This window comes from Mollisia scopiformis, assembly GCF_001500285.1.
Source record: "Mollisia scopiformis unplaced genomic scaffold LY89scaffold_16, whole genome shotgun sequence".
NCBI lineage: Eukaryota > Fungi > Ascomycota > Leotiomycetes > Helotiales > Mollisiaceae > Mollisia > Mollisia scopiformis.
The window spans coordinates 936,436-1,149,077 of record NW_017263596.1 but is presented as its reverse complement, the minus strand read 5'-3'; the positions used below and the strand labels follow the sequence as shown (position 1 = coordinate 1,149,077).

The window sequence follows — 212,642 nt, the reverse complement described above, 5'->3', positions numbered from 1 at the left end:
CTCCCTGTGCGTGTAGGGCGCGCTCTTTCAGGCACATCGTATAGTAGGATCTTCCTAACTGTGCTGTCTCCTAGGTGGTAGTAGCCCTGGAGCTGTTGCAGGCCTATTTTAGCGAATTTGAAGAGCCGGCGTATGCCCTCTTTGTGCTTGGTTCTGATCTCTGCACCTGGGAGACGTGGAGACATAGGTGGAGTGGTAAAAGGATCCATAATGGTGGAGTTGTTGATAGTTTAGTCCTAATGTGAAGAGTTTTAATTTCGAGGTTCTACAGCCTGAACGCACGGACTTTTGTCCCCATGTTCGTAAGATCATGCACGCACGCTTCCTGCTTAAGTACCTTGGAAACATTCCAGCTAGATCCATTCCGTACGGGATGGTGTTTTGAGTCAAATTGACAAAGATTTGCGATGAAAGAATGGCGATTCCGGCAAAGAATGTTGCGCATCTACTCAGAGGGGTGTAGGTCTCTTGCTGAATAGAGATGAGTAGGAGAAGTGGATTCCACTGAATGACACCCCCATTCATCTCCGTAGTCGCAGTAGTGACAAGAACGCCGATTAAACCAGTGATAGTTATCGTGATTGGAAGCGCAACAGCCATTGCTAGAAATGCGGTGTTTTTCCTCCTCTCAAATCGTGACCAATCAGAGTATCGCTCCCCAGCTCCTCCCCAAGAACCACTTACAGTGCTCAAGCATTGGACTATTCGAAAGGCTTTCTGCGTCTTGGTGAGTACGATTGGAGAGCTAATCAGGCTCCCAGTTCCGCCGTTTGCGTGGAGAGCCCAAGCCAAGAGACCGATAAAGCAGGCACAGATCATGATAAAAGAGGGGTAAAGACCCTTTCTGATCTGATGGAGTGGAACGAACCCTGTTATACCAATCGGTAATTGATCCCAGGTAAAAAGCGGGGAACGCACAAAGTATGGGGATATACACTGCGATGAAGCAAATGAACCCGATCAGATTCTGCGTTGTGATGGCTGCGTTAGCAGGTAGAGTGTTCTTCATTCTGTGAAAGGACGGGAAGATTGCACCCAGGACGAGTGTAAAAGCTTCGCCGCCATAGTACGATTGAATGCCAGACTACGCAAAGTCAGCGTGGGACCGTAGAATACTGACGGAGCAACTGTACGTAGACGATGCCGCCAAGACCAACAACAGTAATTGGAAGACATGTGCCCCATAGCCCAAACGTAGCACGATTCATGAGAGTCTGTAAGTCTTGAATTAGCCCACGGTTTTGTGAAGCTAGGATGACTAACGTTTCACTTACATAGCCAATGCTATAATCCTGCCCAGGCTTCCCACAAAGACATCCCACAATATCGGAGAGAATGCATCCACCAAGAATCGCACCCAGCGTTTCCCCAGCATTGAGACCGAGCGCAATGTACGTGCTTCCCAGGGTGAACGTGCCCACTGACACGCCAGTTGTAATCCAGTAAGCAAAGAAAGCCATCACTCCAAACGTTCTTTCTTTCTTTGGAATGGGGTAAAGATCGTGATTATCCCATCGTGTGGTCCCATAGTAAGTGTAAACGTCTTTGCGGGGTGGTACTTCAGCCCACTTGAGCCATTGTAGACCTTCACTTCTGCTCTCTCCCATGATTGCGGAGTGAGTAAGGCCAATAAGATTGGGGAAGATAGTAAAAACAATGAATTTTAGGAGTCAAGAGGGGGGGGGGGGACAGTCGGGGAGAAAACAATTGTATTTAAACGATTCCGGGGCTAGGAGCTTGGTTTGATCGATTCCTGAGATATGCTTAGATCTGTAATCTTGAATCTATCGATGTCGTTATCTCGAGCACTATCTTCGAGATAACAAGCCTTATCTTGAAGAACATTCATGAAAGTGGAGAGTGAGATCTACCTGGGTCACTTCTGCTTGAGACTGAGATATCGGATCTGGCAGCCGTCCCCATTGAAGGCAAACTTGCATCTTCGACTCGATTGGCATTTTCCCAAGCTGTGTGCAGCAATGGAATCGACCCGATTATCTATGGACCTGGAAAAGTGCCACGAGACCGGGCTCTATGACTTCGGAGAAACACTCCTTGTGGACAAGATGGGATGGTTTGAGATCTGATGCGCACGGGGCGGCTTGAGTTTTCCGAGGCGGAACACCGACCCGAAAACCACCCCCTAAATCCAACGAAGAGTTTAATTGTCCGGTACTTTGATGATGGGAGATTCATGGACGAACAAATCACGGGTTGTGATATATGTGGTCTCAGGAAGAGAGATTTTTACTCCATATCATCCGCACCTTCTGGACTTTTTGTGAACAGTTGTAGCATACCTTCAAGATGCAGTCCACCGGGTCTTCCAAGAATACCAAACAAATGCACCTCAACTTCTTTGAAATGGCATGTAATGCAAGCCATATGTGTACAGGTCAATGGAAAGATCCCGCAGACAACACCCAGGGAAAATCGCAGATTGACCACTATCTCTGGCTAGCAAAGTTGGCAGAAAAGGGTAAGATTACTGCCATATTCTTCGCAGATGTCTATGGCATTTTCGAGACATATCAAGGCAAGCCTGATGCCATCTTTGCGGGAGGAACGACGTGCGCATATCTCGATCCCGTGCCTCTCATTCCTGCAATGGCTGCTGTTACAAAATCTGTCTGTTTCGGAGTTACTGGGAGCACAAGCTATATTGGTTGGTATATGATGCCGAGGAGAAACAGCTGCATTGCTGACTGCAGATAGCGCCTTTTATCCTGGCGCGAACGTGGTCGACTCTTGATCATGTAACTAAGGGTAGAGTCGCATGGAACGTGGTGACGAGCTACCATACAGCTGCTGCGCAAGCCATGAGCCTGAACAACGTGGAATCTTCAGCAGAGCGCTATGAGGCAGCACACGAGTACATGGATCTGGTCTACCAGTAATTATACTCGTTGTCTCTGAAATAAAGAACATACATTAACGGGCAATATGAAGGCTTTGGGAGCAATCGTGGGAAGATGGAGCCGTCAAATTCCAAGTCGACCCCGAAGTGGCTTATGACGCTAGCAAAATCCACAAAATCCATTTCGACGGGACATACCATCGCTGTCATGCATATGCTCAAACACATCCTTCCCCACAACGCACCCCGGTTATTTTCCAAGCCGGAGCATCCAAAAGCGGGATCGACTTCGCTGGCAAGCATGCTGAGGCAATCTATACAGATTTCAGCACCATTGCGTCTCTATCAGAGTATGTCCGGGACGTGAGGCAAGCAGCAATTAGACACGGTCGAGATCCACGCTCTGTCAAAATTTTCATGGCCATTGCGCCAATACTAGGCAAGACACAGGAAGAAGCGCAGGCAAAACACGACAAAGCGAAATCACTGGCTAGCATTCAAGCAGGGATGGCAAAATTCTCCGGATACACGAACGTTGATCTATCAAAATATCCGTTGAAGGAACCGTTTGATACCGAGTTAAAACATGCTGACAACCTGGTCGCGGGCGTGATCAAAAACTACAGTTTGAAGCAAAAAGAGGCAACGGAGCCTTTCACACCAGAGTATATAGGGAAAATGGCGGGGTTTGGATCGACGCCGAAACCGACAGGTACTGCTGAGACAGTGGCGGATATTTTGGAGGATTGGTTTCACAAGACTGACATTGATGGTTTCAATCTTGTGTGTAAGTCAAAACCCTAGTCTCTATGGTTTGGAATTTCAACGTGATAACATTGTGTGACTCTTAGATATCTTAAATCCAATGAGTTATGAAGATATTGTCGAGTATCTGGTTCCTGAGTTGCAAAAGCGGAAACTCATGTGGGACGATTATCCTGCGAAGACTTTTAGAGAGAATTTGCATAACGTTCCTGGCTATCCTGGATTGGCGGACGATCATCCTGGTTCCAGATTCAAATGGAACGCTCCAAATGGAACGCTCCAAATGGACCCCTGAAAGGAGCACAGATAACGGTCAATCTTAACGAGTAGCAGATTGAAAGCTGAAAGATTTTGAATATGCGTCAAACAGAGTGGTGGAAAAGTACAGTAAATTCCAGTAAATTCCAAATCAAGCTGCTGGCTCTTCAACCACGTGTCGTCTAGATGAGAAAGCGAGTGCAATGAAGGATACACAGAAAACATGCACGCAAGGGCTGCTATAATTCAGAATATGGAGAGATCTTGGCTCAACCAATTCTCTCCCACGACTGGCAGCTAGCAAGAAGCTGTGGTAGAGTTGCCCACACTAGGGCTGCCGTTTAAATCGCGCTGAGGAGCTACCCATCTGACCTTCTGGCATACAGCGTCATTATCCGGATCATTTGGATCCACACTGAAGTTGCCTTTCCATTTTGGGAGAGATCAGAGTATTGCCAGTGCAGCTTGCTTCTCCACACTTGATGTTGAATAGTTGCACGCGAACCTTTGATCTTCGGGCTTGAAGTCGTCACAATCACAGCCTTTCCATTTGTAATTGTTCGTGGGATCCTGTAGTCTCAAAAGAAATAAGATTAGCCCCTCAGGAATTCGACTACCATGGATTCTCGTATCTCACCCCTTTGCATTTTCCCTGCGACCCCTCGAGTTTGCCACCGCACATATCGCAAGTAATCCAGTTAGCTGGATCGTCGTCCATCGCCGGACAGTCATCAACCGGTTCGCAGTCGGCTCTTGGCTTCTCTTGGGTGAATGAGTTGTTAGCCTCTGGGCTGCAATTCTCGCTTGACCATTTTGGTGCTTGGTCGCCAGAGGCGCAGGTCAAGCTTTCACAAGCGCAATTCGCCTCTGGATATCTAAACAGTCCTCGCGGAGAGACATAGTTCGCAGCTTTTGGTGCGTAATTCACGCCGAGGTGATCGCAGGTACTCATAGTTGATATTTCTCTTCTCAACGTACGTGCAACCATTCCGGGCATTGGATTGAGGAATGAAGCTGCACGGCTGGAAGAGGCTATTGTGATGCCTAGAATGAACAGTTGGGAGACTCGTATACTGGTCTGTGAAAAGATGGAATAGTCGATGAAAGGAAGGTCTGGTCTGGATGCGTATCTAAGTCGTGGCAAACAGCCCTGCAGAGAAGAAACACATGAAGGGGTAGAAAATCAGCACATCAAGATGCATGAAGCTTAAGCAGCGGGTGATGCATGAGTTGAAGGGGCAGGCGGCATGTCGCCGTTCCTATGAGAACATCTAACAAGGGAGGCTCCAATCAGGAGGACTGCCATGTTGGACTTCTGTTGTTCGGGGATCTTGTTGGATTGGAAGTGGTGCGTATGTTTGGTTGGTTGGAGAACCATGACTAAATTGAGTCTAGTGTATAAACAGGTTAGCGTCAGCCAGACATGAACGCAACACATCATTTCAGAGCTTTTTAATATTTTTCTCCTTGATCTGTAAAGAAGAAAATGTCCAGAGACTCAAAAGTTATCATTCTCCAGCTTCTGCGCTTCACTAAATTGATTTATCAAGATATTAAAGAATTCGAAAGATGACAATGCCAGCACGATCCAGATCCACATCCTTTTTAACGCGCTTACTGTCAAAGCTTTGCGCCGCCGAAGCAACAACAAGCTCCAACGCATCACGTACGGCTTTCTCCCGATCCTCAACCCCTTCACCGACAGTGACGCGAGCCCAGTCAACGCATAGAGAAATGTACTCGAACAAGATACGTACAATTCCGTCGTATTTATCACGTTTCGCTTGGATTTGACGGAGTGTGAGGGTGTTCCATGCAATCAATGGTGCTCCAGCGAGAGCGGGTAATATAATGGTGGGTGCGCCGTTTAGGAGGATGTACTGTAGTACGGACTCGGACGGCCGAGCAGATGATGTCCACATCCCTAGACGATGTGGCTCCAACCCGAGAAGAATGACAGCTAGCTGACGGGGCGGGGGAACTGTTGCCTGCAGCGTTGGGGGTGGAGAATCTGGAGAATCGGGAAATAAACTTTGTGGATCTGATGCTGGTATATCAGAGGAAGGATGAGATTTCGTTCGATGTATCAGAGTTGTGAACTTGTCGTTGAGCTTCTCGTTCATTTTGGAGACATTAAGCTTGTCTTTGAAGCTCATCGACGGCGTCTGCTGCGGAGCAGAAGAAGCTGTGCTTTCTGTAGTGGGAGGTGCTTGACAGAGATGAAGAACCTTTGCACTCTGTGCGACGAGTGTCTCCCCGACACTATAGTCGCCAGACAAGAAAGGTCCATGACAAAAGACGACATCTGGTTTCATTGTCCTCGGAATGATTGGCCTTCTTGCGCTCGCAAATAAATAAGGGCTGAACCATCCTTTCTCTACGGCCAGGTAGCCACTGACACTCGCGAAAAGACTGGGATCTGCATGTGTTGAACTTCTGAAGAAGCCCAGGGCGGCATCTTCAACAGAATGCTTGTATTTCAACGTGATTGTTAATATCTTCACACCAGACGTAGTAAGGTTCGCAGAGTGTACTGGTATGATCTTCTTCATCGGCTTGTCGATGAGTATTTCATCGCCTGCCCAGACAGCTGCTTCAAACCCCGCGTGAAGGCCGAGCTCAACGAGGATTGTATCTCCGAGGGAGCCCACGACCACATCTGAGATTGGGCCCATGACAGGTGCAGCGATGGCTGCTGTTCCACCCGTTGCCGCTACAACGGCATGAATTGCCAAATCGCGGAAGCGAATACATGGGAGGACCAGAGGAGTTGAGTCTCCCCATGGCGAAAGACAGACGACCGAGGTGCCTGTTGCTCTTAAAGACTCATAGCTAGATATGACTACCCGGCCAGTCATGGACTACGACTTGAGTAAGCTCGGCAACTGATGGGACAGCAAAAATGGTGGATAAAGAAAGGCCTCTTTACCCCCGCTAGTTTCCTGACGATCCATGGTGCTTCCTTCTGCTCCTCGTTTTGTACCGAGGACGGGTCGATAGGTCCTAATGCCGACATGGTGATAGTAGCTGCGAACCGTGTCTACTTTGTTGATTGTACAGCAGAAAAGGGATGTATCTTTATATCATGGCATTGTTGGCAGTAGCAAAAAAGGAGACAGGGGGTTAAGCGAGACAGCGAGGCGAGGTGTGACGTAGCTCGAAACAAGGGTATGATAGAATCAAGGCTTTGTCCATTTATTTCCTCTCCTCTAATATGCTGTCCAGACTGTGCAGTGTCGCTTTAAATATCTACGGGAGAGTGAGCAAAGAAGATTTAAGCTGAGCTGTCGAACCACATCTGACCGAGCCCGAAGGGGCTCTTGGTCACGTGTCATGGTGCCTCCTTTGGGATCAGCGCAGGCAGGAACTTCGTGGCAAGGCTTTCTGAGGAGTCTCAGTATCGTACCTATGGCTACGAGGTTGTGCTCTTGCATAGATGAGACTGTATATCCCGTGTTCTGTTGTTAATGTTCTACTTGTATTCTGGGACATTCGCGCCCTGTGGTCGGTTATTTGACTGAGGGTGTTTCAAAATCAAAGCTCTGCTATTATTTCAAAAATACCCATGCTAGGATCCCCCGAAGTACGACAGGCAAATTTGAATAAACAATCGCTCCCTTCACTTCAATCTCTTCGTTGCTGTGCCGGTACTGGAAACGAATATCACAAAGCTCTTGTCCAGTTCTTCCCTCAACGAATCATCTGACCACTTTCTTGAGTTTTACATTAAGTTCCTGCTTTTCCCACAGACTATACGTCTTTTGGTCAAGCCAATCCCTTTCCTTATCTGCGAGCTCCAAATCAAAATTGAACAGCAGCTTGGAGAGAATCAGGCGCATCTCTGCGTACGCCAGGCTAAGACTCAAAGTCAGCTCAACACTTTCAACGCGGCGCCAAGGACGACTCACTTCTTGCCGATACAGTTTCGCGGCCCCGTGCTAAATGGATTGAACACAGAGCGATTGTCATCCGCATACATTTCATCCCCACAGAAGCGTTCAGGAACAAAGCATTCTGGGTTGCGAAAGTTGGTTGCTGAATGGTACGAAGCATAGTGACAAACTGATACGATAGTCTATCGATTATCAGCTCTGTTAGGGACAATTTAGGATAGACAAGTCGTACTCCACCAGATACCCATTTACCCGCAATCATATCGCCCCCTTCCGGCACAATGCGTGGCAGTCCGACGGGCGCTGGTGGATACATACGTAGTGCTTCATTCAGACAGGCTAGCATATAATCAAGGGTTCCCGCACTTGCCATAGTTATATCCTCTGGTTTTGCAAAGGTTGTGCGAACTTCATCGATGACCTTGTTGAGCTTGTTGGGGTTTCTTAGCAGATGATAAGTCACGCCTGATAGAAGCGTCGCCGTCGTTTCACTGCCAGCTATGATTAAGAGCGAGGAGTTGGCTTTCATGTTGTCGAAACTGAACGTCTTCTCGTTCCGTTGCATATTTCCAACAAAGTCAGGTCGCTCAGTCTTTAGGGCAAGCCTTTGGTTGAGTTTCTCGGTGATTATATTGGCGTGGGACTTCAGTGTCTCCAGGAGGCGCTTCGGGACAATGAGCGACGATATCCCTGTTCCGCCAGGCACGTACTTAAGGGCCTTGAGGTAACTCGAAGCCTTCATATTACTGAATATCATGCTGACCCAAGGATGATAGTCACTCTTTTCGAGGCAATCGAATGATTCTCCGAAAGTAAGGTCGCCAATGATATCAAACGTCGTGAAGTTGTACCAGGAGACTAGATTTAAGGGCTTGCTGCCATCGTCTGCATGCTGCTCAAGACGCTGGATGAGAAGGTCGATATATTTCTGGATCAAAACCTCTTGTTGCCGCAAATATGAGTCGGAAAAGGCGTGGGAGAGGCTCCTGCGCTGGAGAGCATGGTCTTCCCGGTTGGTCGTAAGAAGAGTTGTGCCTCCAGGTTGCTGAGTATAAAAGATTTTGTTCTTCTGCATTTCGAGCTTGCCTTGACGATGGGCGTAAATGTCCTTGAACGCTTCGGCACTGATATAAGAGAGCTCATCTGGACAGACACGAACGACAATGCCATATTGCTGGTGGAGATCATGTACTTGGCGCACTTGGTTACCATTCACGAGTGCCCAGAGATATGGAATTCGAGAGATAGCATTAAGCTTTGGACCAGGGTATGATGCCAATGGATGGAAGTAAAGATTATAGATGGCGAGACCTAAAACATAGGAGACAGCCTAGCACGAGGGAATCAGCAAGATGTAAATAGTGCGATTGCGTGGTTATCAGACAGGTATTACGTACTAGAATTGTCAAAACATAGGAGATTGCCAAGAGGCTGCCCAAGCTAGAGAGTTCGTTCAGATATGCCATGGCAGACGGGCAAGAACAGTCACTCGACAAAGAGCAGATGCTATTCGGTGAACGAAGGTAGATTTCAAAACGAAGTATATGCCCGTGTATTTGATTTCAAAAAAGCGATCTCGATGATGAGGTCAGTTTCACGTGTCTGACAATACTTGTTCTTGAATCAGAGGAATAAATGACATGTCAATACAGATGAGCTCTAAGAAGGTGTTGGAATCTCCGACAATCCGTGTTTAACTTGTACATGATTTGTTGGAACTATCAAGAACTGTTGAAAGGCTGGCGAATTCCTTTTCGCCTATTCAGTTGAAGCCTAGTACGAACAGTTCTGGTCTAGTCGGGAACATGGCCTACCTACCTTTCGAAAGGTCCGATGCAGACAACGGAACTCGCGCTTAGATATCGCCGACATGTATGTCGGTCTAGCATCTATACCGACGCGAGATGGCATGTTTGATTGTTCCATTGCATATCTCTCGACATCACTGCTCCCAATCAAGTCAGCAGATACTTTGAAAACAACGGGTAAAGCGGGCGGAACGGATCGACCCGTTATACTTTCACTATTTGCGGGGTTGAGGAAGGGAAGTGGTCTGGCAGTTGTTGAGAGATTATTCCCCGCATTACCATCGAGTTTTGTCGCAACTTGGGCCTAATCCAATCTGGTTCCGGCAGTTCCGTAACGTAGCGCATTAGATCAGTTAGCATCGATAGGACCTGGGAGAGTGGGGGAAGTTTCCGTGCTTTGTGAAGTAAAATGTCTCTCAATCTCGAAGGCCGTCCCAACTTCCTACTTCTGGTGCATTCTATCGGGTCTATCCAGATGGCTGCGAACAATTGACGGATTTGGTTTCGCAAGAGTGATAGTAATGTAAATCAGTACCCCTCTATGCTTTGCAGGCCTCAGAAGCTGATGGCATGTGAATTATGCTTTTAATTCCAACGATTTGTGCAATATACTATCGGAGATAGAGAGGAGCTTATGATTGGCTTGTATATCTAAAACTCCAACTGCTGTGCCGCTCCTCCTTGAGCACAACGGTAACCGAGGCACCACCAGCGCTTAATGCTGTCAAAAGATTGCTTCACATGACACTCGTTGCTCAGCTCTCACCCTACTGTCTATTCTGGCGGACACAAGAGAATACTCGAATCCTTTCATATGTCGTAATATGCCAGAATCTGTGACTCAATCACTTCTCGGAAAGTCGACCAACGCGGGCGCTGGATAACAACATATCAAAACCAGAGACCAGTAGTTGGTTGAAAGATTGAAACATGACCAGATATTTTGATGTTCCAGAATGTTGTTTCCGTGGTGAATATGATCTGATTTCAGGAATGGGCGAATTAAAAAGACTTGAGTCTTTCACGATGATGCATCGATGTCTTGCCCATACTTTACAGTACCCCGCCAAGTCGCACCTTACCGTCTGTCAAATTTGCTGGTTGCTCAACATCGCAGCTGGATTTTGCCAGTCAACCCAAGTAACGCAAAGCATGAGTTCTATTTACTGTGTCGGCTCAGATGAGTATCTTGATGCATCGGGTCACCTGACGGTCTTTGCAAGCAAGTTATCATTGCCTGATGAGGATGATGAAGACTTGAGATCGACTATGATTCACAGAACGGGTTTACATCGGCCATAATCTGAAACTTTACAGGGAAGATCATATTAGAAGCGGACAAGAAATTAAAAATTGCATCCTTCGAGGCAAAATTCCGAAAGCAGCGTAAATACATCATGTGCTTGATTCGAAAGACTTGCACCTGAACGGAACAGACATAAACACTTTTCTTAATCTAAGAACTCAAATTCCCATTGTGGCTCAACCCAGTCAGGAAAGCGTGCCCTCGTGTCGTCCGCTTCCGCGCGAAGCTGGCTCTGCATGTCCGATACCAGCCGGGAAGAACGTGCGAATTGCGCTTCGAACATAAAAGTTATCTTTCGAATGCCCCTCATGTTGCAGAACATGTACTCCCGAGACAAATCAAATCCCAAGAAAACAAAGTCCCAAGGTACCACAACTGTCTTGATCAAATGAAGTTGTTCGATATTGATTTGTTTGCCAATGCAGGAAAGTTCCGCGAGAGGTGTTGGAACGTAGTTTCCAGCAATACTCGTGAGCCGGAAGAACATGGCATTTGTCCACGGCGCAGGACTGCATTGACTTGCATGGTATTTGACGTCCTTCGAAGATCGTGGACTGATGAAAAGAGTGTCTAGATCGAAGTTGAAGTATCCTATGCCCAAACCAGTGATTGAATGTCGGAGAAGGGTATAGAAATTCATTCCCTCATATCTGGATTCCCGACAAACGTGGAGGATTGCTGGCACCGCATTACGCTGTTTAAGGGTAGTCGAAGAGGCAAAGCTATTGTCGTTCATTTGATTCTGCCAACCACACATTATGAAGTCCACGTTTCTCGGCCATATCGTGAAGCTCCAGACACGAACACGAAGCTCTGCAGGGAGGCGCGAAAAAGGGTGGAAAGAGGCCGTAGGAGTTGATGCAGAGGCTGCCACGTCCATGGTACTGAAAAATATCGTCGACGGAATGTAAAATGTCCAATTCGTACAGAACGTTGCCAGAAATTTATGGTGTACGGTAGAATGACATCCATCAATCACCAACACAGTCATCTAGGGCATCGTTGCCCATTCATGATATTGCCACTAGTTTATGTGAATGTTTCCTTATTGGTCTCTGGAGCATCAATATAAAGTCATGGACGAGTCGAGCTTCAATAGACAACAATCTGCTCTCAATTCCCAGGAGACTGAATATGGCCACAATACTTCATTTGGAAACTCCTTCAGAGCTGAAATGTGAAACACAGAAGACTTCACAATTATTCAGACAGCGTGTACGAGACAAATGCTCGTATCTTGACGATAAGCACTGGGCTCAGCAAAGTTCTGCGAAAGAAGAGCGTCAAAGTGGCGCGTCCGACCACTGCAGGTCCAGTGACTCGCTAGCGCAGGACATCACGTAAATTTATGTCAACCAAGGAGCGAAGCGTCATGATCTCCAGCAGCTTTCCCCCAACTTCATCCTCAACTAACCAGGAGCAGGAACAGCGACTTCATCGCGAGCCTCTAATACGAAGTAATGCGTTACCTCTGCCTCGGACTACCTGTGGCACTGCTACGCGGCACAGCATAAAGTTCATAAAGTTGGACAGTCCTGCGAAAGGTAGGTTGTAATTCAAAGATCCTACACGTCAATCACACATCAAACTCCTCCTCAATTCCATATCTCCGTTTCACAATGTTTCTCAGCCTCTTAACAAGCCTGCTGATTTTCGCTGTAACGCCTCTAACCTCTGCGAATTGTACGACATTCACCGATACCCGCTCCCTGGCGGACACAGGTAGCAGCTTCTCGAATGAGTTCGAGCAAGTGGTCGACATACTCACATGCCCATCCAAAAGCAACGAGACTTGCATGTTCCCCCGAAAATCATACGACATCACGATTCCTCGGTATCTAAACATCTCTGCGTCCCCTTCCGACGCCGACAATATCTTCAGTCTGGCGCAACAATACTACGGGATAGGCAGCAGGAATTACACCGCACCTCCATTCATAACACGAAATACGACGATTTCCACAACAAATACTCGTCAAGCATCCGATCTGCTTTTGGAAGTCGAACCTGGGAAGAACAAATCCTTGGTTTGGGTGCCGTACATGCTCTACAGTTTCGGAAATCTTGGGGGATGCTCGAATACTAGCCTGGATGGTGTTGGGGTTCGAGCTGCAGCGCCTTATCTGACAAACGATACGAACAATAATACTGTAATCGCTGGAGGTTGGGGCGCGTTTACAAGCAATATCACAAATGATGGCAATGCAGCTAGAAGTTTAAAGAGTAGTGGTACAACAGCCGCCTTCGTTGGTACAGCTGCTGCTCTCTTTGCCCTTGTGCTTTGAGAGGATATTTCCATTGATTGGGAGGGTAGAAGGAAATCAAGAACTTATTTTCGGCTGTTTCACTTGGCTGCTCGTTTCATTGCGTGCCAAGAGGACAAAAATAGCCTACCCGTGGTTCACGTAATCCCAATATACTTTTCTTTCATTACTGATATATCGATTGTCGAGTATTTTGATTATCAAATGCTATTCAGAAGTCATGGATCGTTGTTGAGATATAGAGTGTTACCAATCGCGATATGTGTCGTGGATATTTTCCGTCTGGCTTCTACTGTGGGAGCGATATTAGAATTCTGCTCCACTATTCATGTTGAGAAATTTTCCGCTGCACACTGCCCAGAGTTGAGCTCCGCTTGTGACAAGGCCTTCCCACTCGGGAACCTCTGGAGAAGGAAGTTCAGCCGCTTGCCAAGATTCAATTTCAATCGAGCTTTGTTTTACCCATGTCACACTATGTTTCTTGACGGTCTGCTTCATACGGCAAGTTTTACCGTCGGAAGAAGGCCGATGGCTCCTTGATGAATTTGTTTGCCGTTTGATAGGCGCCAAGCTCCTTATTTAGATTGGCCAGTGCAACAGGTCTTTTGGTCAAGCGCGAAGGCTTTGTCGAAGGGCAACAAGTAACGCCACGGAAACTAAAGCAAAACCCAGCTTATCATTCTTGAGCATACTTATTCAAGAAACAAGTTTGAAGGCTACACCGCAATGTCTTTGCCTTTGTCGAAGAACTGCTTACAAGCGTATCTACATAAATCTTCTAAACCTTTCCCCTGTTTGCAACCAGGAATGATCAGTTTCTTTGAATTCCTAGTGGAAAATTATGTTGCCTGTGCTTAGTCTGTACTTGGCTGGAACGTTGTGGCAACGTTGATGGGATGATGGGTTGGGAGAGGCTCAAATTTGTGGATTTGGGGTTCGGACGAGTCCAAATTTGGACGCCAAGATGCTTGAGTCTTCATCAGAAACCAAAGTACCGATTTGTGGGGAAGCGTCTCCAGTGTAAAGAAGGATTACTTTCCAGCTCAGATGAGTGATGATTCTTCAGATATTCGACTTTCTAGCTTGGACTTCTTGCACATTCTATTCACTGCACTGGCAGATAGCCTAGACGGCATTTCGATATTTGGCCCTGGTGGTCGTTGAAGTCTCCTTCCGAAGCCGGCTTTCAAGGCAGGAGCTATATTCATAATGTCTGAGCGGTCATGTCCAATGTCTGGATCCGTTGGATCGGGATGTCCAGTGAACAGAGAAACACGTACGGGACCTAGAGGATGCAACTTCATGGCCTTCTCTCAACCAGGCGACCTTCGAGCCGTGTTCGATGTAAGACGAACCCAACCTATAACAACTTGCTTGGAAATCGCTTACAGTGCCAGATCCCTTCTGGTGTTGATCCAGAACAATATTTGCGTCAAAGGTTAGCCGTTACTCCAACGTAGTCCCTCTTTCTGACAATTCCAGGGAACGAAAGGCAATTAACGAACTGCTTTACTCGAATGTCCTAGCCATGGCTAAGATTCAAGAGATACAAACTTCTCAAGGCGTCAAAGCTCTTGATTCTTTGAACGCCACGGAGCAAGATCTTCTCGCCGTGGCTCTTGGTGCCCCAGCTCGTCAAGTACTCATACGAGCAGAAGAAGTCGGACCTCGAACTGGTTGGCGAGACGGGTACTTAAGCACCGAGTATGGCTTCACTCCACCAGATGCAGACGAAGCTGCTGCCGCATTGGCCAAATCACCTGGCCGCGTGTGGTCGGACTTGTGTGAGCGAATGCCCGGTTGTGTTGCCAGAGGAAGAGTCAGAGAATGTGTAGCAGGACTTCCTGTCGTCGAAGGGACTGTTGATATCATTCCAGACAGAGCACTCTGGGCTGCGCTCGTGGCTCTTGGAATGTTGTGCTCTATCTACCGGTACGAGGACAAGCACAACGGAAGTGAGGGTGTCCATGTATCTAGACATGCTTCATCTTTCCTTGTGGAGATGAGTGATGAGCTCGGTGACGAAGTCAAAGGTATACCAAAGAGCATCGGACTGCCTTACTACCAGATTTGCAAGAGGATGGGAAGATCCATACCACATCTAACCTTTTTCGATCAATCCTCTTACAACCTCAAAGTGCGCGACCCCACAACGACATACCCTTATGTCGCTCGATTCTCCAACACCGACCTGAGGTGGCCAATGTTTGGTGACAGGTCCGAGATAGCGTTCTTGAAGGGATGTGCTGATACATCAGGTAAGCCTTTTCTTCCGCTGTTGCTCACAACTTTGCTGACACTTGTTAGCATCCTTCCAACATGGAGTCGATGCCATTGCCAGCTGCCAGGAGCATGTCATGAGCAAGAACAATGAAGGACTCCTTCGCGAATTGATTCGACTCAAAGAAATTCTTGAGCGAATGCCCAACGCCTTTCATTCCATCTCTCTCAATCCAAGCTCGGGAGAGAATTATATTTCTCCGGCAGAATGGGTCCGCTGTAAGTCTCACAATTCTAAAAGTAACTGCCAGTTCCTTGCTATTTGGAGTTAGTGCTCTGGATGCACACCTGAGATGCGGTCATTTACTCTCGAAAACTTGCAAAAGAGATTTACTGAGCCCAAGATTTTGACTATAGGGGCGAAATTCTCAGCTCCGCTTTCCAAGCGTTGCCCTGCTACAAGTGGTTTACAGTTTCCACCGTATCTCGTAATGGATGCGTTTCTGGGTCGCACGAAGTATGAATCATTTCTGGGAGCCGAAGGTGTTCATCTGAGGGCTTGGTTGCCATCTAATTGGAGAGCCTTTATTGCTGCCATCGAGTATCATTACCGCATCCCGGACTATGTTGCTCAATCACATGACCAGCGACTAATTGGTGCACTGGATGGCATTGTCGAAGCTTATACAGGTGAGCGGGGTTTTATGGGGACGCACAGATACAAAGTCTTCGGATTATTGGAAGTGGCAGGGAAGACAGGGCGTGCGGAGACAAATGGGATGTCAGGAGCCCCTGATGCTGGAAGACCTTGGGAAGCTACTCACAAGGCGTTCTCTGACGGTAAGTTGAAATCTCCCTTGACGTCAAGGACAGTTTGAGAGCCGATTCCTCGGACACTATTCGGGTGATACCCGCTCCTGCGCTTTCTAGTATTCTGTCGAAATATATGCTAACATGTGAATAGCTATGAAAGAGCGCTTGGAACCTCATCGCGGAAGCCTTCAAGTCGAACCCCACCAAATGCGAGGTACATTCGCTGAATGTAGGTACAAGGCCCGGGTCCTTGGGAGATCATTTGTCGATGCAGATCCAGAAAGATCAATTGCCAGAGTCACGCTGGACATTCAGGAAACAGGAATCACATTCCAGCCTGGGGACAGACTTGCTCTGATGCCTCTCAATGGCTGGTTTGAGTGTGGAAAGATTCTCGCGGCTTTAGGGCTTGATGAAATGATTGAAAGTCCTGTCGCTATGAACACTCAATGGACAAGATTCGCCCAACATCTGGGCTCGGTATCGAAAATCCCAGCGCCAACAATGACAGTGAAAGATATTCTACGTCGAGGACATCTTGCACCACTTACCAAAGACCTCGTCGTTAAACTTCATGCCATGCTACGAGCATCCTCTACCACTGTTCTCCAGGTTCTAGCAACAGATGAATGGCCAGTACGTGCGACTTTAGGAGATATCTTACAGGCTGCTGTTGTGGACACGCCCACTCATATCTGGGATCAAGCTTTCGATATCACCACAGATCTCCTCTGGCTCTCGGAATTAACCCCGATTGAAGTTCCAAGGACCTACAGCATTTCCAATTGTCCAGATGAACTCCTTCCAAGCACAGTAGACTTGACAGTCTCTCGGTCTGAGTATCCCCTTCATCCCGCAATCTCTGACCCTTCGGTTCCAACACGCCATGGAGTCAGTAGTAGCTTCCTCAATCCGCCTGTTTCCAGCCAAGATGAATTCATCGCAGATGACGAAGAACTCCTTATCGGTGTCTCGAGACCACTTGCCTTTCAGCTTCCAATCGATGATGCCGCACCGTGCGCATACTTTGCTGGAGGGAGTGGTATAGCGCCGTTCAGAAGCTTCTTTCAGGCACGCGCTGGAAGGTCAGTAGGCAAGAACATTTTGTTTCTCGGCGTACAATCTCGAGAGAAATTCTGCTATGAGGACGAACTTCGAGAGTACATCAACGCTGGCTTCATGGAAGTCTATACTGCCTTCTCTCGCGATTCTCGAGGGCTGGTGTACGACCGGAGTCTCAGAGATCTGGTTGAGAAAGAGATTTCGCCACGATACATCGACAGCGCAATCATTGAGGAGGGTGCCACTGTATGCGATCTGATAATGTCAAAGAAGCAAGGCGGGCTTGGAGGGTATCTCTATGTTTGCGGTTCGCTATCTGTGTTTGATTCCGTGATGTCTGGCATCAGAAGAGCAATCTACAACCACCGAACCACTAGCATGGAGACAACGGACGTTATCCTAGACACTGCTTTTGCCGAACGAAGATTCATGATTGACGTCTTCATGAGTCCGAAACCACTCCCATGCAATACTCCAACTATTCCGCTATCGCAGTTGGCGATGCATACGGGACACCAGAAAGGAAGTCGCATCTTCATCGCGGTACACGGAAGTGTTTATGATGTGACTGATTTCTGTCCTATGCATCCTGGTGGGACGAACATCATCAAGTCAAATGCTGGAGTCGACTGCTCCAAATCGTTCGACCTCCTCGCGCACACCAACAATCCGGAAGTCTCAAGTCTACTGAACAAGTACTTCATTGGACATCTCAGCCCAAAGCCCGACTTCCATCATGCTGATGAAATTAGCATGCTGTACGATCTCTGGTCTGATTATCTTCGAACTGCTGTCGAGACCCTCGTTTCACAAGCATTTGAAGTTCATGAGTTTATGGAATCATCGAATCTTTGGTTTCAAGGGAGTCTACTCAATATGGGTGGTGTGAGAAGATTCTATCATCATCAGTCGCGTTTGCTGCAAGGGGGGTTCTCTTCTTTGTTCGGATCCAAGCTCCAAGAGCTATATCTCAAATTGTCCTTCACGCTGGCGAATATTTCAACAAGCAGCAGTCCAAGCCGTCTACCAGACATTCTCGGTATTATCGCACGCGCGAAAGGCTCGCCAGATGCCATGAGAACCTCAAGCGAAGTATCGCAAATTGGGGAATTCACGTCAAACAGCGAGGCAGCACGTTTCCATGAACAAGGTATCCTTGACTATGCTCGCAAGTCGGTACAATTGGATATGGAGCTACTTGAAGGAATACGAGAAGAGGCATGCCGTGGTATGGATGCATTCGATTCGATCATGGATTTGGATGCCCCATCTGAGTCTCAGCGTATCACGGCACTCTCAACATTTTTGTTGCAAGTTTGTGAGAGAATGGCCGTCAGGTTAGAGGGATTCTACTCAAAGCTAGCACAGCACTCAGTCTATCATCCTGAGATGGAACCAAACCCTGCTAGGACAAGATGGAATCTTCTGCGGCGCAAAGTGTGCGACGGATCATTCTTCGTCCTTACACAAGATATGGCCATGAACACTTCAATATCCTATACTCCGCATCGAAGTCAAGATGCTGTCGAATTTGACCATGTTGTCTCTCAGATCCAACAAAACATCAACCGCTCTCCATACTTACAACAACGACCACTGGATCTGACTGAGCAACATGTAGCCCGAGGGGAAGTTTCTACCGGCATCTCGGCATATGAATCTTACGAGAATGGGAATGCCCTGAAACAAATGTCTTCGTTCATGAACAGCAATATGCGGGCAATTCGACGACTAAGCAAGATGCCCAGCACAGGTGTGAGCCTCGAGCAGCTCATGAGTGCTTATGCTCCCAAATCCCAGCAACTTCCTACCCCGCCATCAAGCCGTTCATCGAGTCGATCGTCAAAGGGCTCGACAGATCTAGGAAGAGACAACAAGAGGCAACTCCATGGACTAAATACTCGTGGTCGTTCAGTTGATATGCCATCGCTAGGACTTCAACGTCGTGGCACCAACTCATCAAACGGAAGTATGTACCATGGAAATAGACCCCCATCGCCGGTGAGAACGCCACCGCCTACACAAGCACTTCCGAGATCTACTTCTTTGCCGATAGCCCCTATGTCAGCAGCTGAAGCTCTACCTGCTATGCTTAGCAAGATGAAAATGAACAGGCGGCAGACAGCTGGAACAGTGCCGCCTTCACCAGCGTACGGTGTTGGTCGAGGGACAATGGTGAATGGTATGCAAAGCATGAGATCTTCGATGGCAAGTAGTGAGAATGCAGGCGCGGGCATGGAACATTCGAGAGCGACATCAATGACGGGAAGCTTGCGGACATTGAAGTTACAAGAAGTGAGGGTACAGCCTACATTCTGATTGTATTGATGCTTGTTCATAGTTTTGTTGTCTACCACTTCTGAAGAGTGTCTTGAAACCAAATTACGTCCTTCGATCCTCTTCGCTTCACTCATCCGTTCCTTTCAAAGTGATTATCCTTCCCAAATCGCGGGACCTGGCGGGGTGTAGCTTGTAGGGACAGGATAAACAGGCAGAATAAGCCCTGCATCTGAAATCTTATACACGCCTGGGAACGAGACTAGAGGGCTTGGAGTTCCGCTCCCACCACCAGTGACTGTGACTTGCGCACAACCGAGGTAAAATTGGGCTCCGCCAGCTTGTTGTGCTTGATGCAGGGCGATGCTCTCGACACGAACAAGGTAGCTACCCATGGGAACGTTCTTTGGTATCTTGACGAACACGTTTTTCTGGATAGTTGGGGCTTCTATGCGTTAGAGAGTTGATTCTGACAAAGGTTCGAGAATGACTTACTGTAAGTGGGCCATTCAATACCCTTCGCAGTGACATTATGACCTAAATAACCAATCTTAAACCAGACCTTCCCTGGGCCATCCCAAGCATCAGTCGTGGTTCCATCGGGAACCTTGGCCATGTAGAACTGAACAGGTCCAGGATGATCAACGCCTTGGTCAGCGACGAAGCCGAGAGAGTCCCCTGCAGCAACAGTGACTGTACTGGCAGCGCCTTTGTATTGGAAGCAACGAAGGTCTACGCTGCTAACATCCGTGACTCCGTGGTCGTCTTGGTAGTTCTTTGTCTCGCGGACATAAGTCCATTCCTTTGCATCGGTCTGTCCATCCACGATTAGTTTCGAGAATCTATCTTCATTTTATGTCAGTAGGTATATCAAGGATCATGAAGAAGACTTACAGTGAGCTGGGATATCTTACCAATCATTTCGCGTGGCTGTAGATCTGGGCTTTAAGATTGTGTCTTAAGGTCCATAATAGATTGGAGGCTGATTTCTCGATTTAGCCTCAAGCGAAGACTTGGCTCGGTACGTATTTACGAATGGCGATGAAAAACCATGAAAAGGAACATGAAGATATACTCCACTATATAAATTCCTCAGACATGAGATAATAGTCCCAAGTAGTATCATATGTTCATTGGAGCTGGGCGACTATCTGGCAGGTTGGGAATGATGTCCTGCAGCCCAGTATAAAGTCATGCGTTACCCATTTTGGCTGCGACAAGAGCGGGGCGAAGGGCCAAAGCTCATTTTTGTTTCTAAAGTCTCAAACAACAATTCGATTTGATGGAAGGAAGTTAAAGTAAGTTGAAACTCGCTGCAGACCTCATGCTTAGCAGAAGTTAGAAATGAGACGAAAGCAAAAGACAGGGAGTAAGCTAGCAGTGCTCAGCTCCCCTGAGAGGGCAAATTATGAAGTTTGACATCGTTTAGGCCTTGATCTACCACACAAACATGGAATGTTTTTTAAGCAAGGCCAACGTGAGTAATTTTAAAGGCATAGGTATTTCGAATGTCTGGAGTAACTTTGAGAAATAAGCTCGAGACGAGCCCTCGGCATTTCTTAGCTTCAGCACCCGCGGCAGTCCAAAATAATGATTCATTATGAATCAACGTCTAAAAGCAGTACTTGGATGACCTGTCTACGTGTGGGACAGGTTCCATTATTGCTTTGTAGATCAATGTGAAGAAGGGAAGGAAACTCCGCGAATCGTTTTCAAACCGTACTTAGTTGTCAGAGACATCAAGTTCTAAGCAGCGGGATATCCCCGACCTCGACTTTCACCGAGCCGTGAATTGTTCTAAATAAGGACAGGAAGCGGGGTTGTTTGTTGTAGGGACTTTGAGCGAGCGATTTATTTCGGATTGGGCCGTACACCATATCACAGAATATCGACGACCAAGTCCTCCTTCTGCCAAAACACCTTCCAAGCTTTGGCCCATCTCTCCTGCACTCCATCAAGCCAATCATCGAACTTGATCTCCTCCACCTGCCCCATTCCAACATCGCCGTTCGTCAATTTGGTTCCTGCTTCGTCCACATCTCCGAGCTTTTCAATCTTCAAAACACCGCCATTGACACCTTTCCACCCTTCGATAGGGCCTTTAATGTATCTGTGGTTCTCTCCGCAATAGGACTTCCACTCAGTCCAAGGCTCGCCCTTATTGTGAGCATCAATTTTCTTCCAGCAATTCTCGCAAAGATCACAGTTCGTGCAGATGATACATCCGTACACAGGCCCTTGCTTCCAATTAGCGAAGTGGTCCGAGCAGCCATTGCAATAGATTTCGCTGTTTGGATTCAATTGTTCAGAGTCAGTTGGGGACACCTCCTGAATTGTCCCTGAAGCTTCCTGACTTTGATGTTCGGCAACATTTGTTTCCGGAGCAGGGACATTATTCTCAGCTGCTGGTACAGACGATGACGCTTCTCCGTCCGCCTGTCCGTCATCGGCAGGCTTCCCATCATCATTCTTGTCGGCCGGAATGAAAAGCTTCTCATCCACAGCCGAGAACTGCAACGAGAACGCAATCTGAGCATCCCTCTTCATCTCCGGCACAAAAGCCAGAACCTTAGCCAGAAGTCTGAAACCCTGACTATCATTCCAAGCCTGCGTATCTGTTAAAGCATCGATACATCCACGGAACGTCTTGTCCATCAGACTTTGAAAATCATTTGTAGGTCCCATTTTCCCAGTCATCAGAGCAAGGGCGATCATTGTCTGGGACTCGAAGGGGTTGAAGTCGTTGGACATAGCTAAGCTATGTTGAAGGGCAAGATTCTTCATCTCTCCGTGGAGAATGGTCTTTTGGTTGGGATCTGTGGTCGCGCGGAATTGTTCGGTCAGGATATCGGTGAGCTGAAGTCGGGTTGCGAAGACAAATTCTTCGTCAGCATCGCCGAATGGAACTCCTTTCTTGCCATCCATAATCTCGAAGAGAAGTTTCTTGGCTTCTTCGTAGTTTGGAAAGATGTATTGGTACACATTGGCCAATTGACTGCGCACATGCGCCCCAATATTCCACTTATCGACCTCCATAATCATGTTTTCGTACGTCTTGATCAAGAAATCCTGCTTCTTGCATTCCCAGGCGGCATGTTGGAATCGGTCGTGACCAGTGGCAGACTCGAACCCTATCCAGGACAGCATATCCCATTTCTTAAAATGTCCGACGACTGCAAGCAATTTTTCGTAATCGCCTTCGAGGTCCAGTGTGGTTGTGATGTCCGTCACGAATTCTTCACCCAAGGAGTTGCCTAGATCGTCGCCCAGGAGAACATATCCTTCATCCATGGTGGCAATAGCTTTGTCGACCTCTCCGAGTTTGATTTCACATTGACCTCGATTGAGGAGGCCATATTGCTGAATGAACACCATGTCTTTCGCTTTGACAAATTCCCTGACCTCTTCGTTCTCTTGGTACAGAGTGATACTTGCAGAGATGTCGTCGTAAGCTTTTCGAACGTGCTCCATCTTCTTATCATTGTCATCGATCGTATCACTTAGCCCAAGCTCCGTCTCCCCAATCCAATAAAGGACATGCCATCGTTCCGTGTCGACAGTTGTCAACTTCAAACTCATTCGTAACTGCTCTAGCGCAGGGAGATAGATCTTGAAAGCGAAAAATGTCGTTCCAATCGCTTTATACGCTTGGCCATTTTTTTTGATCTCAGGGAACGCCTTTGCCACCTGCAACATATCCGCTTCAGCGTGATCACTGTTGATAGCATCATCGTCCGAAAGCCCATCACCAAGCCTGGTCTGCACAATTATTAGCAAAGTGCAGTGAGTCATCGAAGAATAGGGGAAGTAATACCATTCGCAAAGTTGACCTAGCGAATTCGAATGATCTCCTTGCTTTCCACGATCGCTCAGACTTGAACCAATTCATGACATGGCCTTTTGCAAGATGGATCAAAGTTTCCTCTTCAGAACAGCAAGTAAGCATCCAGCTGGCCACTGCATCGTTGAATCCGTGAGCAGGCTCCTTCATAAGATCTCGACCGCGTTCTAACCACGCATTGAAGCGAGTAAAGAACTGTTCCCGAAGTGGGAATGGAGCTGCGCCAAAGAAATTTCCTTTTTCCATCCCCCTCATATTAATCTCGATGTTTCTCAGCCCTTCTCCTTCCGGGTCCATGATCGTGTAGAGACTATTGATGACAGTGTGCACGCTATCGACGGAGGTGCTTTCCAATTCAATGTCGAGAAAGTGCTGCATCCAGAACGTGACAGAATAGTCTCGCAGCTGCCAGTATGTATCATCCCCACCATCTGTGATCTTTTCTTCTGGAGTGTTTAAGATCCGTGCTGTGAGCTCGAAAATTGTGTAATGTCCCGAGGATGGAGAGCTTCTAAGACCATTTTCGTCAACTTCCATTGCACGGAAATATTGTCGCATAGATCTCTCCTGGAATTTGAGAGGAGAAGTGATTGAGTTGTCGAGATTGGGAGTCTCCTCATCGCTTTGTTTCTCATTGAGTTCGCTGTCGGTCTCCTCTCCACTGGAACTATCACTGGCAACATCAGTTGCAAGATCAAGGATTCTGATTTATTGTTAGCCTGGATGCCTCAGAGAGTTTCGTGACATGGGAGGGGTCCATCACCTAGCAGATCGCCCATCAATCTCTTCTTCAAGGCTGAAAGAGTTGGTTCCAGGCAAAACTTTGATCAAAGAAGTTGCCTCTCCGAAGGTCAGCGGGCGCTTTGAATATGCCAGCCATGCGAAGAGCTTTTTCAAAGCAGTCAACTGGTCTTTGCTTCGATCTTTTTGACATTCAGCAAGGAGGATTTCGTAAAGTTTAGGCAGATCCTCAGGAAGTTTATCCAGCTCCTTGAAGATCAAGCTTTCTCGTCCAAGAACATTCAGTCGGCGAAGCATGTGCTCCACATAGAGAACGCCTAGAAGCGGTTAGCAGATATCCTCGTGAGGTTGAACAATGGAGATTGCTTACTATCAGCTTTGATTCGTAACTTCATCCCAATTCTCCTCAGCGCTGGTTTCTGAAGCCTTTTAAGCTTTGATAAACTCTTGCATCGCTTCATAATAATTTTCCACAGATCACCTCCCCGCGTGGAGATTTTGGCCTTCGTAATCTCCACCTTGCTAGGCTGAAGCTCTACCGTCACATCCTCAATCTCCTTCATAGGGCGACTGGTGAACACAACCTGGATACTCAGCCCATCCTTCTTGATCTGCTTCAACAGCTCAAGGACCTGATCTCGATCCTCCTTTTCAGCCTCATCGAGTCCATCTAGGACAATGAACAATTTCTGGTCTGCATCCTTGGGGTATCGTTCCGCGAAGAATCTTGCCCAGATGTCAGCCAAAGCCTCGCCGAGATCGGTTCCTCTGGTCTTCAAGTCTGCAGCAACTTCATCGCGATATTTGCCATCTCCCATCGCGGTCTGGATGACGGCCGCACTGAGCATGTTTCTAGCAGATCGGAGCTCCTCATGCTCCTCCTTGAAGAAGTAATACGCAACCGACGATCTAGCGTCATTGGCCGTTGACTCTAGTAGCCTCCCAATAATAGAGTATGCCATGCATGACTTTCCAATACCGGGAGCTCCGTACACCCATAGCAAGGGTGATTCGCCATCCATGAAAGTCTTGAAGCTCTCTTCTTGGGCCACCCACGTGAAAGTTCCTTGTACAAATGAAGTTTGAATCTCCTTGAGCTGAATCGCTGGTTCAGCTGGCGAAGCGAAAGTTGTCTTCACCAAATTCAACACTGCATTCTTCTTGGCTCCAGAGTCCTTGGATTTGCCTTTTGCTCCATCCTTGTCGTCCTTCTTACTTTCCTCTTTCTCCAGCATTCGCCTTTCGAGTCTTTTGATAGCTGTCAAGGTCTCGCCTTGCTTGACTGACATACCTCCAACCATGCTCTGTGTTTCCATGCTTACGCTCAAAGTCTGATTTCCGACAGCCAGGGTCTGGGTTCCGACCTTGAGACTCTGCATTGAGATGGCTGTGAGATCTTTGACATCGGACTTGGTCTCCATGACCGTGGCCAAGGTGGCGAACATTGTGGCTGATTCGAGTCTCTGGATGTTGGTCTCCAATTTTGCATAATCGCCTTTGATGTCATCGTCGGTGCCTTTGTACAGGGCCTTGAGCCAATGCTCTGTCTTTGTCATTATTCTGTCTCCTCTCATCCAGACTCGATTACTTACTGAATCTGCCTTCTGTGACATATTTTGTGGCAGTACCACACAATCCCATCAGCGAGCTGAACACCCGCATCAGAATCGTTCTATAGTTCTTAGCACTTGGTAACTTGGTCTCCAACAAGCTCAGCCTCTCCATGAGCGAGCCCATAATCTCGAAGAAGGCTGCGACTTGATCATAGTCGTCAGAAACATTCTTCGAAGCTTTCATCACATAAGTGAAAGCCGTCAAAATCGCAGCACTTGGAGGAAAAGCCTAGATCCGTCAACACTCTTCAGCCTCCCCTCACCCACTGATTGGTCACTTACACTGCTCGCAGCATTGGCAACATTGTTAGCCACTGACTGAATGACCGCCGAATTCTTACTGATCAACGACCGAAACTTGTCCGTCATCCCCTTGTTATGACGATACTTGTTGAATGTGTCCACCTGACGTTGTTGCTCGCCCATGATGGCATCAACGTTCCATTTCATCTGCGGAAGGTATTTGATGTTCGTTCCTGTGTCTTTGCAGTACTTGTCCAGCGCATCTTCCCACGCGCGACCAATGTCCGAGGCATCTTGGTCCATCGCTGCACGTGACTACGCGGTCTCTTCCTCCGTTGATCAAATTTCGACTCAAAAAATATAAATAGACAGCAAATTGACAAAGCACCGAAACAACGAGGTAATTGAAAGGAATGAAGGAAGGAAATCTTGGCGAGAGAAAGACTGAAGTTCATTAAATGTCATCGTCCCGCCATCGCTAGGGTTTTTCAGCAGCTGAGCAGCCATTATTTATTGGGGGCCGAATTTCTTAATGGAGACACCGACCATGCAGTCGGCACCCAGTAATAAGCCCTTGTAACGGCATCGGCCCAGAAAACTCAATTAACGATCCACTTGTGAGCTTGTGTCGTATTCTGTGACACGTTTGGAGTATGCAGCCTTATGATATATGCTCATCAGCTGCAAGCCCCTATTCACTGAGGCAAGAGCAAGAGCTGACACCGAGTTGAGGTTTGAGAAGGATTTTCCATTGCGCCCGTAATTTGCACGATCAGAGTCAGAATATATACCAAAAAAGGTTAACATAACAAAATATACTTTACAAAGGTGATTTTGGGCCGTCGCCACGAGATAGCACAATAAAAAACGAGGCCATAATGATGAATAGATGAGTCGAGAAAAGTTATGGGTTGTCCAGCATGAAGGTACATCATTAACGAGGCAAGATTCGGGGTACACCAGATAGCTTATTTTATCTGTAGAACATGAGATGCTGGCTCGAATTGGTGTTTGATGTCCACCACCTCCTTGGCTCAGCGCCTGGCAAAAATGTTCTAGATCGCGATTGTATCTCGAACATTGATACTCGCACAGGTTGTAGTTCCCGGACATACATCGAGCCGGCTGCTATTGTCCGGATCCGGATTCCACTTCTTGAATGTGGTCCCCGACCCAACAGGAAGTATGTATCATTTGCCCAGCGCACCAATCATGACACCAACTTCTCTCTCCCATGTCTTCTCCACGTTTTCAGCTTTGACCTTCCCGGCAGCTACGCCAGCAGGTGGAGTACTGCCCCTCACAACGCACTCCTTTATTGCATCTCGTACACTATTCTTGTTCGTCCTTAACGTTCTTGCACTCACGCCTCCCTTATTTGTGATCTCTGCAACTTTTGTGCTCAGTCCTCCTGCCAATGTTCGCCAGAAGTAACTGGCCAGTGATCCCGTCTCGAGGCTCGTGAGCAGTGGCTGAAGGAAATTCGGTGGTATAGAAACTGTTGAGGGTAGTGTTGGGTGAGGAGGGGGAGTTGTGGCTGAGAGAAGTGATTCGAGGGCGAGTATATTTTGGCATCGTGCTGCAACTTCGAGAAGAGTTCTGTCGAGTGTAGGCAGTGTTGCAAGAGAGCGTGTGAGAGAGGCCAAGGAAGATGTCAGAGCCGTGCGGAGGTAATCTTGCAGAGAGTTGATCAGGAGCTCTGGCTCCCATTTCTCGGTTTTCTTGCTTTTCGAGATCTCCGCAATGGGCGAAAGAAGGTATAGGGATATCAGCGCTGACGTCGTCCTCGATTTTGTATCTGCTGTTTGTGCGTAGGTTGTGGTATTTGCTCCAGTCGACAAAGTGCTCATCGAGAATTCCCGCACAATCTGCTGTGACTTCGTAATGGCTGTCCTTTCTGCAGGATTGACAACTGTAGTTTGCAACGTCCGCACAACCTCCACACGATCCAGTCCTTGCCCCTCTTCCCCCTCGCCCTTCTTCGACAGCAGGTCTCGCAGACTCAGCAAGGTATTCGAGCACCGGACCAATGCTCGGTGATCTTCCTTCTGCCCTATTGTCTTCACTGGATTGCCAGTACCTGCGACTTCTGCCAGCTGTATCTCAAGTTGGCGTCCTAATTGGAGGCATCGTCCAACAGACCGCCCCAATCTCACAGTCTCCCATAATCTGCCTGCGACCGCTCGAACTTCTTCTGCAGTCTCATACCGGACCAAAACTTCTTTTTCTAATCGCTTGTATCCATCGTTCAAGCTCGCGACCTGAGAATCTATTTCCTGCACTATTCGGGCACTAGATGCGGTTTGTTGTTGGGTGTGGTTGAGAAGAGGGAGGGCGCTCTTCGAAGTGAGGGTATCAATGTGGGTATTGATCTCTTGAGAATCGAACAAGACTCGTGAGAGGGGCGTAGATAGGTCGAGAGGGGTATCGGTTGGGTTGTTCGTCCCAAGCACGAGGGTGTTTGCGAATGAGGAGGGGGAGAATGTGGGAGAGAGGAACGTTTCGTAATCGATGTACGCGGTTTCCTCTTCTTCGGTGGTCATCGTGAGGGCTGTGATGGATGTGTAGCAGTAGCCATTGGATATCTTTCAGCTTCGGAGATCTGTGTGAAGCTTCCCGTGCTTGTGAGTATTGTAGTAAGTTTACACGTTTCTTGGCCTCGTCGTTTCCCTTGCACGGCTCGCTTGGCAATCTTTTGGTAGCCTTATCGGATTAGACGTGATGTTTCTGGGGAAGCCTCCCACGCTTGAAACATACATACTCTTTGTTCATTGGAGTTTTCTATTTTCTACGATTTTATTACCAACCAGTCTTTTCAGCACGAAATGTACTTTTTCTGTCCAGACAATGCAATGTTCAAAAGTTCCCAACGCCAGCCGGACTTTGCGGGTGGCTTGACAATCAAATTTTAGCGGCGCCTGGCATCCCACTACAACTCTTGGAGCTCTTGGAAGCTTCCAACGTCGTCAGCATTTCTTCAGACACCCTTTTAGATACTAACAGGAGTTGGAATGCAATCATCATGCATTCATGAACGCTCTCCATGGTTATCGCATGCAGACATAGCATAACCACCACATAATGTCTCTGGTCAGCATACGAGACCTGGTTGCCATCCCTACTGGAGACAACTCCAGCGACACCATTATCGACGGGATACATTGGAACCTCACAGCATTACAGAACTGGAACTATACATACTATTCGAATAGGACATTTTCGAATGGATCGTCATGTCTTCTCGTCTTCGAACCATATACCCCGATCCTTCTTCCAAACGGGACGTTTCTCAATAGCACATCTTGCTATTCTCCAGTCAATCCTCTGAAGGCGCGCTCGAAAATTGGTCTCTTCTTCGCATGCTTCTTCGCAATCTCAATTATGTTTACATCTATCAATCTGCGGAAGCATGGAAGACTCTTTCTGCCGACCGAGAAGCGATTTCTTGCCATTGGGAGAAGATGGCAGTGGTATTGGATGTTCATCGTTGCGGCATTTGCTATCATAAGCAGTATAACAGGTGTGGACGTCGATCGATATTATCTGCCAGAGCTACCAATTGTCCTGTCGAGCTTCTTCTGGTTCCTGATGCTCCCTACAACGATGTGCATTGTATGGGAAAGTGTCAGACATTGGGGGAGTTGGCAGGAAAGGCAGATGATTGATCCGAATCCGTTCCAATTGAGCCAAGATGACCGGAGGACGAGGATAGAATTGCTCGTTCCTTTGGTGTTTTACTTCTTCGCCTGGGTGGTTTGTAAATCTTGCCCACATTACAAGTTTGTACTAATTCTCGCAGAACTTCTTTATGGTCGTTCCAAGATCTTGGAGCGCGATCGAACGACAACGAGATCCAGAGCAAACTCGGCTCAAGGCAGAACCGGTGGCCACAGATGCACGATTCAAAGCTGCTGCATTGCTTCTTTTTTGCAGCTGGTGTACAATCATCTTCTCCCTCTGGCATTCCATCAAACATTACAAGGAACGGAATCGTGGATACCTGAACCGCGCCATCGGTTTCGTCCAATATGTCCCTAAAAGGTTCCTGCTCACTTTAGCATTATCTCTGATTATGATAGGCTATGAAGCTGCGTGCTCATTTGAATTCTCAATCTCACCATTGAAGTTGGATACCAAGCTTGGGTACATGTACGGTCTTGGATGGGCTCCGATTGCCTTGATATTCATTGTCTACGAAGTGGCAGGATACCTAGAGCCGAACGAAGACAAAGAATTGATACGTCAACGGCGAATTCGAGGTGCCGAAATCGACCACGAGATAGGCATCGTCAAGAAACCTCACTGGTGGTCCAGACTCAACAGAGACAATCGATCAATGAGCATCCAAGACCAAATCACACGAAACGTTAATCATGTTGGCGGAGGTCCTCCGACCGCACGAAATCTAGAACGAAACATTGAACTGGGCATCATGCCGGTATCGAAAGGGGTAGACGCCAATAAACCAGCTGCCAACACAGAGGCGATTCGGGCTGCTGCGAATCTTCTGTTCCCCGCCAGGAGCGATGTTGAAGAGACTCAGGAAAGGTTTACAGATTATGCAGAACCTTCTAGAGGACGGAGCATAAGACCAAGGCACGAGACTGATCGGAGCGAAAGCCACGAAAGCCAGGTTACTACAGGTGCGAAGCCACAGGAAGTCAGAAGCATGCTCGACATTTGATCTGAGATTTGTTGGTTAGGAGTCTGGGTTGGAGACAGTGTTGCTATGGTGCTGGCGTTCGGGCAGAAGGTGATTCTGTATGGTTAGGAAAAATTGGGTATACACAGATAGATACCCAGAGGGCAGGTATTTGCTACGAGTAAAGTTTTTACCTTTCTCCCATTGTACAATACAACAACTTCATAACCATACTCTTTCATTCGTCGTCCGCAAGCCTTGTCCTCGAGCATCGCTGGAGAGATGATTCTTAAGTCTAGACTATTTCTCCACAATCATTGGTCTGCAAGTGCAGAATATCGAAGACTGAAGTTGTATCAGCGCTGACATCAGAAGCAGTACTTGATCTCTTCCGTTTCGACAACAAACAACTATACTGTGCTTGCATGATGCTTGTCAAGGACGTTGCCATGTCATCTACACCTTGTGTCTCACTGAGTACTGAGGGAAGAGGAAGTTGGCATCTGCATTCGAACAAGCTCCCCAAAATGCGTGTACTGTTTTCTTGTGTCAAAATTGCACCAATGTTGCTAGTGGAGAGGGGATATTTTTGAGATACTTCCAATGACTACCATCCACATAATCCTTCCGATCCATTACTTTGCCCAAGTCTTTCAGGAGTTCTACAGAGTTCTCTCCCAATCTTAACGGGAACAACAGAGGCAGCTCGAAAATGTGACCAGAAGACAGGCGTTCCAAGCGGTGACAAGATCATCTCTTCCGCAACCCGTTCAGTGACGGACTCCGAAAGTCCTGTAGCTTAAAGATAGCTTAGCGAAGGTCATTACTTTGAACTTCGAAGCAAAATATATGAAATCACGTGGGACGCGTGTCTTAGAGCACGTGGCGAGCAAGCGCTTCTTTGGAGCAAATCCGGACCTGAGATAGACCACGTCCTTACAACTGATAATATTACCAACTTTGTCCTATAATCATCAGATTCAAAGGCCATGCACTTTCCAAGAGCTGGCATAGCTAGATGTCTAGCGAGACTAAGCGAGTGCCAAATAGGGGTCGAACTGAAAGTTGTGGTCATTCATTTTGTCGGAGATTTGGTCTGATCAAAAATCAAGTTCCCAACTCGTGGTCCAGTCGGATCATAATCCATCGTACAAGATACTTTATCCGCCGCTACTGAGTAAATGCGCCGGTGTTGGGGCAAGTTAAAAATCGGTACCGTCGATAGATTCACCACAAAGTCAGCCCGCGAGCTGGGTGTACTTCACTTCGTGTGGATAACTTACATTTCAGACCTTCTGCCTATTTTCGGGCGTCGGGCTTCAATGAGCTTCTTTTGTTGGCATTATGAGGTACAACTCTTTCTCTTTTTGAACATATTCTCCGATTTCATGGTAAGTAGCATCTCACCAGTCGCATGAAGTCGATGTCTACACGGGGGACACTCTTTTCCTAGCATGATGATCATGGGGTAGAAGCTCCGTAAATTCCCTGGAGAACACTTTGCCGCCATCTCCCAACGTATTTCAGTTCTCGGGGTGTCAGTGGGTGACTGAATCTCCAAGTGAAATAGCAAAGTCCATGAATCTCAATTTAGGCTGCAGCTGTTTGTGGATTCTTCGGACAAGCAGGCTCCTACTCACATCAATCTTATTAGGTGATCACCCGATCGGACATTGCGTCAAATTCACTTCATCTATCGGAGTTAGTACTGCTGGTCAGACAAACCACTTTCATGCATATCTGTCCCGTCAAGAGGCACCCTTGTCTAGGTGTGTGCGATCCGACGGTTCAAAATCTATTTTCCCAGAGACCCAACCGGAAGCGGGGTAGGCTGCCTCTGACACTTGCGAGAATGACTTATACGAAACTATATGGGTGAAGAGTATTGTAAGATACTACTCATCATAACAATACCAACAGCGTGACCAAGAGGAGCTCAAAGGCGAAAAGGGTGGGAGGCCAAAATAAGACCAATCGGGGACACATTCTAATGAGTTGTAAAAGTCAAGAGAACACGAGTGGCCATGGTTGTGCACATGAGGTTAGAGAGTGTGAACAGTGTCAGTGTTAGGTACCACAAGTACCAACAGAATTCCTCGGAGTAGCATGCCAGTTCTTGAAACCACTCGGAAGGGTAATTCGTATTCGTACATCGGTGGGCATGCAGAAAGGTATCGTGTTTACATTTGAGAGAGTATTGAAAACTTGTGTGGTAACGATCGAGGGTTAATCCAATGGCTTACTAATCGATCTATTACTCTTACGTTAGGAGCAGTCATATTAATTAAGGTTATTGGAGATTAATTGGTTTGTGTGGCTATTCTTATTGCTGCTACATAATGCAAGATGAAAGTGCGGGGACAATCTAACAGTCAGCTCATATGTAAATTAAGTTCAGATAGGCTCGAGCCGGCAATTTCCGCGGCCGTGCCACTTGCTATCCGAGCCGTCTCTTGGCGGGTTGCACTCAATATAATCCGGGTATTGGGGAACTCCGAGATCTCGTAAAACTTTAGGGCTGAAACGCTCCAGTAAACATATGTGAGATCTATGTTCTAGGCTCGTTCAGGGCATTCAATCCCGACAACGGGACTCCGAAAAGAAGGTCAAGTGGCATCGTAGTTTGCGGCACGGTCAGGTGGCTACCCGAGCCATAGCGAAGGATTGGTGGTATCGTCGTGCTAACATCTGTTTACAAAGGTTGAAGTCCGCCACCGCAAGAGATACAAAAACTGCTCTCAGAAGTTCAGTAACTTCTTTGGAACACATGTGCCCTGAATAAATACATCATCCTCAATATGTCGGCGACGCAAACACTTACAACTAAAGCGGAAGATCCGGGTATCGTTTCCCATTACAAAGACGCCGCCTCAATGAAGTATGGGGACTGGAGAGACGATTTCTACAAGAATGGATATGCCGTCATCAAAAATGCGATCACTCCGGAAAAGGCGAAGTCCTATCAAGACCGAGCATTGGATTGGGTACAATCTTTCGATCTGGGCCTTGACTTGAAGGATTCCACCACTTGGACGGAGGCGCATTTACCAAAGAGCTTCAAGAACATGTACCATTACTATTGCGCCGGCCATGAAAAATTTCTTTGGGATGCAAGGACGTAAGTATTGACAGTCCTGCTTATATAAAAACATTCTGATAGTAATCTTAGGGAGCCAGGCATACTCAAGATTTACGAAGACCTATGGGGCACAAAGGAGCTTGTGGTTTCCTTCGATGGCTTCAACATTGGTCTTCCCAAGCGTACTGATATCCAAAAGATGCCCTGGCCTCACTGCGACCAAGCGCCCACCCGCAAAGGTCTCGCATGCGCACAAGGATTCCTGAATCTCGCTCCATCTGGCCCAAAGGACGGCGGCCTGATGCTCATGGAAGGTTCGGCTCCACTCTTCGAAGAGTTTTTCAGCGAGCCTCGAGAAATGTTTAGGCCACCGGGCGGGCGAGGTCCACCAAAGGACTTCGTCGACCTGTTCCTTTTCAAACAAGAGCATCTTGACTGGTTTCGCGAGCGTGGTTGTGAGCTCATGCAAGTTGACTGTGGACCTGGAGACTTTGTTATCTGGGATTCGAGGACAATGCATTATGCCTCATTCCCAGAAGGAGAAGAAATCAGGACAGTGTTTTATATTTGTTATACGCCGAGGGCATTTGGCACTCAGGAGGATATGGACTTGAAGGCAAGGCTCTTCGAGACATACAGGGGAACGACTCATTGGCCACATTGCAACATTCGGGCGTCGGAGAGATCCATGGTAGATGGGAAAGTGGATCCGATGGAGAGAGATGAGCCCTTAGAGAAACCTGAAAGGACTGACTTGGTCCTGAAGCTGGCAGCTGTGAAAGCGTGGTAGGCGATAATTTTCAGCCGTTGGTACCTTCGGAGCTATGTAGCTTTGTTCAATGATAAGGAAATTTTTACATACTTTTGACATTCAATTAAAACTTGCGAGCTGGCAAGTCGAGTAAAGAGAAGACACTCAACCTCCTATTCCGTTTGTCTTCGGGATAGCTGATAGTGTGGTTAATTCACGAAACTTTTCTAGACTTCCAAGGCTTTCAACAGGCTCGTAATCAGCACCCGTCTACTCAGAAACACAGGACTCGTTCTAAAAGGTTCTCGAGCTTCCCTATAATGGTCAAACACAGCATCATAATTTTGTTTCGTTCTGGCAAGTACAAATAGGCCCACATAGATCACAATTTTGTTTCTAGGCAAATCTGATGTTGACAACTTTCCTCCAAGAAATTCAAACTACCACGTGAAACTCATCTGCCTTCCATACCAAAGAGTTCGGTCCACTCAAGATACTTCTTGATCTCATGTTGGCTGACCGTCGGCTTCACATTCTGAAGTACTTCAAAAAAGTCCTCAGCTACAACGATAGACTCCTGAAGCTTGGAGGCTGGGACCTGACGCCAGTTCATAGGCATGGCGCCGGCCTCGTTGGGTTTACACGGTGTCAATTTCTCTACCCCATTGACCATAACCTAGAAATATTAGTATTGTGAGGGGAGAATTGGCTACAACTTACCTTTTTCCAATGCTTGGACGAGGATACTTTCTTAACCGGTTGCATGAGAGCATCCTGAACAGCATTTCCAATGTCACTACCCGACAATCCTTCGGTCCTTCGACCAAGCATGGCATAATGTTCCGATGTAAGACCACAAGGAGTCTTTCCAACATGAATCTTGAACATTTCGGTCCGAGCTGGTTCGTCTGGTAGTGCGATGTAGATTTTGCGTTGCAATCGACGTCGAATCGCTGGGTCCAAGGTCCAAGGTAAATTCGTTGCTGCGAGAAGAAGGACACCATCGTTATTATGCCCGACTCCATCCATCTGAATCATTATCTCGGTTTTCAAGCCGAGCATATGCGGGTTATGACCGGCTTTATCGCGAGATCCGCAAAGAGCATCAATTTCGTCAATGAAGACAACAGACGGCTTATTCTCCCTAGCAAGATCAAACAATGTCTTGATCAATCTAGAACATACTGTTAGTTGGAGATATTTTTAGAGAATGGTTCCCTTTACCTTTCGCTTTCACCCAACCACTTGGACATCACATCGCTGCTTCCAATGCTGAACAGCGTAGAATTTGCCTCTGTTGCGACGGCCTTTGCGAGATACGACTTTCCGGTACCAGGAGGCCCGTACAGCAAGATTCCTCTATGAGGCTTTCGCTTGCCACTAAACAGCTTGGGAAATTTCGCGGGCAAGATCACTGCCTCTTGGAGCTCTTCCTTTGCGGTCTCCAACCCAGCGACATCTTCCCATTTGACGTTGGGATTCTCTTTGACAATAGAGCTCGCTAGTCGACTTCTCAGTCCCTTGTCATCTTCGGAGACTTCCTTTGATGGTTTGCCTGGTGTGTTGTTCTCGTCCGGCTTGCTAGGTTCTCCATTTCCGCCATTGTCGTCATCTTCGTTGAGAAATGGGTTGTATGACGATCCCGGTGCATCAAGGTCTAGCTGATTCACGCCTGGTACCAGCTCGTTGTCCCTAACAGTCAAATCATGCCCAGAAGGGCACAATTGACCAGGATAGTAGCAAGTATCGCAGCTATCGAAGTCGCACTCTTTTCGATACTGACATTCATACAGATTTCGAGCGCCTTGTCCCCAGACCTTTCCACACAACCCACAAGTAGCCGTGCCTTTTACGAGATTTGCTTGTATCAGTTCTGCCCGCACTATTCTCTTCCAAACGGGCTTGTGTTTGAGGGTTTCCATCTTTTCAGCGTAAGTAAAACAGCAGCACGCAACACAAATGGTCAGGCCAATAGGGCCTTCAACACCTTGCTCAGTACACGTCGGACAATTCCAGCATTGCCAACAGGCTGTTGTAAGTTCTTCTTTACACAACATGCATTGAACTTCAGCATCCTGGGTGTACACTGTAGTCCATCGTGCCCGGAGCTGGTCATTTTCTGCCTTGGCGGTCAATATAGCTTCCAGGGGGACTTTGGAAGGCAAGGTGTCCCCTTTCTTTCTCAGCATGATGAGGTAAACAGCAATGGTGAACTCATCGAGAGAGAAGGTACCGTTCCCATCTGCATCTGATAGGCTCCAGACCTTAGCTAGCTCATTCTTTGGCAAAACGGAGTTGCAAAATGCTTTAAATTGTGCGCCGTTCATAGAGTCTCTGGAGTTGGAATGCTTTTCGAACAGATCCGCGCACATCAATCGGATCATATCCACTTGAATCTTCGTCTGGTCTTTAATTTTTCGAGGTGGAAGAGGCGGTGGTTTCGTCTTTGCTGGCGGGGGGATCTGTGTCGATGATGCAGCTTTCTGGGGCACCTCTTTGGGTACAGTCGTTGGGTATTCTCCTTCCCAGATTTGCCGTACGAACAAAGGGGGAAGCATCACATGTGGAGGCAGGACATACAGAGTCTTGATCCCGCCCTGAGAGTTTGTCCATTCGGCGAAATAATACTCCTTGTTCCATGGGCACAGATTTGTTCTTTTAGTCAACACCCATCCTTCGTCGAACAGGGTACTGAGATTCCGAGACAAGTTTGCGGGCACGCCCTTCCAGGTCAAACCCCCAGTCTGCATAAAGTCTGTGGGAACATTGTGTTGAATAATGATTGCATCATCGGCGCCGAAGAAAACGTTAGATATTTGCGACTCTTGAAGAGTGTAGGAGCCTCTAGTGGTCATGTAGCCGGATGCTTTCTCGTGGAAGACCGAGGGAAACGTTCCTTCCATTGACAAGCGAACTGATCCTCTGAACATGCCATATTTCACAAACCAGCCCCCACCTGGAGCGAAAGTTATGTGAGAAACCCAATCACTATTCAAATCCGCCTTGAGATTCTCCGTTTGTGAGAAAATGACTTTGAATAAGATTTAGCACAGCATAAAGTACGCAAGAGTTGCACGTACTCTCGCCACGATCAGCCTGAATTTTGAAAATATCATCAGAAGCCCATTTTCGGAAACAGACGAGGCCACCTGGGCCAATGGAACACCACTGTACGTTTCCTGACGATAATCCTCCGTTATCAACCTGATTCTTGATATGCGATGGCATTCCATACCTGGAAACCAAAAGTCAGTGGAACTGAGCCTTTCCAATTCCTGGGACATACTGGGTCGTGAACTTATCGTTTCCAATGATCCAGGAGTCCTCAGTGGAACCGAACACAAACAACATCTTGCAGTATCAAAGTGGTAACTATGGCGAGGAGGTTTTATCTGAGGTGTCGAGAAGGGAGTTTCAAAGGGGAGAAAAAATTGGAAGCGCTCTCGTCTTGACGTGGCGAAGCCAAAAAGAACTATTGTTTCAGGGTCGTTGTCTCAATCCATGACCTGGTACTGGCTGGGGAAACGCCATTGTGACCTCGCATGCAGGATGTCGGAAATGTGAGCCTCAGCTGAAAGATCAATATCCTTGGCATACGCCACCGAATGCAAATTACTGTACGCGAGAGTAAGGACGAATTGAAAGCTGCAGTGGCAAGGCTTGAAACTACGGAATCTCAGATTCAAAACGTTGCATGCAAAAGCTGGTATAGGTTGACGCGCCCAAACGCATATATATGGCAAAGTATATGGAGCCTGACAGTTCAACAGGAACGTGCAAGAGAAATAAGGCCGACTTTTGCTTCGCTTTTGTCTTTGATCCTGCCGCTGAGTTATCCTACCATATGACCTCTTAACGCGGCACCCAGGGCACAAGGTCATAACCTCTGAAGATCTTGTCCTTACCTTTGAGAATCACCTTCACACCATGAAAAATGATCACAGTCCATAGCTCCTGTAACCATCGCGGTGTTGTCTTCACGAATCCATAGAACGTGATCGTGCCGGGGCTACCTTTAGCTCCTCCTCTCCCTGCTGATGAAAATACTATCCCGTCGCAGCTCTCTTCATAGTCCGCATCCACAACCTTTATCGCGATATCGTCTTCTCCTGCTGTCGCATCTCTATAGCTCGAGCCAGCCGGAAATCCTGCGATAGGACTCGGATCATCGAGGAGGACTCTTCGTCAATCATGACAATCCAATCGAATCGCATCCCGTAATGCTCTCTCAGCTCCCTCAGAATCCTCTTATCATGTTCCTCAGGCCAACCGTACTTGGCACGGCAGTGTTTTCGGGCATCTTGAGTGCTTGCGGAGGGAAGGCGGATAAATTCGATCTGCAATGGAATATTCTCGCCGTATAATTCTTCGGTGTTGAAGCGCAAGCTGGCTTCGATGTACGCTCGTAATCGCTCGCAGACGAGCTGGTCTGATAATTCCTCCGTGGCGCTGCTAGCTGGAGTAGGGGCAGGATAGATGCTGTAGACTGTGAAAGTCCAAATACCCAAAACATCTTCTATGTTTAGGCTGTTGAAGAAGGCTTGAAGCGGTTGTGGGACCTCTTTAGTCATGGTAAGAAGCTTGAACCTCATACAAAAATCCAGGAACGGAATTTGGGTTAGATTGTTCTTTACCACTCCCGGACTACAACTTGAACCCAGCCATGTTGTTTGAACAAAGTTTCTGGATATGTGATGCCGGGACCTGTCTACGGTTAATTACCAAAGAAGCTAAGCGGACTCGATATCCAACGGTGTCCACTGTAATCGAAATAGCGGGAGACCCACAGGCTTTCCTCTACTACTGCCGTTCGGGAGTGCGGTCATTTCAATCTTATGCAATAGCCGGGAATAATTCTCCGCAAGCTCCGAAATTGAGAGCCGGGAGGGGAAGGAGCCACCCACGTGATCGCAAGGCCAGCAGCTGAGTTAGATTGCGGTCTACAGCCAGTCTAAATGAAAATCCCACATCCACTTTGCACAAAACCGTATCTCGAGCATTTTCCAACCACAGAGCCTGTAAAACAGTATCTCCAGGCTTGAGTTTGGCTTTTCATTGAAGGTTTCTGATCATCATTCACCATGCGATATGATATTGAGCGGCACCAGGCTGTCTATAACTTCGATCCAGAATACCTTTGGTAAGTTTTCCGTTTCTAGATCTCGCTTAAGAGGACTGAAGCTTACTCGTCTGACATTAGGGATTGCTTCGTCACCGAAGAAGGTAACCCGGTCTTGCCCACACTTGTTGGGAAAAAACTCCAAACCGATCGCGATCCCAATAAGTTTCGTAAACCGGCTGGCTACGACGCCGAAATGCATTCTCTTTACAACTTCAATCCAGCGTATCTTCAGTAAGTAATCTCCAATGATGCACAGCAAGAAGAAAACTCAACTCGTCCCAACGGTCTCTGTGTCAAGGCCGAATCGGGTCCAAAGGACACATTCGATCGTATAACTACCGCGGCTTTGGTCATTTTGGGGGCTGCGAAAATGTTTATCCACATTTGGAGATTGTTTAACAGGAGTAAAAGGCCCGGAGAGTCTCCGCACGGAGAGTCTCCGGTGCGATCCTCTGATCTTTCGTGACTTGTCACTCATGTGACAACCAGTAGGATGGTTGATCTGCTCCTTATTGGAGAATGTTGATGTCCCTCACATCCTGCGAGATTCACAGAGCTATGCAAGGGATCTAGGACGTATACAGTACAAAACGCTAAGTTCATGCATCCTGGTCCGACAGCGGAGTTGCATTAGTTTGCTTACTGTATCCAACTGGGTACGTTCACGTGTTCAACTACCAACAAACACGGCGCTTATATATCGTTTGGCTGTCGTCGTATTCGACCTTGGAGTGTCCATACCCAATTACTCGACGATGACGATTAACATGACTGTGCTCGTCTTGTGCGTTGCATTTGTGTGGTTCTTGAAGCAAGTGCAGGTTGCATTCTTCTCCGACTTGTCACCTATCCCCAATGCACACTTCACAGTTCCACTCTCACGTCTATGGATTCTCCATAAGAGATGGAAGAACCGTCAAAACCGAGCGAGATTGGCAGCACACCAGAAGCTCGGTCCAGTGGTGAGAATAGGGCCGCGCGAACTCAGCGTCAACTGCATTGACGATGGGGTGCGAACTATCTACGGGAGTGCTTTTGACAAAGATGCGTGGTATGCCAAAGCTTTTCGCGGTCATGAGTAAGCAGATCTATTCCTGTTGAGTGCAGGAAATGAGCGTTCTAAGTCACCGGACAGGAAGCCATACATGTTCACAATGATATCGAGTAAAGCGCACGCGGAACGAAAAAGGATGTTTGCAAATGTATACTCGAAGTCTTACATTCAAAAGTCTTCCAGGTGGTCTGAGATGGCTTACACTATCATTTCGGGTCGATTGAGGGATGAGATGATATCCTGGGCTGACAGCGACATCGTGGTAGATGTGTTGGAGAGAAGCAAGGCTTGTCTGATGGATCTGACCTCCGCGTGGATCTTTGGTCTCAAACATGGAACCAATTTCATCCAAAATGTCAAGGAGGCGGAGGAGTTCTTTACACCTTTCAGAAGAACTTTCGGTGGATTCTTTTGGCGCAGTGAGTTTTTCCAAGCTACAAGACTCCTGCAGTATATTGGCATTCATCTCGTCCCAAGGCAGGTTGGGCCATGTCGGGAGATGCTTGAAAAATGATGTTCTGCCAAGTTTGGAATAATCCATGACAGCGTGATCCAAGAGACATCGGAGTCCACTCGAGAAACGCCCGACTCCGCGGATTATCCACTCGTCTACAATCAAATCCGGAATGGAATGGAGAAGTCAGACCTTCCTCACGAAGCCCTAGAGCAGACGTTGTCCATGGAACTTCTAGACCATATGGTAGCCGGACACGATGCCACTGGCATCACTGTAACATATCTTCTCTATGAGATTTCCCAACGCTCGTCTCTCCAAAGAAGACTCAAAATTGAGATCCAAGCACACTGGAAAATTGGCCAAAAGAATTGTGCAGAGCAATTAGAAAAACTCCCTTTGTTAGATGCCGTCTTAATGGAAACCCTCCGTCTCTACTCCGCAAATCTAGGTCCCTGGCCTCGTGTTGCACCGTCATCTATCCGACTTGGAAAGTTTTCTAATATTCCGAAAGGGACGATCATCAGTGCCTCAAGCTATGCTTTGCACAAAAATGACAAGGTATTCCCATGTCCCGAGAAGTGGCTTCCTGAGAGATGGCTGGATGCTAGTGAGACGCAGCGAAAGGAGATGATGCGATGGTTTTGGGCCTTTGGAAGCGGTTCCCGTATGTGTATAGGATCCCATCTTGCAATTTATAGTAAGTCTCCCGTCTCCTGTGCCTCAAGTGGAGTCCTTTCAGCTAATGCAGTCCAGACATGAAGGGGATTGTGGCAAATCTATATCGTGAATTTGAAACTAGCCTTGTGGATGGTTCCGGGATGGAGCAGCTGGATGCCAACATTGCTGGACCTGTAGGAGATAGATTGCTGCTCAAGTTTCACCGCTTGAAAACGTAAGAATGGTAGAGGAATGCATCTTATTGAGGGAGTTTGTTTCTTGTTGGTCGTTTTGTTTTGTTAGCTGAAGCGTACCTCCAGTATGTAGACAGTGAAGAAGAGAAAAGTGGCTCGGTAAAGAGTGATTTTCACGTGATCCCCAAAAGTCGCACTAGGTAGGTCAATCCCGTTTGTCGGCTGCCGTAGTACTCCATAACCCTTAATCAGATCTTTTTGGGCTTCTCCTTGCCAACGTATTTCTCTTTCACATTCTCCTTACACCCCTAGTCGACTGCTCCGATGTCAAATCTACCTCACAAATCGAACTGGATCGATGGCTCTCACCAGCAGCCTACACACCAGCAAATTCACATTATCAATCCCGCGACGGAAGAAAAAATTGCAACGATAGATTCTACGCCATTGGAAGCAGTCAACTCCATCATTGCCTCCTCATTACAGAATTTCTCGAGCGGCGTCTGGAGCAAAGCCAATGCATCGACACGCTTCGGAGTCCTTTCCAAGGCTGCAAGCTTGCTGCGCTCCCGCTTACCCGAATTCATCGATCTTGAGACGCAACAAACAGGTCGACCAATTCGGGAAATGCGAGCACAACTTGCCCGTATCCCTGAATGGCTTGAGTACTTTGCCTCTCTGGCACGCACCCACGAAGGTCGTGTGACACCTTTTAAGGGCCCTGTTGTCAACACTCTCACACGTTTAGCTCTTGGTGTTGTCGTGCAGATCACGCCTTGGAACCACCCACTTTTAATAGCAACCAAGAAAATCGCTGCCGCACTAGCGGCAGGAAACTCAGTCATCGTCAAGCCATCCGAATCTGCGCCGTTATCTGTATTGGAGATGGGTAAACTTTTCAAGGAAGCTGGACTACCTGATGGAACTCTGCAGATTGTTTCTGGGTACGGACGAGAAACGGGAAAGTTTCTCTGCGAATCTCCATTTGTTTCGAAGATTGATTTGACTGGCGGTCTTGCTACGTATGAAGCAATTGCTCCAACAGCGAGCAAGAACATGGTTCCCATCACCGCTGAACTAGGTGGCAAAGCGCCAGTGTGCTTCTTCCCAAGCATGCCAATCGAGAAAGGCGTCAAGGCCGCTCTCTTCGCAAGTTTCATTGCAAGTGGCCAAACATGCGTTACAGGAAGTCGTTTATTGATACACTCTGACATTTATGACGAGTTTGTCAAGTTATTGGTAGAAAGGACAAAAGCTCTAAGGATAGGGAACCCCGTAGATGACAAAACCCAAATTGGAGCTGTGATCTCACGCACGAGTGTGGAAAGATGTTCAGCATTTGTTTCACGTGCCATCTCAGAGGGAGGAAACGTACTTTGTGGTGGAGAACCAACTAGTGTAAATGGAAAAGGGTTCTTCTTTGCGCCAACCTTGATTGAGACGAAATGTGGAAGCGACTTGGCATGCAATGAGGTCTTTGGCCCCGTCATTGCTCTCATCAAGTGCCAGTCTGAGGAAGAGATCATTAAAGTTGCGAATGCTACCTCGTTTGCTTTGGGCGTATCAGTATGGACAAATGATTTCAGCCAGGCCCATCGAGTTGCGGAACGGATAGATGCGGGGATTGTTTGGATCAATGGCCATCATCTGAATGACCCATCATCTCCTTGGGGAGGATTCAAGGAAAGTGGGCTTGGGAAGGAGAATGGCATTGAAGCCTTTGAAAGTTACACAAAGGTCAAAAGCACTGTGATTAACTATGGCCAGGAGCCCACGTGGTTCGACGATGAGGTAGAGAATGCGCGTTATGGATAGTATTGTTATCCGAAGCAATCAATTTTCATGCTCAGATCCGTTCATTGCAAGAGGATGCAATGCACTACAAAGATATCAATACTTGCTAAAGTGAGCACTCATCTGCAAGCACGCACAATCTGATCAATTACATGTCCGAGCTACTTCCGTACATACGTATGCAATGCGGCGTTACCAGGCTGTTGGAACCCCGCCAAGTAAGCACTTGATGTCAAGATACGCACAAACCAATCAGCTGTCAGCACTTTGCCGCGCCTGCTTCCAACCTCAAAAGGAACAAATGACGCTGATGCTCAATCAGATCTACTTAAACAGCGTTGGATTTCAAGATACGCAGAAACAAATCAACCTCTGTATACAGTACATAGATTTTCGGGGACTCGGACATTTTCTTCAATCTGCCACGACCTCATCATGCCAAACTTCACGGTGATGTCAGTTTCTTCTTCCGCTCGTGATCGCAGAGGGAAACCACGCTTGGGCGCGAGAGGGATTAGGAAAGTCAAAACCGGCTGCAAGACTTGCAAGTACGATGCAACGCAAAGAGACACACTCTGGTATTTGCTTTGCTAATCTGGAGCATAGGATCAGGCGCAAGAAGTGTGATGAGATCAGGCCCGCGTGCTCACAGTGCAGTGATACCGGCCGTCGTTGCGACTTCAGCGGAGGTGTTCTGAACCATCTCCCGCAAACTTCGGACATACCCCTTGCACGAAAACCGGAGATGAGCTTTAGCCTGCGACCAAGTCTACCTTGCCATATGCGTGACCTGACGTATGCCGAAGCAAGCCATCTCGACTACTTCCGGCTGGTGTGCGCGAAAAGCTTTGCATTGTCTTTGGATGCCACGCTGTGGGAGAATCTTCTTCTGCAGAACGTACATCTAGAACCCAGTATTTATCACGCCGCTCTGACGGCTGCTGCACTAAGCAGACACCAGTATTGTCCAATGCAAGCATGGTACGATCGAGGGAAGACCAATTCACCCATTGAATTCGCCATAGTCCACTACAATCTGGCCATACGAATTGTAAATGAACGACTTGGACATTCAGCAGGAAGCTCTGAGCTCGCTGTGCTGGCTAGTATCATCTTCGCTCACGTTGAGGCATTTCAGAATTTCCGACCCGGCAAAAGAGATTCAAATCTGATTTCTGCTCACCTCAATGGTGGACTTGCGATTGTGCACAGCCTCAAGTCCACGTCTCAAAACATAGACCATCTTGAAGCTGCCTTGACACACATGCAAACTCAGATGGAGCAATTTGAGCAATATTCGGCCCGGTACCAACATTCTTCCGGAGATCTCTAAGTCTTATAACTCAAAGTCGTGCAACCGCTACTCGTGTTCCACATTGGGCTAAGAAAAACAGAATTTACTCTTGTCTCTTAGTTTCCTGAATGTCCCCCACAACGACCATCTTCAGCTTCTCGCGGTCCACGAACTTGTCTTCGACGATCCTCAGCTCCTTGGCCGCTTCCTCCACTTTCAAGACTGCCATGAAAGCTTGGAAAGCTGTTTCATCACCAAAGATGATCTCGGCGACGGCGTCGACATCCACAGCAGGATCCATTGATTGCCCAGTCTCTGCGATTTGGCGCTGGAGGTAGTATCGCTTGTGGCTTCTGGGGAAATGTTCGCCCCCAAGTCGTTGAAGTAGAGGCATTTGGATGGTCTCGTAGTACTCCTTGAACTCCTGATGAGACATGCCGGCTTCGCGTGTGAGGAAGATAAGGATAGTGTAAGGCATTGTAGACGTTGAAGGAAGTTAGATCTTTGGTGGAATATGGCAATGAAAGATTGAATGATGAAGATATCGAAGAAGTAGTCTGCAGATTAAAGCACGCCTTGAGCGGGTCTTATATACATTGCTTGCTAATTTCTGCGCCTTCGATCTACGTGGATTTCGATCGATGCCTAGTTCTTTGGCGGACAACATCAGTCCTTTTGCAGAAGTAGTTTAAGCTAGTTATGAGAACCTTGCCCACACTTTGGCTTGCCGCTTGCTATTTAATTTGTGGATTCCACATGATTTTGCACAAGTGTATGTGAACGGACTCGGAAACCAAGATACACAGTCCGATTCGAGGCAGCGTAAAGCGAGCATCGCTTGTGATGTACAGCCCTGGGTAAGTTAAGCACTATCCAATAGAAGATCATGCACCAAGACTAGATAAGCCACCCGTGAGAAGGATGTATTGAGTCATGCAAATCCTTTGCCGCTTTCTCCCCATATCTTATTTCCGAGTTGTATGTTCGGAACAAGCTGAGCATCCTCACCCAACGTACAGTAGCCCCAGACATTCTCATTTATCCCAATACAGAGCTTTGCAGAGTTCTCCCTGGTTCTATTGCATTTCGCATATCAGGAATGATGGAACATAGCAAGTAAGAATAGAGGCAATAATCGAGATGCCGAAGGTGGGGTTTGGGTCAACTCAGGCATAGATATCAGTGAATCAACAATCACATTAATTACATTGGTGCCCACCAACGAAAAGTGGAGATGGAAAGTACTACTCAGTTGAATTAGAGTCATCGTTATCAAACTCCTTCCAGCCCGGTCATGGCGGGAGAGGAACACCTTTGCGTGGATTTCAGAGATTGGAGCAAGGAAGATAAAAGAAATCAGAGAATACAACGCATTCAAATAGCAGCATTGAAGCGAATTAGCTTTCTCAGAATAATAATATCAAATTTTTGTTCACTAATTAAATTTAGGAAATCAATTCATAGATCTTCACCACACCTAGTTGAAATTAAAGCTCCGCTGATATAACCACTCCAAGCTCTCTCGACCTGATAATCGAGGGATTAAAAATGATTGATGAAATTTTTCCAAACCGTGAAAGTTTAAAAGACTGACAACTTGGGTCAAAGTGGATAGATTGGAGCTTTGTCTCGACTCGATTGGCTGAATTAGAGTTTGAAAGCGAAATCACAGAATAGGCGAGGCGGAAGAACACAAAAGGACAATCGCCGAAGATGGAGGAGGATGGTCCCCTGGAATCCCGAGCAGGCCCAAATGGCCCCGTAATCGAAGGCCGGCAGCTGAGTAAGATTGGCGAAAGGAGGGGCCAATAAAAGTTCAAGTCTATCTCATTGGGCGACAATCCATGCATGGCAAAGATCGGCTCCGGAGCCGTTTGGATTCCTAGATTCCGACCCCGGAAGCTGTTTGGATTTCGAGATTCCGACCTTCACGGCGTGACGCATCCTAGTCTCAACTCGGAAATCTTCAATGCGTACTCGTGACATCTGCCTTGAAATGCGGAAGATGTCACCCTACGCTGTAGAATGTACATCCATGCCGGCGTCAATTCGTTTGCGTGATGCTGAAGCAACGTACGAAGTATATATAGTGATAAGATCCCGCAAAGTTTTGTGGTGAAAGCTATCATACAAGAGATTTTCATATTGCTATGTTACCTTTGTACGAAATCTTCAATACTCCGCATAAATTCACCTTAAATTTCCGCCCTTCCATCGCTCTCAACATGCTGTCGGATACCGAGAAAGGATTCATATTCTTCGTTATTATCGGTGCTTGGTCAACCTTGATTGCCCTTTATAAGCTGGCATCATTCTTGTATCTTTATTCTCGCTCTGGCTCGCTCAAGAAATACAACAAGAATGGTGGAGCTTGGGCTCTTGTCACTGGCAGCAGCGACGGCATTGGAGAAGCATTCGCCAACGAACTCTGCTCGCGAGGCTTCAATGTCATATTACACGGTCGCAATCCCAAGAAGCTATCCACCGTCCAGTCCAAGTTGACTGCTGCGTTCCCCAAAGCCGAAATCCGCACATTCGTTGCCGATGCAGCTGCCTCTTCTACGACCAACTCCGCTGCGATCCAAGATCTCGTCGACAGCATCAAAGACTTGAAATTGACTGTCCTTATCAACAATGTTGGCGGAGCAGGGAACCTGAAAGCTGCCTTTACGACATTCGCGGATCACACGACGAAGGAGATTGACGATATGATCTCAATCAACATGCTTTTCACCCTTCATCTCACACAGGCTCTTCTCCCTCTGATGATCAAGCAAGATTCTGCTCTCATCATGAACACCGGCTCCAGTTCCTACATTGGACTACCATACATCACTGTTTATTCTCCCACCAAGGCGTATCTCAACGCATGGGGAAATGCTTTGTACACCGAATTGCAAGCCGAGGGTATCACCAATGTTGAGGTGTTGACGGTGGTGTCCGGAAACACCCAAACCGGTCAAGATACTCGTCCAGCGAACTTTCTTAGGCCAACTGCGAAGGCTTATGTTAAGGGAGCGTTGGCGAAAGTCGGATGTGGACGTACGATTGTTGTGGGATATTTCTCACATGCATTGCAATCTGCTGTCACGGAGCTGTTGCCTCGATGGGCGCAGAGAAAAGTCCTCGGCATGGCCCTTAAGCCATACAAGGGGAAGAATCTGGACGAGTAAGCTTCATAAATGAGGGTCTGATATAGAGTGGCCTACTGGCTGAATTGTAATTTGGGAGGTCAAAAGAAGAGAGCGACATCATGTTCGGCGAGTCAACCTGGGTTTCGAGGGATACAGTCATAATTCAAAGCGACGATGCAAGTTGAGGAAATGTAACAGTATGAGATATTTATTCTCCTCAAATCTTAGCAGTTTTTAAGATACAAGCTGTGAACTCTCAATTTTCTTCCCCCGGCTCCTTATGGAAGTCTTGAAATCTTTACAGTTTCTTTCTGGTTGAATGGTCAAGCACATGTACAATTGATTTGAGTATTTACAAGCAAAGCAGAGATCATTTGACAATACCGAGTAATTTTTGAGAATTTGATGTGTTGTTGATTCTCCTCCAGAGATAACAACGATGGAAATAAACCGGAGCGCTATTTCAAGCGAACCAGAGGTTTTCAGTTGTCCTGCGTCAAGAATCCTCCAACAAGTCTAAAAACTTTCTCTCTGATCTCTGGTCGCTCCAGATGACACATATGTCCGGCATCTGGAAAAGTGATCCATCGTACGCGGGGTATGTTTTCAAAAAAAGGTGTGGTGGTTATATCATGGGAAGTGTCAAATTCGCCGTTATAGACAAGCGTTGGCACATTGATTTGGTGTAGGCGCGGGATGCAGGTCCAGTCTCTAAAGGATCCCGTGCAATTCAGTGGTGACGGTCCCGCTCTGAAAGAAGGTTAGTGAAAGAGTGGACTTTTTGCAGGAACATATTGAGAAGCCGTGGAGATTGCACTGCGAAGAGGGAACACGGAATATACTCAACAGTGGCGATGGAATATACTGACATTGAGTTTCGAACAGTCTTGTCTTCACTCATATTCTTAAAGGCTGGTAAAAGCTCCCTGGGTGGGAAGGGCTCCGCACGGCAGAAGTAATTGCAAAAAAACACGTTCATCGCATCCCTAAAGCGGGGACTATCAAAATTCCCATTCTTCTCCTCTTCATCGATCGTGGATTGCGCATCAAGCGGCAATTGTTTGCGAATGGTATCCATACCTTCCACCCAGCTTCGAGTACTGGCTATGCCGCTCGCAAGGACCAGTCGTTTCAATCCTTGGGGCTGGGTGGCTGCGAACGCGGCTGCGATCCTGCCACCCCAGGAATGCCCTAGGATGTGGTATCCTGGTCCATCGCGGAGTTGAAGAGCATCAAGCAGATTGTTCAGCTCCGCGATGAAAAGGCTCTCTTGCCAGAAAGACTCATCACCAGTAGTTTCAGGAAGATGAGTCGATGCGGCACAGCCGATCTGGTCGTAGAACACCACTGGAATACCGAACTGTTCCCACAGACAGCCAAATGGAAGAAGATACTCATGGCCAGTGCCAGGACCACCGTGAAGGATGACCAGTCGAGGCGATTTGCTCGATAAATCGCCAATGATTTTGTAGTAAGTGTGGCATGGAGCATCCAAGTGTTGGATTTGGAGCGGCACAGTCCCTTCCTTCTTCCCAGTGTCAGCCATGATGTCAAGAATCAAGGAATGAAAGGAAACAAGTGGTGTCAGCTTAGAGGACAGGGTAACTGCGTTTGAGAAATCGCTGCAGAGACAGACCAGGTAATGATAGACTCAGACTCATTGGGCAAGTTGGGGGTAGAAATAAGCTCAGGTAGGTAAGCGGCATGGGGCGGGGCATGGATGACTAAAAGCGAGAGCCCCTAGGATTCGCCTCGCGGTCGAACTTCGGGCTCATATGACTACCCTACCTACATACCCAGGTATGATGTGAGAGTTTTTTATGTACCTGGTGTACCTAGGTACAATAGCATAATATCCTCCACCTACATCAAATGATCGAAATGCAACATAAAACAAAAGTCAGCGTACATATATAGTGGGTAATGATTCATTCATTAGCTCCCTATCCAAACTCTACTGCGCACTATAATTTCTAAATCAGCACAAAGACTAAGGGGCGGCATATTAGCAGCGGCCTGAGATAAAATATTACCAAGTTCCCGGCTCACTTTGGCCCATTTCCAAGTAGCTAAGTCATGACACATTGGACAACGACTTATTCCAAATACGTTAGCCATTTTAGAGAGGTGAGTTCCATAATCCCCTAAGCTTTCAGCATTCTCGCACATGCACTGCTCGCAATTCAATTCTTCCGCTGTGGGTATTCTTGTCGCCCCAGAAAGATCAACAAGCCGTGGGATGACCATATCAATCAATCTCATTGTTGGGTCTGGCCACGGTTTCGGTACATATTGCTGGGAAGGATATCGCAAGGGAGCTTTAGCAGGATGGTTAGGACCCATGCTTCTCAGCTCGCCCTTTTTAAAAATGATCCTAGGCGCGTTCCATCCTGATTAAACGTCAGTAATGCTCGTGGTGTTTCCTCTTGGCATATTAGCACTCATTGCTGAATTCTTGATGAAGGAGCCACCACCCGCTTCCCCATTTAGGATGGAGTGCGAATTGGTGTAAACGTGGTGGAGAAAGAAATGCTAACGTACCAGCAGCAACTAATGCCATGCTGTCGGTATTATGTTGACCATCATTTGCTGTAGGTGGGTGGACGACTTTAGTAGGAGCAAGCATTTTCCCAGATATTGCAGTAAAACCGTAACTGTTTATCTAGTATGATTCATACGAATGACCTTCAAGCAATCAAACTCACATTTCGGAACCACGACTATCTGGTAACTTGGCAGGGACTGTGGTCTGTCATGAGCTATTTTCCCCACCAAGGTCAATTTGAGCTCACACTGATTCTCTTTTCGAATCCCGTTAGCCAATTCCCAAAATCCGGCAACATGCATGAGTTCATGCAGAATTTTCACACTTAGAAACTCAGTCAAATGCTGAAGACCTCTATCCTTGACGATAAGTTTCAAATTTCCATCCCCATGAAATGTTTCTAGGGAGATTAGTCCAGGAATGCTGTTCAGGCGCAGATGGTGTATTGCCCCGAGACCCGAATCTCTACAAAGTACAATCACCTCGCCGCACCCGTAACTATACGCAAATCCACCAAGGTAGTTTCCGTAAGCGTTGCGTGCGGGGTTGTTCCTCTGTCGTGGAACTGTTACTTTCCAATTTCTCAGCCTATCCGTAAATGATTCTCGAATTTGGCCATTTGCAACCAGATGCCTATCTGAGCAATGAATTATGAGACCGTGGCCGACAGACTTGTCCGCTGGTAATTTGCTATGTCGTCACAGTTCACTCATGACAAAAATACTAAGATTGGAATGTCGGAAAGGTGAAGTGAATGGTTCTAATCACCTGTCTCTCAAATTATAATATCAACAGCAATTTTATAATGCTAACTGGCAACATCGCGCTTCTTAGACCATCATGATCATGATGATGGCGAGCCATGGTACTCTCTGCCAGCTCAAGTTCGACAGATTATGACGCAAGAGCGAGATATCACGGTAATTGGTTCCGCTACTTAAGCTTGGAACCGTTAAGAGCCCCGAAATTGTATGCCAAATACCTATCACTACCGATTGGGTTTCGGGTACAATCATGCCACGATGCGAGGCCTTTATCCGAGGCTAGACCACCCCTTCGTGTGGGTGTTATTATTGCTCTATTTCGTCGGCTTCGGCGGTATTGAACTTGGTTACGTATTTTGGTAATTCGCTTTGGACCTTTGATTGGAAGCTTATCTTCTTTTGGCCGATGCAATTCCTATCTAATAGCCCTATCAATTGAAATCCATGAACTGCCCATAGAAGAGCCGATTGCCCTCGCGACATCTTAAGATTGCTTTACTCTATTGAATACAGATGTCTTAGGATCAAAGAGTCTTATGGCATGGGAAATTCACGAGCATACGCCTCCTCAAGCGCAGTCCTAATCTGCAATAGAATAGTATCAACCTCCTCCCCGGTTCCTTTTGTAATCCTTAGACTGCCAACACAGCCTGCCTCTTTGCCACGATAACGCACCAGAATTCTTGACTTCGTCACCAGGGCATGTAGAAGAGCTTGGGCAATGACGTTGTCGGGAATGCCTCCTTGGTCCGCAGGTTTGCTCAGAAACTGCACCAAAATGAAATTGGTATTGAAACCACCAAGGAACTTGCCAAAGCCAGGAATCTTGGGGAGCTCCTGCAGTAATCGAGCACGTTGCTCGAACATCCTTACTCGATTTTCTTTCATCAGTGCTATTCCCTCTGGCTGGAGCGCCAGCGTCGCAAGAGCAATGGTAGGGGCGGACATGTTATATGGGCCTTTGAGGTTGTTCAATAGCTGAGAAATCTGGGGTTGAGAAAAGGTAACGCCTAGCCGGATGGCGGCAAAGCCGAATGCTTTACTGAGCGTGCTCGTGACAATGAGATTCGGCCATGCGTTGACTTCAGCAGCCAGACTGGTCGTAGAAGCAAAATCAATGTACGCTTCATCGACGACAACGACGCCATTCCAAGTTGAATGCTACATGACCTGCACTATATCGGGCCTAAGAAGAAGATTTCCAGTTGGATTCTGTGGTGAGCAGAGGAAGACGACTTTGATCAATGGGTCGTTGGATAAAGTTTCGTTGGTGACGCTGGAACGGAGTGAAAAGCCATTCTCGGTGTCGAGATTTACGCAGACGATCTCCACGTCGTTCACTTCCGCGCTGACGTTGTAATCTTACATGTCGTAGTTTGGGGGGCATACTAGAATCTTGTCCTTGCCAGGAGTACAGAAAGCGCGGATTATACCATCGATCGATTCATCGGAACCGACGCCGAGACAGACATTCTCTGGTTTCAATGGCTTGGCGGCTGCATCTGGAGATTGAGATGTGTTGCGGAGGTCACAGAATAGTTGCTTCAAGGGTGTCTGCTGTCTAAAATCGGTGGTTAGTCAGCCTGAGGCCCGAAAGTTGAGTGAATCACTTACGCATCGGGATAGCGGTGCAATTGCAATTCCTTGGGATCAAGAGCTGATTGAATGGTCACGCCAGATCCGCACGTCGAGGTAGATAGCTCCGAAGCAATGCTGGGGCCAAAGGCATTCTCGTTAGCATCGAGGAGAGTAACGTCGGCGTTGCTAGAGTAGTCACTATGAGCACGCATGGTCAGCACTGCTGCTCTGCTAGATTTGGATTTGAATGTGAATGGGAATAGCATACGTACTCCCTCATGGTTGTGTAAGGCTTCAAAGCCAGAATGTTCGGCCGCGCACACTTGGCGATATCAAAGGGATGGAGGTTTGACATCGTTGCGAGATTTCGCAGATTGTCGAGATCGCGAGAGGGTGGGTACCACACTTGGTGATATCAATGGGATGAGGTTTTTTGACATTGTTCCGAGATTTCGCAGATTGTCCTCCCGGCAAAAGGGCGGCTCGGAGAATGTGCTCACTAGCGAGCGAGCGAGCTACGCAAGAACGTGGGATAAATGAGTTTGTCGGTGAGATATCTTCTTCTTACATTTCAGATACAATATTTTGATCATTATCATGAAGGGATCTCATGTTCATATCCTTTGTGTCTTAGTAATTGTTTGTTTCATTCTAGTTTGGTTTGCCAAGGAGTTGTTGTGCTACGTGATGTGCGTACTGTAAATTGGCCTCTGCTTCTGTCCGGCTGCTGAAAGGCGGTGTGTAGACGTTTGGAGATTGTAGAGTTGAAGCATGGTGAGATTAGCCAGATTATAGATTCAAATTTGTAGACTGTATCATAACCACGCAAGCGTCGTGAGTCACTCGGACACTTTTGGTGACTTATGGGTCGGGCTTTCCCTTTGCCCTCTGATCTATGACCGTCAATTCATAGATCGACTAGCTGGTAAGCTTAATCTTAACTTACATTTGATACTTGACAGCAGTCCGATACTTGGCAATACATCGTGTCTGTTAGCTCATAATCAAAATATCATACATCTTAGAGAGAAACTCAGTATTTATTATTATGTGAGTCTGAGTCAGAGGAAATGGCACAGTCTACCTCATCAATCCACAAACCGTTTCTCATGCACAGGGAATCTGCATCCGTTGATAAATTGTCCTTGGGGCGATGCGGGATATGAGTATATATAGACTCTACAAACGAAGGCCGGGCCTTTAAGACGCGCTTCTGGACATTTTGGGTGATTCACTCTCTGCTCGTTGTCTTTGCCTCGAGTTCACTGTTTCTAGATCTCTCTCCCACATTGCGGGAAATCCTCTTGAGAGAGACTTTCTAAGATATAAACACTCCTCATCTGCAGAACAGAACTGTGCAGGATACGAGGACAGATTGCAGCGATTGTGCAGTCGAGTTCGAGAACTTGGACAGCATCGTATTAAAGATTGAGGCTTGGGGCGCGTCCGTAATTGGACCGGAGGGTCAAGTTATCTAAGTTCCAAAGTAGATAAGAGCACCGATGCCGCTGCCAACCAGTAGACGCTGGGAAATTGACAGTGGATTTTAACATTCGCAATAGCTACCCCGCTCGGCAAGTTTCCCTTCAACACCCTCGTCACTGTCTACTACGGTCAATTCCTCAATACTTAAAACCCACGAAGAGGGCACATATTCGATCTTAACAAAGGCACCCTAAAACCAAGAGAAATAGCACGGTGAAGTATATGTACTACTCAAGCTCTCCAGAGAAATGTGAAATTCGCATCCTTTTGAAGTGAAAGGAAGTAAATGCATCAAATTTTCAAAAAGGCTCTATACATGTGAATTTCTTTTCTCCCTGGATTCACATTAGCGTGGATTTCAAGTGCAAGACTTCCAGAGTATAAATACCTCCAGGCTTTCTGAACAGAGGGTCTTTTTGATCTGGATAGATGGAGGAGTGCATTACTTCAAATGGTGCTTGCGTTCTTGAAAAGAAAGAAGTGTTAGTAGTGAGAGAGGCTGTGGGGCCCGGACCATGGGCTTGAACATTACAAACCAATTCACTCGATTTCACTCTGATTTGGGCCGAGGAGATGAATTTCACTTTACTTTTTCATCTTACTTACTCGAAGCTCGATGCTTTTTACGAGTGAATCTATTTGATCTGATTCTCACATCTTGCAGATGTGAGCTATAAATATCCCTTCCCACCCAACACAAACACACCGTCTTTTACAAGAGCAAATTTGAGTGTGTTCAAGGGGTGGGACTGTGGTATCTCGACTGGGTAGAGTTTCGTGGGTATCGGGCATAGAGTTGGGGCAGTGCAAAACTGGCTCTGAACTTGTTTAAAGAACCTTCATCACTTGCCACCTAATTGCACATTTTATAGAAACGACAGTAGTTTTCAAGTCAACAACAATAACACAAACATTCAACGAACAAGATTACCACTCATTCTTAGGTCCCAATTACAAAGCAAATATCAATCTCAGAAATATATGGAGAGGAAAAATCACGAGCTTCACCTCCAGGGTGGCCCTTATATTACTTTTAACGGGTTTTCCTCAAGCAAACTCTGCGGAGATTCATGGAGAGGTGGGGGTCGGCGTATTTATACTAGAAAAGCTATGCATTCGGGTTCTTCATGGAGCTGAAGACAGCCAGGAGTCACAGTCCTAGATTCTTTCCTCTCGAAAGCCTTACTACAACATACCGAGGGGGTGAATACCCTATTTCCCTCAATCCCTCCGCTTATAACACTAATCTCCTCATCCTAAAAGTATAAACCAAGCTGCCATCCACTTCATTCAAGTCGCATACGACACTACCACCAAAATTCTAGAAGCTAAAAGAATTGCGCCGAGCACTGTCATCAAGCGCTTGTATGTAAACGACGAGCCCAAAAGCACTGGCTATTACTCAGAACTTCGAGCTAGTAATGAGAGTATACCTGTATGATTGAAGTCTTCTTTTAAACACCTAATGAATAAATAGCAACCACAATCTCTCCGACAACAAGAGTTCCTGACTGTCTCTACCATTATTAATCACTTCACCTTTTGCTGTTGTACATCAGAACGCTTAAACTACGGTAATTAACGGGAGTAAGAGAGTTTGTGTTCGAAAACGGGTTCTTCTACACTTGCTTGCTCTCGCGGCATAGGACAATGTTTTTAGAGTTGTAGGTGTGTTGGAGATGCGGTGGTGTATTTATAGTTGGAGAGGAGGAGTCTTTGAGGCTACAAAGCAGGAACAAGATTCGCAGGGAGTCACGGTCCCCAATCTTCGAAGCCTGACCACCTTACTTGAAAGGGTGAATCTCCCCTACTCCTTGACACCAAGTACTCCGCCAATCTCCCCGTCCTACTCGAATGTAAAAACAGCACCTCCACTCCTGCAACCAAACTATATCTTACAACAATACCGAAAGTCGACAGAATTAAGAAGAACATCATGGTTGCCATAACCTACATTCAGTGACCCGGCCATCGCTATTAAGAAGAATTCCATGTCAATGTTAAAAGTACAATAAAGTTTCAAAGCTTCTGAGATATCACAATGCCGTTTGTTTTAATCGAAAATCACCGCTCCATCGACAACAAAAATCTCCACTATTCTTCCGTTTCTCACCCTATGGCAGTCTCTCATGGATCACGATCTCATACCCCGACGGCAGAGGACAGAAAACTCCTCAAATCCAGGAACGAGTTGGTCTTCCCTCTTGCGCTTCAAGTGTTCGATGATGAATTCTTTCGAAGGAATTGTGGAGAGGTAGGGTTGAGGTGTATTTATAGATAAATATGAGGATCGTCAGAGAGCATATTTTTCCAAAGAATGGCTGTCCTTAAATTTCGCAATCATTCACTCAAACCGCGCCTACTTGAGGAAGTGAATCTTCCACCTCATCCACGCCTGTCCCACCCTCTCCAGCGTCCTTGACCCGAATATAAATATATCACCTCTTCCCTCTCCATTCAACTCCTATACCGCACAAGAGCTCGAGCTTTAACACAGGGAAGAGCTACCACCAAAGCCTCACTTATAAACAGCCACCTTCACTTTCACTACCGAGAAGTTATTGAACTAAAAATAATATAATAAAACTTCTGCGATAAAGTTGTAGTTGGCAACATATTCAATCGGCAACCACAACTTTTTCGACAACAGAATACCCACCCCTTTCATTTTACTATTTTTATGCACGAAAACTTCAAGCTACAACAAAGATCACAAATAAGATATCTACGAAAGCCTTTCCCTCTCAGAAGGCTTCGGAGCTGTAGCACAGATCTGGAGATTCGGTGGAGGAGAGGTGGGGGATATTTATATTTGAGTTTTCCACGAGGCTGAGATAAGGGGGGAGATTTTTTAATGACTTCACCACACACTTTTTCGAAGCGGTGAATCTGCTACATTATTTTCTTCCCTATCCCTCATATTACCGTCTCCATTATCCCGGTAATATAAAAAGGAACACACACTTCCATCACGATTGATAAAATCCAAGAATCATAGAGAAACTGGACCAGGCATGCTCAGTACTCTCGCAGGCTATTTGCTTCATGAGATTGGACAATTGATACACTAAACTGCTACAAGAACTTTCAACCTATTAAACAAATCTCTCACCACTATTATCTTCACCTTCGTTTCTTACCAAAAGAGAATCGACAGCCATTATTTCGTTGACAACAAAACTTTCCACCTCTGCAATTTTTCTTGACCATTAAAATTTTAGATCCCCACCCCTACAGCGACAATGATGCATTAGCTTGGAGAGTCAGGATTTCTCCTTCTTGGGGCAGCAGTGTTCTTCAGCTTACGCTTTTGGAGTTCGTGGGGGTGGGGTGGGGTAAAGGTATTTATAGCTGAGGTAAAGATTATTCAAACCACACCCAAGGCTGAGGATAGGATAGAATAGAAGTTTGATCAAATTCACCACTCCCACCCCACCTACTTAAAAAAGTGAATCTGCCCCTCTTCCCTCGAATCCTCAACCCCATCCTTTCCACTGTCCCAGGAATATAAATATATCCTCCCTCCCTACTCAACAGCACACAATACTAAGCAGTCCGCGACAAAAGCAGAACAGAGCTGGAGCCGAAGTTTAGCACGTAAACAATTGCTACAGACAACTCCTAAGCAACATAACAAACGCTCCACCGCAAAACTTTCCCTCGCCAATCTATTGACAACCAAAATTTAGTTAACAACAAAATCCCCTTTCACTTCGTCACGCATTATCCCGACCACTTTTGGTATGAAACCCAACCTTTGAATCATGGCACGGGAAAACACTCCCTCGGCTTCGGAACCGAGCATCTCTTCCTCTTGGACCAGAAGCACTGCCACCAAGTTTACATATTTAAAGAATCATAGAAATAAGGTCAAGTCAAGCTTATTTATACCCAAATATTCTAGAAATCAGAGAACTTTAGATAATCATCGTCGTACTCGAAAACAGAAAATAAGCTCACTGGCATTCATTCGCTAAAACAAAACTTTCTAGAAGAAGTGAATCACCACACCACCTTTCTCTTCAGCTCCACACCACGAACCTCCCCACTACCCCAGAGATATAAAAACAGTCTTCCCCTCATCTTCATCCAACCCATATCCAAAACAAAAGCTTCGCAATCACCAAGACCGTGCGAATCAAAAATTAGCAAAGACTTAAAGAAGTATTTATAGTTAAAAATAAGAATCGTTCAAGGTCGTGTTCAGCGTGCTAAGAATAAAAAAGAAGCGTGACTTTCAAGCTTTCCCTAAATTCACTTTATTCACCACACCGACCCAAAGAAGTGAATCCACCCCCGCTCCTCTACCAGACTCCCCACCCGCTCTTGAACACAAATCTCTCTCCCATCCTAGAGGTATAAATACAACCCCCCTCCCCCTTCTCCACATCCACCATCTGCAATCCTAGAGAAGCCAAACTATACAGAGCTCGGAGTACGGTAATCTTTTGGGATAGAGTGTTATTTCAAAAAAGTCGAGCTTTGAAAGCTAAGTTTATGTCGTTTTCTCATTGCTTCCACTACAATAAGATCCTCTCTCCTAAACAACAATAATCAAGTTAACAACAACAACCCAAAAAGCAACGAATCTCCCCTAGATCTCTTTATTTTAAAAACGACACTTATCCCTCGCTTTAAAAATCCAGACAAAATTCCTTTTAAAGACAGCACAGGCTCTCCACAACTATTTCGTCTCTTGCCATTAGATCGATGGACTTACTAAAAAGAAAAATGGAAAACTAAAGAAACGAGTATATTTATACCCGACCCCTTCCCCTCAACCCTACGGCACCAATTCGATTCAATTCCCAAAAGCAACTGCTCTGCTTTACTCTTCCCCGCGCATATTCACCATACTTGTTTATTCACTCATCCTAGTGAATCTACCTCCACCTCTACCTCTACCCCAAACTCCCAAACCACCCCAACCTCGATACCTCCACAATCTCTACGATCCTAGGGGTATATAAACATTACCCCACCTACCATTACGACCACACCACAAAATCGAAATATTCCTCCAAAGTGTGTTAGAGTTTTTCTTTTGAAAAAAAAAATTAGTGCGTTGTGTAGAGTAAGCCGACAAATGGATGAGGTGGGATATGTATGCGTTGGTGCTTTCATGGGGGCGGTTGTTAATTACACTTAAGTTTATTAACAGCAATCATTTAGTTAACAACAACTATAAAAGAAATAACGAAATCAAGTATTCGTTCCCGGAAAGAAAACTTGATCATAGAAATCTTTATAATGTATACCAAAAACCAAAGAAAGAAAACACGGGCACTTCCACTACACTCCACGTAAAGCTTGCTGCCATTTCCTTACGAAACTGTAAAGAAAGAAGAAGAGGTGAGGGAGAGAAGAGGGTTTTATACCCCAAACCAAACCTCCCACAAAAACCGCCCGAATAAGGCTGAGATCAAAGAATAGATTCACTCTTACTCCCCGACAACAACTCACCACACCAACACATCAACCACATTTATTCATAGTCATGAATCTATTATACGCCCTCTTCCTCTTCCTCAACCCCCTTAACCCCTTTAATTCCTCCGCCAAACTCCCCCGACCTTAATCTCTAAATACAACCCCTCCCTCTCCCTCCTTCCTCCATCTCCACATCTATAGTACCAAGCACAAAAAGTTTAAAGCCTCGAGTACGGTAGCTTCGTAAGCGGGATTTTCACCGTCGCAAAATATCTTTAATTTACATCATTTCTTCCGTTCACCTCATTAAGAATTTCGTTTGTTCAATAACAAGTATTGAGCTGGTAGCGGTGATACAAATAATCAATGCTTAATCTTTTTCTGTGGTTCGAGGATAGAAATTTAGTTCGCGTTCTGGGAAGTCGAACGGGCTTTTTTTTTTTAAGTACGACGAAGAGTGTTCGCTTTTTTTTCATCTTTTGTGCGACGATGTTGTGAAGAAACAAGAAGAGAAAGGGAGGGGTTGAGGTATTTATAAGTAGGTATAAACATTGTTCGAACCCTGCTTTGCGAGGCTGTGAAGGGAGAGCGTATTTCACTCCTGATTCCTGACTCAAATTCACCACACATATACTCACCACATCTCCTCACACTAGTGAATCCACCTCTTCTCCCTCTCCCTTCCTCCCCCTCAACTCCAACACCCTCCCCCCATTAATCTATAAAAACAACCTCCCTCCCACCCTCAACCACAAATCAAAACAAGCCGAAGAACTAGTAATAAAATAGTCTTTTGAAGCAAAGAGATCGAGACAATCGTACAAAGACTTTCCGTTCTTGCACGCCTTTCGGGGGTTTGTGTTATTTTTTTTCCAGGAGTACTGGGATAGTGGTGATGGTTCTTTAGTTAACAGCAATTAATTAAATCGACAACGCTTTCCGCTAATAATAGCCAGCCAACCCGAGCTTTTTCTTTTCCATCTCGAAAAAAAAACAAAACAAAAAGGCAGCCTCCGTTTTTTTCAAAGAACGATATGACCCCGGTACCAAGCACGAGAAACCCGGCTCCACGGTCCCACCCGTCGTCGCAGTTTCAACGCCTTCCAATGCACCCCCATTTAGGTTGTGGGAGAGTTTAAAGAGGGAGGGTATAGAGTGGTTTATATACCCTAGAAGTCTAAAAAAGGGGGGCTGAGGGATGAGGGATAAAAAGTGTATAAGTTTTGAATTTTTAGCAGAAGCAGTGAATTAATAAGACCGAGCACACAACAAGGAAAAAAAAGAAGCTACTAAAAGGAAAGAAATGAAAACGATCGTATTCACTATATATCTACACATAACTCTACACCCACAACTCCTCCACTCCCTTACTATCCCCAGTCTATAAAAACAACAACCTCCCTCTCCACCTTCTACACCCACAGCCAAAAAAGACAAATTCGAGAACCACACAGTATTTCTCGTTTTGTGAGTACGAAAGTCTTTTTTAGCACGGAGTATCATCGCTGGGGAAAGCCGTAGAAGCTGGGTAGAGTGCGAGTGTTACTGTGGAAAATTTTTGCATCGTTTTTTTTTTTCATAGTTTTTAACAAATTTAGGTTCCATTGACAATAGTTTTTGAGTTGGCAGCAACAACTGTGCAATAAACAGCAAAAGCGATGTTTTGTTTTGTTTTTTTTTTGGGGGAAAAAAAAAAGAAAAAAAAGGAACAGTAGTCTTTAATCGAAAGAGAAACTACATAACTCGGTACCAGGCACGGGAGACCCGGCTCGATGGTACACCATGTTGCGCAATGTCGCAGTTACGCCTTTCAATGCACCCCATTCCTAGTTGTGGAGAGTTTGGAGAGGTGGGGTGTAGGGGGTTTATATAGCTGGAAGATAGAGAGTGAAAAAGGGGATTGAGGGGTTGATGGGGGTGAATGAGTCAAATTCATTCACAAGTAGCCTGGAGGTTGGAAGAAGAAGGCTGAGGAATAGAGGTGAATGAGTCAAATTCATTCAAAGGCAGGCAAGGAAAGACGCCATGTTATAAATTCACCAGGAAGCAAATGTAAAGATATTAAAACGATTGTATTCACCACGTATATTTACAGCCCCACCCCAAAACCCCAACCAATCCAAGAATCTATGCAAAGAAAAAAGGTATCAACCGAATCCGCAATCATTACTCCTCGCCTCTTAAATTTTACATCCCCCAGTCTGGCTCTCTAATCAAACAGCCTTCTCAACCGCAGTACCAGGCGCGATCTCCGTGCTATTATCCTCCGATCCCTGACGGTATGACGTCTTATTCCCTCCTCCTCCGTTCACAGGGTCGTAGTTTGCAGTTCTAAATATCACCCACCATCAGCACTTCATCCCAAAACATCACTTATAAGGAAAAAGGAATGCTTACCCAGGAACCTCCCCCGCCAACTCCTCCAACGTCCTCCTCTTCGTCTCAGGAATCAAAAAACTAGTAAACAGCCCACAAAGCATAAACAGCGCAAAAATCTCCATAATATGATTTAACCACGGCGTCGCGGCTCTCCCTGTTGCGCCCGGCTTCGCGCCCCTGGTCCTCAGCGGGCCAAACACGCACTGCGCGATAATCGCGCCGACCTTACCTGAGGCTGCCGAGAAACCGTGGGATGTGGAGCGGTAGCGGGTTGGGAAGCATTCGCCCGGTACGATGAACGTGGTGCTGTTGGGGCCGAAGTTGAAGAAGAATTGGGCGAGGACGTAGAGCGCTAGCAGGGCGTGGCCGGAGAGGTGGTTATAGGCGAATCCGATGACGATGAATAGGATCGTTAGCATCGAGAAACCCATGATTTGAATCGGTTTCCGGCCCAGGGTGTCGATGGTCGCGACGCTGACCCAGTAACCTGGAATCGCGCCCGCGCACACGAGGATCAGGTTCCCCACGGCGGTGCGGCGGAAGATCTCGTACATGTTGGAGCCGCCGGAGTAGCCGATGGCGGCCAGGATGATGGAGTTGTTGAGGCCGAGGCCGTAGTAGGCGACGTCGAGGAAGAACCAGGAGCCCGCGGTGCCGAGGAGGATGCGGCCGTTCTTCCACTGGCCGTAGTGGTGGACGAAGTCGCGGAAGGAGGCCTTGGGGATCTCGAGGGCGGGCGAGGCTTGCACCATGGTTGTGACGCGGCGGATCTCGTCGGGGGAGCCCTCGTGCTGGCCTTTGATGTAGGCGTTTGCGTCCTCGGCGGCCTTTTCTACGTCTCGAGCCACGTCGAAGGTGTAGCGGGGAGTTTCGGGGATGGTGAGGCGGTAGTAGAGGGCGATGCAGCCGGGGACGGCGCCGAAGCCTACGATGACTCGCCACATCTTGTCGACGGCTAGTTGGCAGACGCCCGTACAGGTTGAGGCTTTGGTGCCGGTTACGAGGGATTCTTTGAAGCCGGCTGTGACGATCAGGGCGATGATGGCGGCGGTGAATTGACCGATTCCTTGCATGGCGAAGACGGCGTTCATCATGGCTCCTCTCCACTTGGTTGTGGCGAACTCGGAAGTGATGATGGAAGACAATGGGTAGTCACCTCCGATACCGATGCCCTATTGCTATTATTAGTCGTAGTTTATCAGGTTATGTATGTATTATCACTTACCATGAGGACACGCCAGAAAATAATCAATCCGGTGATGGAGATAGCTCGGGAAGAAGAAGACAAAGCTTGAGCGAGAGTAGCGAAGATGATGATAATCAACTCGAGGCCATACATCTTCTTTCGTCCTACCACATCGGCAAGGTATCCGAAACCAAGTTGACCAAGAACAGTACCACCCGAAGTCGCAACCTTGATAGCAGTGTCCGAATTGGGTGGGATTGTACCCTTGGACTTTTTATCGTTGAAGAACACAACACCCAACATGGCAGTTACCAAGTTGATGGCGAAGATCTGGATACTTGTTAGAAGGAAGTACTCATGCAAGGGGGAGAGGGAAGCGAACATCGTATGAATCAGTAAAGAAACCGATACCAGCGACAACACAGGCACGGACGTGATACCATCCAAACGGAGCCTTATCGATCTCTGCCAGAGCGAGTCGTCGACGCTCATTAGGATCGGTGATATGAGCAAAGTCATTGTGGAAGTTATGGAAAGCGGCATTTCCACCCGCAGTCTTGGTAACGGGAGCAGCCATTGTGAAATGAAGGAGTGAGGAGTGATACTCGACGAAGCTGTCGAACTCTGTCTGATATTGGTGAGTGAGTATGAGGACTGGCCCGAAGTCTACAAGAAATCCCCTGGGACGGACGGGGTGGTGAAGACGACCTTATATTCCTGTTGTGTGGTGAGCAGGAGGAGAACGAGCGTGGCTGCAATTCAGTTCAGTTCAGAAGCTGATTTTAGGCCAAGATGCGATACGGTACAGTGTCCGGCCTGGGCGTTTGGTCTAGTAGGGGAAGACCAGACCCTGACTAGCTTGCATGATTTGATCGGAGCTTCCATCCTGGAGGGCGACCGAGACACGGTAAGGATCCCCATCCCACTCAACCAGGTGTGATAATTCGACATCTGGTCAGAGTCAGAACTTGGGTCTGCCGAGGCCGCCAAGAATTAAGGTTGCAGAAGGTGGGCAGAACCAGACGAATGAGAGTACGTAGTTTTCAACTCCAAGTGGCGCATCATCTTGTCGTCGTTCGGTTGGTCATGATCATGATCCTCTCAAAATATCCAATCTCTAGACCAATTAGTTACTCCCTCACACGACATCCAGACCACCATATTCTTATCCTCCATCCCCGATACGGTGGCATCTTTCATACTATGTCACGCCTCTAGAGCAGTTCTTCTCGAGCCATCCATCAAGTGGAAAAGTCTAATCATTCCCAATCGTGCGGATTCGGGCCTGCAAACACTAAATAAATAGGCTTCCGTCTAGTTGAGCATCTGGTCCCTTCTTCCTCCGCTATGGAATCTCCAGCGGGGACCAATGGGTGATGTGCATAAGAGCACGGTGCCCTCCTCCACGCTCTGAAAGAATTGTCACCATCCAAAAATCGGTTCATCGATGTTCGTGATCTTTTCTTCGGTGGCGTCGGTTGTCAGCAAGGCTCAGATATCTCAGGGTGTAACACGGTGGTGCCTAGGTGACGATGCGAGCGTCCCCGAATTCTGCCCGGGTTCGATATTGGACAGCAAATCACGACATCCCTCACCCTGGCGGCAGCATCCACTTGAAGCAAGCAAGCAAGCAATCTGGGTAAAGACCCGAAATGGAAGGCTTCTAGAAAGGCGTTCTGGATATTCAGCCCCAAGGAGAACGATCCTCCCACCAGCTTCCACATCGGACTCCGCGAAGATCCTCCAGCATCGAGGGCCACTCGTCCAGACCATTGGAGAACGTGTTCAGGGACCTACCTCGTTGAGGCAACGAGGCTGATTAGAGTGATATTCTATTCAGCTTCGGTTTCTCCCTTGACGTCTTCCATCGCGCCTTACCATCTCAACGATCGGAGAAGCTTGGACAAAGCTTTGCGATAGATAGCTTGACACATCACCAAGAAGGCTTGATACCACATTACTCACCCTTCGAAGCTGAAGATACTGTACACAAACGCATCCACACACACGAGCAAACACTGTCTTGGGACGCGGGATACATACCGAATCTCGTGCATACGAAATCCTCTCCAAAAGTCTGGCGGTAGCGAGCGAAAGAAAAATCGACAAATTCTTGGCTGTCGTCGAAAAGCGCCAATTAGAACCCGCAGACGCAAAACGTGGGCGAAGCATTCGTCGACAGTGCACCTCCACACTAAGGAGTTAGCGTCCTCGCTTGGGGGCGCGAATAGCTAGCTTCACCTCCGGCTGGAATTTGCTTCCACTGGGAAGAGTTGCTACTGTACTAGACACCACGGGGAGACTGTGATATTTTTCTTTCTTTCTTTCTTTCTTTTTCTCTGTTCTCTGGTTTCGCGCCTAAGAAACGCACCCCCCACCAGCTCTCACAACTACTGCCAAATGTCTCACTCACTCCCCCTCTCACTCCTCTCCCCGCTCCATCCATCTAGACCATGCATACCACGCCAAGTCCATCCCATAATCTAATCTCCAATCCCAAGCGTCTCCCCATTTTTATCTCCGCCAAGGCTATCAAGTATCGCCAAGTCACGCCGGTGCATGGCCAAGGCTGAGTTGAGTGCTCGGGAAGGACCAACGGCGGCGTTTCCTTGGAGCACGGGTTGCGGGTTGGGGGCGCTGTCAAGCTCGCTCGCTCACTCACTCACTCACTCACATACACAGTAAGTATTCCGGCCAAGGCTGTGGGATTGGGGTTGTGATTGAGATGGAGATGGAGATAGAAAGGTATATGAGGTGAGGTGAGGTGAGGTGAGAAATGCTCATGCTCGTGTGCTGAATACGCCTGTTACGCCTAACGTGGATCTCGATGCAGTACAGTACTCATTGCATTGCGGGAACGGGGGTTCAGAGACAGTAAGTGAGTGGATTTCATCGAATCAAAGTTCGCAATCGCCGCCAGGGTTGGTATGGAAGGATGGAATATCCCGTTCTTCTAGAACGCTTCTCCCGCTTTTTGGGTATTGGTGCGCTACTTATGCTGAGAGGGAGACGGGAGGGAGAGAGACTAGAGTGTTTTCGGCGGTAGGTAGTGAGGCACGTGGGTGGGATGTGATGTGATGTGGGAGGTGAGATGGTAAGGTGAGTGGGTTGGTGGATTGGTGGATTGGTGATAGCACCTAGGTAGGGAAGGCTATTGGTTTCTAGTACGTACTGGATACTTGGGTGTGTGGCGTTGAGATGTGGACTGATTACGACGTACCTACCTAGGTAATTATGTATTCCAAATGCCCGCTTATAGTTTTCCATCAAATCTGATTTTTTCTTTAGTGTTCTTTTGCAAATAGTTTGCTTCGGGTTTGGTATATTTTTCCCGGAGTTTAGAAGTTTTCCATTCTTTGTGACCTCGTAAGCGAACTCATTCTCCTCTTTTTCGTTGATCCCCTTCCCGTCCGTCCTCGTCATACATCTCTTTCCCCCTTTCACATCTCCACCCCCATCGACGTCAAACTTCCTCCCTCTTTTCTCCTCCCGACGTACCTCCCTCTCCTCTCCACCTCAATCCGTCAACCTGTCTATCATATCCCCACTGCAATCGAAGACCCATCATTCGCTCGCTCGCTCCCTTTCTCCGATCTTTCCTCGCTTCGAAACTCCTCGAGACGAGTGATGAGACGGTGTTGAAGATCATGGATGATCAACAACCCTTGGATAGACGCGAGCTTGAGGATGCGGAAAGTTGCGCTGGGGTGATGGGTGATGATCGGATCGGCAAAGCTTAGATGTTGGTAGTGGGGTCTGGGTTGGTAGTCAAAGAGGGGAAGGAAAAGAGGTGTACAACAGATCGTTCGATCGAAGTTTGGTGTTGAGATCTGAGGCAGACTTGTATTCTTGTATCCGAGAGGAGAGTAAGCTGACGCGGATAAGTCGAAGGTATGGAGAGGGGGGTTATAGCGCGAGGCTGTCGAGTCGAGGGTTAGGATGACGCAAGTATGGGACGTGGGAGATTTCACTCTGTGGGGATAGAGTATTGTAGGATTAATGGTTGGGATGGGAGGTTGGTATTCACCTTCTCCACGATTTCCTGATACGGCTCCAGTCTGCGGTCGAGCGCTCGTGTTGTCCAAATATCCAAGTGAGTGAATTCATACACCTCCCTTCAGCCCTACCAACTCCCTCAATCTCAATCCTTCAAGAAATATAAATACCCCTCAACTATACCTCAAACCCTCCCAGAAAAGAACCATCATGGTCTTCGAATTGGCCGACGGGAACCTCACCGACTCCTTCGCAGGTCTGCCAGTGACCCAAATCGTGGATATTGCTGGAGATGATAATGCGGTTCTGACTTTCGTATTCATTTTTCGTACTCTGCGTTTCTGATGCCGGAGCCTGGTGGTGTCCGTTGTCATTGGTGATAGTGGGAAGATTGTTGACAATAATTATAATAGCATTGCCGACTTTTCATACAATCAGTTGGCTTCTGCTTCGGTTTTCTGAACTTTCGTCAAGTGACAGCATCAATCTCAACTTTCCATCCGAAAATCCTTAAATACTTGGCAACAACACGTCTCCCTAATATGTTCTCTCTATTCGATTTATACTACCAACCCCATCCACCGCAAATCAACAACCCCCCACTATTATTATTGTTATTTCCCGGCCGTCGCGAATCTCGACGCTCCCCCGGAGTCCTCGTTTCCTTGGGAGTTGTTCTTCTAGGTAGGAGGTTGTGGCGCAACGTTTCGGGGATGGGTGGGGTGGATAGGGGTTTTTATACTTTTTTTTCTTGCGGTTTTCTGACTTGTTGTGGGTAAATGAGTGAATTTAAGCCTATTTGTTTGTGGCGGGGAAAGAAACTTAGCATGGGAGGGGGGTTGTGGTGTTCGTGTTTTTATTCACTGCTTCAACTCCGCTCCCACGGATCCCAGGCCCTCACGATCGAAGCAGCACCGGCAAGTACTCCTATCTCCAGATATATTCTCCGTTGATATTCCTTGGACTTGCCTTTAGGGATAGGTTTCTTTTATATAATTACTTCCTCTGGGTTTTTGTTATTTCTTTGTCTTTTGAATATGTATAGGTAGTGAATCGCAGCTCACTCATTTGTGGCGGGAAACGAATTCATGGGCGCGGGTTAGCGGTATTCACTTCCCATCAAATGCTGGGATACGCTTTCGAAAAGAATTAGAATATTGACAACGAGTCTTGACTTGGATACTCGATGCCGTGAATGGCAAGATCTCCTTTCTTTGTGCCTCAAATTCGTCGAAACAGCAAGCTGGGTCCCGGAGTAGAGTATCTCGCGACGTCAACGTCCACCAATTCGCCTTCTCCCTTTGGGTCAAATGTCATGGTTTGTGTAAATGGGTCGAGTCGCCTCTTTTTATAGACTTTTGGTGTGTAAGCTCTGGTTTCTACGGGAGCAGTGGATTGGGTGTTTCGTGGAGAGATGGTTGGTTTATGATTCACTTCTTCCAGCGACTAGAGCTTTGACTCAACAGCGTTGCAGACAAGGAGATTTCTTTCAGTATCTGATCGTGATGCGGGTATATAAAAGACGCTCAACTCTGCCCGGAAGTTTCATCCGTGGAAGTTCGTATAAAGAGAGTCAAGGTGCCCTGGCCGTGCCCGGCCTGCAGTTGGTGTGGTATTACAGCTGGTCCGAAGCTAGAACAAAGTATGCTTGTTGTCTTTCAGTTCTCTGCAGTGTGGGAAAAAATATATTGAATAATTTAAATAATTCGTGAGTAACTCTGAGTAAAGTAAAAATAGAGTAACTTTTCGAATAATGACTAAATTATTGAATAGAGTTAAATAACACCCTCATATTCAAAGAGTAATTCAATAAAAGCCAGAGTTAAATTAATCCGATCTAAAGCACTATATATAAAGTCTCGGCTTAGAACGATTCCAAAAACTTTAGCTTATTATAGCTTAGTGTCTCGCTTAACCCTTGTTTCGGCCTAATTTCTTAAATCCGATATTATTGAATAACTTATTGAATAACTCAAATAATTATTGAGTAGAGTAATTGTGCTCCAGCACTAGCGTTGAGTAGAATAACGAGCGACGATTTCGTTATTGAATTCATTGAATTTCCCACACTGGTTCTCTGCCTTAGATTCCACTTTCAACCTTCTCTTTCTTTTTCCTCAGCCCCGTCCCCTATTATTTTTCCATTTGACAATAAGAATACCATCGACAACAAAACCTCAAATTTTGCCTTCTTCCCATATTATCACTGAGATACTACCTTCTCCTCCAACAGGTCAACCTGATCGGCTCCCCGCAAAGAGACCGTAGTGAGAGCAGTCTCGGAAGCAACACAGCACCACTGATTTCTTCTCTGATGTCTTCCTGATTTCTTTACTTTTTTTCTTGGTAGGACGAGGGTTTATATACCTTTTTCTCAACTCTAGTGCAAACTTTTGAGATATATTCACCTCCCTCAAAGACTGCATAGATATTTACTCGAGACAAGTTAGAGAGAGGCTGGAGTCTCCGGAGGAGTATATAAACTACACACATGGATTCTCATGAACAATATAACCCGAGAGAAGCATTATCGCACCTGCCATGTTTCGTGCCCTCTTTGCTAACCACGTTGCCGCCGGGACGAGAATTTCGCGACAAGCTGCGACAAATCGCACACCTTGCTCTTCCTTCTGTGCGACACAATTCTTGAAGCTGTGTTTCGTCAGGCTTATCAAGTCGACAACGAGAATGTCCTTGACAACAACAACGCCTCACTCCTTTCTGTCGCTTCCCAAGATCCATACATCTTCTACCGATTTTCCATTTCTCGTCTTCTAGCTAGTGATTTCATTAACGACAAAAAGCTGAATCTCGAAACGCCATGAGCCGGGATCCTCCTGTGTACTCCAACCGCAGGCACCCTAAACCGCGATCACAATGAAGGTTTAGTTCGTTGAAGTATTTTCCTTGGTGAGAGGAGGGGTTTATATACTTCTTAGGGTTGGAAAATTTGAGTGATTTAGTCAAGGGGTTTAGATTCACTTGTTTTACTTTGGGTGGTTAGATAATATTTCTGTGAATGGTAGGGCAGGGGGGCAGCAAGGTAAGGGGGCAAGCGAGGCAGCTGGAATTTCTCTTCTAGAAAATTATATAAACTCCAGTTAAGTCCTCTTGATATCTCCATTCGCGGTACTTGTTCGTATTGCAACTGGAAAGAAGTCTGTTTGCTGAGGCTGGCGGCTTGCGGTCACGGGTGAGCTATCCTCCCTTGGTTCGTTATTGGGAAGGCTTTTTGGCTCCTAGGTCTTTTCAAATGACTGTGGGCTGAAAAGGCTGACAGTAAGAATATTGTTGGCGACAACAACCCCTCACACCGACTCCTCATCTCTCTGTCTCTGAGCCGCGTTTCAAAATCTTAGTACCCCGCGTCAAGAATCTTACAATGGCACCCACTCAACGGGACCCATGATCTCCTTCATGATATTTACTAGCCATGCTTTGTTGTTTCCTATCAATTGAACGATTCAGGTTGTGTGAACAGTTCATATACCCCTCCTCTTCAGTCTCTGATGAAGTAAGGCTGCAGAATTTATTCACCGGTTTACTTTCTCATGTGAGAGAGCAGGCTCCATGCGTTTGAGACCTCGATTCACTTCTTGGCCTCTTCTGATTAGGAATTATCCATTCACTTCCACCACGTCAGATAAATTCACTTTACAATGTTCCTGAAAAACGAGGGCAGCGTCGCAGCCTCGCTAGCAAGTGCTGAGGGACTGTACTCTCACACTATATAATATACAGATCTTCGCGATCCCGAAACTTCTTCTTTGTACACACAGAACACTACAGCTGGCACTTGAAAAAAGCATGCAGTTGTGCGCCCGCGGCCCGTGTCATGTTTTTCGTCTTGCTCTTTTTGGACTTGGCTTGCAGGGTGCCGGACGATCCCTAGTTATTGATAGCAGAGCGTTTCTTGACAGTGAATTTGATGCGAAAGTGATTCTGGCTGTCTTTCGACTTGCTTGGAGTTTTCTGTGAGTGTGAACATGAATTTGGAAGCAACCATAGCAGTGCGAACAATGATCATGGGGCGCGGTAGCCCGGCTTGTCTCCATCTCAATACTGTGCCATCGTGAAGTTGAATTCTGTTGGGTTTCTTAGGATCTGCGAAGTGAACGTATTTATACTAAGGAGTTGTAACTTGGAAAGCGAGAGAGGACGAGCAGGGAGCCTCGTTTCTGGTTGAATGAGCTAGTTCGCGGTAGTTGGTTGCAAGAGTGAATCTAAAAATCCGTCTTTCGTTCTCAAATTCAAGGTTTAAATGGCCTATAAATATAAGACCAGGCCCTCTCTCTTCAAATTCTACTCTGTATCAAATCAAGACAAACAACATTCGATTCAACTGGCCTAGCTGATGATCCGTTGGCCAATAGTTTCGAGGGTGTATTTTCAAAGCAAGCTCTTGCTTTTCGGTTCAATGGGGAAATTGCACTTTTATGGTGTCTTTTCAAGTTCAGTGAATGAGAGCAACAGTGATTTTGGCAACAATTAAAGTCAATTCACTTCAATTACTAAACGATGTTAGCAGTAAATATTCTTGTTTTCCATGGATAGGTATTGACATCTATCACTATCATCCACTTGCGAAAATATCAGAGCCCACTGCGCCAGGTGAACCAACTTCTTAGTCCTCTTTCTTAGTGATAACAATAACTCGAACCTCAATACTCTGCCGCGGCGGCGTTGCTTCCGTAGCCATAGGATGACGAAACGAGCCATGTGGGCAAACTAATCATAATCACATCAGCACTTGTCCTACCTCGAGCACTTTCTTGTACACAACTCACAAGGAGGGCCTATCCCAAGCTCAGGATCCGAATCAAAACTAAGAAACAACGTAGTCTCGTCCGGAGTCTGATTGCTGAGCCAGTACCACCGCTGCCCGCTATGATGCCTCACATAATAGACCTCTCCAGCATAAGTTGGCGAGACTCTATCGACAGCCACGAGATCTTCTTCCGCGATAGAGGAGTAATCGCATAAAGCTAGTGGTGCATCTTCGACTGGGTAGTGGAGTGGTTGCCAAAAGCTAGGGAATGAGTATAGATTCTTTTTGGTGCCTGGGAGGAATGCTTACTTCATGATACGGATACGCCAAGTACCATCGAGGTATTTTTCTCGTTCGGGCTTCATGAGGTGGACTGCTGCGCGTTTGAGGCCGTTGGTTCTTGTGTGGTCTCATCAATTTAGTGAATGTTGAGATGTGGAAGTGGAAGAGTCGGATACGAACCTACGTGTGGGGTTTTCGCTGGTTTTTCTGGTAGTGAGTGGCTCCCTGTTACGGATGGGACTTGTTTGTCTTCTGGTGCTAGTGAATCCCATGAGCTGCGGCGAAACTACATTGACGTATCATAAGCATAAGTATTTTCCCGGATAGACGTTAAGGTGAGGAAACGAGAATCTTACATTATAGTCGTAGCACAATACAAGCTCAGCTGCAAACCTCTCTTCCGTAAACTTGGAGATCCCAAGCATGAATCCTTGTACATCCTCCTCCCTCCTACATTCAGTTTCCGAAATCAATCGCCGGTCAAGGAATTGGAAACCGTGTTGCTCTATATCGAGGTCTCTTTCGTAGCCACGTAAGTCTCGGAGGACGACGTTGGGGACAGCGGTGTATTCCAAGTTTGTTCTGTTCTCTTCTTGGTCTGCGGGGAGAGTACCTGAGTAGAAATATGGTTTCTGCGTATCGTACTTTTCACTCCGCTTGATGCAGTAAAAGGTAACTGTAGTCTCTGGGAGCTTTGCAATTGTTTCTGTATCCAGCGGCCAGTCCATGTCTGCTGAAGAGGAATGAATAATCAAAAGCAACAAGTCTTTTGAAATGATGCTGCTGTTGTTTGGAGGGGAGTAGCTTGGCACGTGAATGTCTATAGAAATTGCGAACACTATATTTGTACCACATTCAAGTAAGCTTCGGAATAACTTACGCATGACGTATACCTGGTAGAGTTCCCGTGTCGAATCTAGCCTTTCCCAATCGGAATTGAGTACCGGGCCGCAACGATACATATCCCACGCTTATATTCTCGCGCCTCTTGAAAGCATGAAGCTTATGCTGGCCGTAAGATGCTGAGGATACCGATTGGACTGGACACGACGCACGCATGTATTCCACGGAAAAGAAAAGCAGTTGTATGTCACTCTCATCCTTTAACTCGCCACAGGACGCAAGTAGTTCACAAACGGGGTAATATTCCTACAACTCCAAACTAGACTTCTTATTTTCTATGCAATGGGATGCTTGGAATTCTCTATTTACGAGTTGGCAACGCCGTCCAAGAATAAGGCCCCGTTTTGTTATCTCTCTTAAGTTCCTATGCAGTCAGTGCGTCAAGAAAGTGATTTTATGCATGTTTTATTTTCACGGGGGCAATATTTTCACATTCAGACAGTCCCCGAGAGAGCAAAGAGCGAGTTAAACCACAGTTCCAAATTCTCCTCCTTTAAAAACTATCAAGTATCCTCCACGTACTTACGAGCCTACGTTGAGGTAGGACTCAATGCTGACAAAATATTGCTTACAGGCCTACGTTGAAGTTGAGCCTATAACACTCCGCTTTCATTCCTTAGCCACCAAGGCCACTGGAGAAATCCTCTCCACGGATGACTCTGATAGGTCCCGTCTCCGCCTCACGAGCATCAACCTCAGGGCCACGTTCCTTGATGTCAACAAATCTCTTCCATGGCTGCTCGAGCGCTGGAGCAGCAGCTGGATTGGCATCACGTTGCACCAGATCAGATGAGGGAATGGCAGCTGCGTTTGCGACTGAGCTGCCAAGAGTACTGCCAAGAGCGAGAATATCTAAAGTGATGAGATGTGATGTACTGCAAGCGGCCATGGTAAGTTACTCACAGGTCAATGCTTGAAGGGGGCTTCGAATCGATGCCCACCATCCACCGGATCCATCGTCAGCTGAAGGCATGTTGATGTAAAAGTCAGTCTTGACGACGCTAGATTTGGAAGATTGTGTTGGGCTTCTCTGTCGGCTGTGGAGGTGATGAAGACAAAGTTTTCTGATGAGGTGAGTTGTTGCTTTATATAGTTATTCACGTTAGTCTCACCACCGCAATTTTGGTATCGTGCTTTCGTCAAGAATTTCCGATTTGAAGACACATCCTTTTCGTTTCAAGCTGCAAATTTGTGATGTCATGAAATTGACAGCTGGTCCATTTCTGCCATTGATATTGACCCATAGGATCGTGAATCCGTAGTTTCAGCTCCCCTACGCCCTCACATGCCCTCGAAATCAAGGATGAATTCTTGTTTAGTTGATTATTTAACTTTATGCCGTCTCCGTGCCGTCTTTGTGGCGCTTGTGAGTTGTCTCCGTGCCTCTCTCCGGGAAGATTGTGCCCCCTCAAGCGCATTTACATCCACGGCCGTAAACACCCCCACTAAAAGTTGTATAATTGCATTTTCCTATTTCGTTCAGAGTACATCTTGTGCCACGATCAGACGCATTGTAAGCAAGAACAATTCCTGTTTACGCAAGAAGTGAAACAAGTACGCAAGGGTGAATTCTTGTTTGTTAAACTCCTCTGACGTGTGCCGCCACAAGATAAGGGCAACCTTGTCTATTCTTCTTACGTGTAATGCAAAGTCCTCTGCAGAAGGATTTCTGACTCGGAAGGATCTCCGTACAGCTCTCAAACGTTGAATGCTGGAATAACAAAGCGTCTTCCTTGAGAGGCAGAACGTCTTCAGCAGTTGAACAGATTCTCCATTCTTGTTCAAAGCTTTTAGATCCTCATTGTTATATTCGTACTTTCAAGGAATTCATACTCACCATGTCCATGGTCCAGTTCCTGTGGTCTCCTTGGAGTTCAAAAACACAGGAAACGAAGGCTCGATTGACACATCTCGCTGATCTGGGTATCTACAAACATGAAAAGCCCTACGAACTGTGGGTAAATGCCGAACCCGAAATCCCAAGAACAAACTGCAAGTTCGTCGATCATGATGTACCGATCGAAGATGTCCGCTCCAATTCAACGCTTTCGAACATTGATAAGACTGGCGTCAAGTTCCTGTCCCATAAGTCTGCCTATTCCTTCGAAGAGGGTCGTCCACATCAAGACAATATGGCAGGTTACTTGGCAGAATCAACGGAGCTCTTGAAAGCTGAGCTGGGTGCAGAAAAAGTCTTTATCTTCGACTGGAGAGTATGGTACATTGATTCTTGACCTTAATAACTTGACTCACCGACTTCCACAGTACCGTAAAAACAACTTCGGCGGTTCAAAGCCAAGCTTCGACTTCTTGACAGCGAAGACACCACGATCTCATGCTCATAATCCATCTCATGTGGTTCATTCAGGTTTCCATCCTCATACTTTTGCGTCATAGATTACTGATTGTTGCCAGATGAATCGTTCGACAGCGGAAAAGCTAAGATGAGGCGTTACCTGACGGAGAAGGAACAAGATGAGTTCGACTTCGAGCATTATCGAGTTCGTATCGTGAAGTGAGTAAATTAATTCAAGATAACCTCCATATCTAATTACACAAAATCTAGTCTCTGGCGACCTCTCATTCCAGTGGTCGAAGACGCTCCACTTGTGTTTGCCGATCGTCGCACTGTCAAGGGCTCGGATTTCATTCCCTTCGATCGAGTGCTGAATGATCGGGTTGTAGAGGAATTATACATGGTACATCATCCGCATCACCATTGGTTTTGGCTCTCGAAGCAGAAATGTTCAGAACCAGTGATGTTCGTGACTTGGGACTCGTTATGCAAGACATCTGACCAGCCAGTGGGTGTGTTTCACTTTTTCTGAAAGTAGTAGGGAAACTGTTGATGCTGACTTTCTGAAGCTAGTGTCCCGCATACTTCCTTTATCAGTCCGAATGATGCTGGCAATTACACTTCGCGGGAGAGCATTGAGTTAAGGTCTATCATCATTACGAGGAGGAGCTAGCTTGCTACAAGGGGTCTAGCATCTGAGAAGTTTGTTGCTTTTCGCATTCCACATATGGTTCTTCGGTTCTATAAAAGGATGAAATAAGTTTTGGAGACCATGGCTTGTGGAATGACTAAAGTTGCGATACGTTCATGACATAAATAGCTATATCGCAAGGAAGTTCGCCTTAAAAAGGTTTTAGTCTCATCATGAGAGCCTTGTGGGAGTCACTAAAGCTAAGACTAGAAGAGGTTCAAGGAAGCAGTGAATTCAAATACGCCTTGGCAAGACGTCACGTACCCCATATGCTCAAATGAATGTATTGTCTCGTGTTTGAGATACTCTCGACACTTCTCCAGTTCTTTCGTCTCTCGATGAGGTGCATCAAGACAAATCTTAGCAGCAGCAGCATCACCAGGAATTTGCAGCGCATTCTTATTCAAATCAAGGTAAATATGCATGATCCAGAGTTAAACTAAATCGAAGTTAAATGAACTACCATGGATGGAGCTGGATTGAATTGGAGTAAGGCCCCTCATTCAATTCAGTTATTTGAAGTCTTCATGTGTAGCTGCTGAAGTGACGCCGGAAGAGATCAATAAGAGTGAGTACCTAAGCGAAGATCCAACTCGCTTAGTCGGGGGGCTAAATAACTTTATATAGAACTACGAAGTAAATCTGTCAGCCACGCTACTTAATATTGAGAGGAGTGAATAAATTTCGCAATGACAAATCACTTTCCACCATCAGCAAGTTTCCCAATACCTGATCGTTTCCGCTAACACATTCACTTGTCTGAGGCAGGCTAGCGGCTCATCAATTAACGATGATACCACGGTCCGTGAAAGCTCTACATCTCATCCAGTTCTCACTTTTTCAAAGCCTCGTCAAGTTTACGATTAGTCTTTAAGATTGTCAGTATCTTCCTCATCCAATCGCCAAAGAACACAACTTACATGGTCAAAAGAATTGAAGCCGTACAGGTAAGCATCATATAACGGATGCGTATCACCAGGAGAATCATCAATATGCTTCTTGTCCCATCCAATCGGAACCGCCATGAAAGGCCTAGCCTTCAACATTTTATCCCGTCCTTGTTGAGCCGGGCCGTCTTCCAAGTGCACCATCTTGTGCATGCCTCTCGCTTTGTCCCGAACAGAATCGACTCTTGGCAGGCGAAGGTTTTGAAAGATATCAAGAAGCTTCGGGATATCGTCTGTTGAAGTTGCTCGAGCAAGACATTCGGCAAGGCAGGCTGAGTCTTCAATCCCCATGGCAGCACCCTGAGCAGCAAATGGGAGCATGGCGTGAGCGGCGTCGCCTACTATCACAACCTTTCCACTTTTACTGACCCAAGTATCGATCCTAGGAAGTTCTGGGAATCGCCAGACTAGACAGTGATCTGACTCGACATACTTTACGACGTTTGCAGCCATAGGATGGAAGCCTTTGAACCTTTCCACAACATCGGAGACTGGTACTTGCTTAGTCCAGTCTCCTTCACTGCCGAGCAGTTGATCGAGGGACAAAATCATGATGAAGCGGTCTCGAGTTAAGAAGTTTGTAGCGATGAGTTGGCGGCCTGGGGCAAGCCAGATCGAGTTCTCGTCTAGCATTGGCGAGACTTCCTGGTCAGCGGAGAGCAAAGAGCGCTCAACATCGATGTAGTAAGCACTGATATGATCTAGGCGGGTAATTTTCTCCCCGGGCAGAACAGCTTCCCGGACGACAGAATTGACACCTGATATTGTTAGTAGATTCATTAGCTCGCAGAAGGACTGAATTTACCATCTGCTCCAACGATCAAATCGGCCCCTATGACTTCACCATTCTTCAACATAGCCGCTGGTAGTGCTTGATCTATACTGTCGATGGGGCATCCAAGCCTAATCTCAATTCCTGCAGCCTTGGCTGCAGTCATCAAGGCTTCTTGGAGATCACTACGTGCGAGTCTCCAATTACTTCAAGAGGTTAGACGCATATAGGATTTTTGGTTCTTTTGCTTACGGAGCACCATAATCCTCTTCTACAAGAATTGCGTCCATGTGGCATATTGTCTCCGCAGTGTCATATCTCCGGAAATGGATGCCTTTCATATGACTATCCACTTTCGGTGCTATAAGATCATACAGCCCATATTCCACGAGAACTCTAGCCGGGTTTGGTGGGACATTGATTACACCTCCGATCGGTCGAGGATTTGCGACTTTTTCGAGGATGGTGACATTGTGGCCTTTGCGCTTGAGAGAGATGGCAGTGGAAAGCCCAACAATACCAGCCCCGATGACGAGAACACGAAATGAGGGAGCCATGATGGGGAGTTCAAGTGCAAGATAATTTGAGATTTATTGTTCGAGACACCGAGAGAAAGAAGACTTGCGGAATGATCTGGGCATCGGTCTTATATGAAGAAAACCAATATTGAGTACGGACATAAGCCTCGTACCTCGAGCTCGGGATTGCGAAAGAGCGAGAGCTTTTTGAGAGAGTAAGCACAAATCAAAAATTTCCAGCCAGAGTATGCATGCGTTCATTGGCACCTTTCTATTTTGATCACACTTTGCTTACCATGATGAGGCTGTTCGGCTTGAGTGGTTGCGGTACGACGATTGCTCCATGGAACTATTCAATGTCCAATCACAAGGCGCTCCGAGTTTTAGTCCATTTCTGTTACATTACTAATACAAGTAGGCAGGGTCAATCTCCCGCCCCGAGCCCGAGTTTGCTGTGCCTCAATGAGCACGTGCACGTCAGACAGCCTCTGCCTGACATCGAGTTGGCATTCATAGGAATTTTCAATCGATATTCCACTTGATAGTTGGATCTGATTGATAATAAACTATGTCTCTGTATGTTGAGACCCGAGAACGGAATATGAACAGGGGACCAACACCTGTCTGGCGCAAGACTAGCCGTCTGAAGGTTAAGACTGGCTGTACAACATGCAAGTAAGTTTTGACCATCCCAGAATCGGCTTGCGAGCTAACGACCTAGACTGCGACGGGTCAAATGTGATGAAAATAGACCTTTCTGCAAGAAATGCAGCGGCTTTGGGCGTAAATGTGGTGGATACGACTCGTCCGTCCATCGGTCCGAGCCACCTGACAACAGTCTGCAACCACACTCCACAGTTCCAAAGTGTCAAGCCAAGCCCTTACCAGCTATTATACCGCAGCCGATTGATAGTCTGCATTTTGGTAGCGAGCGGGAGGCCCGTTACTTCCGGGTTTTCCGAGACCAAGCAGCTCATGAACTTGCAGGGGCGTTCCAACTCTACCTTTGGAATCGGCTAGTGCTGCAAGTATCTCAAGACGAACCGTTCGTTAAGCATGCCATTATTGCTCTTGGTGCATTGAACTTGGCTCACAAGTCTCGGCCGATTAAAGCTTCTTTCTGTTTGCGGACAGATCCCCGCGACCCTGACGACCACTACAGATTCGCACTCGAGCAGTATGATAGAGCGGTGAGATACATGAGAACTTCCATCTCTGATCTCGATCGCGATCTATGGAGGGCACTCCTGTCTTGTCTTTTCATATACTGTTTTGAGTGTTTTCAAGGACGGAGAGACTTGGCAATATCCAATGCTAAAAGCGGGCAGTTGTTGGTGCAGGAGCAGATCATGTTGCAAGCTCGGCGGAAGATGAAAGGAAATCACCAGAAAACTCATTTTATTGAGGGCACTATCATACAGGCGTTCGGTCGGCTAGATCTTCTCATTCTTACCGCAGCGGATACGAGAAGTACAGCAGAACATCGCGGCTTCGAGCCAGAAGGGTGTATATTTTTAACCCGAATGCCATCCAAGTTCGGCTCAATATATGAAGCTAAGAATCACTTCGAACTTCTTATGCGAAAGATCGGTCACTTCATGGGGTCAGCCCTCGAAACTATCGATACTCGTCCTTCGGGGGCATCGGTCCATGAATCCGAGAAGGCAGCACAAGTCCCGCCTGGTACTAGCATATACTCTTACCAAGGTGCAGTGTTACGCGCAGAGTATTTGTCTGCACATGCCAAACTATCGGCAGATCTCCACGCTTGGTTCGTAGCTTTTGCAACCGTTGTCCACAAGCTCGCTGGTATCAAAGAGGAAGACACTTCATGGCAGGCAATGGCACGTCTCTACATACACTCTCATGCCCACAAAATCATGCTTGCCAGCATGGTATCAACATCCCAAATGTACTACGATGACTTCATCCCGGACTTCAAAACCATAGTCTTCCACGCCTCACCGATTTTTCATCGGTCGTCCAAGATGATTCAGCCAAACTTCACCTTTGACATCTCGCTGAAGCCCCCAGTGGCCTTTGTTGCTTTTTGTTGTCGAGACTGGACAGTGCGGAGACAAGCATTGGCATTGCTGAAGCTACCAAGTACTCAACAAGATGTTTTCTGGAATAAGGATATGCTGGCGGCACAAGCGCAAATGATTATGGAGATGGAGGAGGAGGGATTAAGGTTCAGAGAAATGATACCCGAGAAGAAGCGGGCGAGGACTCTGAATGTTGATGTGGACGAGGTAAAGAGGTCTGCAAACGTAGGAGTCGTTCAGGGAAGGGGCGAAGAGCAAGTGGTCTGCCAAAAAGTGATCAAGTGGTGATTTTTCTCTACCCAATTTTACAGTATAGCATCACGGTCCTCACAACCCACCAAACTTGACCACAAATGTTTCCAAACTTCCAAAACTTGTCTTCAGTTCCTCTATACCACCTTTCTTCAAGGTAGCCTCTCTTTCCTGTTCGTTGATTAAATTTCGTCATTATTAAAGTCTCCATAGCTAATACGTACCTGCTCACTCTCCCAGCCGATTGCCCCCATGAAAGTTCTTTCTTCCACATTCTGACTGACACCATTCAAACTTTCCACTTCCCCGATTCCATTAAGGAACTTTTGCCAAGCCTCTTTGACTACGTCTTCCTTCTCTTTGTTATCCCCAATCTTAACCTTGAAGACCTCAGTAAGAGGAGATCCGAAAACAGTCGCAGGCCCGACGTTCGTTTCGTATAGTTGAGGAAATACGATGGCGCTCACTATGGGAATCAGGCGAGCTCTGAAGGCTGCGAATTCCTCGCCACTGACGACAGCTTGGAAATCCGATACCGCTTCCCATTCTGTTTTGATTTCCGTTAAAATAGTAGTTCGAGAATGACAATGGCACAGAAAGTGTGTGAAAGATTCGCCTCACGATCAAAAGTAAAGGCAAATAAGACATACCAAGACCCAGTACCGGTTGGAAGACAGAAGAGACATCCAAATCATTGGATATCACCATTAATCCGATAGTATTAAATTTCAATCCTTTCTTTCCCTTGACGAGAGTTGCGAGGGTAGGCCAAAGACTGTCTGTGAAAAGTTCACGACTAGCTTGGTCTTGCTTAAGAGGAGGGATGGCGAGTTCTGTGATTGGCATATTGAGAAACTTGGGTGATGCAAAGTTCGGAGGATAAGGATCCTAATTTCGTAAAGTAATGGCGATTATTTACTCCTGGGTGTCTGATCTCTAGAACGAGCAGGTATATTTATACAGAATACTTGGAGCAGAATACCTATCCGGAAAGATTCGGATCATCAACTTGTTCATCCGCACGGGTCATCTTTTCATTTTGCTCATTCTCTTCTTGGTAGATTCAAGCTTACGGCGTGACCAAGTTATTTCCAGCTGACCAATCATCACAGTGCGGAATTCCGCAGTGGCGTAGCCCCTAAGTCTAAGCTCGCTTAAGCTTGCAAAAGCCTCCACATCATCACGTCTGTTCCAACGACACGCTTTTGTTCTGCAAGCGGAACTCCGCAGGAATGAATTCAGACATCACGCTAACAGCATTAATGCATCATAGCCAGACGAGGAGGAAGGCCTGTGAGCAATGCGTGAGGGGGAAGCGACGATGTGATCTATTGGTTCCGCGTTGTAGCAGGTGTGCGAAAAGACGTGTGGACTGTGAATATGTGAGTTTCATCCTTTGGAAAAAAGTGAAATACCGAGCGGAGGTACAATTTGGGTCACTGACGGAAGTTAGGCAGGAGTAAAGGATGTCTTGGAACCCTTACAGTCGGCACCGTTCTGCGGTCCAGCGAGGTCTACACGATCAACAAATTTGACGATTGAACCACTTTCAAAGACATTTGAGCTTCAAGAATTGTTGTTTCCCCTCAACTCAATCGACAGTCCTGTTCGAGTCGCCCACACCCCTCTCCAATTCAATTACCTGACGACCTATTTCCGAATCAGTATCAGGTCTCTTGCCCTCCAGAGTCGCACCTTTTTCATCCATCCATCGTTCTTACGCAATCTAATTCCCACCCCCTTAGAGTCCGCCATCTCTGTTTGCGCGCTCTCGACGTTGAACTCCCCTTCTACCTTTGATGTCCTCGATTCTTACCTCAAGACTCTCATCACTTCATCACCAGCCACTTTCTACTCACCTTCCACGATCTTATTTTCTGTCCAAGCCCTCATCATCTTTCAAACCATCCGACTCCTGTCATCAGACGAACGTCGCCTCCTCCACGCTGAAGCTAATTTTCCCCTCCTCAATACTTGGACCATCGCTCTTCAAACCGCGTATTTTTCTTTACCTTCGGATTCCACTTCATATAAAGACTGGGTCCTGAAGGAAAGTGTTCGTCGAACAATATTGACTTCTGTTCTTCTGAGATCCATGTACGGAACCCTTAGAGATGGGTACACAGATTTAGTCCCTCTCCTAGCTTCGTTGCCAGTATCATCTAATGGGAAATTCTGGGAACTGGAGAGAAACGAGAGTAGGTGGGAAGGAGTAAGGAAAGAGGAAGTGAGTACCTACTGGGAATTCGTTGGGGCTTGGATCAGTGAAAGTGCTTCTAATGGAAAAAGCGAGAAAGGGGAGTTCGAGAGGGTCTTATTGTGCTTGGAAGAGGACGGAAAAGTTGGAGAGGCAGGTCGAGAATTGATTAGTAACGTGAAGTTTGGTGCGCTGTGAAATGGCGGAGTATAAACTATTGTGATATTCTGCGAATAAAGTGAAGTATCCAAAGTATGGCAAGCTTTTGGGTAGCGAGTCATCTACATTCACCCTATGGATGGTAACGAATTGAATAGTCTCTAAGGTGTGTTATTTTTTTTTTCCTTTTGGAGAACTTTTCGTTGTTGATCAATCGCATTGAAGAAATATACCTAAGATTTGGAACTCGGTACATTTTTCTCGATTACCTCATTCAGCTCTGGCAACGCTTTCCTAAGTATAAACGTATACATAAGAGTTAAAAACTATAAAGACAATATAGGAGACATTGTTGTGGAGAGGCGGACTAGAGAGCGGGGAGTGGGCAGCGGGGTAGCAGAGACAGCGCGTACAGCGCGCACAACGGAGACCGCGCAAGTAGCGCAGCCAGCGCAGCCAGCGCAAATAGCGCATGTGGTGGAGATAGCGGGACCAGAACACGGCTTTTATACTGTCGCTATTTATTTGATGACTGTACATTTTTCTGTTAAATTGTGGTTTGCAATTGTGTGTATTTACGTATACCTGGATGAGATGTTTTCAATTTTGCAAAGAGAATAGACCGGAGTTCCCCCTCGCGTCATGAAAGAATTGTCACACGAAAGTAAAAAGGAGATCAATTGAGATATTACCACTTAGATCTAGCTTAGAAGCTCTGCAACATTTTCGAAACGTGGCTTCAGAACAGAAAGGAAGGGAGCAGGATGACTATTTTGGGCATGAATTAGTTTCTACTTCCCAGACCGTCTGGGTTGAGGATGTATTTACCTGACGATACCAGTACTGAACGTTGGAGCGGGTATGATATCATTACCGTTGATGTCTTTGGGTCTCGAAATCTCGAGTGTTGCGAGCATGGTTGCCATGACCATCCACACGCTTGCTGTAGCCAAGTGGCGTCCGGGGCATATTCTGTGTGCAGCAATTAGCGAGTTCATTCCATGAAAGACAAGACAACGCCCATGGTAAAAAAGATGGAAGTCATGTCACTCTCCATCACTTGGATGTATCTCGAAAGACTCTTCTCATGCGGAATATCGTATAGCTAGAGACGAAGTGGGTTTGGATAACATACCTACGACCGAAGCCGAACTGGCCTATGGGTAGAGGCTCACCAGCTCCACCTTTCTCTATTGGAAGATATCGAGAGGGATTGAACGTCCCGGGGTCTTTGTAAACATTCTCATCCCGCAACATGGCGTACGCGTTTGCGACCATTGTAGATCTGTCATTGTTAGCCACAATAGGGGTTCAGCCAATTGCGCGCATCACCCACCCTATGTAGTCATATTAGCCCACGGACACTGTTCTCTGACACGCGACAGACCTACCTTTAGGAATGAAGTATCCCTTGTATGTTCCATCCTCTGCAGACTTGTGGGGCACACCTGTATATCACGTCAGCTGACTCAGCCCGAGATGTTATAAATCTCTCACCCAAAGGCACGACCGGGTATCGCCTAGATAGAAGTTAGTAGATGCTATGATGATGATTGTTCTTTGCTCACCTAAAGACTTCTTGCATGATACAGTCGACGTATGGAAGTTTATCTCGGTCTGCGAAAGTAGGCAGACGCTCCTTTCCAATCACGGACTCAATTTCTTCCCACCCCTTTCGCTGCACTTCCGGATGCTCAGTCATGTTTAGTACAAACATAGAGAGAGTAGCCAAGGACTATGTCTGAATTAATCCCCAAACTTGATTGCTGGAAGTAGGACTGTGCATACGGTATCTTGACCAGCGACATATATTGTGCCAGCAGCACCATTAACATCTGCGTCTGTCAAGGTGTTTATTTGAGCTTCGGTGTCTTTCTTCTCGTTCTCGTCGTTTTCTGCCATCTCTTCAAGCATTTTCTTGACGAAGGATGTCTCTGCGACCCCATGGGACTGTTAAGTCAGTCTGAATTCTGTATCATGTTCCAACGAGCACGTACCATGGCGGTCTTCACGGCAGCAAAAGGCAAATCGTGAAGAGCGCGGACGTAGGGGTAGTATTCGCGTGCGAGTTTGAGTGAAGGGAGAATGCTTAGCCACTTTGGTAAATATCGAACTTGTTCTTATTAGTAAGACCTGTGAAACACACAACTTTGCACTCACGAAATGGAAAGTTGTCCACCATTGTTGCACCAGTTTGGCCTGCATTGCTTATAATGAACGACGCTTTCTTCGCGAGCTCGACGTATGGATCATCGTTCTCTCCCACCGTGATGCCATACGCGATGCGCAGGATGACCGTTGTGCCAAACCTAAGACGAGGTTAGACTGTCAGCAGAGTTAAAGTATTTGCTTACATGATAAGGTGCGACTGCCAGTCTTGAGGCGTTTTCAAAATCCGTCCAACAACTTTGCGCGCTTCCATTTCTTGAGCTTCTCTGTACGGCACACAATTTGCGGTCGTAAATGCATTTTGAAACATTTTCCGGTGGCGTCTAAACGATGGTCCAGATGAGAAGAAAGCTAGGTTTCGCTGCCATCCTTGTCTATCGCCGTGTCAATATGTAAGCCATCAAGGCAGGCGCGTCATATTGTAGCTTACTCTTTCATGAAAGGGAAGTCTGGTCTGTCACTATACTTTGCTCCTCTTCTGTCAAGCAGTTCCATCGCTGCTTGCACACTGTTGAGGACGATCGTTGACTTTCCAAAGAAGTTGAGATACAGGATGTCGGTGTCTGCAAGGTGTCAATACATCTACATCTGATGGAAGCTTTGTGTGAAACAGACTGTGTTCTTTCCCCCATTTCACATAGGTCAGCTCAGGCCTCTCGGCCGGCACCACTCTTACATGTCCTATGATGGGATCTGCAGGAGGGCTGGGAGGCAATGGTTCTCTATTCTTTTTGTTGCCTCTGGGGCTAAATGCCCACCAGAGGAACCCAAAGAAAAGGAAACCTAGAAGTACTGGAAGCAGGGGAAGCATTGCGATCGTTCAAGTTGAAAGTTTCTGTGATGTTTGGAATATGATTGAAAGTCGAGAATCTGGGGCGACGTGACATTCTTCATTGTTGTTCCCCTCTTTTGACTGAGGGCATAGTATTGACTCCACACCATCAGGTTGAGTGAGCCACACTTACTGGCTGCACTGTAATAGCTTCATGTGGAGTATGTTACACAGCAGACACTCAAAAGGTCAATAGCCCCGTGCCAAGAGTGGTGATCTGCTTTATGTTATGAATTTCACCCTGGATTCCGAATGCGAGTATCCCGAAGTGTTCACCGTCATCTCTTCTGTGTTTGTTACGAGCAAAATGACTGAAAGACTACTGCATGTAAGATTGCCAACACTACACGATGATAAGAAGAAGACCTATAGCATACTCGAACACATTCAGAGTAGGTGTGAAGAGAGATGTGAAGTAGAGTCAGATGAACTTGATTCGCGGCCAAAGAAGGATGAAGGCTGCGATACCTCGATCACCTGGGTGCTAGATAATCCATAATCATTGTTGAATGAGAATGTTCTGGACTCACTTAGCCTTAGCAACGTAGCATTGTGGGTATATTCCCCCGCCTGCATTCTCTTCGTGTCGATGCACTCACTTTGTGAATTTCTTGTATATCTTAAGCGAGTTTTCAGTATGGATGCTGGTAGCAGACGAGTTATGTATCTTTCTTGACGCCGAGGTAACTCGAGAGTTAGTGAGCCTTATACAATGGATGAAGCAAAGAGGCATATCTTCAAGCAAGTACTACTTTGAGGTGTTTTTGTGGCACAGTGGACAAAGTTACCACTACTGCAGGGTCCCGATAAGGTAAACGGGTAATGGGGCGGGGAGAGTGGGGCCGAGCCATGCAAGCCTTAAGAGAACCAATCGCTGCCTAGTGGCGAATGCTGGTGATTCCTGGCACCTACCTGCATAGTGCAACGAGGGATCCTTGGGAGCTCTTCGTGATTCCAAAACAGTTTGCCATCGATTATTCTTGACCTTTAAATTTCGTCTGACAGTCTTCATCACTTTCAAATAAATGTGTTGATTAGACTCAGTAATGAAGTGATAGTGACTTTTCAGTGTCCAGTTTCTTGTGCTTGATATGAGCAGGGCTCTCCTTGGCAGACTTCACATGCAGGTTTTCAGAAAACTCTGATTCCTCTCAATCCGGTAACCACCTTTTCCTTGCAGTCCACCCATTCAACATCACCAATCCACTTTGCAGGCCTGACTTTAACCGGCTCCCTAGCGTTGCAATACAGGCGATCATAGTCCGACTGAGTCATATCTTACGAAATAAAAAGAGCCAGGATGGGTGGCATGCGTGTCAAGGACGTATCTCTCAGCCACATTATCGCTGATGCAGCCTTATTCGTCCTTCTTGTTCAGATGACGCCTTTTTAGTGGTGGGGTTGGAGAGCCTCAATAATGATGACACTTAATAAGCATCTATACAGTGTAGATCCTATATGTATTCGGAGTACGAAAGGGGTCGTAGGAAAACTCTTGGGGCTCGATTCGTTCGCTGTTTCTTTTGTTTGGACGGCGTGGAAGTAGCGCAATCAAGGAGATACTATCATTACAATCGGCACCCTCAACGAAATTGTGTTCGGGATCAGTATCGAGGGCCATAATACTAATTTCATGCTTAGCGAATAATTATAAAACGACAACTTGTTTGCTAAACCCACTTGTGAGTTTCGGTATAAATGATGCACTGACGATTCCAGAGAGTGGTTTTTCCTTGGGAGCTCGCCTAGTCTCTATGCAGTAGCTCACTGGTTCGAGGGTACATTTGCATACAAGGTGATGATATTTGGATCATGATATCAGTGTGTATTATTCGCTCCCAATAATAAAAGGCTAACTACAGAACTCCAGAAGCATCTCAAACACCTTTCAAAGCCAGCGGCCAAACCAATTCAAGACTTGTTTGACCGAATCTTCTAAGCAAGCCCTCTCTTGCGGGTCATCAGGATTCCCTCTCACAGCAAAGCCATGTCGGCCAGGTTTGTACACTTTATGCTCCATCTCTGGCACCTTTCTCCCTGCTTTCTTGGCGTTTGCATGGATGTCCTCTATCTTGCCTTTCGACTCAATACTGACTTGGGGATCTTCCTGACCCCAACCATAGCTGGTAGGTACGACCAAGGTCTCAACATCGGCCGGTATGGCCAAATGACTTGGATGCAAGGCCACAACTGCATCCACCAGAGGGACCTTGCTCCCGTTGACTTCAATCTTGTTGCTCTCCAAACCCGCTCGAATTGCGTACTTCCCTCCCCAGCAGAATCCGACCATCCCGATCTTCTGGCTGCTTGGGGTTGCACGTCTCAATTTCTGCAGGAAATCCATACAGACTTCGTTTGTTGGTCCTTCTTTGTGTCTTGTCATCCACATAACGAAAGACGGTGCGGATGCCAGAATGCCTGTATACTTTCCAAGCGTTGACTGTTTCTTTGCATTCACTGGAATGAGAAGATCAGCAATCTTGAGTGGCACGGCATCACCCTTGAAGAAGTCCGGGAGGTAGACAAGGTACTCCCCGCTCTTGGCGTACTGGTCCACAATGAGTTTGTTGTTGGGTAATAGCAAGCCGAAAATGTCTGAGTATACGACTATGATGCCTCGTGGGTTGGTCCGGTTGCCAACCACGTATGTATTGAGGCCATGGACCATCTCTTCTTTGCCAATTGGTTGTCCTTCGTGGACAGTACCCTGTTACAGTGAGCTGTGTTCTGAACAGTTTGAGGTATAGTAGTACCTTGATACATTCGCTGCAATCTGGAGGAGCCATGGTGGGAGTTGAAGACGTGTATCAGTTGCAGATATACTGTGCTTTGCGGTGGGTCAGGTGGGGCAGATCAGCTGATCCAAGGTGGCAGTTGATCGTGTTGTTGAGTTGTCTGATTGTTGAACAGGCAATGTACGCAATGGTCGTAAGATTGGTAGGTGGGTAGGTATAATGAAGGAAAAGGAAGGAAACTCAAAACGAACGATATCGTCACTTATATATTCAATGTTCAAACATGTCAAACCTCCCACCAAAGCTGCGCCGTTGAGCTACGCCGCACGCGGCATAGGTGACTAAGGCTTTGCACTAAGCCTATTGCGGCTCAATGCGCGAACAACCTTGTCTCTTTCCTCCTCTCCAAAAGCTCACTCTTGCCTTCCACAAGTCTAAACCTATCTCGATACCGTCCAGGAGGTTACTACACGGCATGAGGAGTCGTCGTTACGTTCCGGGCACGGTAGGAATCGGCAAGGAATCTGTCCGCTCTCACTCTTGTGGCTTCTCCATGAGATTTTTCATTGGTGACATTAACGCCATGGATGCGTCTACAACTTTTTCGCTGTCTACTTACAGTAGCTGCCGGCTTTGCGATCACGTGGGAGCTCCTTCCCTTCCTCCAGAGCTTCCGGAAGACTATTCCCGGCTATTACGTAGATTGAGCTTTCCGCCGTGTAGATATCCATGGAGAAGGCAAATAATGTATTGTCTCCTCGTCAGCTTCACTGGGTAAACCAACTTCCCATTTAGACGTAGTCGCTGCTGACACAATATGATGAGATTCTCAATCGGACGAGATGAATTCGGCCATAACTTTGCTATTCATATATTTTATTTTCGCTAAGTGACTAAGGGGAGACTTTCGCCAAGCATGACCCCACTATTCTAACCGAATAAGGACTAAGCGCACGGCGTTCTGGTGAGGCTGATTTCCAGAGCGGCCCCCACGAGACCTCGAGGCTGTGGTGTTGTCCATCCGATCGTCGAGACAATGGACAATCACTCCGTTGCCTGGCGCTCTGGTGGTACTTTCTCTTACCATAGCTTGATTTACGCTTTGTTGGGCATTCTGCTTCCGAATGATCTCCAATGTCGTTCGGTTTCTCCATCGGAGACTTCCTCGCCTTGACCCAGCTGGCTTCCAATGTGGTATCAGGCGCCCGCAGAGCCTGTGGAGCTCACAATGAGCTCACACGAGAAGTAAATAGTCTCCACATCGTGCTACGGCAGCTCTCCCGCGAGGTTTCGAAACCAAAGTCGATTCTCAACTCCGAAAATGCTGAACGAAAAGCAGAGCTTGCAACGCTCGTCGAACACTGCCACAAAGTCTTGAAGGTCCTGGACGATATATTGAAGAAGTACAACGGGTTACCGGACGAAAAGAGGAGGGTTACAAAGCTCTGGAAGAGAGTGCAATTTGGCAATGGGGAGATGCAAGACTTAAGCAAAATCAGGCTGGAACTGTCAACACACACGAATATCATCACAATGTTTCTCAACTTGTCTGCTGCCGGGTCACTGGGAAAGGTCGAAGAGCATATGAATAGCCATGGGGAAGAGCTCAAGGCTGTGCGGCGATCTGTGAATTGGGTTACTGCAACGATGCAGGCAAGTTCTGGACATGAGGGGTCGATTCTTACAACCTACGCAAATGACGATAAAGCCTTCTAGAAAGAATTCCGCCGAGAACTGGTCAAGGAGGGCTACTCAAGTACTGTACTCAGCAAGTACAAGACTCTCATCAGAGGCTATGTCAAAGAGCTTGGTGATCGTGGAGCTTTGGATGAACTGTCCCTGGAAGATATCGAAGAGGATACCAGCGACAATGCTCCAGACATTTTTCATGAAAATCTGGTCTCGGAAGAGAGGAAAGCTAGCCCGCAGGAAGAGTCAACCGCAGACTCTACAGACTCTACACTAGCAGTACACAACGAGGTTCTTGTTGACGATGCGGTGCAGCATTCGTGGGTAGAGATTAGAAAATCATACACGCCCTCAACGGACGAAGAAGTTACCGAGCCCTACGATAGAGCACCCAGTCAGCAGACTCACGATCCATATGTCGAGGGCGAGCGTTCGGATGATGACAAGCCGTTCTCGTCGTGGAGCTCATCTTGGGTGACGAAAACGGGAAATAAGGAAGGCGAGTCTGACGCCACTACCAACAAATCGATTGATCTTGGCGGAATTGGAGCACTCAGGACTGCAACAACAGCTCCTGGATCACCTGTTTTCATTACCGACAATTCAAAAGGTCCTGGGACTGGCGTTCATATTTGGGACTCAGCATTACCATTTCCACCAACCTCTTTGGCTCCGTCCCACGAATTAAATTTGATTTCGCTTGTTCTTGACACGTCTATTATACCACTTTGCCAACAATTTGCAAGGAGTCAAGACACGGATTCGCGTAGACAGCATCGACGGCGGCTCTCGAATTTGAGGGCATTAATCAGGAAACTAGTATTGCGCAGACTTGATGCTGTCGACTCCCTTGTTTCTGTGACTGGCGAGTACGTCTACCAATCTCGAAATTCGGAAGCTGTATTGAAGAAAAGAAACTTGTTACAGCGGACCGAAGCTGTGCTTGAAAACTTACACAACCTATATCACAAGGGAGTATACATGGACTTCTCCTTGTATTTGAGCCATAATTATCTAGCGTCATCAAGGCCAGAAGACCGAGACTACGGCACAACATATCCGTCTCGTGAACGCGAAAACACACCTTCGCGAGATCCGCCAAAAGATTCAACTCATTGGTCGCCTGTACTAGCACCAAACACGTCACAAAATAATCTTCGCCAGCATGAGGTCTCGTTTTAGGAGGAGCGTGATATTCTGGCCGAGATCGAAGCTTTGGAGGCCAAGAAAGAAAGTCTACTGGCTGACAAGCGTGCCGAGAAAGAGATACGCGAAGGTACATCTCGCCGGCAACAGGAGACGTCCTCTAAAAACGAACGTGCTATCCTGGCCGAGATCGGAATTTTGACGGCGGAGAAGAAAGTTCTACTCGCCACAAAGCGGACCGACAAGGAGACAAGCAAAGCACATGTTATTTGTCGTCAAGGCGAAGCCTCCAGAAGTGTTCCATGATTGAGGCCCGACGTCTCGATGTTTCTGTCGCTTGGTAGCGTTTTGGATGCGATCTCTCCAGGAAAGTCGTTCTACGGAAAGGCAATATACTGCGATGCCGCAAATTCTATATGTGCGGCACTTTAAAAACGGCTCGTCCTCGCTTTATTCGTTCTCTTGGCTATTCCATGAAAATCATAAAAACTATGGCACGAGTCAACCTAGTTTTACGGACAACCTGAGGCATAGAAATCGGATGTTGACGAAGAGAGAGGCGGTTGTAATGGAGATGTGGTAGCCAGCAAGTCAACAGCAAGTACTCCCCAAGATCGAACAAGACCTCGACCTGCAACGATACACAAGACATGCTCTTCGTATGCAAGAGGAAGACACATCATTTCCAGCATGGGCTTTCACGACAGTAGCGTTTTATTTGGTGGGGCTCATGCACTGCTTTGAGGACCACATTGTACCGAGTGAGCTCGGACGGAAGGCAAGTCTCACTTGGTCACTTTAATTGCGGAGAATCTGTTCGAAGCTAATTGTGGTGAGAGTAGGACTCTCGGAACAAGCTTCAGGAGTTTACCTTCACTTGCATCATGATAATTATTTTATATTCAATCTTTCTATGTACTACACTACAGTCTTACGCCTTTTCAAACTTTAAAATCTCCAATTCCCCAAAAACAACCAGTCAGCCCATGACAGAGAGGTAATCGGAGGTGAATTTTACATATCCCTGGGTAGAAGCGAAGAAGATCCGAATGACACAACATTGTTGCCGCACTAAGCGTCCAAGCTGGAAGGCTTCAAGCTTTCCTAGTCCTCTTTGCCTTCCCACGCCCACTTTGCTTTACGAGCTTTCGCTTTCTAGCTCCTGGCGGCCGGTAACTCTCGTCGGAACCTGACGTGGATTCGGGTTCGGATTCAGAGTCGGAGCTTATGCTAGGTATGACCTCGGCAGCTTTTTCCCCTCCACGTCTACCACCACGATCCAAAGCCTCGTTCGACGATTCCGATGGAGATGGTGCAGTCGACCTACCGCCTTTCTTTGGCGCTTTGACTACTTTCTTCTTCTTCAAGTCCTTCACCTTCTGCTTCTCAAGTTCCAATGCTTCATCACAATCTTCAAGGTCATCCTTTGCCTTCTTATCAGCCTCCTTCAAGTCCTTCACTTTTTGCCTCTCCCGCTCCAATCTGTCGGCACATTTCTCAAAGTCTTTCGTTGCTTCCCTGCCCGTCTTTTTCAAATCCTTGATTTTCCGTTTCGCGTCCTCCAAAGTATCATCGCAGTCTTCGCGCTCTTGTTGGATTTGAACCACCTCGTCGGCGAGTTCTTGAACCCTCGCGTTAGCATCGGCGAGCCCTTGGGTCAACCTCTCGATTTCTGCTTGCGTGTCGTTATCTTGCACTTCGGAGACTAAGCCTTCAACGAGGGCTTCATTCTCGCGGGTGAGCCTGTCAATCTCAGCTTGTGCTATCGCCCTCTCCTCAACACACTCATTAAGATCCGTCGCTACTCTAGCAGCATCAGCTAGCGATTGCGTCAGGGTATCAATTTCAGCTTGTGCCTCGTTGATTTGAACGCCGAATTCGGCACCAACTCGAAGGAAGGCCTCATTTTCAAGGGTGAGCCTGTCAATCTCAGCTTGTGCTACGGCTCTCTCCTCGATACATTCTTCAAGAGCCGCGACTACTCCAGCAGCATCTGCTAGCTCTTGGGTCAATCTCTCGAGGTCTATTCTTGCTTGGTTGCGCTCGCCAAGTGCTGCATCAAGCGCCCCTGTTGCAACATCAAGTCGTGTTTGGAAGTCGAGACGAAGGTTGTTCATTTCTTCGGCCATTTCTGCAGCACGATCAAGTGCCGCGTCCCTTTCGTTTATTGCTTGATCGCGCTCTTCTGTTCTTGCTTCAAGGTCGGTCCTTGCTACTATCAATCGCTCCTCGCCTCGTAGAAGTTCTTGACGGAGAATTTCAAGCTGCTCTTCACAGTCTCCCTGACGGCTAGGATCTTCTTGATCAACAGGATCCTCTTGAGCAGGATTGTCCCGAGCAACAACATCACGAGTCTCTCTGACCATGCGTCCAAGATGAAGTTCCAAGTCACGAACATTAGCTTGCGCAACTTCTCTCTCATCTCGGGCATCGTCTCGTTCACGCACTCTATCACCAAGTCGCGAGATAAGAGTTTCCGTTTCTGCCTGGGCCTGTCTTAACAACGTTGGGTAGTCCACACGAGGGGCAGCCCTACGCATTTCTCTTGCTGCGCTGGCTAGAGTTTCAGCGAAGTTTCGCTCGGCGCGCGCAACATCTCGTTCGGCGCGTGCGACATCTGTCTCCGAACGAGCACGGTCTCTTTCATTCAAAGATCTTGCCAATCGGTCTTCGCAGTCTTCGTTTTGTGGTGGTGGATCTTGATTTTCGTTATCTTGTGCTGCTTCTCTGTCGGCCAAAGCTGACAAGGCTTGGTCTCTTTCGGCTTGAGCCGTTCTTAATAGCTCTTCGCAATCCTGATTGTCCTGCGCTTCTGGATTGTCTTCCAAGTCATCCCTCTCATGAGCCAAAGCTTGATTACGACGTAGACGCGCTTGTTCTCGTTCGTCGTCTAGTTCTTGGTTGAGTGCAACAATTTGACCTTCCAGCTGACGTTGACGCTCCTGGCTTCTCCTAAGTTGTTCCTGGCAGTCCTCATCACCTTCGGGGTTGGGCGGTGGAGCTTGCTCGGAATCATTGGCTCTGCGTCGCTGTGCAAGAAAGTCTTGGCGAGCATCGCGAGCGACGTCTACATTTTCCCTAGCTGCTGCTATTGCGTAGGCCTGCCTTTCATACATGTTCTCCATCTCCCCGAATGTTGTGTTCGCGGGGACAGCACGCCTGAACTCTTCATGCTCTGCCATGACCCCGTCAAAAGCAATGTTCGCTTGACGCACCATTCGATCATAATATGCCAGATCGCGATCCCCACGCCCCACGCCATTATCAAGAGGTTGAGCCATCTTCAGATTCCGATTACGAGTTTACACTTGCCGGTGTCAATGATTTGGGTTTAGAATGAATGGGCATCCTTAAAATACATGAGGTTTTCACAACAAAGAGGATGTGCTTCATTCACGACCCCATTGGGGCTGCCGCTTGCGGAAATCTATCAATAATAGTGAATTCGAAACCAAAGAATGCAGGAGAAAGATTCCGCATGCAGCCCTCTCGAGAAATTGAATGTGCCAGCCGGCGCAACAAGCTTTTGTGGGAAACTCACAGCCCGTGGAAGGGTTGCTTACTGGTTGCGAGGAAATGACGGAAGGACTTCTGGCAATGAATCAACCATATCAGCCTCTCTCGCACTAAAAAAAAACTCTCGTGCCCTTCTACCTTTTCGTCTTGTGGCCGGAGCCTAGGGAGATGGTCAAAAGATTCAGAATACAGTCAAAGAGTCACTATCGTGTGTCAAATATGTACACCACACTCTCCATTTTCCTTCCACATCCTTCTTTGCCTTGCCCTTGTTTGTCTTCTTATCATCTCACTTCACAACTTACGTCCCTCCAATAATGAAAATCTCCCCAGTGCTGTCACTGCTCATAAACAACCTGTCCTTGCTATCCCAAGCTAACCCGGCGGGTCTGAAGCAACTATTCGGGCATGCTCCATTGTTGGCATTATACATGATGTTTACGGCCGCGCTAGTGCTCGTGCTGGGCTCGACCGGGAAGCCGTTCTTGAACAACACTTTGCTGACACGGTAGCCGTCAGGTGGGTTGCGATCCCACGACCCGTGAAATGAGATGTAGGCTGCTGAGCCATCTTTCTTGAACTTGATGTCAATCGGTGCAGTGTGGGCAGGGAAGACGAGCTTGGGTGCTTGAATTTTGGCGCAGTCTGCGTCGCTGAGCTTTTTGACTGAGAGGTCGATGGAGGTTTGCATGCCGATAGTGCCGGAGAGCGTGGTGGGGTCCCAGACTGAAAAACAATTGGGGTAGCCGTAGTTCGCGCCGTGAAGGGAGTTAGAAGTGCTATTGATTGACCCATGGTAGTTGAGCTCTTCAGCGGGATTGTTAGTATGGATGTCGACAGAGTTCTTCTTGATGTCATCCGCGGAGTTTTCAACAGACCACTGCAGGGTTATTGTTAGTGGTGATGCGAGTGGAGCGAAAATGGGGGCGTACGATATCCCCAGTGGTGGGATGTTGTCCCCATCCGACGCTGTTGCGGAGCCCAAACCCAAGGACATCGCCGTTCGTGGAATAGTCCACTGCTTTTCCAGCAAGTAAGTCTGCGATCTTGAAGATGCGCACTTGAGATCTTCCAGATGTAGCATCGACTGTTGCGCTGTCAATGTTCCCGTTCGAACCCCGCTGGACAAGGAGAAGGTCTGGATTTTGTTTCGGGATGAAGAGCGTGCGAGTGAGATGATACGGGCCGTTGATGGTCATGCCCGTGATAACAGCACGCTTATTGGTGGCTGCACCAGTGGCGGCATTGTAGTCGTATGCAAAGACACTAGCGATACTAGAAGTAAAAAGAGTTTTGCCATCTGCAGTAAGTTCCATCCCGTGGTTCAACTGTTCGTCGTCAGTACCTACTTACACATGAGCTTGCTGAATTACCCACAGTACTGTCGGAAACGATAGTCTTCGCCGTAGCACCACAGACATCAAGGCCACCATTATCGGTGATCTGAACCCAGCGCACGCCTAAACCTCCTTGATCCAAAACGAGCAAGTTACCGAGAGGATCAAAGATGATCTCTCGTGGTGCTTTCATGCCGTTGGCGATGACGGTAGCGGTGTATCCAGAGCCCATCACGGGCGTATATGCCGCCTTCATGGAAGGGCATGCTCGTTTCTCGAGGGTTGGAACAGCAGCTGTGAAGCCCAGAAGGGCAAGAGCGATGAGATTCCCAATTGGTGATGCCATCGTGATTGAGTAGTAATCAGCACCATACTCGCTGTTTGAATGCGGGCCTCCTCTTCAAGTATCCTCACCTCGTTTGCCACAGAAGCGTAAAGCCTGATGTAAAACATATTGCCCAGAGATTTCTCCTCATGGCAACATCATGGCAGACCTAATTTCTTCTGTTCATCTTCCCATTCGTGCCGGAAGAATCATTTTAAAGAGCTTCACTCCTTGGGTGCTTGGATGTCAGCTTGGCAATTAAGACCATTAAAACTCCACACCTACAGAGTTATGGTGTATATTCGCTTCCTTTCCACGAGGACATTCTGATTGGAAGGTGGGGTAATTTCCCCGCAACTAATATATGTTGGAAATTAAAACGTAATGTTATGCTTAAATAGACGGCTTCTGCCGGCCTGGACGTCTTTTCGGGTCGGCACTTGCGAAGATGTTGTCAGTTGACTCAATTTTTGGTCAAAAGACACGCAATAGATTTGAGAGGAAAATAGCCATTCAAGAAAAGGGAGATAGGCTTAACGTGAGGTTGGACATGACGACACAGAATTGATTGCTGACTTGCCAAGCATTCTATGGCAGTAATTCAGGATATCAAGAGTTTGAGAATCAACTCCAGAAAACTAACTAACATTTTGACAGAGTTTAGTGCGACGCCCAATGTAGAACTTGGTTGCATTATGCCTGGCTTCAACTGCAAATGTATATCGAATGATCGAAAAGACGAATGTCATCAATGTCACTGGTGCGACCAATATCAAAATATGCCCCACATTGCAATAAACGTATCTTAGCACCACGTTGATTCCAGATACTACATAAAGCAGCTACTTTCCTTCGCAAGAAAATCTACAAACCTTTACACAACTCCGAACAACACTTGCTTTTCGACAATTCTCGCGACAAACCTTCCTAGGTTACCCCTGTCGCCATCGACCGCCGCTAAGATCTGATTGATAAGATAAAGTGGAGAACACCCTATCAGCCTCCGATCTTCAATTAACCTTAAAGTCTCGACGACGCGCTTCATCTTCGACTTCATACTTACATAACAAATGTAAAACATTCAAACGCGGTTCGATATCCAAGAAAGACCGCAAAGTTCATGCACAACCCCTTGAATGCCACTGTGTGCATTCTCGGCCGACGGAGACTCAGTAATTTACACAAAGAAGGAACTGCGACCCGCCTTGCGCTCCGAGCTCAGGAACACAACTCTACGCATTTATCCTCGTGCCACTGCTCGGTATTCAATTCTCCAAGCTGAATGACGGTTACACAACATGGGTAGAACGGATGTAAGAGGCCGCAACCACGGAGAGCTCCAGATCTTCGTATCACAATACAACAATGCTTCGAGGCACTGCATGCGTCCGTGTATGCGGTGCCTTGGACTTGTTTTGTCCAATTGCCAATACATTCAGCTGAAATCGGCGTACGTGGAAATATTCTCATCAAGATTCCATGCCATTCTTGTTTGTGGCTTATTGTGGCTTTGTTTGCTTATTCCCACCACTCTCAATCTCGGCATCAGCGCCCGCTGAGCGCAAGGCCAGTGCGGTTCTGCACACCGTCTTGAGCATGATTTGCGACTATTAACAACGTTTTTGTTTATTTCTAACATGTTGCTTTGGAGTTTTGTTGATGTCCGCTTCTTGATTTCACTTACTTGGTCGAGAGAGGCAAAAATATATGCTAAGCTTTTTGTTTCCGCAAACCCCTGGCAAAGCTCGAGCACTGAACTAGTGCCGGAATCCGCCATACAAGGGCCTGTGGCCCATACGTTGTGATTGGCATATCAAAACTTTCCGAGATATCTGATCACAGCATCTAGCGTGCACAATCTTTCATGTGGCGCATTTGACTCAAATCAATAAAGTTCTGATTCTCGTACCTTTCTGCAGCAGCATCCTCCCCTGAAGAGGAGATCAAAATAGAACCATTGAACATCTTATTGGATATCAGGCCATGGATACCGATATCATTGGCCTGCCACTGGCAGAGTTGCTACCCAAAATGGTTCGGTGGATCTAACTTGTAGCGCAGCGCAGCCATATACCGGAGTTAGCCTTGATTCAGCATTATTTCACCGTTTCCAAACCCGGGTAAGACTCTTCCATATGTCTTAACTGAGCCCTACTTGATTCACTACCTTAAATTATTGGCAGCTCTGTTCAATCTTTCGTTCTCAAACTTTCTCAAATATAGACTCAGCTCCCCTTCGTGTTGACGTAATCGTTGCAACTCCAGCATATCATTTCTTCTTAAGTACGGTCTCTACTGAGTAGGTAAGAATGTTGTATGCGCAACTTCTATTCGCGCTGCAAGCACTAGTCGTCAGTGCAAAGACTGTTACGTACGATTGGAGCGTGGATTGGGTTTCGGTATCTCCTGATGGTTTCACACGACCGGCTATAGGTATCAATGGAGCTTGGCCATGTCCTACGATCACTATTGACATCGGTGACCGGGTCATTGTGAACTTGAAGAATAACTTGGGAAATGAAACGACCTCAATTCATTGGCATGGCATCTTTCAAACAGGCAGCGCCCAGATGGATGGTCCTGCCATGGTAAATCAATGCCCCATTCCACCAGGCTCTAGTATGTGATTTAAAACTACACATGTACGAATGAAAGCTAAATCTTCCCAGGCTTCAAGTATGACTTCGAGGTACGACTGCCCAAAGCACCAGATGTGTTTCTTCCCTTCTCCTCTTGGCTAAGACTGATCTGCTCAGATCAATCAACCGGGAACTTACTGGTACCATTCACACGTTGGGAGTCAATACATTGGTATTTCTCATTGTCAGCGGCGCCGTTGTTCTTGCTGATGTTGACCTAGATGGCTTGCGTGGCCCGATCATTGTTCATGACCCCGCCGCACCTTACGCTGGAAAGTACGACGATGAGATTGTCATGACCATCTCCGACTGGTATCATACGCAAGCTCCCTACCTTATCGAGTACTTCGAGTCTCCCTTAAACGAGAATTTACACGGCGGTTCGGAACCAGTGCCAAACGCGACACTGATCAATCATGCTCAAAACGTCCAATTCAAGGTCAAACCCAACAAGACATACCTGGTCCGGGTCATCAATGTAGGAGTGTTTTCAGCTCAATGGGTTAACTTTGATGACCATGATATGGACGTGGTAGAAGTTGATGGAGTCTACACCCAATCCCACAGAGTCAGCCAGCTTTTTCTGACGGCTGCTCAACGTTATACTGTCCTTCTTAAAACCAAATCCACGACAAAGACCAATTACGCAATCACAGTTTCTATGGACCTTTCCATGTTTGATCCTGGAGTCACTCCATCTACTCTGATGAACAATGTAAGCTTTCTCATGATGAATTAGTGACAACATTATTGACATTCGATAGGTTACGGGATATCTTGTCTATGACGATCAGAAACCACTACCGGAAAGTGATGACTTCGACTACGACGACGCCCTAGACGACACCAAATTCATCCCTTACGACAGCCAACCAGCATTGGGGCCTGTTACACATCCGTCAGTAAGATTGCTCCTCAAAATGGAATTTCAAACTAAAATATCTAGAATCAATCTTGTCATGGCATTCAATCCCAACGACGCAAACCAAAACCGCGCAACATTCAACAACGTCACCTATGTCGCCCCAAAAGTCCCTACGCTCTATACAGCCATGTCGGCACCAGCTGATCTAGTCAACAATCCTCTCATTTACGGTGTCAACTCCAACCCTTTCGTCCTTCCTATGAATGCTATTGTCGAGATTACTCTCATCAACACCGATACCGGTCCTCATCCATTCCATCTCCATTCCCACCAATTCCAAGTCATTGCACGTGGCCCGCCAGGCCCTGACGAAAACGGCAACCCTCTCTTACCAACCCACGTTCGCGTTCCTGCGGCCCCCATGCGCCGCGATACTATACTCGTTTATGCAGGCTCTTACATCGTCCTTCGTTTCAAAGCCGATAATCCCGGTGTCACACTATTCCACTGTCACATCGAATGGCACGTCGAAGCTGGTCTCGTTGTCACATTCATCGAGGCTCCGACAGAATTGCAAGCCCTGAAATTGAACATTCCAGAAGATCATAAGCACGCGTGTCAAGCAAGGAATATCAGCATGGTCGGGAACGCGGCTGGGAATTCGGTGGATTGGTTGGATCTCACGGGTGCACCGTCACAGCCGGCGCTTGATAACTGGGGAGCTTTGACTTATACGCCGCCTGACTCCGATATTCTCGGACAGGCGGCGAATAAGATGCTGAAGAGCCGAGTTGCTAGGTTATTGGGGAAGAAGAGCATTTTCAGTTTGAAATTTTGGTGATGGTATTGATCAGCAGTGGGAGTTTGGAGTCTGTTTGTGGAACGTTTACATAAATAATTTGCAATCATAATTGATAATTCTTAATTCACTTCTTGGACAACATCTCATGCTGAGTCTATCTATGTGTCCTGCATCGAGCACCCTAGCCCTCAAGCTTTAGTTCGAGAATTAGGATGACGCTCAACTTCTGACAACTCATCTCCAACATGCTTAACATTTGCAGCACAAGCCAAAGGATTCTATTCGCAATACTTATTCTCTTCAGTAGCATGCGAAGTCTGACTTATTTTCATTGTCTTCCAAGCATTTCTAGCTTCGAGCATTCATCAACCTTTTCCTTGTATACTCATAGAAAGCAAGGGCTGTCGATTCATTCATAACTTCGATGTAGGTCGGCGGCTCCAAATTGTGGGTAGATTCCACTTGATCCTCTGGCCTCACGTTCTGTTTCAAAAATTCCAAAAAGCCCTCACAGAGTTCTACCATAGTGTAACTCTGCACAGCCAAGTAATCGAGTTCCTCGGGTACCAGCAGCGCCGTGAAAACATGATCAATCTGACCAAGAAAACCCCGTCGTCTTTTAATATCTTGTTCGACTTCAAGGACAGCGTCTTGGCATCTTTCGCCCAAAGTTTTATGGATGATTATTTGTTGCCGCTGGATCAGCTTCTCGTTGATAATTTGAACGAGTATTCTGTTGCAGTGGTTTACTCGTCGTTGATACCTCTCTATGTGCATATTTACGAAGGACATAATCAGTCGGACCTAGCTTCCAGTGTGTGGGATTTGATACTGATATCGAAAAGAGTGTTGACTTGAATTTGGATCTCTTACTGGCGTCAAGAGGTAGAGAAGATTTCAATCTGAATTTCAAGCACTCATTTATAGAGGCAGTGACTATAGGCTAGTGAATCACGAAATATCTAGAAATAAGGTGGGCCGACGCTAAGAAGAACTTCTTCATTTTGACACACACAGAGCTGTGGAGGGGCTACAGTTTCGATCTTCGTTCAAAGCAAGCTACTTTATATTAAGAAGGTAGGGCATGTTGAAGCTCCCCTAGTTATACTCAACAACTAGAGCATCAGGCTCTTAGAAATGGATCATGGAATACAAAGTCTCGTCAGTGCACAGAATTTGAGCTATTAACATGTTCGCAGACGCTCTGCTCGTATGCCAGCGTGCGAAACTAAGTTTATTCTTTGATGACATTTCTGAAGAAAGCTTTCAGATTTGTGATATCGACAGAGCAAGTGCCAAGACATGGAGGGGTACAGACATGCTCAATCTGGACTAGCGCATCAGCCACTCCCGCTTCAATCTCAACCCCTCACAACCTCCTTTCCCTTGCCATCACCCATCCATCCCGCAACATATCACCATGCAACACAACATGCCTTCGAAGCCAACGCTCGCCATTATTGGAGCTATAAGTGTCATTGCTCTATTCAGCCTCTTCAAATTCCCCTTCAGCAGTCTAAACCACACCGAACCCCTTTTCCCACCGTCTTCCAAGGATGGAATCGTCCATATCGTGATGTTTGAGTTCAAGGAAGAGGCCACCGCCGAGCAGGTAACGGATGTAAGATCTCCTGACACCTCTTAGCGAATTGTCATCGCGAAATAAACTTGATGGCCCGAGTGCTGAAAACACCAGGTATGCGACCGAATGCTTGCACTCAAGCAGAAATGTCTCCACCCAACGACGAAAAAGCCATACGTGAAAATGGGCATGGGAGGCAAGCAAAATAGTCCAGAAGGGCTGACTGTAAGTATCCGACTCTGTGAATCAACCTTTCTCCAAAATTTGAGCGTCTGATGTTGCAATAGGGTGGGATGACCCACATTTTCGTCGAGGAATTCGAGAATGAGCAGGATAGAGAGTACTATCTGAACAAAGATCCAGTGCATCTGGCATTTGTGAAAAGCATCGGAGATGTTGTGAAGACGGCGCAAGTTGTGGATTTCACTCCAGGAGTATTCTAATCCTCCCGAATACGGGGTTTACTTAGATGGAAAGTAAAACTTTTAGAAGATGTGTATATCATCAAAAATCTCACATTCATCATATGAACACTTGTCTTCACTTCAAAATCTCATGTTTCATCTGCGTTCATGACGTCTCCTCCTGCCGCTCAACCGCATCCTCGAACTTCTCCCTATCCCCATCCTCCTCCAAAATAGTACTCGACCTCCAAACACTCTTCCCCTCCGTCTTCGTCGGCCACCTCTCCGCCCCCTCCTCCCCCTTTTCCCTCTCCTCCAACCCCTCTCTCAACCTCCTATACAAATCATCCATCCTCGTCACCATACCATTCAACCGACAATCCAGCTCATCTCGACACCTGAGGAATCTCTTTACTTTCCCCCAAAAAGTACATGTTCTAAGAAGGTCGCCCTCGGCGTCGACGATCTGAAAAGCGACTAGGCGCAGGATCTCGTTGACGTATTGCAGTTCGGGCTGGTGCTCGATGAGTTTTTCGGTTTTGATGTTTGAGAGGATGGATTTTATTTGGTTGATGCGGTCTTGGTAGGTTGAGCTGGGTTTGTTTTTGACCATTGTGCCGGTGAGATGTGGATTCTTGAGGAAGTCATGGGTATGGGGAAATTTGGTAGATTTTGAATTGCGACTCGAACTGTTGAAGGTGCCGTGATTCACGCGAGGAGAACTTCTGCTTCAACAATGATATTGGGTTACTCATGACGCAGGAGCATGGCTACTAGACGTCCCTCATAAACTGTATTTGGGACGAGTGGTCTCTTTCTCTCTCATGAAAATCTATCAATTCTGCTGATAGTCGACGTCTTGACTCCGCGTACTCCCACTTTCACACCTAATTTCTCAGAAGTGCAAGAAATTCCGAAGAATGTGATGTCAAAATAAGCCATACACCTGGAGACTAAAACACAATTCGACCCAAACAAAACATAACCTATTTCCTTCTGTTAACACCGCTACCAGCGCGAAATGTTGATAAACCCACCAAATTCCTTTCTCGCATCCCAACTCACTTATCATGCGTCTCCTCTCCAAATCCCTCTCTTGATACGATCACTTATGACATGCTTCTCCTCGAAACCCCAATTTTGAGGTTTTGAGCTTTACAAAACCATCTTAATTCCTTTCCTTTACTATCCTATGGCTATTTTAGTGCTTTAGTGCATTTCATTGTTACATTTTACCGAATACTCCCTTGCTTCCTAGAATAGCTAATACTTGGTCTTTGTACTAGAAAGAGCGCTATGTTTATCTATTTGGACTTCCTCCTGTGCTTTTCTATAATGTCTTTATCCACTGGATTCATGGCCACTATGTGTAGTTCACCGATCAACGTGGAGCCCTACAAGGACTTCATCGTGGAGCTCTTCTTTGCACAAAGTCGCCTCGCTATGACGATCGATGAAATAATTTGAATCACTCGAGCTTATGCTGACATGGTTTCACGGCGGAGACTTGAATGATGGTAGATCACGTGAACATACTCGCTCCCCTTTTTGACAGCACGGTCTTCGCTTGTGAACTTTGTACGGCACAGGGACACACATGAGTGGATGAGTGTCGCAATTCAATTCATGTACCAGTATAAGAATCACAAAAGTTGAGTTAGTCGCTCGCACGCAATCGATCAGTCGCAACCAACCAGTCCGATACCCATGAACCCAAAGTTCTCACAACCCCAGAATTACCCGTGTCGTACAGACACGCACACATCCAACCGGTTTCCAAACGATAGCAAGGGTATAGATATCAAAGTAGCAATCCCACCAACCCAACCCAACCCGAATCCAACGCAAGCCCACCCGTATCACATGTAACACGAACTCAGGAAATGTAAACCACACGGTCTCTTCCAAGATGCAGCCTCGAGCGAATGCAGAGGTACAGGGCTAATTGTATGCTGCAAACAATGAATAATGCTTAAAACGAACGGGATATATGATATAAGAGCAAGCAGAAAAGCAAAGTCCTTCAAAAACGCCTAGCAATGCCGATATCGCTATCCCACCTACCACACCCAATCGTGCAATCGTATGCGGGAGAGCGTCAATCATTTCATTTATGGTCGTAACGTCGTGGCGTGTATCAAAACGCGGGTATCTTCTGAAGAATGTGTATATACAGTACACAAAATCTGATCCAACCAATTGAAAGGGTATTGTGTCAAGCATTAATAAGCTGCTGCCACATTGTCTGAACTAGTAGCCACGGCTACCAATGCTTCGAGCCTGTTCATATCTCCCGAAGATTTCGGGATCTGCTGTTGATGTTGTTGTACCTGAGCATGAGAATGCCCAGGGGCATAGGTATAAGACGCTTCTGCGCCATTCGGGGGTGGGTAAGAGGAGTAGCCATTGGTTGGCATAGCTCTTGGATCATGGTGAGTTGGAATATTTCCATTTCTATTCTCAACCCATCCACTTGCGTGAACGATGCCAGGGTTGTATTCGACCGCAGTCGAACTGCTTGGTGTTCCAGGTATTCCACCTTCCGAGCTGCTCGAGTCTGCCGGAGAAGTCCGCTGCACAGGTTGAGAGGGCTGTGTATTAGGTGCGACAGGGCCATGATACCATCCCATACGTTTTGCTTCTCTCGGAGTGATCGGAGCAGGTGGAGCACTGATATGGTGTTGGTGGTAGGCACCACCGCTTGTCTGAGGTCGATTAGAGTAAACTGAATGCTCAAAACGAACGCCTGGCTGTGCCCCAGTCTGTTCAGCCCGAGCCTCCATTGCACGATTTGTATCGTTAGCCCAATGGCTTGCTCCATCTGTTGGTGGCGTGCCTTGAGAGAGGTCCAGGCGATTCATGTTCCGATTCATTCCTTGTTCCCACTGTTGACTTGCCGGTCTTTCCTGATATTGCTCAGGTGGAGGAGCTCGACTTGGAGTATCAATCACCATCGGGCTTGGCTGACGACGGACTGGGGTAGTCGGTCTTGGAAGAGGATCAAAGCTCTCAATACCTGGAAGGCGCATCGACTGGAGCGGTGGAACATTGCTGGGAAGAACCGACGTAGGCTGAGGTGGTGGACCATTAGAATAGTAGTTAGGCGTCGTAACCTGTTGAAGACGGCTTGTAAACGATTGAGAATCTGGGTGCCATGTACGGCGTCTCCATGCTTCATCCGAACTTGTCAGCGATTCTCTCCGTGAGGAAATGCCCCATCCGCTTGTGGAGGTAGTTGGACTGGAAATCATGCTACCGGATGGCGAAAAGGAGCCCATGTTCGAAGCATTCATTTGACCCAGGACTGGTGGTCCATACGTGTTTCCATGCGGAGACTGGAAAGGATTGCCTGCCGACGGAACGGAGAGTCTCCGGCCTGGAGTTCGATGGCCATAGACGTTAGTACTGTTGGTGCGGGAATGTGAAGATATCGGCGACTGCATCCCGGATCCCCAACGAGGACTATTCTGGCCAGTGGAGAAGGTTGCAGAAGTAGGTGTACTGAAACCTGGAGAATGCGAACGGAACTGCTGATATTGACCTGAAGGACTATCTGGACGACCATAGATCTCTTGTGAGAAACGTTGACGTTCTCCAGCCATGACCAACGGCGTAGGTCTTCGTCTCATGTCATCTCTCTGACTGTATACCGAGCTTACAGAACCAATACTCGACGTCGACAACGAATTCCGTTGATGGCCCCTGATGGGACCTGATTGGCTGCCTGCAGTGGATGCTCTCGACCGACTTCCTGGAGGTCTGACTCTATCAGTCCGAACTTGTCTCTGAAATCGAGTCCCTGTGGCTGCCAGTGAATCTTGTGGTATTTCTTCATTTTGGTGCACGGTCTGGGCGTGTTGGCGAAGATTGTCGAGACGGGAGAATCGACGCGAACAATGACACTGAAAGGGACGTTCGCCAGTGTGTTTCCTATTACTGTCAGCATAACGTCTGTGACCATCGCAAGTTATTCTTACCTAATGTGTCGAGCAAGATGTTCACTTCGAGTGAAGCTCAAATTACATGGGGGGTAATCCGAGCAGTAGAACCGTTGTGATTTCCCCTTCTTCTTATTTGTCCTGGATCCATCGGCATTCTCACTTCCATCATCGTCAGACCCATCTTCGCCATCGGAATCCCCCATTTCCACATCATCCGACTCGCGAGACTTGGCAGAGTGCTGAGAATCTCCCCGGTTCAGTGGCTTGTGTGGTTTGTTTGGAGTCTCAGCGTTCGAGGTAGCAGGTATCGCTGCTGGGAACGGCGACGCGGGTGGCAGAGGTCGTTGACTCGCGAGGGTGCCAAAGTTGGCTCTCGTCGGTGTTGTTGCATCGTCTCGCATCATTTGCTGTACTTGTGCTGTTGGTGCAGTATTCGGTCGTGGAGTTAGAGGATTTGTTTCTTCCCCATTGCGACCGTGGCTCTCCGGCACAAGGGTGGTGTTTACTGGGCGAAAGGTAGCCATGATGGTTGTGAAGTGTGGTTCGGAGTCCGTATTAATGACGGAGGAGGCTGGGAGCGTCGAAGCGGAAAGACGAGGATACGGCCTTTCGCAGGAGGGCGGCAGAGAGGATTAAAGAGGTTGGGGCGATGAAAGGAAGGTGTTATATCGGCGCATCAAGACATATGAGACGGACGTGCTGTTCGTTTGCCTGGGTCAGGAACGAATCGCAGGTTGGTTGGGGATGAGCCGCACTGCGAGGCTTTCAGCGGATGTCTAGATGACACAGCTAGACCAGCAGCAGCGTCGAGTTTCGAGTATCGAGTACCGCGGGCGGGAGATGTCTCTGAACAGGGCAGACTGTGGTCCAAGTCGACCTTAATAACCAGCTGTTATCGATTGATAATGGATGAACGAGGTCGATAAGGTGATGGCGGGGGGAGAGGGCCAGGAGGATGATGGCAGTTATGCGACCGGAAGAATGTGCCCTGAGATAGACGATTAATCGACGACAAGGATCCACGAACGGCTAGGGAGAGTCGGGATTAGAGCGGCGGATCGAGGGGCAGAGAATTAATGCTGTGGAGGGGACGTCGAGTCGAGAGTCGAGTCGAGTGTAGTGTAGTGTAGTGTAGTGTGCGACGGATGGTCAGCAGAGATCTGGATGGAGGGGATGCGGTCTCTGTGTTGGTATCACCGACGAGAAAGGGGTGAGGTCTGGGAGGTTTGAAGCTGCGAGCGTGCGATCTGCGGGTTGAGGGCGGCGGAGGATTGCGAAAGAGGTGCGAGGGAGGATGGAGAGACGAGAGAGGATGGATGGACGATGATTGAATGCGCTTGATGGGTCCTGCCTTCCTAGTGTGACGATAAGCGAGGAAGGCTTACGAATTGCAGGCGCAGGAGGATGGCAAGGGCCAGGGAAGGGCAGGACAGGACAGGAGGACGAGGTGAGGGAAGACGGTGCAGGGAAGAGGTGTAAGTGCAGCAGCAGTCTGAGGCACGGCGAGGAACGAGGGGCAAAAAAAAAAGGAAGACGGAGAAAAAAAAAGAAGAGCTTGTGGGAATAATAAATAGGGAGGCGTCTTCCCCCCATATTGTGCTTCTTATTGCATTACGAGGCAGCTCTGGTTTACTTGCCGTATGACAGTGTCGATGAGTATGGTCACTATGATAGCAGACGACGCAAGGAAATACCGGTCGACTAAAGAACCAGGTCGACAGCGTGGCCCTACGGTACAAGTGCCTGGAAGAAACACGGATAAGTATTCATACTCGACTCTCCTATGATGATCCAGAGTATGGATCTCGATGTTGGGAAGTGGTGTGCGGCTGGCTCAGACACGACCGGAGGGAGATCTGGATGTCCTTCAGGCGATGGCTGGAAATCCGGGGCGGCTGGCAGCGAGTGGTGAACGCCGGTCAGGCAAGGCGTTCTGCTAGTGCTCTCGGGGCTTGGAAAGCTGTTGAAGGAGGCCGCAGACTTAATCGTCAGTGGTGTAAGTAAGTGAGGTTTGTGGGAGGCGGGGCGTCTAACAGCGGCAGGGACGGCTAGACTGACAGAGCAGAGAGGGGCAGTGAGATCAAAAAGGGAGAAGATTTCAAGTGAACGACCTACAACTGATGGTTCTGGAACCAGATCTCATCTGATCTGACCTGGACCTGGACTGGACCTGGACCTGGACAATGAACTGAAATTGTCATAGTCAAGTCTTGCTCTCACATACTTCGTCCTAGCTGCCTGCATACCTGCACACCACTGCACTCGCCAGCGGGCCACAGCTTATTTTAGCACTCCTCACTGCCTTAGTGCTGCTGTTCGCCGACTTAGTGCGTCTATCTCGCTGTTTCATGTCTCTCTCTGTTCCTGAATGGTGCCCTGTCCTTACCGAATGGGGGTTCCCATGCAGCCCTCCCTCGATGCTGCGAGGGTGGCTGCAATATAGAATCACCATATTTTTCCCTTTCTTTACTATGTAACCCCCATATCCGGCAAGTCACGCCACAGTAGACACTCCAAGATTCCAACCACTTCATCTGGGGGTAACGTTGTTGTTAATATCGCCATATCAACTTTCCCATCTCCCATATGAGGGAGTGAGACAGACCACCACCTCAGGACCCCACCCATCACCGGCCACACTATGGTGGTGCACTGTGCGTATCCTGGTTTCCCAAGCGGGAAGATGTCATGATTCCCATCGACGGCTTCTATCGGAAGTGGTGGGCATGTGCATCAGTACTGTATTATTATGCTTGATAAGAACGAGGGGCGAAGATGTGCAACGCACACCAATTGTAACACACCGCCAACCACCTTAGCCTCGTCTTCTCTCCTCGCACGCAAGCTTGCCCATCGGACTCGACTCAACCCAACCTTCACTGGCTTCACATCCATCCACATCCACCATCCACCTGCCCACATAAAGAGGGGTCCATGCTTACATGCTGCCGTAAGACTAATGTATCCTACTGTAGCAACACTGACATCGAATCACCATACGAAGCTTATTCGCGGATTCGCTCCCTGCTCCCAGGATATCCCATCGTTCTGGATGCAAACGACCGACTGTCAAAGAGGCACGGCCAGTTCAGCTCCAGGCACGACCAGCAGACCAACACCAGCAAACATCCTTAAAACTCAAACCCCACCCCACTTGACTCGACTCGGACGGAGCTGCCCCGCGGCCAACCTTCATCCTTCGACTTGGCTTGGTACCTTGCGCAATGATTTGCTTTAATTCCGCTCACCACTTCGCCTTACCTCACCAGACTCCCTCACTTCGACGACAAACATCTCACAGCCCTGCGCTCAAGACTCAAGACACTTTACATCATCATGTCTCACATCTCACCTAACCGTTCCTCAATTCAGGTTCATGATTCCACGCCAGCACCACCAGCGACCAACCACCGCCTCTCCAGCAAACACCCTGATTCAGCCCACTGGTCAGCCACCGCGCGCTACCCAGCAGCGAGCGAACCCTCCGCCAACCCATATCTGCAAATGCAAGGCACGACGTTTGGGAACCAGATGATGCGCCGGCATGGGACGAGCTTGCTCGAATCCAGTCATCTCCCATACGACCCCGAATCCCGTATACGGATCTGACAGGTAGGATCGAGAGCCTTGCGTTGCGTTGCGTTGGATCCAATATTGTCAAGTGACCGGATGCTTGGGTTACACCACATGCATTGCAGCCACCCTTCCTTTTTTTTTTCTCCTCTGCTGCTCAGCCGTTTTCGGATCCGTAGTGGGGTGACTGTTGGTTGTGTACCTGCTTTGAACTGGTGATATGCCAGTCCGTGTTCCCTTGTACCTGAATCCTGTTCCTAGATGCGTGTGATGGAAAAGGAAAGTTCCTGAGGTCCCTGAGGTGGAGGATTGTGGTTCTGGTAGGGCTCGGCGAGGATTTAGGGCCCGAATTCAGGTACGATCCCGACGTCACGAGATATTTTCTTTCTAAATGTTTGGTATTCAAATCATCATCATTCTTGTTCATTGCGTCGATATATTTGATTATGATAATTCCTCTCTGTCAATGTGTCTGAAACTTTTTGGGGCCTAGCAACAAGTGTACGTGTGACGCCTACATTTGCCTTACCCAAAATGATTCAGCATCATTCAACCATCCTCCTTCTAACTGCCTATCTACCTCACCGAAATTTGAAAAGGGAGTCCTTCCCATCACGTCAGATACCACATCTTGACAACAGCGCCGAAAATAGCGTCCTCAAACGGGCATTAAAACTACCTAGTAGCAAATACCATCCAACATCTTATGACCCGACCGTCAAACCTACACACCCAAAGTACGGAATAGGAAAACAGTCAAAGTTGGTTATCCGGTCCATCCGAAGTAGGTAAGAAGCCAAGCCGAGTCCCGAGTGCATGCATACATGCCGAGATTCCGTGTTCAAGATCATCTGAGTATGTTACGTACGTCTCACTTTATAAGCAGCGAGGATGAATAGTTTGCTGCGGATGAGGTGTACGTGAGTGAGTGCCACTCTCGTAATTCATATGCTCATTAGCTTATTAGGTACCCAGAACGGGTATCGTCATCACGTGACTGGCCTCAGCTTGATGCGTGGCAGTCTTCAAGGGAACAGGATGTATAGTAGACTGTCTCTCAAACTGTCAAAGATTTTTCAGGAGTTCGTTTTCTTACATATTAAAGATTCTAGCACAATCATCAAAGCTCATTTCCCAGCCACCCACTTCAAACTTTCGATACTTGACATTCTCTCACTTACTTCAGTTCATAGTTCATCATATTCAAAGGATATTTTTTATTATAATAAACCTCTAGCCTGCGACATTTCAATCTTACCTTCTCGTTTCCACAACCTAATCTCCTCAGTTATTCCAAAAATCCCTAGCCTTTGATCTTTCTCAGATATTCTCCTTCATGAAAATCTACACATATCTTACTTATTGCTGGAGCGTTTTTTTCGGCGTTATTCTCATCTCCCTCTTTGTGTATTGTTTGATCATCCATTCCTTTCATTTCTTCCCCTTTTTTCTCTCGTAATGGAAGAGTAAGTAAGCATTGCTTCTCGACCACAACGCCTCGCTTAGCTCTCAGCGTTTTACAGTAAGGGTCGGAGTGACTCGCTCAGAAATGCCATTCCGGTATGAAATAATGATTTGATAAGTTGTGGATTATGCGTGAAGAGGTGGGTATTTAGAAAGGTTTGATTATGATAAGAAGGTGAGGAAGTATTTTGCATAGTTTGCAAGCTTTTGGGCGTGAGCATGTGAAAGAGACAGAGCAATTTGTAAAATACAAGCTTGATATAACTAATTCAGGGGCTCTATTCCACCCCAGGTCAACCATACAACAGAACCTTCGAATCAATCGCACAACATACCATCAAAACCCCACCCTTAGCCTCTCATTCAACCCCCCGGCCTATCAACCCTAACCACCACCCTCGCAACATTAAAATACCCCTCATACTCCACCACCCCATCCTCCCCATCCCCCTTCAAATCCCCATGATAATGCCCACCCCTCCCCCCCTCCACCTCAAAAAAATGCGTATGCTCCACCCTGACCCCAACCCCGAAATCCACCCCATGAAAACAGCTCAAAAAAACCAATCCCTCTCCCCCCCACTCAAAGAACCTCAACCACTTCCCCACCTCCGCATCCTCCAACCTCTCCCCACAAAAATCCGGCATAACATGCGCCCAGACCTTCGCTCCCTCAACCACGAACACGCCTCCCATACTGATTTCCCTTTCCTCGATACCCATTCTCATCGCCTCCGTAAAACTCTTGTCGCCGATGCGGTTCCGTGCCGTGATTCTGAGCACCGGTCCCGGGTCCCCGTCCGAGAGGAAGAGGTTCGCCATCAGGGCGCCCGCGGTACTTGCTCCTGGGACGGGGCCCGCGATGCAGGTTTGCGTTGAAGGGTCGATTTTCGCGTAGTGGGTTAGATTCTTCGTCACGTTGCCGCTGGCAGAAATATAGAAGTTGGGAATTAGTTCCGAGTTCTGGCCCACGATGTGGACTGCGGGAAAACTAAGTTAGTATTCTTACTTTCTTTCTTTCGTCTGAGGAGGAGGCAAATGTTTGGGAGTCCATTATTGCGTGTTTGGAAAGAATACAGAGAAACAAAACCCCCCAAGAAGAGCGAAACTCACAAGGCCCAGCACCAGCACCTATCGCAAGCCTCCCCTTTCCCTTTTCTTCGCCAGAGGACAGCGAAGCGACAATCCTGCCCAAATCATATTTCTTGCTGAAATCAGGGACGGGGTGTAAATAAGCCGGTCCACCGATATCAACGATTGCTTCGTGGCCGCTGAGGCCGGGGGCCGCGAGGTGGAAGGGCGGTTGGGTGAGGTTCGGGCACGGGACGAGGGAGATGGTTGCGTCGGTGAAGTTTTGTTTGAGGGATGTTAGGAGGGGGGAGATGAGGTTTGAGAGGGAAGTGGGAGGGAGGGGGTGGGTGGTTGTAGGGTGTTTGGTGGGCATTTTTGGTTTGGGGTGAGGGTAATGGGTTGAGATTCAAGAGGAGGGGTGGAGTGAGGTTGAAGAGGGGCTGTCACGTGGCATGGGTTTATGTATAGACTCTGGAGATCGTTTGTGCACGCCAAGTGCAAGATTTGTTGTATTTGGAAGTGCTTAAAGATGCTTTTAGGTGTCGTTACAGCAGAATTGTTACAAATCCACCTCAAAAAGAGGGAAAGTTATACGAAGGATGTCGAGGAAACCATCATCATTCATGATCCTGTCTAGGTTTCTAGTCTAAAGCAAATCTTCCCCCTGGCCGCCAATCTAGTCTATGCTTTCATCTAAAAATTCAATAGACATCTAGAAGGAAAGACATCTACATCAACGCCTTATTCAAAGTCATCTTTCCTCTTGTTGGCGGAATTGGTCCCGGCATCTTAGGCGTATTGTCCAACACCTCGTCAATCTCCTTCATAACCTCGTCGGTCATCTTAGGGAACAACTCCAAACACTTAACATTCTCCGTAATCTGACTAGCCTTGGTAGCACCTAGGATAGCCACCGACACGTGCGGGTTCTTGATCACCCAGGCCAGCGCCAAGTTGCCGACGGAGCCACCAAGCTTCTCGGCAATCGTAGTGAGTTTCTTGACTTTCTCGATCTGGGCTTTCGTCTCCGGTTGTTCGAACTTGGATACCTGATCTTTAGAAATCGTCGCGTAGCGAGAATCGGCCGGGACGCCATCATTGTACTTCCCTGTTAAGATACCCTGATACAGCGGAGACCAGATGGTGGTACCATAGTTGTAAAGCTTGTAGAGGGGCGAATACTCGGCTTCGAACCTCTCGCGGACGAACATGTTGTATTGCGGTTGTTCAACCACGGGACCGATCAGGCCTAGTCGGGTGGCGACGTGCTGGGCGTGCTCGATTTCGAAGGCGCTCCATTCGGAGGTGCCCCAGTAGTGAGCGTGGCCATGCTCGATGAGGGTGTTGAATGCGCGAACCGTTTCTTCCATGGGCGTGCACCAGAAGTCGGCACGATGAGCATAGACAACGTCAACAGAATCGAGTTCGAGACGCTTGAGGGAGCGCTTCATGCCTTCGATGATGTGCTTTCGTGAAAGACCGTGATTGTTTGGGTATCCATTTCCTAAATTTTGTCATTAGCCCACTCTTGTCCCAAACAACAGAGAGAAAACCTACCATCACCAAAATGCAACTTTGTAGTAATCACGTAATCATCTCTCTCAAACCCACACTTCTTCAGCGCCTTGCCCATAATGATCTCCGATTGACCTTCCGCATACACTTCAGCCGTGTCAAAGAAGTTGATTCCGTGATCCCAAGCTTCTTGCAGACATTCAGCCGTTTGCTCGACTTCCTTGACGCCATTGTCACTTCCGTACGTGAGCCAACCTCCAAGACCGAGCACAGAAACCTTGAGACCAGTGTCGCCCAGGTATCTGAACAGCATATTCTTCGGCTCGAACCGCTTGCCGGTCTGGGGGAATCCTTGGTCCGGCATGTTGATGATCTGTGGAATGTCAATTGAGTTCTCCAAGCTCAATGGATACCTAGGGAGAGTCACTTACTGTTGATGAAGAAGTTGTCAATTGTTGAGTGTAAATGAAGAAGGCAGATTTCCAGCAAGAGAAGAAAAGGAAAGTATTTTTATGCTCAAACGCAGGGTCAGGGTCAACGTCATTGACTTTTTGCCTGCTGCTGCTTCCGTAACAGCAACTGTGTGCGGGGCGACGGGACCTTATCGCCGAAGGGATGTGAGGTGATGTGGGGTCCCTTGCGTCCTGTAGCTAGCTGCCTGCGGGGTTCCTTTCTTAGCCACCTTCCTGTTCCTGATAGCTAAGCTTCCATCATCGGCCGCTCGTTGCCGCAATGATTCTGGTATCTTATAAATGCAATTGCTTGCGTAGACCACAATCGTTCTCGCTCTTGGAGTGAGATATAATATATCTCGTGTGGTGGTACAGGAGATGGCCGTAACGAGCGTAACGAGTTGGGTGATCACTAATTCCTGACAAGCTTTGAAAGCTTCACCTCTCTCTCACCGTAACCTGACTTCCACCTTTCTTCAACGACGTCGAGAATGATCTTGATGAGTATATTTCGCTGAAGCTCACCGCGCTGCCTTTCCTCTCTGAATTGCGTCTCTTCTTCGGTGTCTTGAGCGTGGATGGCAGGTATAGATCAACGACCTTCGTAGCGAGAATTATCGCGACATCGTCGATGACTTCCCGAGGGTTTCTCATCTTGCTGTATTTGCGTTCTCTTTTGCGTCGGTAGTTGAGTGGAGAAAAGGCTTGTCTCAGGTATTGTTGACGTTCTTATGTGGGTTGAGGATGCGATGGATTGGTTTCGGGGAATTCTTCGTGTGTTACAGATTTTATAAAGTCGCCGAGATGTTGGGATACATCGTGAGTTTGTTATGAGCTTGACGGCTATATTATAGTATGATTTGCCGCTGATGATGTGGATTTCTCAAGGTTTGTTTATTCATCTCATGACGATGGAGGTTGAGAATGGTTGCTTTTCTTTCGATAGTATATGTTGTGCTGACGGAAACCGAGCAGCGCGAATGCGAGTACGAATCCTGTGGCCCTACCATAAATAGCCGCGTCATGGTAATTATTGATCTGAATATCAGATACGAAAAGCCGCACAGGAAAAGGTGACGCAATTCTTGCGACCATTGCAGCCACCAGATACATTGAAATCTTAGGGCAATGAAGAGAGAGTCTAATACAGAGGCAGGGTATTCTCACTCCCGTCTGCGGCGTAGACATGTCGACACGCTGTTGAATGCATCTCGGCACGCGTTTCGTATAGAAACCCATTGAACTCGGATTTGAAAGTTCTGTACCTGCTGTATCCTCTAAGACTAACTGACCTCCTCAAATTTCCTTGTCAATTTTCATATGGTAGCATATTGCAAAAGTCTGCAATCACGTGGGGCGGGTTTCTGACCACCATAAATGTCCCGTCATATTCCAGATTATTGACATTTTCAATGCTCTCTCTCTTCTTCAAGTTGAAAGTGAAAGATTTACCCAAGTTCTTTTTATCCACCACCATAGATTGTGTCTCCTGCGCTGTGTTGATGTTCAAGACCTGAATGCGACTTTCTCGCTGCGAATCCGAGTTCCCCTTTTCTATCCGAAATTCTCGGAAGGCCTTATTCAAACCTCAACCCCACAAGTTTGGACGATACAAGCGTATCAAAATGCAAAGGAAAGGCGCACTCGGGCCTATTTAGAGCTTATGTTAACCTTAATTGATGTTGCCTGGTATATGCTTGCGCAACGGCGCGTGTTCTTGTGGCTGTACTTTTTGTTAGACATGAGAGTACCAACGCTTCAAATCTGGACAGCTGCTTGATTGGAGTTGGCCATGAATTGCTCTTGTAGATGACGCGGCGATCCCTTGCCTGGTCAAGGCTGAACGCATCAATTCAAGCCTCATCCAAGGGGATGAACATCTTTGGAAGACCTAGTGAACCTTCTTCGCAAAAGTGGTTCCACTTCTCGCGTTCTCATGTAGGTCTGTGTCACTTTAGATCTACACATGCCATCAGCCACAAAGCTATGGCAGTATATGGCAGGCCGCGGAGCTGTATGCAGGATCTACGAGAGACATAAGTATACTCGATGGAACGCCTTTCATACTCGTCTACTTATTTCAACTCACCTGCCTTCGATCATTGATCACCTCACAAATCCCCCCTTCTCTATGAAATCAGTCCCAAGTCCATCTTAGACATCTTACACATACTTACTACGACTTCGAACCCTCGATTATCTGCTTGCAGCAATCCCGACAACATGCCGTCCAATTGGCCCACCGTGTCAGAGAAGGACCAAAGTACCACTTCGGAGATTTACGAAGCATCGGAGGTGAACTATGAAGATAGACGCGAGACACTGCCTCCTCAATATTCAGAGTACTCCATGCCAATGAACAGCGACCTCCAAAAGCCTGTTGTTATTCCTCGTAAGTATTTGTTGATCCCAGACAACTGCTCCAAGCACGACTGAACTGAATGCAGAACAAACTAATATCTTTATGATCAAAACCTTCTCTCCCTTCGCACGAGCCTACTCACCAGCATTCTCCACATTACCGAACCCCATCCCAAAAGACGAATTCATCTCTTTCATCGACGGCCTAAACAAAGCATTCATCTCCTCGCCCATATTCCAAGCAGCCCACGTCGTCGGCGGCGGCCTTCTCGGCTCCCAAATCCTCCCCGCCCAAGCAGTCGGTGGCGTCTTCCAAGTCGTCTCCGTCCTCGGATCAGCAGGTGTATCAGTCATCCGCGTTCGCAGATACATGAAGAAAGCCAACGCCAACATATTCGCCCCGCGCGGCCTCATCGTCAAGATTATGTCCACAAAGAAAATGATGACAGAAGTCGGCTGCCCGACCGTCGATCCAAAAGGAAAGCTCGCTCTCCCACCACTCGAAGAACTCAGTGACCTCACTCCCCAGACCGGGGCGCTGATCCGCCATCCGACTGGAGGGACGATACACTCACGCACCGGATCCAGCGTCGAAGATCCACGCATGAGGAGGATTCGAGCGTTGGGAAACTACATTTCTCCACTCGAATTCGAAACCACGCTCGCTCAACCCAAAGGCATGATGGATAAATATGGCGGCGCACCTCTACGCTGGATGAACAAACGAGCAGACACCAAGCTCGTCAAAGCAGCTGATAAATCTGCTTCCGCACGTCTGGAGAAAGCGCCAGAAGCTGAAGTCATTCTGAATTCGGCTGAGCGGAAACTAGAGTCGATTTCCTCGCGCATGGCAGAGATCCATGATACGAGTTTGCGGGAGCGAAATCGGTATCCGGAGGATAGGGAGAAGATTGAAGCTGTGGCTGAGCGCGAGTTGGCGAGTTTGGAGGAGAAGAGAAATGGGGTGGTGGAGGAGAGGGATCGGAAGATTAAGGCCATTTATGAGAAGGGGGATAAGAAGTTGGAGAAATTGGCCAAGAAGGAAGAGAAAATTGCTAATAGGATTCTGTGGGTTGTGGTCCAAAGGTTGGATGGGCATGTGGGTGATGAATTGTTGGAGGTCGAGAGTCGGGGTTCAAGTCCTACTTCTTGATTTGAGACCTTGGGGGACGCATGACAGGCTGGTTTGTGCGAGAAGTTTTGGCTTGAATTCTCAGAGGAATTTCCAATTTTAGGAACGCGCATTCTTAACGAAGAAACTCAACAGCTCAATGTTCCTTTCAGATTGGGGAGTAAGTGTACTTCCTATCAAATAGAGACAGTAATTGACGAATATAACGGCAGAAGCGAATGTTTTGGAGCTGTGAGGAATGTGGAAGTGAGACCAAATCCCCCGGATCCTGGAGATGAATCTATTTTGGGATTACTTCCAAAACATTCCAACCACGATTGTTTATTTTTGGGGCTCAGCCGCATTCATTTACTCGATTGCATGAGCAATGATGGCGTTACAATCACTCACTCTTGATTCACAAACCAAAGATTCCCAATAACTCGATATACCAGACCTTTACACATGAGCACACTCAGCCACTGCTCTATATAATGTCAAGAGCCTAGAACTATCAATAAACAAATTCAAACTCCAATATCATAATAAAAAAAACCTCACCACTTCTTCAACAAACCTCTAGCATTCACAACCACCACCATGACGTCTGAGTTCACCCTCGAGAAATGTCAACAACACATAGACCACTGCAAAAGCATCCGCAACCAGATCGCAATATACAACAACTCCTTCATTGGACTCCAACAAGACGAAGCAAAAGCTAGATTACTGAAAGCACAAACACATCTCAGCGAAATCGAGAAAGAAGTCGCCTCACGAAAAACTCTCTTGGGCAAAGCCCACGTATTTCTTGCTCGAGACAGAGACCATCTGGAAGAAAAGACTAAGATCATGGTTGCAGGCTTCGATGATTTCTGGTTTGATCTTCAGCAGGGCTTAGCAAATTCCGATACTGTGCGTACGGATGGCAAGTTTCAAGTACTTGAAGCTTGGGAAGCTGAGATTGATCGTTCGGAGATCAAAGGAACTTTTACGACGAAAGTGGAGGAGGCTTGGAATATGAAGGACAATCTTCCGAAACTTAAAGATTGGGAGGTGGAGATCGATTGCTATGAGATTAAGGGTGCATTTACTGCTGGGAAGACACCGGGAGAAGGAGAAGGAGAAGATCAAGCGAAATTGAATAAGTGAGTCAAGTATTAGACATCAAACTAAGGTGGAGCTAATAAAGAAGCAGACATGTACACTTCGATAGCTGAATCTTGGACAGGGAGCTATTATGACTTGTTACGAATTGCTCTGTGGTTATGGACCTTGATATCAGTTGCAGATGGTATACATCTGTGAAATTCACCGATCGTGAGAACGATCCTGGAAATTCCGAGTTGTTTTGAAGCATTTGATGGAGTGATATTAAACAGTTTGTTCTCATGCGCCAGCCATCACTAAGAAGTCCCTGGCTCCCATCTAATAAATCTCCAAATACTTATGTAAGCATGACAAGTTACCCTGAGGAAGACCCGTGCTAGCGTGACCTAGACTAGCGCGCTATGGGGCCTCATTAAGACTCAAAGTTCCATAGAGACCGGACAACCTATAATACCCTCATAAGCCTAGGCATAGCTACGACCTATTCTTGTCTCTGAGAGCCCTCGCTACTCAATTCTCAGCAGCGATGAGCCCGAAATATTTCCTTCCTCTACCTGCTTACTCAGTTCCTCTATTTCCTAACCGCCACCCAGTGAAGTTCCTTGACTTGCTCCCTTATGTTTGCGTCTGATGTTTGTTTTGTTCTAGCTCGAGATTGTGCGTTAGCTGCTTCCACGATATCCGCTTGATGCTTTGCACGCTCCGCCTTCAAATAATCGGTCCTTCCGTATGCTTTTGGAATCATGATATCGAACGGCTGTTCCTGCATCCTCCCTTCGTCTTTGAGGAAGAGTGCATTTTTGTCATCTATCCAGACATTGAACTTCTCTCGAAGCTCACGCGGCGGTGGCGTCTGGACATGATGCTTCCGGATGTGTTCAAGCAGACTATCTCTGCTGTATGTGTTGCTATATGCATTTGCCAGAGGGCAGAATACGCATTGATAGCGTGCTGAGATGTGCAGGAGAGGCTCTCTCGCTTTGATGTGACACTTCCAGAAGAAAATAGTGTGGTACCAAATACCGTCATGCTCGGATCGATTACGTCTATGCACTTCGAAGTAATATTCCACCGACGACGGCTTCAGAGCTTCTTGTCGAGGAGCAAAGAAAAGTGGCGTGTTGTAAGGCTTATCTTTACTCTTGAGAGGTTCATCTTGAAAGCCATGGAAGGAACAATGCCGACAAATGATTTCATATTTGGAAGCTCCGAAGTGTTGAAGTAAGTGATTCTTACTTTGCTTGATAACATCCTGTTTGCCACTCTGGAGAGCGGCGGCTCCAGGACATACAAGAGATGAAAGATGAGCGGGTGTTGGTGGGCCTACCGCAATGTCCTCGTCAACAGCATCATCTGGCCCTATAGTTGTGTTTTCGTAGACCATGAGTTGTGATTCAGCTTGCTCCACCTCGCTGAGAGCTTCCAGATGTTGTTTGATAGGTTCTTTGCATGTCGCTGCAGCCTCTTTGCTGAGTCTGAGTCCTCGGCGCTCAAGTTCTGCAACAACGAGTTCCCAGCCGTTCTCATTATTTGCGAATCGTTGACTTAGAACACCACCGATTTCTTCCAGGATGTCTGAAATCTTTGCCAAGGTTTTATTCTGCAAACCCATGTTGAATACAGTCAACCCGGTAAACTGGCTGTGGATTTGTTTTTGCAAAGCATGTACCTTGGTCTTTGGAAACGTCGCTCTGTCCCATATTCTTCGTCCCGATTTCAGATCAGAGTACCTGTCGCACACTTCGTTAATCTGTTCAAGGAGATTGAGCACTGGTTTCAATACAGTCTCGAGACGTTTTCTGTCGATGGCGCTCTGGGGTGGAGATTTTTGGAGCGGTGCAATGCAATGTTGCAAATGTTCGAGCTCGTTTGAGAGATTAGTAGCTTCATCAGGTGCTGAAGCATAATCTTGTTGCAGCTTATAGAGGAGCTTTGCGATTGTTATAACGATCCCAATCTCCCCGACTGGGAAGGACATATTGGCGGATGGGACGAAGAAGTTTCTTGAAAACCCTTCAATTGATAGGTCGAGCACTGTTCCAACCCCTTTTTGGGTCTCGAGTCTTGTTACTTCAGCAATTGTCTCTGGCAGAACAATCACCAAAAAGTACAATGATGATAAGATACAGGGAAGTTGTCCTTGCTTTCAATGTCTCAGTGTGGGCAACAATCATCACTGTCTAGACTGTGGATGATTTACTGAGTGGCAGCCTGGACAATCAACAGATATAGTTCCATGGTATAGCAAGCTAAAGTGACACGCTTGATCATTTTCGCAGTAAGTTGATCCACATATACCCCTTGAGTTCACAGGCTTGGTCGAACACCTCCACTCAGAATTGGTCAGGCTGGCAAAGCCTGTTGTTATTCTTAGGCATTTCGGGCGCCCACTGGTGGCAATTTTTCATCAGCCTAGGGTTCGTGTGGTTCAGATGTGGCAGAATTTCAGCCACAACACCTTTCGGGTTAAGAACTTCCAAGTGTGCCAAGTTTAGCTGCTGTCCAGCCTCTCTTGACTGAGACAATGTGACGACTATGGCGACGAGCCACCACATGGGTTACACCCATTTTCTCTCACCGAGCCCTAGCTTCGCCAGGTATGAGGCTAGGGCCATCCGCGTATGTGTTCATTATCCTGATCACCTCCATGCTGCCATTGTATCAACAAAATTAATACCCGCCAGAACTGCAAATCAACTGTCGCTCAGTAGTTCTTGATAAAATGGTATTGAAATGGGGAGATATCCGTGGTCATCACGAGGATGAAGATCCTTTTGGGTTCATTTACTCACTCATCAGAGGTATGTTCGAGGTAGCTTTGATGAGCATCACATGCGTATTCCTTGTTAAACATGATACGCATGGTTCTGCGCTCGCGACGTAAGCTCAACTTTCTGGGGAAAGATGCCAGCCTTTTGTGTTATTTCTAACCAGTTATCTAGACTTCTCTCGAAGATCATAGCCATCACATGTGCCGCAAGCGGAATCTTCAGCTTTATTGAACTGTGTGCATTCGCAGCGCCGTACAAGGACCCCGGTGTTTTTCCGGTGCTCTTCCATCTCTTATTTTTGGGTGGGAGAACAGCTATTCTGGTTCTAGGTCTCATACCTAAGAACGTTCTAAGACTCATTTGGGTGCAATACAAACGCGATGATAATGGTGGTGTGGTGATATCCATGCTTGCCGTCCTGATGTAGGTGTTCATTCTTCTTTAGATCTGGAGCGGACATAATGATCTACAGGGCGATCGACGCACTTTACTTGCTTCTGGCGAGCTGGAGGTGTTGTTACGTAAAGCCTTTAAGAAGCCTGAAACGGAGGGCGAAAATGAATAGAGAGGTTGCAGGCCGATTATTAGACAACGAGGATAATGAACTCGATGGGAGGGTTTGAGAATCCGATCAAAATCTTGTTACAATGCACGGGCGTCTGGAGCATAGTGTTGTTAGCGTTGGGACATTCCAGAATAGGTGACAGACAAGGCCTATACAAGAGTGTTTTTTACATCAATAGATCTTTCGTACGCATTGCAGTTCTCCATAACCTGACAATAAACTCGGGAATAGAAATGCCAGCAATACTCGAGATGCTGCAAAACCCGAAGCGATGACCCTTTTTAAGCGAAAAATCATTCACAAGACACTTGACTCTCTTCCGAGCAACATCAAACGCGATGTCCCACACTAAGCAACTTAAGACTTGAGCCCTTGGTGGCTTATGATAATGATTCAATGTGTCCTCCCGTTTCAAACCAGATCTCAATCACAATCGTATTGTGATTCGGATTTTTTGGCCTCGATTTGTAAGAAGGTCCACATCCTGAATTGTTCTCATTGTCCCCATTGTCATCATAACAAGAAACCTGTTACACCGGGCCCCCACTTCTCAATCTTAAAATTCCAAAATGGCTGACAGACATTCTCAGCAAATCAAAACCACACCATCTATGATCTCCTTCCACGAACAACAGTTGACAAAGGAGCTCGAGCACCTCCATTCTCGTCTCGAAGATCATAAAGTTCAAACAACTATCGAACAACATCCTTCATTCAGGCAACAGAAATTAGACAAAGATTTGGTAAGGCAGCTTCTGAGTAGGGTGGAATACGTGATGATGCAGGTCAAGAGCAGACATTCGTGGGTGGGTCGGACAAAGAGATTGTTCGGAGCAGAAGAATTTGACAGGAAAGTCGGCGCTCTTGAAACTGATACAAACAAGCTGTTTCTGAAGCTGGGTATCGAATAGGTTAAACAATTCAAGTCAAGAAACTTCGTCCCAAACCCATTTGTCTGTAATCCAAACATCTATGCATGCTCTCAAGTCCCAAAGACCGTGACTCTGTACCAGTTTAGCACTTCTGTTTTGTTTGCTATTCAGTCATAAATATCACGGCTATTGAATCATCTTTACATTCTAACACAATCAATCCTTGAGTATAGTGCGAAGTATTTGCTGTGAATCGACTCATTCTATGCTGCACAAAATCGCAAACATACACGGCCACTCCCCGTCAATAACGACCAGAACCTACATCAAACAACCAACCTTTCGGAACGCAATGGGCACTCAAGCGCCAATGGAAGGCTGGACCCATCTTCATTGCGCCCAAGAAACCGCCGACAAAATTCTCAATAATCGATTAACCAGTGTCAACATGGTGAATTGCGACGCGCAGTCAACGCTCGCATCTTTATAGACTTTGTCCGACAACTCAAAGCTTATGATGCAGAATGGTCCAAGAGAAAGCGCATCAAAGATAGCATATTCAGGCCGAGAGATAGTAGCAGGAGCGAGCAACATTTCGAGGATGGGGTCTCAAACTTGCGACAAAAGCTGGATCTTTTCGCAAAGGAGTTAGAAATGGCATCATCTGTGAGTTGCTGCAGGTCATCCGAAATGTTCAATATGGAAGGAGAATCGGAGACAAGCCTGGAAAGTGAGTCATCTGGTAGCTCTTTGGGCAGGTTTGAGGATGCATTTCACACGAGCGTAAATGCAGTTTTGGAGGAAGTGGACAATGATGGCAAAGAGCAAAAGGTATTTCGAAGGCTTGGAACTGTACTCTTGACGCTATGGAGTACCCACATGTCCAGTAAATCGAGCGAATGACATTTTCATCAGTGTGGTGACCGGCTTAACATGTCGTCTTTGAACCAATGCCTCCCTCCTTTGTGAACGGTGGAGCTGTCCAGCACAAGAATATGTATTTCTCTACAACAGTATCTCGCCTTCCTCTCAAAACTACTAGTGTGAGCCTTGATTCCCATCTGACTTCATGTATCGATGGCGATCTCTCATTCAAGGCGTTCTGCTCTTATGCCCACTGCCACATACCTCTCAAGGTCCAACGTCTCTGCTGCAATCCAAGCTCTCACAGAACCATAAACTTCTTCGCCGCCCTCTGTCAAATGATCGTAGCTCACGTAAGCATACTCTCCCTGTTTGACCCGAATGCCTTTGCTCTCTTGATACTTTTCCCAGACACTTGGAGGACAAAGCACATGTACAAACTCTTCACATTCTCTGCCACGTTCACCAACAAGAACATCTCCCCACCCCCTTTTTAAACATTCTTCTCTTGTACTAGAGCGAATAACATTCACAGTAACCTCATAGGTACTTCCATCCAATCGATAGATTGTTTGTGTCTCCTGAACAGGTGGAGGATCGTATCCTAGGAACGTTTCATATTCTGCAGCGCAGTCTTTGTGCAAGCGCTGAATGCCAGGCCAGCCACCTGCGAAATCCCAGCCGCCGTGAAAGCCATCAGCAACCAACGCAATTTCTTTGATATCTGTTGGTAGTGATCCCAGTTTTATCTCAATGTCTTCAATTTCATTGAGTGTGAGTGGAGAGCAGAGGATGTCTTTGGAGCTCTGAATGTCATTCTCCATGTACTCGTCTTGGTGCACAAAGAAGGCTGCCTCGGAGAAGCGGCGAAGCAGCTCCGTCATGGAGATATCGTGCAAAGGTCGTTTCCACCCAGATTTCATTCGAGCATCCAGGGCGGCATGTAGGATCGTTTCTGTTTCCCTAATTACACTTTCATCCAAGATCTTGGCTAGAGGGTCTTCAATTGAAGTTGCCATGAATTTGTACACTTCTGGGACGTTCAGGAAAGCGGGGAAATCGAATTGATGCTGTTGGCTTTCTGACCTCAGGATCTCTCTAGCCTTCTCTCGATGACCCAGATAGTTTGCCAAGATGAAGTAGACATGCAGGGGAAATGTAGCACTGCGAGGCCGATTTGGCCCGTTCATTGGAAGCTGTGTGAACATTTGTCAACAGCTTCAAAAGCTTCCTCCAAATTCTGTCGAGTGGGTGGGATTCCATCTTTTGGTTGGCACAATAGTCTGGCGCAGATATCATGTGTCCATGGATCTTGCGAAGATCTCCACTTGTGGGCATCGTAATCTGAGTTAATAAGAATGTATTGCGTTGTTTCAATCCATTCTGTGTTTGTCCATGTCTGATAGAATGCAGCACTCTCGGGATCAAAATATCTCCTAGTTTCATCCAAAGCTACCTTATCCCATGCATTCCATGGAGTATTGGCAGGCCTTCCGGTGAATGAGTGCCAGAAGAGTTCAAAAATCAACTGTTCTTCGGGCGAAGTTGTGAACCCTGGGACTTGGAACACTTTCTCCAACAGTCTATTTGCAACAACTGGCTGACCACTGAATATCGAAATGGTGGCGAATGAGATAAGCTCCTTTGAGCTTTGCTCGAAAGACTCCGAGGTGAGGATGTTGTCACGTGTTATTAGGGCTTGTAGCCTTGATTGCTGAGGAGTCTCACACCATTTCAAAAAGAGTGCTTGCACCACCTGCAAAGCCATATTCGCTAGAGCTTTTGCTCTAAATTACGCTAAAAAATTGTAAAAATATAGATGGAAGAATTTGTACAAGTCGCTGAGATCGAACAATGAGGTTCAGAAACACATGCACTTGGTAATTTGCGAGCGCATATTGATACTAAAGGAAGTTGGTGCCCTACAGGCTGAATTGATGACTCAATCTTAAATCCAACACTTGGCAACACTAGAAAATGTTGGTGTTTGGTGAAACAATCTGCTACGCCGCTCTGAAGGCCCGAAAAAAACCATTTGGTATCCAGGTGAAATGAAATGGATTGGTGAAGGGTTCATTTACTGATTTTAATCACTCGAATGACTGCTGTAACAGGAAAGAATGCTAGATTGCTGCTGAATTCCACGTAATTCCAAGAATGGGCCTTCCATCTTTCTGTTGTACTAAACAAATACAAAACTTGACTCTTGGCGCAGACTGCTTGGCCTGCTGAAAGATATCGACATCTCCGAACGGTTGTGGAAGGAGCGAAACAAAGCCAGGAGATGACATTAACCTGTCCCATATGAACAATTAAACTGCACGGCTGAGCTGTACAGGATTCGACCAGATTGGGAATGTCCACGAGGTCATCGTTCCTGCCCAGAGCTAAGAAGAAGAGACGCAGAGTGGAAGAGAAGAGTGTGCGATCGTTGAAAGTTTATACTAAAGTTAACCATATTTGGAAGATATGGATTGCGTACAGAGAACTCACCCCCAGCGTACTCGAGAAGAGCGGATTTGGGGCCAGGATACCCACTGCAGAGAGAGGAAACTTTGCAGCCATATACCGAGGAATACTTCCATGGCGAGATGACTAAATTGGGTGATGGCCAAGCCCGGGATTGCAAACAACTTGAATGCATGTACAGCGTTCTGAGTCTAGCAAAATTTTCGTGCGGTGATATTCTCGACCATCTTTGACATTTGGAATTTGCGTGATACTTTGTTGATGATAGCCAAGATTTCAATGGCGAGAGCAGCTATCAAGGGCGAGATGAACACTGTCAGTGACCTCTCCGCATACTTCAGCGAGATGAAATGGGAGTAAGTACCTAGGTAAATGCCAGAATGCGTTCAGCACGTGACATGCACGATAACCTTAAATGCTTCGTTCACCCCTTTCCTCTTGCACCTTCGCTCTTCTCAACATCCAACTTTCTTATCAACTCGAGGTTCCATGGCAGATAATAAATATGCCCAGGACTTCTCTCCGATTACCCCACCTCTTCTAATTTTCCTTCTGGCGCGAAGCTTTCAGCTTGGCGTACAGGTGACCGCCACCTAAATTTATTGCTTTGAAGTGGCTGAGACCCTATTCCCGCATTTGGAGACATGACAGACGCCACAGTCAGGATTCGCGAATTGGAGACCATCAAAGATGGGTTTTCTCGGTGATTCTGGCGAATCTGCGAGATTGAGTATGCGACGTGGCTTTCTGCTCCTGCGGGATGTGGAGATGGCAGCGCCAAGACCTATAAGTGAGGCTTTTGGCCTCTTTGTTTCGTGGTTTTGAGTTTCGATTTTTGATTCCTTCGATTCTCACGACGTTTGTCCTGCATTTTCTCTTCTGACTTTCGGTATCTTTTCACTGCGAAGCGTATTCGAGGCTGCAAGAGAATTTCTCTCTGCCTTGGATCTACTGCTGCTCAATCAACGTTCCGGAATGCTTTGATGTGAGGCGTTGTGAGGTGGGAATACGCTGCCTTAAGCTCAACCTTCCTTTGAAATTTTGCACAATGTGGTGGAATATCTTTGCACAGAGAGCTGTAACTTCAGTAACCAGTGCACCAGGTGCTACCGCTGTAGCAGGGAAGAGTACAGCTGTAGTTGTATCTACCAGCGCTGCTCCATCGGCTACCTCTGTAGAGGCATCAACAACTGCAAGCAGCGTAGCTCCGGTTGCAACGGCGACAGAATCATCCATCCAATCCTCGTCGGCTTCAGAAGCGACAAGCAGTTCGTCATCTGCTTCACAAGTTCTTACGAGTACAACTGCCCCTACATCCACAGGCTCACCATCAATTGAAAATATATATCCTGTTTGTGCAGTATGTGTTCTCCCTCAAAATATCAAGCTCCCCTATCCTCGCCGAAAGCTAACCATTCCCCTTCCTTCAGCGAGCATGCATCTCACCTGCCATCTCCGCAATAGGCTGCACTGCCGACAGTGCAACCTGTCAATGCTCCCCTTCAGATGCCACTGCATTCGATAATGCTGTCACACCTTGCGTTGAAGCAGCATGCAATGCATCTGATCAATTCCTCGCAATCGAAGCCAATGACGAGTTGTGCGCAACGTGGTCATTATCTTCTTACACTGCTGCGCTCTCGACATATTCAATCTCGTTTAGCACGGCCGGCTTGGGAGGATTCTTGACAACTGCCAAGACAACATCGAAGGCTGGAGCGCAGCAGACGGGCATTGGGACTGGTTCGACCTCCAATTCTGGGCAACTTTCCACGTCCACTTCGGGTCTATCAGCAGGCGCAAAAGCGGGGATAGGTGTGGGTGCAGCATTGGGAGGACTGATAATCATTGGACTTATTGTTTTCGCATTTGTATATGGTCGACGATCAGCAAAACCAAAGCCCGAACCGGAAGCGCCATCAGACGTGATACCTCAAGTCGAAACGGATGGGAAGGTGGAGCTGGGTGATGAATCAAAGGGGGGAATCAATACTGGGGTAGTGGAACTCAAGGGCGATATTCAACCCATTTACATTCGACCATTGAACGAGGAAGAGAAAGCGGAGCTGGAGAGCAGGCGCAGAGCTAAGGAGTTGGAAAGTAAAGTGAGAACGGAAATTGTGGTTGTGAGTCCAATTGCGACTGAAAGATATGAAATCGAGGGCGTAGAGAGACATGAACTAGAGGCGCTCAGGAGAGAGGCAGGCGTGCGGCATGAGTTGGGGTGAGAAACAGATAATCCTTGGGATGATATCGACATCACACCTTGTACGATTCCATCAAGTCTTATGTGTGAGACAACGTTTAATGCTCGCTTAGACTGGTGACCATTGTCCTCAATTGAGTCCTAAGCATACCCCTATCTACATGTGATGGGAGATGACTAACTCACAACTCCATGCTGGAATATTTGAAAGGCGTTATTGAGCGCGCGACACATTCCTTTATGGTAACATACGTTGTGAATGGGCGCGAGAGGCCGATGACTCTGGGTCCAGATCATTGAACGAACATAGATACTCGATGGACTCCACGCTCAAGAGAATCATAAGACACCGTTAACACATCTCCAAGCATGTCTTACCTACCCATTCATCTCCCAGCACTGGGGAAGAACGTCCATCGATTCAAAGCAACTCCCAAGATTCTCTTCAACTATCACGGCCAAACAATCATCGAAGACACACTTGCTGACCTGCTCCTGGAACTAGAAGACTTCAAATTGCGCTGGGAGGAGACCACAGCCAGCAATGTTCCAAGGGTGTGGTATGACTACTACGACACAGTGAACGAGGCCCAAAGTGTATGGGGGCATGAGAGAAATGGTGCAGGCTCGGAGAGCCGTAAGATGAGAAAGTTTTGGAGGTGGTCGAGCGCAGTTAGAGAGTTGAGGGATTCGATTATTCATTGGATGAAGGAGCAAGATCTACCGCCAGGGTATAGTCAAGGGAAAGGCCGAAGCTCCTTAGTGTTTGTTCCAAGACAGGAGGAGGTACTTCCACCATATTCACCACCTGGAGAGAAAAGGCTATCAAAATCGCCTTGTGTGGATCGGAATCAGGCTGTAGTCGAAGAGCTTGGGATAACATATACCATTTGGTAAAATGCAAGGGATACAATGCCGAGCAGGTGTAGCATATGATAGAATAACACTGAAGATGATGTGCGATAGTATCAATGATGAATGGAATAGTAACGACGAGACAAAACGATGCTTCGAGAAGATCCTTGATACTCATCCCACCTTAATGTCGTCATAGAACATTCTTGGAATCTAGGATCGCTTTTGAATCGAACTCAAGCATATTTTTTTGATGGTGACCCAAAAAAATCAAAGGTACTGAATCATCATATATCGCGAAGCACGTCTATAAAAAGCTCTACAGCGAATCGCAAAGCATGAAGAAACTAAACCATCTATTCTCCCCAACCTCAACCAAGATCCGGAAGCAGTATCTACCCAACTTACTCCAGCGACAAGATGTGCCACCTGTGCAATCCATGGAACAACGGCAGGGGATCAATGCCCATCGAACTCCAAATCGCTGAGATAGGCGATGATTATGCCCGATACCGCCTATCCCACCCATCGAAGGCACCGTCGTAGAAAATGGAGAAGCTTTGGACGAGAGCACTAGAGTTGAAGACAAAGGTTGATGGCATCAGGGAGAAAACCCGACTTACCAGTATACAACTTGAAGATGATGAAATGAAGAGTATCTCGGACGAGGTGGATGCTATGAGGAGAGGAAAATGGGCACCTGGATATCCGGGTGTGAAGTCCACAAATCAGTGTTGCAAGTAAGGGCCGAATGTAGGGGTGGATTTGAAATTGACATTTGAGTATGTCAGAAGAGATGTCGTGATGAGACGATGCTGTTGTTGTTTGGGGGCAGGAGAGGAAGCCACTTGGTCAACTCACGAGCGTGGTGTACATAAAAGAGTCTCTTCTCTTTCAGTTTTACAAGCATGGATAATTTTCGTGTCAGCTTTTCTATCATTTGAAACTCGACATGAACGAAAGTGACTTTTGATGAATTAGATTTCTGAAACGTATCATAATGAAATCATCCCTAATGACTCAGGCCTCTATTCGATAAGTCCATAGAACGATGTGAATCACCACCCACTCAAAAACATTCATACAATCAATCACTCAAAAGTACTACAATAGCACACACTTATACCCTTCTTCCATTCCAACCCCCACCACAAACCCAACACCACAACCACAACCTTTATCAAAATGCTACCACCACCCTCACTCCCACCCTCATTGCCAGCCACCATCAACAGAATAACAAAAACCCTCTCCAAACTCCGAACCTCACTCTCCCAACACCAAAAAACCACCCGCTCCCACGACCGCTCCGGACTCCCGGACCACCACGTCCTAGACCTCTCGCAGAAACTCACCAAACTGGAAATTGAATGGAGCGTCGAATTTCGGAGCACGGATCCACGTCGAATAGAACGGTTCGGGAAGAAGGTTGATGCCTTGCAAGAAGAGATTGAGAAGTTGTCGAAGGGGAAAACGGGCAAAGAAAGGGGCAGTGGATGGGATGAGAAACGAAGTCGAATGGCGCAGTATGAAAGCGAGAGGGACGCGGAGATGCGGGGACGGCATGGGGCGCGTGGGTCCGGCGGATGGAAAACGTGGTTGTCTGGCTATTGTTTGTACAGTTAAGAGATCATGATGTTATTAAGCATCATACAGATACGTCAACAGCAATAGCTGGTCCAGGTGACATGGTGTAATGTGATTTCATTATACAGAAGTGATACCAGACACTTGAGGGGGCAAGAATGAATGTGAATATCCCGCCGATGAATGGACTTTGAAAAGTTAAAACTTGGAAGAAAAGCTGCGATAATGTCCGTCACTTCATAAATCATTCACAAGCTAGGAACTCGAAAGTAATAACAAGTACTTAAAAAAGCTACAACAATGTCCATTCTTTAAACGTTCATTTATAAGCTAAGAACTTAAAATTTATAATAAACACATAAAAGCTAGACAATGTTCGTCACTTGAAAGTTTATTTATAGTTTAGAAACTCGAAAACTAACAAGTACACACAAAAAGAACGAGAATATCCCTGATTTGAAGGTTAATTTATAAGTCCGGAGCTCGAAAATTAAGAAGCACACACAAAAGCTACAACAATGTCCGTCACTTGGAGGGTCATTCACGCAATCAAAATCACCAAGAGGAGACCGTTGAATGATTGCTCCAAGCGTATTCATATCTATTTTGCATTGTCCATATGCCATCCATTCTATACACACTCTAACACCAAAGTCCCAATGCATCTCGCTCTCACAACTTCCCACCCGGCATCTCGTCAGGTATTTTGATTCCTGGCATCGAATCTGGGATCTTGCCATCAATGACCGAGAGAGGACCAAGATCGGCAACGTTTGAATCTCCACCATTAAGGAGTGCAATACTGGAAATAACGTCTGCAGGCTCTAGCAAATGCCAGTGTGCAAGGGTCATTTTCGAGCTAGCGCCAACGGTGACAGTAAAGACGTGGTCCTTGGGTAGTGCGCTTCCATTTAGGGCACGGAACATATCTTCATCTGTGAAATCGTCTCCCAGGCACAGAGTAAACTCTGGTGGCTCACCAACTTCCTTGCCGTATGAATCCACCAGACGCTTGGCAATCTCACCTTTGTTGATGAATGTTGGGCGGACTTCGAGGTTCGCTTTGCCTTGCATGACTTCAACATCCCAGGCTTTGCCAACGGTTTGCTCCAGCTCCTTTTGACATTCACGAGCGTTGTGAGCAGCGAGTTCGGGGTCGGATGGTCGGTAATGCCAAGTCAACGCGCATCGTTTACGTTCGATGAAGGATCCTAAAATTATTAGCTACGAAGTACAATAGCCATGATAAGACTTACCTGGAGTCAGTTCCGTATATTTCTGGAAGCACTCCATGACCTCCACTTGCCAACCCATGTCAAAGGTCTCGGCCAAATTCTCCCACTCAGTGTGGCCTGGATGACGCATGAAGCTACCATGCTCGGCACTGAAGCCAAGCTCAGAAATGAATCCAAGATATTGTTGTAAGAAATCTTGATCCCTTCCACTGATGATCCAGACTGCATTTCGGTGATCTGATGCCAACGCTTTTAGTGTTCGGATGACACGCTCGGAAGGGATGGCGTCTCCTGGATTCTTGACAATTGGGGTAAGAGTACCATCATAATCGAACATGAAGAGTCGCTTCTTAGCACCTCTGTATTGCGACAAGAGGGCAGCCTTGTCCAACAGGGGCGTTGAAATAATCGCATTGTTCGAGCTCAGAACAGTCAAAAGACGTTTAACGAAGCCATTTGACCAAGCTTGTACATTCCTGGTCGTGACATGATGGTACAGACTTCCATGCATGACGGTCTTCTTGTCTTCACTCATAGTAAGAGCATAGTTGATTTGGTCCGCAACACCAGAAAGATCCCACGGGTTGATGTGGATGGCATCTTTCAAGCTACCAGCAGTTCCAGAGAATTCTGACAGGATCAACGGTCCATGTGTGTCTCTCTGACATACAACGTATTCCAGACTGGTGGTGTTCATGCCATCTCTGACACTGGTGATAAGACCAATGTCAGCAGCTCGGAGAAGTGCCAAGTATTCGTCCTGGGACAGGTATTGTGGGTAATGCTGAACCGGTGAGAACGAAAGCGAACCGTACATCCCGTTGATCTTGGCGACAAGTTCGGAAACCTTGTTGGCGATCTTATTGCCCGCATCCTCCTTTTCCTCTTCCACACTTGTAGGACTGGTGACCTGGATCAGCACAACCTTGCCAATCCATTCTGGATACATCTCCAGAAATCTCTCGAAAGCCATAAGCTTCTGTGCAACACCTCGCACACTATCAAGACGATCTCTTCCCACAATGATCTTCTGACCATGATAAAGCTGTTTCAAGTCTTTCACTTGACTATCAACAGTCGCGGAGTTAAATGCTAGCTTCTCTACTGAAGCTGCATCGATTCCGATTGGGAAAACACCCACAGTAACCTTTGCACCGTATGCATCCACACCTGTGATATCTGAAGGAAAACCCAAAATTCTCGAACAGCAGGAGACGAAATGTCGCGAATAGCTATGCGATTGAAAACCGATCAAATTTGCACCCAAAACACCTTCTAGGACGTCTTTGCGTCGTGGTAAACACCGGAGAAACTCGCTACTGGGAAACGGAATATGCAAGAAAAAAGCAATGTACATGTGTGGAATTCGTTGTCGAAGCATGCTAGCAAGGAGAAGGAGGTGGTAATCGTGGATCATGACGATATCGCCAGGCTTGTAAATCGAGAGAATGCGGTCTGCGAATTTCTGGTTCATCTTATAATAGTCCGCCCATGATTGTCGCTCTGCTCGCCCGTTTGTTGGTTCATGTTGCTTGTAATGGAAAAGGGTATATAGCTCGTGCTCTGCGAAGCGTCTCCATCTCGATTGATCTTTGAGACAGATGGAGCCATCGGTCACTCCCTCGGTCTCATCATTCAGCCAAACTGGTATTGTGCGGCAATTCCTGTCGTGGCCTAACTGCCACTCTAATCGGCCTTGATCCTCCTTGTTGATCCATAGGCCCTCCGAGGTGGGCGGTTCGTTGACTTTGGAAAATGGATCGAGAGGAATAGGAGCTGAACTTTTATTCAGAGGGACAACTTTCGCAGCAGTTGTTGTCGCAGGAGGGGTAACTGGTGGGGTTAATTCCTCCACTGGGTCAATTTCGCCGGTCCAACCAACGAGCGTATGGTTCCATGGAGTCTTATCGGAGGAGAGGTATGTGAAGGAATCGAAGAGTGCAGAAGTGCCTCGTCGTGTGCTCAAGCCCTGCAATCCTGTTAGCGCAGCATGATAGATCTTCCGCAGATCAGCGCACCCAATCTTGCCCTTTTCTGTACCGCAGAGAATGCGGTATACAGAATGTTGCTGATATGACACCTCCGCTCAGCCCCAAAGATGGATTCGCAGCTCGCGGATCAATATCTGCCAAAGACTCCTTTCTCTGCAGACCTGGGCCCGACAAGCTCATTCGACGGAGGATCTCATGATTCGAAGCTGCGCCATGAGCTGCCTCAACAGGTGATTGTGCCATTCCGTCTCCCAACCTGCTCAAATCGTGTGTGAAGTATGATGGATCGGTATCTTTTCGTGGCAGCTCTTCGCCCAAGTGCATGCCCGGAGTGACTGGGATGTTGGTCAGAGAGGGTCGCAGACCTGGATGGATTGAGTCCTGGCGGTCTGGAAGCAAAGGACGGGGCGATTCAGCGAACTCAGCGCCGTCTTCTTCGAATTTCTGTGCCATGGTGAGCAGAATGGCCGAGGTAGGCAGTATGGTTATGAAACCGTTGGTGCAAGGAGAGACATGAATTTTGTGAAGAAGAAGAAAGTGAGACTGCAGGTTTAATAGGTAGAAGAGAAGCACGAATGAACGTGGAGGTGAGTGTCTAGGTGGAGAAGTTTGCGGAGGATTTCCTCCAGAATCAGTAGGTCAACAGAACGTGTCTGAGATTCTGGCGGTGGACGTGGGGCAGCTGAAGCCTTCCAAAAACAGGATTGGCTTTGCAGAACAGGGAAGTCGCGAGATTGGCGACGCGGAAAGTAGAAGTCGTACCTGACGTAATAAGCAATTCTGATAGGGGCCAAGACTTCAAGCTGGTGAGGAGGTGAGGTGAACATGCACTGCAGATAAACCCCCTGATGGCCTAGAGTCTAGAGGGGTGTGGAGCACCACGCTGGAAGACCTGGTGACGGTGCACTGTCTGGGACCGCCTTGATCTCATTTGGCCCTGGCAGCACTGCTTAGTCCTCTAGTTTGCAGCAGCGAAACCTTATGACTACGCATTCTAGACCCGGGCCAGAACATGGCTATTCCTATTCCTATTCTCCCATCTTGCTCTTCATTTCTCTCTCTTCTGCATTATTGTCTTGTCCCGTCCCACAATTACCACTTAATCCCGCAGTGGCTATTGCGGAGTCTGAACCTCTTCTCCATGCTTCTCCTTCTCTTAGCTCGCCCTTTCCTGCTCCTCGGCCCCTCTTCCAAAATTGCAGCATCAGGCACGAATACTCTCGCGGGACGCTGCTCACCTCTTGAACGCCCAACGTGCCCAAGAGGCATGGTCTGCGTGGCAGCTGTATCTTTACCCTTCCTTATCTGGGCCCAAAACCCTCATGGCTAAATGGCCTCACCCAGTATCATATTGTCGTCGAGGCTCAATTTCTTGCAGATGGGACGGAAGCCCGCTCCTAGAATCGCCGAGACTCTTTCTCACGAGCCATTCACATGTGGAATTCGGTCCGAAGGTGCGATAACTTTAAGGAACTGCGAGAGAAAGGCCGCACGAGAGAGATGGCTATCGTGGCTCTTTTTATCGTCATATGTGCCTCGTACGATGTTTTGTTGTTTTGGAGCTGCGTGCTGTGTTGAGTGGCTGCGACATCGCTTGCTATCTTCATTCTTCTGCAGCCATGATGCAGGATGGAACGAAGATTTCTCACAGGAAGGCTGATAACATTTCTCAAGTTTCAAGCAGGTAGGGATCTTTTTGATTTGTTTTTTTGTGCAACTCATCATCGGGATGTGGTTCCAAGAGCTAAAGCCGCTGTATACAAGATGGATTCCTTCGGCATTGAGGTCTCACTTCCAGTGTCTCCAGTCATGACATGATCTTAAAAGATGCACAAACCACTATAGCAGCTGGTGTATTGCACATCATTGTTCAGTGCTCCTCTATTAATTTTCATGAATAGCTGTGAATAGTCAAATTAAAGATGGGTCGAGAGCAGGTTCACCGCCACGTGAAAAGGAGTCATGATCGGAGAATTCGTGATTGGCATGTTCTTTACCCCTCCAAGCTCGATGGAGGGGTCAACAGCTTCGAATGCTTCCCCGCCACGGAGATATGGAACGCAACGAAGGGTCAGCCTCACCGCTAAATTTCTTCAGAATGTAAAGATATTTATTGCTAATCAAATAGAGTGCTCTCCTCAGCTAGACAACATTTAGAAGGAGAATAATCTCTCGAATGTATCTAGGCAGAGCAGAAATGACAAGACCATTACACCATTCAAGTCGATGCAAGGCCAGACGTCTTACAAAAGAACTCCAGTGCAAAAGCAATTCAGGAGCAACATTCATTCGATGAATTTCATCAATTTCGCATATTCTCTAAAAACCTTCAAACTCTAATTTTCTTCATCCCATCCCTCCAAGCGAAGCCGCATCGTAAACCTCTCAAAACCGTCTCAAGTCCCTCTCAACACCACCTCAACACCATTTCAACACCAGCTTGACACCAACTCAACCCAAGCTTAATACCAAAGCCCGAATGCGATGTGCAACAAAACTCTCATCCCTGTCCACTTGCCCGAAATGGATATGATCACGTGCCTAGTCACGATTCTCTGAATAGCTTCATCCTCCGCTTCTCGCTCAGCGCAACGTGCTATCCTTTCGAATTATTGAAGCTTACTGTCATTCTCATATTTTTCTGTGTCCTCTGTCTTTTCTTCAAGAGAACAAAGTATCAGAAATAAGTTAGAAAAAAAGGTTCCCACCCAAATGTCTTCAGCACAACAAATGCACCCCTGCGAGAAAACGTCTAATTAAATCTGCTGAAGATTCACTCCGATGTGCAACAAAACCTTTCCTCCGTCCCGAAATAGAAAAGTGGCAGACGCGATTACCTCATTGTGGAGCAATGTGCACCAATGACAAATGGAGCAAGGTGAAATGCGACACGTGAGTTGGTGAGTTCGTAAATTCGAGAATTTGAGAATTGGAAAAGTATTGTGATTAATGTAATCAATGTTTTCTGATATTTTGCTATGAGCTTAGAGATGTCAGTCTAAGATTTGATCGAGTTAGATGGAGATGAAGGGGTAGTTGATGCACGTGTTGATCGATTCGCTTGTCTGTTTCTGGAATGTATCAAGCATTTTCGGCACTGGCAAGTCTTCCAAAATGATCACAAAATGATCGCATCTCTAACGCACCGCGTAGCACACTTCTCCCAGAGCTCTTCTCCCCTCAACCCTAATGTCGTCAAGAGACATCGCCCCCTTCATTGCCCTCTCGTTCTGCTGGCTCAGTACCAACTCACTCCCCGTTCCATCGAGGTATTTATAGTCCTCAGACGGCACTCCAGCTACCAAATCCTTCCAATGCTGCCGCATATACGCAAGATTCGCAGGCGTCGACGGGGCTGCTGGGATGTAGCAAACGCTCGCTGGACCGGTACCATTGTGCGTCGTTTCGACAGCATGGCACATCTACTCCTTCGTCAGCTTCGCGACTCGTTGTCCACGGCTCTACTCACATCCGTGTGCCACCAAATAGTATCTCCAGGCTCCATATCAGGAATACTCATCAGTGTATCTTCAAGGTAGAGATGTGGATGACTAGCAGGACTCAACAGCTGCGAGTCCCATCGAAATGTCCCTGGAAACCATGAAGATTCATGATCCAGCTCCCAACTTTCTGGCTTCCTCCAATCTCCTTCAGGCGCCTTGAAAAACGGTCTAAGTATCATGTATGCAGTCACAATCTTAATGTCCGGGACCAGCATCAGACCTCCTTCTCCAGGCTTGCAGGGCGTCAAAGCAGTCCAGCCTTGAAATGCTCGCATTACACTACACTGTGCACCGCCCGGAAACATCGCCGGATTCGCATTCTTTCGGTATGCCATATCATATGGATCATACCTCTCTGGTCCACCTCTCAGGATGGCGTCGTAAGTCTTTCGATACTCTTCATCTGCCCATCGACTGAGTGATCCACCGTCAATATGCGGTCCCAGACCAAGAAATTCTTGCCCAGGGTGTCTGATCCGCAAGCCATCAGGGTACAATACCGGCTCGGACTGGGCTTTCAGCTCGTCATCTGAGCAGGATGAGTCGGTCCAGAGACAGTTCAGCAAGCGCTGTACTTGCAAATGTCGTGGGTTTGTTTTGATCTTTAATTGTATTGGACTCGAGTATAGATGGTAGATGGCAACGCTCTTCGCCGGCCAGCCCGTGACTGTATCATTATTGTCCGCGATGAAAGATTTCAGATCCTCAAAGTACTGGATAGCTTCATTCTTCGGGATCACGCCTCGAATGATACAGCAGCCTGCTTCTTTCATCGCCTCTAAAGCTTTGCTGTCTGAGAGTATATCGTCTGCTTCGAAAATCGGCACGGCATTATTTCCTTGGGATGCAAGTCGTGAAGTCACACCGTCCAAAGCATTGCAAGTCTTGATCCATGCCGTTCGAAGATTGTCTGCGCCGTATTCGGCAATTATGGTTGCTTTAAGATCTTTTTGAAAGGTGTCGGTGGGGTCATTGTCCTTGGGCGTGAAGGATGGCCAACCACTAGGCCAGGTCGTCGTTTTTGAAGGCATGTTTGATTTTAATGGTACTTAAGGTTACACCTCCCTCGCTATCTCAACTTCATGAAGCGTCCTTGATCGCTAAGCTCGAGCTTCTGGGCAGAAGTGGGGGAAGGTATCGATCACCTGACTGACAACTATACCTAGGTAATGATCAAACTGGAAATCTATTGGACCTATCAAGGTGCCATATAAAATTGTTGTTCTATTATCAATGACGTATGACATATGGTTCAAGTGGTAGTCCCAATGCTTCTCGGTAGAGAAGGATGGATGTTCTGGTAGGGTCCTAACCTCCTGGCCCCGATCTCTTTGCCCTGGAACCATAAACTAACTTGCACTGCCACTATTCAAATGTCAAGAGCGGCTGCGACTCTGGCCATTCTGAGTGTGATGTAGCAAGAGGTTGTACTTGTTGGAAGCCTCGATCACGAGACGTGTCACGTTAATTGGATAGGTATCACATCCGACGACGGTCGCGCTTCTGGCTTCTATTTTCTCCGCGCGTTTACGCTTATTACTCCTCTAGAACGGATCAAATGGAATGATTTCACCCAATCAAGTCTTCTTGTCCAATCGTCGACCGTTTTGTTCACCCAAACTCTACCGGCCAATCAGAAGCCTCCTCGCGTCTGCAATGCGCGAGTGTGAAACATCAACTTCAAACCACAAGTCTCATCTTACCGCGCACAAAGAAGCATCCACTGGCTCACACCGACTCTTACATCTCATGCCTCATTCTTTATATCCTAGAAGATTCTATCCATTGTCTCCTCTGAACTGGTCAAGGACCCGGTTTCATTTCGTGAACCGCCGCCAACATGCGACGGGTCCTCGGGGAACGAAGACAAAGCCTCCAAAGCGACCTAAGTCAGGTCGCTTTCTTCGTGGCCTCTGGAATTTGAAACCGGTAGACAGATGGTACAAGACGATGCATATGTCCAGGAGAATGAAAAGGCACTTTCGTCAGTGTTCTTCTGCTTGCTCGTGATATCGCTCTTTCATCGTTGCTCTCTTCTGTCTTTTTCGTATTGTTTTGATCTTCGTTCTTTATTTCCTATCGCAAAATCATACAACAAACTGTGTTGATTCGAGTTATTGATTTCGAGGATACATATCGCGAAGAGAGGCGTAGTGCTTCGCCATCATCCGACATCATCCTTCACTGCAGGTCGGGGATATTCAGCCAGCACCACAAGGCACACTCTAAATCATGAGGGGGCTTCAATTATTACGTGGAATATTCATCTTCGCAGCCTTAGCAGAAGCAGGACCAGTAAGACGAGATGCTCCTCGCCGGTAGTAAGTTCATCCTTGTTGTTGGCATCCAAATACTAACTTCTGGATAGTGGGGCAAGAAGTGTTGCATTCGTGAACACAACTCAATCAAGCACAACCAGCACCATTCCAGCATCTGACGTGCTTACGATAATACCTGTCGATTCCACTACATCAGAATCGTCGACAACGAAATCGTCAGCTTCGATCTCATCAGGCCCTACAAGTACGATCAGTCCGACACCTTTCCGTGCTAGCGATACCAGTACATCTCATTTGTCAACTTCTCTAAGCGCGAGCGATACCCAAATCAGTTCTACGACTTCGAAAGTCCCGTCCTCAACAATCTCATCAGAATTTTCGTCAACTCATTCCACACAATCAGCAGTTTCGAATACCGCATCACTGGTTGGTGCCAATTCGACTGCACCTAATCAGACCGGACAACAAGTCGGTACTAGTGCCACCGCGTCCTCAAACCCAATTCACACCTCTCAAATAATCTCGTCCACAAGCACCCAAACTGGGATTGGATCTTTGACGAATAGCACTTCTCCAACATCGACTTTCCAGCAATCTTCAAAATCGATCGCAAGCCCGTTTACAACTTCCGCGAAAACCACATCTTCAGTTCAAAGATTTACACTCAATAATACGGACTCAATCGTCCCTCCCGCGACTCAAATCTCAACACTATCCTCCATGGCAGCTTCTGCAGGCTTTCAAGATCCCTCATCGACATCTGAATCACTCACCACAGCCTCAGATGTGTCTACACAATCAAGCTCCACCAAAGCCCCTTCTATCACACCCTCGGAAACAATCTCCAAGGCACCCACGATCATTTCCTCGGTTCCCACCGCCACATCCACCGTCTCCTCCTCAGTATTCTCCGCCAACCTCGCAGACGCAGATGCATACAACACTCTCTTCTCAACACTCAACTTCTCGTCCCCCTGTACTGGCGACCAGATCGCTTGTATCAGTGGCAATGTTGGCACGTGTAACGGCCAAGGCAGTTTCGAGATAACTCAAGTCTGTACTTCGGGCAACGAATGCTTCGCTATGCCGATGAACAATACTCGCGGCGTCTTTGTTGGCTGTACGCTTATTGCTGAGGCTCAATCTGTGTTATCTCTCAGTATTACTGCTACTACAGCATTTTCCACTTCGAGTTCGTCGACGTCTATCTCAGTTACGACCATCTCCACGAGCAGCATAATCGAGTCCACAACATCAACAACCGCATCCCAATCCTTCGCAAGCCAAACAACCCTCCCCGTCCCCGGCTTCGGCACCACCACCCTAACCGCTTCCCTCCTCTCCACATCCACCACCATCCCACCAGCAGCAGAAACAACCACAACCCTGCTAATCCCCGCCTCCGAGCTAACCACCACCCTCCCGCTCTCAACAATCTATGTCACCACCTCAGAACGCTCCGTAACCACCGTCTTCGTCACCAAATCGAGGACCAAGAGCGTGACGCCGACTAGCACGAGTAATGGTGGCGGACTGACTATCATTCCGGTGCCAGATACGACGGCTGCGCCGTCGGGAACGGGGAATGGGGGCGAGAAAACGGTTACGGTCACCGAGACTGTTACTACCACTGAGAGGATTTGACGCGCTGGGTCAGGAAAGGTTCGGGGAGAGAGGTGGTGGAGTTTAGGAGTGAGGTTGGGAAAAGTAGATAGATAGTTTGCAGATAGGCTGTTTGCCGAATAATGAATAATTTTTGCGCTTTATGTGTTGGAAGTCAAGGATTTGAATGAGTTTTAGTGAAGGTGTAATTTCGTCTCTTTTCTGATTTGCTAGCCACTAGTATCTACTTGGTGGATGCATGAATAAACCTGCTTGTGACAGACATTGTGACAGCTTTGCTGAATGCTCTAAGTTTTACTTTGGTATGAATGACCCCCCAAGTGACGGACATTGTCGTAGCTTCGGTTACTCGTGCTTTCTACCCTCTTCCATGTCGGAGATGTCCCTCACCGCCTTGGCAGTTCCTCTCCATTGTCCGTATGCGATTCTGATATCGTAGACACCGAGTGCCAAGAGAAAACCATCTACAACCCAAACCCAGACATTCTGGGGCTTCCAGGGGCCATTTGTAGCGATACCCCATATATATACGGCCAAAGACCCAAGGAAGGGAAAAAGTTCCAGACTCAATTTCAGAACGCATTGTTCGGGAGTTGGACGGAGACTCGATTCTGGGAGTTTGTCGGGCTGCAGTTGTAGAACAGACATATAGAATGATGTGCCAGCCTTTATTGATATCATTAATTTTGCATGATCAGAAGCTGCTTTAGCCAGACTTACAAGACCCACGCCAACCCAGAGACTCTCCGTATAGCCATTTTCGTAGCCAATCTTACAAGCAAAACTCCCAACAAAAAGGATAGCGCAGATCTTGAGAGCAGCTCATTTATTGAGAGGTGCTTTATCGGGAGGTGCCATTTCAAGAAGATAGCAACCGGGAGGTGCGATGTGCAACAAAAGTTTCGAATGTCTGGCGAAGGCTGAATGATTGATGGTCGGAATTTGTTGAAAGCTCGAAGACGTTGTGAGATTGTGACAATGCGCTGAATGGTAGGCTTGGACATTCAAAGTGCTCTGAAAGTTGGACATGGTATAGATTATGGTGGATTGCACCTTCCTTGTGTAGTTGATAATTAGGAAGCTGCAAGTGTAATACACAAGGAAGTAACGATTACCCCGCAAACAGCATCAATTGTTCAACAGGTCCTAAACTCAGAATATCCGGGTGGATTACAGCGTGCCATCTCAGAGTCCGTCCCCTTTTCGACACAATTTCCCAACATTTGTCGCCACTGCTCCTCTTTGTCCCATCCACTTCTGAGTTCTCTGAGCACCGAATCCCTTCCTAGTTCCCACATCTTCTGCATACCCGCTCTGGTGCGATCTCCATCGCGAGCTCTCAACCCCAGGAATCTGTTCCATTGTATTGTTTGGTCACCGCTCCTAACACCTTCTCTTATGCACAAGATTCTAAGATCGTACCAAAGGGCGTCTGGATTCTTCGATTCAAGAAGCCGCTGTAGCAAGTCATACTGTGCCTTGCGGGTGATGAATTTCGTTCTTCCTTCACAATTCTTGCATTGTCGTGGCGTTTCCTTGTGCTTTTGCACTATAAGAGAAACAGTGAGGAGGAATGATATCGAGAAACACATGCTAGCAAACATGAGCGGACATTCCCAACTGTCGAATGGAGAGTTGAAGGGCGAAAAGAAAAGAGCTAGTGCGCGATATGTGGTGGTAAATATCGACCAGATGAACAATATCAGCTCCAATACGAAGTCTTTAAGAAGTGTAAACATTATTGACGAGTCCTACGCATACATATTAGAGGAGACCATCAAATATAGTGTGTTAATAGATCACTTACAGTGAAGTATACTTGGATTCACATGAAAAATGAGAGTTTGTGAATTAGACAGAGGATGGGAAATGGTATAAATGGAGGAAATGGAAGTGCGATGACACATATACGACCAAGTTAGCTTCCACTCCTGGATGCACTGAACCAAGTGCCACACTATCTGGGGCCCGAAAATTAGTTCCCACAACAGAACAATTTAAACCCCCGTCCAACCTCTAGTTAAATTCTGTTCAATCTTCCCACACCAGCACACACTTTCAAGCTTTCGATCTTCAAACCGACGACGATAAAATGCATTTCGAAACACCCATTCTTGCAAACGTTTCGCAATCATGCGCAACCAATCCAGCAGTACCATACTGCTATCTCGAATGTCTCGACCCAAAGTATGCTCGCCTGGAGCTCTCCCGCCTGTCTGGTCTATTCTTCGGCTTGTTCATATCGCTTTTGGGCCCCGTTGTCTTTCTTCACATATATCGAGAATACCGCGATGGTCCACGCGCTACCGAAACGACGAGATTACTGGGCCTGTTCGCGCGAACGCCAAAGGGGAAGAGGGAGAGGCTTTTACAGAGGCTATGTGAGATAAAGGAGGTCGAGTATCCGGTGTATATCTCGGAAGACGAGGGAGAAGCGACGAAAGTGATGAATTCCCATGAGGTCATATCCGTGTCGAGGAGGGGAAGGGTGTAGGAGCTCGCTTACGGACAAGCGAGCCCCTTTTTTGCAAGGGTGGCAGATTCTCTGTTGTCCTTGGCATTTATCAATGTTCACTTAGACAAGTATTGCTATAGAAGAATGGTTACAAATCTTGCCGAACATGAACGAAGTGACTGGAAAAAGCACACAAATCATTGCATGCCAAGTTGGTATCAATAGTTGCCACCGGCCTAGGATCGAATCACTCGTGCATCGGAAATCCATTCACACTGACGCAGATACTGTGTCTTGAATCACACATTCAGTTCTATTAGTCTCGGTTATTATTATGCGTTAACATGTGAATCACCAAGTCCGAGTTCACACTTACTTGTCTTCGAGGATAAATAATCTCGTGCCCCTGCTGGTTGAACACTTTAAACTTACCTTCAAGGTCTTACAAACTTCGTCTGATCGCCACGATATGTCTACGCATGGGGAGCAAGAAGAAGATCCTGGGTCGGTCGCTGTGCATCTGTACAGGGTCGAAATGAAACTACGAAAAATGGAGGAAGCGAGCGGCGACGTGCCGCCAAGTGTTCGGAAGTGGCTCGCAACATTCATGAGAGCGTGGGTATTTGAAAAGGAAAAATGGCAAGCAGCTCCTCATTGGTTGGATGGAAATATACCTAGGAACCCGGAAGTAGACGAGAAGATCCATGAGGACTTGAGGGAACTGGGAATTCGGATCCACTACAATATTCCCCTTGAGATTAGGTCCCGAGCAGGCGACATAGTGTAGACGAAGTTTAGTGTGTGTAATCTTACGCAGCATCTAGGGTTCTTGGGATTTATGCGATGCAAAGAAAGATGGTTTCAGATATGCGTACGACCTGGTGGTGAAAGCATCCCCGCTCTGAATAAAAACAGCATGGCAAAGACTAAACAGAAATGACCTCAAAGACTAGTGTTAATGCGAAATGATACATAAAGGCCCGCTGCACAGTGATTTGTACCGTCACTTCATACCTCCCATACTCAACGCCGATACGCTCCATAATAGTACAAGTCTAGTGTGTATAAATCCCCTAATCTACCCTCTATTCACCCTGATGCTCTAGATGCTTCTAAGCAAAACAGCGTCAAGACGAAGAAATAGAGATGCAAGTCCCCCCTATGCACGAGAAAGGATCGCAACAACCCGAGGCTGTGTTGCAAGGCGCTCCAGATGTAGCATATGTACAGATGAAGCACGTCGAGGCTGAGTATTCGCACGCTGAAGGACTCGGACAATCGGAGTCTACTGTGCACCTCACTTGTGAGTTCGATGTCTTGGTGGATGTGGTACTCGGAACAAAGGTGATAGGTATGTGGGTTGTGGTAGAGGGTATCGTGGAAGATGTCGTGGAAGGGCTGAGACAATTGCTGAAACACGTTAGCTGAAGTACTGTAGGACAGCGGGCTCCTTACGGTGTGCAAGTACTCGACAAGGCTGCAGACTTGGTAGTTGAAGATCCTTCAGTTGTGATCAGTGAATTCGTCTTTGTAAGGCTCGAGGACAGAGTGGAAGCGGAGTCCGTTGCCGTGTTGTCCAGCTCCTGAAGGGACATCGAAGACTTCGATACAGTGGCAGAGGAGTTCAGAGAAGTATTTGCTTGTGACTTCGGCTGAGTTGAGATAAAGCTGCTAGTGCTTGTAGGTAGAGTATGGCTTGCTGTTTCAGATACTGTAGACAGACTGGAATGCTTGTCCCATACTGTAAAGTGTAAAACAATCAAAACAGCACCGACAATAACGAGAACAAAAAGTCCGGTAGCGATACAAAACTTCGGGTGTCGTCTCCATGACCAAGGTAGATCTCTTACTCTCCATCTATCTTCAAGTGACTTATCCGCAGCGCGGATGGGTGAATGTGAAGTATTGAACTCCTCGAGAGGTATAGCACGCTCATTATTCGATGGTATCGTGCTTCCATTGTCTCGCGATTGTGATCGTTCGCGTGAAGAACTAATAAGTCGAGATGTGCTTGCAGCTGGAGGATTATTTGCGACATAATTCCCATACAAATTGGTGATGTGTGTCAAAGGATGATGATTGAGGACGCCGACATTTTCGCAGTTGGCTTGCGAAGTCGACTCCCCTTCTGCTCTTGCATTTTCGTGTCTAGTTCTGGCATCGGACATTCTCGAACAGCCCAAACTGCCAATGAAGATCCTTGAAAACAGATTGGGTGCATGCATTCATGTGGAAGAAAACGAAAGTCGGTGTGGATGGAGTTTGTGTTGCGATGGAACCCAATCCCATACAAGCTGGGCGTCGCTTGCTGCGGCCACTGCCACATTGCATATGCACGACGATATGCAGGTGACCATTTTCAAAACGCCTGCTCAAACCTTCCCTGATTGTGAGGCCTAAGCCTCACGACATGTGATTCTGAGCCTCATCTTCCCACAATAGTTCACCGGAGAGGCAGTATCCCCATGGTATCTTCAAATAGCCTAATCAGACAAAGCATATTGGCTGGGACGAACGTCACCACGTTGATCTCCCGTTTTGCGAAGCCTCATATCCGGCCGAGCCTGTGGACCTTGGTCTGTGGAATCATCTCTTAAGATGACAATGTACGGCAATCGTGGAACAAGCGACGACGACGGCACTACAGTCCAACTCCTTGATGCCCAACGCGAGGAGTAATGGTGTAGGAAGAAGGCTATCTATACGATATGCGGTGTCAAAGAAATGGGGCGGTCTTCCGAATGGAAAGATGCCGTGTGAGGCGAGATCGGTAACAAATCAATGAGATATGAGGCGGGGCGTTTGACAGCACACAAGGCAAATCGGTATCTTATGCAAGCACCTACACTCTGCTACGCCCGGCTACGGTCTTGGATCATGGCTTTGTTTCAAGGCCAGAATCCCACACTGTCTAGCAATGACCCTTGACCGTCTGCACATTCGAGCATCTCGCTCGGACGCGGTAACGACCCCGCTTCAACAAAAACATAAAGATGTCCGGACTCGAGCTGATAACGGCGTTGGGAGTGGCTGCTAGTGTCGCCCAGCTGATCGAATATAGCCTGAAGGTTATCAAGACAATATCAGAGATAAATAGTCGTGTCAAGAACGCTTCAAGTTGCATTGCTCAATGCAACAAACAAATACGGCAACTCATTCAAGTTGGCCAAGCGATACAAGGGAACGAGAATTTTCACAGCGACCTTATTGCATGTCAACTACAGAACACTTTGGCAGAAGTCAAACATCTTCACGAACTTCTAGGACAAGTTTGGTTAGACTATACGACAGGCTCAAGTGGCAAGAGGATCTGGAAAGCAGTTGTGGGGGATAAGGAAAGGCATATGCTCAAATCTTCTGAGCGGCTGGAAAAAGAAAAGACCTCGCTTATTATTTGTATCGGCGTATTTCAGAGTCAAACTTTGCAAACCATTGAGGCCGGAGTTGAGATTTTGGTTGACAGGGATATGCCAAAAGTGCAAGACGTCCTCGACAAGCTGAAGATGAGCAGTAAAAAGTCCAAAGCAAAGGTGCGTAGAAAAAGTCATGATTTTGTCTTGTACGGCAATCTAATGAGCTCTTAGAAGCACCGTGAAAATGTCTCCGCCATTATGATGCCTCAAAATAATCAGCGAGAACAAGACCAAACATGCAGATCACTGGTAGTCCGAGAATCAGTCAACCCTGGTGCGTTATGATTGAAGTCACTGCTGAGTTCGAAGCTAAAAGTTCCATTTCAAGACCCTGAGACAGGCCCCAATGAACACTCGGGCCTTTACCGACCCCAGCTTTTGCAAGCTGATGGCCACTCCTATTCTGGAGCGAACTCAAACAGAGCCGTTCAGATGAACGGTGAAACAGGAACTGGCTTAGACACAAACAATGCGTACGCCAAGTCGCTTTGTGAAAACAAAGGTTTTCAAGTCAACGGCAATTATGGAAGCTCTGGTTTTCATACACATAAGGATCCACTGGCGGCGAAAGGTGCGTTTCAAATTAACGGCAACCTTGGGCCAGGAGTAACTAGAGAAGAATTGAACAAATGGAATGCAAGTGAAGGTGAAGGTACTCAATAAGACTTGGGGCATAACGCGGCAAAGCGAGCAAATCACATGAAATTTAGGACAACGATAGGGATTCACTTGCTCAAAACTTAGGTGCACCATTTGGTACTAAGCTTTAGCTTATTTGTGGTTTCTTTAGGTCTTGGACTCTGCAAAATAACTAGCTAGCAGTGCGCTTTTTCTTCAAGTAAATGCAGCTTTCTATTTGTGGCATGGAACGTTGTGCCAAACAGCACGGATGGGCAACGCGTGACTCCGCCGAGAGGAATTTTTCGAATATCAATTTGTGAATCAGAACTTGCCCACCTTTTTGTTTCTGTAAGCAAATTGTGTGACTGGTTTTACGACAGTTATGATTCAAGAAAGATAGAGCAGCCAAGCGGCATTTGAGAGATCTCTTGCAGCTTCTTACTCCGCAAATTCAGCTCTCGATCAACCAACAACTCTACCAACGAAATAAGCTTCAATCAAAATTTAAGATCATCTCTTCGTAGGGACTTGGGAGTTTCTGTTGACTGGGAGACGCATTCTGCATACAGATTTTGCTGAGATTCTGGTTTAAGTGCTGCATATTGGTAGTCCTGCTTGGTTTCGCTATCTGCAAGACAATGTACTGTACCCATGGTTTTGGGAATCGAGATTACTGATAATGTATCTTTGCGCTCAGGAGATCCTAGTTTGGAGTGCCATGCAAAGCTCGTACATAGCACCTCACAGCTCAGATGAGTCACATTTCGTCTAGTGGTACTTCCAGAAGCGTAAATAAAGCTAGTGTATCTTTCTACGAATCGCAAAGCTTTGCTTTACATCAAAACACCAGCTTCACAGCCTCTGATTCTATCTACGAACAGTATACCAATCTCCAGATCCACAACACCATTCCATTATCATGTCAAAAACAGTCCTCAAAACGACATCCTCGTCCGCATCGAAGATAAAATCGCAACCTTGCGCAGAAACCAAAACAACCAGTCCGCCGCTCACATCCGGCCAGGGAAGCAAGCCAAAGACTTCGACAAGACGCTTCAAGATATCAAAGGCTCTATGGACTATACTGTTCGACTCTGCGGCCACACGCCTGCTACGCACGAAATCGATAGGCAATTGAAGGAGTTGGAGAGGGCGCTTAGTGATGAGTTGTGGTTCTCATTCTATGTACCTGCTCCGAGAGCAAATGTTGCGCCGCCTCCGTATGACGATCCGCCGCCGCCATATAAAAAGCAAGCCTGATTGATATTAGTCAATGGGAATTCAGGATTTGGCTAGGCGGTAAAGATGGTTCTCACGGTTGGGTGATCAGTGACACGGGGGAAACTGGATAAGTGGACTTTGTTGATGGATGTCCTCGTCAAGACTGGATTTTGGGCATAGATTGGCGATAGAGCAGTAATGAATATCACATCAAGCACATTCACGATCCAAATTATTCAGTGGCTCCGTAGCTTACACAGTGTGAGTGGTTCAGTCTTAATCCAAAACTTGATTCACAGATTCGAGATCATGGAGTTCTACTATAAAGTCTCCACTACTACTGTGATCAAGACCCCAACACTCCCGAAAGACTTTGCCAAGTACTTTAAGGCTAATCAAAAAAACTCATTCATATCATTACCCAACATTGAACATGCCTGAAGCGGAGTATGATGAAGAGATCGAGAAGAGGTTCGCCGAGGCGGAGAGCAGACTCAGCGCGCATGACGAATTCTACCAGCATGAGGCATTTAAACGTAGACAACCCTCCCAATTGGATCTTGGTCCCGCCCCCAGACCCCTCCCGCTGGCAGCCACTACTTCCGAGGACATTCGCTACGTAAGGGAGAAATGGGACGAACGACATAAATATTTGCCCCGATACAAGAAAAAGGACGTTATGGAAGACTTCAAGGAAATTGAACGGCAGATTGATAGATTGGAAGAAGAGGTATCCATGGCATCACACATAAAGGATTATAGGCGAGTAATAGAGGGGAGGAACCGAAATAAAAGAGATGAAACCGACGACAGGCCACCACCGTACAGGGAGAGATGGCATCTCCGACTAATTCCATCAAAAGCGGTATGCAGATTAGGGAAACTTCGATTTGGTGGGAGCCAACAGTATTGAATCATACTTGAACATAGTCTTAATGCAAAACTTCTCATCAAATAATCTAAAGCTCTAAAGAATTTCTGGTGATATCTCAAGGTGGGAGAAATTAGGCTGCTGTAATGTCACACCCACGGCTCGCCAGAACCAGACATGGCTTAAGTAACCATTTTCTAGTCTAATACTGCGAAATTTTAGTAGTATTTGTTAATAAAAGCTTAGCTTGTACATGAATTCTATCTATGATCTATTTGGGTACGATTTTCTTGAATCAGGCAGAATGTCTTGGTAGTGGTAAATAGCAAATGAGAGCGAGTTCGCATTAACGCACCAGCATAATCACAAGCATAGGGAAAACGTTAGTAAACTTGAGGTGTATGTACTCAATGGTGCATGAATCTAATAATTAAATTGAGCATTCCCAAAACATGTAGAAATGCTATATTCTGGAGAGGCTGAAATGCACCTGATATTGACTATTGTGAATAAAAAACTTGCGAATTATGCTGCATTACTTGGGCATGCGAATCACGGTCCTCTGACATTTCGAGTCATGGAATCTTGAAAGCAATTTCTGTGAGCGGCTATATAAGGTTCCAGAGTTCCGCCAGTGGGCCCTCAATTACTTCGTCTCCGCTACAACCCCGTTATCTCCTAGCAAAACATATCCAAGTGGACCGCATCTTCCTTTCCTGTATGAAAATTATTCTCATTAAGAGCGCAAAAACCTCCGAAGAATTTTTCTCTGCACTACACGAAGTCTAACAACAAAGCTTGCAGCACGATATTTCAGCATTGAAGATGTCTCAAATTGCATATGATGAAGAGATCGAGCACAAGTTTACCAACGCGAAGCGCAGACTTCAAGTGATCAACAAGTTCTTCCCACTATCCAGGGAGGAGAACCTGCGAGGGGTACCCGAATTGTCATCTTTTTGGAGGGATCCATATTCGGCTTCAGAATACTTCCATTGCTTAAGAGAGGAGTGGGACGAACGACATAGGTTCTTCAGCCGGTTGAGGAGAAATGCTATGATGGAGAAACTCAAGGACCTTGAAGATATGATCCTCGTGCTAGAACGAGCTGCCTCGAGGGAGACAGAAAGAGAATGGAATAGGGCAATGGAAAGAAACCGAAGAAGAGAAGAGAGAGCAGGCTATCGATCTCCGCCACCGTACAGTGAGAGGTGAGGTTTCAAAGTAAGCGAATATAGAAGAGTGATGTGAGACTGTGGGAACTTGGATTTGGTGGAGCAAAATGTATTGAATCATGCTTAGACATGGTATGCGCATGCATGGCTTTTTGAATCATTCAGATGAAAACACATTTTACAATAACGATATTAAGAATTATTACTAACGTCATGCCCGCAACGTCAGTCGTAAAAGAACTTTGAAGATGACAACGATAGACTAGAGTGTCTAAGTGTGAATATGATCTCAGGGTTTATTGAACGAATTTCATATCCATTTCAAAAACCTAATTGCTACGTCTTTCCAAAACAAGGGTCAGAAAAACGAAGATCTCCAGCGTCTCGCCAAACATCAACAAAATCCAACAAAAAGCCACCATGGACTCGGATAACATCTCTCGCCAAATTAACCACCTCAAAAATGAACTCGTGAACGCACCGAAGGACGAGCTCAACGAAAGTTATGACGTAAGCCAGCTCCGCCTAAGGTGCTACAACGAGCTTCAAGGACTAAAGAAAGATTGGATCCGCCAGAGACACTGGACAAGCTGGGGTGACAATGAGCCAACAGTTCAGAGATTCGTCGGAAGGTTGGAAGACGTAAAACCGTTGGTTGAGCAATATCTAAAGGCGGTAAGAGATGCTCAGCCGCCGGCATACCCTTTGGAGCCTCCCAGTTACGATGAAGAGGCTCTACCACCGTATGCAGATCTCAGATCAAATTGAGTAACGGAGCTAGGAAGAAACGAAAACATATGGTAGAGGGTTGATACCGAGAAAAGCTTTTTGTATGAGACTCTAAATGTGATTTGCTGTGTGCTGATTCATAGACAAAAGGAAAATGACTCGAGTACACGGTATCTCTGAGAATATTCCCCAACAGTGCAGGCAATGACTCCTAAAGGCATTATGGTGTTGGCAGTGATTCACGATGTTCATAAGCACACAAGAAACTTCGCTGCCAGTCTGAGCATACTCCTCCCGAATTCAATAAAAATCATTATCAAAACTATGCCGATAGAACAAGTCATTCACAATGCAAAGCATCACCTTTACCACAAGCCCTCCTCTTACCATCGAACAAATGCTAGAAAATACGATGATGATGCTGGCCAAGGTTAGCAGCAAAGACTTAATCATCAAGCAACGCATGCAGCATGAACTTTGGAGAGGGCGAGTCAAGCGTTGCAAAATCGCACTCGAGGAGTTGACCAAAGAATGGAATAATCAAAGCACTTTTCCTCACGAGTGGGTGGACATCTTGGGGGACAACTTGCAGCAAAGAGTGCAATTTCTACATGAGAGCACGAAAGAGTTCTATGACCACTTGGACTTTTACGGAACGTGAGTAGTGCCATGTCATGAAGCTTCTTTATTCACTACTGGGGACTTGCTGATATTGATAGATACTACGCGGGAGACTGGCCACCGAAGCAGAAGTCGGGGGAAGTAGAGGTACAATTAGGATCAAATACTGTGCAATACTATTTGTACTGATTGGAAAAATGGAAGGGAACTATTGAATTTTGCTAGGGCGTTGACTACATTGTGATTAATAACATGAAAAGATAGTCAAATCAACGAGATCCTAGACATGCACACGGGACTCGGTTTCTGTTTAATAGCCCAATCAAGAAAAAGCCCGCAACGAACAAATTAAGGAATGTAGCACAGGGGTGTGTTTCCCATAGACGCATGTTGAGAATCGTAAGGCTGCAGAGGTCTGTTGTCCAAAGACTACCAGGTGACCAGCTGCCAAGCCCTGGGCCGCGTACACTTAGAGATCTACTGCACACTACTGCCCGCTAGGAGACATGTTCGGGAACACAGGAACGATTTTTGATCTCTGAAATAAATGTTGCATGTTAGGTAGCAGCAACTTTGCAGTGTTCAATCACACGAGGATGACATAAAAACTACACACAGAGCATATCTCGAGAAGAGACAACGACCGTAAAGAAGTTAAACAGCAGTATATACCATCGACAAGCAGAAACACATTTCGATGAGCCAGGAGAAAAGAAGTCCCAAATCCCAACGTCAGCCCAGCCATGCCGCCACAAAAGTGCGGGGTCTAGCGTCAAACATAGCACCAGTCCCAGCTGAGCCAAGCTTCCTCGCCAACGAAATGTACAAGGATGTCTCCCCTATTTATCCGCTACCAGATGTTCAAAATCAACGACTCTTCATGACCATCATCCAATGGTATATCTTCGCCGCAGCGAATAAGCTCCCAGTTTGCTGTTCGACCCTGCTTTGCTTTCGTATTCATACGGGGCTGAGCAAGGCTGTGACGAGATTGTGCATATTGTCCTGTTCCTGTTTGGGGAGTTCGTGAGGATCGTTTCGAGCTTCTCTTTTGAATTCTATGGATGCTTCACGTATATCGTTGTTTGGGCGGCGAATGATGTTTGCTTCTGGTGAATTCTTTGTCAGCTTGCTCTCGATATGCCAAGTATAAGCGGCTCGGAAAGCGGAAAGGTTGCTCCACACCCAAGCTACTCCAAGGGGAGAAAGATGAAGCTTTCAAGATCCAAGAAAAGGAAAGTTCTCTTTCACGGAAAAATATGCCGTCTGAACCACTCATGATCCTGCCATGTCGGGATTCTCATGCGAAATTGGTGGACAGGGGACGCGCCCAGATGCTTGTAAGATTACATTCAAGCCAAGAAGATCTAGAAATCCATCAGGACTTGGAATCTAGGCACGACTTGAGATCGACTCTGCTGTTGTCGATGCTAGGGATCATAAGGTATTTAGGAGACCGCCTCCCGTGTTATTCTCTCGTTCCTGAAATCTTCCTGAGATACCCATTTCTTTCGTTGACCTTTGACCATCACACCCCCTCGTGCTTCACCATGCAACTCAAATACTTACTCCCCTTAGCTCTTGGAGCTGGAGCTTCAGCACAGAGTCTGGCTGAAGCACTTGCTTCCCAGAACGCTTCACTTAGCAGCTTAAACAGTATGCCACTCTTGCCCCTTCCACTTCCCCCTTCAAATGATTCCACTCACACATCCCAGGCCTCCTCGCAACCCAACCAGCAATAGTCTCCACTCTCAGCAACGCAACGAATATCACGATCCTTGCACCAAACAACGATGCCCTCTCCGCCTTCCTAAACTCCACTGCCGGCATGGTAGCAGCAAGCGATCCCGGCGCCGTCGCAGCTCTACTCACTTACCACGTTCTGCAAGGAAACTACGCTTCCTCCGCCTTCATGAACACATCAATGTTCATCCCCACCGCGTTGAGCAACACCACCTACGCCAACGTCACCGGTGGCCAACGAATCGAGGCCCGACTTAACGGATCGAGCGTCGATATCTTCTCTGGATTATTGCAAGAGAGTATGGTTGTCACGCCAGTACGTGCTCCTTCCCTCACACATCAGTGTTCACCCTACTTACTTATGCTTACTAGAATATATCCTTCACCGGCGGCACCATCCACATAATCTCCAGCGTCCTCGCGCTCCCCACATCCCCGTCCAACACAGCTACATCCCTCAACCTAACCTCCCTCGCCGGCGCCCTCACACAAGCGGACCTTGTCAGCACCGTTGACTCCCTAACCGACGTAACGATCTTCGCGCCCTCGAACGAGGCATTCTCATCTATCGGCTCTCTGCTCGGGAACCTCACCACGGAGGAATTAACTGGTATCCTAACTTACCATGTGGTGAACGGGACAGTGGGGTATAGCACCATGCTCACCAACACGACGTTGAAGACGGTCGGCGGCGGGAACGTGACGATTAGGGTGCAGGATGACGGTGTGTTTGTGAATGAGGCGAAGGTCACGGTGCCGGATGTTTTGGTTGCGAATGGAGTTGTGCATGTTATTGATGGGTATGTTCTATTCCTCCTTTCTTCCAGCCCGTTTGTTATCTGGCCTGTGTACTGACTTATTTCTTCCGCCCAGAGTCCTGAACCCAAATAATACTTCGATTGCGCCTCCAACCTCGGGAGCTAGTACCACGTCCGCGGCGTTCACTGGCGCTTCGTCTGTTTCGTCTGTTCCTTGTAAGTCTCACTCGCGCTATACTTTCTCAATCCTTGTTTTTGGCTCTGTCCCGAAGTCTATCCAGCTACTGAGAGCTAACAACATCTGAAGTCACGTCACTGGTCACTCCTTCGACAACAGTAACTTCAATCCCGACGCGCGCACCAACGAGCTCTAGTTCTTCTGCAGGAGCAGCAATGATGACTGGTGCTGTGGGGATGGGTGCTCTATTTGGTGCTGCTGTGGGCGTAATGGGAGTCGGGGGATTGTAATGAAGATGAAAATAATACACCAAAATGTAAGACGGCTCATGGAAATGAGGAAAGGAGGAAAGGAGGAAAGGAAGAAGTAATGTAGTTTGAATATTACCACGTGCTGCAAACTAACCTCTTCCATTTTATTGCTCCTTGACCAGAAATCCACTCTTATACCTCATTATGTAAACAATAAAAACTTCTCCCTTACCAAACCACACTCATTCCAGAAACCCCCAAAGATTATTCAAACTCTCCGCCAAACTAGGATGCGCCCAAACCGCCCTCTGCAACACCTCCCACCTTACCCCTCCCATCATTGCCATCTGCACCACAGCCATAAGCTCCCCGCCCTCCATCCCTAGACACGTAAAGCCCAAAATCAACCCCGTCTCCCGATTCACCACCGCCTTCATCATGCCCCTGCTCTCGTCCGTCTCCAGGGCCCTCGCGACGTAGGACATTGGCATCTTTGCTACTTGGATGGTTTTGCGATCGGGGATTTCGTGTTCGTGGAGGCCGATGTGGGCGAGTTGAGGGTCGGTGTAGACGACGTAGGGGACGAGGCGGTTGGTTGTGCTGGATTTGGGGGTGGGGGAAGAGGAGGAGGAGGGGAGGAGGTTGTGGGAGAGGATGCGGAAATCGTCGTAGGAGATGTGGGTGAAGGCTGGTGGGCCTTTGACGTCTCCTAGGGCGTAGATGTTTGGGGTTGAGGTTTCGAGGAAGGGGTTTGTGGCTATGTAACCCTGGTTGATGTTATTTGGGGAGTTGAGGGATGAAGAAATATCTTAGGGTAGGTATTAAGAGATTTGAGGTTGGCTTGGACGTACCTTGGAGTTTGTTTTAATCCCCGCAGCCGAAAGATCAAGAGCTTCAGTGTTTGGGATACGTCCAGCAGCGAATAAGATATGAGACCCAATCAATTCCTTTTCTGGCCCACCTTTCCCTTCTTGATACTTCAACTTGAACCCCTTACCATGAGGCTCAATCCCCACCGCTTGACTCTCCAACAAAATATCCAACCCATCTTCCTTCAGTATATCAAACAAACACTTCGCAATCTCCGGATCCTCTCTCGGCAGTAACTGCTTCCCCCTCTGCAACACCGAAACCCTCGCCCCCAACCTCCTCATCAACTGCGCAAACTCCACACCCACATACCCGCCCCCAATCACAACCAAATGCTCCGGCACCTCATCCAATTCCTGGATACTCGTTGAATCGAGCACAATCTTCGGATCCAGCTTCTCTACTCCCTCAAGCTTAGCAGGAGCAGGTCTCTCTCCCGTATTAACGAATATCCTATCCGCAGTAACAACTTTCTCCTCCCCGCCCTCAAACCTAACCTTCACCGTCCTCTCATCAACAAAAGCACCCTCCCCCATCAAAACATCCACCCCCGCCTCTTTCAACCTCCTCTCACTCCCTCCCCGAAAACTATCCACAATATCCCTCTTCCTCTGTCTAATCTTCTTCATATCAACCTTAACCTCATCTCTATTTACCAGAACGCCATAATCAGGTCCCCGCTTAGCGAGGTAAGCGACGTGTCCTGATGCGATTAAGGTTTTGGTTGGGGTGCAGCCTTCGTTCACGCAGCAGCCGGCGATGTGGGCACGTTCTATTAGGGCGGTTTTGTGGCCTGCTTTTGCGAAAGCGGAGGCGAGGGGGGTGCCTGCTTGGCCGGAGCCGAGGATTAGGGCTTGGTAGTGGGTTGACATTTGAGATGTGGTGTATCTGGAGATGCTGTTGATGTTGGAGACTCTGGTTCTGCGTATGAGTTCGAGGGTGGGACGAAAGACCATGGATATAGAATGAGGGAACAACCGGAGTGTCTTATCCAAGCAGGTGCTTAGGATTGTTGGTTGAAATGATTTGAGTTGAGAAGTTCAGGGGGCTGCTAAGTGAGAATGAAGACCATCGAAGGCGGGTGAGGCAGACGTAAATTTGATAAGAGTTAGGCGACGAGATTGTCTTTCCCAGAAAGTGAAATTGGAGTATTTTTGCAAACTTTACTCATTTGAAGAGACGTTGAAAACTTGAGAAGAAATTCGAGATAGATATCAATGACTTTTGACATTAGTTAGCTGCCGCTTGAATAAGCACCCAGCATCTGCACTTTACCCCGCATTAAGCGGTGAGAGGCGGCAATTTCCCCGTACTTAGTGATTGCTCAACCGCATGCATATTAAAGACTCGTGTAGCCACTTGGCTCTGAATACTGTGCAAACTTCGTCAAAATGTTATTCCCGTAATTTTGCATTTTGAGTTTCTACGAAAGGTTCTTCTTTTTGATTGGAATTCTACTTCTACATCATACATACGCATTGTATGGATCCATGTACCATGAGCAACTATGAGCTACTGTATTCGGCAATAAGCCAATCCAAATGAACTCGCAGTCGACATGAACAGGCCAGCCTGCATATTACCGCAATATGCAACGATCATTCGAAAGAAACTGAAATCAACGTCCAACAAACATGCTGGTTCATATTGCCAGTGCGACATTCCGTCGATGATTTTGAGTAACGAAAAAAAGGTACATCAGACATTAAAGAGCAGATCCATGTTGTGCTGACAGCTTCATGATCCGATATTGCGCCAGATATTCATTCAAAGATGCTTGACAGCACGAATGTGAGAATTTTGGCGACAGAGACCTTGTGAGCAGGAGTTGTCAGCCCAACCCATGCGGAGATCGTCCATCCACCAGATCTTGGGTTGACCGGCAACAGTAACATTGATGCGAAGCACATCAAGGTTTTGGAAGCCAGATTCAAGTGTGATAGGAACGAGGTCGCAATTAGCCAGAGCAGGGCAAGCAGGGATTGCGCAAGTCGTGGAGATGACCGTGTCCGGAAGACCTGTTTGGTTGTCATACTTGAAACCAGTGAAGGCGAAGACACAATCAGGGCCAGTAGAGTCGCAACCAAATGAGGCACCATAAACATTGAAGCTGAAGCATCCAAGAGCGCCATGATCAGCATTGCCAATATCGCCAGACCAGCCATACTCAGCCGAATTCGGTCCCGATTGTGTAGTGCTTGTAGTCAGGTTGAAATTGGGGATGAATTCGGTCATAAGTGGTGGTGATGAAGGCTTGTATGGATCAGTGGGTGGTGGGACAACGACGAAGCCATCTGAGAAGTCGAATTGGTGGTATGGACTGAAGACAGGTTCCGGGTCGACGCTGTTTGCACTCTGGTTGCTAACAGCCAAGGGTGGAATGTCATCAAACTGTTGCGGGTTAGCTCAGTCTCTCAAATATTCGGAACACTTACATTCAAAGTGAAGTCACCTTGCTCTCCGCAGAGGCTTGGAACAGCGGAGCTATATACGGTAGCTGTCTGGCTTACGCTCGTGGACGGAGTGTATGCCGGGCTGGTGATCGAGAAACTAGGAACACTAGAAGAGCTACTCAGAGGAGACGATACCACGACAGTCGAGAAGCTTAACAAGGTCGATTGGAGGGTAGTGATAACAGAGCTGGAGCTAGTCGGCGTGTAAGATGTGGGCAGGGTTGCGATAGGCTGAATGCTCGGAGAAGTGGTAATGTTACCAACGTCAGTCGAGGTCGATGCCTGCGAAGCACTAGCAGGGATGCTTGAGGATAGAACGGGGCTGGACGAGGTTACGGCGCCGAGAGCTGAGCCACTAGAGCTGGCAGGGCTTGAGAGAGAACTCTCAGAGGCCGACGAAGTTCTTTGAGGCTCGTCCGTGCAGGTGGTATCAACACTTGAGACTGAACTCGTGGAAGTGAGGAGACTTGAACTAGTTGTGTCGGTACCAATGGCTGATTCGGTGGAGACAGCAAAACTAGAAGTCGAATTGCTCACGATTGGTGATCCAGTTTGAGTTGGCTTGTAACTGAACGTGGTATCAAGACCAAGTGTCGAGCTAGTGGAAGAGAGAAGACTTGAAGTAGCATTTCCCACGGATGGCGACGGAGTCTGGCTGGGTTGCTGGGACGACGTCTGAATTGCAAGGGCAGAACTGGTTTGGGATGCAGTGAGGAAAAGTGTAACACTTGAAGTGACATTACTAGCAGATGGTGACAGGGTCTTGCTCTGCTCCTCAGTGCAAGTCGTATCGATGCCAAGAATGGAGCTGATCGCAGATCCTAACATAGTGTATGCGGTAGAGTTAGCATAAGGAAGGACGATCGAAGAGCTGCTTGAAGGATAAGCAGAAGTAGCAGCGTTTGCGGGACCTCCCCACGAGACGGTCTGGCCATTGATGACAGCTGTAGTCCACTGTCCGATGGCACTAGAAGTGGAGGAGATCTCAGAAGTCACTGTCGAAGATCCGGAAGAAACGGATGCCAAGCCATAGGAAGATGTCTCAGTGTCAGATGTTGATGCTGGTTGAGAGCTTGAATCTAATGGCCCAGAGGTCAAGGCGTTGAATCCGCTCTTTGCAGCGTATGTGGGCAGAGTGTAGATGGTCGAAGTTGCATGATAGATATCGTACGTCGACTCCTCGGTGATGAACGAGACAGAGCTGTAAGGATTGAATTTGGCACCAGAAATGCTTGTCAATTGATCGTAGGCCCCAGTAGAAGCAACGCCGGCCGCAGAAGAGGTTGCGTTCCAGCCGGCCCAGCTAGAAGCAGTACCGAACGAAGAAGCACTGAGTGTATTTGTCATATTAGACGTGGCGTTCGATGCTGAAAGCGTCTCGGTGATCGTGAATGGGACGGTGTAGATCACAGTGCTGTGTACTGTGACGGTGCTGGACTCAGTATCTGGCAGCTTTGCAGGTGTATTGACGGGCATGACGATAACAACGCTGGTCTCAACAACATAGGACTGAGTTGGAGGCGGAGTCTGACCGTTGAGCCAATATGTAGTGCCATTCTCCACGATGAAGCTGAGCAGGCCGTTGGAAGTAGAGGTATCGCTGGATGTGACGCTACCGCCAGACGAAGTTGCAGCCTTTTGAGTCTCCGTAAGGGTGACGTCCGTAACAGTGACCAAAGTGGTCTCGAAGACGGTAGACTCGGAGGGGAGAGGCGTAGACGAGCTAGCAAGAGAGAGGTAAACAGTCTCAGTTTGGGGGGTGAGGTAGGTCGTGGTGCTCGAATACAGAGTTTCAAGACGCGTGGAGGTGATTGTAGGAATCTCACTCAGGCCGACAGTGATGTAGCTCGTCGGAGAGTCATGGACAGTGACAGTGGTGGCTTCGGAGACGGTCACGAAGACAGTAGACGCGCTCAAATCACAGGAATCAGGTCCACCGCTTTTGAAAAGTCAGCGAGAGGCCGCAGATCGAATGGAATAACCTACTAGGATGCGGCTGGAGCTGCGACTGCCAGAGCTGCAAGTCCCAACGCGCCAGAGATGGCGGCGAAGACCATGGAACGCATTTTGAAGGTTCTGCGCGGCTTCGAGCTGAATCAACAAGAAGGCTACAGGAGGAAGTACGTATGGCGTACGAGAAGAATCAGAGTTCAAAAAGAACAACAAACAAGGTCAAATGAGTGTGGGGGAGAAAGGTGGAAGATCGAAGTGAGGAACGTTGTTCAAAGAAAGATGTTGTTGACAGTTTGAAGAGGGGACGAGGTTGTGGGAGATGGAAAATCCCGACAAGGCTGCAAGCGAGTAAACAAAAATCTGAAAATTGCAGTCACCCACGTCATTCACCCATTGCATTTCATTACACCCAGAACTTGCACTCCAACATTACCAAATTCACCCTTCAATGCCATCAACAGCCATCAAATTTCGTTCAACAGCTAGTGCGCTGTGTTGGCACAAGGGCAGTCCACTCTATGCCCCCTTTCTTACTACAACTTGGAACGAAGTCGTTCAGCTAGTCCTTTTTACATGCAAAATGTTTCTGATGCAAACAGAATGAGCGCTCAGGGGCAGGTACCACGAGTTGAAACGGCACGTTGCATGTAACACGACGCGGCTACCAGCTCCCAGCCTTCCATCTACGTAACAAGGAATAAGATTGCGTGCGGCGTTGAAGAGCAAACAGAAGAGATTTCAGATGAATGCCAGCTCAAATGGTAGACTTACAACTCTGTATATCATCACAGACATCCTAAATGTCAGGGCCCAGCAAACCGGATCAAGTACATGCAGTATTCCAACCCGTGGCTATTATTGATGATGCCAGTCTTCCCCCTTTTCATATGGACTTTCGATATTTCTCTTGGGTTCAGCCTTCGTATGATACATCGCTATTTTGGTCAAGACCTTCAGCAGCTTGCTGTTATTCCCAAATTCCTGAAGCCCCTTAACATACTCATGCATTGGGAGCAGCTTGATTATGCCAGATCGCAATTCTTATGTAACTTGCAACCTTTGCAGGACTTCCAACATGCACGCCATAGTCATATCAGACGTTTTCCTGAGACTGAGATTCGAGTTTTGACCGGACCGACCCTGTTTGCCCAGCTTCTTTGACTCAGCAGCCTTATGCATTTTCGAGTAGGTGAACAATTCAAGCAAGTCGATCAGCAGCTGTTAATGCATCAAGTCGCATTTCTTATGGGTGTTGAAGGTTCATTGTCCTCTTCCTGAAGCTGCAAAGTAGAAGTGAGGTCTGATTTTCCAGGGGAAGCCGCACCCTGGTTCGTCACCTGCCTGCATAGCTGCGTCATTGGCAGCGATCCACAAAGTTTCACCCGCAAAACAACTTCTGCCTACAACAACTCGACGACCTCAAGACCTCACACAGAGTTCCTCTGTCAACCTGGACAGTCGTTCCTCCTCCTCCCATCGTCTCCACCTCATCATCACCATGGCAGACCAAGGCAGACACCACGACACACTCACTGAGATCCGCGACATCGTGTCAACCTCATGGTTATACCCTTTCAAAGGTGTCTACTATTTTCTCACGCACCGCGAGTTCTGGCCTCTGTTTCAACGACGATTGATTCCGCTCACGATCCTCTCTGTGGTCGTTCTTGGCTTCCTATTCACATTTGCATATCTGCCACAGGTCGCTTTTCTGGCTATCTTCCATGGCCCCGCAGCCTTCTTTAATGCAGCGATTCTGGTGCTTGGTGAGGGGCAGATCATAATCGCTTTGCTCTTCGAAGCCTTCCTCATAGATGAAACATGTGTCAATGTCTTTGATGTACGTACCCTCTTTCTTTTTTCGGTATGCAATCACAAATGCTAATGCTCCATCAGGCAACTCTCATCAGCCGAGGCTACAAAGACCTCGTCTCTCCCGTCCGAATCCTCTTCCACGATGCCCCGAACCCAGTAAAGATGCTCGGGAAACCAACTGCCTCCGCAATATACAGTCCTTTCTCCTTCCGCCAAATATTCGAATGTATTGTCTTCCTACCCATAAATTTCATACCTATAGTCGGCGTATTCTTCTACCTCCTCCTAACCGGCGCCCGAGGCGGTCCTCTACACCACTACCGATACTTTAAACTTCGAGGATGCACACGAAAAGAGAAGAAAGAAGAGATCAGAAAGCGAGGATGGAGCTATACGTGGTTTGGGACTGTGGCACTGTGTCTACAATTGGTGCCTGTGCTGAGCATGTTCTTCCTTCTGTCAACACCAATTGGAAGTGCTCTCTGGGCAGTAAATTTAGAGGAGCAGAAGAAGAGGGTGAGAGATGCCGACGTTTCGGTGCAGAGAGAGGCACATAATCAGGATATTGGGCAAACAGTGGTGGATGAGGAGGCCCCACCGCCTTACACTGATGATTCTCTATAAATGTCCGTCCATAGCGTGACATCGTTGGAATTATTCCAGCGAGCCTTCCTAGGTAATCTTTAATGATAATACCAGTTTTTTCAGCAAGCAAGGGGAGACTCCTTTCAACTTCGCAAGTCTCAGTCTCAGCGTGCCATCTGCTTCATTCAATGCAAGGAAGTTCATAAGCCACCGCCACAGCTTTCGCTTAAATTTCAACATCAACTGTTCAACCACGTCCTCAACTCCAAGTAACGATATTCTGGCATCAATACTCGCTCTATTTCGAGGTTCGCTTGACGCTTCAAAATCTTGCAGAATGGGGTTCAACATACACTTAGCAGTCGAGTCGACTTCGTGTAAGGGCATCCATGCACTCCGAGCAGCATTCGCTATCAGCATATTACGGGACTTCGTGTACTCAAAGTCAAATGAGAGTTTGCTCTCTCGAATCTTGTCCCAGGTAGCTGCCAAGCAAGCACCATTTGACATGGTCTTTTGTGGCTTACATCGAACCCGAAGCCCAAGGACTGCCAAGCAAGCTGTCAGATATAGGCTTCAATCCAATGAGCTATACCACCTGAGAGACAATCTCCGCGAGCAGTTAGCCGATGCCAAAGTTTTCAAGAACTCCGCACACCCAGGTAGCCACAACATAATCACATTGCGAGAGAACTTTCTGCTCGGTCCAAGGGCCTACGCAAGGCCTTTCAATGTACCAATTCGAAACCGAATAGATGGAGACGAAGAGACGAATAAGATATTGCAAGAAGTGTCGAAGATAGACCCACGAACGCTTGACAATCTCAGAGCCGTGGGTTTCAGGCTGCGTGGACAACGCGGGAGTGGCGGTCCTGAAGAAGACGGAGAATTGATCCCATTTTTAGGTAGGTCGTAGGGCATGCGGCTCAATCTCGTTCTCTGATTTGTACTCGCCTCCGCTGGATTCATGGCTCGCTTGTCAACACCACCGGCCGCTAGCAATTACGAACCTTGTCACGGTACAAGCAGCATGGGACAAGATATTTGTATTCTCTTTCCGACCGATCAAGAACGAGGCACTTATGGCTTGTTGCGGAGTTCCGAAGTTGACAGGATGTTGGCTGTTGGGTCAAATCAAGACTTGTGTGAGGGGGGCCACAGGAAGATTTCCTTGATGACATCCAACACGTTCTGCAGGACTACCCGACTATCGGGCGTGGTATCCTCATTCATATCAACTTCTAAGCTTCTTAGATTACACCGAATCTAATCCTTTGGATTCTGGATTGCCTACGCTACCCGCATGACGTTAGGTCGTGGGCCATTCGCCCATTTTACGATGCCCGAAATGAGAATAGTACAATTGCTCCCATATCAATCGTTTCTGATGTCTCAGAAATTGATACATAACGATCAGACAGATGAGGTTCTCATGTGCCACAGGAGTTATGCAAGGGTTGAGCGCCATACAACCCACAGCCTCGCTAAGTACCAACATCGTCTCGTGCTTCCAACCTCATCTCTCTTCGTACATTTCCAACCCAGAGCCCTCCAACCGGCGTACACTGGCTTTGCCTTCAATATCCCATACTGCTATTTCTACTGGCTCAGACACAACTACAAAAGCTACCGACATGCCCTACTCCATTCTCTTGGTGTTGGAGCCACAGTCTTGTAGAGCTATCCATGCCCTGAGGACAAGGTATCAGCAGCCCCCAGAGTTCATTGTCTCCGTGCTACGAGGCTTAGTCTACAAAGGATCAAACTTAGAATTGCTCATAAAACATCTGCCTCGACTGGCTTCAGAGCAGTCTCCTTTCAACATGGAGTTTTCCAATCCGCACGTCTCTAAAACAACAAAATCATTCGCTACGAAATATATCCTTGGTTCCCCAGAGCTAAAAGCGATGAAGCGGCTTATCCATAACACTTTTGAGTCTGCTATGATATTCAACCCGTCAAAAGAAGATCGAAAGCCATCCCATTCGACCATTATTCTTCGTCAATACTTTGCTAAGTTTCCATCTGCATACCATCCCGATGTCACTGTCCCAGTGAAGAGTAGGATCCATGATCAATTAGAAGCAGATCGAATATTGAAAGAGATAAAGAAATTGGACGTTGGAGACCTGGGCACTCCACGAGCAATTGGGTTTCAAATTGAATTTCGTTGCCGCCAACTTGATGCTTGTGGAATGGGAGAATTTTATCCATTTCTGTGCAAAAAATTATCGATCCATCCCTTCACGGGATAACAGTATGTGGAGCCCAACGATGATAAAGTACCTGAACAACGTCCTTTCAGCCGATCTCAAACCACCGACCATCATCGTTACTACCGGCACGGGCAGCGACATACGAAAATAATACACCATCTAGACAGTGGCGAAGCATGAGTCTCACACAAGGCGTTGCGCGGAAAAGGAGACCTGTGAAGAATGATATTCCTGTAGTATATGTGGGACATGCCTGAAGATCCTTTTTCTTTTCCGGGCGCATGTTCTAGTATGAATATCGTTGGACTGATGCCAGGTCACTCTTTGAACATCATAAAATGGACATGCTTCATTAACATCTAAAATGCACTTCCAGGATGGGTTTCTATCTTCTTTTTGTCTCTTTTCTGCTTCATCTTAGCAGTGGCACCTGTCTTTAACTTCGAGTTCCGTTGTTATAGCTAACGTTCGAGCTTCCCAACTACTGCGAACGTCATCGTGCTGCAATACGAAAAGTGCATAATACCGTCTAGGCTCTAGAGAGATGACTGAACATCTAATGAAATGACAACTTCTGGTACAAGGGTACCTTTTCTCTTTTTAATATTCCTGGTCCTCTTTCCAATTTCACGTTTACTGACATGGTAAAGACCCAAGATTCCGAGTGCTCACACTGCAATAGGAAAGTAAACAATGCAATCCGCGTCAGGCACGATCCCTTCCGCTAGCGGATAACATTTCCGATCTGTCTTCTCATCTCCTTTATTCCACCTCAGGGCAGGCTCTCGAATTTACCCCCGCGATCTCGAAATCTGGTAAATACCGGGATGAATCTAGTACCGGGATCGTCGCAGCATCGGGCTGTCCCGACAATGACCAGCCAGCTGCTGCCGGTTAAAACGACACGCAGAATTGTACCACATATCGTCGTGATACGGTACCACCTCGCTAGAGACCTACAAACCTTCTTTATCGCTTAGACGATGGAGCCAATCTCAAAGCCCAGATCAACTCTACAGTACATAAGTCTGGACTCCAGAACTGCACTCTGTTCTGGATCCGACCACTCACAAATTTTCGATGGTTCTAGGCGAGAAATAAGGTTTTAATGTCAGATGAATTAAGGAACAGCTTCCGCTAAGTGGATGACTGCCTTTAATGATTAGGTTCATTGGAGAAGGTCAGCAACCCTTAAACATTAGGTACTGCCTTTCCTCCCCGATGCATTAGCCTTAGAGCTTGAATATAGAGTCGAGAGGGGATATGCTTAAAAGTAGGCTGGACCCTGAGAAAAAGGTCTTGAAAATCGATGTCTCCTGCAAACATGTTTTCAACTTCACTCGCATACTGGCTTCTGCTGGCAATCTCATCCGCCTCAATCACCGACGGGCGGCATCATCATTCATCCTGCCACGGTAAGGTCAAAGTGAGGAAAGAATGGGGTTCGCTCACCAAGACCGAGAAGCTGTCCTACATCTCTGCCGTCAAATGCATGCAAACCCTTCCACCAGAGACCAATACGACTGTTGTTCCAGGCGCACGCAGTCGCCATGATGACTTCATTGCACTCCACATCAATATGACCCGCTCTGTCCATCTTGACGGGATCTTCCTTTCCTGGCACCGTAACTACGTACACCTCTGGGAAACAGCCTTGGAGGAAGAATGCGGCTATCCATATGGCCAGCCTTACTGGAATTGGGCGCTGTGGTGCGATGATCTGGCTCATAGTCCTCTGTTCGATGGCAGCGAGACAAGCTTGAGCGGCGACGGAGCTCACAATCCAGATCAGGGCAACTACACAGTCGGCAATGGAGGCTCGCTGCCGCATGCAAATGGAGGAGGCTGCGTGACGAGTGGGCCATTCGTAAACCAGACCATCTCGTTTGGACCATTCGACTTTGCGCTCGCTTTCACCGGCCTGCCTTCGAACTGGACAACGTACACGCCTCATTGTCTAGTCAGAGATCTGAACAACTACGTGGCGACGAGGTACGGAAATCAGACCGCGATCGACGTGGTGATGAATACCACCAACGTTGAAGATTTCCAGAATACGATGTCTGGTGCTGATATCAATCTCGGTCCTCACGGTGGCGGCCACTTCTCGATCGGGTACTCGTTGCTCGATTTCTTCGCCAGTCCGGCGGATCCGGCGTTTTTCTTGCATCATGGGATGATTGACAGGTTATGGATGATGTGGCAGGTGGTTGATGAGAAGCGAGTGTGGGAGTTGAGTGGAACGAGTACGATTTTCAATGGGAATGATACTCCGGAGGTGACGCTGGAGACAATGCAGACTTGGGGTGTTCTGGGGAAAGACAGAAAGACGAAAGAGCTTCTGAGAGTGGGCCATGAGGGCTTTTGCTACGAGTACATGTAGTGGACCTGGCTCCTAATAGTTGGTATGTGTGGACTTGAAGCAGGCTATAAAAGTTTGGAATCTGAAGTCTGATAGTATTAAGTCATTCAGTGCATATCTCGAATACATGGAACTATTACTATTATATATACAGAAGACAATCATATATACACACGCTCAAAGGCTACCTACTAGTCGCTGATCGACTCGAAGACGACACGTGATTCACGACATCCAAGCCCAGAACTTTCCCCACAGGGTAGTGGGAGGATCGATGACCCAAGTAGTGTCATCGCTCTCCAAGCATCCCGTTGAGATATCGGCCTTCAGACTCGGAACAAACTTAGTCTTCATGACGAGCTTGTGGCCGAGGTATAACACCGCAAACAAGATCAAGCTAACATAAGCCACAAAAAAGTTGGATGTATTCCAAGGAATGAATGCCGTAAAGCCTTGGGTCAGAATGATCAGCACATTGAAGAATAAGCCGTACCAGGCGAAAAATGGCTGCCAGAATGCTTTGTATGGAAGAGTGTCGCGAGAAACGTTGCGAGCGGCAAGAGCACGCATGAATGCGATATGGCAACCCTTGATACAAGACCAAGTGATGAAGCCTGCAACACCAGTGATGTTCAAGAACCAGTTGAAGACCGTTCCACCATTGGCTGAGAGGTTGAGGAATGCAAGAAGTCCGAAAGCTGATGTAAACATAACAGCGAAATATGGAACGCCAGACTCTGAAGTACGCTTCAAGAATCTTGGGGCAGATCCATCGTTTGCGAGACCGAAGAGAATACGTGAGCCGGAATAGACGTTTGAGTTTGCTGCTGAAAGAACGACGAAGAGAAGAACAGCATTGATAAGACCAGGAAGTACTTTGACACCAGCAAGTTTTGCAGCGATGACGAATGGGGACGAATTTGCGTTAGAGCCATCCTGGAGCAAGTCTGGGTTCGTGTACGGGACGAGGAGACCAATGAAGAAGACGCTGAAGACGAAGAAGAATAGGATTCGGTAGAAAGTCTTTCGGATAGCGGCCGGAACGTTCTTGCGTGGGTTCTCAGTCTCACCGGCTGCAATACCGACAAGCTCGGTGCCTTGATAGGAGAAGCCGGCTTGGATCAAGACAGCCCAGAAGCCGACGAACTTAGCGAGAGCTCCATCTCCGACGAGATAGGGGGCGAAAGCTCCCGGAGAGCCCCAAGTGTGGAAGCCAAGATAACCATGTTGACCTGCTCCAGCGTCGATGCAGATGGCGAAGATGAGAAAGCCAAGAACGGTAAGTGCCTTGATGGTCGACAACCAGAACTCGAACTCGCCATAGAATCGAACGGGAAGGAAGTTGATGACAGTTATGATAACCCAGAAGACACCAATGAAGATACCAATGGATAGGCTCTGGTTCCAGTATTGAATGATGAGGCCAGTTGCGGTCAACTCGAGTGAATACGTCATAGCCCATGAGAACCAGTATATCCAACCCATCGCAAATCCAAGACTGGGATCGACAAAACGAGCTGCATAAGCAGTGAATGCTCCAGATATTGGGATGTAGGTTGCCATCTCGCCAAGCGAGGTCATCACGGAGTAGACGAGAGTCCCCACAAAGATGTAAACGATGAGAGCACCAGCTGGCCCTGATTTGGCGATTGCTCCTCCAGAACCAATGAAGAGACCCGTTCCAATGGTACCACCTGTTCATGTCAGCAAGTATGATAGCTGGTGACGGTGCAACTTACCAATGGCAATCATCTGTAAGTGTCTAGCCTTGAGGTTCCTCTTCAGCTCTGGCGCATGGGGCACTCCTTTCTCGGCATCCTGACTCTGCTCACTCCCTGACGCAGGCCGAGTAGGCGAGACCTCAGCAGTCTTCTCAGAGACAGGAGCAGCCTGGATAATATCTGATTTGTCCATCTTGAGAATTTCAACCAATCATAGAAGAACATACAACAACGACTTGAAAAATGTTTCTCGGCACTACACACGATCAAGTTATATAGAAAAGCCGCTTGCAAACATTTTCTCAAAAATCTTACGTTGGTGGGTCTATTAACGCCCTTCGGGTCCATTATTTGAAGTATTTCTCACGTGATCGGCTACTAAGCCTGAAAATTTCGCCGCAAAAACTCGCAAACCCTTCAAAAACCGAGGAGCGGACCCGTAACGGATAGCTTAGGGTCAAAATTTTCGAGCGCTTGCTACTTGGGACTTGGCTTTGTAAAGAAAATATCTCCTGCGTGGTGTTGTGGCAATAAAATATGCAGAATATTATTGGACGACGGCGATGGAGGAAGAGGAGGGTTTTCTGCCACTTTTGAAAGCAATATTGTGGGAATCGCACTAATATCAAACAGGACTAGCGTTTTAAAAGTCTGAGGGAATTTTTTGTACTCTTACTTCGCATCTTCATTCTATTTCTTTGAGTATTCCGTATGAGAAGCCATGAACTATCTACACTGCTCATGTGTTGGAAGTCCAACAAATTGCTCACAATTCCGTGCGTGCGGAACAATCTCTGGCGGCAGTTTTGATTTGTCAATTTCAGCTTGTTCTCGATGCTGATCTAAGCTATCGTTGTCGAAGTTTAGAACTCAAAACTTCAAATTGTATAGTTGAAGTTGGAGGGAGATTCGTGAGAAAGAAAGCTCTGACACGACGGGAACAGTCACGATAACTCTAACACGAGATGTAGTTCCATATCATTTGTGATATCGGTCGGTCTCAATCTGTTCTCATCCACCTGCTTGCAACTCCATTGCTACAAAACAAGTACTTTGCAATACCCCAAAGAACACATAATCATTCACTTCATCCATTGTCCTTCTCTGCTACAATAACTCTCAATGTCATCTCAATCCTCAATACAATCCGCCAGCCTGAATACGAAACGGGGCCTCGTCGAGCCCCAGATCAGCGAAAGTCTTACTCAATCCCTCGAGGATGTCAGTCTGCCTGCTCCTAATTGCCCCTTGGGCTTCGAATCCTTCCTCCCATTCCCAGTCACCCTTCGTCTCATCCAGCACCAATTGATTGAGCTGCTCAACCAGTACTAGCATCTCCTCGAGCAGGGGGATATCTCGCTCATACCCAGATCGTTCTATTTCATCCTCCTCGTTGGGTCCCAGAGTCGCAAGACGTTTCTTGACCTCCTCTGAGTAAGCCTCGTAAATCAACTTATGGACCAATCCCGAGCGCAATCTTTCTCCACGAGTAGCTCTCTTCCACGGACCGCTGACATGGAAAGTATGGCCGGTATCAAGTTCCATGTCTGTAGCGGCATGGTCACGATCCTCTTGATCGGAATCTCGGTTTGCTCTTCGGAGTGCTGCCATGTCTGTGCCTCCTCCGCCACGAATTATGGCCATTCCCCCCAAGATGATCGTTTGGCTTCCGCCGTAGTCGTAGCTGACTCCGGTCCGGGCGGAGTAAGCAAGCGCATTTGGATGATAGGGTCCTGTCCAATAGGTGGTCCACTGGTCTTCGATATCTTCGTCTGAAATTGACGACATGATTGCTTCTGTCGGCCGCTTGTTAATTTGCGATTCTGGCATGGAGGAGGGATTCGAAGAGGGGGATGCTTACCACTCAAAATGTGCTTTTGACTGAAGAGAGTCAGAGATATGAAACCATCCCTGAAGAGTGCTGGGCATTATATAATGTACGTTACTAATCTTTGGAAGAGAATTATATTCTGTGGTACAAAGACGATAATACTGATCCTTTGAAAAGGTAAATTTGATACAACTTTTCCCGGACTGGTCTAGAGCTCCTGGACAGCCTTTGTTGAGTTCCTCTTAATTTGTTTCATTTTGAACAATTGTCTCTAGAATGTCCTCCAGCTCATTGATCTAGTAGCCCTAGACGTTGCCGGATAATTTGTTCTACTCTTATTATCTGTCAATGAAGTCTCAGGCTCAATGAATGTTGAAAGATCACGGCATTTTGGTTGGAGGCTTGGTAGCACTTGTTGTCTTTGACCATTTGATTCTACCATTGAAAATCAATATAGAGCAATCAAGCAATAGGTACTAACGTTTTGACTTGTTAAAGATCGAAGCTCAGATAGATGTAGATGTATCTGTCAATGCCATCTCTCATCTTCTCTACTCTTGTGTAACTTTTGCTATTTGGAAAGGACTTGATTCGGAATTAGCTTTTTGCCCTCATTTCAGCGGAATGTGCTAGCCTCCCCCCATATATACATTTCAATGCTTCGAGCGTCTTTTCGACAGCTTCTTTCTAGGCAGCGGTCATCATAATACCAAATCCGAGTGAGTTATATGATAAGAAATGAGCCTCAATCCAATCTTACATCCTTCGTAAGTGAACGAGTTAAAAACCTGCAAAGTGGTATGTTATCCACATTTACACTTTAAAGTCATTGAGCCCTGGACTCTCCAGATAATAAGAGTATAGATGCTAATGCCTGATCGGAACAGCAAGAAGAAGAGATCGAAGAGCAGTTCACAACATGGTGGAGAGGCCCAGACGACCCAGATGCAGTGGCGTACGCATCTCGAAAAGGAATCAGTTTCTACGAAGTGGATAATAGTGACGGGGACAACGACACCATCCTTGAACTGGGAGGTGCCACGCCCATCGACATCGGCCCATTGAACTCTAGACAATTCTCTCCAGACAAATTTCGAGCAGCGAATCTAGCCTCCGATGCCGAAGAGCGTGCTCGCCACGGTGCTGATCATCAGTTAACAACTGGACAAGATATTGTCCAACGCCGCAATTGGGAGACTGCGCCCCCCGGGGAGAAACTTCGAACTCGTCGTGCTTGGTTCAAGATGTATTCTGATTATTTGGCTGCAGTTAAAAAGCAAATCGGGAAGCTGAAAGCACGACTGACGCTGAATCCTGGCTAGGGAAAGATCAAAATGAGCTTGATGAGCTTAAGGAAGATGTCGAGGAACTGCAGACGGCTATCGATCAATCCAATGTGGTGGAGGAGCTGGTCTTGAGTGAAGTTGTCCCAGGGTGGGATTGGCGAGAAGGATATGAAGAGCAGCCAAGGCACTAGAACTTAGTCATCACAGCCGAGTGCTCTTTGAAATCTTCTCCCCACGCTCTTGGGGTTTATAGTGTGCCGATTGCTCGTGGGCAGATGACACCTAATGACTGGCTCCCAGGAGATCAAGTGTGGGGATAGGTCGCCGTAGATCAAGCACTCGAACACAAGATTTAGAACAATTTAACAGCACATCACAACTTTTTCTCTTCGAGATCCTTTCATATTAGTTTTAGCTTGAAGTAATTAGTGCCAACGTAAATTATCATCAGGATCCGGCTATTGAAGATGTGACTTCCCAAGTTCTCATGATTGTTGAGCACATTTGGTGAGAAATTTTGAGTGAAAGTTCATGCTTTTGTTTATATGCCTTCACTGACTCTTGGAAACTCCCAAATCCTGCAGGACGTCAGATTGGATGATGAGCCAGCTTTCACCTCCTCATGCATCACGTGCCACCATGGAGGGTTGGCTTTCAGCCACTGCAGGGGTTTAGGAAGTCCAACATTCAATCTCACCTCACCTGAAAACTCGAAGATAACCATCATTCTTGTCATGAGTCAACGTCAATCTGCTTTTTCGGATCTCCAGCTTCTACAGCTTGTCACTCATCTTCGTCTAAGAACACCAGAATGGCGAAAATTACACCATCCAGATTTCAGTTTCTCATCAAGCTAAGCATCACGCCTACGTCCTTCGCCCCATGGCGGGCCTATAGATCTCGATACCCCAAGTTTGATTCCAGCTAGAATCTGCACACCCCACTAGAGGACAAGCTTACCAACTCTCTTGGAGTCGTGTCGATGTTCTTGGGCGGGACAAACACGCGCAACTTATTGGAAACGACTTTCTCGGAAACGACTGCTCGACAGCCACCATTTGATCTCAAATTGACACATGCCTTTCCCAACCATAGAACACTCAGTAGCATCTATGTCGCAGCATCATCTCCCACGTATTCGACCATGCTCGAAAATTTAAGATAAAGACTCGGAAATGCCTTGGTGATTGAGTAGCAAGGAAGGCAAACCTGTCAGACACACGGATAGTACATCTCTGCGAGAGTATACATAGAACGCGATATCCAGGACCTCGTATTCTCATCGTATCAAAGGTCGCGAAGGTCGACTTAGCGAAAACAATTGTTGGGGAGTTGGAGAAATGATCACCATAACGGCTTCGGACGAATCGTAGCGGACGGGCTCTTGTTGGTACAAATGTTTGAGGAATGCCCAAGCATTCTTATCAAGGCTTTCCATTCCTAGGCAAACCTCTCGAAGATCAGATGTCGATTTACTTCGTCTGGACATTCAATTTTGCCTGGACGAGATGTTCTTCATTTGCCATGTACACACTATGGGTTTTTGTTGAGGCAAGGCCCGAGTCTCAGATGGTGTTCGATACGGAATGGTTGCGTCTGGTTATCTCAGCGAAAGCGTCCTGTCATGAGGCAATTCGAACAGTGTGTTCTATAATATGCATCTCTCGGGAATCCATCTTATTTTCAAAGTCCTAGTGGAAGTTCCTCTTTTCCAACTATTATTAACATCAATTATCCTTGACAAACTTCCACCCATTTTCCGTCTTGCTGAGCCTCACACGCATACCTCTGGCTTCATGCGCCATCTCATTCATTCCAAACCTCAATTCTTGCGGTCTTTGAGATAGATGCGTCTCCAGCTCGGTGAACACCAATGGCAAAGCGTACGACTTGAAGTCATGATTGCCACTAGACAAAGCATATCTCGATGTGGTCTTGATCACCATTCCCACGAAAAAGACAAGTGTCAATACAAATAGTGCGGCAGGGAATGTCAACCACTGCCAGCGGACATGAACGCAAGTTTCTGAGAGCAAAACCTGTCCGACAGAGTATTTACTGTTTACGGGATCTCCATTCTGCCTGATATAATTCGTCATCGAGATGGAGATATTCTTGAAAGTGTCTGCAAGCGTGACGTCGCTGACATTGCCGGAGTTGAACATAGCAGCCATCAGATCGCTGCTTTGTGCTACGTCTTCAGACACCTCTCCTGCGTATCCCGCGAAGAGCGTCTCGAAATAGCTGCTTAGACTTTCAATCGAAGCGGATTCAGTCTGGTATACACACGCTGAGTTGATGGTGGAAACTGGCGCGGCAGACAAATTGGCTCCTGCTGCTGTCAATTGTGCAGCGCTCATACCAGCAGGGTAGGGTGTATAGTATCCCAGCCATTTTGTTGTGTCATTCCACGTGTAGCCTTCTTGTGTCAAGGTCTGCTTATCGGCTTCATCCACACATGACATATCGATCGTAGAGAGGTATTCGGTGCTACTCATGTTGTTCTTTGGGTCGCTCGCACTGAAGTCCGCCGGATCCGAATATAGTTCTGTTTCATAAAGCTTTCCATTTTCGATGTATGCACTATATGTTTTGATGCACATCTCCAGGGAACACTCCGCTGCTCCGTATCCTCGACATCCCCATTCCAATGTTGGCGGGTCGCAGGCGAATGATGTCTCGGTCACGTTTCCATTTTGGTACGGACCGTTACTGTCTCCGAGCATTGCCTGGATAGTGTCTCCCAGGGTCCCAGTGCTGGGACCCATCGCGAATTGATGGGCCTCATATCGAGTCGCCGAAAGTCCAGATGGCAGTGTAAAGTTTAATCCATCCTGAAGGGTATAAGTAGAATTGTCAGAGAATATCAGAGTCTCATTGGATGTAGTGATCACCACCTCTGATGATATATCGTTGCAAGTGCCGCAATATGCGAAACTCCTGTATTGGGGGAACGTACAGTTTCCTGTATCACAAGTGAAAGGTGTCGTAACGGTGTCTGGACTGAAGACTCCGACGTTGACAGCGGATTGCATACCGAGATCGACGGAGTCAAGATTCGCTCCGATATGGATGCCGCTATTGCTGTATAAATTTGTTCTGGGAATGGAAGCCTCGGATTGCGAAGAGATCTGTTGACAAGCCGAGTATCTGACAATCTGTTGCGCGAAAGGATCAATAGCGATTGAGAGAACGGTGATGACAGATCCAAGTGTGACCAATATGTTTCTGAGGGATGAAGTCAGTATCAGAATCCCCAGCCCAGGTGGGGTAGAAGACATGCCTGCCGCGAAGACCCCAAATCAGCTTGAATGCCCCGATGGGGCCTCGAGATGCCTCGTCAAATCTTTCCAGATCTTGCAATGGCCTGGTGTTTTCGAACCAGTTCCATTTCAGCTGTCCAATGCCTAAGAAATATTAGAGGAGGTTTTAAAGATGGAACAAAAGACTAACCGGAGCACAAGATTACGAACATTGCTGCTTTGAGTAAGAGGACATATAGAGAGATGAGCGAGTTTAGGGACACGTCGTAAGGTAATTGAGGTAGTGGTCGTCCTTGAAAAGGCGTCAGTGTCGCTGCAATGGCGGCCAGAGATATTACTCCCAGGAAGCAACAGGCAGCCTCAACATTCCAATCTCTTGCGCTTCCAAGTACTTGTGATAGGATACTGGCATATTCTCTCTGGTTGACTTGGGATGGGTCTGGTCTCCACTCTCCAGGACCCTCATTCCCAGAAAGTCCAGGATGATAGTTTTCCTGGTCCATCAATGGGACTGCACTCGCATACGGTTGCGCTTTAGTGGCATCTTGGTCTTCGACAGAGGAAGCGAGCGATACATTTGCGAAAGTCGATGGAATTGAGGACAGCGGATAACTCTCATTATTGGAAGCGACAGGTTTTCGCGAGATTCGTCGGCCGGGCCTTAGAAAGTCTTCCATTTTTGATTCTCTTACTGTACAGAGAAAACCCAATGTCAAGGTACCATGGTCGGGTGGGTCGCAATCAGATTGTCAGCTCAGGTCTCAGGGGTATTTTATATACAGTATTTCAAAGCACTATTGAAATTCTCAAAGGCATAAAATGTTTTATATAAATGAGAAAATGAATGTTCAGAAAGTCTTTCGCTTTAGAAGGACATTGCACGGTGTACTGTATGCATCCAAACGGCACGGGATGGTGAGATCCAAGTGGGGATCGGTCAGATTTGGCTTGCCCCTAGATCAAAGGATTGGCTAGCAATGTAACCTCGCGTGCGGCTGAAGATTGAGCTGCTGGAACGGGCTGGCTTGCATGGGGAAATGAGGCACAGCACGGACTAAGTCGCACTTTTCTTCCAATCAAACAAACGACTTCATCCCTACTTTAAAGTGGTTCGAGAGTGATCCTCTTGACGTCTTCTTCGCATACTTCCTGATCTCTTCATCCTTCCTTGAAAGAACAGGAGAAGAGACACCCACACAATACGTTTGAATTCCAAAGATTGATTCTACGAAATATCACTTTCGACTCAAGTTACTTTCTTCACCATGAAGACCTTCTCTTTCTCAATCATGCTCGCCATACTCGCAGCAGTCACAACAAGTAGTGCTGCACATTCAACTACCTCGTCGACAGAGCCAACGATCGTTTCGACGAGCACCTTGGTTGAGACATTGACGCCTTATGTGTATCAGACGTCGACATTACCTACGACTTCGAGTGTGAGTACGAACACGGCATCAAACACACCAACTTCGACGGCCACCGGGACAAGCGGTGGTTACAGAGTCCAAAGTGATGGCTTTGAGCTCGTATGGATGGCTGTTGCACTGACTGGGATTCTTGCTGCTTGAAAGAGTAACGATGGCGGGTCCGCAAAGGAATCGCTTCGAGGACGTTCTCGATCGCAAGAGGTGACGAATACTAAAGCGAAGGGAAAATGGAAAGTGCTTAAGCGAGTCAGAAAGGGGGAAACGACAGGAACGCAGTCCTACTCTTCCTTCTGTGTTATTGACGACCGTCGACACCGAATTAAGACGGAATCACCTCATGTTGCGCCCAGCTCTGCGAATATCCAACGACTTGAAAAATTCGAGATTTGAAAGAATGGCAAAAGATGTATACAGGTCAAGGGAAACATATGTTGGGAAAATGTGGATGATGAGTGGTGGAGAATTGGCGATGACAAAACGCAATGCATCAGATCAGCGCGTTCATGCTGGCTTCTATCGTGTAGCTCGTAGCCAAGACGGTATTACAGTCTGGGTTTAGATGCAAGGAACCGGATACAAGGATCAGGCATGAAGTTAACAGTCATAAATCAAAGTCTATGATTGACATACAACGAATACAGAAACGCAATTACATTCAAACGCAAACGGCTCGATTAAGCACATCTCAAACCAGATGCTCGTTTTCAGAACTCCTTCCACATCTCACGCTAGTTCGCAACCATCATGACAAGATCCCGTGAAATTCCTCCACAGATAAGACGCTAAGTGAACGCTGAAGAACCAATAGATGACCTCCCAAACGCCATCATGCTACCCTAAGACTCGACCGATCTTCTCTATATCAATTCATGCACATCGGAAGGTCTGCTTTCGAATGCTGGCGATTTCTGCGTCGACATTCGTCTGCTCTGTGGCGCCAACGTCACAGATTGGGAGATAGGAGACTGTCCTTGAGCCTCAACAAAAGGTACATATGGTGGCTGGGGTGGAGGGGGTGGTGGGGGTGGTGGTGGCTGTTGATAGTACGTCTTCGAAGGATCCATCTCCATGATATTAGACCTGGACCCGGCCTGCTGAGAGTGCCGTCTTTCTCTGTAGAACAGAAAGCCCAAGATTCCCACCGCCAGTATTCCCAGTGGCACGCCGACCCCAGCTCCAACTGCCGTGCCGATATTCGAGGACGAGCTGGAGGAGCCGTTGGAAGAGCCAGTTTGACTTGCAAGGCCGGCGGTAGCTGTCACTGTGACGGTGACAGGCGCAGAAGCATTGATGCTAGCCAGCGTCAACAACATCTGATCCATCCCAGGTCTGAAAGCTTCGCCCGTTGTTCCATAGGCAAAAGTCGCAATCGTACAGCAGTTCCTATTGGGGCTGTTACAGCAGTAATCTGCCTGGAATGCTCCAGCTACATCGCAAGACCAGAGTGGCGTGAATGTATCATAGGCATCTTTGGTAAAGGGATCTGTAAATGTCAGTTGCGTGCCATCTGAACTGTCAAAGAATCTCCTCACCTGAATGACATCCTGATGCACAGTTATCAGACGTCCAGGTCTTGTCTGTGCATGAACCTCTGTAGTTGAAGCCAGTCCGTCCTAAACATAAACCACTAGTGGTACAAGAATCTAACGGATCGCAACATGCTGATGTTGATAGGGTCGTATTGCAGGGAACATGATTTGGCTCGGTCGTGACTCCATCTGGGTAATAACAGGTCGTGGAGTCTGCCGCTACCACTGATCGAGCCGCAACTAGAAAGAAGAATATATGGTATGACTTCATCTTGAATGGCAAAAATGCAACAGTACAAAAGCAACACAAAGAACGTGCAGAATGGGAAAACGGATGGCATATATTTCCAGCTGGGAAGAAAGTGCAACCCAGATTTGAGACCGTTAAGCCTCTGACAATGGAGCATGCCTTCTAGGTACAGAAGGATGCGGAAATCCAGGCAATGAAGGATGCTGGCGCACATATCCACCAGTCAAGTTGCTGCTCATATCGGAATATTGCTGCTATTGGGGTCGAGTTTTAAGCTTCGTTACAAAGTGGGGAGAAGGCCAGAAAAGGATCGTGCACTTCCAGCGAGGATTGATATCCTTGTTTCTTCACGGTCTCGCGGACCCGCGGCCGCCCAATGAAGAAGGAAGGGGTCCATAATGCTCATGTATCGTTCATTTATCCTTGGGAATAAAGTCTTGGGGTTCTGGGGAGTCTCGCATGGGACTTCTGCTCCTCAAGGATTTCCACGCATACCCCTTGTCCGCCACTGTTTCGTATCGACGACTAATTTAGACGGAGGCTGATAGGCTTCGGATCCATCCGAGCATTCGGATGGAGCAAACGTTGAAATCAGGACAGCCATGATGAATGTTCCGCGGAATGTGCTTCTCAAGGACAATATGCCCAAAACTTGTCTTGAAAGCTGTCCAAGAAAGGCTACTACGCGGGCATGGCAGGATCAAGGGGATTATGAGATCACTTGACCTGACGTTGACTTGCAAGAATAGATAGACAGTAACTTCTTCATGGTTTATAGGATGTTGATGGAGCTCTGAGGGTGAAGGACGAGGTTGAAGTAAGCTGACCATGTGACTGCGTAAGCGAGAATTTCTTGCCTTCTTGATTTCTTCATCTGCTACTTCTGGCTTCTCTTCTCTCCAGTTATACTTAGAAAATCTGATTTTCTGTACGCTGATGTTTTCAGATCCAAAACATTGATGTTTCTCTGTTCGTCTATTGCATTGCGCCTTCACTAGGGGTTCAGCTACTGTGCCACATACGGGCAGGTCATGAGTGTCGGAATCCTTCATGCAGTTTCACAAAGCTCAACCCTGATTTACACAAGGCTTGTCACATCGACTGAGGTGTAATGAGACATTTGAAGTTCCAACTTTCATGTACAGCCAAGAGGCTAGCAAGGTCCCTGTGTGCTCAATTTCCTTCTCAGCAATTGCTTGCTCTTTTCCTACGTTTCTGCTCCGTATATGTCAAGTGCAGAGCTATACTACCACGCGTTTATGGTACGCATCGTCTCTATTTTCGTTCACATCACCAATACTAGATTCGATTTCAATCTTTATTCCAGAAGTCGAGCTACTTTTGAGCAGCCCTATCTTACGAAGTACCACCTGTAATTGTGCTACTATTGTGTCCCACCTTCAATCTACGTGTACATCAACTACCGATATCAATTGCCTCGATGTACGACTCTAGATATCATGATCATATGAATTCAGACATTCAGCTCTATTCGCTGAAGAAGACAAATTCCCAGTTCTTAAGTGCTTAATATTCTTTGGATCCCTTTCGCAAAGTCTTCGAGCGCTCAAAAGGTTTCACTTTCAACAGCCAGGCCAGTTATGCATATACATATAACATGATTGTTTTGCTTCAGCAGAATAAGACAAGCTGCATACAGTATAAATGTTGCACAGCTACGCACAGCACAATTACAAGAGCACAGTATCACCTGAAATAGATCACTTGAATGGCGCATGTGACCATCTGCAAGGCTGAAAAATGACTCGCGCAATTCTAACGAGGTATCGCGATAAGAGCTCATTGGCGAGGCAACGCTTATGCCTCATGATTCTCTCTTCTCTCTCTTCCACCCTCTGACCTTCTCCAGCAGCAAGAAAACCTTTATGGCTATTATGAATCGTATTCTACCTATCCTCGCTCTTTCGTCGCTCGTGAGCGCTTCTGCAGTGCAGCAGCCTCTGCAGAAAATACCCGAAGCCCAAGCTCTTATCAACACCAAACCTCTCATCACCTCGGATGCCATCCAAGATCTCATCACTTCGAAGAATTTGATGAAACGTGCGGAGGAGCTGTACAAAATAGCAGAATTGAGTTTGGACGAGTACAACCACCCTACAAGAGTTATTGGAAGTCCAGGTAAGCTCCAAACAATGCTCGCGTGCCCACTCTTGAAACTCGAATACTCACATCTACGTCGTACAGGACACCTTGGTACTGTCGACTACATCTACTCGACGATTGCAGAGCTCGGTGACTACTATGAGATCTCCAACCAAACCTTCCCTGCCGTTATGGGCAACATTTTCGAATACCGTCTCGTCCTTGGGAACCATGTTCCCAATTCGGCATCTGCGATGTCCTTGACTCCGCCAACCAAGAACAAGGAGCCAGTATTTGGACCTCTTGTGCTTGTGGCGAACGATGGATGCGACGAATCCGATTATCCGTCAAACATCACCGGCTCGATTGCATTCATAAGGAGAGGTACATGTGCGTTTGGGGACAAGTCTGCCAATGCTGGAAAGGCTGGAGCTATTGCTGCTGTGGTGTATAACAATATGAAAGGCAGCTTGTCAGGAACGTTGGGCGAGCCTTCGAAGTACCATATTGCGACCTTTGGTATCTCAGATCAGGATGCACAGCCATATATCAGGGAACTGCAAGCTGGAAAGATTATTAACTCTTCTGCGTATATCGATTCGATTGTCACGAAGACTGGTACCACCAACATCATCGCACAAACAAAAGGTGGTGATCAAGAGAACTGCGTCATGCTTGGAGGACATAGTGATAGTGTTGCTGAAGGACCCGGCATCAACGATGATGGTACCGGAACCATGACCTTACTTGAAGTTGCTACGCAATTAGTCAATTTCAAGGTTAACAACTGTGTCCGTTTCGCATGGTGGGCTGGAGAGGAAGAAGGTCTGCTCGGATCAGATTACTACGTTTCTCAGCTCTCCGAGAAAGAGAACATGAAAATTCGTCTGTTCATGGACTACGACATGTTGGCTTCTCCTAACTTCGCGTACCAAGTCTATGATGCGAGAGACAACGTCAACCCAGTGGGTTCTGAAGAGCTCCGAGATCTGTATACTGCGTACTACGAGAAACATGAGTTGAACTACACCTACATTGCCTTCGATGGACGAAGCGACTATGATGCATTCATCAAGAATGGTATCCCAGGTGGTGGCATCGCCACGGGAGCAGAAGGCATCAAGACCAAGGAAGAAGTCGAAATGTTTGGTGGAACTGCAGGTCAGTGGTATGACCCTTGCTACCATCAGCTATGCGACGACATCAGCAACTTGAACTTTGAGGCGTGGGTGGTGAACACGAAGGTAAGTCCAGCATGTAGAGCACATTATCAACGACATTTAACTAACGTGAATCAGCTTGTTGCTCATTCTGTTGCAACTTACGCCGAGTCTTTCAAGGGCTTCCCAAAGCGCACGAGTATCATGGCTAGTGCCCAGCAAGAGCGCTCCTTGTATCATGGACCTCAGCTCGTGATGTAGTATCGATAGACTTATTTGTTTCGTGTTAGACTAGAGAGGGCTTCAAGGAAGTAGTGTAATAGACTAGTTTCATATATCCAATTACAATATTCACAGATCTGCTCTTCTTTACTTCCATTTCTTATCCCAGTTAGTGTAGCATTCAATTGTTCTCCTTGGTGCAGTCATATCCAAGTCTCAAATGAAGGCATTCAGAGCAAGAGCAGCGGCTCCATTGCCATGTTTCAAGCAAGCTCTTGATGGTCTGATCGTGCATGACTGCCAACGAAGCAACTTGAGCAGCAGAAACAAGCGGCCCAATCATGTCCGCCGACCCTCAGGTCGTCCACAAAGATTCAAAAACATTTCGATTCAAAAATCAGTTTGATTCAAAAAATATTTCGATTCACAAAAATACAATTCTCTGACTCAAGATGAGAATGTCCTACCCGAAAATCTACAATATTCCGTCTATAAAAAGCTCGAGCTCTTCCAGACATTTACCAAATGCTCCAACGCATCTTCACAACTTTCCGCCTTCAGTCAAGATTATCGAAACAACTTAAGAAAATCAACAACACAAACTCATCGACATGTTCACTACCTCAGACGGCCAACTAGTCGATATGGGAAGGGGAGCCTACGACACCACCAATGTCCCGAAACCACCTCCACCAAAGCCGCGATAATAAATCGCACTCAACGTGCCAGGATTGGGATACAAATTGCTGGATAACAAATGATGTGATGGCCGGTACTTTTTGGGCTGCTATTGAGCTGATCTTTTGTTCAGCCTCTGGGAGGAGATGATTCATACATGGCTTTTTGCGATGACGGGTAGCACTTGGGGTGCGAATTAGCTGGTCTCTTCTTGAACTCTTTGGAGATGTTATTCATGCATGGCTTTTCGCATTGTACGGTTGTTTTTGGTGGTGTTTGGGCTTTGGGTCATTGTTTACTAGAGGTGCGGGCTTCAGATTGGAAATTGTTTTAGATGTCTCTTTTCACACGACAATTTGATCTCTGTTTTGGACTTGAGAGTGTGGCTGAAGTTGTGAACGTGATATGGTGCAATGGAGGAGTGGATTTGCGGCTTTTCCCTGTGATGATTATTGCTCTATGAGGGTAGCTTGCGGTCTTCATACTACTGCATTAGAGGCCAGACAAGCAGTGACTTCAGGCAGCGACAACATCACGTGTGACTTGTTGCACAAAAAAAAATCCAAATACTTCGAAGATGCGAGGAAGTTCCATGGTTTCTTTTCAGGTTGAGTGTCCCATGGCTCTTTCTATCTCGTTGCAAATCCTCCAACAGGTTTGATAGTCTTGATATCCAAAGGTGCAGCAAGTACCCCCTCTTTTGGAAAGATCTCGCCCAATTTCTGGAAATACTCGGTCTTGAAATGAGCATCGTAGGTCGATTTGTCCTTGTCTTTGAACATTTCAGTATAAGTGTGCGCAAGTATTGGAGATTTTAACTTACAAATCTCTTCTACAACAAAGACGTTACCACCTTGTCCATCATACTGCTCGAACAATTGGTACTTTGACTTCAATCCATTAGTGAGAGGCTTTCACTAAATATTTGGGAGACTTTGGACTTACCACGTCGGTTTCGTGTTTCTTAACATTATCTGCAAGTCCGGAGAGGAGTTCTCTGACCTGTTGAGATCATGTTAATCAAAGGTCATGTAGTAACACACTAGCACTTACTCGAGTCTCCTTTCCCGGAGCGGGAGTAATAATAGCAACAACGTGGACTTCAGAAGACATGTTTAACTTTTCTTCGGACTTCTATCGACAATAGATAGATTAGTTGAAATGTTTTTCGAACGGTTCAGGCAACGAAGCGATATATTTGAACCCTGACTCTAGAGCATGAACCCCACCATAATACAGTAGTTTCCGCTTCCCCGCCCCCACGCCGCACTCGGTTAGCCTCCCCTATTCTCTCGCCTCGGTTGACCACCATCTCGACCTCACTTCTTCATCAGCATCCCGAATCAAGTCCGCTTTTACCAGCTTAGCAACCCGACGATTCCAGACCTTCCAAGCTCAATATCACGTGCACCAATGGTAATCAGTAGATCATCGCTTGATTGAGCCATCGTGAACCCCGCATGCGTAATGCGGGGTCAACCCTAGTCGCTGAGCTCATTCTCACCTGTTCGTCCCTTTCCATGGTGACGGTATGTCCGGGGAGGAGAGATTGGGGAGCTTCAGTTCCCCTCTATAGTTTACTCTTTACTTTTATTCCTCCTAAATCATTCTTTCGGACGTAAACAAATCTAAGAAAATAAGTTAGCTGTTGTTGGCAAGATGTTACAAACTCAAACTATGAAAGCAGTGGTTTACCAAGGTACGCCTACCCCTGGAAGATGTCATTGGGGACAGGAACTGGAGGGGAAATGAACTAGTACTGACAGAGCATGGTAGAACCCTTCAAGGTCACCGTGGAAGAGAGACCACTTCCAAAGCTCGAACACCCTGACGACTGCTTGGTTGAAGTCACTACAGCCGCTGTGTGCGGCTCGGATCTTCACATGTACCAGGGACGCACAGCAGCTCAGGGCGGGTTGTGCTTTGGTAGGTTGCTTGAATCGTTGATTTTCTATCTTTGTCCGGCCGAAATATAAAGGTGAGAATTGAGGCTAATATGAGACAGGACATGAGAACATGGGTGTAATTATCGAGACGGGAAGCGGTGTCTCGCTATTGAAGAAGGGAGATAGGGTTGTGATGCCGTTCAATGTTGCGGATGGGAGGTGCAGGAATTGTGAAGAGGGACGTACAGCTTTCTGTACTGGAGTCAATCCGTAAGTCTCTACTTACTCGATTATCCTTCCATTGTCCCATGCTGACATATGAATAGAGGATTCGCTGGAGGCGCTTATGGCTACGGTATGTCAATACTACCTACTACTGTTCTTTCCTACACTTTCCAACTCAAGATTTCTAATTTCGAGACCTGTCTTGTGACGTCCGGATAGTTCGGGCAATGTCCCCATCTTTTCAGACACTTCAATGTCCCAACCGATGCTGACACAATGCCCTAGTTGCCATGGGCCCCTACCAGGGAGGCCAAGCCCAATACCTACGCGTCCCATACGCCGACTTCAACTGTCTTCCCCTCCCTGCTGGCAAAGAACATGGTATGTTCAATCCGAGCTCTTTATTCTCGTTCAGTCCCCAACGCCATTACCTACAATCCAACCTCTTCAATGTCCCATCCCTCTTACTAAATACTCCCAGAATCCGACTTCATCCTCCTGGCCGACATCTTCCCCACCGGCTGGCACGGCGTCGTCCTCTCGGGCTTCAAGCCCGGCGAATCCATCGCCGTCTTCGGCGCTGGACCCGTGGGTCTCATGGCCGCGTACTCCGCCGTCCTCCGCGGCGCCTCCAAAGTCTTCGTCGTAGACGCCGTCCCCGAACGTCTCGCAGCCGCCAAGAAAATCGGCTGTGAGCCGGTCGATTTCAGTAAGGTTGATGCAGTGGAGGAGATCATCAAGTTGAATGGTGGAATGGTGGATCGGAGCGTCGATGCGGTGGGGTATCAGGCTAGTGCGCAGGACGGGAAGAAGGAGGCTCCTAGTATTGTGTTGGAGAACTGTGTGAGTGATCTTTCTGTTGACATTGTCTGGTTCCTTGACTGACTTCCATGAAGATCAAAGTAACCCGCCCAACAGGCGGGATCGGGGTTCCAGGCCTCTACGTCCCCTCCGACCCAGGAGCGCCAGACTCTAATTCCTCACAAGGCATGCTGCTCATTTCCTTCGGCAAGCTGTTCGAGAAAGGCCTTACGATAGGAACGGGCCAGTGTAATGTGAAATCCTATAATCGCTACTTGCGCGATATGATTATCTCGGGCCGTGCGAAGCCCAGTTTTGTGGTTAGTCATGAGATTGGGATTGATGAGGCGCCGGGGGCGTATACGAAGTTTGATCGTAGGGAGGATGGGTATACGAAGGTGCTTATTCATCCCAATGGTGGGTTTTAGTCGGGGAAGTGGAGGGGGGAGAGAAGGGGGGAGAGGAGGTGGGAGAGGAGGAGGGATTAGGTGAAAGGAGAGGAGAAATTGTACGAACAATAAGGGTGGAAAGGAAGTAGTTCTGGAATGATGTATTCGAGATGACCATGACCAGGATATGTGATATGGATATATCCTCTACTTTCCTATAAGGAAGTAAACAAAACTCCTCGCTATGCCTAAAAGCACCTCCTTCTCTTGGTATATAATGAGTGTACTCCTGGAATGCCATCGCTAAATAAAAGGATCCTCCCAAATGTCAACAATTATGCACTATCCAGAACATTCCTCGGCTTCACCTCCTTCTTCTCTTTCAAATCACCCCAATGCGTCTTCACAGCCCTTAGCAAAAGATACGCCACCAGCCGATAAATCAATGTACAAATACCCAGCGCGAGGATGTTAAGCCCAGGATTAGTATTCAGATCATACAACTACGAAACATCAGCACTGCCTCACCAACGTGAAACCCAGATAGGAACGTACATTCAAAACCTGCTCCCCAGTACCAATCGGACATTGCCCATTGGGCAGTTTCTGTGCATCTGTACACGTAAATGTAATGCCACGCAGCGAGTAAGGGGCCAAGTTTCGGATCGCGTAGCGCAGCGGGGAGAGGTAGTTTACGCCTTGGAGGAAGGAGGGCATGTTGATGGACATTACGCCGGACATGAATTGGGCGATGGAGAGGAAGACGGAGGTGAGGTTTATGGCGAAGCCGGTGTGTTGGAAGAGGGTGTTGAACTGTCATGATTATTAGCGGAATTTATCTAGGACGGAGATGCTAGAGCTCACCATGATACCCAAACTCTCACCCCCACTGACGATACAGAAGCAATTGAAAAAGCACACCCAAAACATGCGTGCAGTCCTCGGCAATCCTCCTCCAAGGTCTACCAAGATGGCGAACAGAACGCTGGTGATGAGCTCGAATGGGATTTCGAGGGTGAGGTAGCAGAGGAAGAAGGAAGTTACGGAGTAGACGGAATCGGCGTGTTCGCGGTAGAAGACGTCCCGTTCCGAGGGGTAGATGGCAACGTTTTGGAGCATGCCGACGAAGTTGAATGCGCAGAATTCCTGGGTGGATGTTAGCAAGGATGAAGAGGGGAAGTGGTGGAGGGAAAGAAGTCGGTCGAGAACAGATGAGATTAGAGCGTGAGAATGTTTGGGATATGAAGGGACATTGAGTGCACAATTGAATGTCCAACTCGAGCATGAGAACAAATCTCCTGATAATAATCAAAGATAATGCCCAACATTGGTAGTACAACAATGTCCGAGACAGACCCGCACAATCACCAAACAAGGAACCACATCAAGAAAGCAGAGAACCTCACCTGTATAAACCCCAACCTCGACTGCACACTCTCATAATCATTCTTCAACGGGGCGAAAAACAACGTCAAAATAATCGCAAGCCCCGTAACCTGCATTATCCTCGCAACCAACAACGGTGGCTGCCTCCTAAAATTAATGAACGCCCTCTTCACTAAGATTGGATATGCCTTCCAAAACCCCGTTCTCTTCCTCACCAGAGATCCAAGCTCCGCGGGAGTAGAGATAGTGGTAGGATTCAAGGCAGCAGAGAAATCATTGCTAGACCACGATGTAATGAGACTGCGGACTTTTTCTCGGGTTGAAGCCTCGCGGGAAGAGTGCTGGAGGTCGATAGTTATGAGATCGAGGGCGAAGTCAGCGGGGTTGGTGGTTGTTGGGCAAGGATAGCCTAGAGACTCAAAGTGAGGGAGGAGGCCGGCGCCATTGCCTCCATAGACAGGATGGCCGCCTCGAGCCAGTAAGAGGACGTTTCCGAACTTTTGGAAGATGTCGGAGCGAGATTGGTGGATTGTGAGGATTAAGGTACGGCCTTCTTGTGCGAGGCCTTGCAGGACTTCCATTATGGAGGAGGCGGTGAACGCGTCGAGGCCTGAGGTGGGTTCGTCGAGGAGGAGGACGCGGGGGTCGGTCAGGATTTGGACAGCGATGGAGACTCGTCGCTTTTCGCCGCCTGAGATACCTTTAACCGTTTCGGAGCCGATGAGGTTGTCAGCGCAGTCTTTGAGACCGAGTTTCATGAGAACTTCTTCCGCTCGTTGATTCTTTTGATCTGTTGTCATGAAGGAGGGGAGTCGAAGACCTGCTGAGAATCTTAAGGTCTCACGGACAGTGAGGGATGGGAGGAGAGCGTCGTCATCCTGGCAGACATACGAGCAGACTGATCTGATGACAGAGTCTGAGGGAACAGAGCCATTGAATGTCATTTTACCAGCTTGTCGATATTGTGTTCCTAAAGTATTGTGAAGTCGTAGAGCCATGGCATTCAGTAGTGATGTCTTGCCGCTTCCGGATGGACCCATGATGATGTTTAGCAAGCCTGCTTGAAATGTTGTTGTTACCGGATGAATGATCGTTTTCGTAGGTAGTTTTCGTCCGAGCATTGATCTCTTGTCCAAATCGAGGGCGAATCTATCAAGAGAGATATCGACTGTCCTGACTTCAGCAGCAGAACGGACAATCATCTTTTCTTTGCCAGCAGACAAATCGGTATCAGAGTTGCGGGCTTGAGCAATGCTCATCTCAACGGGAATAAACCGAAGACCAATCCAGGCAGAGACATAGAACATCACTACAAACGCAACCATGATTACGATCGGCCTGACAATCCAGTTCTCTTGAGGCAATCCCAATGAGCTTATGATGAATGTCCCAGTATACTGGGCACAAGCAGGATTCGACTCTCCGCCTGGATACGGACAATCATAGAACTGTCCCGCAAATTCATTGGCACATAGAGCACCAAAGGCATAAAAGACATAAGCAGTCCATTTAAGCCAACGAACATAGACTGGAATGGAGTTTGCTTGGACAAAGTATCCACAAGCCATGCTTTGGATGGTATACCCAAGGTTTGCAATCAAGGATGCAGCAGCGAAAGTTCTTGACGCAGCAACACAAGCAGCAGCATAAGTCACCGCAATGTACTGGTTGATAAAAACAATTGCGAAAAATGTGAGGAAAGTACCAGCTTCTGCTCTGAAACCTGCCATCCAGTAAAAGATGGTAGAATATGCCAGGGGCACTGGCAAGTCCTCAGTGAAGAACCTGGCGATTCTTCTGCTGAGTAGAAACGGTACGACGTCCACGACATTCTCATTGTGTTCTCGATCAAAAAGCTCGATATCGATGGTTAGACGATATGTCTCAAACATCAGAATCAGGTAGCCTTGCAATGCTGCAGCATTGTACAGAGCGCCCTCTCGACTGCGAATGCCTGATTCATCACGCTTTAGGGCAAAGAATACCCATCCAGTCAATATTCCCATCAGGACTGCTTCAGATAGAGATCCAGCCATGCCCATTGGATCACGGTATGTAGTTTTGAACGTCCGAGCTGTAAGAACTCGAGTCTGACGTATGAAAGGCGAATGGACTGAAGCGAGTGAAGTGCTAGTGGGTCTTGAAGTAGTGGTTGCCTTCTCATTCGCTGCTCCGTATAGCTTCTCGCTCTCTGGTATCCATGCTCCTTTCAAACCCTCTACTCTTTCTGTCGAAACAGCTTCAAGCTCTGGCGTACGATTGTCTACAGCTGCTATGTCGATCAAGAATTCTGCGGGATTGACAAATGGTGGTAGTTCCATGCCAACGCTTTTGAACCATGATATACAGTCTTTAGCCTTTCCGGAGTAGACTGGACTTCCTCTTGTCAAAATAACTAGGCCATCAAACATGCCCCAAATTTCTGATCTCGGCTGATGTATGGTTGTGACGATAGTCCTGCCTTTCTTTGCTAAAGTCTTCAATGTTCTGATGAGTTGAAAAGCACTGGTAGCATCCAGTCCTGTGGTCGGTTCATCCAGGAAAAGCACACTTGGATTGCTCAGCAATTGCACCCCTATGCTGGTCCGTCTCTTCTCGCCTCCCGAGCATCCCTTGTGTTGGTGATTGCCTATTCTTGTGTCTGCGCATTCCTTCAATCCCAACTCTAGGATGACTTCTTCAACCACTTTCCTCCGCTCTTCCTCGGTGGTTGGTGGTGGCAATCGCAAATCGGCAGAGTATCGCAGCGTCTCCCGAACTGTGAGGGTAGGTAGTAGTACGTCCTGCTGCATCACGTATGCGCTTCGAACGCTGTTGACTCCATGCATGCCATTGAATGTAGTTGTGCCTCCAAAAGTCAATCTGCCGCTTGTCATTCTCTCGGCCATTGAATTTAACATTGTCGTCTTCCCCGACCCGCTTCCGCCAATGATTGACGTAAGTGTTCCCGCGGGCATTGAAGCAGACACCGAATGTAGAATCTGCTTCGTGTATGATCTTGGCGCGCCATCCTGATTGTGTTTCTTGGGAAGGTATTTTTCTATGGAGAATGCGCCGGGAGAGGTGTCCACTGTTACGGCCAAATTTCGTACTTGTACATCGACCGGCTGTACATCTGATAGCGAGAGATGATTGCTCTCCGAAGTCGACAGGTGGGTGAGGTCGAGGTTGGGCTCGTCGTCCTTCGAAGTGGGGGCTTTGTCGATTTGAAGAGTTTGCGCCGTGCTGCCCTCATTATCCTCCAGTCTCGCAGATGCCTTCTCTATATCATCCCCCATTGTGTCGAACCTCTATGAATATTCTCTTACCATCTCAGAACTTCTCGTCGTCATCGCTCGCCTCGACGCCAGTGGCGCATCAGTTGCAGCTGGATCTGAATCAAACCTCGGGAAGATATGCGCCTTGGAAGAAATGGAAGAAGAGCTTCCCATAGATCGCTATAGAAGAGAATAAGAAGAAAAGAGACTCGGCCAGTACAATAGCAGGCTGAGATAGATGCAACGAAAGAGTTGGAAATTTGAGAAATTACCTGTGTTCCGGAGGAATCTCCCCAGAAGCGATGAGAAGCTTTCAAGCCAAAGAGACGGGCTTCCCGAGAAGTTGGCCCACTAGCAATAGCATCAAAGCTCTGCAAAGAAGACAACATCGGCTACGAACCGAAGGCTGCGAATAGCAGCAGAGTCAAATGAGGCGAAGGGAGGGGAAGGGCATCAGATGGAGCCATAAGATGCGAAGTATCAGAGGGGAGCTACTCGCTTGGAGAGGTGGGATGCATCCTCGCGTGGATAATTATCTTTCCGACGAACATCACACAATCAATTGACTGGCCTCCGATGTCCCATACGGCCGAAAGAGATATGAAAGGTCAAAAGATTGAGGACATCGACAGATCAGAATGTTGGAGAGCGATGTTCGTTCATTTAAGGTTGTGGTTGTTGAAAAGTTGTGCAGAGGAGCGTAGCCTGATCTACCGGTAGGAAAACGTTTGGCGACGGCAATCTCCATCTCGGTCTCGCTGTCGTCCCCTTCAACTTTTCTGCCTTTCATTTTGTTTCATCTAATCTCACCACCTTGACGCGATCACCAGAAATTTTGAATATCATCTTTCCATCTCGACTTCTTGCACACCTCCATCTGCAATGTACCTGGTTCTGTCCCCAAGCTGGGCCTCAGATCCTGCAACACACCGTTTGCATTTCTGGTCCGGATACTCCAGCATCCGAGGAAACATCCTGGGGAAAGCTGCAGGACCGACAGGGGACAGACAACGATGAAATACGACGACCATTGGTCCATCGACTCGGCTTCAATGTCTATGTTCTGCAAAGGAGAGCTTCTCTGCTGTACAATTGGTGGCTTCGTGGTCATTCAGCTTTTCCAGGCTCTATGAAGCTCTCTTTGCGGCATACCTCACAGTCATCGCTGCTCATTCGTTGTTGAAACAAAGCTCAAGACCCTTTCCAGTTTAGATGCGGCGAATTCACGTGCTAGGCACGTGAGAAGATATTGCCTTCGAACTTTAGAAGAAGACTACATCCCCCAAGGATCATACCGGTCGCAAGGTACATGGAAGCCAGCCCCCCTTGAAAGCTCAGCTTCCAAGGACCTGTCGAAAAGACTATATCAGTTGTGTCACCTGCTCTACTTAGCAAGTGGCTAGGTTTGCATATCAAAAGCACCTCAAGGAACCGCCCTGTTCATCTGTTTTACGAACTGCTGCAGATCCAGCGTCTCCTCTTGGCACGAATCCCAGCTGAGTTCCAAAACTACCAGCAGTGAGAGGTCGATCCTGGCAACATACAAGCATATACGTACACTGTGGACGCAGCCCTGTCTTGTCTCGTTGCGAGCAGGATTCATCACCACCATCAATCGGACCGTTGACCATGTGCTGGCTCGGTAGTTCTATCCTTCTCAGCGAAGGTAAAGAGGCTGGACACATCGAAGTGTCACCAGAGCAGGATTCTGTGATCACACAAACTAGATGTTCTCTCGGAGACAATCTGCAAAGAGGCATACCTGCCGGAAAGAGCCTTCTTCTTTACACAGCGAAAGAATTCATGCTCGAAGACCAATACCCCGGCCGCAAGATGACTTCGAGGACATCCATGCTTCGGGCCTTCCATCGATCCAACAGCCTCGAGATTAACTCCTTCTAACAATCCTTCCCTGGTTGAGCTGCTACCTAATTGGCACTTGTTTGCAGCTATCTAGGGACGTGTAGCAATCGAAGGAGCAGATCCAAGCAACTGCCGTTGGAACAGGGCTGGGAGTGCCTCGATATCCTCTATCATCCCCCATGGAGAGAGCCCATATCAATCGGCCTTGCGGACTTTCAAACCAGATTTACAGCCTCAACACCAGCTTGCATTGGCCAACAAGACTCTCGGATTTTGCCGAGGTGGAAGCTTTGTCTTTCCACTAAATGGTCTACGGAGAATACTTTTTAAATTCCCAGCTTCTTGGAACCGACTAAGCTTCCTCCCTGCTGTGATTTAAGGAAACTTTACAAGGCCCTGAGGCTTGTCTTTTGCTGACCACCTTAGGCAGTTACACCCTGCTGAATATGCTACTCAATGCCACAACCTATAAAAACAAGTTGCAAGCGAGAGGCACAGATCGTCCGACAATTGCATCTCCTCTCAAGAGTGAACATGTGCAATCGCTGCCGGCAGTCATCCGACAACCCTTTTCTCTTCGACGTTTTCTTCTTCCCATGGCGCAGCGTCCTGCAAGACCTTGCATCGTTCCACGGTCCGGCCCAGAACAGCCTGAATCATGGGATGTTCGATTGGGAAATGGTACCAGGTGCAGAGGGACAGCACTCCAAGCTGCATAGCAAGCATGTTACGAACATGGTCGGTCCACTGGTTCGTTGCGATTCTAGAGTACATGTATGGACTTGCTGCAGTACAACGATTACTGAGGGCACAGCTGTCCTCTCACCTCTGCATTGCATTACTTCTGCAGCTTCATGCATCACATTGAAAGCACTGAACATGCCCAGAAGGATGCAGAGATCTTCCCAATATTGTCTCTTCCATCATATGTATTCTTCCGGGTGTCACCGGAACACCATCCACCGACTCAGAGATGCAGCAACGACGACGACTCGAGCATCACCCCCACGCTCGGTAAATTTTCGCTTCATATTTGAATTAATTGAATGGAGGGGTCGCAGATACTGGGGTGCGGATGCGGAGAACAGGGATAGACAGCTTGTCCAAATCCCTGGGAAGGCATGAAACGAATCGTGAAATTTGTTTCCTTATTTCCTGCAGAACATGCAGCATTCTTTCAAGCAAGTCTTGATTGGAGGCCATCAACGGAATGAGGCCCGCGACCGGCTGACCAGTCAAGGCATTCCGTCTGCTGTCACAGGGTCGGTATGCAAGTGCTAGGAATATGTCGGCTTTTGCTTTTCACAAGATCGAGACTCATCGAATTGTCGTGAGACTGTCCGATACTCCGGATTATGTAGCAATATTTGGTCGACGAGCCCAGACAATAAAAACATACGTGGAGCTGAACCTGGTTTCATGTCTCCACGTGCTGTGGGGACACGGGACGATCCTCAGCGTTGCAGAGAGCGTCCACTTTTTTGTTGCTATCCCTGTTTAAGAGTTCATCACAGTCGCATTCTTCTCGAAATCATCCCTACCATTACCACGTCGACACGCATCGGAGCATCACCAGTTTTGACCCTGAACCATAGTAGTGGTAATATTTTCCGCAAGGTAAATTTCAAGATAGTCCAGACTACTTAGCATGGGGGGAGAAATTTCCGACCCCGCGATTGCGGTGTCTGTTTCTGCTGTTCAAAGCGTTGCATTTCACATCAATTCATGGTCTGTCCACATTGCTTATTTCTCCACATCCATTCAATAAAAAGCACGTTTTGTGCCACTTTAATTCTCACTCTTGCGCCTGATGTACTGTGGCTTTACGCACCTCGCATCACTCTGCATTCTTGATGCTCGTACTCGCGAGTCTTGGGACAATTTACAACGTATGGAAATTACCGCCAACGGAGCTCGGCAGAGGATGCGCTACCTACTGTGCTGATGCCAGGAAGTGATGGAAAGATTACAACGCTGGATCTCGGGCTATCTTTCTTGTTGAGGTCGTGATCCGCAGGCTGGTAGTCAGCGTTGCAGTGAATCCTACTCTCCTATCTTTTAGCGGTTCGCTTGTCGCTTCGTCCCCCTTTTTTCTGTCATTTTTCAATTTGCCACTACTGCGTGCGTTCGTGAGATGGATTACGTGAACGGTCTAAAATGGGATATTTTCCTGATATTTGTGGAGTCTGTTATTGTTCTAGCCGTTGAGAGTAAACGGTGAGGTGAGACATCGAGGGGGCATTGTGTGGTGCCGAGCCGAAGTACATGGATGATCAATAGTTCCTTCGGGATCAACAAAGCGTCAAGTTCGGCCCGAGAGCAGTGAAGAATGGCTTTCAGATCCACAAACGTGTTTTCTAAATTCGGCGTTGGTCGCCGCATTTACCTTTTCGGCTTGTGAGTAAGCATCTTTGTAATTGAGATAGCAAGCCACACGAGAGCTTTTGCGGCCCGAGAATTCGTACTGAAGTTTCAATATCACGTATTGCTCTCTTTTAGATTGCTCCGCTTTCTCTCTCCGCTGACTTCATGCTAAAGCTCAATCTCCTTCCTGTTACATGAACTTCAAGGCTTGCTGCTTATCTCTAAATATTAAAAGAGTAATAAACAACCACCAATCGCAGAGTGGCAAGTATAATCATGACTCCTCCATCCTGCAAGTTCCTCCCAGAATCCATCTTTAGTTCAGAGACCCGAAAGGTGAAACGTGAAACGAAGAAAGATACACGACCTTCAAACATCCCATCTCAAATACTCTTTATCTGATACTCTCATATTGCAAACCATCCCATTGTAGCTTCTTCCGCCCACTAAATCCCAAATAAAACAACACCATCCCTTCTCCCCAAATCTCATATCTACTATCTTCAACCCCAACCCAACCACTAATCATCCTCCTTACCAAAATCCCATATCGCCTCAAACCCAACGCTCAGATATCCAACTGTTTCACACACCGCCTCCCTGGACCCCATCTCACTTTACGTTACGAATCCACCAACCCGGATCCCCAGATTTCTACCCTTCCAAAAGTCCCAACGGTCCGAACTCCCAAGCCGTTGTGACTGTGTAACAGTGGGCTGCTTCCTTCCCTTGCCCTCGTCGGTATATCACGACTCTTATCGGCCATCTGTCGTTACCATCCATCCATCCACCCATTCAGAACCTCGATACCGTAACTCGACCGGCTATCAACGGACAATGACCATCGACTTTAATCTAATTCGCGGACCCCTCTCGCGCCGTTTATTGAGGCAGGTGTGGCGTGTGCATGTGCCTCTTATTCAGCGCTGGCGACTGGGTTGGCGATCCGTGGCCTTGGGGTTGGATGAGATGTGATGGGATGGGAGGGGAATATGGTAAGGCGGACGGAGGTTTTTCCGTTTTTATTTCTACGTGTGTTGGAGAAATGGAAGGGTTAGGGAACGCCAGAGGGTGTGTTAGAGGGGAGGGGAGGGGACAGGAAAGATCTCTGTACAATGATACACCACCTCCATGCACACGAGATTCGTTCGATGCAGGAACAGCGATCCCCATCCACCAACACACACGCACATGTAAGTAAAATCCCCGGAACCAGAAACGAGAGAAAAAGAAAGGAAAGAAATACGCATCAGGTAGCAGCTCTTCATCCATTGCTTCGTGACTTGACTTGGTATCTTATCTTATCTCGTACAACATTCTCTCATCCATCTCCTCATACGTAAGTGGATAAATACAGACAGACAGACATGCATCATTCATATCATCTCATCTCATCTCATCTCTTGCATCTTTCCCATAATAATCCAAGAAACTCGCCAGCCACCGGCAAAATATACAAAATCCCCACCAACCTTTCCTAAGAAATCTTTAATGACACGCACAGAATATCCCACCCAGCCAGTACCCAAAAAGGAAGAAAAAAAGACTACCTCCCATTTTCAATCCCGAAGCCTGAGAGTAAACCACCCAGATATTGCAATAAATAAAGAGGAACCACCCAAAGCCGAAAGAACATGGTATCAAAACAAAGCAAGAAAGCAAAAGATAGCCACCAACCGCGCTGCGGAGAGATGAATGGACAGGTAAACACCGGATGTAGACAAGTATAGACTAGAAGCGAATGAGTCGTCCGTCGTGTGATCGTGTACAGAAAGATGGGATGGATGGATGGTTGATAGGTTGTTGGAGGGCGTGATTTGCGTTGCGTTGTGTTGGTGGTGGGTTGAGAAGAAGAAATATAGGTAGTGGTAGTTACGCCTTGCGGCTTTCTTTCTTTCTTTGTTTCGTTGGTGTCTTTCGTCCGTATCATTCATCTCCTCTTACGTGAAGCGAGGATAAGGCCACGATCCAAAATCAAGTAGCCAAAAAATCCATCCCCATCCGATGCGCAATACTCTGCCAATCCCAACTCCTCTCATCCCTTTCATCCATCAGCCGCCACACCTCCTCCAGCACCTCCAACGCCGTATCCGTATTCCGATACTCCATATAGTTCTTCACCGCCGCAATCGCCTTGCGAATCGGCTCCCTGACCTCCTTCTCGAACGCCGCGCACCCGATCACGAACGCGGGCGCGAGTAGCAACGTCTGCGCGGGATCCCTAGGTCCAAACCCCGAGAGCAGCTTCACGCCGTCCCGCACCGCGACCGTGATGTGCGGATCGAGTTTCCAGTTCGTGGCCTGCGGCGGGTAGATGGTGCGCCAGAGGTAGATCCACATCATCTGGCGATACAGCATCCCGGCCGCATCGCGCGTGTCGCCGGCGGGCCACGCGGGCGTCCATTCTCTGATGCCCGCGTCGATTTCGGCGGCGGCGTAGAAGGCTTTGTAGTCTACGATGGGGTCTTGTCTGCGTTCGATGTTCGCCCGGATCGTGTTGCGGATGTTGGTTATCTTGGACATGTACAGGAAGAGGCCGTCGAAGACTCCTAAAAGGCGCACGGCGGACGGCTGTAGGACGGTCGTGGGCAGGTTCCAGTCTTCGGTTATGGAGATGTAGTGGGCGTCGCCGGGTTGGGGGAGGTGGATTAGCTCGTCGGCGTGGATGTGGTATTGGAAGAACTCGTGGATGAAGCGCATGGATTCGCCGTCGTCCGGGGGAGATTCCTGGATGAGTTTTTGGTAGTGTTGCAGGTGGAAGCGGTGTTGGCCGTTGGGGGTTGGGTCCGAGAGGGTTTGCAGGACGAGACAGATCATTTGGGCGTAGGTGGCTGGGGTGGCTTTGGAGTCCGTTTGGGTGCTAACTAGTTCTTTGAAGGCTTCCTCTTGGTGGAATTGTGAACGTTTCTCTAGGGTCTCGATGTCGACCTTGGGATGTTCTCGGAGTATCTTGAGACCGTAGTCGGATTTGTAGTCGATATGTCTACTTGACAAGGCCAGTATCGAATGCATCAATCCAGCATGTTGTTGAGCCATCGGTAACAGGATATTCCTAAAAGCGCTATCTTGCTCTCCTTCAACAGTGAAGATGATACTTAACCGCGAGATGTAGTGATGTAAGAATATCCTATCACCCTCCGTCTCGAGTCCGTGGACCAGGAACGGTAACTGGATGCTGGACATGGTGATACTGGAGGCCCTGCGCAAACGGGCTGTTGATGTAATCAGCTCATCAACTCCTTGCTGGCACAACGGCGTCGTCCTACCTTCTTCAGCCTTCTCCTTGCCACTCTTCCACGTCGTCTTCTCGGGATACCCTTCACACTTGACCGAGTTCTTCTCACAGTTGATACCTGACCTCCATTAGCGAGCACGGTATAAGTGGGGCAAGCACATCGACTTACAACCAGGTTTCGTCTCGTCACATTTCTTCTTCCTCCGCCGACAAGTAATACACCCCGTTTTCGACCTCCCCTTGGCGACCTTCGACATCGATTGTGGCGTCGGCTTAGGATGTTTCCTCGGCCTCCCCCTTGGCCGCTTAACCTGCGCCGGCGTCGACACCGACGACGGCGTCTCAGGAATCACACTCTCCTTGACATCCGACGACGGCGAGAAATCCGCCATATCCACATCATCCAGCGGCTCCAGCTTCGGCACCACCTCATCGCCCTCATTATCCTCCTCATCCCAATTGAAATCCGCAGCGGTATCCTCGTCACCCTCCTCCACGAAGCCCGACGAGCTCCACGGCTCCCCGCTCGACGACGTCGCCGAGGTGGCCATCGTCAGGTTCGACGAGCACGAGATGTCGGAGCCGTCCATGCTCCGCCGCGAATCCATCGTGGTAGTGGTGATCTCAAACATCTGGAAATCCCTCCCGCGGCTCTTCTCGACGTGTATGCGTCGACGGATGGGCGGGCGCATGGAGCGGCCCTTGGCCGTGGCGAAGGAGTTCGCCCTGCGCAGAGGCTGTCGTCTATCCACCTCTTCTATATCGTCGAGTTCTGATGTGGCCGCGAAGGGGTGGAAACGTGGTGTATGCTCGACCACGACGCCGCTATGGTCCATGGTATTCGAAGCAGAAAGCTCCCGTAATGCCACCTAGCTAACAACAGTAATGGTTATATATGTATATATATATATATTCCTCCCAACAGCAACAGACAAGCCAACCGAGGAGAACGGCCTCATCTGCCAAACCAAATTGACCACGAGTGAAGAGAGAGAGGGGAGATGCACACTGCGGGAAGAAAGTGGGCAAGCAGGTAAGTAAGGAAGTTTAGAGAGAGGAGGTTCACGATAGTAATACGGTATTGGCTCCCTGTGTGTCCCTTGTTCAGCCAGTTCGACAGCAGCTTCCATTCGTCGTCGGTCTCTGCGGTGTGTCGGGGGGTTCACTTCGCTTGCAACCTACGTTGGACGCACTGGGGGGCGGGGCCCAGGGTAAGGGTCAGTAATGTGGGAACAGCTGCAGCATGTGCAGGGCAGGGAGTAGACGAGACCAGGTCGGGTAAGTAGAGTAAGACAGGGCAGGCCTGTGTAGAGTGAAGTCGTACGTTTGTAGTGGAGTCGTAGTGAGGTTGAGTGCCATTTACTTGTACAGGGGAGGGGCTGCGGCTTTGGACGTGCGCAACTGCAACCCAGTAGACTAGACCAGTGCTGGGCCCATGTTTAGTACTTACTAGATAGAGTGTGGATGTGGAGGAGGAATGGCACGCACGGAAATTCATTCCACACTGCTGCTTGGGGTTTAAACCAGTGTAGGTAGTAGGTAGGCACTGTAAATAAATAAATTTGATTCGGCACGCGGGCTGCTAGTACTGCAGAAGTCGTCGTACCGTTTGAACTTATTGCTCCGATCATGCAGCTGTCCCTTTCAGGGGACGATGAAAGGGAGCATATCAAAACCTCGGATTCTGGCTCTGCAGACTCATCCCGCCAGTGAGTGGCTCGCCTTCCGTCGGTGTCCAGGTCCCTGAGTCGTGGCTTGAGCCGTACAGTAATCTTACAATCCATCGAGTCAAAATGCTATTCAGTAGGAAGTTCAAATCCTCAGACATCTATCTATCTGGGAACAAGTAGTTACAAGGTTGGTTGACCAACTTCACGATACAGTATCTACATACTTCCGTACCTATTGCCTGTGCTCTCCTGCGAACCAGGATAGCCGCTGCACACTCGTCGACTTCTTGGTTTCGATCTCGCAGCAGGAGGTATGATTATTGCGGGCACGATCTCTTGGCCCTTGCTTTGCTTGCCCCTCTTTCCTCCGTTCCACTTGAATAACTTTCCCATGAGAGAGAGTCTTTCTTCGATTTGCAACGGAAAGAACGGGACCTCCACTTCTTAGAGTTTTTGATAGATAGGCTGATAGCGGGCGGGATCGATGTGCGGAAGACCCAGCACCAGCACCAGTCTTCGACTGTGCGAAAGAAAGCCTGAAGGATAGACTTACAGTAAAGCTCCGAAACGACGTTCCTTTTGACACCCCGCGATCGATGGCCAGAGATGGAGATGAGTACATATCCAGGCCCCGAATCGAAGGGTATCTCGAAATAGTGATGATTCATGCTTACCACTGTACAAGAAAGATTCATCCGGGCCGGCTGGTCTGGCTGGCTAGTTTGTGTAACACTTGTGTGCGGTGGCACCCTACTGTACTTCCCTCCCTCCATTCCTCACCTCCTGCTCAACTAACTACTGTACTCCACCCTTGCCGAAGCCCGCCGGACCACGAATCAGAAGCCCCCAGGCTGAATTCCAGGCGTCCGCTAAAATCCCCAAAAAGGTCGGTCTTGCATATATGTTCCATTTACATACAACCTGAAAAGGCACGGCAGAGTTGAGTGAGTGAGCACTTAGTCGATTCATGCCTCGAATATGCGGGGCTAGAAAGAATACCGTATCCCATTCTGGCATCGCCTTGCCCCCAAAGAAAAACTCACCACCACGAATCCGCCAGTGCCAGTTTCGTGCATAACTTGACAAAAATGCCGGTGCCGGTGCCGAGACCGAGATGTTTCTGTTTCTCACTGACTGATCCTGTTTCTGGTGCTTCAGTTCTGGTTCAGTTCTCCAGAATTAAATTTAAAAAAAAGAGTGAGTGAGTGAACCTGCTGCTGCGGCCGCAGCCTGTATGTAGTCCTCTCCACCCACTGTGTCCACTCCACCCCACGCCCACAACAGAGGGACGATGAATAATTCGTGGCTCTCCGCGTGCGGGTTTTCAGGAGGGAGGGAGCGCAGACAGGCAGAGGCAGGGTTATCGCCGGCATATGGACCCCAAAGGAGGGATGGGTGGATAGCTGCGAAACGAGGAAAGACCAAGACCTGGTGGACCAAGACACAGAGGAGACGGACGTGCCATGCGGACGATCACCCGAGGTGTGGGATGCGCTGGGTATCGAGGGAAGGGAAGGGGAGCTAGGCAGTTATGGAGCTACCAGAATACACTACGGATAGACAGAACCAGAGTTGGGATCGGGTGGTATTGATGATGAGGTCCCGTACAGACAGCGTACTGTATTAGGTTGGGTTGATGGGATGGGACGGTACAGTACAGTCAGTGTGAGCTGACTGCGCGGGATATTTTACTGTAATGATCGGTAAGTTATGGAGTGCGGGTTTGGTAAATGCCTATGTAAGTAATTACTGTACTGTGGAGATGTGAAATGTGATAGAGAGGGCTCTAAATCCAGACAGACAGACTGCTGTCCGTAATCAGATCCGACCGAGAACTTTCCGTGCATTGGAAATCTGCAGCAATTGTTGGTCCTCCCTCGTCTTTCTTGGAATAACTCAGACTGAGACATAGCGGTTCATTACCCCTCTTTCGCGTTTGCATTTGGGGAATGCGGCTGGCTGCACTGCACTGCACTGCACTGCGATGCCTTCATCTTTTTTTGTGCACGTCAACTCGGAACCTCGATGTTCCTGGTTGATGCTGGTTATTGGACGCCGCCGCCCATGTGTGAGGTCCGTCCTCCTCGACATAATTATTACTACCATGACAGCATAATGTGTGGGGAAAGCCGCACTCGTACCGCAGCGCAGACCACAGCGAAACACCGCAGTATCTCGCTCGCTCAGTGGATCCGGTGCGAAGTCCAGCCTGAAAAGGACGGAATAAGCCACCATCATACTCTCAGTGTTCATGTCTCTCTGCCTCGCTGATACAGATGTCTTTAGCCAATGCGAAAGACTGTCAGTAATCTGATCTCCGTTCGCTTTCTCCGCATTCGCTAGAACTACTAGCTATCTATCTATCGTGCGCCTCTCACGGTTTCAGTATGTTTCTGTCCCGTTGAATGTAAGAAAGTCAAGTCGGAGTAAGTCAGCATACGCCGCGCAAAGACCTCACTCAGTCAAGACTCTAGGCTCAGAATCAGAAAATCATTGCCCGTCCGTCAAATCTCGTCCACTCCGCCTCCCCTCCGCCGACGTTCAACCGTGGAGAAAGTGGCGGTCCCCAGTGTCTGTGTGGTGAGTGATGGGGATGTTGGCCGTGATACTGTATTCGTCACAGACCACATCCTGTCAGTTCAACGGGCGACCGATCTCTCGTTACAGTACTGCCCTTCCCTTCCCTTCCCCTTCCCTCCCGCACTGCGCATTGACATCTCGAGGGACCCAGACCAGACCACGTCCTTGGTGGTCAATCACATCCTGGCTGCTCCCGAAGATATTCTTATACAGTACTTTCAGCTAGTACGGTAGATCCTCAGCATTTCGCAAGCTTTTCCCTTTCGGAATCGCAGGTCCACAACGGTCTCTATCTGTCACGGGATTGGGGAGGGGCGGGCGATCCTCTGAGGTTAAGTTGATACTCTTGCTGTGTCGTCGCAAAGAGAGGGGTTCACGATACCTTCATCTTCAAGGAACAGAGTACGGGTGTAGTGCGCGAGTCAATAACCAGTCTCTAGCTCCAAGCATAATGGATGCAAGTATGGAATCCCTCGAACCAGCAGGCAGGCAGGTAGGTAGGGTGTGTGTCGAATCGAAATGATTTGAGACCTTTTCCAACCGTCGCACGGGTGCACTGCGACGGCGCTGCTGTCGCAAACCGGGCTCTTGGGAGCAGCTCGCGCAAGGGATTGGCCAGTGCTGCTGAAGATTGCGCTGCGACTTGGAAGGGGATCCATGTCCAGAACAACAACAGCAACAAAACCCGCCTTTTGCCACATGCCTTCATGGACATGATTCGCGTTATCGTGAGGTGGAAGTGGGAGTGTTTCTAGCGATCATGGAAGAAGCCGTCTAGAGGATGGAGATTTATGTCATGGGATTTCTGATTGTGTTGTGCGGAGAAAAGATCGTTTTTTTAGGAATTGCATATGATGTTCGCTTGTACGTAAGTCGAGTTTCCGAAATCTTCAACTGCCTCGTCTCGGGCAACCTTCCCTTCCTCGCGTCGAACTTCCCGGTATTCAAGCTGAGCCGGAGCTCAAAGAAGGCTCGAATCGTGCCGAACGAAACACTGTCTTGTCAAGGAATTGGGGTGTAGTTTACCAGCAGTATCCAGGTAAAGAAGTCAAGGCTGCTCCTAGTATTCATTCCATCGTCGTTGACCTCTCAGCTTTCTCTAAGGTGACGCTTCATACAGTCGGACTCGAAACTAGCAACGGCTCGAAGACAGCGGTTGACAACTTATCCGCTCCTTGATCCAAGGTGAGGTTAGAGTAGGCCTAAGATGATCAACCTCTCGTCTCGTGCCTTCCCGTCTGGGCCGGTCCATCCTCAGATCCTCAAATGTGACAACTTACTGTACAAGAATGGGATACTGGTCTAGAAACTACTAAAAACGCATCTAGTGTACACCATCCATCATCATCATCATCGCAACAACAAAACAACGGGCATCAACGACAAACACGGCAAACTCGAATCGTAACCTCATGCATACATGCAAATTGACCATCAATAACTCGCAGCAGCCACACCTCGCTCCCAAACAGGGTATCCGCGACCGAGAGAAGCTCCATTAGGGATCCCGAACCCGTCGACGTCTCTCTTTCATTTATGCCGCCTTTTCTCGTGGGGGCCAGCCTCATGTATCCATCGGGGACGGAGGCTTGAATCGTAACCAGTCGCCATTACTTGGGGATCTCATCTCACCTCTCCTCGCGAAATAAACTTTAGCCTCCGAACGAAGGATCTCAGGCTGCTGTCATTGCAACGCACCGGGAGAATACGGTTCTTTGGGGTTGCACGTACCCCGGTCCTCGATGGTCGCATGTTAGCGGCGGTGTCGACCAGGCCAGCCATGGGGATGGATGAGTAACCTGGTCGGCCTGCTCTCCCGCTACAGAACCATCTGAAGTTCGTTCAGCAAAAGCATCGCGGTGAAGAGGTCTAGAGCTCGGATGGCTGGAGACGAAGCGAAGGATGCCGAAGGATTTCGGAGTGATTGATGTTCCTGCCAGGAAGGCTGAAATTGCCAACGGCCCCCGTTTGCTCGTTGCAACCCAGTACATACTTCCGTAACCCCTTTCCAAGTGAGAGAGTTGCAGGCAATCCATATGTGCCCAGTACGGTTCGAATGGGATTTCGCTGTGCCGTCGGTGGTGGAACATGCCACGACAGACCGAGAGCTCGAGATGATCCAATGATGGTGGCAGCCTCGTCATTCGGCCATGGTACCGAAGGAGATGTGCCACGGCATTACATATTGTACAAAATGCACAAATCATGGAGTGCACTTTGCACCAGGGACATGGAGAAGAGAAGCCCCTCTTTCTCCTCGATGGATGCACAACAGCAGATCGTGGTCCGAGCGCAGACCACGACCTTCTCCAATGATACCAGACAAACGCCATCAAATTCCCCGAGACACCACACCCTCTTTCTCCTCATCTCCAGCTGCAACAAAGCAAGAAAAAGCAAAGTTCGCTCCAAGATCTGGTACCTCGCCTGCTGCAGCCGATGGAGGAATTATCACAAGCTTGTCGTTGCTGTCATCAGCTTGCATGAATCAAACTACTGTAGTCTCATCCACTACTTATGCAGGCAAGTCCCAAACCTCCTCTAGTTCTCCCAAACTACTGTACGACTCGCAAGCCATTTTCCCAAGCTTTCTCTTCATATGCAACCAGCAATCGAGCGAAGTCTCTCTCCTGCCGAAGTACAACCTCCTACTGCTGCAGGGGCGATTCTGTGAGAGAAAGATCAGCAAGCTTAACTCAGATCTTCGGGTCGATCGTTTGACCCTCTCGCTGGCTGCTGATGATGATGGGATTTTCTAGTACGGCTCTGAATCTGATGATGGGTGAGACCTGGCCCGTCGTACCGAGTTTCCTTTTCCTCTGTCATCTGCTTTCTTGCTTACCACATTTTCTTGTTTGAAAAGCGTTTTATTATCCTCGTTCGCTTCTTCATCTATGATCACCATCTCCGCGCAAGCGCAAGATCCATCCAGTCCCTTCCCTCACAATTGCAAGATGCTTCCAGTTCTCTACCAGTACTGTACTGTACCCTCCATCCGTCTTCCGTTAACCGTCCCCACCTTTCTTTTTCCTGCCATTCCCGTTCCCAAGTCTGGTACGCCGTCTCATTGGTCTAGCACCTCGGATTGTGCCAGATGACTGTTCCCCACATGTCTCACTTCCCTTGGTTTCTGACCTCCTTCCTGTCTTAGGTGCAAGTTGGCAGGCTTGACTGCTTTTGGTTACTTGACACGAAAAGTTGGCGAGATTTTGAGTTTCGTTTCTTTGAGCCGAGAAGACAGACTATCGATAGTAAGCTTAGCTCTCGATACAAGTGTGTAATAATCGGAGTTGAATAATCTCCGAGTGAGATAAGATGGTGGTAAGATAGATGGGTGTGTGATCGATGTGATGTTGTGTGACACCCGGTGTCTGATCTCTTCTTTCGATTCGCGTCTGCTTGTAAACTCTAATGTTTACTAATCCTTTTCCGGTACGACACCATGGATCTGAATCAGTATCCTGGATGCTGCAACGCTTGCAGATCTGGCTCACGTTATACATACATATTCCAAGGGTATTTTGACTTTCTGTCTATCGTTCGTAACGGTCGGTAGGTATAGTAACCCCCATGATCTTTTATTAGTTTCTTGCCCCTCGGTGCAGTAACTTGAAGAGGAGGAATCTTACGTTGCAAGGAAATTTAAACTTTTATACAAATTTTCTATCTATGCACTCTTATCACAATTCCAAGCAGCAAGTCTCCGCTTTCGTGGCAAACTCACATATCATCAAGGGTATTCCAAGACTCTCAGGGTCGTTTGACGTTCGTTGACGCTATCGTTCGTTGTTAACGTTCGGTAAGCCCAGCCTTGTTCGTCTTCCCGTCCACAAGATTATCGATGACGACGGACATGAACCATGAGTCCAAGCTCCCCCCTCCCTCTTGATGCCAGGGACTAATCAGAGCTGTTACCACAGTTTTGTGCTTACTTTGCTTTGCTTTCAGCTTGTATGGTGCTTTAGTGTATTGTGCTAGATGAGAGGAGATGATAGGAGATGGACGCAGGGGCAGCAAGTAAGATGTGTTACTAAGTTTCTTTTCTGCTTTTGTTGCTGTCGAGGGGTTATGGTTCCGAGAGAGATGGGAATCGTCTCATGATCCTCGATCGAGGATGAAGTAAGCGAGTTCGTTACCAGAGATTCTTTGGATAGCTTATCTAGTCCATTCTTTTCCTCCTAAGACGATACTGGTGCTCATCTCAATCCAAGTCCATCTCGTGTGCTATCATGATCCTCGATCGAGGATGGATTTAGGATCATTGTTACCAGACAATTAGCAGAGGATCTCCTTTCACCTTGTCTATCTAGTTTGCTTCTTTCCGAAGATGGTACCAGTACTCATCCCGGTCCCGATCTATTTCATATTCTATCATATCTCCGAGAATGCTCCATTGATGGAGCATGAACTTCGACCTCGGCACCAAAACACGACGAGCAAAAGATCCCCTCTAGTCGAGGGCACCAATCTAAATCCAATCTATCTCGCATGCTATCATATCTCCGAGAATGCTCTTTCGATCGGAGAAGCCATGGATCAGGTACCTACCCTTTCAAACAATGATGGGAGACCTCGGTCCTTGAATACGAGACGAGTGTTCCCGAGATTCACTACCGGTGCTAAGATCTACTATATCGAAGTATCAGAACCTCAGACAGATGTAATGCATCTACTTCTTAGATCGGGGGGGAACATGGATCAGGTACCTTGCCAAACAATGATGGAAGATCTCTTTTCAACTTGTCTTCGAGTGAGGCGAGTGTTACCGAGATAAATTACCAGTAGGTATTGGTACGAACTAGATCTACTATATCGAAGTATCAGAACCTCAGACAGGTTCCGTGCAGCTATCTACCCTTCCCAAGCTCCTTCGATCGAGGCACCATGAATCAAATACTACATCAAACAATAACAGGAGATCTCCTTCCAACTTGTCTTTAAGCGAGGCGAGTGGTACCGAGATATACTACCGGTACTGTACTGCAGATGGTCATCTCAAGCTCTACCAGATCTGCCGTATCGAGCTATCAGAATCTCAGAGAGATGTAATGCATCTATCTACCCTTCCCAACGCCTCATTTTCTCTGGTTCTCTCGTACTTTCCCGGCACCAGTACCGAGTCTCTTATTTCCTGGACAACTAATGGGCCCTCGAGCTCACGAACCCTGTTACCGAACAAGATCCCCTTTCACTAAGATACACTGCCGTTATTCCCGGTCCCAATTTATCCTTATCAACAAATCCACTTTTGGTTCTTAACTTCTAGATTGATACCGAATTCGTACCAGTACTTACCAGCCTCACACCAATGTAAGAGTAGAAGATCTCTAGCTCATCGGATACTTCCGACCGCTACCCGACCCACTCTCTCAGGATAACAGATCTCAAACTTCCACGCATGGATGAACTAACCTCGTTATCAGACGAGATCTGCTTTGACTGAGATATATTGATATTTTAATTAAGCATGAACTTCCATATCCCCTTTCCAGCTTCTCCGAATCTCTAGCCTCCATTGATACCATGGTATCAACACCTACCCTAATCCCCTTACCAAGCATCTCCTTCCATCAACCAAAAGATGCAATCGGTACCAAACCGACTCTCTCTATCCATTCTCTGGACCCTCGATTTACTAGGTCCCCGTTCCTAGTCCATCTCTCAACATGGACTACGGTGCCGGTACCTCCTTCTCTAGTCCAAGTGCACTAGGAGTACCGGTACTTCTTTTAGTGGGATATGTCATAATTGATCTTCGTACTGGTACTTTACTCGTTAATTACCCATCATCCCACGCTCAATCATTCAATTACCCATGGTTGGAGATCGGGCGTATGATGCGATCGGAACACGGTGCCGGTAGATACATAGTGATCTCAAACCCCGTACGCCAGCCACGATCCTCGCGCTTGTTCCCCTTGGCATCGATCGTGAGCGAGGAAACTCTTTAAGCGAACTTGGTGGGGGAACCCTGGGTTTTTTTTTTTCCCTCAGTACATCTGATATTTCACAAAGGAAAAAAAAAATTTAAATCGAGAATTCAACCCATCCATCATCCACTTACCAGCATTCGAATACTGCAGTGAGTGGTCACCGAATCGTAATTCGTCTCTCTCCATCAAAAGGGACGTCCACTTCAGCCCATCAGCCTGTCAGACTATACTAGCCAACGTGTCCGTCCAGGTCCGAGCACACTTAAACGACCGTCCCGAGCGTCCGTGGATGTGGATGGCATTCTCGACAATCTCCATGCTCGCCCCCTTATCCATCCCGTTAACTTTTCGGGTTCTGAGGTGGGTTGCTTCCCCGTCCCGGTCCCTCGAAAAGTCAAAGACGCAAAAAACTCAAAACGTCTTACTGTACCCCCACGCGAGATACGTAAATCTACAGTACAGTACGAGGCAAGGATAGCACCTAACCGTGGTCGAAATAAAGTTTTCTGCCATGGTGGAGGTTTTCTCCGTTGAGAGGGGATTGGAGGGGATGGGAAGAGGAAGGGGGTCGGGGTATACAGTCGCTTGCAAAATCGGCTTCGCCCCCTTTCGCTTAAAAAGATTCTGAGCACAGACCACATTGGCCACTTTTGGCGCTGACACCATACGTGTTTGTCACTCATATAGTCTATTGTACCGTATTGTATCGCACGTGCAACAGGACACCCGAAGTCGAGCTTGTTATCAGCGCCATCAACGGCACGCGATCACACTACTCCGTACAGGGGGTAATAGTTATAATTTGCCACTATGTTATCGCCACCAGAGCCGCTTTCAGATCCTGCCATAATATCAAATGATACAATTGAAGCTATTTAGAATATTGTCACTTTGTGTACCCTCCGCGAGCTATAATGGTGTCCTGACAACTCTATAGCATAATATGAATCATATCCCTGATCTCTGCATCTGTAATCAGGTTCCATGCCTCCAAAACAGCCCTTTTAGCCCTTCTTGAGTCCCTGTGAACTTCTGGATCTAAAGCTTGCAATATATCCTTGAGTCTTCCCCAACAGCCTTCCATTGGTAATAGATCTGGCGAAAATGGAGGCCGAAAATTCGGTATAACTCTTCTCTCTCACACAGTGTGCTCTGATCCCCGGTCTTGTTGAAAAGAGAGCCCTAGATATGGATCCAAAGAGTTGTAAAGGAAGTTCCAGATTGCAAGAAACGTATAGTCGCAATAAAATCGCGCTGTAATTGTCCCCCAAGCCTTCTCCTAGAAGAGGTGTGACGTTTTGGTCCCTCTGCGATTCACAGGTCAAGCGTCTCTATCACGTGAGAGGAGGGGCTGCTTGAGGTTATGTGACTCCGATCCTATACTTAAGATTCCTCTCAGTCTCTCTTCTTTCCTCCTTAGTTTAGAATCCTCGTATAGACAATAAAAAGAGTTCTTGCGGTCGTCACAATATTCATTTATAAATTACTACCTTTTACATGAGTTGAATTCTTCCTTGCAATTGATTATGATAACTCGGTTAGAACTTATTGTTGTAAAGATATGTCCTTTAATCATTGCATGCGATGATCGATAATCGGGTGGAAGCCAGAGGATATTATCATTATTCCATGCAATCCAAGAATTGTTCTCCTGCAGACGATATGAATAGACTGCTTCTGTATTAAGACATGGTGATTCAAAGGTGAGTGATAGGATTGTATCACCCTCGATTGTCTGCAGATATTCCTTTGTTATAGCGTCCCAGAGCCGCACTGTCTTGTCCCAAGAGGCTGATGCGAGCCGTGTGCCGTCGGGCGAGAAGGCTACGGATATGACCCCACTCGTATGGCCTTCAAGCGTCTGTAGTTGTTCACCTGTCAAGGCATCCCAAAGTCGTACGGTCTTATCCTTAGAGGCTGATACGAGTTGTGTACTATCAGTCGAGAAGGCTATAGATATAACCTCAGCAGTATGGCCTTTAAGTATTTGTAGCCACTCTCCTGTTGTAGCGTTCCAGAGCCGTACTGTCTTGTCATTAGAGGCGGATGCGAGCCGTATATTGTCAGTCGAGAAAGCTATTGATGTAATCTCAGCAATATGACCCTCAAGTATTTGTAGCCATTCCCCTGTTGTAATATCCCAGAGCCGTATTGTGTCGTCATTAAAAGCTGATGCGAACCGTGTGTCATCGGTCGAAAAAGCCACTAACGTGGACCCATCAGGGTGGCCCTTAAGTGTCTGCAGCCATTTCCCTGTTATAGTGTTCCAGAGCCACACTGTGTTGTCATTAGAGGCGGATGCGAGCCGGGTGCCGTCGGCCGAGAATGCTATTGACGTGACAGTAGTAGTGTGGCCCCAGAGCGTCTGTAGCTTTGTCCCCGTCGTGGCGCTCCAGAGCCGTACAGTCTTATCAGAGGCGGATGCAAGCCGTGTGCCGTCGGTTGAGAAGACTACTGATGTGACCGCAGAAGGCTGGTCCTCAAACCTCTGCAGCCATT

At 47.5% G+C, this 212,642-nt stretch overlaps 72 protein-coding genes across 72 annotated transcripts in view; 33 read left to right on the top strand and 39 right to left on the bottom strand.

Moving 5' to 3' along the window:
• The window catches only part of LY89DRAFT_566485 (uncharacterized protein), a gene marked incomplete at both ends in the record, with an annotated part of 2,948 nt that extends 1,401 nt beyond the window's left edge, over positions 1 to 1,547 (bottom strand). The window contains 4 exons of the mRNA XM_018208542.1: positions 270 to 869; positions 919 to 1,084; positions 1,134 to 1,214; positions 1,275 to 1,547. Of these exons, the coding sequence (XP_018069402.1) occupies positions 270 to 869; positions 919 to 1,084; positions 1,134 to 1,214; positions 1,275 to 1,547 (1,120 nt within the window). The remainder of the gene's footprint in view (positions 1 to 269; positions 870 to 918; positions 1,085 to 1,133; positions 1,215 to 1,274) is intronic.
• Positions 1,548 to 2,269: 722 nt separating this feature from the next.
• LY89DRAFT_649677 (Nitrilotriacetate monooxygenase component A/pristinamycin IIA synthase subunit A) lies at positions 2,270 to 3,992 on the top strand. Its single transcript, XM_018212075.1, has 4 exons — positions 2,270 to 2,665; positions 2,716 to 2,893; positions 2,950 to 3,644; positions 3,709 to 3,992. Exons 1-4 carry the CDS (start codon positions 2,308 to 2,310, stop codon positions 3,915 to 3,917), a joined length of 1,440 nt encoding a protein of 479 aa, XP_018069401.1. The 5' UTR covers positions 2,270 to 2,307; the 3' UTR covers positions 3,918 to 3,992.
• A 1,435-nt stretch (positions 3,993 to 5,427) lies between these two features.
• On the bottom strand, positions 5,428 to 6,931 carry LY89DRAFT_720451 (uncharacterized protein). The gene is made up of 2 exons (XM_018218569.1): positions 6,810 to 6,931; positions 5,428 to 6,741 (listed from the first exon to the last, which is right to left on the bottom strand). The coding sequence occupies exons 1-2, from the start codon at positions 6,894 to 6,896 to the stop codon at positions 5,434 to 5,436; spliced, it is 1,395 nt and encodes a 464-aa protein (XP_018069400.1). The 5' UTR covers positions 6,897 to 6,931; the 3' UTR covers positions 5,428 to 5,433.
• Positions 6,932 to 7,446: 515 nt separating this feature from the next.
• On the bottom strand, positions 7,447 to 9,352 carry LY89DRAFT_128325 (cytochrome P450). The gene is made up of 4 exons (XM_018205219.1): positions 9,171 to 9,352; positions 8,006 to 9,103; positions 7,789 to 7,955; positions 7,447 to 7,735 (listed from the first exon to the last, which is right to left on the bottom strand). The coding sequence occupies exons 1-4, from the start codon at positions 9,237 to 9,239 to the stop codon at positions 7,579 to 7,581; spliced, it is 1,491 nt and encodes a 496-aa protein (XP_018069399.1). The 5' UTR covers positions 9,240 to 9,352; the 3' UTR covers positions 7,447 to 7,578.
• Positions 9,353 to 10,991: 1,639 nt separating this feature from the next.
• LY89DRAFT_686607 (uncharacterized protein) lies at positions 10,992 to 11,871 on the bottom strand. The gene has a single exon (XM_018215323.1). It carries the CDS (start codon positions 11,765 to 11,767, stop codon positions 11,033 to 11,035), a length of 735 nt encoding a protein of 244 aa, XP_018069398.1. The 5' UTR covers positions 11,768 to 11,871; the 3' UTR covers positions 10,992 to 11,032.
• A 401-nt stretch (positions 11,872 to 12,272) lies between these two features.
• LY89DRAFT_686605 (uncharacterized protein) lies at positions 12,273 to 13,369 on the top strand. Its single transcript, XM_018215322.1, has one exon. It carries the CDS (start codon positions 12,507 to 12,509, stop codon positions 13,170 to 13,172), a length of 666 nt encoding a protein of 221 aa, XP_018069397.1. The 5' UTR covers positions 12,273 to 12,506; the 3' UTR covers positions 13,173 to 13,369.
• A 932-nt stretch (positions 13,370 to 14,301) lies between these two features.
• On the top strand, positions 14,302 to 19,633 carry LY89DRAFT_649667 (NADPH-ferrihemo protein reductase). Its single transcript, XM_018212074.1, has 5 exons — positions 14,302 to 14,495; positions 14,590 to 15,409; positions 15,459 to 15,643; positions 15,845 to 16,211; positions 16,336 to 19,633. The coding sequence occupies exons 1-5, from the start codon at positions 14,361 to 14,363 to the stop codon at positions 19,563 to 19,565; spliced, it is 4,737 nt and encodes a 1,578-aa protein (XP_018069396.1). The 5' UTR covers positions 14,302 to 14,360; the 3' UTR covers positions 19,566 to 19,633.
• A 45-nt stretch (positions 19,634 to 19,678) lies between these two features.
• On the bottom strand, positions 19,679 to 20,838 carry LY89DRAFT_720446 (uncharacterized protein; the record flags this gene model as incomplete). Its single annotated transcript, XM_018218568.1, has 3 exons — positions 20,438 to 20,838; positions 20,019 to 20,369; positions 19,679 to 19,968 (listed from the first exon to the last, which is right to left on the bottom strand). The coding sequence occupies exons 1-3, from the start codon at positions 20,442 to 20,444 to the stop codon at positions 19,679 to 19,681; spliced, it is 648 nt and encodes a 215-aa protein (XP_018069395.1). The 5' UTR covers positions 20,445 to 20,838.
• A 187-nt stretch (positions 20,839 to 21,025) lies between these two features.
• On the bottom strand, positions 21,026 to 26,707 carry LY89DRAFT_128209 (uncharacterized protein). Its single transcript, XM_018205218.1, has 6 exons — positions 26,001 to 26,707; positions 25,698 to 25,947; positions 24,476 to 25,648; positions 24,128 to 24,422; positions 23,338 to 24,067; positions 21,026 to 23,282 (listed from the first exon to the last, which is right to left on the bottom strand). Exons 1-6 carry the CDS (start codon positions 26,262 to 26,264, stop codon positions 21,402 to 21,404), a joined length of 4,593 nt encoding a protein of 1,530 aa, XP_018069394.1. The 5' UTR covers positions 26,265 to 26,707; the 3' UTR covers positions 21,026 to 21,401.
• LY89DRAFT_128208 (uncharacterized protein) lies at positions 26,708 to 28,665 on the bottom strand. The gene has a single exon (XM_018205217.1). It carries the CDS (start codon positions 28,502 to 28,504, stop codon positions 27,152 to 27,154), a length of 1,353 nt encoding a protein of 450 aa, XP_018069393.1. The 5' UTR covers positions 28,505 to 28,665; the 3' UTR covers positions 26,708 to 27,151.
• A 33-nt stretch (positions 28,666 to 28,698) lies between these two features.
• LY89DRAFT_620308 (uncharacterized protein) lies at positions 28,699 to 31,096 on the top strand. The gene is made up of 2 exons (XM_018210908.1): positions 28,699 to 29,714; positions 29,761 to 31,096. The coding sequence occupies exons 1-2, from the start codon at positions 29,043 to 29,045 to the stop codon at positions 30,643 to 30,645; spliced, it is 1,557 nt and encodes a 518-aa protein (XP_018069392.1). The 5' UTR covers positions 28,699 to 29,042; the 3' UTR covers positions 30,646 to 31,096.
• A 2,036-nt stretch (positions 31,097 to 33,132) lies between these two features.
• Positions 33,133 to 34,601, top strand: LY89DRAFT_649652 (phytanoyl-CoA dioxygenase). The gene is made up of 2 exons (XM_018212073.1): positions 33,133 to 33,721; positions 33,773 to 34,601. The coding sequence occupies exons 1-2, from the start codon at positions 33,402 to 33,404 to the stop codon at positions 34,470 to 34,472; spliced, it is 1,020 nt and encodes a 339-aa protein (XP_018069391.1). The 5' UTR covers positions 33,133 to 33,401; the 3' UTR covers positions 34,473 to 34,601.
• Positions 34,602 to 34,887: 286 nt separating this feature from the next.
• On the bottom strand, positions 34,888 to 36,355 carry LY89DRAFT_589105 (AAA-domain-containing protein; the record flags this gene model as incomplete). Its single annotated transcript, XM_018209511.1, has 3 exons — positions 34,888 to 35,109; positions 35,154 to 35,607; positions 35,658 to 36,355. The coding sequence occupies 3 exons, from the start codon at positions 36,353 to 36,355 to the stop codon at positions 34,888 to 34,890; spliced, it is 1,374 nt and encodes a 457-aa protein (XP_018069390.1).
• A 2,166-nt stretch (positions 36,356 to 38,521) lies between these two features.
• LY89DRAFT_736093 (uncharacterized protein) lies at positions 38,522 to 39,004 on the bottom strand (the record flags this gene model as incomplete). Its single annotated transcript, XM_018220086.1, has 1 exon — positions 38,522 to 39,004. One exon carries the CDS (start codon positions 39,002 to 39,004, stop codon positions 38,522 to 38,524), a length of 483 nt encoding a protein of 160 aa, XP_018069389.1.
• Positions 39,005 to 39,705: 701 nt separating this feature from the next.
• LY89DRAFT_686599 (uncharacterized protein) lies at positions 39,706 to 40,205 on the top strand. Its single transcript, XM_018215321.1, has 2 exons — positions 39,706 to 39,786; positions 39,838 to 40,205. The coding sequence occupies exons 1-2, from the start codon at positions 39,749 to 39,751 to the stop codon at positions 40,019 to 40,021; spliced, it is 222 nt and encodes a 73-aa protein (XP_018069388.1). The 5' UTR covers positions 39,706 to 39,748; the 3' UTR covers positions 40,022 to 40,205.
• Positions 40,206 to 40,322: 117 nt separating this feature from the next.
• Positions 40,323 to 41,825, top strand: LY89DRAFT_698528 (cytochrome P450; the record flags this gene model as incomplete). The annotated part of the gene is made up of 3 exons (XM_018216988.1): positions 40,323 to 40,633; positions 40,691 to 41,028; positions 41,269 to 41,825. The coding sequence occupies 3 exons, from the start codon at positions 40,323 to 40,325 to the stop codon at positions 41,823 to 41,825; spliced, it is 1,206 nt and encodes a 401-aa protein (XP_018069387.1).
• Positions 41,826 to 42,168: 343 nt separating this feature from the next.
• Positions 42,169 to 43,785, top strand: LY89DRAFT_686597 (putative aldehyde dehydrogenase family protein). Its single transcript, XM_018215320.1, has one exon. It carries the CDS (start codon positions 42,242 to 42,244, stop codon positions 43,730 to 43,732), a length of 1,491 nt encoding a protein of 496 aa, XP_018069386.1. The 5' UTR covers positions 42,169 to 42,241; the 3' UTR covers positions 43,733 to 43,785.
• A 361-nt stretch (positions 43,786 to 44,146) lies between these two features.
• LY89DRAFT_736090 (uncharacterized protein) lies at positions 44,147 to 45,044 on the top strand (the record flags this gene model as incomplete). Its single annotated transcript, XM_018220085.1, has 2 exons — positions 44,147 to 44,259; positions 44,318 to 45,044. The coding sequence occupies 2 exons, from the start codon at positions 44,147 to 44,149 to the stop codon at positions 45,042 to 45,044; spliced, it is 840 nt and encodes a 279-aa protein (XP_018069385.1).
• Positions 44,755 to 45,591, bottom strand: LY89DRAFT_686596 (hype protein). The gene has a single exon (XM_018215319.1). The coding sequence runs from the start codon at positions 45,481 to 45,483 to the stop codon at positions 45,109 to 45,111; it is 375 nt and encodes a 124-aa protein (XP_018069384.1). The 5' UTR covers positions 45,484 to 45,591; the 3' UTR covers positions 44,755 to 45,108.
• A 1,167-nt stretch (positions 45,592 to 46,758) lies between these two features.
• On the top strand, positions 46,759 to 48,178 carry LY89DRAFT_698526 (NAD(P)-binding protein; the record flags this gene model as incomplete). Its single annotated transcript, XM_018216987.1, has 2 exons — positions 46,759 to 46,766; positions 47,398 to 48,178. The coding sequence occupies 2 exons, from the start codon at positions 46,759 to 46,761 to the stop codon at positions 48,176 to 48,178; spliced, it is 789 nt and encodes a 262-aa protein (XP_018069383.1).
• A 221-nt stretch (positions 48,179 to 48,399) lies between these two features.
• On the bottom strand, positions 48,400 to 49,949 carry LY89DRAFT_128097 (proline-specific peptidase). The gene is made up of 2 exons (XM_018205215.1): positions 49,009 to 49,949; positions 48,400 to 48,889 (listed from the first exon to the last, which is right to left on the bottom strand). The coding sequence occupies exons 1-2, from the start codon at positions 49,683 to 49,685 to the stop codon at positions 48,622 to 48,624; spliced, it is 945 nt and encodes a 314-aa protein (XP_018069382.1). The 5' UTR covers positions 49,686 to 49,949; the 3' UTR covers positions 48,400 to 48,621.
• A 1,970-nt stretch (positions 49,950 to 51,919) lies between these two features.
• Positions 51,920 to 53,381, bottom strand: LY89DRAFT_708555 (PLP-dependent transferase; the record flags this gene model as incomplete). The annotated part of the gene is made up of 5 exons (XM_018217688.1): positions 51,920 to 52,544; positions 52,614 to 52,774; positions 52,838 to 53,009; positions 53,063 to 53,224; positions 53,299 to 53,381. The coding sequence occupies 5 exons, from the start codon at positions 53,379 to 53,381 to the stop codon at positions 51,983 to 51,985; spliced, it is 1,140 nt and encodes a 379-aa protein (XP_018069381.1). The 3' UTR covers positions 51,920 to 51,982.
• Positions 53,382 to 62,139: 8,758 nt separating this feature from the next.
• LY89DRAFT_128074 (putative inorganic phosphate transporter PHO84) lies at positions 62,140 to 64,174 on the bottom strand. The gene is made up of 4 exons (XM_018205214.1): positions 63,889 to 64,174; positions 63,546 to 63,836; positions 62,339 to 63,492; positions 62,140 to 62,272 (listed from the first exon to the last, which is right to left on the bottom strand). Exons 1-4 carry the CDS (start codon positions 64,081 to 64,083, stop codon positions 62,155 to 62,157), a joined length of 1,758 nt encoding a protein of 585 aa, XP_018069380.1. The 5' UTR covers positions 64,084 to 64,174; the 3' UTR covers positions 62,140 to 62,154.
• Positions 64,175 to 72,126: 7,952 nt separating this feature from the next.
• On the bottom strand, positions 72,127 to 73,280 carry LY89DRAFT_736084 (uncharacterized protein; the record flags this gene model as incomplete). The annotated part of the gene is made up of 5 exons (XM_018220084.1): positions 72,127 to 72,230; positions 72,290 to 72,531; positions 72,580 to 72,679; positions 72,733 to 72,838; positions 72,909 to 73,280. 5 exons carry the CDS (start codon positions 73,278 to 73,280, stop codon positions 72,127 to 72,129), a joined length of 924 nt encoding a protein of 307 aa, XP_018069379.1.
• Positions 73,281 to 74,056: 776 nt separating this feature from the next.
• LY89DRAFT_751698 (uncharacterized protein) lies at positions 74,057 to 74,428 on the bottom strand (the record flags this gene model as incomplete). The annotated part of the gene is made up of 2 exons (XM_018221233.1): positions 74,057 to 74,307; positions 74,359 to 74,428. The coding sequence occupies 2 exons, from the start codon at positions 74,426 to 74,428 to the stop codon at positions 74,072 to 74,074; spliced, it is 306 nt and encodes a 101-aa protein (XP_018069378.1). The 3' UTR covers positions 74,057 to 74,071.
• An 865-nt stretch (positions 74,429 to 75,293) lies between these two features.
• Positions 75,294 to 76,424, top strand: LY89DRAFT_736082 (uncharacterized protein; the record flags this gene model as incomplete). Its single annotated transcript, XM_018220083.1, has 5 exons — positions 75,294 to 75,668; positions 75,721 to 75,823; positions 75,871 to 75,970; positions 76,022 to 76,263; positions 76,321 to 76,424. 5 exons carry the CDS (start codon positions 75,294 to 75,296, stop codon positions 76,422 to 76,424), a joined length of 924 nt encoding a protein of 307 aa, XP_018069377.1.
• A 666-nt stretch (positions 76,425 to 77,090) lies between these two features.
• On the bottom strand, positions 77,091 to 78,957 carry LY89DRAFT_649631 (FAD/NAD(P)-binding domain-containing protein). Its single transcript, XM_018212072.1, has 4 exons — positions 78,414 to 78,957; positions 78,195 to 78,367; positions 77,363 to 78,147; positions 77,091 to 77,310 (listed from the first exon to the last, which is right to left on the bottom strand). Exons 1-4 carry the CDS (start codon positions 78,716 to 78,718, stop codon positions 77,275 to 77,277), a joined length of 1,299 nt encoding a protein of 432 aa, XP_018069376.1. The 5' UTR covers positions 78,719 to 78,957; the 3' UTR covers positions 77,091 to 77,274.
• Positions 78,958 to 79,148: 191 nt separating this feature from the next.
• LY89DRAFT_720432 (uncharacterized protein) lies at positions 79,149 to 81,068 on the top strand. The gene is made up of 2 exons (XM_018218567.1): positions 79,149 to 79,354; positions 79,401 to 81,068. Exons 1-2 carry the CDS (start codon positions 79,248 to 79,250, stop codon positions 81,010 to 81,012), a joined length of 1,719 nt encoding a protein of 572 aa, XP_018069375.1. The 5' UTR covers positions 79,149 to 79,247; the 3' UTR covers positions 81,013 to 81,068.
• Positions 80,869 to 82,004, bottom strand: LY89DRAFT_784054 (uncharacterized protein). Its single transcript, XM_018222749.1, has 3 exons — positions 81,627 to 82,004; positions 81,201 to 81,523; positions 80,869 to 81,147 (listed from the first exon to the last, which is right to left on the bottom strand). The coding sequence occupies exons 1-3, from the start codon at positions 81,820 to 81,822 to the stop codon at positions 81,052 to 81,054; spliced, it is 615 nt and encodes a 204-aa protein (XP_018069374.1). The 5' UTR covers positions 81,823 to 82,004; the 3' UTR covers positions 80,869 to 81,051.
• A 168-nt stretch (positions 82,005 to 82,172) lies between these two features.
• Positions 82,173 to 83,469, top strand: LY89DRAFT_128046 (uncharacterized protein). Its single transcript, XM_018205213.1, has 2 exons — positions 82,173 to 82,358; positions 82,430 to 83,469. Exons 1-2 carry the CDS (start codon positions 82,209 to 82,211, stop codon positions 83,369 to 83,371), a joined length of 1,092 nt encoding a protein of 363 aa, XP_018069373.1. The 5' UTR covers positions 82,173 to 82,208; the 3' UTR covers positions 83,372 to 83,469.
• A 495-nt stretch (positions 83,470 to 83,964) lies between these two features.
• Positions 83,965 to 86,312, bottom strand: LY89DRAFT_720431 (cytochrome P450; the record flags this gene model as incomplete). The annotated part of the gene is made up of 12 exons (XM_018218566.1): positions 83,965 to 84,100; positions 84,161 to 84,304; positions 84,468 to 84,617; positions 84,720 to 84,780; positions 84,830 to 84,852; positions 84,901 to 85,067; positions 85,121 to 85,282; positions 85,330 to 85,445; positions 85,493 to 85,641; positions 85,687 to 85,875; positions 85,932 to 86,064; positions 86,117 to 86,312. The coding sequence occupies 12 exons, from the start codon at positions 86,310 to 86,312 to the stop codon at positions 84,034 to 84,036; spliced, it is 1,557 nt and encodes a 518-aa protein (XP_018069372.1). The 3' UTR covers positions 83,965 to 84,033.
• A 1,826-nt stretch (positions 86,313 to 88,138) lies between these two features.
• LY89DRAFT_784052 (alpha/beta-hydrolase) lies at positions 88,139 to 89,570 on the bottom strand. Its single transcript, XM_018222748.1, has 2 exons — positions 89,087 to 89,570; positions 88,139 to 89,040 (listed from the first exon to the last, which is right to left on the bottom strand). The coding sequence occupies exons 1-2, from the start codon at positions 89,117 to 89,119 to the stop codon at positions 88,222 to 88,224; spliced, it is 852 nt and encodes a 283-aa protein (XP_018069371.1). The 5' UTR covers positions 89,120 to 89,570; the 3' UTR covers positions 88,139 to 88,221.
• A 198-nt stretch (positions 89,571 to 89,768) lies between these two features.
• LY89DRAFT_720429 (uncharacterized protein) lies at positions 89,769 to 91,939 on the top strand (the record flags this gene model as incomplete). The annotated part of the gene is made up of 3 exons (XM_018218565.1): positions 89,769 to 89,842; positions 89,894 to 90,682; positions 90,785 to 91,939. Exons 2-3 carry the CDS (start codon positions 90,203 to 90,205, stop codon positions 91,937 to 91,939), a joined length of 1,635 nt encoding a protein of 544 aa, XP_018069370.1. The 5' UTR covers positions 89,769 to 89,842; positions 89,894 to 90,202.
• A 1,058-nt stretch (positions 91,940 to 92,997) lies between these two features.
• On the bottom strand, positions 92,998 to 95,184 carry LY89DRAFT_720428 (uncharacterized protein; the record flags this gene model as incomplete). Its single annotated transcript, XM_018218564.1, has 1 exon — positions 92,998 to 95,184. One exon carries the CDS (start codon positions 95,182 to 95,184, stop codon positions 92,998 to 93,000), a length of 2,187 nt encoding a protein of 728 aa, XP_018069369.1.
• Positions 95,185 to 95,720: 536 nt separating this feature from the next.
• LY89DRAFT_649623 (soluble quino protein glucose dehydrogenase) lies at positions 95,721 to 97,147 on the bottom strand (the record flags this gene model as incomplete). Its single annotated transcript, XM_018212071.1, has 3 exons — positions 96,797 to 97,147; positions 96,352 to 96,747; positions 95,721 to 96,299 (listed from the first exon to the last, which is right to left on the bottom strand). The coding sequence occupies exons 1-3, from the start codon at positions 97,100 to 97,102 to the stop codon at positions 95,721 to 95,723; spliced, it is 1,281 nt and encodes a 426-aa protein (XP_018069368.1). The 5' UTR covers positions 97,103 to 97,147.
• Positions 97,148 to 99,000: 1,853 nt separating this feature from the next.
• LY89DRAFT_620271 (multicopper oxidase) lies at positions 99,001 to 101,501 on the top strand. Its single transcript, XM_018210907.1, has 6 exons — positions 99,001 to 99,700; positions 99,751 to 99,770; positions 99,838 to 99,892; positions 99,942 to 100,435; positions 100,485 to 100,618; positions 100,667 to 101,501. Exons 1-6 carry the CDS (start codon positions 99,391 to 99,393, stop codon positions 101,424 to 101,426), a joined length of 1,773 nt encoding a protein of 590 aa, XP_018069367.1. The 5' UTR covers positions 99,001 to 99,390; the 3' UTR covers positions 101,427 to 101,501.
• Positions 101,502 to 102,780: 1,279 nt separating this feature from the next.
• On the top strand, positions 102,781 to 103,501 carry LY89DRAFT_686591 (uncharacterized protein). Its single transcript, XM_018215318.1, has 3 exons — positions 102,781 to 103,008; positions 103,084 to 103,194; positions 103,257 to 103,501. The coding sequence occupies exons 1-3, from the start codon at positions 102,820 to 102,822 to the stop codon at positions 103,410 to 103,412; spliced, it is 456 nt and encodes a 151-aa protein (XP_018069366.1). The 5' UTR covers positions 102,781 to 102,819; the 3' UTR covers positions 103,413 to 103,501.
• Positions 103,502 to 105,418: 1,917 nt separating this feature from the next.
• LY89DRAFT_127668 (uncharacterized protein) lies at positions 105,419 to 108,150 on the bottom strand. Its single transcript, XM_018205211.1, has 2 exons — positions 107,351 to 108,150; positions 105,419 to 107,303 (listed from the first exon to the last, which is right to left on the bottom strand). Exons 1-2 carry the CDS (start codon positions 107,836 to 107,838, stop codon positions 105,596 to 105,598), a joined length of 2,196 nt encoding a protein of 731 aa, XP_018069365.1. The 5' UTR covers positions 107,839 to 108,150; the 3' UTR covers positions 105,419 to 105,595.
• Positions 108,151 to 112,851: 4,701 nt separating this feature from the next.
• On the bottom strand, positions 112,852 to 113,800 carry LY89DRAFT_620264 (DUF1907-domain-containing protein; the record flags this gene model as incomplete). The annotated part of the gene is made up of 2 exons (XM_018210906.1): positions 113,465 to 113,800; positions 112,852 to 113,331 (listed from the first exon to the last, which is right to left on the bottom strand). Coding segments are annotated over exons 1-2 (810 nt in total), but the record flags the coding sequence as incomplete, so codon positions are not given.
• A 304-nt stretch (positions 113,801 to 114,104) lies between these two features.
• LY89DRAFT_127565 (putative voltage-gated potassium channel subunit beta) lies at positions 114,105 to 115,593 on the bottom strand. Its single transcript, XM_018205210.1, has 3 exons — positions 115,369 to 115,593; positions 114,980 to 115,310; positions 114,105 to 114,926 (listed from the first exon to the last, which is right to left on the bottom strand). Exons 2-3 carry the CDS (start codon positions 115,299 to 115,301, stop codon positions 114,151 to 114,153), a joined length of 1,098 nt encoding a protein of 365 aa, XP_018069363.1. The 5' UTR covers positions 115,302 to 115,310; positions 115,369 to 115,593; the 3' UTR covers positions 114,105 to 114,150.
• A 574-nt stretch (positions 115,594 to 116,167) lies between these two features.
• LY89DRAFT_127563 (uncharacterized protein) lies at positions 116,168 to 116,745 on the bottom strand. Its single transcript, XM_018205209.1, has one exon. The coding sequence runs from the start codon at positions 116,626 to 116,628 to the stop codon at positions 116,293 to 116,295; it is 336 nt and encodes a 111-aa protein (XP_018069362.1). The 5' UTR covers positions 116,629 to 116,745; the 3' UTR covers positions 116,168 to 116,292.
• Positions 116,746 to 117,477: 732 nt separating this feature from the next.
• Positions 117,478 to 119,027, top strand: LY89DRAFT_784042 (uncharacterized protein). Its single transcript, XM_018222747.1, has 2 exons — positions 117,478 to 117,781; positions 117,837 to 119,027. Exons 1-2 carry the CDS (start codon positions 117,613 to 117,615, stop codon positions 118,901 to 118,903), a joined length of 1,236 nt encoding a protein of 411 aa, XP_018069361.1. The 5' UTR covers positions 117,478 to 117,612; the 3' UTR covers positions 118,904 to 119,027.
• A 1,515-nt stretch (positions 119,028 to 120,542) lies between these two features.
• Positions 120,543 to 121,949, bottom strand: LY89DRAFT_736065 (uncharacterized protein; the record flags this gene model as incomplete). Its single annotated transcript, XM_018220082.1, has 1 exon — positions 120,543 to 121,949. The coding sequence occupies one exon, from the start codon at positions 121,947 to 121,949 to the stop codon at positions 120,543 to 120,545; it is 1,407 nt and encodes a 468-aa protein (XP_018069360.1).
• Positions 121,950 to 123,876: 1,927 nt separating this feature from the next.
• LY89DRAFT_671401 (uncharacterized protein) lies at positions 123,877 to 124,218 on the top strand (the record flags this gene model as incomplete). The annotated part of the gene is made up of 1 exon (XM_018213216.1): positions 123,877 to 124,218. The coding sequence occupies one exon, from the start codon at positions 123,877 to 123,879 to the stop codon at positions 124,216 to 124,218; it is 342 nt and encodes a 113-aa protein (XP_018069359.1).
• A 983-nt stretch (positions 124,219 to 125,201) lies between these two features.
• LY89DRAFT_751654 (uncharacterized protein) lies at positions 125,202 to 126,811 on the bottom strand (the record flags this gene model as incomplete). The annotated part of the gene is made up of 2 exons (XM_018221232.1): positions 125,202 to 126,239; positions 126,500 to 126,811. 2 exons carry the CDS (start codon positions 126,809 to 126,811, stop codon positions 125,268 to 125,270), a joined length of 1,284 nt encoding a protein of 427 aa, XP_018069358.1. The 3' UTR covers positions 125,202 to 125,267.
• Positions 126,812 to 128,338: 1,527 nt separating this feature from the next.
• LY89DRAFT_127521 (uncharacterized protein) lies at positions 128,339 to 129,914 on the top strand. The gene is made up of 2 exons (XM_018205208.1): positions 128,339 to 128,872; positions 128,943 to 129,914. The coding sequence occupies exons 1-2, from the start codon at positions 128,561 to 128,563 to the stop codon at positions 129,738 to 129,740; spliced, it is 1,110 nt and encodes a 369-aa protein (XP_018069357.1). The 5' UTR covers positions 128,339 to 128,560; the 3' UTR covers positions 129,741 to 129,914.
• Positions 129,915 to 130,087: 173 nt separating this feature from the next.
• On the top strand, positions 130,088 to 130,615 carry LY89DRAFT_736061 (uncharacterized protein; the record flags this gene model as incomplete). Its single annotated transcript, XM_018220081.1, has 1 exon — positions 130,088 to 130,615. The coding sequence occupies one exon, from the start codon at positions 130,088 to 130,090 to the stop codon at positions 130,613 to 130,615; it is 528 nt and encodes a 175-aa protein (XP_018069356.1).
• Positions 130,616 to 131,741: 1,126 nt separating this feature from the next.
• LY89DRAFT_751649 (uncharacterized protein) lies at positions 131,742 to 132,302 on the top strand. Its single transcript, XM_018221231.1, has one exon. It carries the CDS (start codon positions 131,759 to 131,761, stop codon positions 132,197 to 132,199), a length of 441 nt encoding a protein of 146 aa, XP_018069355.1. The 5' UTR covers positions 131,742 to 131,758; the 3' UTR covers positions 132,200 to 132,302.
• A 282-nt stretch (positions 132,303 to 132,584) lies between these two features.
• On the bottom strand, positions 132,585 to 136,183 carry LY89DRAFT_686584 (uncharacterized protein). The gene is made up of 3 exons (XM_018215317.1): positions 135,414 to 136,183; positions 133,417 to 135,364; positions 132,585 to 133,371 (listed from the first exon to the last, which is right to left on the bottom strand). Exons 1-3 carry the CDS (start codon positions 135,837 to 135,839, stop codon positions 132,833 to 132,835), a joined length of 2,913 nt encoding a protein of 970 aa, XP_018069354.1. The 5' UTR covers positions 135,840 to 136,183; the 3' UTR covers positions 132,585 to 132,832.
• Positions 136,184 to 138,351: 2,168 nt separating this feature from the next.
• LY89DRAFT_784035 (duf1479 domain-containing protein) lies at positions 138,352 to 140,106 on the bottom strand. Its single transcript, XM_018222746.1, has 2 exons — positions 138,856 to 140,106; positions 138,352 to 138,808 (listed from the first exon to the last, which is right to left on the bottom strand). Exons 1-2 carry the CDS (start codon positions 139,918 to 139,920, stop codon positions 138,524 to 138,526), a joined length of 1,350 nt encoding a protein of 449 aa, XP_018069353.1. The 5' UTR covers positions 139,921 to 140,106; the 3' UTR covers positions 138,352 to 138,523.
• A 4,819-nt stretch (positions 140,107 to 144,925) lies between these two features.
• On the top strand, positions 144,926 to 145,211 carry LY89DRAFT_686580 (uncharacterized protein). Its single transcript, XM_018215316.1, has one exon. It carries the CDS (start codon positions 144,964 to 144,966, stop codon positions 145,174 to 145,176), a length of 213 nt encoding a protein of 70 aa, XP_018069352.1. The 5' UTR covers positions 144,926 to 144,963; the 3' UTR covers positions 145,177 to 145,211.
• Positions 145,212 to 146,103: 892 nt separating this feature from the next.
• On the bottom strand, positions 146,104 to 147,466 carry LY89DRAFT_784033 (uncharacterized protein). The gene is made up of 2 exons (XM_018222745.1): positions 146,702 to 147,466; positions 146,104 to 146,656 (listed from the first exon to the last, which is right to left on the bottom strand). Exons 1-2 carry the CDS (start codon positions 147,412 to 147,414, stop codon positions 146,374 to 146,376), a joined length of 996 nt encoding a protein of 331 aa, XP_018069351.1. The 5' UTR covers positions 147,415 to 147,466; the 3' UTR covers positions 146,104 to 146,373.
• A 575-nt stretch (positions 147,467 to 148,041) lies between these two features.
• LY89DRAFT_127360 (uncharacterized protein) lies at positions 148,042 to 149,811 on the top strand. Its single transcript, XM_018205207.1, has 3 exons — positions 148,042 to 148,776; positions 148,831 to 148,933; positions 148,988 to 149,811. Exons 1-3 carry the CDS (start codon positions 148,240 to 148,242, stop codon positions 149,320 to 149,322), a joined length of 975 nt encoding a protein of 324 aa, XP_018069350.1. The 5' UTR covers positions 148,042 to 148,239; the 3' UTR covers positions 149,323 to 149,811.
• Positions 149,812 to 150,934: 1,123 nt separating this feature from the next.
• Positions 150,935 to 152,587, top strand: LY89DRAFT_736055 (uncharacterized protein; the record flags this gene model as incomplete). The annotated part of the gene is made up of 2 exons (XM_018220080.1): positions 150,935 to 151,231; positions 152,177 to 152,587. The coding sequence occupies 2 exons, from the start codon at positions 150,935 to 150,937 to the stop codon at positions 152,585 to 152,587; spliced, it is 708 nt and encodes a 235-aa protein (XP_018069349.1).
• A 3,027-nt stretch (positions 152,588 to 155,614) lies between these two features.
• LY89DRAFT_589139 (Fasciclin-domain-containing protein) lies at positions 155,615 to 156,866 on the top strand (the record flags this gene model as incomplete). Its single annotated transcript, XM_018209512.1, has 4 exons — positions 155,615 to 155,956; positions 156,013 to 156,440; positions 156,514 to 156,614; positions 156,706 to 156,866. Coding segments are annotated over 4 exons (1,032 nt in total), but the record flags the coding sequence as incomplete, so codon positions are not given.
• Positions 156,867 to 156,962: 96 nt separating this feature from the next.
• Positions 156,963 to 158,924, bottom strand: LY89DRAFT_686578 (FAD-dependent pyridine nucleotide-disulfide oxidoreductase). The gene is made up of 2 exons (XM_018215315.1): positions 157,679 to 158,924; positions 156,963 to 157,594 (listed from the first exon to the last, which is right to left on the bottom strand). Exons 1-2 carry the CDS (start codon positions 158,567 to 158,569, stop codon positions 157,070 to 157,072), a joined length of 1,416 nt encoding a protein of 471 aa, XP_018069347.1. The 5' UTR covers positions 158,570 to 158,924; the 3' UTR covers positions 156,963 to 157,069.
• A 190-nt stretch (positions 158,925 to 159,114) lies between these two features.
• LY89DRAFT_649599 (uncharacterized protein) lies at positions 159,115 to 162,399 on the bottom strand. The gene is made up of 3 exons (XM_018212070.1): positions 162,137 to 162,399; positions 160,133 to 162,089; positions 159,115 to 160,088 (listed from the first exon to the last, which is right to left on the bottom strand). The coding sequence occupies exons 1-3, from the start codon at positions 162,214 to 162,216 to the stop codon at positions 159,465 to 159,467; spliced, it is 2,661 nt and encodes an 886-aa protein (XP_018069346.1). The 5' UTR covers positions 162,217 to 162,399; the 3' UTR covers positions 159,115 to 159,464.
• Positions 162,400 to 163,601: 1,202 nt separating this feature from the next.
• Positions 163,602 to 164,542, top strand: LY89DRAFT_588684 (uncharacterized protein; the record flags this gene model as incomplete). Its single annotated transcript, XM_018209493.1, has 2 exons — positions 163,602 to 163,943; positions 164,000 to 164,542. 2 exons carry the CDS (start codon positions 163,602 to 163,604, stop codon positions 164,540 to 164,542), a joined length of 885 nt encoding a protein of 294 aa, XP_018069345.1.
• Positions 164,543 to 168,043: 3,501 nt separating this feature from the next.
• Positions 168,044 to 169,102, top strand: LY89DRAFT_708542 (Di-copper centre-containing protein; the record flags this gene model as incomplete). Its single annotated transcript, XM_018217687.1, has 1 exon — positions 168,044 to 169,102. The coding sequence occupies one exon, from the start codon at positions 168,044 to 168,046 to the stop codon at positions 169,100 to 169,102; it is 1,059 nt and encodes a 352-aa protein (XP_018069344.1).
• A 58-nt stretch (positions 169,103 to 169,160) lies between these two features.
• On the bottom strand, positions 169,161 to 171,355 carry LY89DRAFT_127301 (amino acid permease). Its single transcript, XM_018205206.1, has 2 exons — positions 170,821 to 171,355; positions 169,161 to 170,775 (listed from the first exon to the last, which is right to left on the bottom strand). The coding sequence occupies exons 1-2, from the start codon at positions 170,993 to 170,995 to the stop codon at positions 169,307 to 169,309; spliced, it is 1,644 nt and encodes a 547-aa protein (XP_018069343.1). The 5' UTR covers positions 170,996 to 171,355; the 3' UTR covers positions 169,161 to 169,306.
• Positions 171,356 to 173,361: 2,006 nt separating this feature from the next.
• LY89DRAFT_751637 (uncharacterized protein) lies at positions 173,362 to 174,286 on the top strand (the record flags this gene model as incomplete). Its single annotated transcript, XM_018221230.1, has 2 exons — positions 173,362 to 173,400; positions 173,521 to 174,286. 2 exons carry the CDS (start codon positions 173,362 to 173,364, stop codon positions 173,953 to 173,955), a joined length of 474 nt encoding a protein of 157 aa, XP_018069342.1. The 3' UTR covers positions 173,956 to 174,286.
• A 1,360-nt stretch (positions 174,287 to 175,646) lies between these two features.
• On the bottom strand, positions 175,647 to 177,859 carry LY89DRAFT_698506 (uncharacterized protein; the record flags this gene model as incomplete). Its single annotated transcript, XM_018216986.1, has 4 exons — positions 175,647 to 177,147; positions 177,203 to 177,326; positions 177,373 to 177,557; positions 177,708 to 177,859. The coding sequence occupies 4 exons, from the start codon at positions 177,857 to 177,859 to the stop codon at positions 175,647 to 175,649; spliced, it is 1,962 nt and encodes a 653-aa protein (XP_018069341.1).
• Positions 177,860 to 178,447: 588 nt separating this feature from the next.
• On the top strand, positions 178,448 to 178,753 carry LY89DRAFT_736043 (uncharacterized protein; the record flags this gene model as incomplete). The annotated part of the gene is made up of 1 exon (XM_018220079.1): positions 178,448 to 178,753. The coding sequence occupies one exon, from the start codon at positions 178,448 to 178,450 to the stop codon at positions 178,751 to 178,753; it is 306 nt and encodes a 101-aa protein (XP_018069340.1).
• A 716-nt stretch (positions 178,754 to 179,469) lies between these two features.
• LY89DRAFT_671378 (uncharacterized protein) lies at positions 179,470 to 180,412 on the bottom strand (the record flags this gene model as incomplete). The annotated part of the gene is made up of 2 exons (XM_018213215.1): positions 179,470 to 180,095; positions 180,145 to 180,412. 2 exons carry the CDS (start codon positions 180,410 to 180,412, stop codon positions 179,470 to 179,472), a joined length of 894 nt encoding a protein of 297 aa, XP_018069339.1.
• An 89-nt stretch (positions 180,413 to 180,501) lies between these two features.
• Positions 180,502 to 180,846, top strand: LY89DRAFT_127244 (uncharacterized protein). Its single transcript, XM_018205205.1, has one exon. The coding sequence runs from the start codon at positions 180,592 to 180,594 to the stop codon at positions 180,769 to 180,771; it is 180 nt and encodes a 59-aa protein (XP_018069338.1). The 5' UTR covers positions 180,502 to 180,591; the 3' UTR covers positions 180,772 to 180,846.
• A 1,431-nt stretch (positions 180,847 to 182,277) lies between these two features.
• LY89DRAFT_736041 (Zn-dependent exopeptidase) lies at positions 182,278 to 183,915 on the top strand (the record flags this gene model as incomplete). Its single annotated transcript, XM_018220078.1, has 3 exons — positions 182,278 to 182,530; positions 182,597 to 183,738; positions 183,793 to 183,915. 3 exons carry the CDS (start codon positions 182,278 to 182,280, stop codon positions 183,913 to 183,915), a joined length of 1,518 nt encoding a protein of 505 aa, XP_018069337.1.
• Positions 183,916 to 185,183: 1,268 nt separating this feature from the next.
• Positions 185,184 to 185,667, bottom strand: LY89DRAFT_589396 (uncharacterized protein; the record flags this gene model as incomplete). The annotated part of the gene is made up of 4 exons (XM_018209530.1): positions 185,184 to 185,326; positions 185,378 to 185,444; positions 185,500 to 185,556; positions 185,608 to 185,667. The coding sequence occupies 4 exons, from the start codon at positions 185,665 to 185,667 to the stop codon at positions 185,184 to 185,186; spliced, it is 327 nt and encodes a 108-aa protein (XP_018069336.1).
• A 242-nt stretch (positions 185,668 to 185,909) lies between these two features.
• LY89DRAFT_620236 (glutathione-independent formaldehyde dehydrogenase-like protein) lies at positions 185,910 to 187,899 on the top strand. The gene is made up of 7 exons (XM_018210905.1): positions 185,910 to 186,253; positions 186,331 to 186,480; positions 186,560 to 186,710; positions 186,767 to 186,795; positions 186,951 to 187,046; positions 187,147 to 187,508; positions 187,562 to 187,899. The coding sequence occupies exons 1-7, from the start codon at positions 186,214 to 186,216 to the stop codon at positions 187,892 to 187,894; spliced, it is 1,161 nt and encodes a 386-aa protein (XP_018069335.1). The 5' UTR covers positions 185,910 to 186,213; the 3' UTR covers positions 187,895 to 187,899.
• Positions 187,900 to 188,190: 291 nt separating this feature from the next.
• LY89DRAFT_671374 (ABC transporter-like protein) lies at positions 188,191 to 192,519 on the bottom strand (the record flags this gene model as incomplete). Its single annotated transcript, XM_018213214.1, has 4 exons — positions 188,191 to 188,358; positions 188,411 to 188,668; positions 188,720 to 189,001; positions 189,262 to 192,519. The coding sequence occupies 4 exons, from the start codon at positions 192,517 to 192,519 to the stop codon at positions 188,191 to 188,193; spliced, it is 3,966 nt and encodes a 1,321-aa protein (XP_018069334.1).
• A 2,008-nt stretch (positions 192,520 to 194,527) lies between these two features.
• Positions 194,528 to 195,633, top strand: LY89DRAFT_127129 (uncharacterized protein). The gene has a single exon (XM_018205204.1). It carries the CDS (start codon positions 194,818 to 194,820, stop codon positions 195,484 to 195,486), a length of 669 nt encoding a protein of 222 aa, XP_018069333.1. The 5' UTR covers positions 194,528 to 194,817; the 3' UTR covers positions 195,487 to 195,633.
• A 3,066-nt stretch (positions 195,634 to 198,699) lies between these two features.
• On the bottom strand, positions 198,700 to 200,568 carry LY89DRAFT_698502 (uncharacterized protein; the record flags this gene model as incomplete). The annotated part of the gene is made up of 2 exons (XM_018216985.1): positions 198,700 to 200,078; positions 200,130 to 200,568. 2 exons carry the CDS (start codon positions 200,566 to 200,568, stop codon positions 198,700 to 198,702), a joined length of 1,818 nt encoding a protein of 605 aa, XP_018069332.1.
• Positions 200,569 to 211,629: 11,061 nt separating this feature from the next.
• Positions 211,630 to 212,642, bottom strand: part of LY89DRAFT_649578 (uncharacterized protein) — a gene marked incomplete at its 3' end in the record, with an annotated part of 4,710 nt that continues 3,697 nt past the window's right edge. The window contains exon 6 of the mRNA XM_018212069.1: positions 211,630 to 212,616. Within this exon, the coding sequence (XP_018069331.1) occupies positions 211,630 to 212,616 (987 nt within the window). The remainder of the gene's footprint in view (positions 212,617 to 212,642) is intronic.

Bases quoted from the DNA above. Each gene is read 5' to 3' on its own strand.
- LY89DRAFT_649677 (XM_018212075.1), top strand. From the start codon at position 2,308: ATGCAGTCCACCGGGTCTTCCAAGAATACCAAACAAATGCACCTCAAC. The intron at 2,894-2,949 runs GTAATTATACTC...GGCAATATGAAG, and splicing joins TACATGGATCTGGTCTACCA to GCTTTGGGAGCAATCGTGGG. The intron at 3,645-3,708 runs GTAAGTCAAAAC...TGTGACTCTTAG, and splicing joins TGATGGTTTCAATCTTGTGT to ATATCTTAAATCCAATGAGT.
- LY89DRAFT_720451 (XM_018218569.1), bottom strand. From the start codon at position 6,896: ATGTCGGCATTAGGACCTATCGACCCGTCCTCGGTACAAAACGAGGAG. The intron at 6,742-6,809 runs GTAAAGAGGCCT...CTCAAGTCGTAG, and splicing joins TCGTCAGGAAACTAGCGGGG to TCCATGACTGGCCGGGTAGT.
- LY89DRAFT_128325 (XM_018205219.1), bottom strand. From the start codon at position 9,239: ATGGCATATCTGAACGAACTCTCTAGCTTGGGCAGCCTCTTGGCAATC. The intron at 9,104-9,170 runs GTACGTAATACC...CCCTCGTGCTAG, and splicing joins CCTATGTTTTGACAATTCTA to GCTGTCTCCTATGTTTTAGG. The intron at 7,956-8,005 runs GTACGACTTGTC...GATAATCGATAG, and splicing joins GTAAATGGGTATCTGGTGGA to ACTATCGTATCAGTTTGTCA.
- LY89DRAFT_686607 (XM_018215323.1), bottom strand. From the start codon at position 11,767: ATGGACGTGGCAGCCTCTGCATCAACTCCTACGGCCTCTTTCCACCCT.
- LY89DRAFT_686605 (XM_018215322.1), top strand. From the start codon at position 12,507: ATGTTTCTCAGCCTCTTAACAAGCCTGCTGATTTTCGCTGTAACGCCT.
- LY89DRAFT_649667 (XM_018212074.1), top strand. From the start codon at position 14,361: ATGTCTGAGCGGTCATGTCCAATGTCTGGATCCGTTGGATCGGGATGT. The intron at 15,410-15,458 runs GTAAGCCTTTTC...GACACTTGTTAG, and splicing joins GGGATGTGCTGATACATCAG to CATCCTTCCAACATGGAGTC. The intron at 16,212-16,335 runs GTAAGTTGAAAT...ACATGTGAATAG, and splicing joins TCACAAGGCGTTCTCTGACG to CTATGAAAGAGCGCTTGGAA.
- LY89DRAFT_128209 (XM_018205218.1), bottom strand. From the start codon at position 26,264: ATGGACCAAGATGCCTCGGACATTGGTCGCGCGTGGGAAGATGCGCTG. The intron at 25,948-26,000 runs GTAAGTGACCAA...TGACGGATCTAG, and splicing joins TTGCCAATGCTGCGAGCAGT to GCTTTTCCTCCAAGTGCTGC. The intron at 24,423-24,475 runs GTAAGCAATCTC...AACCGCTTCTAG, and splicing joins GTTACGAATCAAAGCTGATA to GCGTTCTCTATGTGGAGCAC.
- LY89DRAFT_128208 (XM_018205217.1), bottom strand. From the start codon at position 28,504: ATGACCACCGAAGAAGAGGAAACCGCGTACATCGATTACGAAACGTTC.
- LY89DRAFT_620308 (XM_018210908.1), top strand. From the start codon at position 29,043: ATGTCTCTGGTCAGCATACGAGACCTGGTTGCCATCCCTACTGGAGAC. The intron at 29,715-29,760 runs GTTTGTAAATCT...TAATTCTCGCAG, and splicing joins TTTACTTCTTCGCCTGGGTG to AACTTCTTTATGGTCGTTCC.
- LY89DRAFT_649652 (XM_018212073.1), top strand. From the start codon at position 33,402: ATGTCGGCGACGCAAACACTTACAACTAAAGCGGAAGATCCGGGTATC. The intron at 33,722-33,772 runs GTAAGTATTGAC...TAGTAATCTTAG, and splicing joins TTTCTTTGGGATGCAAGGAC to GGAGCCAGGCATACTCAAGA.
- LY89DRAFT_686599 (XM_018215321.1), top strand. From the start codon at position 39,749: ATGCATTCTCTTTACAACTTCAATCCAGCGTATCTTCA. The intron at 39,787-39,837 runs GTAAGTAATCTC...AACTCGTCCCAA, and splicing joins TTCAATCCAGCGTATCTTCA to CGGTCTCTGTGTCAAGGCCG.
- LY89DRAFT_686597 (XM_018215320.1), top strand. From the start codon at position 42,242: ATGTCAAATCTACCTCACAAATCGAACTGGATCGATGGCTCTCACCAG.
- LY89DRAFT_686596 (XM_018215319.1), bottom strand. From the start codon at position 45,483: ATGCCTTACACTATCCTTATCTTCCTCACACGCGAAGCCGGCATGTCT.
- LY89DRAFT_128097 (XM_018205215.1), bottom strand. From the start codon at position 49,685: ATGGCTGACACTGGGAAGAAGGAAGGGACTGTGCCGCTCCAAATCCAA. The intron at 48,890-49,008 runs GTCAGTATATTC...ACCTTCTTTCAG, and splicing joins AAGACTGTTCGAAACTCAAT to AGCGGGACCGTCACCACTGA.
- LY89DRAFT_128074 (XM_018205214.1), bottom strand. From the start codon at position 64,083: ATGGCTGCTCCCGTTACCAAGACTGCGGGTGGAAATGCCGCTTTCCAT. The intron at 63,493-63,545 runs GTAAGTGATAAT...TAATAGCAATAG, and splicing joins TTTTCTGGCGTGTCCTCATG to GGCATCGGTATCGGAGGTGA. The intron at 62,273-62,338 runs GTAAGCATTCCT...GGTGATATTTAG, and splicing joins TTGGCGGGGGAGGTTCCTGG to AACTGCAAACTACGACCCTG.
- LY89DRAFT_649631 (XM_018212072.1), bottom strand. From the start codon at position 78,718: ATGGCTCCCTCATTTCGTGTTCTCGTCATCGGGGCTGGTATTGTTGGG. The intron at 78,148-78,194 runs GTAAATTCAGTC...TAACAATATCAG, and splicing joins TTTGATCGTTGGAGCAGATG to GTGTCAATTCTGTCGTCCGG. The intron at 77,311-77,362 runs GTAAGTTGTGTT...ACAATCTTAAAG, and splicing joins GCTTCAATTCTTTTGACCAT to ACTAATCGTAAACTTGACGA.
- LY89DRAFT_720432 (XM_018218567.1), top strand. From the start codon at position 79,248: ATGTCTCTGTATGTTGAGACCCGAGAACGGAATATGAACAGGGGACCA. The intron at 79,355-79,400 runs GTAAGTTTTGAC...CTAACGACCTAG, and splicing joins ACTGGCTGTACAACATGCAA to ACTGCGACGGGTCAAATGTG.
- LY89DRAFT_784054 (XM_018222749.1), bottom strand. From the start codon at position 81,822: ATGCCAATCACAGAACTCGCCATCCCTCCTCTTAAGCAAGACCAAGCT. The intron at 81,524-81,626 runs GTATGTCTTATT...AAATCAAAACAG, and splicing joins CCAACCGGTACTGGGTCTTG to AATGGGAAGCGGTATCGGAT. The intron at 81,148-81,200 runs GTACGTATTAGC...ATCAACGAACAG, and splicing joins TCGGCTGGGAGAGTGAGCAG to GAAAGAGAGGCTACCTTGAA.
- LY89DRAFT_128046 (XM_018205213.1), top strand. From the start codon at position 82,209: ATGAATTCAGACATCACGCTAACAGCATTAATGCATCATAGCCAGACG. The intron at 82,359-82,429 runs GTGAGTTTCATC...GACGGAAGTTAG, and splicing joins GACGTGTGGACTGTGAATAT to GCAGGAGTAAAGGATGTCTT.
- LY89DRAFT_784052 (XM_018222748.1), bottom strand. From the start codon at position 89,119: ATGGCTCCTCCAGATTGCAGCGAATGTATCAAG. The intron at 89,041-89,086 runs GTACTACTATAC...TCACTGTAACAG, and splicing joins ATTGCAGCGAATGTATCAAG to GGTACTGTCCACGAAGGACA.
- LY89DRAFT_620271 (XM_018210907.1), top strand. From the start codon at position 99,391: ATGTTGTATGCGCAACTTCTATTCGCGCTGCAAGCACTAGTCGTCAGT. The intron at 99,893-99,941 runs GTATTTCTCATT...ATGTTGACCTAG, and splicing joins CGTTGGGAGTCAATACATTG to ATGGCTTGCGTGGCCCGATC. The intron at 100,436-100,484 runs GTAAGCTTTCTC...GACATTCGATAG, and splicing joins CATCTACTCTGATGAACAAT to GTTACGGGATATCTTGTCTA.
- LY89DRAFT_686591 (XM_018215318.1), top strand. From the start codon at position 102,820: ATGCCTTCGAAGCCAACGCTCGCCATTATTGGAGCTATAAGTGTCATT. The intron at 103,009-103,083 runs GTAAGATCTCCT...TGAAAACACCAG, and splicing joins CCGCCGAGCAGGTAACGGAT to GTATGCGACCGAATGCTTGC. The intron at 103,195-103,256 runs GTAAGTATCCGA...ATGTTGCAATAG, and splicing joins ATAGTCCAGAAGGGCTGACT to GGTGGGATGACCCACATTTT.
- LY89DRAFT_127668 (XM_018205211.1), bottom strand. From the start codon at position 107,838: ATGGCTACCTTTCGCCCAGTAAACACCACCCTTGTGCCGGAGAGCCAC. The intron at 107,304-107,350 runs GTAAGAATAACT...TGACAGTAATAG, and splicing joins CATCTTGCTCGACACATTAG to GAAACACACTGGCGAACGTC.
- LY89DRAFT_127565 (XM_018205210.1), bottom strand. From the start codon at position 115,301: ATGCCGGACCAAGGATTCCCCCAGACCGGCAAGCGGTTCGAGCCGAAG. The intron at 114,927-114,979 runs GTAGGTTTTCTC...GACAAAATTTAG, and splicing joins AAAGTTGCATTTTGGTGATG to GAAATGGATACCCAAACAAT.
- LY89DRAFT_127563 (XM_018205209.1), bottom strand. From the start codon at position 116,628: ATGGGTTTCTATACGAAACGCGTGCCGAGATGCATTCAACAGCGTGTC.
- LY89DRAFT_784042 (XM_018222747.1), top strand. From the start codon at position 117,613: ATGCCGTCCAATTGGCCCACCGTGTCAGAGAAGGACCAAAGTACCACT. The intron at 117,782-117,836 runs GTAAGTATTTGT...AACTGAATGCAG, and splicing joins AAAGCCTGTTGTTATTCCTC to AACAAACTAATATCTTTATG.
- LY89DRAFT_127521 (XM_018205208.1), top strand. From the start codon at position 128,561: ATGTGGTGGAATATCTTTGCACAGAGAGCTGTAACTTCAGTAACCAGT. The intron at 128,873-128,942 runs GTATGTGTTCTC...CCCTTCCTTCAG, and splicing joins ATATATATCCTGTTTGTGCA to CGAGCATGCATCTCACCTGC.
- LY89DRAFT_751649 (XM_018221231.1), top strand. From the start codon at position 131,759: ATGCTACCACCACCCTCACTCCCACCCTCATTGCCAGCCACCATCAAC.
- LY89DRAFT_686584 (XM_018215317.1), bottom strand. From the start codon at position 135,839: ATGGCACAGAAATTCGAAGAAGACGGCGCTGAGTTCGCTGAATCGCCC. The intron at 135,365-135,413 runs GTGCGCTGATCT...ACAGGATTGCAG, and splicing joins ACAGAAAAGGGCAAGATTGG to GGCTTGAGCACACGACGAGG. The intron at 133,372-133,416 runs GTAAGTCTTATC...TAATAATTTTAG, and splicing joins ATATACGGAACTGACTCCAG to GATCCTTCATCGAACGTAAA.
- LY89DRAFT_784035 (XM_018222746.1), bottom strand. From the start codon at position 139,920: ATGCCTTCAAAAACGACGACCTGGCCTAGTGGTTGGCCATCCTTCACG. The intron at 138,809-138,855 runs GTGAGTAGAGCC...ACGAAGGAGTAG, and splicing joins CTATTTGGTGGCACACGGAT to ATGTGCCATGCTGTCGAAAC.
- LY89DRAFT_686580 (XM_018215316.1), top strand. From the start codon at position 144,964: ATGTCTCGACCCAAAGTATGCTCGCCTGGAGCTCTCCCGCCTGTCTGG.
- LY89DRAFT_784033 (XM_018222745.1), bottom strand. From the start codon at position 147,414: ATGTCCGATGCCAGAACTAGACACGAAAATGCAAGAGCAGAAGGGGAG. The intron at 146,657-146,701 runs GTAAGGAGCCCG...AACGTGTTTCAG, and splicing joins TTGTCGAGTACTTGCACACC to CAATTGTCTCAGCCCTTCCA.
- LY89DRAFT_127360 (XM_018205207.1), top strand. From the start codon at position 148,240: ATGTCCGGACTCGAGCTGATAACGGCGTTGGGAGTGGCTGCTAGTGTC. The intron at 148,777-148,830 runs GTGCGTAGAAAA...ATGAGCTCTTAG, and splicing joins GTAAAAAGTCCAAAGCAAAG to AAGCACCGTGAAAATGTCTC. The intron at 148,934-148,987 runs GTGCGTTATGAT...TTCCATTTCAAG, and splicing joins CCGAGAATCAGTCAACCCTG to ACCCTGAGACAGGCCCCAAT.
- LY89DRAFT_686578 (XM_018215315.1), bottom strand. From the start codon at position 158,569: ATGTCAACCCACTACCAAGCCCTAATCCTCGGCTCCGGCCAAGCAGGC. The intron at 157,595-157,678 runs GTACGTCCAAGC...AACATCAACCAG, and splicing joins GGATTAAAACAAACTCCAAG to GGTTACATAGCCACAAACCC.
- LY89DRAFT_649599 (XM_018212070.1), bottom strand. From the start codon at position 162,216: ATGCGTTCCATGGTCTTCGCCGCCATCTCTGGCGCGTTGGGACTTGCA. The intron at 162,090-162,136 runs GTAGGTTATTCC...ACTTTTCAAAAG, and splicing joins GCAGCTCCAGCCGCATCCTA to CGGTGGACCTGATTCCTGTG. The intron at 160,089-160,132 runs GTAAGTGTTCCG...AACCCGCAACAG, and splicing joins AAGGTGACTTCACTTTGAAT to TTTGATGACATTCCACCCTT.
- LY89DRAFT_127301 (XM_018205206.1), bottom strand. From the start codon at position 170,995: ATGGACAAATCAGATATTATCCAGGCTGCTCCTGTCTCTGAGAAGACT. The intron at 170,776-170,820 runs GTAAGTTGCACC...TGACATGAACAG, and splicing joins CTTACAGATGATTGCCATTG to GTGGTACCATTGGAACGGGT.
- LY89DRAFT_127244 (XM_018205205.1), top strand. From the start codon at position 180,592: ATGCTGGCGCACATATCCACCAGTCAAGTTGCTGCTCATATCGGAATA.
- LY89DRAFT_620236 (XM_018210905.1), top strand. From the start codon at position 186,214: ATGTTACAAACTCAAACTATGAAAGCAGTGGTTTACCAAG. The intron at 186,481-186,559 runs GTAGGTTGCTTG...AATATGAGACAG, and splicing joins TCAGGGCGGGTTGTGCTTTG to GACATGAGAACATGGGTGTA. The intron at 187,509-187,561 runs GTGAGTGATCTT...ACTTCCATGAAG, and splicing joins GTATTGTGTTGGAGAACTGT to ATCAAAGTAACCCGCCCAAC.
- LY89DRAFT_127129 (XM_018205204.1), top strand. From the start codon at position 194,818: ATGCCACAACCTATAAAAACAAGTTGCAAGCGAGAGGCACAGATCGTC.